Below are 226031 nucleotides of genomic sequence, written 5' to 3'. Positions count from 1 at the left end.
TTCTCCTTGGCAGCAGCAGAATATGGTGCATGGCAAAATTGGCTTTATGGCATCCACATCATATCAACTTGCAGGGCGTATCACATACGAACACTTAATCAATTTCAGCACATACTGTGGTGCAAGAGCAATATTTTCGGGTAGAGTTGTGGACACCATTGGCATTATTATACTTTCGCAGTATGGTTGTATAGGTAGAAACACAGCGAACGATTAGATATTCGTCTTCATCAAGTTGTGCTTGGAGTTGGCTTTAAAATTGTTGTTATATTATTCTTTAATGCGGCTAATAATTTTAATAACTCGATAAGTTGTTTAAACCATGGGGGCAGTTCTCATCTGAAAATACATGTTCTGTCACGTCTGTTGCCATGATTCAGATTTAATACAGATGGTATTAAGATTTTATAAAACAAAATTAGCTGCAGTAAATCAGACAATAAAAACAGTGCCTTTACTTGATTTACTTTAAATTAATAATACTGGATCATGCATGCAAGCAGCAATAAAGATACAAATGTATCCTGACCCCTGTGATGGTTATTTAAACTAACAATCTTCAAGTAGACAAGCAGACACGTCCTTCATCAGCGGCAGCTAGGTCCCACAACACACTGACACAGTTGTGTTGTCATGATCAAGATCGAAATAAACGATTACGGTCGATCTCACCGGTCATTATTATATTATCAAAACTTATTTCAAATAACCTTCACAATTCTGTCTTAGTGTCATTGTAAATCAATGCAACAAAACCTATTATTTATGTGAATATTTGTCTTTAAAATTCTACAGAGATTCAATATTTACCGTAAACAAAATGAATGTCCATCGAGGCACCCAGGCACAAGCCATGTAGCAAGCACATGTCATTTGTTTACATCGGCGTAAACCCAGACTTCATCAAATAACATTTCATACATAGCATCAGTATGGTACCAGTCTGATAAGTGTCAATTCACTTTAGGCTCAGTCAATATTTTTAAATTACTTGGAAGTATTATTTTCTTTAAAAGAAAGTTTTTAACCATATTTGCAAGTATTAACACAGTTAGTGCATGTTTAAATTTTTTTTGGCATGACTTAAAGTCTGGCAAGTATTAATATTTTATTCATATCGTCACCGTTTTCACGAAGGGACAATATTGTAAAAAATCAATAAAAACTCATTTTGATTTTTTTTGGTGGTTTCGAATTAGTTTAACGGTATCTAACAATTCTCTAATTTATAGACCTAAAAGTCGTCTAGTTTCTTAGATATGCTAAGATGGTGAAGGACAAAAACCTCAAGATCCTTGATTTGCGTTTTCACGAACAGACAGTTTCCTTTTTGTGCGTTAAAGACACGGCTGGCACAGCGCCAAAAACGAGTGCTCCGATTTATACCTGTGACCTACATTGTTTTACGCGCGCGCGCCCCAAACGGGCACAAATTAATGGCCACAACTTGTTTTTTTCGTTTTCACGAACAGCCACTTTGTGTATTGCTCTAACGCTTGGAAATTTCCCCTTGCACAGCAAAAAAGTAGGAGATCTGGCTTTTGCGTTTTCACGAACAGCAACACGACGCGCTGCACACAGACCACATTTTGTACAGTTTTCACGAAGAGGCACTTTTGTTAATTGAATAATTACTCATTAATTAAACCATTATGAACAAAATTGGAAACAGATTTGTATGATTTAGGATCTCTACTTTCCTGATATGTAAACATTTCAAAGATTAAACATCGAAAAGTCTACGAACCAGTGATTTCAAAATTAGCTTAACTTCAAACGCGATGTTCTCCAAACATACATTTTGGGCTGCAGGGAACAAATTGTCCCTTCGTGAAAACGGTGACGATATTATTCAGTTAATTTTTCATTTATATAAAAGAAAACAGCGCCACCAACAGTTTGTAAAAGTTAAGCTGATAAACATTATTTTTCTGGGCCAAAAAGTTGGAGGAAAATTTCGCCTATATCTGGAAGTGCCCAAACTTTACAGGGTGTCATCATGCAGATTCTGTTTGAACAAGGTCTACTGAACATGGATCAATGAAAACCTGTTATATATCCTCTGCTGCAAGGTTCAGGTAAAAAGTGGCATTTGGCTGCCGGACTACAAGATTTGTGCCGCTATGTGCCGCAAGGGCAAAAATAATTATGTTGCGAATGGGTGACTAGTGAAATTTACTACTCGACTAGTCGCACCTCAACCTAACTACGACACTTGTCGAGATAAACTACGGATTCTCAAGATTTGTGCCGCTATGTGCCGCAAGGGCAATATTAATTATCTTGCGAATAGTAGTAAGCAACACAACTAGTTCACCAAACAGGTGGTCGGGACAAATTTTGTAGTCAATGTGTGGCAGGATTAAAACGGAGTAGAGAAAAACAGTAGTCGCGACTCAAATAATAGAAAGGTTTCGCAGAGTCACCGATACTCTTACGTGAACTGATACGTCATAATACGTCATCACTTTTTGAGGTCCATGTGACGTTTAACCGTTGTATACAAGTTAGAAAAGTCGCGCAAAACGGGAATCTGTCGCCATACACGTAAGTAAACAACGAGTATATTTTGTTCATGTTTTTGTAGCGGATTTTTTTTTTTTAATGTACCAGGTTTTCACCATATCTATTAGAGGTATCATACATGGATGTAGTTGGACATTTGTTAACCACCATGCTCCAGAAAAAGAGAAATGGCGATTGTCCATGGGTGCAGCCATTTGGTTAATAGCGCCCTCTTGAGCCTCAAGTTGAGGGTATTCGTTAGAATTTTGCGAAACAAAACTACACATCACTTGACGCGAACGCGTACGGTTCGATATCTGTATGCGTATTCGTATCCGCGACTCTGCGAAACCTCTCTAGTAATTTGTAGTTGCGACTTTAACACTAAAGCACACTAGTCGCCCCGGCTTACTTTTGTCACAAGTAAAGCACGATTCCTGCGAATGCAAATCAAATTTTTAAGTCACTGTTTTCGCAGTGAAAGTTTCGCAGGAGTTGAGCACAACAGTCAACTGTAGCAAAAAATTTTATGCGAATTGTGACGATCAAGAACACATTCCATGCTAAGCTGTTAAATACGCTTAGCGTAAGCACAATTCCTTGTATACGTAAGCGCTGCGATTCTTTCCTTAAAAAGCCATTGCCCCAGGACCAAACTACATATAGTGTTTTAAACACAAAAAGCAGCTTAACCATGTTCAAGTTGTGAATCCAGGTATTCTGCTCAATTTCTGCAATTTTGTAAAGCAAAATGTATTGCCTGTTTATTATAAGCAGCTCTATAAAACTGAGCCACTCAACCACCAGAGAAACGTCAGCATAAAAAAATCTCTGCTTTTGTATTCCTGTCAAAGACTTGTTTGTCGATCATGGTCTATTTCCGAAAGTAACGCGAAACACTGGAATTAGTTTAGGCAATTGGTCCCCGGCGCAAACAAGGTGACTTTACCCGTAAATCATTCCAAATCCCGGCGGGCTATTTTCGTCCTCTAAGCTCGTTGCCTGAAACGAGCCCGGTCAAAGACGCGCCACGCTCAAAATACGTTTTACATGCTTTGCTAACACCATGTGCTATTTCTACCTCCATGCTAAAACTGAGACTAAAATAATTTTCGTGACATTTATTGTTTACCCCATTCTCATAAACTTCAACAACACAGCAAGCTTTCAACTATCATTATCGTTCCTCCATGGTATGCGACCATGTATAGAGGTAGCTAGCTATCACCTGATGCTTCGTAATAAATCGTAGGACCATGTACATGTATGTAGACTCTCCTCCATACTAGAACGTACACCAAAGATCGTGCTGCGCGAGGACAAAAACAGGACCGTTTTATTTTCCAGGAAAGAAGCTTCTCATGAGCCAAGAATTGGGGGAAAAAGAACATGTTGTACAGATCGTTTTAATGTAGGTGCATATTTCTGATTGTAAAAAAATGTAAAATGTATGCCTAGTTATAATGATTTCGTCGAGATTTCCGGAGGATCCGAACCACAGATCACCTGGGTAATAGCACCCGCGGTTAACCGCGGCCCCATTGGATCTATCAACACAGATGCTGCGATTTTATTCATTATATAATAACTGTATACATTTGATAAAATAGTACAAGATGACGTGAGATATAAAATTACTTCATTTTGCACATCTTCAATACCCAGAGAATCAACATATGAAGAATTTTAGAAAATCGGACGTTTATTTTGGGAGATATGCTGTTAACAAGATTGCCTAATTAAATATTCATATCTTTAATAACTCAGCTAATTGATTAAGAGATTAAAAAACATACGTAGAAAAACTAAGTTACGTACTAAGCTTCGATTTAATATAGAACTCAAGTTTCTAAAACGTTTTAAAAATCTCGACGAAAACAATACCTGTTCCGACGGTAGGTCGGAACAGCGTGTATAATTATGTATAAAAGCTTCGTACAACAATGAGTGGGTAGAGGGCCTTATAATTAGCTTTCGATCCAAACTGGACCTTCTTCAGAGACATAAACAAGTTCAAAAAAATACATTTCCTATTATAGACAAAAGGGGAGATGGATTTAGGGAAGAGTCCATACAAACGGGAACATTATAGCCAATAATAATAATAATAATAATAAGACTTGTAATGCGCACATATCCACCCTGCTGGGTGTTCAAGGCGCAGTAAAACCAAAAAACAAAACAAAAACAAAACACAACACAAAGAGAAAAGAAAAAAAACAAAAAAAACCAGACACAACAAAATTAGTCATTGAAAACCTGTGACATAAGATAAGTTTTGAGAAGAGACTTGAATTTAGCGGTACAAACACAAGATTGAAGATTAAGTGGTAGAGAGTTCCAGATGCGTGGCGCGGCTGAAGAAAAAGACCTGTCACCCCATGAGTGTCGAGACTTGGGTTCAATGAGGAGAAGCATAGAACTTGATCGAAGATTCCTTGATGGAGTGTAAACTTGAAGCAGTTCAGAAATATAGTGGGGAGCCTTGCCATTTAGAGCTTTGTGGACAATGAGCATCAGCTTGAAGATGATACGTTGAGAGATAGGGAGCCAGTGTAGTTAGTAGTAATGTCTGAGTCACGCGTACCTAATTCTCAAAAAAATCACGTGTGTACCTAATTGTCCGTGCGCAATTTTGGCGCGCACGTATTTTTGGGCGCGTAAATTTTGGCGCGGTGCGCAAATTTTTGGCGCGTACCTATTTTTTTCGTGAGTTTCGATCCGTATCGGTGTGTACACACATAGCCTGGATATGTAAGTGTTGTGTGTGTTTGATGTTGAAGATGATGTTGACAGAAAGAAAGAAAATAGTAATTTACTCACGTTAGTATCTCTGAGGGCAAACCGTTATTGTTTGTACTCAGATGGAGGGGCGGGAGTGATTTGTAAACTCACGGATCGGCGACAAAATTCCACGCAGCACGAACGAAGTCTATACGTTTCGTTTGTATTTTCATGAAGTGAAAACACAGCGGGTTGATGAGTACGTTGACAAGACTTCGAGATAGTAGAACAGAGATGAACATCTTGAAGTGTTTTGAACTAACTTGTATTGTGTAGATCCCAATGGCGAAACAAGGCTTGTCCAGGCGTTAGCGCTAGTGCATAGAGAAATGGCTCGTGGTACGTATAATCTCAGTCAACCAGCTGGATGGAGGGGTTAAAGTCTAAATCCAACTGTGGTGTTGTCACCCGGCATTGTTTGCTGATTGTTTTATCTCTGACCTCGAGGGACCAAACTTGTCCGAACGACTCTATACGACATCACGTTCCACTAGCGAACTTTTCTGGACAAGCTTTAAAATATAGGGTCACTGAGTACAAGGGTACTCTGTGTATTATTTTTATTATCATAATTTATTCGGCCATTTCATAAAGAACAATAACAATACATGTAATTGCAAATAAGATTATAGTAAAAGGAAAAACAAAATAAAAAAATATGTTGAACAGAACTACATAGGCATACATGCTAAATAATGACAACTAAAACACTGGTCCTGAATGATGATGACTGACATAAGGTTTGGATACAACAAGAAACATGTGAAGAATAGCTGAGAGAGTAGGGTAGATTGGGAAAGGAATTGCTTGTATTGCTTATAGCTGTGTATTGCTTATTTTGTATGGTGTTTTGAATTATATTTGTATCGATCAGTTAGTGATGGAATCAGCTTTTTTAATGACCTTACTTACAAGCGGATAGTGGTAAATGCAAACGGGTGTCGTCGCTATCTGGAGTTGCTAAGGTCTATCTAATATGCGAGGCAGGTGGACACTAATCGTAGAAGGCTGAAGCAACATTCTTTTCAGTGATAGGGGTGATTAACCCAAACAGTGCGCTGAAACATCATATTATTATCTTTGATATGGGTGATTAAGGCAAAGAAAAATTAAAGAGTAGACTTGTTTTTGTTTGCCTTGTATCCAGCTTGCGTCCATTCAAGAGCGCAGTGTTATTAAATTTTATGGCAAACTTCTCTCTCTTTCCTAAGGTCGGAGAGAGGTTATTGATAGTTTAGCCAAAAGTTGTTTTTCATACGACTCTTCGGCTGGTTTTTCTTGCACCTGTACCCTGTCTTGATTTTGACTCACACTCACAACTTTTTCTTTCGTTTTGTTTAAAATGTACTATGACGATATCGATGTGTTCGAAGCGTTGGTTAAGGAGGGTTCCACCTCAGTCGAGGACCTGGAACTTTTCCGAGTAGAAATGAACAAGAACCCATACCTGCTGGATTGGCACGGTATGGAGCTTGGTCAAGAGTTTCTTTCACAGAAAGATGCTTTTTGTATCGCCATTAAGGTTGGAAACATGCCATATACACAATGGTTAAAAAAGAGGGAGTTGTTTTGGACAATCAAAAATGCTGGTTGTGCCAATTGTACTTTGTAATCATTAAATTTGTGTTTTTTGTTTTGTTTGTTTGTTTGTTTGTTTTTGTTTTTTTGTTTTGCTGTCCTCGGGTACTTTACCGTGACATGTCAGAACTTGTTCAAAAGTTCATTACCACTTTATCAAAGGTCATTACCACTTTAACAAAAACAAGCAGCATTTATGAGCCAAGTTATTCTCTACTGCTCACACATTGTCAATGGTTAGCCCAGAGCGATGATCGTTTTAACCGGGTAAAAATAGTTGAGCACCATGGCCCAGAACAACGTGGACTGGGGTCTTGAATAACCGGCCTCTCAAATGGAGACCATAGATCGGATGGAAGTCGAAGCTGAGATTTCAAACATTGAATGGAGTCCAGATTATACGGCGAGTCAGGTTCAGGAGATAAACGAAATGGAAACAACGGCACTACAAGAGGTAAGTTAACTTCCTCATAAAATAAAGTAAAGTTTGAACTAGAAATAGTATTTTATTGTAATAGTGTCGCCAAAAACAGGAGTTCTGAGCTGGTGTGTAGCCAGTTAACGTAATATATTTCAAAGAGCTTGTTTGTTTCGTCGTTATTATCACAGCCTCCAGAAGGAAAGGGTGTGATTTGATTTCGAGATCTCAAGTTCTAAATCTGAGGTCTAATAATGTCCACAGCCTTTAAGTCAGATTAAAAGTTTTCGATCCATGTTTCTTTCCATTCATTTAACAAACTAATATTATGATTTTATCATGGCTTTATACTACCACCCACCCCCCCCCCCCCCATCAGCGACATAGCATTGACAAGTCACTGTACTGTCTTTCAAAGCAGACGTAACGAGCTCTCGCCAACTTTGAGTTCGTCATTACTGAAGATAAAACGCGTCCTTTTCCAGCCAAACGGCACCTTTCTCTGACGTCATACCCATTATTTGAGCAATTTCATTTCAATAAGCACCCATGTAAAGAAACAATTTCACCATTGTATCGTCTGTAAATGGCAGTTTTGTTAATGGAATTGGTAGATGCAATATATTTAATTACATCCATCTGTACAGTAACAATGTCGAGCGTCGCCTACCTTGGAAACAATGTTTAGCAGGTGAAGCAGTGAATATTACCCGGGAATAGACATTGGGCCAGATAAATAAAAACTAGCATTTGCTTTTACTAGTCTTTTACTTAAATCCTTATAAATAAAAGTAAGGCTTAATATTGCTAGTAATTGGTCGAACTAGTAGGTAAAATCAATGCTTGAGGGACTCTTCTTATTGAGATGTAAATAAAACCGACATTTTATTATTATCTGATAGTTTCACAAGATACTGGGCCGTATAAAGGCCAGCATTAACAAAATGTCGATAAGTTTAAGATCAGGCATGACAATTTGCTCAAATCTCTATAAATAACCTTTTACTGGAAAACACCATTTACTTGAACGGATTAGTAAGTGGTCGGAGAAAAGCACAATAGCGGGGTATTCAGGAGTATAACAATAGAGGCATGGACTCATAGATCAATAGCGATTAGCTGAAATGCAGGCGGGCAGTTTCCATTAGTGAAGTTGTTGATGGCGGCAGTGGCTATGAGGAAACAGCCTCTCCACGCCAGCGCTCCAGAGATTGGTTCTTTTAGAGCAATATTAAGGTACACAACAAATTTATAAGTAACATTTAAAGTTGGATCATTAGGCCAAGGGAAAAATAATCATTAAATACTGACCCGATACCGAGCCATATATGCAACACTGTTGTGTAAGTAAAATCTCAAGCTCCTCATGCAGTAGCTTGTAAAAGTACGAGTAATTGCTACAGTATGTTAGTAAAATGTCGTTTTTATTTATGTCTATAAGTGAAAGGTAATCCCGCGAGCAAAATGTTCATGCCTGATATTTTACTTTTCAGTCTTCTTGCTAATGCTGAACCTTTAACTTGATAAGTAATTGCTAGTTTTTATTTATCCGGCCCATTGAGATGAGGAGGAGGAGGAGGAGGAGGAGGAGGAGTTCCTTGAAGACGATAGTGATGAATCAACATATGATAAGTTTTATCACAGCGAAGAAGTGGAGGAGGAGGAGGGATTCTGGGAAGACGATAGTGATGATTCAACTGATGATGACGATTTTGAAAATGGTGGCATGATGGAGGAAGGGGACTACCGTGAAGATGATGATAGTGATGGACTAACAGATGATGGCCATGAAAATGAAGGAGGGGAGGAGGAGGAGGAGGAGGAGGAGTTCCTTGAAGACGATAGCGATCTATCCACTTGATCTATCAACTTGTTGGAAACTAGAGCAAAGACATTAATAGTATATTTATTTTCTATATTTTTAGTGTGTGTATATTTTATTTATTTCTTTATTTAATTATAGATACTTAATTAATTAATTATGTATTTACTCATCTTATTATTATGATTTTTTTTTTATGTGTGGCGAGTTCACTTATTAAAGCCCTCATAGTGTTTACAGTTGATAGATTATTATGCTTTAACAAATTCCGTTGATAATACTGTTCTGTATTGCTTCCAAATCAAACAATACAATCTTGGGGGTGTTAGGATTGAAAAACTTTTCATCATTTATACATAATATTAGCATTCTTTATCGAAAAATTCAGTATTTTCTTTGGACGTCTCCCGATCTCCTCCTCTTCATTTTTATAAGTTGATAGATCGCTATCGTCTTCAAGGAACTCCTCCTCCTCCTCCTCCTCCTCCTCCTCCCCCCTCCTTCATTTTCATGGCCATCATCTGTTAGTCCATCACTATCATCATCTTCATGGTAGTCCCCTTCCTCCATCACGCCACCATTTTCAAAATCGTCATCATTAGTTGAATCATCACTATCTTCTTCCCAGAATCCCTCCTCCTCCTCCACTTCTTCGCTGTGATAAAACTTATCATATGTTGATTCATCACTATCGTCTTCAAGGAACTCCTCCTCCTCCTCCTCCTCATCTCAATGTCTATTCCCGGGTAATATTCACTGCTTCACCTGCTAAACATTGTTTCCAAGGTAGGCGACGCTCGACATTGTTACTGTACAGATGGATGTAATTAAATATATTGCATCTACCAATTCCATTAACAAAACTGCCATTTACAGACGATACAATGGTGAAATTGTTTCTTTACATGGGTGCTTATTGAAATGAAATTGCTCACATAATGGGTATGACGTCAGAGAAAGGTGCCGTTTGGCTGGAAAAGGACGCGTTTTATCTTCAGTAATGACGAACTCAAAGTTGGCGAGAGCTCGTTACGTCTGCTTTGAAAGACAGTACAGTGACTTGTCAATGCTATGTCGCTGATGGGGGGGGGGGGGGGGTGGTAGTATAAAGCCATGATAAAATCATAATATTAATTTGTTAAATGAATGGAAAGAAACATGGATCGAAAACTTTTAATCCGACTTAAAGCCTGTGGACACTATTAGACCTCAGATTTAGAACTTGAGATCTCGAAATCAAATCACACCCTTTCCATCTGGAGGCTGTGATAATAACGACGAAACAAACAAGCTCTTTGAAATATATTACGTTAACTGGCTACACACCAGCTCAGAACTCCTGTTTTTGGCGACACTATTACAATAAAATACTATTTCTAGTTCAAACTTTACTTTATTTTATGAGGAAGTTAACTTACCTCTTGTAGTGCCGTTGTTTCCATTTCGTATATCTCCTAAACTTGACTCGCAGTATAATCTGGACTCCATTCAATGTTTGAAATCTCAGCTTCGACTTCCATCCGATCTATGGTCTCCATTTGAGAGGCCGTATATTCAAGACCCCAGTCCACGTTGTTCTGGGCCATGGTGCTCAACTATTTTTACCCGGTTAAAACGATCATCGCTCTGGGCTAACCATTGACAATGTGTGAGCAGTAGAGAATAACTTGGCTCATAAATGCTGCTTGTTTTTGTTAAAGTGGTAATGACCTTTGATAAAGTGGAAATGAACTTTTGAACAAGTTCTGACATGTCACGGTAAAGTACCCGAGGACAGCAAAACAAAAAAACAAAAAAACAAACAAACAAAACAAAAAACACAAATTTAATGATTACAAAGTACAATTGGCACAACCAGCATTTTTGATTGTCCAAAACAACTCCCTCTTTTTTAACCATTGTGTATATGGCATGTTTCCAACCTTAATGGCGATACAAAAAGCATCTTTCTGTGAAAGAAACTCTTGACCAAGCTCCATACCGTGCCAATCCAGCAGGTATGGGTTCTTGTTCATTTCTACTCGGAAAAGTTCCAGGTCCTCGACTGAGGTGGAACCCTCCTTAACCAACGCTTCGAACACATCGATATCGTCATAGTACATTTTAAACAAAACGAAAGAAAAAGTTGTGAGTGTGAGTCAAAATCAAGACAGGGTACAGGTGCAAGAAAAACCAGCCGAAGAGTCGTATGAAAAACAACTTTTGGCTAAACTATCAATAACCTCTCTCCGACCTTAGGAGAGAGAGAGAAGTTTGCCATAAAATTTAATAACACTGCGCTCTTGAATGGACGAAGCTGGATACAAGGCAAACAAAAACAAGTCTACTCTTTAATTTTTCTTTGCCTTAATCACCCATATCAAAGATAATAATATGATGTTTCAGCGCACTGTTTGGGTTAATCACCCCTATCACTGAAAGAATGTTGCTTCAGCCTTCTACGATTAGTGTCCACCTGCCTCGCATATTAGATAGACCTTAGCAACTCCAGATATCGACGACACCCGTTTGCATTTACCACTATCCGCTTGTAAGTAAGGTCATTAAAAAAGCTGATTCCATCACTAACTGATCGATACAAATATAATTCAAAACACCATACAAAATAAGCAATACAAGCAATTCCTTTCCCAATCTACCCTACTCTCTCAGCTATTCTTCACATGTTTCTTGTTGTATCCAAACCTTATGTCAGTCATCATCATTCAGGACCAGTGCTTTAGTTGTCATCATTTAGCATGTATGCCTATGTAGTTCTGTTCAACATATTTTTTTATTTTGTTTTTCCTTTTACTATAATCTTATTTGCAATTACATGTATTGTTATTGTTCTTTATGAAATGGCCGAATAAATTATGATAATAAAAATAATACACAGAGTACCCTTGTACTCAGTGACCCTATATTTTAAAGCTTGTCCAGAAAAGTTCGCTAGTGGAACGTGATGTCGTATAGAGTCGTTCGGACAAGTTTGGTCCCTCGAGGTCAGAGATAAAACAATCAGCAAACAATGCCGGGTGACAACACCACAGTTGGATTTAGACTTTAACCCTTCCATCCAGCTGGTTGACTGAGATTATACGTACCACGAGCCATTTCTCTATGCACTAGCGCTAACGCCTGGACAAGCCTTGTTTCGCCATTGGGATCTACACAATACAAGTTAGTTCAAAACACTTCAAGATGTTCATCTCTGTTCTACTTTCTCGAAGTCTTGTCAACGTACTCATCAACCCGCTGTGTTTTCACTTCATGAAAATACAAACGAAACGTATAGACTTCGTTCGTGCTGCGTGGAATTTTGTCGCCGATCCGTGAGTTTACAAATCACTCCCGCCCCTCCATCTGAGTACAAACAATAACGGTTTGCCCTCAGAGATACTAACGTGAGTAAATTACTATTTTCTTTCTTTCTGTCAACATCATCTTCAACATCACACACACACAACACTTACATATCCAGGCTATGTGTGTACACACCGATACGGATCGAAACTCACGAAAAAAATAGGTACGCGCCAAAAATTTGCGCACCGCGCCAAAATTTACGCGCCCAAAAATACGTGCGCGCCAAAATTGCGCACGGACAATTAGGTACACACGTGATTTTTTTGAGAATTAGGTACGCGTGACTCAGACATTACTACTGTAGTTGTTTCAGAATGGGGGTGATAGAACAGGATTTTCTAGACAGTGTCACAATGCGGGCAGCAGTATTTTGGAGCCGTTGAAGTCGGGAAATCTGGTTGTTAGGAAGACTGTAGAGAAGAGCATTGCCGTTGTCAAGACGAGAAGTAACAAATGCGTGAATGACCTTTTCAGTGGCACTTTTGTCCAAGTACTTGCGAATCTTACCTATATTCCTGATGTGATATGATGATAAACGAACAATATTGTTGATGTGTGGCTGAAGTGTCATCGATGAATAAAAAATAACCCCCAAGTTCCGAGCTTTCAGCGAGGGAGCTATGCGAGCATCACCGATGGAGATGTATGGCACTGAAACCTTAGTTAACTGTTGACGTGACCCAAATAAAAGGAACTCTGTCTTATCATCATTTAACTTCAGGAAGTTTTGTTGTGTCCAACGTCGAATCTCTTGGATGCATTTCTCAAGTCTTGCAATAGATGCATTGACGTTTTTGAGAAGATTTAAACGTGATGTATAGCTGAGTGTCATCGCGTACACATGGTAATTCAGATTAAATTTGAGGATGATGTCACGAATCGGTAAAGTGTACAGCGTAAATCAAAGTTTCTATTTGAAAAACCACTGGGCCCAATTTCATAGAGCTGCTAGGCAGAAAAATTTGCTTAGCATTACATTTCTGCCTCATAAAAACAGGCTTACCAGCCACATTGCTTGTTACGTATTCAGCTGTTGCTTGCCTCTACTGAAAACCACGTGGACATTTTGTTGGTAGGCCTACTAATCCTCTTTTATCAAGGAAGACTTTTTTGCCAAGTAAAAGTTTTGTGCTGAGCAGCTCTATGAAATTTGGCCCTGGTTGCTTTGAACCTAAGATCGTGGATGTAGGGGCAGGCACTTTGCTACGAACCCCAAAAGGAGTATGAGGACAAAGGATGGTCGTATGAAAGAATGGATTACTGGATCATAAAAGTAGGGTGTATTGCATTGTACGTATAACAATGCAGGGAAACGTGAAAGGGTTGGATTAGAGAGCAATTTGCATGATGCAACTAATGGACAAATTAAACAACAACAAGATCAAAGGTAGGGTGTTTTCAAAAGAGGTATGGGGGGGGGGGGCTGTGGAGCAATCGGGTTACCACATACCACTGCAAATGGAGACGGTTTTTATAACCATGGCCTATATATATACATAAACTTATTGACCGAACAAATTTCGTATTATTTTGCACTTTATTCACAGAAAATAAATATACAAAAAATTAATTCTTCAGCTGGAGTAAAATGGAGGGTAATGGTAAGCTATTCAACACCAGTGTTTATGTTTGGTTCAAAGGGTTGGACTGTCTTGAGTTGGTGAATCCGGTGTGATTCTCTATGCTTTCGGTTTGTGTCATGTATAATTGTATGGTTTAAAACTTATTATTTGTTAATAAAGGTAAACATAAATTATTGATGAATAATGAATTATGTGTTATATAATGAATTATATGTAAATAATTGCGTTTAATAAAGATTTTACTTTTGGCGCCCCATAGAGTCACGACCCCCAAAACTATGGTTATGACATCACTTGGAAAAAACACAACCGTGGTCGACGTGAACGAGGTCCACGTTCACTCGAACCAAAAGGTCCCTAGTATGGTTTGGACGTACGTTCGGAAAAAAACACAGCCGTGCTCGACGTGAACGTAGCCTTTATAAGGCGCACGCGGCACCCATATGTCACTCATGCCACTCAAGAAAAGAGACCAGCGAGAGTAGCGACGCAACGAGCGCCTTGAATAAAGGCTAACGTTACAACGTGAACGAAGTCCGCGGTCACACAAATCTAAAGGTCCCTACTCATTCTGCAGAAGACGATCAGAGCATACTGATCGAAACGTCGAGTTGAAACCAACGGTTCTTTTCAGAACCATCCCAACTCATTAGAGATAGTTATTACATGGTGTCACCGCAAACCTTTCTTTATCGTATTTCCACCATGCAAAGTTTTAAATCCTACTTATTATATCATACTCATTCTATAGACGATGTGACCTCTGACGTCACTCGAAGGCCATAACATGATTCGCGCACATACCGCCGGGCAAAACCTTTGTGTTTTGGCAGCCAGCTATAAAGAGTATGGAATCTTATAATGACTCAGGGAAGCTAAACGAACGCACTCATTCAAAGGCACTTTTTTTGCTCTTCTTATCTTGCTCGCTCGTTCGTTCAGTTAACAGCCACCATGCCTTCCTAGGGAACTTAGGGACCCTACTATTACTACAGCCTTGTAGATTCTTCAAAGAAGTTAAGGCGCAAACTTACACCAAAATGACCGTCGATCGTACTACTTGTTGTTTATATTATTTTGCTTACTTAAAAATTGTATTTTCTTTCGATCAAGCGTCCTGGTTGGAGTTTGCACCAGTCACATCATTTAGATGCAGCTTCGGAATGGAACCAAACCCTAAAGAGAACGGCATTATGAGGTGGGTCTTGCCGTTAAATCACCGCCTTCGATGCCAGTGTACCAGCATCTACCGTGGGGGCTTGAACACGGAGACACCCGAGAGAGATTTTGATCCGTTTTACACCGATCGCCCTCTCTTCACTGACCTCGACTTTGAAATATTCAACTACTTCGACTGTGAGAGTGAGTATCATTGATAACAAAACTGAACACCCCTGAATACACTGGACACTACTGGTAATTATAAAAGACCAGTCTTCTCACTTGGTGTATCTCAACATAAGCACAAAATAACAAACCTGTGAAAATTTGAGCTCAATTGGTTGTCGAAGTTGCGAGATATAATGATATAATGAATAAAACACCCTTGTCGCACGAAGTTGTGTGCTTTCAGATGCTTGATTTCGAGACCTCAAAATTCTAAATCTGAGGTCTCGAAATCGAATTTGCGGAAAATGACTTCTTTCTCGATAAATACGTTACTTCATCAGAGGGAGCCGTTTCTCAAAATGTTTACAACTATATCAGGCTCTCCTCATAGTCATTACCAAGTAAGGTTTTATGATAATAATTATCTTGAGTAATTACCAATAGTGTCCACTGCCTTTAAGATTATTTACATTCGTAGTAAAATCGTCGCTTTTTGACTAAAATTGACGATTTATAGACACCTAAAAGCTCATAGGACGTGTTTTTAGAAATTCACGTAAAAAGTTTAATTTTTGTTTCAAGCTATCATGCACTTTGGACAATTCTTAACGAAAGAATATAGCTGAATTAGGCGAAATGTTTGATAAATGAGTAATCTGCACCCATTTCTTTATTTTTTTTCTCATAGCCTTCATACCTTTTCCAAAGTTTCTTATAATTTTGAACATTATACTACGAATGCCTTTTGGCTAAAAAATAATGCACGTTGTCAACAATTATGGACGCCAGGCACATACAGCTAGTTTCGTTTAAAAAGCTACAATAAAACCCTTTTTAACATGGAACGTGAAAGGACGTCTATGTTTCAATAGAGCATTCTTCCATACTAACAAATCTTTAAAATGATACAACTTCTCCATATTACTAACAAGTGTTCATCTGCTGGGACAATTGATTTTGTGTAGTATGCCTTCTCCTGCTCGGTCCCCCACATCACCTATTTTTATTTTACCGTCCTGTGTCGATTGTTTTGATATCACTGAGAGGCACACTGTACAAAACATTTCCACTACAAACAAAACGCGATACTGTTTGATATAAAACATGGAAGTTGAGCTTAAAGCCTAAAGCCCGGTTCATATACTTCATGCGAATGCGAATGCCATCGAATGTTGACGTCAAAAATTCACAGCAAAATTCGCACTGAGTTGGACTACTCTCTTGCGAATTTTGCAGCGAAAGAGGAGTTGCCCCGTAAAATTCACATCAAATTCGCATCGCATTCGCAGGAAGTATGAACCGGGCTTTTCTAGTTCAAAATTACATAATAAAAACTGCACGGAAACCCATGCAATTGTTGATGTAATAAGTAAGTCTTTAAATGCTTCCACCACCTTCCTTGTTTGAAAATGTTTCAAGAATTTGTTGCAAAATCAATCTTATTCAAAACACTCTTTACTCTCAGATTGCTCTCTTACATGTGAACATGGACGATTCATAGACGATCCCTGCCATTGTTCCTGTGCTCAAAACTGGACCGGCAAAACCTGTAATGGTAAGTATAGCAAGCAAAACCATAAGCCAAAGTGAATTAAGCCCGGTTCATACTTCCTGCGAATGCGAATGCGATACGAATGTTGACGTCACAAATTCGCAACGAATTATTCGCAGCGGGGCAACTTTGGGCAACTCACTTGCGAATATCACTGCGAAAGGAGGGTTGTGACGTCAAATTCACGTCAAATTCGCTTCGCATTCGCAGGAAGTATGAACCGGGCTTTATGCAGAAATCTGCATTCGAAATATTTTGCTAACGAAGCAAACAAAGTGACTGGACGCCGCTTTAGTTCCGATATACATTGTACATCACATTTGTTTCCCTTAAAGGCACTGGACACTATTGGTAAACCAGTCTTCTCACTTGGTGTATCTCACCATAGGGCCTATGCATAAAAAACTATAAGCAATGCAGTGTGATCACTATTTGCTTGCATTGCTCCGACCGAAAACAGGTTTTTGTGAATAACCACGCAGCCGGTTAAACAAGTTGCCTTTCATTGGTGACTGTTCTATAATCCGAAACACCTATGGGGCATGTTCACATGACAAGATAACTTCACCGCTAATTTGCTGCTAAATATTCGCAAAAAACGGACTTAGCTAAAAAAAATGCTTTACGTTCGCACCGAGTTCTAACTGCTGATTTGTCTGCAAAGGTCACAAAACCATCACGTCATTTTTCAGTTGTTGCCGAGTGTGCGCCCTCTTTGGAGAAGTTTTCTCATGGATTAGAACTGACCTTGGGTTTCATTTCATATTACAATACCTAACCCGGAGAATAATTTTATCCAGTTCCACATCGGGGACTGATGGCTCCTCGATTTCTACTCCTTAATGAGGAGCAGAAATCGGGGAGCCATCAGTTCGCGCGAGAGCAGTGATCTCGCGAGAGCACCGCCACAACTCGACTATCTCACCGCATGATTTAACTAACACGGAGCAGCGAAAGTTGTGTAATTTTAACACGGGGATGTCTTTTTTAGATATCGCGATGAAAAATAGACCATCGACACAATAGAGCAAAAATCAAATCGAAAGTGCAAGCCGCGAGAGCGCCGTATATTTGTACTCCTCCATAATGGCCTCTGTACTTTTAGAAAACTCTGTAGGACTAGTCCAACCATTTCTATAATATCCTCCACATCAACAACTTTTTGTTATTCTTGTGCAATGCATCAGCCTAATTTAGTTCTTGAAATAATACACAATTATGGCTAGACGAAGATTACACTACACTTGAGGTTACTGCAGTCGGTCTGTAGTTACAATCGAGAGATTTCTATTTTCAGATTGTGCTTTGACTTCCGGTAGCTGTGTGAATGGCGGTGCGCTCAATAAAACAACCTGCATGTGTACTTGCATGGAGAATTGGGCGGGCAACAGATGTGATGGTGAGTATGTCCTTCGTTTGTACATCCCCTAACAAAATATAAATAATGTATTAATCCATATTTTTTAAGGTGAAAGAGAAATCCTTTCTTCTGTAAACGAATATCCTGATAAGGACAGCTCATTTACTGTCAGAGTCAAGGCAAACAAAAATGAAGCCATTGTGTTCGGAAATCAAGAACGTACAGAATTTTTTCTGTTTCTGGAAAACAAAAATAATTGTTTTGGGAATTAAACTTCCCTGGGTTTTAACGGCGCTGCATTTGCAGCGTTGTGATCCGGTTTCGATTCAATAAATCGCAATCTTGGAATCAAACTAATGTTTTTCCTAAACGCTTCCCTAAAATTACACGGAGCATTTCCTCCGAGGCCTAATTACACTTAATGAAATTGTGATCTATTGATATTTAACGCAAACAAAACAAAACATGTGTTTGCAGATTTTAATTACCAATTAATTTGTTGTATAATTGTTGCAGTTTGTAACCACATCTAAGCCTGACCTCAAAATTTGCATAATATGCAAATGATGTCGTGACGGTAAATTGCCGCGACAAGCTGACCATAATATGACGAAATACTGATGTACACTCTTGACAACAGTCCACAAACTTTTGCCAGCTGGTCTCTGTGAAGGATGACATTTCACCCGATCCTTCACATGGCAAACCGAAACATGGCAAACGCAAGATCTCGAGCTCATGGACGACGCCATGTATTCTCCGACATCCTCGTCGTCATATACAAAATCAAAATTGCGTGTATAACGCATAGCGCACTCGGGTGCGAGCTATTGCAAGAACGAGGTTGTTAAAATAACTTTGACACAAACATGCATTTTTTGAGCACGTCAAACTATACAACTACTATATCAAACTAATTGCATGAATCAGCATACGCATTTCTTGATTCAATTTACCAATGAGGGAGGTGTAATATGAATTTAGTTTAAACTAAAAACTGCCTTGGTATATTGACCTTTCACAAAAAAGTTGTTTTCAAACATTTATATGCATTGCTGGGATAGAAAGTGCAAAAACACTGTACTATGCTCAAGATACGCACTTTTTGAGATAATTTAAGATTTAATTTTCCTATACGTTTGTGTACAAGACAAAGGATTAACTCATAATTTCACAGACTTGGCATGTCATTTTGATGATGAAACTATTTTTTATGGATAGATCTGCCGCCTGGGGTAAAATTTGGCGAAAAAATATTTAAAAAATTAAATGTTGACATTTTTGGCACTTTTTGACCTCAATATGACCTTACACGAAGGTGGTATTTGAGTAATTTTTTTTTCAAAAACTGCCTGGATACCTTAACCTTTTAAAAAAAGAGTTGTTTGAAACATATAAATGCACCATTGAGTGCAAAAAAAGCTGGTATACTAAAAATGTACACTTTTCAAGATAATCACCCTTTTACGTTTTGCTTTGCTATACGTTTGTGTACAAGGTCAAAGTTTATTCGTTAATTACATACGTTTGGCATATCAACATTAACTTAAAAATACATTTTATGGATAGATCTATCACTTGGGGTCAAATTCTGTGAAAATTTCAAAAAATGCTAATTTTTTGCCTTATTTGAAATTTTGACCTTAAAATGAGTCGTTAAGACCCCACATGAAGGTGGTATTTGAATTATTTTTTTTCTCAAAAACTGCCTGGGTATATTTACTTTTCAAAAAAAGTTGTTTGAAACCAATATATGCACCAATGAGGATGGGGAGTGCAAAAACAATTGGTGTACTCAAAATGTACCCTTTTCAAGATAATCACACTTTTACACCTCGTTTTGCTATACATTTGTGCACAAGGTCAAAGTTTATACGTTAATTACATAGGTTTGTAGTATCAACATAAAGTTAAAAATACATTTTATGGATAGATCTATCAAATGTGAATAAATTTGACACACATTTTGAAAATATTGATTTTTGACCTTTTTTGACCTTTTTACCCCAAAATGACCTTAAAATTCAAAATCAAGCTGGGCATCCACCCTAATCGTCTTCCCGAGCCCATGATCCATACATCTAGCATGGATGCCAGCCATTAACAAACTATGCCGTGGTTTTTTTTTTCTAGAGCACTTTTTAAAGTTTGGCTGGTCTACTATAAGATGCCGCTACAAACTCCGAATGAAACTGAGAGCTAGGATTTCTGGCCCACGGTCTATAGTGTATAGCTGAAAAAAGTTTCAGGATCGGCGGTGTACTATTTTAGATATGGTGTTTTACTAGGTTTGCTAATTAATTATTCATAAGCTTAATTAAGGCTTATTAATTAAACAATTTACGATATGGATTAAAGGAAAGGTACACCATTAGTAATGGTCAAAGACCAGTCTTCTCACTTGGTGTATCGCAACATATGCATAAAATAACAAACCTGTGAAAATTTGAGCTCAACTGGTCATCGGAGTTGGGAGAAAATGATGGGAAAAAACACCCTCGTTGGACGAATTTGTGTGCTTTCAGATAGGAATAAAAGACTTCTAGCCAGAAGTCTTTTATTATTTGGTGAGAAATTACCTCTATTTCAAAATCTATGCTACTTTAGAGGGAGCCGTTTCTCACAATGTTGTATAGTATCAACAGCTCAGTAAAGGTCAATATTGGGTCACGGTAACGCAAGCTCGATTTTGAAGGCCCAAGGAGTCTATAACTGGAAAAAAGTTGGAAAATCGGTTGTGTAGTTCTTGAGATATGGTCCCACTTCCGGTTGACCCGGAAGTAAATGTCAACATGGGGTCACGCCTAGCCAATGCGAATGTCCAATGACAAAGAAGTCAATAACTGAAACAAAATTGAAAATCGGTTGTGTATAGTTCTTGAAATAAGGTCCCACTTCCGGTTGACCCAAAGGAAAGGGTTAAGATGGGGTCACGGTTTTCAAAGGTAATAACTAATGCCTAAGGAGTCTATGACCCAGAAGAAGAGGTCAAACCGGGGTCACGGTTTTTCCCCAAAGAAATGTAATGCCCAAGAAGTCTATAACTGAAAAAAGTTTGAAAATAGATTGTGTAGTTCTTGAGATATGGTCCCACTTCCGGTCGACCCGAAAGTAAAGGTCAACATGGGGTCACGCCTAGCCAATGCCAATGTCCAATGACAAAGAAGTCAATAACTGAAACAAAATTGCAAACCGGTTGTGTAGTTCTTGAAATAAGGTCCAACTTCCGGTTGACCCGGGGTCACGGTTTTCAAAGTTAATATTTAACGACTAAGGAATGAAAATAGGTTGTGTAGTTCTTGAAAAAAAGTCCTACTTCCGGTTGAACAAGAAGAAGAGGTCAATATGGGGTCACGGTTTTTCCCCAAAGGAAATTTAATGCCTAAGGAGTCTATAACAAATCGGTTGTGTTACTCTTGAGATATGGTCCCACTTCCGGTTGACCCGGAATTAGAGGTCAAATCGGGGTCACGATTACCCAAGGCGAATCTCTCATGGCTTAGGAGTCTATTACTAACACAAACTTTGAAATCGGCCGTACACTTCTTGAGCTATAGTGCTGCAAAGAAAAAATCATTAAAGCTTTTAAGTACCGTAATTTGACACCTGATGACGTCACAGTATCAAAAATGTGTTTTTCATACTAACACATTTCATAAGGTGCACGATGGTACGTAACTTATCCCAATCCAATGCCTTTTATTTCACATAAACCGTATCAATGCGCTTTACATTAGTCCCCAAGTCATTGGGCCAATAAACATCCCTTTAATCTTTCTCAGCTCCCATTAGGGAGTATACATCCAGAAGTACTACGTTGTACCCATGACGCCAAGATTTTAAGTTATTCGTTACTTATAGACGTACCTTGATTGGTTTTAATGGACGGAAACCATTTTTTAATCGGTATATTTGTCAACACAGAATATCAAATTGAGGAAACAAACAGATATATCATTTTGAAGTTATAAGTTTTTGACCATTCTTTTAAATATTCATAAGCTTATTTAAGGCTTATTGATTAAAAATGTTAACATTTTTTTACCATAGGAATTAAGCTTACAACCCCGGCCACACTGACCGATGGTGGTATCATCGATGAGAATTCACTGTCAGAAGGCTCCGAATTTGGTAAATATTCAGTATATAGTTTGAATATTCCTCTTTCTGAGATTGGTTCCAGTACAGACTACTTCACAGTATTATAAGCACGAACAACTTTCCTTTCAAAAATCAACAAGTTGTACTCGAATGCTATACCTTTTCAAATGAGGCGTGCCATGACCTGGCATGGCTAGGAGTACCGGATACAAGCTCTGGTGAGATAGTGTGGGTTCGAGTCCCGGTCTTGACATTCCTTTGTCCTTAAGCAAGGTACTTAACCATGATTGCTTAGTAAGGTTGAGGAGGTGGTGCCTTCAGCTCTTCCAGCCAGGCTTTTGATGGATGATACCCAAGCCTACATCCGTATGGACTGTGAAGGGGGTAACCCTGTTTCAGCCCCATCAGGAGTTGGTGTCAACGGCCCCCTGGAAAAAATAGTTGATTGTGGCCCATACCTAAAAGTGGCCTGCGGGCCATGATTGTGAGTGAGGTAAATTGCACACAAAAAAACCCACAAAAAACACAGAATTATGTGCACGAACAATTTTCTTTTCGAATTCCAAAAGCTGAACATTGATTTATGTTTTTGGTTGTTGTTTTTTTTTAATAATGAAGAGGAGACACTTGTTTTGCTCATGTGCCGCTGTACAATCTCGTTTTGGACCGCATTAGTTTCGTTGATTACTCAATAAGATATTCCTTTTGTTTAAAAGTGAAAAGGTGGTGGCAAGATACGGAAACCTTGACACGCTGAAATGTTCTTTTGATGTTATTTCCAGATGAACAAATCGGAGAAGGAGTTGAGTGCTTTACCCGTCCCGATGCCGCTGACTACCGCGGAGAGGTTGACGTTACGGTGTCAGGTCGCACCTGTCAACGTTGGAACTCCCAATCGCCTCATTCACTCCCCTCAACGTACAAGTAAAATAGGCTATACAAATTGACAATTTATAGTAACTCCTGGCGCAGGAGAGATGCAGAAACAAGTAGACAATGAGTTACACAGATTTAAAGACACTGAACACCTTTGGTAATTGTCAAAGACCAAGTTCTTACTTGGTGTATCGCAACATATGCATAAAATAACAAACCTATGCAAATTTGAGCTCAATTGGTCGTTGAAGTTGCGAGATAATAATCAAAGAAAAAACACCTTTTCACACGAAGTTGTGTGCTTTCAGATGCTTGATTTCGATACCTCAAATTCTAAATCTGAGGTCACGGAATCAAATTCGCGGAAATTACTTCTTTCTCGAAAACTACGTTACTTCAGAGAGAGCCGTTTCTCACAGTGTTTAATACTGTCAACTTCTCCCCATTACTCGTTACATAAGGTTTTATGCTAATTATTATTTTTAGTTAGTACAAATAGTGTCCACTGCCTTTACAAGATGAATACATTATGAGGGACTACGGTTTTTTTTTATCGTACAGTGAGAAGTTCGGCGAGGATTCTAACTGGTGTCGTAACTTCCCGGGGTCGGAAAAGGGCGCTTGGTGCTTCACCACTGACTCAGCAAAGCGGTGGGAATATTGTGACGTAGGAGAGTTTAAAGATGAATGTGTGTCAAAACCAGACATTCCAGATTTAGGTAATATTTATTGCAGTGATTATTGATTTTTATAGCCTTACAAACATAATCACTATATGGATATTGACAACATTTATTTGATATCAACTTTTGTCATGCGAGTAAAATTCTGACTTGAAAGTCACCTGGAAGTGGTATTTTGTCAAAATAAAGCTTTTGTCACTAAAATATGTGTTTTGATGAGTGGAATATGAATAAACAATTAACTAAGGTTTAAAAAATTAGTTTCCATGTTATTTACAAATTTGAAAAAAAGCCCGACCCGAGAGGGCGCTGTTCGTGACGTAAATCGAGGCGCGATCAATCGCTTGCAGTGCCAAAACAACATAGTGACGCCTGGCGCAAGCTAAAAACATGCCCTCAAAGTTGAAACAATACCTGAATTTTTTTTCACGTTAGGCAAATGCTCCGTTAGGTTCGTTACGTCTTTCAGGTACCTTCTTCGACTTCCCCACTAGCTGGACAAATTATTGGGGTGGCGTCATGTTTTAGAAAAGAACTTTTCAGTTCATGTCAAAATGTGTAGTGTATTCCGGATTCTCGAAGCACGACGGCTCGAATGAAGTGTATGCTGCACAGCGCTGGAAAAGACGTCGGACCAGACAACTTGGCAAACTGACACCATCTTTAGTTGTTTTGCTGCATCCAGCAGCAAAACACCTGGTCGACATTGCCGGAAAAATGCAAGAAAAAAACTTTTTCAAAACGTACAAACTAACGACTAGGACTTAAATGTACTTGCCTGTACGTGTGTTCGATGTTCGATCGAGGCAAAGTCTTCCTCGATTGACGTCACAAAAGGGGTAGGCGGAGTCAGCCCCCACACAACTTTATTTAATTTTTTTAACTTACAAATCGTTAAAAAACAATTACTCAAAAAATTTTGTTATTGTTCAGGAATATATACTCTAATGTTTGAAGAAAAAAAATTATATTTATCTTTGTAACTACCTGGTACTTTCAATTGTTTAGATTTTAAAATAAGTGGGCATTTTATTCACAATTTGTTTTATGTATTTGGGGTCGGGAAAATGACAAAGTGGGATTTGAACCAACGACCTCAGGTTTAATATGCCGGTGCTCTACCAAGGTATATAGCTCTGATGGGTCCAAATAGCTCAGTTGGTATGTACGCCGTTTACAACCCTGGTCTTGATCCCAATTACGAATAATTACCCAGGTGAGAATGTCTGCGACGGACAGGATCCGGAGTGTTACACAGACCGCTATGGTAGTGACTACTTGGGCCACGTCCACGTGACCGAGAACGGGCGCACGTGCCAAATGTGGAACATCGACTATCCGCACACACGGAAGAATAAGTACAAGCCGGCTAGTGATTCCCAGCGATTTGGTGATCACAACTACTGCCGGAATCTCGAATATTCGACGGGTGGCATGCAGTGAGTATATAGCACTCAAGAAATTGATTGAAGTATTTCTTGTTTTGCATCCCAAGTAGCTAATTGCCTGAAGGGCCTGTATTGAAAAAGAAAGGGCACCAACGCATTTTCTCCTTGGTGAGGGCACCCTATGAGGAAATTGTAAATTTATACTGGAGCATTTCCAGTGCACCAAGGCAATAACCAGAGGGCATGGAGGCAATCGCCTTCGTTGCCTCCATTGATGTCCTTTTGGTTATTTGAAACACTATTTTGCAGTATTGTCGACTTAATAAATTGTAACTACTGTTGTTTAATTCACACACAAAAAGTAATTGGCGGCTACGGCTGTCTAGGCTGCCCTTGGCAACACCCTGCCATACGAAACATAATACACCACCCTAGATTGGTTCATTTGCTAATTTACATATTAGACTTTCCGATTTACTAACCCCAGCCCACGAAACGTAACACATTGCTTCTGATTGGTTCACTTGCGAATTTACATATTAGACTTTCGATCTACCAAAGAGTCATGACACACTACTCCTGATTGGTTCACTTGCTAGTTTACATATTAGACTTTTAATCTACCAACCCCATGCCATAAGAATCATAACACTCCTGATTGGTTAACTTGCTAATTTGCATAATTTAGACTTTCTTATCGGCGTCGTCCATGGTGTTACACAACCGACCCAGATGTAAAGTGGGAGTACTGTGATGTTCAGGTGCCGTGTGACGTATGCAAAGGGAGGGATTTCGACGAGAATGCAGGTAGTGTTTAAGGATTTATTTTTATAACTTAAAAAAAAAAAAAAATTATTGAAACTAGTTTCGAAATCGTGTAATCAATTTTGTTTGTTAGTTTGTCACTAGAGGATCTTTCCGCCAAGGGAACTCAACTCGGCAAACCCCCACAAGGTGATATACATGCCAAGCTGACAACGGCCAAATCAATATTAATGCATAAGGAGTCTATAACTGAAAAGAGTTTGATAATCGGTTGTATAGTACTTTAGATATGATCCCACTTCCGATTGACCCGGAGGTAGAGGTCAACTTGGGGTCACGGTTTTTTCAAAGTTAATTTTTATTGCCTAAGGAGTCTATAACTGAAAAAGGTTTGAAAATCGGTTGTGTAGTTCTTGAGAAATGGTTTTACTTCCGGTTGACCCGGAAGAAGAGGTCAAAATGGGGTCACGGTTTTTCCCCCAAAAAATTTAATGCCTAAGGAGTCTTTAACTGAAGAATTTTTTTTAATCGGTTGTGTAACTCTTGAGATATGGTCACACTTCCGGTTGACCCGTAAGTAGAGGTCAAATCGGGGTCACGATTACCCAAGGCAAATGCTCATGCCTAAGGTGTCTATTACTGAAAAATAAACCTTTGAAATCGGCCGTATACTTCTTGCGCTATAGTGCTGCAAAGAAAAACTCATTAAAGCTTTTAAGTACCGTAATTTGACACCTGATGACGTCACAGTATCAAAAATGTGTTTTTCATACTAACACATTTCATAAGGTGCACGATGATACGTAACTTATCCCAATCCAATGCCTTTTACAAAAACCCTATTAAGACGTCCGTACGTTCGTTTTAACTGTAAAAAAATCATAAATTCTTATATAGCGCATTTCACAATAAACCGTATCAATGCGCTTTACATTAGTCCCCTGGTCATTGGGCCAATAAACATCCCTTTAATCTTTCTCAGCTCCCATTAGGGAGTATACAGCCCCGAGCTGCCGTGGCGCTCCGGAAGCTTTTCATTTACAATATCAACCTCTACCCTCGCAGGTACCCATTTATACCCCTGGGTGAAGAGAAGCAATTACATGTATAGTAAAGTATCTTGCTCAAAGACACAAGTGTCACGACCGGGATTCGAACCCACACTCCGGTGAATCAGCACCAGAACTTTAATTCGATGCTCTTAACCACTCGGCCGCGACACTCTACAAAATTGTAACCCTAAACCAACGTCATACACCGACGATGAAGTAACGTTGAATTATAGTTGGATTAGCAAATCGTTTTAAAGTTGAAATGCCGACGTAGAAAACAACGTGGGAATATTAACGTTGTTTCAATGTCGGCATTTATACGTTCTTTCAACGTAAAGTTTCTATGTTAAAACAACGTTGAATAATGGTTGGGTTTGTAAATTGAAATAACGTAGAAATGCCGATGTAAAAACAACGTTAAAATCACATTTCAATGTTGTTGAGTAATAGTTGGATTTGCAAATCGTTATAACGCTGAAATTCAGACATAGAAACAACGTGGCAATCACGATGTAGAAACAATGGCCCTTTAATTAACTAGTTAATTAATTATTTCAAGTAATTATCATTAGTGTGAGTTAATACTTCTCTGTTATATAATTTACATGTACTATAATAACTCAATACACGACTACAACCTATCCAGGTCTATATATCCATTCACACTGTATGTCTTGTATATAATATGTAGACCAGGGGCCGTATTCACGAAGCCCTTCGTAAATCGGTCACTTATTTATGTGGCTCTTGATAGTGATCATTCGTTTTGCACGTTCAAAGCACCGTCGCACGTCCAGATCTTGCCAATGCCCAATCACAAGCTCGATACTGAAGGCTCCACCCTACTCGGACCGTTGTCTTTGTTAAACGCTATACATATTCATGTATACGTTATTCAATAGAGGCAGGAGAGCTGATGGAGGCATGTGTAAGCCCCAGGAAAATTCTCTTATTGTCTGCTCCTTGTAAAGCATGCAGGTAGCGGACAATCACTCACAAGACAGTGTAGTGTTAGCATTCATTATTAAGGAAAGATTTACTAAGAATTGCTGTTGTCAACTAGTGCCCAGCCAAATTTAACCAAAGGAAAAAGCGAAAAGGGGAACATTTTGTAATTATTTTTAAGTACCCTCCTAAACTATTTTGCAAAAAAATGTATGTTAAGAAGGGGCTGGGTGAAGCATGTTGGGTGTCACTGTGGCCGAATAACATAAGGATTTATTTTTAACTGTTAAAGCTGATACTCCAGCGTCCTTACTTACTGTTATTATGTGCAAACACAAAAACACCATATTCATATCACTCAGATGTTGGATTGAATCTCCAAAATCCAGTAGTGATCACTCAAAGTAGGGTTTAAAAAGAGAAGAAAAAAGGAATATAATTTTGTAAGTGACCAACTAATCTTATTTGAATGTGAACAGCAGTCCTGAACATCATTACAGATGAACGTTATCTTATTTGAATGTGAACAGCAGTCCTGAATATCTTTACAGATGAACGTAATCTTATTTGAATGTGAACAGCAGTCCTGAATATCATTACAGATGAACGTAATCTTATTTGAATGTGAACAGCAGTCCTGAATATCATTACAGACGAACGTAATCTTATTTGAATGTGAACAGCAGTCCTGAATATCATTACAGATGAACGTTATCTTATTTGAATGTGAACAGCAGTCCTGAATATCATTACAGATGAACGTTATCTTATTTGAATGTGAACAGCAGTCCTGAATATCATTACAGATGAACGTAATCTTATTTGAATGTGAACAGCAGTCCTGAATATTATTACAGATGAACGTAATCTTATTTGAATGTGAACAGTCGTCCTGAATATCATCACAGACGAACGTAATCTTATTTGAATGTGAACAGCAGACCTTCTCTTTACAAGTTGAGCACACCTACATTGTTAGGATCCAACTGCCCAACCAAAGGGACTTGCACATGTTGGATTGAGCTCACAAGTAGTGGTATTATACTGTATAGGCTATTGTTGCATGTTTTTTACACACCCTGCTTGCTTAGCAATGAATGCTAACATCACCTTGTGAGTGAATGTCCGCTACCTGCATGCTTTACAAGGAGCAGACAATAAGAGAATTTTCCCGGGGCTTACACACATGCCTCCAGCTCTCCTGCTCTATTGAATAACATGAATATGTATAGCGTTTAACAAAGACAACGGTCCGAGTAGGGTGGAGCCTTCAGTATCGAGCTTGTGATTGGGCATTGGCAAGATCTGGACGTGCGACGGTGCTTTAAACGTGTAAAACGAATGATCACTAGTAAGACTTTAGTTAGACTTTATTAAGCCCTTACGTGTTATTCATGAAGCATTCTTATCGTTTTACTACCGCGTTACTTTCAAAACCTTTCGTAACGCCTTCTTAAGCGGGAACGCGCTTTAGCTGAACAGTCATGGATTTGTTATGTAATTCACTGGAGCGTGATCTTATTGTCCAGAACGAGTATGTATACAGTGACTGGACTGGCTACAGTCACCCTGCAAACATGGCGCAGAGCCAGACTAAAGCAAGGAGGAAGACCGTTCAACGCGAAGAGGAGGCAAAGGGGAATCATTGGAAGGCGAAGTTTCTCGCCTGCTGAGATAGTGAAGTTAGTTGACCTTGTTGCATTGAATTGGTTGGTGCTTAACAACAAATTTTCAGATGTTGTACGTTTGTAACGCTGAAGAGAAAGGCCGACACCTGGGCAAATCGCGGAGAATCAACTGTGTTGGAAAAGTCCTCAGAACTACCGAAGTGGTTCATCATAAATGGGATGACATTCAGAGATTTCGCAAGCTTTATTAGTAGTAACAAATCCAGTTGTATAATAATAAGAACACAAAATGAGCAATTATACTAAGAAATTAATTAGCAAACGCATACAGAGCTGATTTGAGTGGTTGCTGTCAGGCGCTCAGTCAAACGTGTACAATCTCTTTGCACTTTAAAATTGTGCATACTCCTATTGTATATTTTATAACGTTCCATTGTATATTGTTTATATCTTTAATTGCTGATCATTGTTCGCTTGATCTTTTTTCTGCTGATTTTAAACTTATACCTTGTTGTTTTTGCCGTTTATCTATATTTTAAAGCGCCATGGAGCATTGTTTTCGATGGATATCGCGCTAAACAGATTTTTACTAATATTATTATTAGTTATACTAGCGGGAAACCCGCGCTACGCGCGGGTCCCGCTAGATTTCCGCGCTTTTTCAATTTCACAAAGCACTTAGATTGATCATAACTTTGTATCAATCTTAATTGCTAAGCAAAGAGTGACGTCACAATACCAATTACCATGTCCTTGGTTGTACTCTGGTTCGTTTGTTTTTTTACCGTTCAGTTTATTTTTGTTCCTGTCCCGTATCATTTATTAGTCCCTTTTCTGTTTTCCTTTCCCGTTTTATTTCCCCAGCCCCGTAATTTCGTTTTCGTTCGTCCTGCGTCCTGATCATTTTTCTATGGTCCTGTTTTCCCGTTTTGTGTTATTTGTCAGTCGAATTAATTTTGTTAACCGAAGCTTAAAAATAGTTTGTCATGTGCAATGAATGTCCAAAATGCGTAAACTTTTGAGGCATGTTTTACTACCAAAGAAGTCGTGTGTTTGTGGGGGGGGGGGGGGGGGAGGGGGGGGGGGACAAATAAGGTGTAGATGTCGCGAGTTTTAAAATAAAAATTAATGTCCCCCATGTGTAAACTTTTAATGTAAGGCGTGTTCTATTCAGTTTGCTTGAGGACGGATGTAATGTGTCCTGAAAAAATGGAGCTGCGTGATAGGTGCCGTTCCCCCGTCCCCCTGCCTCTCCCTTATCCCACGTGCTCTAAAGCCCGCCTCCGATCTCCATGATCCCGTCCCGTATCAAACGTTTAATAAAAGGTGCCGTTCCCCCGGCCCCTTCCCCCTCCCCGTCCCGCGTGCTCTAAAGCCTGCCTCCGTTCTCCATCATCCCGTCCCATAACAGTTAAATAAAAGGTGCCGTTCCTCCGTCCCAATGCCCCTCCCTCTCCCCGTCCCACGTGCTATAAAGGTGCCGTTCCCCCGCCTCCTTCCTCTCCCCGTCCCACGTGCTCTAATGAAAGAAAATGATTCTCCATGATCCCGTCCCATAGCAAAAGTTGAATGTAAGTTGCCGTTTCCGTTCCCCGCCCCCTTCCCCTTATTTCTCCCCGACCCACGTGCTCTAATGTCTGACTCCGTTCTCCATGATCCCGTCCCATAGCAACAGTTAAATAAAAGGTGCCGTTCCCCCGTCCCCCTGCCCCTTCCTCTCCCCGTCCCAGTTAAATAAAAGGTGCCGTTCCCCCGTTCCCCAATTTCCTCCCCGATCCCCGCCCCACGTGCTCTAATGTCTGATTCCGTTCTCCATGATCCCGTCCCATAGCAACAGTTAAATAAAAGGTGCCGTTTCCCCGCCCCTTCCCCTTCCCTCCCCCCGTCCCACGTGCTCTTAAGCCTGCCTCCCTTCTCCATGATCCCGTCCCATAAACTGGACTCATTTAAAACCGCTCTAAAAACACATTTATTTAAATCCATCTAGTCTGTTCAGTTTCTGCTATTTCATCCCACTTTTAATTGTAATTTTTTGTTGTTCAGCGCTTAGAAACTTGGTATTAAGCGCTATAAAAATGCATGTTATTATTATTGTTTTATTAAATAAAAGGCTCAGATCCCCCGCCGCCCCCTTCCTTCCCTCTCCTCGTCCCACGTGCTCTAAAGCCTGCCTCCGTTCTCCATGATCCCGTCCCATAATATACGCCTCTCTTAATATTTATGCATGCCGTCCATTGAGTTATATATAAGAACTAGAGGGCGCACGAGTGATGCTTCGTGCACAAACGCCACGGGACCGCAAGATGACAAGCGCGTCATTCTGCACGCGCGTTGAATATGAAATACACGTTTGAGGTTTTTTTTATTGAACGCTCACGCGATGCTGTTTGTTCAACTTACAAAATGGCCACACAAACACACGCTGTGAGATAGCTGTTTTGTCAACTTAGAAAATGGCCGCCTGTTCGCATGCCGGGGCGCGTATATAGGCCAGTGCGCGCTCTATAGTTCTTATAAACTCTATGATGCCGTCATAATTCTTACCCAAAATGAGGCTATGGGCGCACGCAGCCACTGAACTGTACGCGCGCGAAAAAAGTTAAAACGGCGCGCAAAACCCCACCAATTTTGGTGGTTTTTTGCTCATAAATCTGTCAATTTTCAACGGATTTTGTTCAAAAATAAATAAGTGTCAAGACGAAGTCAGCGTCTTTCTTCCGTGTAAATTTGGCGAGGTTTGATGCGGTATCCAGGGAGGAGATCCAACACACACACGCACACACAAATTGGCTATTTATAAAGAGATAGTAGATTTAGCATGCATAAACGCATACGAAACAAGTTGCTGTAAGCGTCTGGCGTCCATTGGATAACCTTATCTATCGCAAAGTGCCTGTGTACGCAAACATGTACATGGTAATTTATTATGAAAAATAATTAAAGCCAACACACATTCCAAGTACTAGACAATTAAAACAAAAATCAGAAAAGGTATAAAGGCCATGAGAACAAAATTAAAGTGTACATGTGTACGTCAGGCACTAAAGGGTTGAACAATTTACGTGCTTCGTTTTAGAGTGTGCAATGACTACTGATAGCTGTGCGAATGGCGGTACTCTCAATGAAACATCCTGCCAATGTACTTGCGTGGAGAAGTGGATGGGAAAGACCTGTGAAGGTGAGTATGACCTTCATAATTTTATTATACAAATTAAAAGGTAACAACTTGAAATCGCAAGTGAGTATGACCTTCATTAAAAAAATATTTGATTCACCCATACCGTGGGAGGTGAATTATGAAACTATGAATCTTTAAGCATGTGAAACGTGCAGTTTCCTCCGTATGATGAGATTATCGTGAAGGACGGATCTATTCTGCCAGAATCCCGGCAAAAGATTAATTATTTAGCGTGTCTGAAACCGCCACCTTTGGCCATAAATGTTGCGCAAGTGGACTTACGCAGTTGCGTAAAGTTTCGTGAAATCGGCCCGTGGAACGTAGGGGTGTCGGAACATAGGGGTATCGGAACATAGGGGTGTCGGAACATAGGTTCAATTGCTGGAACATAGGGGTGTCGGAACATAGGGGTTGTCGGAATATAGGAGTGTCGGAATAAAAGAGTGTCGGAATATAGGCTGAGTTGTCGGAACATAGGGGTGTCGTAACATAGGGGTGTCGGAATATAGGTGTGTAACCCTTAAATGAGTTTCATATGTATCAAAGTTTGAACAGCAGATTCCGAGTAGCTGGCGCCAACTTTCCGAAAAGATTGTTGAATCTTCCCGAGAAGGTGCATTTGGGTCAGATCAAGTGGTTACAGTTAGTTTATTAAGTTTTCTAATTGGCTTCATTATTGCATTGCCGAAGACCCAACAACAGTGGTGCCCTTCAGCGGCGAAGCAAGAACTTTTTTCGGTGGTGGTGGGGGGGGGGGGTGGTTCATGCCATGTTTTTGAAGATGACAAGTTAAGCATTGAACAGTGTTAAGAATATAGGGGTGTCGTAACATAGGGGTGTCGGAATATATGTGTGTAACCCTTTAATGAGTTTCATATGTATCAAAGTTTCAACAGCAGATTCCGAGTAGCTGGCGCCAGCTTCCCGAAAAGATTGCTGAAAAAAGGTGCATGTTGGGTCAGATCAAGTGGTTACAGTTAGTTTATCAAGTTTTCTAAACAACTCATTATAAGGAGATGCTGTGCGCGTCGCGCGTATCGCGTGATATTGCACAACTGTTTCAGCCGTTGCTCTCGACCAATAGGAATGGTTCGAGGATTCGGCTACTTTTATTTTAATATCTGAAAGAATGAAGACAATCAAAGTATCGGTTATAGACGACTGTCTTCATAGGAATTATGGGGTAACACACTTTACAATAACTCATATCAAAGTTACTTAAAATAAATGACTGAACGAGAGCAAATGAATAATAAAAACACTTCCGATAAGAAAACAACTTTTCCACATAAGCCATGGTTTTCGCCACAGCTTTGTGGGCTGCGCCATCTTGAAATACTATTTACATCGGCAATAATTAATTAGAAAACGGTAACCAAACTAAGAACACAAATGGCAGATTCTAAAGACAATAGTTTCTCAAATTCATGTCTACTGTATACTGATCAACAAGCTTAGATAATAAACTTCAAGACATTGGACACTATTAGTAATTGTCAAAGACCAGTCTTCTCACTTGGTGGTTCCCAACATATGCATAACAAACCTGTGTAAATCTGAGCTCAATTGGTCGTCGAAGTTGCGAAATAATAATGGAAGAAAAAAACACCCTTGTCGCACTAAGTTGTGTGCTTTCAGATGCTTGATTTCGAGACCTCAAATTCTAAATCTGAGGACTCGAAATCAAATTCGTGAAAAATTACATCTTTCTCGAAAACTACATTACTTAAAGGCAGTGGACACTATTGGTAAGTACTCATAATAATTATCAGCATAAAACCTTACTTGGTGACGAATAATGGGGAGAGGTTGATGGTATAAAACATTGTGAGAAACGGCTCCCTCTGAAGAGCCACATTTTTCGAGAAATAAGTAATTTTCTACGAATTTGATTTCGAGACCTCAGATTTAGAACTTGAGGTCTCGAAATCAACCATCTAAACACACACAATTTCTTGTGACAGGGGTGTTTTTTTCTTTCATTATTATCTCGCATGTTCGATGACCGATTGAACTAAAATCTCCATATTTTATGCATATGTTGAGATACACCAACTGTGAAGGCTAGTCTTCGACAATTACCAATAGTGTCCGCTGCCTTTAAGAGGGAGCTGTTTCTCACAATGTTTTATACCATCAACCTCTCCCCATTACTCGTTACCAAAAAAGGTTTTATGCTAATAATTATTTTGAGTAATTACCAAAAGTGTCCACTGCTTTTAAACCAACTTTAGAAATAGAAATATATAAAAAAGGGGACATTTAGGTGAAAGAATGGAGACAATCAAAGTATCGGTTATAGACGGCTGTCTTCATAGGAACTATATGGAATCATCCGAAACCTGACGTTGAGGGCGCTCGATCAACAAAATAAGTAGTTAAAGGAAGAAACTAAAGTTAATTAAGCCAAAACAAATAAGAGGGCCATTTTTTGTTATACCTGGCACATACATTTGTTTCTGCAATATTATAGTAACTCAACATGAAATCAAATTAAACAAAATGAGTTGTTTTAACATACTTTGCAGTGAGAATGGCTTACTTTCTGTGCCACAAGACAAATTTAACAGCATAATGACCGTAATGATTGCAGTATGTGGTAACCAACCAGCTAGTTGGATAGTGTAACGATGTTTACCTTTTTGTAATGCTCTTCAGTTTTTATTGCACACTCATAGACCAAAAAAGGCCTCTCTAAATTACAGGCTCACTTTGAAGGCCTGCAATATTTAATCAAAGCAACACAGACACCTGTGCGGCACCATAATGTAGCCCGAGCCCTAAATGTAGCCCGGACCTAAATGTAGCCCCAAACATGTACCTAAATGTAGCCCAAACCTAAATGTAGCCCAAAACATGTACCTAAATGTAGCCCGGACCTAAATGTAGCCCCAAACATGTACCTTAATGTAGCCCGGAACGTCATGAATATTTATTTAGCCGATCTTTGCGCTCCGTGCGTCACGTGACCTGTTGTGGGTATTATTATATGTAAACAAACATGGCATAAAACGTGCGTTAAAAAGACATGATTACTGTTGCAATTTGTTGTTAAATAAAGACTCAATTCTCGAAATCACTGAAGAGTATTCCGGGATTTGTAACATGAGACCTTACCGGTGGCTGAACAATGCCAGTAATGGGTACACAGTTAGAGAATGTTCACACGATGTCATGTGATTGTGCACGGAAAGTGGGGTTTTACATTGCCATAATTATTGTAATGATTTTGCTGTCAATATTTTCATAAAAATTTAATTAAGGAGCTGCAAATCCCTTATTTTTCACCCTCAAACTATTTGATTGGAAGGGGTAGCTGTCAGCTATGAGTCGGATCAACTTCGTAATCTCCCTTGTGTCAAAACTGCCATCTCTTTTGTAAACAAAACTCAAAATAACAAGGAATTTATGCAGCAGTGCACAGTCTCTGATGGTTTATAAAGCCACGAAACAAACTAAAGTAGGAAAATCTAAATGTTCAATCAATTTCACCATCTATGCTTTAAGAGGATACTTTCTACCTCACTGCAGAATCTGGGATGGATTTCACAAAGGTAGTCATAACTTAGGACTAGTCCTAGGCAATGCTAAGAGATAGGACTAGTCCTAAGTTAGGATGAGTTACTGGTCCTAACTTAGGACTAGTCATATCTCTTAGCATTGCCTAGGACTAGTCCTAAGTTAGGACTACCTTTGTGAAATCCACCCCTGAACTGTTAAAATTTACACCATATGTATTGCCATTTAGATATAAGAAGGAATACAAAATGTAGTCCTACGCCATAATTTAAAGTCACCTGGAAGTGGTATTTTTTCAAAATAAAGCTTTTGTCACTAAAATATGTGTTTTGATGAGCGGAATGTGAATAAACAGTTAACTAAGGTTTTAAAAAATCAGTTCTTATGTTATTTACAAATTTAAGAGTAGACCCCGACCCGAGAGGGCGCTGTTCGTGACGTCAATCGAGGCAGACTTTGCCTGTAAAGCGTAGAGTAAACACAATTGCAAAGTACATGTACGGACCAAGTCGTGAGTTTTATTTTGTTTTTTTTCCGACAATGCCGACCAGGTGTATTGCTGCTGAATGCAGAAAAACACTTTTTGAAATGTACCAACTCACGACTTGGACGTACATGTACTTTGCACGTGTGTTTACTATACGCATTGCAGGCAAAGTCTGCCTCGATTGACGTCACAAAAGGGGTAGGCGGAGTCAGCCCCCAAACAACTTTATATATATTTTTAAACATATAAGTCGTGACAAACAATTACTAAAAAAATATGTTTTAATGTTCGTAAGCATACTCTTATGTTTGAAAGAAACAAAATTCTATTTCCAGGTGACTTTAAACACCGTAGCAAAGAACTTGAATCCCCGCCGAACGACAATTGAAATAATCCACAATGAAATGTGTAAAATCTAACCATCTCTTTGAATAATTATCGGGGATTGTCATTTATTTATATTAACTTCTTGCAGCCTAGGCTCCAGGCAATTTATGTTAACACAATTTTTTAATTTTATTCACAATTAAATTAAGCTCGAGAGATAATTTTGTTTGTACATTAAAGGAACGTTACATAATTGGTAAGAAACAAAAATCGTTTAAGATGACAGATTTACATGAATGCGTGACTCGTATCTTTAGTTTCTCAGCATGAGTCGATATTGTACTGTTGTCATAACTCCTCAGAGTGACACACCTAAGACCCATTCACACTAGCCCTGACTATGAATTGAATCTTGTTGAAAAACGGTGGCCCTATGGGATTGCACTGTTTAGTTTGGGTGGAAATGATCAGATATACCCAAAGCTATAGTGTAGTACTGTGTCTTCGAAATGGCTTAATGGCAGTGCTATTTTATCAACGTCAACATAAACCTTATATTACTGATATTCCCTGATTCAATGTGTAACTAGCGTACGTCTATTCCCCCGAGGGACTTTGAGTGACCAGAAGAACGACCTATTTCCCGAGGCCGAAGGCCGAGGGAAATAGGTCGCTCTTCTGGTCACTCAGAAGCCCTAGGGGGAATAGACGTACACTATATTTACCGAATTATGCCAGTCAATATGTGTTTTATAACACAGCTCGGTCTTAAATGTGAGATAAGAACAGAAATCTGGAAAAGAAAGTGTTTCAGCCTACCAGAATACAGAACAAGCAAGAGGTGTGTTATAACACACCTCTTGCTTGTTCGTTATAACACAACTCTTGCTTGTTCTTGCTTGTTCTGTAAACGTGACAGGTTTTGGTTGCTTTCTTAAATCCTATCACACATAACTCCCCAACGTGACTCACCCACACTGCAAAAACTGGGGTGCTTAATTGACTTTCCTGGTATCTATATGTGACAACACCAACACGGTGTTATTTTATCCCCGTTACTTTATCGTTGGTAAAATTAACACCGTGTCAGTGTTGCCGCATATAGATCAAGAGAATCAACTGAACACCCCAGTTTTGGCAGTGCAAGGCCTACTTACAATATTGTCGAAATTGTGGGGGGAATCCCATTGCAATGCCGATATAAACTTTACTGATGTTTCACCATGCAAAATATTAACATGAGACATTTTTTTCCAGAGTGTGCATTGACTGAGTGTAAGAACGGCGGGACGTTCGATGCAACAACCTGCATGTGCACATGCCCGAAACAGTGGATGGGAATTATCTGTGCAGGTGAGTAGGATGTCTCTTATTATTTTACATTTTAATAGATTGAGTTCCTTATTCCAAATTGGTGCATATTAAAATATTATCTGTTTCATCCTGATTGCGCAAGAAGAAAATACAAATAAATCTTCAAAATAATTTTAACCGTTTGTACCCGACGAGAGTACTTCTGCCCCACTGCAACAACCGGGGTTTTAAAGTTTTACAGTTTGGGTGTTTCATGGATACAAAGAAGGAATAGAGGGTTCAAATAACACACATTTCTACCGAACAAGTTGACGTAATAAGAGCATGGTTTTGTGCACTCCCTCCAACTGGTGGGGTTGCACCGAGATAAACATAGAATGACATATGCCACTTTCGAAACCACGGCTCAGGTTTGCAGGCTTCGGCTTCGTCTACCCTAATGTGTGAAGTCACTATTAGGACAGCACACGCTTTATAAATATCCGACAGCCGAAGCTGTTGTTTCGAAAACGACCATATTATTTGTTCTGAGCCTGCGGAGTTAAAACAAAAACTTCATTATGATGCCGAAAGTGATCTAAGAGCCAATCCGCTTTAGGCCCGGACACACAGGCCTCGATAACGAGAACGAAAAAAAGAACGATAAAAATGCACGCCCTTGATTGGTTGAATGAGCGTTGGTGTTTTCTGCGTAGAGAATTTCAACCAATCGATGGCGTGCAATTTTATCGTTCTCGTTTTCGCTCTCTTTATCGGGGCCTGTGTGACCTGCCGTCGATTTCACAAAGAGTTAGGACTGTGCTCGTCTTATCTCGAGTTAGGACGAGTAACTCGTCCTAACTTAGGATTAATCTTAAGGTCTGCATGCTACAGTGCAGGGTTAAGACTCGTCCTAAGTCCTCATATTAGTCTTAGTTAGGAAGAGTTATGCGAAATCGACGGCAGCCGTCGATTTCACAGAACGCTAAATTGATCTTATATCGAGTTAGGACGAGTAACTCGTCCTAACATAGGATTAATCTTAAGGTCTGCATGCTACAGTGCAGGGCTGGGACTCGTCCTATGTCTTAATATTAATCCTAAGATAGGAAGAGTTTTGTGAAATCGACGGCGGGCCTTTAGCGTCGTTATAGTTGTCGTTTTCGTAATCGCTACAGTGTGATACAGCCTTTATGGATGTGTTAATCCACGGATGTTGCTCAGGATGTTTAATGTTCTTTCTCTTAATGTTTTAATTTAATTCTAGAGACCAGACACTACGACTGCCAAGACTACTATAACGCTGGTGAAAGGGGGAACCGTGTCTACACTATTTACACATCCAAGTATCCACTAGGCCTCCAGGTACGCTGCGACATGACCAACTGGCCAGGATCAATTGTAAGTTCATCTTCTATGAACAATGTTTACAAACAGATATTTAGGAGCACATTTATATTCCAGTTGCTGAGAGTTGTCATGTTCAATATTTCAAAGAATGTGGCCTCTTAAAAGAATTTTAATTCAACTCACATTAAAACGTCAAATAAATTGTAAAAAAAAAATTGTGTTAAATTCATTACTGTGATTATCTTTACGTCAACATGTCAACATGTGGGCGGGCCAAATGTCAATACCTGATAACATTTGAGTCAGCCAACATCAAATCAGAGAAGGGGTTCGCCCCGGTGTTCCTGGCTGTGGCTGCTGTATGCGCCGTAGCACCTTGTAAACCCTTTAGTGCTACATAATTGGGTCTCAGAATCCATCACTGCAATAACCTATCTCCCTGAAAGTTTGTATATATACTCATTGCCTTGAGTACCTTGTTTGGTAGATACGTGCGCTATATAAGACTTCGATATTATTTATTTATTATTTAAATCCCCATCAAATTAAGACGACTATCAATTCTTGAATACTATCTTCACAGAGCCTCCCATTATTTAATTTTCCACAAATTAAAAAACAATCGATGAATTTGATCAAGACAAAATTTACAAGCTGTGAGACTTTTGGTGTATATTGTCCTTTTAAAGTACCCGTTTGCATACAACGTTAACAAATTAACACATTGTGGACCTTTAATACGGTTACACATTTTTTTTTTTTTTTTCAACTGGTGTTTCACCACCACAATAATACCTTGGTAAAATTTGTTAATTAAGTTTGATGTTGCTTCTGTATTCTTGATTTCGAAGATTATCCAGAGGCGTGTAAGTGGTGACTTGAGGTTCACCCGCGGATGGGATGAGTACAAGGATGGTTTTGGTAACTTAGACAATGTGAGCTTTTGGCTGGGAAATGAGAAGGTCCGCCAGTTAACTGATGATCAAGATACTAAGTGGGAGATTCAAGTCACGGTTCGGGCTTCGTCAACGACTCAGTGGAGTGATATAATTGGTAATTTTCGCCTCTCGGGTGAAAACTACACCCTTCATGTTGACGGTTCAGTGGACTGCGGAAACGGTAAGCATAATCTTCCTAATTCAATCACCAGACTCGTATTTATGTTTATTCTGTGGACGCTACCCTATCGAGATCCCGACACAATGCTCCTTATAAACATGAATTATAGGCAGAACCCACCACCATTTTCATAATCATTTTTGTTTAAACATTACTTTTAAATATGAACAAAACTTTTCAAAAAATTTTCCCAACCATCAATTCAACTAAAACCTGCCAAACCAATGTTGTTCCATTCATTTAGGTTGTGTGATTTTGTCTGCAAATGGCTTAGCAGGATCTTTCTCATTCAATCACTTTGCCTGTATAGACTTGTTCTTAATTTGACGAATTTGTACACTTGTTTCACGGACGCTTGTTGATTGAGATCCCGCCATAATACAACCTCTTGATTACAAAAGCAACCCTTCAAACTTTCAATATTAATTTTTCCGTAGTTCTACACTTTTTTTTCATCAGCAAAACCTGTATTATTGTCAGTAAAATCTGCAAACCAATGTTGTTGCATTTTTGTTACTCAGGTGGTGTATTTTTTTCTGCAAATGGCAAGCCATTCTCAACATACGACAGAGACAACGATGGCGACAGTGAGAGGAACTGCGCCGAGGAGTCGAAGGGAGGCTGGTGGTTTGATGGTTGTGATGATGGAGAGATTAATCTTAATGCTGAGTTTACAGATGATGGCATTTTAAACATACCCTGTTTCCCAAATCAGATTGACAGAACCTGGCTTAAAATCAAACGCATGTCAGGAGGAACTCAAACATTCACACCCTAAAGCAAACCCCAAATTGCCATAGAATCCTGATTTTATACTTGATATTCCTTGCGCTTTTCTGTTAGAGCCAACCCATCGGAAATATAGAATGCTCAGTTCCAACAAAAGCCAACAGTCGCATCGGAATCAAAACAGCACTGTGAAGTATTCTTAGACTTCTATCAATGTATTGTAATTGTTTGCATGATCGAAAACGAATCCCTTAGGTAACAGATGCGTCTGGATTTGTAGAAAATTTACAAATCATCGGAAGAAGTGTTGTGTTGTATGATAAGCTAATTGTTGTCAAGTAATATGTTCTTGTAAAACCGAATTGAATTGAATTGAATTGAATTGAATGGTTTATTCGTCAAGTATATAAAAATACATGAAATTTACAATCCTATTGTACAGCAACATATAAAATATTAAAATGTAAAATTGCACAAGAATTACCACAATACTACATAAAACAATAACCTTAATGTAAGTAAAAATCATTAAAGTTTATACAAACAAACAAACAAACAAACAAACAAACAAACAAACAAACAAACAAACAAACAAACAAACAAACAAACAAACAAACAAACAAACAAACAAACAAACAAACAAACAAACAGTCAAACGCTAAAGCATGATTGGGTATTGGACCCCCTCCCCAAATTAAAAGAGGCAAAATTGCACAGGAGATGCCAGACAATCAATTATTAGAGCTAAAGGCTTCTATGGAGTCGGGGGGGGGGGGGTCAAAATCTCAAGTAGCCTACTATTCAACAAAACATTTATCAAATTTCTGTTTTTAATTTGAAGAATTTTTTTATTTATTAGTATCGTTATTACTGTTCTCCGTACATTTCCCCAGTTTATGATTATAAATATTTGTTTTATAGATATTACTTCATGGTTTACATCCTTATTGTAATCAGTAGTTTTAAAGCTGAAGTTTAAAATGTAACAATTTCATAACATTGCATTGGTGTATGTTTTAGGAAAAGAATTTTTTCCGGACCTTTTTAATATTTAACCATTGTGAATCACTATTAAGTTTTTTATTTTAGGTCTTTAAGTTCATCCTCAGCAAAACGTCATGTGTATTGAAAGGGAATAGTTAACTACGTAGTTAAATTATACCCGTTAACTATGCCGGGGCGGGGGGGGGGGGGGGTTAAACAATTTAGCTCTGACTTTGAAACTTTTAAAACCCATCAACAAGTGGAAATGTATGACAGCATACATAATTAGTGAGGCTTTTGTTTCTTTGTATGCGACTCAATCTGATGTGAACGGTCCATATGGATGAATATTCATTATGAAGTATCAAACGCCATTCATAATTCAGTGTCATCCAATACTCGCGGGATGAACGCATTCAAATACAAGTGATGTTTGGAGTACAAAGGGTACAAGAATAATATACAAACTAAACAAAGCTTATAGTATTGGCTGCTCTCAGTGAAAAAAACAACCTGTTTGGGCTCAGAACAATGTGTATTATTCACTTATTTTGCTCTTTTAAATGGACACTTGTCTTTTATTCGTAAAACGGAGGTAAAAATTCATTGCACTTTTAACTGCACCTTGTTGTTTGATGAATGCACGTAAATGCAAGAAAATAATACGTAAAGTAACAGTAGTGTTGCCGTTGAAGTGTTTTTAGTAGAAATGTTAGTTGTGTTATTTATGAAAAACAATCTTTTAAATTAACAATGTAGTAAATAAATTCTTTCGGTGTGATTATATCTGGTAATAATTGAACTGCTTATGAGGAAAAATAACATTGAAAGAAACCATTGAGTTACTAGTCCATGTTAATGAGTCGCTTCACGACTTTTTTTTAGGGAAAATATAAGGGTTTTTGAAATCGTTCAAATTGTGTAGATATACAGTAAAAAGTTCATTGGTCGCGTTTTTTTTTTTTATAGATATCGCCGAAAATCCGGGCGATTATGTCCTTGCAAAAATAATGGGCGGGCAGGCACATCCTGAGAGAGGTTCCTGTAAGTAACGCTTCTCAGATTCAAATTTTGGTGGATAAACAACTGACATTAAATAGTCCACAACTAATTTATATCACTATAAAGTGATGAGTAAGTTTGTACTGCCATTATTCATTTTAAGAGTGATCACTGTTTTCTTTGTCAGATACTGTGCGCGCTCTCTAAGTGCTGTATATTATTGTTATTACTTGATTACCAAACGTTCATTCCTTTCAAATAAAAATAGAGGACCACAGATGGCCAACATTGTTCCTAAACATAATTTACAAAGTATTAAATCAAAAATTTAGTGATAAGTAATAATGTATATGAATGTTGTGCTTGTGTTCACAATTTAAATAAAATTGCACAAAACCCACTTGTTTGTGTTAAAGAGTAAATTAATGCCCGGGGTCGTCACTCAGGCAATGTAGAGTCTGAACATAACAATCCGCGAACTGTATCTAATTTGTCCCCGTTGATACTCTCACATGATCTTTGATTTAAAGACACCGTACACCTTTGGTAATTGTCAAAGAACAGTCTTCTCACGTGGTGTATCTCAACCAATGCACAAATAACAAACCTGGTCGTCGAAGTAGCGAGATAATAATAGAAGAAAAAACACTTTTTTTTTCCCCGAAAATTACGTATCTTCAGAGGGAGCCGTTTCCCAAAATGTTATACACTAGGCCTATCAACAGTTCTCTCCATTGCTTGTTACCAAGTAAGTTTTTATGCTTAATATTATTGAGTAATTATTTTGAGTAATTACCAATAGTGTTCACTGCCTTTAAAATTGATATCGAACAAATTTTGGCGAAAATTCATTATAATTATCTCATATTAAAAACAAATGTATAAATATATATCCACAAAAAATAACACTGAAAAAAGAGAGAAGATAATGCGGGTTTTCAAGTTACATATAGACCTACATTTTTTAGTACCTGATGACGCTTTTATCGGTTGGTTTTAACGCGCAAGGGGAAAGGAATTAGTTTCGGATTATTTCTGAAGGTTGAATATACCTTTAATTTACATGGGTTTGTGGTGGTTGTGTGCCTGCGCCTGATTAGGACTATACGTGAACACCCAGTAATTTAATATGCTGCCACCTAGCGTTACAAAGTCTCCAACTGGTGTATACACCAATTCAGGCGCGCAGTGTTGAGCACCGTGCGCCATTGCTGAGGTGAACATGTGCTTAGTTTTGTGCACAAAGACATGAGGAAATCATGTTCCTTTTCACTCTTTATGGGAATTTAATGTTTTCCTCAACGACTTACACAATTTCCTTCACAGGACATCATGATATACTAATGAAGATCACTGACTACAAAATTTGCAACTAAATAGAAACCGCATCATCTTGAAACGGTGCTTGTCTTAGGTGAATTAGGGGGAAAAGACTCGGAAACTGCTAGCCTTGCTCAAGTGAGTCGCATTATTCGCTCCGAAAAGACGCCGCTGTAAACCCACCCGTTTACCCTGTGCGTGGTGCGTGTGTGCGGCACCATAATGTAGCCCGAGCCTTAAATGTAGCCCGAACCTAAATGTAGCCCCAAACATGCACTAAATGTAGCCCGGACCTAAATGTAGCCCCAAACATGTACCTAAATGTAGCCCGGACCTAAATGTAGCCCCAAACATGTACCTAAATGTAGCCCGGACCTAAATGAACTTAGCCACAGACATGACACTACTGCTTATGGTGTTCCAATAAAGACACTTCACGTCGCCGTCGCCCTCGTCGTCGCAGTCGCCTTCGCCATCGCCGTCGCCTCCGGACTCCTGAGGGCGCTGTTTCTATCCTGCACAGAGCTGTCCAAATATTTTAATATGTAAGGGGGCCGAGGGCTGCGACGGCGACGGCGTCGGCGACTGCGACGGCGACATTGACTGCGACGGCGACATTGACGGCGACGGCGACGGCGACGGCGACGGCGACGGCGACGGCGACAGTGTCGTCTTTGGAACACCATAACTGCTAGATACCCGTCTGTGGATGTTCAATCTATGGTCTAAGATTTACTTGAACTGGGGACAAGTCCATTGCGTTCTTTCCATTGCCGATACCGCTCCCCCCCCCCCCCCCAAGACACACACACACACACACCAATACATGTGTACACTGCAGATTGAGGACATACTTTTCATACTATCCAATGGAGGACATTGCCAAAAGTCGAATGGTACCTATCGATGTGAGGACATAACACATGAATCCTTGTTCTTGCGGTTCACTAATGTCAATGTGTATACTGGCCTTCTAGGAAATGTTGTTGGGGGTGGTACATGTATTTTCTTGTTCCTGGGGGGGGGGGGGGGCAGGCCAAAGGTCTAGACTAATAATTTGGCTGTGCCTACAGAGTCACTATAGGTTATGACTGTACTTTGGTGGTGCATGAGACCTTAAATTTGTTGAAGTGTCATCGTGTTTCTACAAAAGTCCTTAATGTTTCTCCAAGTTCTGGTCTGCAATGCCACAGGACAGGACGATTCAATGTCACGTTTCCCTGGAATCGTCTTCAGCAAAAACAATCTCTGCAAGCCCTCGGTGACGTCTTTCTTTTCCTGGGCAGTCCAGGGGCGTCGCTTGAATTGTCGACGCTTGACTTGTCGATCTTTTGGAGCTGGATCCGTTTGGGTTGGTGGCCTTCCTACAACACACAGGAAAGAAGAGGTAAATTAGTCAACATAATCAAATGGGGCGTATACATAACCTAAATATGTTCATGTTACCGATGTGACATTTACTCCTCGAGTAAATCAATACGCAACTGAGCACAAAAGAATGCGATAAAGGTACCTGCAGAAAATGCCTGACAAGAAGCAGCCATCTTGTTTCATGCTACCGTACAAAATGAGTTGCCGAGATGGGCTAATCACTCGGCTGTGCCTACAGAGTGACTTTAGGTTATGACTGTACTTTGGTGGTGCATGACACCTTAAATTTGTTGACAGCAAACGGAGTCTGGCATCTTATCGCATTTGGGTCTAGGGGGGTCGGTCAACAGGGAATAGGACCAGCATATGCAAGAGACCTACAAGAGATATAGGCAGTCACAAATATTACAAACTTACTGTCATCAACACTGTCCTCCAAAGCTGGGTCACACGAGTCACCTGAATCACTGCTGTCCTCATCGCTGCTGAAGCCTTCTGCAATAAAAAGAAATAAAACTTCTACAGTTAGCTTTGATTGCTTTCTGGCACACAAATAAAAATGTGGGCCAATCCGTTGGGTTGGGTGTGTGGTGTTTGGGGTGTACAGTGAATGATGTTCAAAATGGGGGGGGGGGGGGGGGGTTAGGTGATGACGGCCACAGGCCGAGTTATCATGCCCCAAAAACAAAGAGCAATTGTAACATTTAGGTATGCTTGCTTTTTGGCGCACACACCTAAACATGTTGGCCAATCCATTGGGGGGGGGGATGGGGGGGGGGAGGTTGTACAGTGAATGAATGTTATTGGGGGGGGGGAGTTACCACAGTTTGAATTAATTTGGAAAGACAAGTTAAAAACGGGTTTGTTTACCTCCAGTAACATGCAACTCCTCCAAAGATTTGCCATGTTGCGAAACCAAGTTGCCTCTCTCCAAGCTGAGGAAGAGTCTAGACAGTTTGGTAACCCTCTGGACAGTGTCTGGCAACCGGTAGTACTCACGATGGACCCGCAAATCATGACCCATGAAGTCTGCAAGTGTTTCAAGCTGATGTTCATTCAAGGCCAGAATTTGCGAAACAGTCGCTACATGTTTACGAAGCTTTGTAGACCGCATGCTATCAGCATTCTCAAGGCCCGCCTGATTTGCATATGCTCGTAGACAGTTGCTTCCTCGTATATGACCTGAGCCTCCGTAACAACTTCGTGCGAATAAGAATATATTGTCTTGTGCCACTCCAGCTGCATTTCTATTTGCGACCAGAGCCTTCAACCACGCCATCACATCAGTACCAAGAAGCACAGGAACAGTTCTGCCCCTCTTACCAACTATTTCAATGACTTTGAACATTTTACAGAGGTGCCGTTCAAGATCAGTCATCACGCAATCACCATTCACAATGGCTGCACTACTTCGCTTCTGAAAATCTTCAAGTTTCATTTTGGATACTTCCCCCTGTCGTCTGCGGTTGAAGATAATGAGATGGCACAGTGTGACTTCATTCAATTTCTTCCAAGCTGGTGTAATTTCATGGCCCTTAGCAGAGTGTAGGAGCTGCACTTCCCAATTGCCAGTTTCATGAAGGAACGATGAGATTTTCACCACATCTGCATTTGTGGGGAGATCAGCAGGTTTGTTGCGCTTTCCTTGGTACAGTGTTCTGTGGGCGTGCGTTGACACAAGTTCTGGCCACTTTATTTCACATAACTGCCTAAACTGTTCGGCCTGTTCCGCTTTTTGCCTAAGATTAAACTCTAAAGCACTTGCTTGCAATATGAGTGCACATCTCTTGATGGAATGTCCAATCTTGAGTGCTAGAGATGGAACGTGATACATCTGTTTTCCTTCACTGAAGCCGGCGACATCATGAACAGCCTTGACGATATCATTCAGATGGCGGGGATGCACGAATACTTCCAGTGATGCATTTGGTTGGTGGGTGTTTTGTCTCAGTTGTATAACAAGACGACCAAGTTCTCGTAGTTTGTTCCGAATGTAGCCATGTTGGGTAACATCGTGGCCAAGTCTAAGGTATTCACGTTTGGCAACTTCCAGAATCAAAGAATCATTCTTGACAATCAGACCAACATTGTCTCTCCTCATAGAACTAAGAACCTTGTTCAACTGGAAAGATACACCAGCAGGGGGTGGTTTTAACAAATCACTCTTGTTAGCTACTCGCCCCCTAACACGACCTCTCCTACTGCTACCATCAGTCTGTGCAGGGAGCGCAGGCTTAAGTGGGCACTGATGACGCCAAAGATCAAGACGCACGTAATAGCCATAACAATGTATGCATGGTCCATATGCGTGTGGAGATGCCTCATGATTTGGTCTGTATACTATAATAAGGACATCCTTTCCCTCTCTAAGGACTTGGCAATTGTGTCTGTGATTACCAATATTGCGGATGTATAACAGAAGTTTCTTGCGGGCACTAACGTCGGCCTCCGATGCTATCTCTACAACTTCCCTCTCCTCTTTGTGACGCGACTGAAGATGACGGGGTAACTTGGCCTGAGGCTCATCACAGTAAAAGCAATAGTGTTTTTTGTCCCATTTCCTTTGTCTACCGACATTATCGGTCTGCATGACTGTTACGGCACACTTCTCACTCGAATCATTTGTTTCACATCCTACAGCTTCATTGCTTTGGTGAAGCTCGGCAGTTTCTAACATAGCTTGTGGGTCATCGTCATCGCAGGCACTGGTGTTGGGGTTGACACAACTTGAAGGATCAGACTGAAAAATAGCTTGTGGGTCATCGTCATCCCAGGAACTGGTGTTGGTGTTGACAGACCTTGAAGGATCAGACTGAAAAATAGCTTGTGGGTCATCGTCATCCCTGCAATTGGTGTTGGGGTTGACACACCTTGAAGTATCAGACTGAAAACCTGATGTTTGATGGGCCAGCTAGCAAGGAAAAGATAAATGACATAATTAACACCACTGAGATATGATTAGGATTGTGACACGAACTAAATATATACGGTTGAGTGGATCAGCATGCCCTTAAATTGATAGGCAAATAATACATAAGCACTTAGCTAGTCAGAACTTAAAGGAACACGTTGCCTTGGATCGGTCGAGTTGGTCTATGAACAGCGTTTGAAACCGTTTCTTATGAAATGCATATGGTTAGAAAGATGTTTTACAAGTAGAATATAATGATCCACACAAGTATCACTCCAAATTGCACGGTTTTCATGTTACGTCGCGAACGAACACGGTCGGCCATTTATGGGAGTCAAAGTTTTGACTCCCATAAATGGCCGACCGTGTTTGTCGACGAGGTAAAACGAATACCACGCAATTGTGAGCCATATTTGTGTTGATCATTGTACTCAATGTGGCACGGATTGGTTATTATCCAGCTTTTACTATAAAGCGAGCCGCTTGCCGTAAACAGCAAGTGTTTTTGCACTCTGTTACATTTAGAGAGGACATTTGTTTGCCTCAACACGTCAACCTTGGAAAAACGTCTCAATTGTACAGAACATATAATATTATGAAGACACATAGCATGTTATTCAATTAATATCGATGGAATTAATACATGACATCATCATTTACTCACCTGGTGCTCAAATAAGGGGCGTGTGATGCCATCATCAGTGTAACGCACACAGTACTTGATTAGTGACTTCCCTGGAAAATGAAAGGCAAACGGTTGATTAATTTTCATTTCATTTGGGGGGGGGGGGGGTGGGGGAAACATACAACTTTGTGCCATCTTTAAAACGTGCTCTTCACGTAATGTGGATCACAATAAGGGTGTGGAACTGTCATTTCGTGTGTCCACAGTACAAAAGTAATGATACTTGTTTAAAGCCATTATACACTTTTGGTAAACAGTATTGTCCAAGTCCCACACTTCGTGTATCACAACGTATATCTAACATAACAATCCTGTGGAAATTTAGGCTCAATCGGACATCGGAGTCGGGAGAAAATAACGGGAAAACCCACTCCTGTTTTCGCGCGTTTCGCCGTGTCATTACATGTGTTTATAACAAATCCGTAATTCTCGTTAACGAGAATTTATATAGTTTGACCGTTGTCTCCAAAAGTTAAGCATTTCATGGACTCATATTTCAAGAGAAGTCTTTCACCATTACCCTCTGTAAACCCTGTAAATTATTTGTAAATCTGTGAACTGTTCCTTTTTTTATGTACCGAAAGGGTGCAATGGCTTTAAATACCTTTGGTTATGGAGGTGATTACAGCTGGATACCATGACGAGTTTGGAGGCCACAGTGCCATGACGCTGTCCCCTTCTTCATACTAGAAAGAAGACATAAAAATGATGTCACATATACGTTATTCATCGAACAAAAGTCGATCGGTTTAGTGGAACGTGTCATAAGGGTCGCACTAAATACCGACAACTCACGACCCCTCACGACAACAATATTTCAGTGCACTTTCACAAAACATTTTAACATAAGTCAAACATTCAATATATGCACAAGAGTCATATGCACCCAAATCACTTTCAAACTGTGGAAACAATTGTATTTTTAACTGTCGAAAAGGTGTTTGTGACCCCGAATTTAGTAACGAACGGCAATATCCGCCATGTTGTCTTTCAACGCACTTGGACGATTCTATGATACCGCAGGGGTGATACAATATGCAACATGATTATTTTTCTTGTGAAAAATGTCTTTCATGGAGTTTAAAACTATACTATGTTTTAGTTTCCCCTTTTAACTCCGAATTCATGAGTGGCGGCTTAGTTACTAACAAGAAAGAAACAATCATAAACATTAATTGGTCATGTCCTAAATCATTTAACTATGTGTTTGTTGACAAGTGTAAGGAATTGTTAACTGGTCAAACGACTGTATATAGTATAGTGATGTAGTCAGTACAGTAAGGATTTATTTAGGCCTACATCACATGCAAATTTATTTACACTCAGATCACTCACCATTTCTTGTCTTCTCTCGAGAGCTGCCATGGGTCGAATGGTTGACTCTAGGGTCCTGGTGGATGCAATGCACTCAATGTTTATGATGCGTCCCCATGACAGCTGCAACCGGCCACGCTACCCGACTCAAATCGAATAAGCTAACCGTCATGCATTAATGAGTTCAGATTTAGAAATGGCCGCCTCTACTACCTACAAGAAGGATACTTCATATCAACAGAGGGCGATGTAACCATCCAAGAGTGCTAACCCACCGCTCCGGCAACAGAATTGTGTTAACTCACACATACTCCTCTCGTAAATGACGTAAACCGAGGATTAGTCCCAAAAGCTTAGATATCTCAGTGGCGTCCAAACTGGCTATAATGCTGCATTTATCACAATTTATCAAAGCGAGGACGTCCTCGCTGTGCTAAAAGTCCTCGATTCGCGAGTGTGTATTCACACCGAAGAGCTCGGTTTGCAGCGATGACAAGTACACACACACACACACCCTATCAAACACCACAAACATTCCGGATGATGCGGTCTCAGGACTCGTTTCGGTTTAGGTAATAAGGCAGATGACTCCTGGTGCCAAGTGCATTCAGCGGTAGTTTGCTCAGTCCCAAACTGCACTATCAACTGTGAAATAACGCTAAGTTAATATTTCTTTGTCATTGCTATTTTGTCTATATATTCAAATGTTTAGACTTGCGAGTTAGGTATAGCCTATCCGACCATCAGATGAGACAAGTGTGAATTTTTATATTTTTTTATTAGATAAGTGCATCTTTATACAGAGTTTTACTATAGATGGGCATGCGCCGTTGGTATGATGGTGCGGGTAGGAAACGAACATGGGTAGAGGATGCAGAGGTTGATGAGGAAAACGCATGTTTTTGGTGTCGTCCCTGGTAGTAAACCAGCCCTTGATTGCTTGGACGTTGCTTTTGGAGCTGTCAATACGGTGGTTAAAACTGCACTTACTATCTTTGATGTTTTTATATATCTCCACGGAAGAAAGGGAGTGTGGGTTTATTAGAGATCGATCATTGGTGGTGGTTTGCAATCTTTTAAAAACACGACAACTGACAGACCATTCAACAACATGTGTGTGTAGGGAAAAAGAGAATAACGCGTAGCCCTTGTGCAATCAGACTGTAAAGATGAGACTGTATATGTGACCAAAAAACAACATTTTGATGGTTTTGTGGAATAATAAGCATCGTAAAGAGTGTTTGTAGGAGGACACGCACAAACCAAAATAAAGTAATACCGGAACGCACTGAAATTATTTTCCTTGTTAATGGAGAATCATGTAAATTACAGCTTTAAAGAACGTATGAGGCGATGTGGATAGTTCTTGCGCAATGGGTTTTTGTGTTAAGTGATAGGCAAAACTAAGAAGGAAACGTGTTGGTGGGGGGGGGGGGGGGTGGATAGGATAGATAATAACACGTGGTATCGGTATGGTCTCTGGTAGTAAAAGTTTACAGACTTTTAATTGATGTTTTTGGGTGGGCGACAGATGTCTCTGTGTTCAAACACTGGCTCAATGATTACAGCAGAACTAATTTATGATGTTTTTATGAAACTCTATGAAGACAAGGGAAGTACAAAGGGAGGGGGCGGTAAAAGGAAGGGGTTTCTGGGGAAAGGGTAGTTGGAACATATAGGTCGGGGAGACATTGAGGGTGGGGGTGGTTACAGCTAGTAGCGGTGTTGAACAATAAAAACAACCCAATGGGCTTGTGCCCAAGAAACGGTTGAAGTAAATCTTCCACATACTTCCTTTACGACGAATATCTAGCAGTAGGTTTGTGTTTAAGAAAAATATTTATATGAAAAAGGCGTTTACAACCAAAACGAGAACATTACAAGGTTCATTCGGTGTTTGTGAACAAAGCTGTTCCGTGGTCTTTCGCTGGATTATGTGCTAAAATATCCAATAAATCTTTAACTGATTTTTTTTTTGAAAAATGTTGTATAGTGTCTTGAGTTATGGTTCCACTTCAGGTTGACCAGGGATAGAGGTCAACTTGAGGTCACGGTTTTTCACAAGTTAATATGTCATGCCTAAGAAGTTTATCATTGAAAAGAGTTTGAAAATCTGTTGTACAGTTCTTGAGAAATGGTCCCACTTCCGGTTGACCCGGAAATAGGGGTCAACTTGAGGTCACTGTTTTTCAAAATTAACCTCCATCCCCCAAGGAGTCTGTAACTACGAACAGTCTAAAAATCGGCCTTATACTTCTTGAGATATGGTGCTGCAAAGATTGTCTAAAGATCGGCTTATTAAATACTCATGTCGTTCCGGGCTACATTTAGGTACATGTTCAGGCTACATTTAGGTACATGTTTGGGGCTACATTTAGGTCCGGGCTACATTTAGGTACATGTTTGGGGCTACATTTAGGTCCGGGCTACATTTAGGTACCTGTTTGGGGCTACATTTAGGTACATGTTTGGGGCTACATTTAGGTCCGGGCTACATTTAGGTACATGTTTGGGGCTACATTTTGGTCCGGGCTACATTTAGGTACATGTTTGGGGCTACATCTAGGTCCGGGCTACATTTAGGTACATGTTTGGGGCTACATTTAGGTCCGGGCTACATTTAGGTACATGTTTGGGGCTACATTTAGGTCAGGGCTACATTTAGGGCATGTTTGGGGCTACATTTAGGTCCGGGCTACATTTAGGGCTCGGGCTACATTATGGTGCCGCACAGACGCCGGACAGCTTTGTATTCGTTTACAACATGTGTTAATTGTAGTTTTTTTATAGTTCAGTCCCTATGACTGCCAATACTACAACGATGATGGTAAAATGAGGAGTGGTGTTTACACTATTTACCCATTCAAGATACGAAAGCCGTTTAACCCATTAGATGCGTATAAATTAGTAGTCACTGTATAAACCTCGTGTCTAACTTCAAACAGGTACTACAAAGCTTGCTTTTAGTTAGCCGCGTTTAAATAACCATTAGAGTTAAAGACAGTGGACACTATTGGTAATTGTCAAAGACTAATCTTCACAGTTGGTGTATCTCAACATATGCATAACATAACAAACCTGTGAAAATTTTAGCCCAATCGGTCATCGAAGTTGCGAGATAATAATGAATGAAAAAACACCCTTGTCACACGAAGTTGTGTGCTTTCAGATGCTTCATTTCGAGACCGTCAAATTCTAAATTTGAGGTCTCGAAAATCAAATCCGTTGAAAATTACTTCTTTCTTGAAAACTACATTACTTCAGAGGGAGCCGTTTCTCACAATGTTTTATACTATCAACCTCTTCCCCATTACTCATAATCAAGAAAGGTTTTATAATGATAATAATTATTTTGAGTAATTACCAATAGTATCCACTGCCTTTAAACATGTGTTTATAACAAACAATAGACATTCTTAAACATGGTACGGGGGTTGTTTAGTGAGTATTCTGAGCCAATTAGAAGCCAGATATGTACACAGAAAAGGTATAAAGATGGACCAGGATGGATGGGCTTCAAATCTGTTTAATTGCACAAGAGGAGGATGACGAACAAGAAAATTGTCATGGTCGCCAACACCAGCGTCCACCAAGAGTTTTTAGGGACAAGGTGAATCCCTTAGAAGAGCATGAAGAAGAGCACCCTGTTAATGGCTTTTCCTGATGGTTTAAACAAATAAACAAACAAACAAACAAACAAACAACACAAACAAACAAACAAACAAACAACACTAGTAGTTTAAATCGGAAATTAAATTGACGATCTTGGCCAGCTGGGTATTTTTTTTATTTTTTTATTTTTTATGTCGATTTTTATTAAAATGTTTTCCTTCTGGTAACAAATGATTTTTTGATTTGCAGTTATTTCCTTGACCCACCAATCCACAATTTCGAACAAAAATCTATTTTTTTGCGGTTTTTACGGTCAGGAAACAAGATGGACATTTCTGAAGTGATAGCTTTCCAGGCGTCACCTTTTTTTTGGTTGGCTTTTGTGTCACATCTTTTGTCACAAATAATGGAAATGAAGTCCCGTATGGTCTCTACGAGAGCCATCCTTTCAGCCAGCAGTGAAATTGTCACTGCGTTGCTTTTAATCAGCCATGGCTGTAGAGTATCGAAGTACCGACCTGCTGAAGATTTCTCTAAACTGATGCCTATCATATGTTCATGTTGTTGCGCAATCCTCTATCTACAATACAATGTATTTAAACAACAGGGACCTCGGTCAATAAGTTTAGACTGTCCCATCCTCGTGTAACTAGCTAGTTACAAAAGGATAACTAAGCAAGTATTTTAAAGGCAGTGGACACTATTGGTAATTACTCAAAATAATTTATTATAGCATAAAACCTTACTTGGTAATGAGTAATGGGGAGAGGTTCGTAGTATAAAACATTGTGAGAAACGGCTCCCTCTGAAGTGGAGTAGTGTTCGAGAAAGAAGTAATTTTCCACGAATTTGATTTCGAGACCTCAAGTTTAGAATTTGAGGTCCCCGAAATCAAGCATCTGAAAGCACACAACTTTGTGTGACAAGGGTGTTTTTTTCTTTCATAGTTATCTCGCAACTCCGACGACCAGTCGAGCTCAAATATCACAGGTTTGTTTATGCATATGTTGAGATACAGTTAAGTGAGAAGACTGGTCTTTGACAATTACCCAATAGTGTCCAATGGCTTTAAGATATTTCGTAAGACTTGTTTAATCCAGGTGTTTAGGAAGACGCGTGTAACTTGGATTTATCCACGTCTATATACTACACTTAAAGATAAACGCCTTTCGTAGTTACAGCCCCTAATGTCTAGTTAATTAATTATGAATTATGTTGCAATTCAGCGGTATGCTGCGATGACATTTTTAAAATAAATTAACCCATAATTTAATTAAAATAATTATAGAAAAAAAACATGTTATAAACTGTCATAATGCCGACCTCTACAATGTTGGCCAATTGATATCGTTGCCAAGGCCAATGTAATGGACTAAAAATTATCGTTGTCCAATGAATAAGCTTTTAATGCTACCAACGTTCTCTCAACATTGATCGCAAACGTTACACATTAGTAATGTTACCAATCCAGAGCCAACATTGGTCCTACGTCACCAACACAAGCCGTTATTGCTTTCCCACCATAACCTATGTTTGCTCGACAGTGAGTGCCGGCGTTGAATCAATGCGGCAATGCCGACCTAGAGCTAACATTGGGCCGATATTGATGTTCCACTTAAAACCAACATTGGTCCGAAATTGATGTCCCACTTAAACCACCAACTTTGGCGCAACATTGAGTGCCAACTTAAAACCAATGTGGTAATGCCGACCTAGAGCCAACATTGGTCCTACGTCGGAAATGCCGATATTGCTGTCCCACTTATAACCAACGTTGGCTCAACATTGAGTGCCATCGTAGAACCAATGTGGTGATGATGTCGTATGCTATGTAGATCTCGTTTTGAAGTCCATAATCCAGTTTACGGCTGGGTCCTCAGCCAGGTGAAGGGCTTTGATGCCACCATCAAGGTGAGAGAGTGGGCAGTCATCTATCATGTGGCGCATCGTCTGTGGTTCTCCACAGTCACAAAGCGGAGATGCAAGGTAGCCCCACTTGTGTAGGCTGCTGCGGCAACCCCTGCGTCTGTACGAAACCGGTTTAAGACGCACCAATGGCCGCGCGGGAGGTCCATTCCCGGCAGTTGGATGGTGGGGTCAGCTACCAGGGACTTGTGGGGGACGTTGGTGTGGTCTCGCCACCGTGTGCGCCATAGATCGTCTGCTGTCGCTGCACTGTCCGGGACATTGGACCAGATTGGGTTTCTCGACTTCAGTCTAGGCCTAGGGTGGAAGTCAAGGTCTCTGAGGAGAGGGAGCTCAGGGTTGGATCGGATCTTACAGACCAGCCTAGATGTGGCTACCTCTCTTCGGATGTCTGGAGGGGCAATGTTGCTCAGGACTGGGAGCCAGTCTGTCTTTGTACTGCGAACGGCGCCAGTGATGGTTCTCATGGTGTTGTTGAGTTGGACGTCGACAAGGCCGGTGTGGACAGAATTCCTCCAGACTGGAGCACAGTACTCAGCCACTGAGTAGCAGAGGGCTAGAGCAGATGAGCGGAGTGTCCTTGTCTTAGCTCCCCAGGTTGTACCCCCGAGCATGTGGATCAAGTTGTTTCTGGTTTGGATTTTGGCAGCTACTTTCTGAAGGTGAGGTTTGAAGGTGAGTGTACGGTCCAGGGTGACGCCAAGATAAGTCGGTTTGGGGACGTGGCTCAAACGTTTTCCGTTGAGAAAGATGTCTAGCTCTTGTTGGCTTTTTGCATTGTGCAGGTGAAAGACACTGGATACTGTTTTAGCCACACTTGGCTGAAGTCGCCAGCGTTTACAGTATTCACTGATCTTTGCTATGTCATCATTGATAGTGGTGCTGAGGTCTTCAAACGTTCTTGCTTGATGGGCGAGGCAGATATCATCAGCATAGATGAACTTTCGGCACATAGTGGCTGGGAGGTCACTTGTGTACAGGTTGAACAGGGTGGGTGCCAGTACTGATCCTTGTGGCAAGCCGTTCTTCTGCATTCTCCATGAGCTGCAAGTGTCTCCCATATGAACACGAAACCGTCGTTGTTGCAACAGCAGTTCAACAATGTCAACGGCCCAGCGTGGTAGTACTTTGGAGATTTTGACTAGCAGACCTTTGTGCCACACAGTGTCATATGCAGCAGTCAGATCCAGGAAGACGGCGCCAGTCTTTAGGCCTTGCTGGTATCCGTTTTCGATGTAGGTGGTGAGTGCGAGAACTTGATCTTGAGTACTTCTGCCAGAGCGGAAACCTGCTTGTTCGATTTGAAGTACTTCCTCTGTAATTGGCTTGATGTGATGGAGTATGAACCACTCTAACAGTTTGTAGCACATTGAGAGGAGGGAGATCGGGCGATAGCTGGAAGCCAGCTTTGGGTCTTTCCCAGGTTTTGGGATGGCGATGGTTTTAGCAGTTCTCCAAGTTTTAGGAAGACTATTCACCGAGACGACTCGTGAAAGGAAGGTGGCTAGCCAGTTTCTTGCTGCAGGTCCCAGATGTTTCAGGAATTCGGGTTAGATGTTGTCATACCCTGGGGCTTTACCACACTTCAGGTCTTTCAAAGCTGTATTTACTTCTTCTAAGGTGATTTGGGTTGCAGTTGCGGTTTCAGCTTCTGGTCTTGAGTTTTGAAGGAGCGCCATTCTTGTGTGGTCTCATGTTTAGTCTCTTTGTCAATCGGAGCTTTCCCCACTTTGATGAGGTGGCTAGCTACTGCATTTAAGTTTGACTGATGGTCTGGTTGAGTTGGACGGTTGTTGGTTAGAGCCGAGTTGGCGGATAAGGTTCCAGCTCTTCCGGCTCGAGTGTGTGAAGTTCAAGTTGCTGGTGGTTTGCTCCCATCTTAATTGGCGGGCATTGTCAAGGCACTCAATGAGGTGGTCGGCAGTATTCAGAGTCTAGGCAGGGAATGTAGGTAGGCCGAAAGCCTCGCGGGATGTTAGCCTTGGCTGCCTTGAAGATTGCTTTGGTGAATCTAGTGTATGCTTCAGTCACTGAGGTCCCTTTGACGGGGATGCAGACAATGCTCTTTTCAAGCTGCTCGGAGAATTTTGTCCAGTTTGCCTTACGGAAGTTCCAGCGTGGTTGTAGAGATCTGGTTAGTGGGATTCGTATCCCAACGTGGGTCACAATGGGCCTATGTTGACTCCTTGGAAAGTCATCCAGTAACTGTACAGCTGTTTGTAGTGGTTGGTCATTCTGTGAGGTGACCCAGCACAGGTCAGGTAAATAGTCACGATTCCAGCGTGCAGAGTGGAAGGAGCGTTTTTGTTTCAGGTCGATGAGCAGGCTCAAAGTCAGTTGGGATGACCACTCCATCAACAGTTCTCCATTGCTATTCGCGTTTTCATAACCCCAGACTGCGTGGTGGCTGTTGAAGTCTCCCACATAGATAGCTGGGTGTTGATGAGCAGGCAAAGCAATGTCAGTCCAGTCGATGAAAGGTGGTTTGTAGACGTTGATGATTTTATAGCTGCCCACACGGATGGTATCGAAGAGTTCAGCTGATTCAAGAAGTTCAGTGTCAGCTATGTCAGCTCGGACATATGTAGCTCTTCCATACTGCTTATGACCTGTGAAGACCACAAGGTCGTAGTTCGCGATCTTTAGTCTGCTTCTTAAGTCATTAGCGCCAACGTGTACTTACCAATGTGGTAATGCCGACCTATAGAGCCAACATTGGTACTACGAATATAAACGAACACAGTGCAGATGTTGGTGTCCCACTTATAACCAACGTTGGCTCAACATTAAAGGAACACGTTGCCTTGGATCGGTCGAGTTGGTCTTTGAAATGCGTTTGTAACCGTTTTTTATAAAATGCATATGTGTAGAAAGATGTTGTAAAAGTAGAATACAATGATCCACACAAACATTCCTCGAAACTGCACGGTTTGCCTTTTACCTCGTCGACTAACACGGTCGGCCATCCAAATGGCCGACCGTGTTAGTTCGCACAGTAAAAGGAAAACCACGCAATTTCGAGGCAAACTTGTGTGGATCATTGTATTCTACTTTTAAAACGTCTTTGCGACCTGCTGCAATTTAAAAAAAAAAACGGTTATAAACGCTTTTTATAGACCAACTCGTCCGATGCAAGGCAACGTGTTCCTTTAAGTGTCAATACGTAAAACCAATGTAGTAATGCCGACCTAGAGCCAACATTGGTTCTACGTCGGATACCAACACAATGCCGAATATTGTTTAATTACTAAAAACCAACGTTGGCTCAACATTGATCGCCAGTGTAAAACCAACGTGATTCTGCCGACCTACAGCCAACGTTGGCCCAATGTCAGAAACAAACATAGTGCCAATGTCGAATGCCGATCGTGGCGACGTAGTGCCAACATTGGGCCAACGCCAAAAGCTGACACAATACCAATGCCAACGGTGCCGACCAAACACCAACGTTGGCCCAATGTATGAATGTTATCTGGGTAATGTTCAACTAGCGATCATTCGTTTTACACGTTCAAAGCACCGTAGCACGTCCAGATATTGCCAATGCCCAATCACATGATCGATACTGAAGGCTCACCCTATTCAGACCGTTGTCTTTGTTAAACGCTATACATAGTTATGTTATTCAATAGAGCAGGAGAGCTGGAGGCATGTGTAAGCCCCAGGAAAATTCTCTTATTGTCTGCTCCTTGTAAAGCATGCAGGTAGCGGACAATCACTCACAAGACAGTGTAGTGTTAGCATTCATTATTAAGGAAAGATTTACTAAGAATTGCTGTTGTCAACTAGTGCCCAGCCAAATTTAACCAAAGGAAAGCGAAAAGGGGAACATTTTGTAATTATTTGTAAGTACCCTTTAAACTATTTTGCAAAAAAAATGTATGTTAAGAAGGGGCTGGGTGAAGTGTGTTGGGTGTCACTGTGGCCGAATAACATAAGGATTTATTTATAACTGTTAAAGCTGATACTCCAGCGTCCTTACTTACTGTTATTATGTGCAAACACAAAAACACCATATTCATATCACTCAGATGTTGGATTGAATCTCCAAAATCCAGTAGTGATCACACAAAGTAGGGTTTAAAAAGAGAGGAAAAAAGGAATATAATTTTGTAAGTGACCAACTAATCTTATTTGAATGTGAACAGCAGTCCTGAATATCGTTACAGATGAACGTTATCTTATTTGAATGTGAACAGCAGTCTTGAATATCATTACAGACGAACGTAATCTTATTTGAATGTGAACAGCAGTCCTGAATATCATTACAGATGAACGTTATCTTATTTGAATGTGAACAGCAGTCCTGAAGATCATTACAGATGAACGTAATCTTATTTGAATGTGGAGCCTTCAGTATCCAGCTTGTGATTGGGCATTGGCAAGATCTGGACGTAAGACGGTGCTTTGAACGTGTAAAACGAATGATCACTACTGGGACACACCAAGCGAGAATGTTGTATTTGACCATAATAGAGTGTTCAATTAAACCTAGGTTCAATGGAGCCTTACATGTTCATGAAGCCTTTGTGTTTAACCCGCTTATAGCCAGCTTAACAAGGCCACATGGGGAATTAAGCATGGCCTGATATTTTTTAACAATAGTCCCCAAATAGAAATTTCCACTAAGATTTTTGGGAAAATAATAACTACTAGCAGCACATGGTTCAGTGTGGATTTTCCGATTGAGAGTTGCGGATGAATACGTCTTTGCTTTAACAAAAGGGCTAAGTTAGCCGCATGCATGCAGGCCCATGTGGCCTATGAGTATTTCGCCTCATTTTGAACTGCTATCCACCCGTACCAAATCTGTACCGTGCTGTAAGTACTATTTTTGTTCAATCTACCTTCCGGCATTATTAGGCTGCTCGTCCCCTATTTGTTAGTTTTATTTGACTATCATGTGAGTTACACACCTATGTTACGACACCCCTATGTTCCGACACCCCTATGTTCCGACAACTCAGCCTATGTTCCGACACCCCTATATTCCGACACCCCTATATTCCGACACCCCTATGTTCCGACAACTGAACCTATATTCCGACACCCCTATGTTCCGACACCCCTATAGTCTGACACCCCTATGTTCCGACAAGTTGTTCCCACACATTATTACTCAGTTGATCAATAACAAAAACACAACTTGTATTAAGCAAGGTTTCCCAGTAATTTTCGACGGGATTAGGTTTGAACATTCATAAAATGAATTTGTACTAAGTATGGCTCCCCGAGGTAGCTGGCAATAAAATACTCGGTACTTTGCTATTGTTGGGTGCGTGTCCGTGTTGATAACATTTCATTAGCCTTCAATTAATTTTTGAATAATAATAATAATCATAATAATTTGTTAACAATTAATAACAATAAATAATTCAGTCCTACCACCCCCTCCATTACTCAGTCCTCTTCTAAAGAAACCGAATATTTGGAATAGCAGAATCTTGTTATACAAATTAAACTCCTTTGTGGGACTACATAAAGATAGGTTACCGGTTTGTTCATGAACTAAATTGCGAACATGTGTAGTTTCTTCAAGTCACACCGTTTTTCTTTAAAAAAAAATGGCTAACACAAAGTATTGGTACAGGTTGTCGGAACAGCGGTGTCGGAACATAGTGGTGTTTGGGTCGTTGGAATATAAGGGTGTCGGAACATAGGGGTGTCGGAATATAGAGGTGTCGGAACATAGGGGTGTCGGAATATAGGTTGAGTTGTCGGACCATAGGGGTGTCGGAACATAGGGGTGTCGGAACATAGGGGTGTCGGAACATAGGGGTGTCAGAACATAGGGGTGTCGGAATATAGAGCAGTCACCATCGTGCCTAAGTGCCCACGGCCACTACGTTGGTACATGTGCACTGTAAAAAAAATTGGGTAAAAAAATGCCCAACTTTTTACCCATTTAAGGGCGAATAGTGAACTCCTCCATTTTTTGGGCAAAGTATTACCCATCAAAGTTGGGCGCTCTGATTGCCAAATAATTGGGTAATATTTCATCATCAATAGTTGGGTATATTTTGGTAACCAACAGTTGGGTAATTTTTTGTTTACCCATTTTCTGGGTATTTAACAATTATCAATTACCCACTTATTGGGCGATGATTTTATTCATGATCTAGTTAAAATGTTTAACCATTTTCGGTGTTATCCAACAAATGGTGAATGTATTTAACCCTTTGATTTACAGTTTCTCCTGTGATACGTCATACAACCAGGCATATAAAATATATTGTCCACGATGGCAAACGGTGGTGAGTTGTGACCTTGGCATCTCTCTCAAAATCGTGAGGGTGCTCAGTGGTTTGTAGATGCTTTGGAAGGTTAGTTTTTAACTAAATAAAGTTTGTTTCCTGTTCAGTTGTTGTACACAGTCGTGGCAGTTGCAGCGCAAGCAATGCAGTGATAGTTCCATGCATGTATTTCATACACAAAGCAACACAACAACCACGCATACATGCCACAACCGGCGTTGCACATAATGGCATGCTAAAACTGAAACTATCACAGTAGTGTCAATGTGTTGCTCGCTCTGCAATTGCCACGACTATATGTACGACTGAATAGAAAACACAACTTCATCTTTAGTTAAAAACTCACCTTCAAATTGGATCTATATCCAATGGACAACCCCGCTCGTCACAGCCACTCCTCCACTCGCCATGTTGGAAAATATCTTTGTTCTACTGTTTAATGCCCAACTTTTTGGCAACTCTTTAATCGTAGTGCGCATGATCGGACGATTTTGACCAACTAATGTGCATAATTTTAACCAACAATCGAGATTACCAAAAAGTTGCCCAATAACTAAGCAAAAGTGTAACCAACAGTTATGATGAATTCAGATTACGAAATATTTTCCCAACACTTGCCCAACTTTTGTTCCGCTTTTTAAACAAAAAATGGGCAAACAAAATGTTTGCCCAACAAGACCAATTATTTGTTTTGTTGGGCAATTATCGACCAATAATTGTTGAAGTTACTTTGCCCAACAAATGATTTGACCAACGTTTTTGCAGTGTGTAGTTGATGGGTGTAGGCTTATAGCCCTAATGGTCTTACACTTTCGTATTGTACTATCTGTGTACATAGTAGAGTCCTAAAATGATAGGGCTAGGGTGTAGGCCTACTTAGCGCACCCAACAAAACTCCACTTTGTATTATCCGCTAGTTGCTGTGAATTTGTATTGTGAATCGTCTCGTCATTTTGCACCCCACAGGCAGTGGACACTATTGGTAATTACTCAAAATATTTATTAGCATAAAAACTTACTTGGTAACAAGTAATGGGGAGAGGTTGATAGTATAAACATTATGAAAACGGCTCCATCTGAAGTGACGTACATGTAGTTTTCGAGAAAGAAGTCATTTTCCACAAATTTGACTTCTATACCTCAGATTTAGAATTTCAGGTCTCGAAATCAAGCATCTGAAAGCACACAACTTTGTGTGACAAGGGTGTTTTTGTTTCCATTATTATCTCGCAACATCGACGCCCATTTAATGGCAGTGGATACTATTGGTAATTACTCAAAATATTTATTGGAATAAAACCTTTCTTGGTGACGAGTAAAGGGGAGAGGTTGATGGTATGAAACATTGTGAGAAACGGCTCCCTCTGAAGTGCCATAGTTTTTGAGAAAGAAGTAGTTTTCCACGAATTTGATTTCGAGACCTCAGATTTAGAACTTGAGGTCTCGAAATCAACCATCTAAATGCACACAACTTCGTGTGACTGGGGTGTTGTTTTCTTTCATTATTATCTCGCAAGTTCGATGACCGATTGAGCTAAAATTTTCACAGGTTAGTTATTTTATGCATATGTTGAGATACACCAACTGTGAAGGCTAGTCTTTGACAATTACCAATAGTGTCCACTGCCTTTAAAGCCATTGGGCACTTTCGGTAAACAGTATTGCCCAACGGCCCGCACTTCGTTTATCACAACTGATATAAAAAACAACAAACCTGTGAAAAAAGGCTCAATCGGCCATCGGAGTCGGGAGAAAATAACGGGGAAAGCTCACCCTTGTTTCCGCACGTTTCGCCGTGTCATGACATGTGTTATAAATAAATCCATAATTCTCGACAACGAGAATTCGTAATTGTTTTAATGTTTTTTCGAAAAGTAAAGCATTACATGGAATAATATTTCAAGAGAAGTCTTTCACCATTGCCTTCTGTAAACCCTTTAAATTATTTGTAAATCTGCGAACTTTTATTTTTTTTCTCTGCCGAAAGTGTATAATGGCTTTAAGCTTAAATTTTTGTCACAGAATTTTTATTAATTTTATAAATGCATATGTTGAGATACGCCGAGTGAGAAGACTGCATGTCTTTGACAATGACCAATAGTGTCCACTGTCTTTAACTCCAGTCTCAGACTAACCCTTCTGTGTATTACACGGAATATTCATTAATAACTACCTTCATTTGCATTTACAACAAATTGCCAAAGAATGGTGACCACAAAAAATCAGGGGACCACAAAAACCCATTGGACGCGTCTATACCAAATAGGATATAACCACTTCTGGCATTATACGCCTCTCTTAATATTTATGCATGAGGTACGTCACAATGCTAACTCAAAACGAGGCGATGAGCGCAGCCACTGGAAGGGACGGGGGAAGTGCGCCCATATAGCCTCATTTTGGGTAAGAATTATGACGTCATGCATAAGTATTAAGAGAGGACTATTTTCTGTAAAATCGAGCCATGTTGCTTTTGTTTTTGTTTGCTGTTCGTTCAGTACATTCAGATCTATTCTCGAGTTGTTGAAAAATAAACATAACAAACAATTCCTGATCCTTATTTGACGAAATGAACAAACTATAATTTTTTTTATTTTTTTTTGAAATGCATGATCTTCGAGCAGTACGTTGTTCACGCACGCATGCATCACTGTGTACTGTGATATATTTCCCGTGGTATAATAATAGTTTGAAAGTGCATTATTTGTATTGAAGGCTTCGGAGATTCTGACCAATCAGAGTGTCCCCCCCCCCCCCCATGGTCCTCCTTTGGAGAAATTCACCATTAGAGTGTTGACAACCGTTGACATTGGTCCCAAGTCTGTGATCGTAGGCCAGTGACGGAGGTTTCTGCACGACAGTGCTATTCATGCAATAATGTTTTGTGCAGACCATGGAGCCTAAGCGGCGGTCCCAACCCGCCGTACGTGCAGGTTCGTGCTGTCTACTTGCAAAAACGTGGGCAAGTATTGGGGATCCGTGCGTGGTGAGTACCGCCTCAGTACGGATTTAGGAGCACGCAGACACGACGTAGCACTTTTAGTGCATGAGAAACTTTCTCCGTACGGATTCACCCCCAGTACGGGTGACGTATGGGTGACGCGCGTGCCATCTACAGCCAACGAGCGCACAACGCACTGACTCCGTGAATCCTTGTAATGTTTCCAACAGTCACTTGCCTCACGGACGGCGCACTTAGCACGTGCGTGCTATGCACGTCATAAGTGCGTAGTCCGTGCTTACTCGACACTTCCCCAGTTCACCTGTCCAATGAGCACGCAGAACTCACGTGGACCGTACCGAGTAAAGCACGTGCTCCACACGTGCTCCGCACTTGCAGCACACGTGCTCCGTACTTGTAACGTACGTACGTTGTGCGCATTGATTTCTGCAGTATAAAAAACCGACGGACGAGTGCCATCATTTCATTTCCAAGATGCCGAAGAAGACACAGAATAACGGGCCGCGGAAAATGAGATGGCCAGAGAGGAAGAGGAGAGGAGGAGCGAAGAAGAGTCAGACGATGACGCCAGAGAGTCTGATCACGAGGAGGGTTCTGCTGGTGGATCGGAGAGGGGGTCACAATAAGAACAAAACAAAACCTTTTCATCGTTTGTTTGACACATAAACTTCTACATGTTTGTTCACACATGAATACATACAATTAAATCATGAGTTCATGGGATGTCCCCAGAGCTCATAAAATTAAATCATGAGTACCATGAGTTCATGTGCTCAAACAACCCGATCTAGCCATTGTAGGCGGCCAAGTGGGGAACTATAATAGTCCGCCAAATAGTTTCTAACATTTTACGTGTAACAAATTATGGTACAAACATGTAATCATTCATTTTAAATTTCAGAACATGTAAATTAAAGACAGGAAAATTATCAATGGTAAACGTATGCTCACATTCAGCCGGAGTTCGTCCTGTTATATCCCCCCCCCCCCCCTGACATCGGGCGAAAAACTCACGTTCATCGCACTTGCACGCACAATTACAACATGCGAGTGAGTAAGGACACCGTACGTGACCAGCACGTGTAAGTACGGCCTCCGTACGACAACGTGGCAATCGGAAGATGAGCGTACGTTTTAAGCACGTTGTAAGCACGTTGTAAACATGTACAACTCACTTCCACGTGCGCAACGTACGATACACGCAACCGCTCACGGCCAGGCGTGGCGTGCGGGCCACTTACTTACACCTTGCGCGTATCGTGCGAGTGACGTACGTTGACGTACTTCATCCCTGCTCTTGCCACTCCCTCCCCGCGTTTTCAGAAAAACGTGGCGGCCGTGGCCTCCCAAAAACACGTACGGACAAAAAACACGCACGGTGGGTTGTGACCGAGGCTTCAAGCTCCAGTGTAGACTAAAAGTCTAGGCGAGTGGCATTTCTGCTGGTGGTGTGGGCGAGGTCGTTTCGAGACCGTAGATCGCATATTAATAAATACCTTGGACGGTTTCAAGTCTCTGATTGGTCAAAACCCGGTCACGTGTGGGAGTGTTAACGGTAAATAAAGACAGGCTTTGGAAAATAGCGAATAAGTGGCCACTAAATCAGCAGCATACATTGTGTAAACCTTGCGCGTTGCACTGTATCGCACGCTTATTAATATCCCTGTTAGTTTCATTGCAACTTCGCGCACTTCGCGTACGCGCGCTGAAAATGTTTCAATTTATTTTGAGTGCGCGCGTGTAACATGTGCGCGCGTATAAACTGACGACGCCGAGCTCGTGCGCGCGTTTTAATGCACAAGGAACAGCTATTGTCCAATCGTGTGCCTCCTTTGACCCCAGTGAAGGCGCTGAACAGATCAATATTTCAAAGAGTCACTGGTCTAAAAGATCAGTAATGTGATTAACTCACGAAAGAGATGGGAACCTTTAAAAGCTCGAAAATGGCCCCTGAACCTGTCTGGAAGTGCCGCCGAGAGAAAAGTTACAAAATTTGGACAATTTTAGCCGTTTAATTCGCTAAAAAAGGTATTTATTAATGGGTTGGTTGGTGGCTGGCGCTGTTAACAGACCTCGCCTCCGGCTCGGTCCGTTAACAGCGCCAGCCACCAACCCGGTCATTACCACGCAGTGAAGACCGGGTACGAACACTGTTATTCCCTAATTAAACATCATGTGATGATGTATGTTGGGGTGGGGGGGGGGGGGTATAGAGTAACCCTATCAGACTCACTGACCCCTCAAGACAAAAAAAGTTCCTGGTACGGTTGCAATGTTGATCCGTTTTAGTGTTTACGATAATAACTTATACAACAGTTATTACTGACTGCAAAGAGAATAAATAGGTCATACCTTTTCGTGATAGGCCAACAGTGAAACTACAATGCAGCAAAACTAGCTAACAGTGAGTACAATTACACTTATAACTAGAGATTGAGAGTTTGTGAACAAACTCAAGGTGTTCGGTTTCCAGGAGTAAAAGCCTGGATTAAAAAACAAATATTACACCTTGCTTTGTTCTCAAGATTTGTAATAAATGATTCAAATTACAAAAACTGTCAAAACCACGTGATTACGTCATCTAGTTTAAGTGTATGTTTGGTGACGTCATCGGTAATATTTGTTTTAAACCAGACCTTTGCCAGACTTGTATGGTGTGATGGTAAAGCATCAAAGGATGTTTATTTCGACCTAAAAGACAATAAACCACGCCCTTTCAAATCATTTCACAGTCACTTCCCGTTTAAACGGGTCAAAAGGTCAACGAAAGTTCACCAACATATCCATTTCTGTCAAGTACGTAAAGCCCTTTCATATGATGTACAGATTGTCAAAATAGCTTATGTAGTTTAGGAAATATGAACTTAGGAAATATTGACTGACGACTGAAGAAAAGACTGTAAGGGGCATGTATGTTTTAACCGCCTTGAACGAGGACTATTCTTCATGAAGCTTTTTCGCGCTCTATTGATAATATTTTTAAAAAGAAGTAAAAAAAAAAAAACGTGGATCAAAAATAATGATTTTTCGAAATAATAATTTGAATTTTTATTACTCAAGAATGGATGACGTCATCATGACCTAACTAACACATTATTCCACTCCTAATGCATATCTAACTATGTGCGAAGTTTCAAGTTCAATAGTTCATACGAGTTTGGGAAGTGCTTTTGTTCGAGGACAAGGGACGAAGAGAAGAAGAAGATGAAAATCTGGATTGTTTTATTGATTTGTTTGTACTAAAGTTTTGTTTAATCCGGCAGTTTATTTTAGTAAGACCACTCCTAATTGCTTGGGCCTTATGCTTTAACCATTCGGTTTTCTTTGAATGTTTTGTATTGTAACATCCATGTCTGTTCATGGAGGTAGAAATAGATCAGTATACGTAACGTCCTTTCCTACTAGAGAAAGTTTAAAAGGGCTTATGTTATTCCAGAGATTTGTTTTCTTCAAACTATTTAACTCAGAATAACTTGGATAGTTGTTTTAACAAATAATCAAAACAATTGATGATTATGCTAAGTTCAAGAAGTAATAGATATTGTAATACTGACGTGAATTCCGTGGGCCCAAAACGCCCTTCACCCGGGGGGAGTGGTCGATCGATGTAACGTCTCTATTCTTCTCGGTGTTTAACCAAAACATGACCAATGTTCGTCATTTTGTACTGTTGTTTTTGTCACATAATTAAAAGTCCCATGAATCACTGAAGTAGGTAGCCATCTCAGCGAAACTTCGTCTTCAATTCCACATTGACCACTAAGCCATCAGAAGGGTAACATTTGAACAATTTGACGCCGAAGATTGAGAGGAATTCGTTTTCGCAGCGTTCTGCATAAATAGAGCTATACAGCTCTAAATAATAGAGCTATATAGCTCTATGCATATCACGCTATGGTACAGAGTACAATAAACTTGGCAGCATGCCACCAAATAAATGATGCCTAATAGTAATACACTACACGTGTACGACACACGTGTTACGCACAACCAATGGGGAAATTTCGTAGTTCTTTATACATGAAATTATGAATTTTTAAACTCGATTTTGAACCAGAAGACGAGATCAAAATGGGATCATGTCTGCGAGGCATTTACGGAGTTTATAACGAACTTCCCGATGATGTGTCGATTGTAACAACCCATCATGTAGATCAAAAGTTATGATTTTTTGAAATAATAAACTTTGAAAATTCATAACTCAAGAATTGATGACGTCATCGTGACGTAACTCAAACGGTTTCTTCTCCTGATAAATATATAACTATGTGTGAAGTTAGAAGTTCATACAGGTTTGGGAAGTGTGCTTTTGTTAGAGGGCAAGGGACGGAGATTAATTTTTGAAGAAAAATATACAATTGCAAACTTTGACCTTCCGGTACGAACGGAAGGAGGGGTCAGACGATTTTGACGTTAACTTTTCAAATGTAGTCCCAGTCTTGATCTATCAGATGCGTAATTATGAATATCATAACTGTAAAATTCGAAGACATATAGCAAAAAGCAAATGGTCACTTTTTGAACCTAAAAACCTTGTAATTCGACACCTGATGACGTCATCATGACGAAACTAAAACGGTTTCATCTACTAATAAATATCTAACTATGTGTGAAGTTTCAAGTTTATGTGAGTTTAGCAAGTATGTCTTTGTTAGCGGACAAAAACCACGGAGAAGAAAAAAAAAAGAAAAAAAAACTAGGTATAGTGTTTGTAGAAACAAACACTAGGTGTTCGGCTATTGTTGGGTCAGTGTTTGAATAAATGAAACAAGTATTGTTAATAGCTCGTCAAATTACAAAGAAATCAAAACCAAACAGTTTTCTCGATGTGTAATAATTTTATGGAAAAAGCATCAAAAAGTGTACATTTCAACCTTAAAGCCTTTAAATACTGCCTTTTCAAAGCATTTTACAGGCTCTTCTAGTTTAGAAAGGTCAAAAAGTCAAGAAAAGGTCACCAACATACCCATTTTTGTGGAATAAGTGAGGCCCTTTCATATGATGTATAGATTGTCAAAATAGCTTTTGTGTTTGAGAAAACGTGAACTGATGAATAATGGCGACTGGAGAAGAGACTAACTAACCAAGAGGGAAATGTTTGTTGAAAACGCCTTGAAAACAGACTACGTACGTAAAGCCCTTTCATATTATGTATAGATTGTCAAAATAGCTTGTGTGGTTGAGGATATAGGAGCTTATGCATAATGACGACTGGAGAGGAGACTAACTAACCGGAAGGGAAATGTTTGTTGAAAACGCCTTGAAAACAGACTACGTACGTACTTAAAGCCCTTTCATATGATGTATAGATTGTCAAAATAGCTTATGTGGTTGGAGCCTTATGCATAATGACGACTGAAGAAGAGACTAACTAACCGGAAAAGAAGTGTTGGTTGAAAACGCCTTGAAAATAGACTAAAAACGAAGCTATTTATAGGAGACAAAAAAATAATATACAATAAAATTGGTTTGAACCAAAAGACAAGGTCAAAAGGTTAACCGCCTTGAACGAAGACTCAAGATGTAAGCGCGACTGATGATGACCACAAGGCCATGAGGCACAAGGCATTATGCGAGGGTTTACATGTATTTGTATCAACAGAGGGGATTATGATCCGGCGAGATAATTCTCGTACCATGATTTTGCGAACATTGTCACTAAATATGAACTGCAAACGCCTTTAACTATTAAGTAGGGTTGAAATGTAGTATTAGATGCCTTAAGGGGTTTTTGACGACGACGGTTTTTTGGAAGCTTTTTCGTGCTCTATGGATGATCACTGGAGCGTGACTCTCCCGCACAGCTAATACATTGCACGTTGTGTGTATGCCTAAGTGTAATGTTTATGCGCATACCAACGGGGGATGTACGTTGTTCTTTAGACGTGAATTTTGAAATTTTCAACCTCTTTTGAGCCAGAAGACAAGATCAAAATGGGGTCATGTCTGTGAGGCGTTTACAGAGTTTTTAATGCCCTTTCCGATGATGTATTGATTGTAAAAATCCCTCATGAATATTGGAATTTTCAACCTCGATTTTGAACCAGAAGACAAGATCAAAAAGGGGTCATGTCTGCGAGGCGTTTACGGAGTTTTTGTTGACCTTTCCGATGTTGTATTGATTGTAAGAATCACTCATGTAGATCAAAAGTTATGATTTTTTGAAATAATAAACTTTGAGTTAGTGTATCTCGTCAACTGATGACGTCATCGTGACGTAACAACTTTTGCATCATTTACTGGTTATTGTCTACAGGTGTGCAAAGTTTTAATCAACTTAATAATGCAAGCTTCGCATCTATGCTTTTTCTTGCGGACAATCGACAGCGAGAGGAAGAAGAAAAACCCCCAAAAAGAAAAAAACGAACAATAACAAAGAGTTGTTCAGGCTGTTACCCGAACACCTAAAAACTAAAAACCAATGCAAAACACATGTAGGGGATGGAGGGGCTCATAAAAAGCAAACCTTAACGAGTACGGACCCCCCCCCCCCCCCTTTTTCTAACGAATAAAGCAATGTAAGCAATTCTATTTAGTGGGTGTAATCTTATGTAGCGGCAAAACAATTCAAAATTACAGGAAGAACAAACACAAAAACAGTTAGCGTAAAATAAAACTTAACCATATATAACATATAAACAAAATAGGCAAAATAAATACTAGAGAAATTGGGCCCCACAACTCTTGCTGGAAAAAAAAAAACATGTCGAAATATACCATTGTTATCCATTACAGACGTTTTGTAGTCATTTTGGTTGGGGAGCGAGGAATCTAGCACTAAACACACGAAAATCCCATGGCTGGGACATCAGCTAGTTTAAATACACCAGATAAATCTATTATATGGATATTCTTTTGAATATTTTATTTTGTGTATATGGTCCGTGATTCATGGTCCGGTGAATATAAGTGGGCGGTTGTGTATCGACAACAGACTTTTATCCTTTTGATCACCATCAGCTCCATGTATAATAAACTTCAAGGGCTGACGATTGCACTTTTGGTATTGTCATTGTTAAACTCCCGTTCCATTGTGCGCTGTCTGTTACCCTCCACGCATAGATTTTCTTGTGAATAGTAGCTGTGTATGGTTCATGGTTCGCTGAATAATCTGGCAATAACAAACTTATGAACGCTTGATTTATTATCAAGAGGTAAATGCTCGAGGCAAGTAAGAGTATTGTGCACGTACACCATGTAGTTTTGTTGGAAACCGTTTGCTAACAGCCATTTATGTTACCCTTTGAAATAAAATCAGAAAATTTATAAGTTTGCTTGTTGCATAAAATTAAATTGAAGATGATGCCTCAATTGGTTTTTACAATCAGAGCTGGACTCTAAACTGACGTGTTGGACTCCTTGAACACTCCAAGTGGTTCAATAGGTACAATTCCAATAGGTACAATTCCAATACTTATGCTGATGTTCTCATGATGTCAGCATCAACAGGAAGTTCCAACAACTTTGTCCCCTTGTACAATTAAATATGCAAATATGGGTCACGTGGTTAATTAATTACGGTTTTTTTTTTTTTTTTTTTTTTTTGGGGGGGGGGGTCGGTGGTTTGACGTTTGATCTAGTACGACTTGATTTCACATCATCGTGTCATGCATGCACTCAGGTTATGTTTGGCTAACAATTGAGAAAAAGAAAAGGCAACACTGTCGATATAAAGATAAGAATCTAACTTAAATACATGTATTACAAAAATAAATATTTTTTAGTTTTGGGGGATAAAAAAATATTTTGATTTCACACGGAGACTCGAACTCGCAGGTATCAGAGATGTGTGCGCAACTGATGACCACTAGATCATCGGGCCTGATGCATCATACGAGGGTTTACATGTATTTGTATCAACAGAGGGGATTATGATACGGTGAAATAATTCTTGTGTCATGATTTTGCGAACATTGTCACTAAATATGAACTGCTAACGCCTTTAACTATTAAGTAGGGTTGAAATGTAGTATTAGATGCCTTTAGGGGTTTTTGACGACGACGTTTTTTGGAAGCTTTTTCGCGCTCTATGGATGATCACTGGAGCGTGACTCTCCCGCACAGCTAATACATTGCACGTTGTGTGTATGCCTAAGTGTAATGTTTATGCACATACCAACGGGGGATGTACATTGTTCTTTAGACGTGATTTTTGAAATTTTCAACCTCTCTTTTGAGCCAGAAGACAAGATCAAAATGGGGTCATGTCTGTGAGGCGTTTACAGAGTTTTTAATGCCCTTTCCGATGATGTATTGATTGTAAAAATCCCTCATGTAGATCAAAAGTTATGCTTTTTTGAAATAATAAACTTTGAGTTAGTGTATCTCGTCAACTGATGACGTCATCGTGACGTAACAACTTTTGCATCATCTACTGGTTATTGTCTACAGGTGTGCAAAGTTTCAACTTAATAATGCAAGCTTCGCATCTATGCTTTTTCTTGCGGACGATCGACAGCGAGAGGAAGAAGAAAAACCCCCAAAAAGAAAAAACCGAACAATAACAAAGAGTTGTTCAGGCTGTTACCCGAACACCTAAAAACTAAAAATCAATGCAAAACACATGTAGGGGATGGAGGGGCCCATAAAAAGCAAACCTTAACGAGTACGGACCCCCCCCCCCCTTTTTTCTAACGAATAAAGCAATGTAAACAATTCTATTTAGTGGGTGTAATCTTATGTAGCGGCAAAACAATTCAAAATTACAGGAAGAACAAACACAGAAACAGTTAGCGTAAAATAAAACTTAACCATATATAACAGATAAACAAAATAGGCAAAATAAATACTAGAGAAATTGGGCCCCACAACTCTTGCTGGAAAAAACCCATGTCGAAATATACCATTGTTATCCATTAGAGACGTTTTGTAGTCACTTTGGTTAGGGAGCGAGGAATCTAGCACTAAACACACGAAAATCCCATGGCTGAGACATCAGCTAGTTTAAATACACCAGAAGATTTTAAAGTATAAAGGCTTATAGTTTGACGAATAATATGACGAAAACAAAGTTTTATTCTTTTGAACTGAATTCATGATTTATTGTCTCATTTTTCTCACGTAGCCGTTTAGTAGGGTGAAAACGTGACGATTTTGCTAGTACATGTACACCATGTAATGTTAGTTGGAAGCAGTTTGCTAGCAGCCATTAACCCTTTTTTAATAAAAATCAGTAACTTAATAGTTTTGCTTGTTACATAAAATAAAATTGAAGAGGATGCCTGAATTGACTAATACAATCGGAGTTGGATGAGGTGTAGACTTGATTCAAGTCTTAGATTATGGTTATTCTTCTTCATCCCAGGCACGAAAAACGCCCCCACATTATTAGCGATCACGCGGGCCCTAACGCGCAATCTCAATACGCACACGTTTCAACGTGTGCAGGCTGTGTATAAGTAAACTTCTTAATTAGTTACTGTAAGTCGACTTGGTGAGATAAATTATGTCAGTAAGTCGACTTACCATTTTATCTAAGTCGACTTGGTGAGATAAATTATGTTGTTAAGTCAACTGATTGTTTTGAATAAGTCGACTTAGCAAAATAATATGTCGGCAAGTAAACTGATTCCACGAAATAAGTCGTCTTGATGAGATAGCGTATGTCGGTAACTCGATATGTCGGATGGCACTCCTGGAGCTCCGTACCTTTTGCCAGTCAATGGAAAATCACGCCATGTGCACGCACATATGGCACTGGCGTATAATGTGTAAACAAGTTTGAACAAGCTATAGACACGAGGGGTATGCTGCGTTAGGCATAAACTCTTAGGCCAAGAAAATATACAAATGCTTACTTTTGAACGTAAGACAAGGTCAAAATGGGATTATGTCTGCGAGGCGTTTACGGAGTTTCGAATGATGATTCCGATGATGTATTGATTATAAGAATCCCCTGTGTAGATCAGAAGTAATGATTTTATATTAATAAACAACTTTGAATGACCATCATTCAAGAACGGTTGACGTCATCATGACGTAACTTAAACGGTTTCCTCTCCTTATGAATATCTAACTTTGTGTGAAGTTTCAAGTTCATACCAGTTTGGAAAAGGTGCTTTTGTTAGCGGACAAGGTATTTTTGAGTTGGCCGAACAAACTTAAAAATACACTAGACTCAAGTTTTTGTCATAACAAAAACAAGGTGTTCGGCTTCCGGGAGTACAAAAATACACCCTGGTGGACAATTATCAAAGGAAAAACCCATGAAAATAGGCCTTTTCAAAGCATTTTACATGCACTTCCAGTTTAGAAAGGTCAAAAGGTCAAGAAAAGGTCACCAACATATCCATTTTTGTGAAGTACGTAAACCCCTTTCATATGATGTATAGATTGTCAAAATAGCTTTTGTGGTTGAGGACATAGGAACTTATGAATGATGACGACTGGAGAAGAGACTAACTAAACGAAAGGGAAATATTTATTGAAAACGCCTTGAAAACAGACTATAAACGAAGCTGATATAATATTTTTTAAAAGAAGTAAATAAAAAAAAAAAAAAAAAAGGTTGCTTAACTTCACTGATCGGACGAGAACCGGTGTGATCAACGCAGTACGGTAGTAGTCAAAACAACAAATGTATTTTTGACGAAAATACACAAAAAATCTGATTTGAACCAGAAGACAAGGTAAAAATGGGGTCATGTCTGCGAGGCCTTTGTGGAGTTTTTAACGACCTTTCCGATTATGTATCGATTGTAAGAATCCATCACGTGCATCAAAAATAATGATTTTTTGAAATAATAAACTTTGAACTTTTATAACTCAAGAATGGATGCCGTCATCATGACCTAACTAACACATTATTCCACTCCTAATGCATATCTAACTATGTGCGAAGTTTCAAGTTCATACGAGTTTGGAAAGTGTGCTTTTGTTCGAGGACAAGGGACGAAGAGAAGAAGAAGATGAAAATCTGGATTGTTTTATTTATTTGTTTGTACTAAAGTTTTCTTTAATCCGGCAGTTTATTTTAGCAAGACCACTCCTAATTGCTTGGGCCTTATACTTTAACCATTCTGTTTTCTTTGAATGTTTTGTATTGTAACATCCATGTCTGTGCATGGATGTAGAAATAGATTAGTTTACGTGACGTCCTTTCCTACTAGAGAAAGTTTAAAAGGGCTTATGTTATTCCAGAGATTTTTTTTCTTCAAAGTATTTAAATCAGAATAACTTGGATAGTTGTTTTAACAAATAATCAAAACAATTGATGATTATGCTAAGTTCAAGAAGTAATAGATATTGTAATACTGACGTGAATTCCGTGGGCCCAAAACGCCCTTCACCCGGGGGGAGTGGTCGATCGATGCAACGTCTCTATTCTTCTCGGTGTTTAACCAAAACATGACCAATGTTCGTCATTTTGTACTGTTGTTTTCTCACATAGTTAAAAGTCCCATGAATCACTGAAGTAGCTGGCCATCTCAGCGAAACTTCGTCTTCAATTCCACATTGACCACTAAGCCATCAGAAGGGTAACATTTGAACAATTTGACGCCGAAGATTGAGAGGAAATCATTTTCGCAGCGTTCTGCATAAATAGAGCTATACAGCTCTAAATAATAGAGCTATATAGCTCTATGCATATCACGCTATGGCACAGAGTACAATAAACTTGGCAGCATGCCACCAAATAAATGATGCCTAATACACTACACGTGTACGACACACGTAATACGCACAACCAATGGGGAAATTTCGTAGTTCTTTATACATGAAATTATGAATTTTCAAACTCGATTTTGAACCAGAAGACGAGATCAAAATGGGATCATGTCTGCGAGGCATTTACGGAGTTTTTAACGAACTTTCCGATGATGTGTCGATTGTAACAACCCATCATGTAGATCAAAAGTTATGATTTTTTGAAATAATAAACTTTGAAAATTCATAACTCAAGAATTGATGACGTCATCGTGACGTAACTCAAACGGTTTCTTCTCCTGATAAACATATAACTATGTGTGAAGTTACAAGTTCATACAGGTTTGGGAAGTGTGCTTTTGTTAGAGGGCAAGTAGTCTTGGCCCAAGACGATGGTGCTTGATTCTGGATAGTATACCACGCGCGGTTGAATCGCCAAAGCGCGCCCGCCACGGTATGATTTAGTTACGTGGACGGCTCGAAATCTAGACTACACTCTGCAAGCTACCATCGTCTTGGCAATCCTGCAGCGCTGTGTTAACTTTTTCATTGTTTTCTTCTACAGCTTTCTGTAGAACCAATCAGCGTGCGATCGTTGTAATAAATTAACATAATGTATTAGTTGACCCCGGGGTCATTCATGTTATGATTACACGGCATTGGCAGTTCCGTGTTTGTCGTGGAGGAAAAATCGTAAGAAAATAGGAAATATTCACGATTATGAATGCTAAAGATGAACAAGTGAGCCGAAGCTATATTGATCTGCTATCTAGATGGCAATTAATGAACGACTATGTCACTATATACCAGCTAGTGCCCTCTCTGCGGACGGTCTGGTTTTGCGATAAACTCCGCCAGTTCTCGTGTGCTTCGTCTGCTGCATGCAGGCAGCAGTTGGACCATGGAGGTAGGATGTCCGGGTGTGAATAAACTATAGGGAACTAGAGCATGATACCACATACGACCAACGTTTGCAACTGAGCAAGTCATGGATCCCAAGTCATTATGTAACTGTCAGTGTCACAAAGTGGTGAGTGGAGAGAATCTTGTTTATATTGATCGAATCTGTATAGAATTAGAAAACGTAAAGTCATACATTTGTAAGTAGTCATTGTTTGTCATGTTTGAATACTTCAAAACTTGTTGTTATTCATGTAGGTAGACCTCCTTCCTGCTAAATAGCAGTGCTATTTCATCATGCGAAGCACAATTTTCTTGTGTCTCACTTATGGAAGGGCAGCTCGTAAAAGTATTGCCTCACCAAAATCCACTTCGCATTCGCATTCGAAGGAAGTATGAGCCTACTCCTTGGTTTTGTTTCGGTTTGGAACGAACATAGCCCAGCTTTATGTGAGATTGGATTTGTCTGACTCGAGTCACCAACACTTCAATGCACACAGATACATATCCCTCGATTTGAAAATGGCTCATTGGCTGACATTTTTTTTTTTAACTTACTTTTTTCTTCTGTGCACAAGCAATTAACACTTGTTTGCAATTGCTATAGTTGGGTTGATTGATGATCGTAACCCTCGCTGGTCAACAGTTTAATATTAATAATCAAAACAGATATACATTTTACATTAAGCTTGATGCAGAACAAGTTTAGTACAATGAGACCCAATATAATCACTGAACTTATTCTATGATTTGTATTTGTTTCATTCTTCTGATAGGGCACATTTCCAGGAGAGGAGTCTGCTTTTAGAGAACTGCTGCATGTCCACCTTGGGAGTACTGATACTTTTTAGGCCTCGTCTTGTCAGATGAATGGGTAGTCGACTGCTCTGCAATTAAGGAATGGAGTTCTTGATTCAAGAGAGACAAATCTGTGACAGAATCAAGATTCAAGCGTATATAATTGTGGAAGAGATATTTTGCTGTTTTGCAGAGGAAGTCTCAAGAGAAAAGGAAAAGATGGAACATCATATTAACTGTCAATCAAGAAAGACGTATGTGAAGAACTGTACTCTACATTTTGCTGCAAAGTTCCACCACTGTATCACAATTTATTGTCGACATGTATCATACCATACCAATACAGAGATTGACTTTCAAGACGAGTTTACATAGCTTTTTCAACACTGTGGGAACTGTGTGCATACTCTTAGCAACCGATGCTTTTGGACTGGGGTTGATGTTTGTCATTATTTTGAACACCAAGATGAAAATGTACAACTAAGTGGAAGAGTTGGGCGAGATGAGCAACATGGTCTTTCAACTGCCTATCTAAGACACAGAGAATCAGATAAAAACTGCATTGCACCCCACAATGTAGAAGAGTGGTCGTAGGCTCAGCCGCTCACACAAGTACATAGTACAAACAGTATTGTGTATAACTGCTGTGCTACCTGTGCACTGTAAATGCTGCTGTGGGAAAGCCTGTGATTGGCGACTAGTGGTACGCACTACGATTGATGTCGAAATCGCAACTAGTTATTGCTTAGTCGAGTTGCGACTGCCATTATTCACCTACTCCGTAAATCGAGCCACCACAACAACTAAAATACTTGCGACTATTCCTGCTTGCTGAAAAAATTGTGTCCCTCACAGTCACGACTTTTCATGACAACATAATTTACCTATGAAACACAACCAGACATCAGTAAGCCTGGGCCACTAGTGTAAGTTACTACTCGACTAGTCACACCTCAAAAAGTCATGACTACGACACTAGTCACGACTTGTTTGCCGCAGGGGCAATATGGTAAATTTCGTGCTTAGAGGATTGAAGGATTGTCACTGGTGTCACTGACTGTGTTTCGTAAAGAAATTATGTTGCCATGAATAGTCGTGAGCGATACAATAGACAGTTCACCATACAGGAAGTTGTTACTATTTTTGTAGTACACGATTATTCAATTAGGAATTAAAAAAAGTAGTCGCAACACGATTAGTGATTTTAATAATCTCGACTGTGCGACAAGTTTGACACTGTCGCACTAGTCACCCAGCCCTAGACATAAAGTGACACAATCCTTAAATCCTTTCAGCGTGAGTTTTACTCTATTGCACCTGCAGCAAATAATACGTCGCAATGCATTTTGGGGCATGAAAAATGACTAGTGTGTTGAAGTTGCGACTATTTGAGGCACGAATAGTTGAGAAGCAAATTTCACTAGTCGCTCAGGCTTTAATTGTGGGGTATCGTTGTTACGATAGCCTGTTTACAAACCTGATCATTTTAATAGCCACTGTTCTGTGAAGAATTTGTGTTTGGCAATAAAGAAATCAATTTTATGAACAAGTAATTTGTGTTGGCCTTTATTTAGAAATAATTTTAATTAAACTGTATCAATTGTTTTTAGACACAATACATCATTGTTAATTATAACATACTATTAGGTATTCATGTGATTGTGACACAATTAGTAGCCCTAAAGTTTAATACATGTGCAAAGTCATATGAGTCGATGCCTGAACGACAATTAAATTGTACATGTACAGTGAATAGTGTTTGCTGTAGTAAAACTACTATATACGGTAGTATCATGGAGGTTTGTACCTCCATGTGAGTATAATCATGGAGGTACCTCCATGGTATAATATATGCACTGCGGGTAGTTCGTCTGTCTGTGGTTCATGTGATCTGCCCACGAGAAATCAATCGGGAAGTATAAAACCATAAAACAAACACGACACGTAACGAAGATGCAAGCATTTTGTTTCTTAATTCCTCCTTAGTCAGTTTTCTCTTAGACATTCTGTAGTCAGCTATTCTTCAGAATAACGACAATAATTATCATTTGGTTTTCTGGGAAAAGGGGATGTAGAATTTAAATCCCTGCATTGCGTTCTTTATGGCTAGGCAAACCATACTATATCACTCGTTCGTCCCGAACGTCCGACCGTGGCCCGACTTCATTTCATGCTGTTGGGTGCTGCCATGTTGTTCACATATTGAATATGCATTACACAACCTTGACAACGGCCTTATTTACATAATACGGCAACGCCCACAGTGCACGCAGCACTGCAGGATTGCCAAGACGATGGTAGCTTGCAGAGTGTAGTCTAGATTTCGAGCCGTCCACGTAACTAAATCATACCGTGGCGGGCGCGCTTTGGCGATTCAACCGCGCGTGGTATACTATCCAGAATCAAGCACCATCGTCTTGGGCCAAGACTAGAGGGCAAAGGACGGAGATGTATTTTTGAAGAAAAATATACAATTGCAAACTTTGACCTTCCGGTACGAACGGAAGGAGGGGTCATACGATTTTGACGTTAACTTTTCAAATGTAGTCCCAGTCTTGATCTATCAGATGCGTAATTATGAATATCATAACTGTAAAATTCGAAGACATATAGCAAAAAGCAAATGGTCACTTTTTGAACCTAAAAACCTTGTAATTCGACACCTGATGACGTCATCATGACGATACTAAAACGGTTTCATCTACTAATGAATATCTAACTATGTGTGAAGTTTCAAGTTTATGTGAGCTTAGCAAGTATGTCTTTGTTAGCGGACAAAAACCACGGAGAAAAAGACGAAGTAAAAAAGAAAAAAAACTAGAGATTGAGAGTTTGTGAACAAACTCAAGGTGTTCGGTTTCCGGGAGTAAAAGCCTGGATTCAAAAACAAATATTATACCTTGCTTTGTTCTCAAGATTTGTAATAAATGATTAAAATTACAAAAACTGTCAAAACCACATGATTACGTCATTTAGTAAAAGTGTATGTTTGGTGACGTCATCGGTAATATTTGTTTTAAACCAGACCTTTGCCAGACTTGTATGGTGTGATGGTAAAGCATCAAAGGATGTTTATTTCGACCTAAAAGACAATCAACCACGCCTTTTCAAATCATTTCACAGTCACTTCCCGTTTAAACAGGTCAAAAGGTCAACGAAAGTTCACCAACATATCCATTTCTGTCAAGTACGTAAAGCCCTTTCATATGATGTACAGATTATCAAAATAGCTTATGTAGTTTAGGAAATATGAACTAAGGAAATATTGACTGACGACTGAAGAAAATACTGTAAGGGGCATGTATTTTTTAACCGCCTTGAACGAAGACTATTCTTCATGAAGCCTTTTCGCGCTCTATTGATAATATTTTAAAAAAGAAGTAAAAAAAAAACGTGGATCAAAAATAATGATTTTTTGAAATAATAATTTGAATTTTTATAACTCAAGAATGGATGACGTCATCATGACCTAACTAACACATTATTCCACTCCTAATGCATATCTAACTATGTGCGAAGTTTCAAGTTCATACGAGTTTTGGAAGTGTGCTTTTGTTCGAGGACAAGGGACGAAGAGAAGAAGAAGATGAAAATCTGGGTTGTTTTATTGATTTGTTTGTACTAAAGTTTTGTTTAATCCGGCAGTATTTTTTTAGCAAGACCACTCCTAATTGCTTGGGCCTTATGCTTTAACCATTCTGTTTTCTTTGACTGTTTTGTATTGTAACATCCATGTCTGTGCATGGAGGTAGAAATAGATTAGTTTACGTAACGTCCTTTCCTACTAGAGAAAGTTTGAAAGGGCTTATGTTATTCCAGAGATTTTTTTTCTTCAAAATATTTAACTCAAAATAACTTGGATAGTTGTTTTAACAAATAATCAAAACAATTGATGATTATGCTAAGTTCAAGAAGTAATAGATATCGTAATACTGACGTGAATTCCGTGGGCCCAAAACGCCCTTCACCCGGGTGGAGTGGTCGATCGATGTAACGTCTCTATTCTTCTCGGTGTTTAACCAAAACATGACCAATGTTCGTCATTTTGTACTGTTGTTTTCTCACATAATTAAAAGTCCCATGAATCACTGAAGTAGGTAGCTATCTCAGTGAAACTTCGTCTTCAATTCCACATTGACCACTAAGCCATCAGAAGGGTAACATTTGAACAATTTGACGCTGAAGATTGAAATGAAATCGTTTTCGCAGCGTTCTGCATAGCTATATAGCTCTATGCATATCACGCTATGGCACAGAGTACAACAAACTTGGCAGCATGCCACCAAATAAATTATGCATAATACACTACACGTGTACGCCACAAGTGTTACGCACAACCAACGGGGAAATTTCGTAGTTCTTTATACAAGAAATTGTGAATTTTCAAACTCGATTTTGAACCAGAAGACGAGCTCAAAATGGGATCACGTGTGCGAGGCATTTACGGAGTTTTAAATGAACTTTCCGATGATGTGTCGATTGTAACAACCCATCATGTAGATCAAAAGTTATGATTTTTTGAAACAATAAACTTTGAAAATTCATAACTCAAGAATTGATGACGTCATCGTGACATAACTCAAACGGTTTCTTCTCCTTATACATATCTAACTATGTGTGAAGTTTCATTTTTATATGTGCTTGGAAAGTGTGATTTTTTTTAGCGGACAATCGCCGCTAATAAGCAGAATGGATGATCACTGGAGCGTGCTCTGCTGCACCGCTAATACACTACACGTTGTGTGTATGCCTACGTGCAATGTTTATGCACATACCAATGGGGATTTACGTTGTTCTTTAGACGTGAATTTTGAAATTTTCAACCTCTCTTTTGAGCCGGAAGACAACATCAAAATGGGGTTATGTCTGTGGGGCGCTCACGGAGTTTTCAATGACGATTCCGATGATGTTTCGATTGTAAGAATCCCTCATGTAGATCAAAAGTTATGATTTTTTGAATTAATAAACTTTGAATATTCATAACTCAAGAATTGATGACGTCATCATGACGTTACTCACACGGTTTCTTCTCCTAATAAATCGCTAACTATGTGTGAAGTTTCAAGTTCATACGAATTAGGGAAAGGCGCTTTTGTTAGCGGACAAAGGACGTGGAGAAGAAGAAGAAGAAGAAGAAGAAGTATGAAGAAAAAAAAAAAAAAAACGAACAAAAATAAGAGGTGTTCCGGGCTGTTGGCCCGAACACCTAAAAAAAAAAAAAAAACGAACAAAAACAAGAGGTCTTCGGACTCGAGTCCGAACACCTAAAAAAAAAAAAAACCGAACAAAAACAAGAGGTCTTCGGACTCGAGTCCGAACACCTTAAAAAAAAAAAAAAACGAACAAAAACAAGAGGTCTTCGGACTCGAGTCCGAACACCTAAAAAAAAAAAAAAACGAACAAAAACAAGAGGTCTTCGGACTCGAGTCCGAACACCTAAAAAAACAAACAAAAATAAGAGGTGTTCGGGTTGAATACCCGAACACCTAAAAATACTGTTAAAACAAGATATAGGCCTATCAAGAAAAACCGTTAAATAAGAACAACACGCAATCAATGTTATTATGATAATTGTATTAGGTAGCCAATACAAGACTAACTAACTTACAAAAAACACAATGTGCCTCGTGGATTGTATTCTGGGAGTCTCAAGAATTCTTTAGGTACTTCTGTACAAGAGTAAAAGAGTTTTGTTAAAGGAAGTGGACACTATTGGTAATTGTCACAGTTGGTGTATCTCAACATATGCATAAAAAACAAATCTGTGAAAATTTGAGCTCATTCGGTCATCAAAGTTGCGCGATAATAATGAAAGAAGAAAACACCCTTGTCACACGAAGTTGTGTGCGTTTAGATAGTTGATTTCGAGACCTCAAGTTCTACACTTGAGGTCTCGAAATCAAATTCGTGGAAAATTACTTCTCTCTCGAAAACTATGGCACTTCAGAGGGAGCTATTTTTCACAATGTTTTATACCACCAACCTGTCCCCATTACTGATCACCAAGAAAGGTTTTATGCTAATAATTATTTTGAGTGACTACCAATAGTGTCCACTGCCTTTAAGGCACAAAAGCCTTGGCTTCACCTAAACCAATTGTCCGTATAACTATCGTGTTTTACTGATCATAATAAATCACTGTGAACTATAATTGTTGTTGTATGATCTTAATTTAGTGTGATGTGGTGACCTTTGCGTTACTTATAATTCACAGGAGTACGCGCCGGGCTTCACAAGAAGGAAGTCCATGGTTTCTTGAACCGCAAGCATAACAAGTATGATATGTTATCATACAGTTTTTTTAATCATGTGTAATTTTTCCCCATGTGTTTGCTTTGTTCTAGGGGGCCTCTATCCATCTGTTCAGACCGTTTTTGAATGTTTTGTGTTCCCTTAAACATAATGCACTTGAATCAAACGGACTTTGAAACACGGGCTCACCAGGTAACACAAGTTAACAGTTATTATATATACCGAGTCGGAAGTTTAATGATGGATTCTCCACTGTTAAATTATTTTTTATAAATTTATTTTTTATAAATTTAGTTAACTGAAACACCACTGCATAATCCAGCACTGACGGTTAAACACAGCTCTGTCTGCCATGACCAACTCATCTGATTTCCGAGAGTGGGGTAAAGAGATGGTAGACTACATTGCTGATTACATAGAAGGTGTATCTGAGAGACCACCTCTATCTAAAGTAAAGCCTGGATACCTGAGGAGTTTGATTCCTGACGAGGCACCACAGTACCCGGATAAGTGGCAGGATGTTATGCAAGACATTGAGCGAGTCATCATGCCAGGGGTAAGCTATAGACTTGCTTCCAAGTCTGTGATCGTACTTTTAGTCAGGTTTTTAGCACCCTCTTGCAGATTAACCTTCGCTTATTAGGTGGGGACTTTTGCTTCCGTGGCTGATGCAGAGGAATCAAACCAATCTCTGTTTTCTTATATCCATGACTGACTGCTGATTAGTTTCCAAATGACGATTTCTAAGTGATAATTTCTCTGTCCACGAACTACAGGTAACTCACTGGCAGTCACCGCACTTCCACGCCTACTTTGCCTGCGGTAATTCGTATGCTTCAATACTGGCTGATATGTTATCGGACGCCATTGGATGTATCGGATTCAGCTGGGTAGGTTTGCCGATTTAACGGCTACGTTCGAATTAGCGGCTACAGCTACGGCTACAGTTACGGCTACGGCAAGACTACCGCGTCATCATGCATAAGCAACACACTGTAGCAACAGTTGTAGCAGTAGATGTAGCCGCCAATTCGGATGCGGCCTAAAAGATGGATTGTAATAGACGTCATTGGCCGCAATCTTTGATGAATTAAGAGCACGCGTGAATTAAGAGCTATCATTAGGTAGGTTAAGCTGCAACAACGTGAACGTGAACGTGAGAAATAGTATACACGTGAAGTTACCACTGTTTACGTCAGGTACATACGTGCAGATTTGCAGACGCTATACGTGAGCATGCAATAAGCCCAAAGTGGTGACTTAAATAAACAATGTGTCTTAAGATTGAATCACTTTTACACTCAGATTTGCAGTCCAGCTTGCACAGAACTGGAGATGGTGACACTAGACTGGCTAGGAAAAATGCTTCAACTCCCCGAATCATTCCTTACATGTACTGAAGGCAGCAAGGGTGGAGGAGTGATTCAGGTATAAAGCAAGTCTGGACTTGGTCAAGTTTATGATTGTGTGATTAAAACACTTCAGCCGGTAACATTTTGCGAACGTCCAATCTCCAGTGTATGTTCAAACAAAGTGAAACGAGTTTAATTAAACGCGCTCTCTACCCAGAAAAACACACCAATTTCATTAATTCTGTTTGTGAAGCCATTGACTCTCAGAAAGATGAGCATAATCTTTGAAAGAATTAACCAAAATGGAGAGAAGACAAGGGCACCCAGGGAGTGTAAGTTTAGATGTCGGTAGAAAACTCAAGAGAACTAATATTCCAGGGAAAACTCACGCTGTAAGGTGTGCAGGGACTGAAATCACAATCCACATAGTGCCCCATTCGAGCCAACGAACATTTTTTTTTTTTTTTTTTTCACGGAGGGAAAAAAAAAAAACCAAAACCGAACACTACATTGGTAGAGAATACTACCACTGTAGACCGCCAAGCTAGACCGGCAGATAGGGCATTTTGAAACGTATTGGTTTTTCAGCGGGATTAATTTTGCATCGGGGATAAAGTTAACATCTATTCAGATGTACTTTGTGATGACATTTGATTTTGTTTTGTTTCAGGGAACAGCGAGTGAGAGTACAGCTATGGCTTTACTTTCAGCTAAGATGAAGACAATAAATAAGCAGCATGAACTGGACCCAGACAAAGACCAATATGAAATCATGTCAAAGCTCGTCGCTTATACATCAGAATACGTAACTATTTTTAACTTAGTTATTATCAATATAGATTTTAATTTGATTTTTGGAGAACTATGGTATTGGAGAAAAATATTAACGAGTTTAGTTTGAGCTAAAGAAAATTGGACTAAAGAGCATGACTTTATTCTGCAAGTACTCTCCTTCTTCATTTGAACTGGCACCCATCAGGTCCCGTATTGAATACAAAATACTTCTTCTCACCTTCAAACGCATCCAAGGTCTATGCTCCTCCCTACCTATCTGAAAGTGTAACTATCAACCATCCCGCTACTCCCTACGCTCCTCTCAATGCATCACGCTGAACCACCCATCTCCCAAGACGCTGCCCACACTCGGTGATAGAGTTTTCACTACTGCCGCTCCCAAACGATATAATAAGCTAACAATATCTCTCCGTAATCAACGATCTATCAACATCTTAAAAAAATTGCCCAAAACTAACCCATTCTGTTAACAATATAATAGTAAAGCACTTGAACATGTAATGGAAAATGCGCTATATAAAAAATACATTATCACAATTTGTATATTTTAGGCCCATTGTTCAGTAGAGAGAGCGTCATTGATCAGCTCAGTCAGAATGCGAAAGCTTCCAACAGATGCTAAGTTTGCGCTACGAGGGGACACACTGGCACAGGCTATCAAAGAAGACAAGGCAAATGGGCTCATTCCTGCATTCGTAAGTTTCATTTTTGTCACGCCCTTATCACACCCCCTTTATTCAGCCATAGCCGAGCAGCCTAGTTCAACGGACTCAAGCTCGGGTGTTGTCAACAGCAGACAGAGTACGGGTTCGAACCCCGGTCACGACTCTGGTGCCATTGAGCAAAGTAATAAAACCAATCCATAATTGCTTCGTAAACATTTGGGAAGGTGTTGCAGTCTGCTCTACCATCCATGCTCCTAGCGGGAGAAACCAATGTCTCATCACGACAGGCAAAATACTTGGATCTTATATGTTTTAATTGTAGTTTATTTTCCCCCGGTAGGTTTGTGTAAATCTTGGGACTACTACATCGTGTGCCTTCGACAATCTGGCAGAAATTGGGGCAATATGTAAGCAATCTTAACATGCTAATGATAACATAGTGATTGGCTTACAGTTGTAGTTTTTGTGTGTGTAAATAAGGGAATAAAAGGGTAGCGACGAGTTCTTTAACGGCCGTTTAAAACCGGCAGGGTCGTTGCCGTGTGATAAAAGCCCTAGCCGAAGGCCGTAACGAGAAACGTTATGCATCATGACTAGCGTGTAGTTTCCGAAAACAACCGGTTATAAACATCTCTAGCTGGTTATTATCGACCGTTTAAAGGCAGTGGACACTATTGGTAATTACTCAAAATAATTATTTGCGTAAAACCTTTCTTAGTGACGAGCAATGGGGAGAGGTTGATGGTGTTAAATATTGTGAGAAACGGCTCCCTATGAAGTGACATAGTTTTCGAGAAAGAAGTAATTTTCCACGAATTTGATTGACCTCAAGTTTAGAACTTGAGGTCTCGAAATCAACGATCTAAACGCACACAACTTCGTGTGACAAGGGTATTTTTTCTTTCATTATTATCTCGCAAGTTCGATGACCGATTGAGCTCAAATTTTCACAGGCTATTTTGTTATGCATATGTTGAGATACACCAACTGTGAAGGCTAGTCTTTGACAAATCACCCGATACTCCACATTTCTGTTAGTAGGTAACGACAGCAAAGGGTCATTGGAAGTATGGCACTTATCAAACACCGATTACTACCTCGTCTCCCTGGTAACCATGACTGTAGGTACCTACCGAACACCATGAAATTTGAAAGTCTTGGCTCGGCAGCCCATGCGCGCGTGCGCGACGAGGGTTCTTCTTCGTCCTATCGAATGGGGGCGTTCTTCGCATCATGGCCGCCGTTCGTGGAAAAAAAACGACTTTTACCGGGTTGGGTCGAGTTTTTGCCTAAAATGTGTCCCTTTTCTTTCCTGTAAATCAAAAATAGTGTCCACTGCCTTTAAACACCCCACAGGACGCGCTCTCCACATATAGGAATAGTGAATCTGTCTGATGTATTTATGAATAAGAATTGAATAATGTGCCTTTAGCTGTTCTGTTCAGACGACCCGTAACTGACAGTGTGTCAGGTATACTCTAAATGGGAGGGCTTTAAACGTGAAAACAAAGGATTGCAATTGGAAACCAATTCGTTTTTAGATTTAAAAATTAACTCTTAGATTTGAATTTATAAGAAGTAAGGATTTATTTTTCAATCATAACACTGATTGGTCCCTAATAGGAGACTTGTTGGTGGCACTTGTAAGCAGCAGACTTGCCAGGTATAGCCATTGTTCTTTAGAAAAATGAGCGTGCTCAGACTGACGAAATAATGGAAATTTACCTGTCTGCTGCCACATAGCGTTTAAGAGTCTCCCATTACAATAAATTCAATTCAATTCAAAAATGGTTTATTAAAACATGCATAGCAGTTTAAAAAAAACAGTTGCACATGCAAGCATCGAATATAGATTAACTTTTAAATCCCTCCCATTAAGTGTAGGCCTTCGCTTTAGACAGTGAGCTGACTAGTAACCGACCACAATGTAAAGCTGGGCCCAATTTCATAGAGCTGCTTAAGCAAAATAAATTGCTTAAGCAAACAAATCTTTGCTTTGTAAAATCAGATTACCGGCTAAGACTCCACTCAATTGTTATGCTAAGTAAACAACAGCGTAATATAAGTCACGAGCAATGTACATGGCATGACATTTTTGCCAGTAACATGAGTAAAATAAGCAAGCTATTTTCGTGCTTAAGCAATTTTTTTGCTTAAGCAGCTCTATGAAATTGGGCCCAGTTAGTTAGCTCCTGAAGACGAGCAGAGTATACTGTTCGAAAAGTCGAGACCAAACCGGCTCTTTTCAGAGCCAACACTCACCATAAGAGATTTACACATGGTCGTACACGCAAGTTTACTATTTATTTATAGTTTCTCCTCAATTGACTATTATCAACCGTTTTCCTGTGTGTTGTGAAGTTTGGGCGTTTGGGTAGAAACAAATTGCTACACTAAACGGGACGTTATAGACCTTTGGTTATCACTCTTATGGCAATACAAACTTTTGGAAAGAACCTTTACACGACATCAGCTTTCGATAGTATAAAGCATTATTAGAACAAGAGATTATTGTTACGCCCCCAAACTTGAATCTGACACCTCAAAAACAAGGCCACCTTTTGAAATTGATTTTGTACACGTTATTTATTGTATGCATCTACATTAATATTAGATTCAAACAACTGGACGGTTCCAAACAGGTATACTTTGCCTTTTCAGGAACTGGACACCATTTGTAATTTATATTCACAATAGTTGTTAGCATAAACACTTACAATGGAGAGCTGTTGGTAGTATAAAACATTGTGCGAAACGGCTCTCTCTGAACATAGTTTTGTGAAAGCGTTTATTTCTCACTCAAATAATAAAAGACTTCAGCTGAAGCCTTTTATGATGCATCTGAAGCACACAAATGCGCTAGGGTGTTTTTTCTTTCATTATTCTCTTGCAACTTCGAAGACCAATCGAGTCAAAATTTTCACAGGGGACTTGTTGACTATGTTGGGATACACCAAGTGAGAATACTGGTATTTGAAAATTACCAAAGGTGTCCAGTGCCTTTAATATTGACTGATAACTTTGTTGCAGGTGAACATGAGAACATCTGGTTACATGTAGACGCTGCGTATGCCGGGACGTCGTTTATATGCCCAGAGTTCCGGCCTTTGGCAGATGGACTGGAGGTTTGTAAAATGCTAATTTCCTTCCTAAAATAATGTGCACTTTGTTATTTCCAGTTATCAAGGGGAAAAACAAACTTGTATTCATGAAGTTCTTAAACATGGCTTTAGGAAAGACGCTGGTCTGTAAATACTGTTATTCTACGAGCTCATTGTAAAGTATCCCTTCATGTAGGTTCAATATGGAAAATGTGAGACTTTTGAACGGTAGGTGGCAGCAGGCTTACCAGGTAATTTCCGTTGTTAACTTCGTTCTGAGCACGTGCACATTACCGATAACAGTTATGATTTACACGTCAGTCTACTGCCATAGCGTCTATAAAATTTTCCCGTTAATTCCGATCGAAAACCCAACTTGAAACCATACTATAGGTTGTAGTCTGCTGTGGGAGTTGCGCTTTGTCAACATCTGACGTCTGTGTGGCACCTAAGTGTAGCCCGAGCCCTAAATCTAGCCTGACCTAAATGTAGCTCTAAACCTGTACCTAAATGTCGCCCGGACCTAAATGTACAAGTTTGGGGTTACATTTAGGTCCGGGCGATATTTAGATACAGGTTTTAGGCTACATTTAGGTCAGGCAACATTTAGGGCTCGGGCTACATTTAAGTGCCGCACAAACGTCACACTTCGGAGCTCGTGATTTAACGCCACAGACTGGCCTGAAGCCTGAGCCAAACCCTGTCCATATAATTCCTCAACCTGTTCTGCACATTCTCGGGACCACATTTTGGACGAAGAGGCGCACTTCTATACGGATTGTTTGCTAGTTGTTGCGGTATGCTTGATGGGGACCTCTCACACGAGAGCGGGACTTGAATAAAGTCTAATTGATCAGGGGCTCCAAAATATGCAAAAGCCGTTTTATGAAACCCATACAAACTGCACTAATGACATAAAAGTCATGGGCAGACGTTGTATGTATTGTATTTTTAAGTTGATGAATTTGTTTACTATTCTTTCTAGTTTGCTGACTCTTTCAACTTCAATCCACACAAGTGGATGTTAGTCAACTTCGACTGTTCAGCGATGTGGGTTCGCAATCAGATTGATTTAGTGAGTGCTTTTCATGTAGATGCAACGTACCTTAAGCACGAACATCAAGATGTAGTGGTAGATTACAGGGTAAGATAAGGCGGTCGAGTTGACCCACTGTTGATCTTTGTTCACCTTTCACGTTAACCTTTCACGTTAACCCACCTAGGACCCCGATTCGGATCCCGTCAGGGCACTAAGTGAATTGTGTTTCCACAGTCTGGTTTCTTGGGGTTCCCTGAAATAATGTGTTGCATTCCTCCCGTGCCTGAAGCTAAAACTTGTTGTCTTCTCTTCACGGGGATATGTCTTGCCTTGTAGAGTGATTAAGGTTTTTTTCTGAGACTCTTTGGCTTCATGACCAGAATTAATAAGAATAATTATAAACACATGCCTTTGGTTTGTATTACCAACAGCAAATGTTGTAAAATATAAGCGGATAATACCTTCTTGTTCAACAGAAGTTTTAGCTCAAGTTAAAAAAAATCCCATCTGGTAAGAACAGCTCAGAAAGCTTTTCGATGATTTTGCTCAATTTCATTTTAGCATTGGCATATCCCTTTTGGAAGGAGGTTCCGGTCTCTCAAGTTGTGGTTTGTCCTACGGCTGTTTGGTGTGACTAAACTCCAGGAGCACGTGAGGAAGGTTAGAGTTGTTTTTGGTTTAAAGTGTACTGCTGTTTCGGTCTATGTCCATTCCATTCAATTCAATTCAATTCAATTCATTGGTATATTGTGCAAAAATCCACCTGTTTTCCACTGTTTGTATGTGATACTAATAATAGTATTTTATATACTGCGTGCGATCCGTCACTCAGTGACCCTCGAGGCGCTACAGCATTCGGCATTTTCCTGCAAGGTACATTTGAATTATGAGACCCACTCCTTTAACATACGTATTGTTCGGTGCTGTGGCACAATATGCAGCCAATCAAACCAACACGGGGGAGGGGGGACTCATTATCTTCACAATAAGTGCACTGAATTATTTTACGTGCGTTACACAACACACGGGACCAACGGCTTTGCGTCCGATCCGATCCTAAGGAGGAAGTGTTGTGGTCCTGCTTATAGGGATACAGGTGTCATAACCAGAACTTAACCCACACTCTATTGAACAAAAACACCAGCGTTTGATTCTGACGCTCTTACCCGCTGAGCTATGACACGCCCTAAGAGAGATTACGTATACCCTTTATTTGTTTATGTGAATGACTCGGGTAATTTGTGCACACAGTATACAATGGAAATTGCTCACAGACAGGCATTTTTCATAGGCCTGCAAACAAAATGTTTCGAAAAACAGAAAATAAAAACTTCCCGAAGAATTGCTAATTCTTCGAAGATTGAAATAATTGTCTTGTTTGCCGAGCTCTTTTATGCCGTGCTTTATAGTGTGTTTTAAGACTGCCTTATCCGATAACTTTGACTTTACAGCATGTGAGCTTGGCTCGTGAGTTTGAGTCTTTTGTCAGGCAAGATGACCGATTTGAAATCGTTGCAGACGTAGTGCTTGGGTTGGTGTGCTTCCGGCTTAAGGTCAGTGTCTGAAACTGTCTAAAACCATTGAAATTTCATGAGAAGCTCAAAAAAATTAAAACAATCTTTAGTAAAATTTACCCTGTGTGGGAAATTATATCAAAAACTTTGTTTCTATCCCATCTTCCCCTAATGTACCACAGGGATCAGTGGTAAAAACGCCATATTATTAAGTCAAAGGTTATAGTTCAGAGAATAAAGAAACAAGCATCTTCCTGGATTCACATTGCAACTTACATGTGACAACTGGTTTTAAAGGATTCGGGTACTTTTTCAAAATGTCCACAGATTTACATTAAACTTTCAGGGTTTGAAGATAATGATAGTGGAAAGCTTCCCTTCAAATATTATTAACTATAAGGTTGTGTAGTTTTTGAGAAATAAGTAAAACAAGTCACAAAATAATTTTGGTGTCATGAGACCAAAATTATTTTAGCATGTAAAATCCCCTTAACCAGTTATGATATTATACCAAAACCATAGCATAACTGGTTAATACGTTTTTACATGCTAAGACTGAGACGAAAATTATTACTTTTACTCATTTCTCAAAAACTACAGCACCTCAGAAAAGTGAAAACTTCAAGGGAAGCTTTCTACTATCATAATCTTCAAACTGTGTAAATTTAGTGTAAATCTGTGGGAATTTTGATTTTGGTTAGGAAAAAGTACATAATATACCCTTTAAAAGACTCGTCATCTTTCTTTGCGTTTGTTCCAAAATATAAAACTTTGTCCTTGGTTTCCTTGTAAAGGGGTCCGACACACTCAATGAAGAGCTACTTGACAGGGTCACAAAGACCGGAAAAATCTTCATGGTTGGAAGTCACCTCAATCAGCAGTTCATCATTCGATTTGCTGTATGTGCGGCTCAAACTAAGTCAGAAGATATATTATATGCCTGGAATGCAATCAAGGAGGAGGTAGATGGGCTGCAAGTTAACAATAACAAATAAGGAACGAATGGGAATGTTCAACTATTAGCCCTCAGATTCCCCTGGACCCCCACACCTCCACTATCTCCTGTACTGACACTTCAGTGAGCACACACTCCCAACAAACTAGTTCAAGGATCCAGAGTAGGTTTCAGTCTTACCATGCACCACCGAGCTCCATTTCCCGCTTTCGTGCATCTCCAAGGTAATCTGCATCATCAGTCCTTTTCAGCACGCAGCATCAGAGTCCAGCCTTCTCCAAAGAAAAGACCAGAGCATCTGATCCAAACGCCGAGTTGAAACCTACAGTTCTTTTCAGAACCACCGCAACTCTTTTCCATATCATCAGCCATAAGAAAACATCAAGGAAGTATCAAAAATTTTATAAATCATTAAAATCATGTCGAAAAAAACAAAGGTGAAAATTCAAAACTTAACCCAACGCGAGTTTCAAAATTCCGTGTTGTCCATTAATTTGTGAGTGCTGCAGATGCTGTTGGAAGCCGCTGTCACCATGCTTATTTACGTGGATGGAGTCGATGTTTTCGATGGAATACCGACAGTTTAATGTCAACAAGCAGCTGCACTGTATTCTGCTGGAACTTTGCAGCATTCTACCAGAATTTATTATGTTCAACCGTTCAAACTTTCAACCGTTCAAACTTTCAACCGTTCATTTCAACCGTTCATTTAAAGGCTACCTAAATGAAGTTATTTTTTTGTTACTCATGGTTTTTAGTACACTGTGGGTTGATTTTTCAAAAGCTATACCTATTAAATAAAATATAAGTGTTTTTGCTTCCAATTATAATAGAGCAATACTGTGTAATTTCGGGACGATTTTTGTGTTTGTGAATTTGTGGTTTTATACAAAGGGCACTATTTTGTTAAAGGAATTTGCAACGGGTGGACAACTCCTTTTATAGGAAAATGTAGTATTTTCCAAACAATTTGGAGGCTTTGGACACTTTTAGTTACTCTTAATAACTGTTAGCATAAAAATGTTTTTAGTAACGAGTAATGGAGAGCTGTTGATAGTTGATAAAACTTTGCGATAAAAGGATTTTGAGAAAGAGGTAGTTTCTCATTCAAGTGAGTGTTATGCATCTGAAAGGACACAAAGAATGCAACACTGGTGTTTTTCTTTCTTAATCTCTTGCAAGTTCGATGACCGATTGAGTACAAAATTAAATGTTCACGTTGTTTTTATATTTTATAAACGCATTTTGGGATACACCAAGTAATTATACATTTACCAAACGTGTGTGCCTTCAACAGGCCTTAATTGGGAACTTTGAACTGTTGAGAAATTGTTGGTGGCGTACACAACACTGATAATTATGGGCCCAACTTCATAAACCAGTTCAGCAGACAATTGTGGTTACCAAATCTTTCTGCTAGCAACAATTCACAGGGAACCACACTCAGAAAAATATTTACACAAGTTGTGTAAAAAAAAACATGTTTTGGAGGCAGGGGGTGAACCTGCTAACAGTTAGGTAAACTTTTACCAGTTCGTTGCAGGGTAAAACTTACACAACAAATACTTACAAACTTGCTTCGTTTAGGAGTAAACATATTTACCTAAATTTTAAGTAAACGCTAGATATGTAAAATATTACACATTGATTGCTGTGTAAACCTTACACTTTTATGACATGTAAAACTATTCCGCGTTACCCTTTGTATGGGTTAAAACTTTAATTTACCTTATAGCTGTGTAATTATTATTATTTTACTGTTTGTTTAGGGAAAAAATGTTTACTTGTAAAAACGTTTACTTGGATTGTGTGTAGTCGTACACAATTACATTTTTTTACCGTTGTACCCTTTTCCCGTCTGAACGTTTGAGTAAGGCCTTACTGCCTGTTCGTGCTCGTCGAGCAAGTTACAAGCATGGGGATTTTGCTCCTTGATGGACGTAATGAAAGGTGAGTTTCTCAAAAACAATTGCGATCTGCAGTCATACACAGACTGATGTGTGTCGTATCATTATTTGTTAGTTTTTACAACCATTTCGGCCTACATTTTTGTCATAAACTTGAAGGTGTCTGCAGCGCTAAAAAGTGGGCATGTGTTGTAACGTGTTGCAACATGTCTTGCTGCATCAGCACTATAGCGCTGTATACATCTTCAAGTTCATGGCAAACATGTAGGTCAGAATGGCTGTAAAAACTAACAAATGATAATACGACACACATCAGTAGATATGACTTTAGATCGTAACAACTTTTGAGAAACTCACCTTTTAATACGTCCACCTGGGAGCAAAAATCTCCATTCTTGTTACTTTTGCTCGCCGAGCACGAACGACATGACTGCATGGACTGAGACGTTTAATAGCATCTTGTCAAGCAGACACGCGCGGGCACACACGCGGGGAAAACATAACTTGCATGTTAACACCAGCATTTTTTCACAGTTCCATGTAAGACCTACCAATGCCATGTAAAGTTTCTCTTTACTTCGGTAAATCTTACATAACTTTGATTAACTGCAATACTCTCAAAACATGTTTATATTTTTTTACATTACAAATCAGTACATATTTTTGGCCGTGTTTTACTTAAGTTAGGTAGTTTCTTACATAACTTTTTTTACAAAACATCTTTTTACCATTTGTTTTCTGAGTGCAGTCACATACATAACCAAGTATGCTGGCTGGTAACTTGTTTCTGCTAGCGTATTCTTAGGTGCTAAGCATTTTCTGTGTTTTTAAAGGCACCTAGAAATAGGATTTCTTTTCTTTTAAACATAAGAGTATATGTTTATTAACAATAAAACAATTTTTTGAGTAATTGTTTGTCACGATTTATATGTTAAAAAAATTAATTAAGTGACTGGGGGTTGACTCCGCCTACCCCTTTTGTGACGTAGGAAAAGGAAGACTTTGCCTCGATCAAACATAGACCCCCCTCGATGCGTAGATAAGCACACGTGCAAAAGTACATGTTATTCTAACACGTGAGTTTGTACGCTGCGAAAAAGTTTTTTTTCTGGCATTTTTCCGGCAATGCCGACCAGGTGTATTGCTGCTGGATGCAGCAAAACAACTAAAGATGGGGTCAGTCTTCATCTGCATCCTGCAGATCCCAAGTATAGGCGGTTGTGGGCTGCGAAAGTCAGATTAACTAGAGCAAAGTGGTCCGGTCCGACGTCTTTTTCAGCGCTGCAGCGAACACTTAGAGCCGTCGTGCTTCGAATCCTGGATACACAACTCATTTGACATGACGAGAAGAGCCATTCTTAAACACGACGCCGTCCCAACAATTTTTCTAGCTAGTGGGAAGTCGAAGAAGGTATCTGAAAGACGTGACGAACTCAGAGGAGCATTTGCTGAACGTGAAAAAATTCGGGTAAGTTTGAACTTTGAGGGTATGTTTTTAGCTTTTGCCAAGTGACACGATTTTTTGTTGGTACCGTATGCGATTCACCGTGCGTGCAGGTCCTACGTGACCGTCCGCCCATTATACCGCAGCCATAGTGCGTGCGTGCAGTCTGCTCCGTGGCCGTATTTCTATAATAATACGTAGGCAGACCCACATCTTACAGCCCATTTGGTCACTAAAAAGTCGCATAGTTAAATAAAAATAGCAGCAATAGCTTTTGTAAAAACCACTAGGCGTTCAACATGTTCAAGTTTCAATATACGTATGTGTGTAAAATCGTGTCTAAATTTGTTTTGATGTGCCATGTTCCCAGACGTGAGAAACGGGGGCCCGACTACAAGATTTCTCTCCAAATATCGCGCCTTGAAATACGTCACGAACAGAGCCCTCTCGGGTCGGGGCCTACTCGTAAATTTGTAAATACAATCAAAACTATGATTTTTAAACCTTAGTTATTTTTTTATTCACATTCCTCTCATAAAAACACATATTTTAGTGACAAAAGCTTTATTTAAAGAAAAATCCACTTCCAGGTGACTTTAATACTAATAGCTCTATGAAAACAGGTCGATGGCATCTTGAATTGTTAAAATGGTTTATTTTGCTGAAAACTTCTTTGGTCCCCTGTCTCTATCCTCCAGATTAAAAACAGTGATTCATTGGGTACCATTGATTTCATTGGATACCAGTGATTTCATTGGATACCAGTGATTTCATTGGATACCAGTGATTTCATTGCATACCGGTGATTTCATTGCATACCAGTGATTTCATTCGATACCGTTTGATTAGCTTCCCTGGGTCGACCCGGTCGACCCCGGTAAGTTCGAATAGCTTTGACGGCATTCCAGGGGCTTACCCGGGTCAGTCCTAAGTGCCCTACTAGTGGAACGGGTCACTTGGGACTGACCCAATGTGCTTGATGTCACCACGTGAGGGCGAGTGAACGTTTTAATGTTGTTTTCAGGGGCTCACCCGACCGAGCAGCCAACATTTGAAAATGTTTACGTGCAGTGACAAAAGCTTTCCCTCTCTTGGTTATGATTGGTCAGAGGTGATGTAGTTGCGGCTGACGATCATCAACACAAACTAATCAAAACAACGTGCAGTGACATGCTTTCCCTCTCTATGTGTTATGATTGGTCAGAGGTGATGTGGTTGCAGCTGACGAACATCACCACAAATCAATCATAAGAAAGATATGGAAAGCCAACCTCGCTACCATGGGCAGCGTGCCGTATCACCCGTTAGCTCTGCGTACGTATGTACCCCTGGTTATGATCGAGCAAGGCATGCTGGGGGGAAAATGGCGCGGCAAGATCGCCACCCCTGGGAACGAAGTTGATAAAAAGGTTATTATCAGCATGCAGATTGCACTGTGTATTCTGTTCAGTACATGTACGTCGGAATTGACTCAATTCTTTATGCGAATTTAATATAAAAAGTGAATGTGGACGGGGATTGACGTAGGTTCAACGGCACATATATGGAGTTAATCACGAGCCTCGAATGTGACATTAGATGTTCAGGCTAGAAAACCAACCGCACGTTTAAAAACTTATTAAAATAAATCTAGCAAAAAATAGTCAATATCCTGAAGTTTCGACCCTAGCAGATTTTCGAAGGCTAAATGACAACACAACAAACATGAACAAAGTGAAACATAAGCAGTGACTGGAAACGAAACAGTAAGTTTGAGTGTTGACAATTTGATGGGTGTTTTAATCACAAAGTTTTCCTAATCGCAAGAGGAATGCAGACAAATTTGTATAAAGTCAATTATTAAATTTGTTTACGTTCTTTCAACAACTTCTCACATGGCGTCCCGTACCCCTGTGGTTGCATGTTGGCACTATACAATTGCCATGAACACACCAAAAGCATTCGTGTTTTTTCTTCTTTAAAAACGTGTACATTAAGTGACTAAAATTGAACTTATTTGGAAATAATGATTTTTACCCAAATACTTTAATTTTACCACAACCATCGTGTTTGTGCATAATACAAAGCGTGCAATAATGATGTCACGTAACGCATGTCATAGTGACGTCGTCACCGTTTGGGGCCAATGAATATCATACAGTACATTCTCACACAGGTATAAATCGAAGAACAATGACATTGCACAATCAGATGTGGATTTGTTAGACTATGGTGGCCTAAAGATTGGCTAATTGAATATTCAATTCAACATAACTAAGAAAATTAATTAAATAATTTAAGCTAACCAGGGCCTCATTTCATAGCTCAACTGCACAGTGCAATATGCGCTGCCAAGATCACATTTCTTCGCTTACTGCAAGAGTGCAAATACATTCAACAATGAATTTGCACGCACACACAAGCAAAGACATCCTATGCTAAGCTGAGTAAGTGCAGACGGAAGCTGCGATTCATTGCTTTTACGGTAAGTATAGCTTCGAAATCGGGCCCAGGTTTCACAAGATGTATACATACAAGCTATAAATTCCCCTCATTAACAAGTTGTTAGTAAGTAGGACTAGGGCAAACTAAACCAACTTACACAATAACAAGGGCCAGTACTATGCTAAGCACGAAACTCTGAGCTTACAATCACCATTTTCCGCTTACTGTGCAAGCACCAAAGCCCCTATGTGCAGGCTTTGAAGCAAAGAATACAAAGTAATTATGGGTTTACACGAACGCGAGCAAAGATTACCTGGTAAACTGTGAAACACGCTCGATGTAAGCGCATAATTTTTCCCGTTTTTAGCGTAATTTATTTGCTTACGGGTAACCAGAGCCGTGAAATGGGCCAGTCTCACAAGATTTGTACACATTAAGCTTAATTCACCTCATGTACCAACAACCCACTTACACAAAACAGGGCTAAGTTTTAAGGCTATAGAGGCTTACACTTAAAAAAAAAAAATGCGGCGTTTGCAATAAAACTCTTGCATTTACAATCACCATTCTCCGCTTACGCATGCAAGCGCCGAATGTTTGCGTTTGCCTTGAAGCGCACAAGCAGCGAAAGTGCTGTTCATCTTCCCGTTTCTATCGGCGTTCTAGACACCAGCAAGTTACGCCAAATCCTCCAATGAATGTTCAATGAATAAACACAGCGAATACAAAAAATGACAATGCGTCGAATTCAAACAGTTTTATCAATAACTTCGACACATGAAAGAAACACTGGAGTCTCGTGGTTATTTCAAGTACAGTCTCTGCTTGGCGTTGTGGTATACTTTGGGCGTTGCCGTTTGAAGATGCACCGACCAGTCAAACGCCTGCATGTGGTAGTTGAAATTCACCAATAGTTGAGTCGCATTGGCAGAGTACGATAGGCAAAAGGTTGTAGTTACCAGTATCAGATAAATGCACATCCGTACTTCCAGTAGGAGACCTTGGAACTATGGGATGCAGCAAGGCACCAATTTCATGGCGCTGCTTTTTGGCGATTTCTACCGGCTACCGATCAACGTCGTGTTGATGTCCAGAAATATCTTGGTATTTTAATTGACAGCATACTTACTTTCATTCCTCGGGTTAATAATATTATATATAAAAAACTGACTGCACGAGTGGTTGAGTATGGCGTAACTTTCGCTCATTAAAGGCACTGGACACGTTTTTTGTAATTACTCAAAATAACTGTTAGCATAAAAAACTTACTTAGTAACGAGTAATTGAGAGCTGTATAGTATAAAACATTGTGAGAAATGGCTCCTTCTGAAGTTACGTAGTTATCGAGCAAGAAATAATTTTCCCCTAAAATTATTTTTCGAGACCTCAAAACTAGATTTTTGAGGTTCCGAAATCAATCGAGAAAGAAGTAATTTTCAACTAAAATTATTTTTTTTTGCTGACATTATTATTTATCGAGTCGTGCGCGGGCGACGCGAATATGTCATTGAGCGATTGTAGTCTACCGCAGCTTAAAGTAGGAATGCTACAGTGATAGAGCAACATCTTACTATAATATTGCTAGGAGTTTTCTAATAAAAGCTTGATATCAGCACAAACTGTTACGCAAAACGTTTTCACATGTGGTACTATGATGCGAGATATGCCTATCTTATTAATGGACAAACTCACATGCACAAACACACATTTTAATGGATTAAAGTGAACATAGAGGTTTGAATAACTTTTGTTTGTTTCTTGATGTTTGTGTCGGCGGGGGGGGGGGGGGGTGGGGGGTGTGCGCTTTACTTCCGGGGCTTTGGAAAGGAAATGAATTTACCCAGTAAAACTGTCCCAACTGCATGACAATATTTGTTTTAATTGTGTACAAAAACCAATTATTTCGAATACCTTTAGCCAGCGCTTTTTTGAATAATTCGATAAAACTCGTGTAACGTCGTGGTTGGGATCTCCAATTTTTAAATTGCTTTGTTGCAGCGTGGAGGTATAACAAAGCAAACTCACATACACGACGTAAAAGCAATGTCATTTTAAAGCACGCCGTCAACGGCAGAAGTGTTTTCACCTTTTCAAAACCTTGAGGTTGGGGACCGATTATTTAATAGGGTTTAATGCGTAACGCAGTAAACCGATTTAACACCAGGAAATATGCATAATTATAGTCAGGTTGCACAGTCGGGGCTATAAGCGATTGGGATTGTCAGGGCGCATTCAGACGTGGTTCCATTGTTCTTTTCAACCAACCAAAGCAAGGCATTTTGGGGAAAGGGTGCTTGTCTTTCTGGGAACCGTCATTGAATATTCTGCCACCGAGGAGTTAAGATAGATTGTATAGTTTCGCAAAATTCGGTACTTTCTTGGCAACTCGCTGGAAGTGGGAACCGCATTGAAGAAATCCAAGTGATACCTGATGAGGAGGGCGAAGATGGGCGGCTACAGAGAGTGGTGAAGCCGATGGCTTACTAGCCGGGCCAATCGGGTGAGTCGCTACATTTTCATACCTAATGCTGGGGCAAGTACAGGGTGTAATTTTTACAGTGAAGACAAAAATGTTCGATGCAAACGTAGAAGAGTGTGAAGATGAAAAGAGAAGATGAATGATTAAAAAGGAATCAGTTGCTCCGGTTGCAGCATAGCTTGCAGACATCTTCATCCGGTTGCAGCATAGCTTGCAGACATACCATATTTGACCTATATGACCTTTATTAAGTAGCATAGTTAATGTTTAAAGTATAATCAGCATATGAAGCTCTGCTGTTAAAAGCAGCATTCTTGGTTGCCCTTTTCGGTTATTCTGAGGGTGAGTGAGTTTACAACTCACGATGGCAAATTCCCGGGCGTTGCGTATTGGTGATATTTCCTTTAATCAGGAAGGGAATTTGCAAGTAGTTCTAAGATATTCAAAAACGGATCAAGTGGGTAAAGTTCAATCATTTCTATAGACAGGAATGCCAATACTTCACCGTTTGTACATTGAGGGGGACCCTATGTCAGCCAGACAAGTTAATCACATCTTAAAGTAGGGATTAAGGCCATCAGGTAAACCCCACACCCTTTTCAGTTCATAGTTGCAGGATATGTTTGGGGTTCGGGAGGAACAAATCAAAAGTATGGGGAGATGGAAGTCTGGAGCACGTGAATCCTACATTAGGCCAGACTTAATGTTTTCAATTGTCTAAAAAGGGGTAGCTTGTAGCAAGGTCATAAATAAGCAGTGTAGACAACCGCTTCTTTAATTAGCATATTGCTGTTTAAGATAAATAATCATTTGCAAGATTGGTGAATGTTGAGTTGGTTGTTAACAAATTGTGTACAACATTTTCAACTACATACAAGACTTTGACAAGAAAAAAAAATATTGGTCAGAACAGATTACCCAGGCTGTTTTTCTTTGAATTTGTTTTTATACAGATGTTTATCGGGGACAGTATCATTCGCCACAGCAGCGGCACAGTGGTGGTACAGTGACATGGAAAGGCGTGTCTAGGGCGCGCCTGGACGGCTGGGACTAGGCTCAGGAGATACGGCAAAAGGCGAGGTCCCGACGACAATAGTGTTACATCTAAGGACCAAAGATATCTTGAAGGAAAATTCGGGACAGATATAAAGACATAGGGCAAAAGGGAGCCTAAAGATGTTCATCAATCCGATGCAAGAACGTGGGTACCGGGACAGTATCATTCGCCACAGCTGCGGCACGGTGGAGGTACAGTGACATGGAAAGGCGTGTCTGGGGCACGCCTGGACGGCTGGGACTAGGCTCAGGAGACTCCTGGCAAAAGGCGAGGTCCCGACGACAATAGTGTTACATATAAGGACCAAAGATATCGTGAAGGAAAATTCGGGACAGATAAGACATAGGGTAACAGGGAGTCTAAAGATGTTCATCAATCCGAAGCAAGAACGTGGGTACCGGGACAGTATCATTCGCCACAGCAGCGACACAGTGGTGGGACAGTGACATGGAAAGACGTGTCTGGGGCACGCCTGGACGGCTGGCACTAGGCTCAGGAGATACCTGGCAAAAGGCGAGGTCCCGACGACAATAGTGTTATATCTAGGGACCAAAGATATCTTGAAGGAAAATTCGGGACAGAGTAGACATAGGGTAAAGAGAGCCTAAAGGTAATTAGGAACATCCTACCCAACACACGGTTAATTTGGTCAGACATTTTGTTAAGGGTGAAGTATCAAGGTAAAGTTAAAGGAGGGCAGAAAAACGCTGCACTTGGGATTTAAATATGTATGCAAAGAAGATACTTCGGGAGATGCAAAACGCACCTGTTATAAAACAACCCCATCTCATTAACCCTTCCCGGAAGGTGCGTACTGGCGAGACATGATTCATTTGGTTCCATTAAAATTTATCAGACGGGTTGAGGTTCTCCACTTCACACTCGGAGAAAGTTTTGTTACAAAAAAAAAAAAAAAAAAAAAAAAAAGGGGAATGTTTGGGCAAATTTTTATATCAAAATTTGCTTTGGCGGTAAGTTTAGGTTGTTCCACAAGAAGCTAATAGACATTGTAGCCTGTGAGGAAGTGGTAAATTAATTTATGTGAATTGATATGGATAAATATGGTGGTAATAAAATGATGTGATTGTATATAAAGAAGTAGATTAATTTGGTACCTTCTTGGCAACTCGCTGGAAGTGGGAACCTCATTGACCCGGAGTTTTCTCCAGTCAATGAGTGCATTTATAATTATAATAATTTATAATAATAATTTAATTATAATAATTGTAATTAGTCTGGTACCTTCTTTGGCAAATCGCCGAGAAGTGGGAACCTTTGCGGATTGGAAATTTACCGTTCGCAAAGTGAGGAATTGGGACCCTTTGCGAATTGGTCTCAAAGTGTATTATAATGGGAACTGGTATACTTCTTTATGAGTGTGGATATCACTGGATGGAATTAAATAAAGGGAAATCCCTTATATTATTATGAATTGACGTTTTACCACCGAATTCAGAGTACGGAATAAATTAACTCTTGGCAGAGTTCACTACAACAACAAATCCTTGTGTCTGTGTATATTTATCAGGTGGTAATCGAAAATTACGAGAAAAAAATCAAAAGGGTACAAATATCCAAACTACCTAAACAACACGTTTTAAACAAGATTAAATAGCATTCCCGTCAAAAAAATCGCTCAGGTACCAGTTTAAAGCCACTGAAACCTTTTGTAACTGTCAAAGACCAGTCCTCTCACTTAGTGTATCTCAACATATACATAAAATAACAAACCTGTAAAAAAAATTGAACTCAATTGAACTCAATAATGGAAGAAAAAACACCCGTGTCTAACGAAGCTGTATGCTTTCAGATGCTTGATTTCGGGACCTCAAATATCTAGTTTTAAGGTCTCGGAATCAAATTAAAATAATTTTAGTTGAAAATTACTTCTTTCTCGATTGATTTCGGAACCTCAAAAATCTAGTTTTGAGGTCTCGAAAAAAAAATTCAAATAATTTTAGGGGAAAATTATTTCTTGCTCGATAACTATGTAACTTCAGAAGGAGCCATTTCTCACAATGTTTTATACTATACAGCTCTCAATTACTCGTTACTAAGTAAGTTTTTTATGCTAACAGTTATTTTGAGTAATTACAAAAAACGTGTCCAGTGCCTTTAATGAGCGAAAGTTACGCCATACTCAACCACTCGTGCAGTCAGTTTTTTATATATAATATTATTAACCCGAGGAATGAAAGTAAGTATGCTGTCAATTAAAATACCAAGATATTTCTGGACATCAACACGACGTTGATCGGTAGCCGGTAGAAATCGCCAATAAGCAGTGCCATGAAATTGGTGCCTTGCTGCATCCCATAGTTCCAAGGTCTCCCAATGGAAGTACGGATGTGCATTTATCTGATACTGGTAACTACAACCTTTTGCCTATCGTACTCTGCCAATACGACTCAACTATTGGTGAATTTCAACTACCACATGCAGGCGTTTGACTGGTCGGTGCATCTTCAAACGGCAACGCCCAAAGTATACCACAACGCCAAGCAGAGACTGTACTTGAAATAACCACGAGACTCCAGTGTTTCTTTCATGTGTCGAAGTTATTGATAAAACTGTGTGAATTCGACGCATTGTCGTTTTTTTTTTGTATTCGCTGTGTTTATTCATTGAACATTCATTGGAGGATTTGGCGTAACTTACTGGTGTCTAGAAAGCCGATAGAAACGGGAAGATGAACAGCACGCGGTGGGTAAGCTTCATTACCGCCGTGGGTATCGGTAAGTCAAACTTCCATTTTATGTCAATGTTTCAAAAACAGATTTGTATTCAACATTCTGCTCAAAAATTGATTTCGTAAATTGTGCATTACGCAATATGTTCATCCCACAATCCAGATCATGACTGGGTAATTCACTGCCAATCGCTCAATTCAGGTTTCCCGAGCAATTTCAGCTAAATTTAATTAAGTTTCATCTACAGGCACGTTTTAATTCCCGCGCGTGTCCAAATGCAACCTGGTTAGTCGTTTCACTTTCTGCTCTCTCGGGTCTCAGGGATTGAGCCACCCGTCATACAGGACTTAAAGATGCTATGTCAGATTTTTTGCCGATTTGACTCCAAAATTATGATTTCAAATTCAATAGATACTTTGATGGGGGTCGAGAAAGTTACAAGCTTTCATTTAAGCCATTGCTCGAAAAAGTCCGCCAATTATTAGTAGCAGTGAAATAAAGTGCTCAAAATTAGTTTTTGACAATATATCACGTGACCAAATCTTATGTGTTTTACAAGAAACGTTTTAAATTTTTGTCATGGTTCCTGACCATTAAAAGTAAATGTTAAACTTGTTTTCGCTAGAGCGGTTGATACTCATTGAAATACCATTCACTCAAAAAATCTATTTTTTAAATGTTTGGGGCAAAACATCTGACAGCATCTTTAAAGGCAGTGGACACTATTGGTAATTGTCAAAGACTAGCCTATACAGTTAGTGTATCTCAACATATGCATAAAATAACAAACCTGTGAAAATTTGAGCTCAATCGGACGTCGAAGTTGCGAGATAATAATGAAAGAAAAAACGCCCTTGTCACACGAAGTTGTGTGCGTTTAGATGGTTGATTTCGAGACCTCAATGGGGTCTCGTAATCAAACTTGTGGAAAATTACTTCTTTCTCGAAAACTATTGCACTTCAGAGGGAGCCGTTTCTCACAATGTTTTATACCATCAACCTCTCCCCACCACTCGTCACCAAGAAAGGTTTTATGCTAATAATTATGTTGAGTAATTACCAGTAATGTCCACTGCCTTTAACCACGCAGTATCAAACGTGTCATCACACTGGTAAATTCTGAAATATTATTTCCGATTTCTAGAAACAAGTGTTGGCAAGAAATCACCCTATTACCGCCGATCATACTACATTATTTGTTATTGTTTTTGTTTTTCTTCTATTTTCGTCAATCAAGCGTCCTGGTTTGAGTTTGCATCAGTTTCAGCGTTTAGTTGCAGCTTTGGAAGGGAGCCGAACCCAAAGGAGAACGGCATTATACGGTGGGTCATGCCGTTAAATCACCGCCTTCGATGCCAGTGTACCAGCATCTACCCTGGGGGCATGAACACGTATACACCCGATAGAGAATTTGATCCGTTTTACACCGATCACCCTCTCTTCACAAACATCAAGACAGAAATACTCAAATACTTTGAGTGTGCAAGTAAGAAGCTTGGAATATATTACACTTAATCGAATATCTTTATTATAAGAAACACACTGGACACTTTTGGTAATTGTCAAAGAACAGTCTTTTCACTCGGTGTATCTTAACATATGCATAAAATAACCAACCTGTTAAAACTTGAGCTTAATTAAGTGATCGTCGAAGTTGCGAGATAATAATGAAAGAAAAAACACCCTTGTCACACTCTTTTCAGATGCTTGATTTCGGGACCTCAAAATCTAATTCTTACGTCTCAAAATAAAACTCGTGGAAAACTACTTATTTCTCAAAAACTTCAGAGGGAGCCTTTTTTTCCAATGTTTTACACTATCAACAACTCTTTATTGCTCATTACTAAGTCAGTTTTTATGCTATGTAACAATTATTTTTTAGTAATTACCAATAGTGTCCAGTGCCTTTAAACCATCCTCTTCCATTTAACCACTTAAAATATAATATTAATTATATTATATTCTTCAGGGTCAACCAAGTTGTGTCTTCATGTTTTTTGCCACACTCTCCGTCAAGTTCCGCTTGACTACTTCAATTACACCAGTACGTGCGTGTTGTAATGTCATTAAGCCCAGAGAAAGACTCCGCTCATGTTGAACTGTCAAGCACTTTTAAAAGTGCTTAAAGTAACTTTACATTTATTTTTTAACAGGAAAGACATGAATTGTTTATTCCCATACAGTTATATGCAATATTTTGATGGCCTCGCCTTACCGTTCTCTCAGTGATATAATAAAAAGTGCAAACATGTACTGCACACGTCGTCCGCAAGCTTTGGGCAAATTTAAGAACACTTTACCCAATATTGCAAAGTGTGGCTAAACGGCGACCTTGACCTAACCAATAATTGTTGTGTTTAAATTTGTTTCTAATTAAAGCAATTTTATTGTTATCATCATATTTACATCGTCTTGAAATATCAAGGATTCACTGGACAAGACTTCAGTTAAAGCAATCGCACAACATCGGTAAAACAGTAGTTTTCAAAGGCCCACACTTCGTGTATCTCAACATAACAAACCTGTGAAAATTTAGGCTCAATCGGTCATCGAAGTCGGGAGAAATAACGGAAAAACCCATCCTTGTTTCCGCACGTTCGCCGTGTCATGACATGTGTCTAAAATAAATCCGTTATTCTCGTTAACAATATTGTTTTAATGTATTCTCAAAAAGTAAAGCATTTCATGGAATAATATTTCATGGGAGTCTTTCACCATTACCTTCTAAAAACCCTGTAAGTTAATAGTAAATAATTATGTTCAGAAAGTGTCCAATGATTTTAAAGGGAGACTTCGGGTGCGTTCCATTAGCTTCCCCGGGTCGACCCCGGTGTGTGGCGTTTTCTTTTTCCAGGACAAACGTGTTCAGGTAATTATCCACGTTCGTCCTGGAAAAAAAACCGCCACACACCGGGTCGACCCAGTGAAGCTAAACGAACGCACCCTTTGAAAGGCTTAGTGGCAGCAGACTTACCAGATATATGCCACTGTTTACGTAGTTCTGAGCATGCACACATTCCCGGGAACAATAGATTTTACCTGGTAAGTCTGCTGTCACCAAGCGTCCTGACAGTCTTCCATTGCAAATAATCGAGTATATAGCCTAAACATCTGACGTCACACTTCGAGGCTCGTGAATGACGCCAGAGACCGGCATTAAAGGGGCACACCGGCTCACCGTTTACGCAATTTAGGGGTGTAGAATCATAAATAATGTTTTTATAGATGGTTGCTGTAAAACAACTCATCAAAAGGTCACGTAATTAGCGAAAAATTAGTTTAAAAAAAACAAAGCGGTAAAAGGCAAGCGAATACGTGTTTCCAGCCGTTGCAACTGTCAAATCTTCGTGACATTATCGCACAATGTTGCAAGTAGACTGGTGCTTTGTTTATAGCAACGTTTTACTATGACGCAGCATAAGGATCCAGTCTACCCACGTATTATAAACAACCAGCATAATTATACGGAGCAGGCAAATCCTTCGGCGATGGAGGTAGACCTTCGTGCTTCGACGTACATCCAAAGATCGTCACGAAGAACACATAGAAATTAACCCAGAATATGATGGGACAGTGACAAGTGGAAAAGCGATTCTGTAGATTCACCTTTGACCCCATTAATTTTACATAGAGATACGCAGTCAAATTGGATTTATTTTATTTTATTTATTTATTTTAATTCTTCGGACAAGCAAAACAATAAAACAAGCACAGGCTGCCAGGGAAGGGCAAAAGTTAAAAAAACTGTCATACAAAAAGATGTGCCCTCCCAGACCTGGCTCATAAAAAATACATGTTTATACATTAAACATTCTAATATCGCGGACTTGAGAGCAGTGTACTGTTTGGGCATAATGGGTGCACGTTTATCCAATATCATTGTATGCAATGGAATCACTGGATCTAGCTGCAGGGTCCTGTCTTTATCCTTGCGGATTGCGTTTGCGTAGCAAGCTGAACTGCCTCCTTAATCCAGTTGTAAACACACACAAAATTCAAACCGGAAGTTGGACCATCTCAAAAAACACAAACCGATTTTCAATTTCTTTTCAGTTTTCGTTAGGATTGCACTTGGGTTACTCTGACTCAATGTTGAAATTTTTGCAGTTCGACCAAAGGTGGGACCATATTAACTGAGGAACTACACACCCGATTCGCATCCTTTTTCTTTTCAGTTATCGACGCTTTGAACATTTCATATTAGCCAAGAGGGTTACCATGACCCCATTTTGACATCTATTTTCTAATTAAAAAATTTCCTTGGTATTCAGTATCTTAAATGAAGATCAGCCTTAAGTTTCTAGGCACACTTAAGTGAAAAGGGCCTGTCAGTCAAAGTGTAACTAGAATTATTGATTAATAACTATTATTTTCCAGAACTACTTAACTAACTTTAAATTTGGGGACGCTTTGAGCATTAACGGCAATGGACACTTTTGGTAATTGTCAAAGACTAGCCTTCACAGTTGGTGTATCTCAACATATGCATAAAATAACTAACCTGTGAAAAATTGAGCTCAATCGGTCATCAAAGTTGCGAAATAATAATGAAAGAAAAAAACACCCTTGTCACACGAAGTTGTGCGCGTTTAGATGGTCGATTTCGAGACCTCAAGTTCTTAATCTGAGGTCTCGAAATCAAATTCGTGGAAAATTACTTATTTCTCGAAAACTGTGTGGCATTTCAGAGGGAGCCGTTTCTCACAATGTTCATCAACTATTACTCGTCACCAAGAAAAGTTTTATGCTAATAATTATTTTGAGTAATTACCAATAGTGTCCACTGCCTTTAAGGATTGAAATTGTTTTATCATGACCTCATGCTTAACTTTACTTCCAGGTCAACAAAAGTGGGACTATATCTCAAAAACTACACGCCCTTTTAGGGTTTTCAATGAGTTTGTAGTCAGTATCAGAATGAAGGTTGGGCTTCGGTTTATATTGCGCACTCACAGACCAAAACAAGCCTTTCTCAATAGACCCTTCCCATGAAATAATATGTAAATTGCACGTAGCGCATGCGCACTAACGTTTTGGTTGGCAAAATGAGGGAACATCGCACTGTTTTGTACACGGCTAAGGGTGCGTGAAGCAGACGCGACTGCGCGTCTGCTAAGTGCACAACTCTATGGCGTTTGCCAACCAACAGGTTCTGTACGCATGCGAGAATGTAATTAGCATATTTCATGGGAAGGGTCCACTACATGCTTCATTTGAAGGCCTGCAATATTGAATCAAAGCAACACAACACCGGACACCTTTGTGTTCGTTCAGTGTGTTTATTGTAGGTTCTTTTGTTTCATTCTAGAGTTCAGTCGCCACGACTGCCAAGACTATCACGATGATGGCGAAAGGAGGAGTGGTGTTTACACTATTTACCCATCTAAGAATCCAAGAGGCTTTGATGTATATTGCTACATGACCCGACGGTCAGGATGGATTGTAAGTCCAACGATTCTCCAATGAAGAGATTAAATACCTACTTGAACGAAAATGGAAAGTCGTGACATTTGCTGAATTTTCATTTGAAATGTTAAATAGATATTAATTGTGTAAAAAAAAAGTCACTTCGATTACCCTTACCCAGTGCTTTCATTGTTGGAAGCTCCAATTTGTATGGCCGCTTTGTTGCAGCGTGGAGGTGTATATAGCAGAGCAAACTCCCATGCATGACGTCCAAGCATTGTCATGTTGACGCGCGCCGTCAACGGCAGAAGTGTGTTTAGTTTTGTGTTTGCTTTTTTTACCTTGAGGTTTGGGTCTGATTTTTTAATCGATGCTATAGGACTGGTAAACAAACACGTTATACCCGAGATTAAATAGCAGTCCCATCGCTGAGGGTTTTAAATTAAAGTTCTACAATGCAAAGCAAGTGGACTTATGCATTCAAATCGCCATCATGTATGCCAGAAACACATCTTTGAGAAAAAAAAAACGTGTTCAGTTCCTTATTGTGGATATGTGTGCATAAACATGTCTGATATATATTAAAACGTCATCAACCAATTACTGACATAAAATCAAAAACCAGATTGATTATTAATTTGCGCAGCCATATCGACTAAACCACCGCTGTTTTCGAGGCTCTTTGGAGAAATGTCATAATCTTCCACATAGCATGCAGGGAATAGACCCTTCCCATGAAATATGTAAATTGCACATAGCGCGTGCGCACTAACGTTTTGGTTGGCAAAATGAGGTAACATCGCGCTGTTTTGTACACGGCTAATGGGTGCGTGACGCAGACGCGATTGCGCGTCTGCTAAGTGCACAACTCTATGGCGTTTGCCAACCAACAGGGTCTGTACGCATGCATGAATGTGATTAGCATATTTCATAGGAAGGGTCATAGAGTTATATATAGAGCTTTCTTTTGTTGATAAAAAAACCGCCTTGGTTGGCATGGTCGGCCGAATGTTAGTAAAACACCAAATTGTAAAAACAGATGTTTTAACAAAATTCAACATTTTCTGCTAACTTTCAATTAAACAAAAAACCTCTCATAATTAATTGCTTTGTTTAAAACAAAATCAACAAATTTGGTAACATTGTTACCAAAAATAGCGATCTTTTCTTGATTTGCACTTATGGCTTTCCATAGTTTTCCAATCTGGGTTGGCAAAAACTCGGGCTGTGACGTTGCAAAAGAAAGGTCTATAAGAACTAGAGAGCGCACTGCTGGCATGCGCGCAGGCGGCCATTTTGTAAGTTGACAAAACTGGAATCTCACAGCGTGTGTTTGTGCGGCCATTTTGTAAGTTGAACAAACAGCATCGCGTGAGCGTTCAATAAAAAAAACTTAAACGCGTATTTCATATTCAACGCTTGTGCAGAACGACGCGCTTGTCGTCTTGCGGTCCCGTGGCGTTCGTGCACGAAGCATCACTCGTGCGCCCTCTAGTTCTTATATATAACTCTATGGGAGGGTCCATTGTTCGGACCCGGTCTTCATCACTGCGTAGTAATGACCGGGTTGGTGGCTGGCGGCGAGGTCCGTTAACAGCGCCAACCACCAATACTACCTTTTACGCGATATTAACGGCTACAATTGTACAAATGTTGTTACTTTTCTCTCGGCGATACTTCCAAACATGTTCAGGGATATTTGAGCTTTTGATGGTTCCCATCTCTTTCGTGCGTGTATATTATACAAATATTGACTGCTTCGAGTGCTATGGTTAAAACTATGACTCCCGAGGTGATCTCCGGAGCGTTCTATTTTCCCGAGGCGAAGCCGAGGGAAAATAGAACGCTACGGGGATCACCGAGGGAGTCATAGTTTTTAACCATTGCACGAGTAAAAGCAGTCAATATTTGTTTTATAACACCCCAAACATGTCTAATGACTGTACAATTCTTATTACGTTACAGACCTGAATGCTACAATCCACGGACGACGCGAATACAGATTGCAAACACTTTTACTTACTGTGTTGCATTTAGTGTCGTGCAATCCGAAGTGGTTACAGACTATTAATGTATCATCCCAGTACACGCAACGGACGTCTGGGTACTGCACGCCATGTGCTAGTCTGTTGGACTAGCGCATGGCAAACCGACGCTCTATCACACGGCCGTCGTCTGGCAAAACTAAGACATGTCATGTGACGCGCTCTAAACCAATGAGCAGGCAGAATACTTGCAAGGGGTGTTATAATACATTATATAGCTCTATGGTATATTACCGATCTTTGAGACCAGTGACTCTTTTAAATAATGGTCTGTTCAGCGCCCTCACTTGGGTCAAAGGAGGCAAATGAATGGATTATTGCTGTTCTTTGTGCATTAAAACGCGCGCATGAGCTCAGCGTCCATGTAGCATGTCGCTGTGTAAACAAGACTTTTGAACGATTGGTGCGTTTGCTCACAGGCATCGGCGCGTATGTACGCGCGGCCGATCTAGTTATTTTAATTCTATAGACCGATCCAGGCGCACAAGTGGTGGGCGCCGCCATGCACTGCGCACCATTACTGGGTAGTTTTTGTGACTAGTTTTGTGCACAAGGCACGAGAAAATCGTTTTCCTTTTCACTTTTTATGGGAGTTGAATGTCTTTCTCGACAATCTATGAAATGTCCTTGATATGGCTGGTTGATATAACAACGTACTACATTCTTGATTTTTTTTTAATTAAGCAGAAAGTAAAAATACTGAAATTCTGACAAAATACCTTGCCGATGTAATGCATTTTAGCGACTATTTTGCAGTTTCCGCGTCTTTGACCCCTACCTCGCCTAAGACAAGCACCTTTTTAAAGATGATTTGGCTTATATTTTGTTGCAAATAGTTGTGGTCATTGATCTACATTGGTATACCATGATGTCCTGTTAAGGAAATTGTGTTATTCGTTGAGGAAAACATTTAATTTCCATAATGAGTAAAAAGAAACATGATTTCCTCATGTCTTTGTGCACAAAACTGGGCACATGTACACCCCAGCAAAGGCGCACGGTGCTAAACACTATCTATGGATGAAACTAAATAAGCATCCTAACGCGATACGCCTCTCTTAATATTTATGCATGAGGTACGTCGCAGTTCTAAGAATTATGACGTCATGCATAAGTATTAAGAGAGGCGTATAGCCTCATTTTGGGTAAGAATTATGACGTCATGCATAAATATTAAGAGAGGCGTATGCAACGCGCAAGGTTTACACAATGCAGGCTGATTTAGGGGCCACTTTTTCGCTTTTTTTCAAAGCCAGTCTTTATACCGACCGTTAACACTCCCCCAAGTGAACGGGTTTTGACCAATCAGAGACTTGAAACCGTCCAAGGTATTTATTATGTTAAAATATTATTCCATTTACTTTACCGAAGGCAAATTAAACGTGTCTCTACATACGTTTGTCGTCCATATTTTCGGAATATGAAGAAAAGCTGTTAAAGGAACACATTGTGTCAAAATAAACCTCTTTACACAAAGGCGCAACACGGTTAATGACTACGGTTATAAGTACGATGTTCCAGAAAATATAATTAGCTATTGCAAACTGTTTTACAAACCATAATGAAGGTAAACATGCACAAAATAGCTAATTTGCTGACGTTACGACCAGTTTTGACCATTTATAGAAGGCTGAACGGTAATTTTTTAAGCCACTAGAGAAACTCTGCTATGGTAAAAACGTCAGCCCTTTTTTTTATTTTTTTTTTTTATATTTTTTTTATAATTTTTTATTATGAAGTTGAATTTTTTTTATTCCTATTTCAAAGGTTATCCAGAAGCGTTTTAGTAACATGGATTTCGACCTCGGGTGGAATGAGTACAGGGATGGCTTTGGTGACTTGAATGGTAAAAGCTTCTGGCTGGGAAACGAGAAAGTCCGTCAGTTGACTGAGGATGAAGACATCTCCTGGAAGATTCAAGTCGTGGTTTATAAGCAGGACCGTGGCGGAACTGGTGTTCTACTCCGTAACTTTCGCCTCTCGGGTGAAAACTACATCATTCACGTTGACAGTTCAATGAACTGCGGAAACAGTAAGCAGGATCTTTCTCATCCAATTAGTCGTACACTGTAAAAAAGCTGCACTGTTGCCTTGGAACAAGTTGCCTTGGATCGGTCGAGTTGGTCTTTGAAAAGCGTTTGTAACCGTTTTTTATAAAATGCATATGGGTAGAAAGGTGTTGTAAAAGTAGAATACAATGATCCACACAAACATGCCTCGAAATTGCACGGTTTTTCTTTTACCTCATCGACTAACACGGTCGGCCATTTATGGGAGTCAAACTTTTGACTCCCATCCATTTATGGCCGACCGTGTTAGTTCCCACAGTTAAAGGAAAACCACGCAATTTCGAGGCAAACTTGTGTGGATCATTGTATTCTACTTTTAAAACATCTTTCCAACCATATGCATTTTATAAAAAAAACGGTTACAAACGCTTTTTATAGACCAACTCGACCGATCCAAGGCAACGTGTTCCTTAAAAAGTGTCCGTAAATTTAAAGACTTCCGTGAAGTGAAATATGCCGTAAATTTCGCCGTTATTTTACGGACTCTCCGAAAGTATGCTAACAACGTAGCGTAATTACAATCAACCACAGTTGCCCGAACACTTACACATAATAAAGTACATGTAAGTAAATAATTGTGTTTCAGCCACAACAGTGTACATATGTACAAACTCACGTTAAGGGAGTTTATATTTTACGGAATGAACAACTTTTCCCGGTTATTTTGCTGCAGGAATACGGATTTTTTATTTTATTTTGCTGCCGGCAAAAATGCCGGGACAAGTTTGAAAAGCGTGAAAAACATTTTATTCAACTAAAATGTACAAACCAAATGTTGTTCCATTTACTCAGGTCGTTTCGTTTTATCTGCAAATGGCAAACCATTCTCAACATACGACAGAGACACCGATGGTGAAAATGGGAGGAACTGTGCCAAGGAGTCGAAGGGAGGCTGGTGGTTTGATGGTTGTGATGCTGGAGGGTACGGCAGAGAGGTTAATCTTAATGCTGAACATACAGCTGATGGGTTTATTTGCTTTCAATACCAAGTGCTGTATAAAAGCCAGCTAATGATCCAACGTATGTAAGGAGAAATTCAACAGCGCATCTTTTGTACACAAACACAGATTTGCCAATGAATCCTGAACTTCACTGTTGGAAAATGCAAGCTCAGCTGTAGATCTTAACCAAATCATGTAGCTCAGCATACTGGCCGTGAGAATGATTTTTTCTTTCAATTAATAATTTCAAATCAAATCAAAGAAAGCTCAGTAATCCTTTAATCAAACCCCAACATTTAACCAGTTGGGTTACTGCCCATTTTAAGGGTTAATACAATTCCATAGAGAGATAACCAACTATACTGCCTAGAAACCATTACACAACGAACAATAGACAATTGAGCCATAACTTCTTTGTCTAGTTTGACTTGAACATAACTTTGACGAGCTAACATTTCACATTGCAAATTATTAAGCCAGCCACTTGGTACCGTTGCTCAAACTTACAACGGCTCAAAATGAGTTTGTGGGGAAATATTTTCTTAGAGGCCAACCTTTGCATAACTATTATTTTATCGTTGACAGGGTCTGGTTTAACACATCTCTTGATGACAGTTTTCAAACTTGTGTTCTATCCTTAACAGCACCTTTATAACTTGTAATAATTGTGTATGTCTAAAGATTTAAAAAAAAAAAATAGCTAAACCTCTGGATTTTGTTCTTTTTCTTTTAGACATTTTCAAGTTAACTAATTGGTCGAAAACCAAGTTTCTGATCTCGTCTGTGAAACAAGGAAGAAAACAGGCGCTGAACCTCCTTATCGCTGGTTTACGAAACAGAAATAAAAACAGGCTGGCAAAACAATCTTAGTCGTTAAACTATGAAAGAAATCATAGGCATAATACTCGGGTGTGATTCGAACCCAAGACTTTTGCAATTCTAGGGCAATCCTAGCTGTTCCATGTACATTTTTAGACATTTACGAATACGCAAACTCTGAAATACATTACTTGTTGGATTTGTAGCGATGCTCGTGTTGTTAGAAAGAGGTAGTGTGTGCAATAAAGGTCTAAAGAAGTAGAATTACTAAATAGATTATGTTTATGTTTATAAAAAGTTATTATGTTTTTGGTAAACAAAAAAGTTAAAATGGGTACATCTGAACAAACTGATTCTGCTGTACTATAATACTATAGTTAGAAAGTTATTGTTTAAATTTTAATTAATTCAAACACTTCTTCTTCTCAGAAAGGAAGGTGTAATTTTTGTTGTTTTCTACTTGTTATCTTCATTTAGAGGTCGCTTTCATGATCTCATCTTTCGATATTTATGGTTTCTGTTAATTTGTTGTTAGGAAGCAGTTTTAAAAACAACTAAATAATAATCATAACTTTTATGGAGGACGGGGTACAAAATTGTGCTGGTAAAACCTAATAAAACTTATTACAAAACATACACAATCCTTTGTTGAGGGACAATGACCCATTGAGTTACAATAACGAAACTGATCTTAAACACATTTTTAAAAGAAACTATTTATAAATGACGAGAAAAGTGATATATTTTTATTTGAGTTTCGTATTTGTATTCACAATTTAATTAAATTGCACAAAATTTTACTTGGCATTTTTAGTTTTGGAGTTAATAATGTATGCACATTTATGAAATTCGAACTCTGGTGCAGAGATAAACACTGAAACATTATTTACCTGTATACTAAATTGAACAAATCTCGCGTGATATTGAGAGACTTTCTGTAGTCTGCGTATTCATTTTGCGCCATCTATTTGCTCTCATATTCCACTGTTATTATTTCCGACTATCGTGAAGGTATATTGATGGCACAACTGTGGAACAGGTTGTTCATGTCACTTTCATTTTTTAACACAGACTTATTTAGTTTCATTATAACACAAAATCAAACTCAAGTCCAAAAACCTACTTCCTTCAAAGTCAGATTCCCTTTAAAAGCTTAGTACTTCGTTTTCGTTTCTAGTGCGTACATGAGTTGGTTCTTTTCTTTCAGGTTCACCATTCTTGGTTAAATTTACACTCTACCTAAAGGCCTACAGATGATTTACAAGAACAATTGTTCAGCCATGGCTGCTGGCTTTTACGAAATTTACTTATCTTTGCCACCTTATGAATTTGAATTAGTAGACAAGTGAATACTAAACTGTTAAAATGTACACCCCCTCCCCCACCCGTCGACTACCCGTTAAATGAGCCCAATTTTAATGATGGGATCTTTTTGAAATAGGCAGAGAAGACTGTAGCAAAATTAATGACAAATTGCATGAACCTGATGAGAGCGGGGACCGATCCACAACTAGATGATTTTCCAAAAAAGAAAAAGAAAAAGGCTCATGATGTCCGAAATAGGTCTCGAAAATACTTACAGGGTTCTTATCTTACTTATTATTATGGAAGTTGTAATTGGTATTTTAAATGTTCATGTTTTGTTTGTGTTCACAGTAAAATAAAATTGCACAAAACCCAAAGCTTTCGTGTCAAAGAGTATATGTAAGTAACTCCGTCAGGTCAACCACGCCGGCGATGTGGATTCTGCAATCAACAGTCTAAAGGCTGGCTCACATTATGACGAATATTATAGGGGGAACTGACAAGCTACATAAAGCCGTTGATCCAAAGTGTTTTGTAACGCATAAAAAGAACCCAGTGCAATTATCAAAAAGAGAAGGGGTTTGCCCCGATGTTCCTGGCAGTGGCTTCTGAATGCTCCATAGCACCTTGTGAAACCTTATAAGGTGCTACATAATTGGTTCTCAGAATTCATCACTTCAATAACCTATCTTTCTGAAAATTTGTATATACTCAGCGCATTGTGTACATTAATGGTAGATACGTGCGATAAATAAGACTTCGATATTATTATTATTATTATTATTATTATTATTATTATTATTATTATTATTATTATTATTATTATTATTATTATTATTATTATTATTATTATTATTATTATTATTATTATTATTATTATTATTATTATTATTATTATTATTATTATTATTATTATTATTATTATTATTATTATTATTATTATTATTATTATTATTATTATTATTATTATTATTATTATTATTATTATTATTATTATTATTATTATTATTATTATTATTATTATTATTATTATTATTATTATTATTATTATTATTATTATTATTATTATTATTATTATTATTATTATTATTATTATTATTATTATTATTATTATTATTATTATTATTATTATTATTATTATTATTATTATTATTATTATTATTATTATTATTATTATTATTATTATTATTATTATTATTATTATTATTATTATTATTATTATTATTATTATTATTATTATTATTATTATTATTATTATTATTATTATTATTATTATTATTATTATTATTATTATTAAGACCAAACCAACGGACTCTTTTTAGACCAAACAGACTTTCAAGAAAGAGATGTACCTATATCTGTTTCAAACACAATTTTCTGTTGGGTATGTTTTTATTTCTTTTTATTTTTTCCTCACGACATTTCCTGTAGATTTATGTTATCTAAATAACTTCATGTGTCACTCATAATCATTATTTATCTACACTCATTACATTTCCTGCAGAATTATTTTAAAATAACTTCATGTGTCACTTGTAACCATTAATTTGTCTACACTCGTTGACTTGCGCCCAGTCCCAAGTCACATTTTCCTTTGTTCATCCCTGTCCATTTAGCCTACGTTCTTGCACACGTATGTGGGAACTCATTTGACCATATCACCCTTTGTTCAACTCTTACAACACACTCTGCCTGCTATTTGATACAGAACCCAAACACTTTAAACTCTACCGGCCCAATTTTGGTGGATGGTAAAACCCTCACTCCACCTCAACCCCGGAATAGTGGGGGAAACCACCTTCCACTTACCCTCCACCACAAATCATACACAACCCTCCTCCAGTTCGGGTGCATTTTACTCACCCTAAACTACTCCAGAGCCTGCGAAAACTCTGCATTGTTTTATCAGATTGTGAAGCGATTAATTACTCAAAAGTGGCAAGGCTCCCAACTATAACAATAACTACTTCAAGTTTACACTCAGTCAAGTAATAGTCGATCCAGTTTCATGCTTCTCCTCATTGAAACCAAGTCTCGACACTCCTGGGGTGACGTGTATTTTTGTTCAACTGCGCCACAAATCTAAAACTCTCTACCACGTTATCTTAGATATTGTCTTTAGACCACAATTTCAAATCTTTTCTTAAAACCTACATTATGTCACAGGTATTCAACGACTAATTTTGTTGTGTCGGTTTTCTTTCCCTGTGTTTTTTGTTTGTTTTTGTTTGAGGTACTTTTTTATTGGGGGGGCACACAGCAGGTGAATTATGTGCGTATTACAAGTCTTCATGGTTTAGTTATTTTAAATCTTTATTTATTTATGGTTAAGGTCACACGGATCTGTTTTATAAAGCCACTGGTTTTAAATCCATGGTTGAATACACTTCGATAATCCTGTTCTATAACTGTGTCAGGAGCACTTTGCTCTTTTGTTCTTTATCTAATATAGACCAAGGGCAAAACAAAAAGGAAAAAACAAAATGACGTTTTAGGGGAAGTCTAAAGACTGGAATGCTCGAAAAGGAATATTATTTTGTGTATAGAGAAACTAGTACGTTCAGGGCAAGAGAATGGACAAAAGAATGCTCCTTAAGGATGCATTTTTGTGAATGTGTGTGTGCACGTCTTGTTGAAGTCCACTAAGTTCACTACATGTGTTATTCATTTGTTTTAAAGACACGGACACCTTCGGTAACTGTCAAAGACCATCTTCGCACTTGGTGTTTCTCAACATATGCGAACATTTTAACTCAATTGGTCTTCGAAGTTGCGAGATAATAAGGAAAGACAAAACCTTGTCACACGAAGTTCTGTGCTTTCAGATGCTTGGTTTCGGGACCTCAAAATCTAATTCTGAGGTCTCGAAATCAAGTTCAAATATTTTAGTGGAAAATTACGTTTTATTCGAAAACAGAGGGAGCCGTTTCTCACAAAGTTTTATACTACCAACAGCTCTCCAATTGTTACCAAGTAAGTTTTTTGCTAGCAAATATTTTGAGTAATTGCCATTAGTGTCCAGTGCCTTTAAGTCCACACTTCGTTGTAGTGTGCAAAAATAGTTCCAATTGGTAAAACGGTCACACACACAACCATACGGATAGGAATGATAAATAGTTTTGCCAATGACGGTTCTTACCATTCTCCCATGACATGCACTCTGGAAAAATCAAAATCCTAAGAACTACCCTGTAGAGACCTTAAAATACCCCCGATAATATCGAAGTATTATATACAACACGTATCTACCAAACAAGGTACTCAAGGCGCGGAGTATAATAATACGAACTTTCAGAAAGATACGTTATTGCAGTGATGAATTGTGAGACCCAATTATGTAGCACCTTATAAAGGTTTCCAAGGTGCCACGGTGCATACAGCAGCCACAGCCAGGAACACCGGCAAACCCCTTCTAGTTCTAATTAGTGCACTAAGTTCTTTTACATGCGTTACACAACACATGGGACCAACAGCTTTACGTCCCATCAGCAGGACGAAGCAAAGGTTAAGTGTCTTGCTTAAGGACACAAGTGTCACGGCTAGGGATTCGAACCCACACTCTGCTGATCAGAAAGACCAGAGTTTGAATTCGGTGCTCTAAACCGCTCGGCCACGACACACCGATTGTGCCCTTGATCTTCACAAGGTACATGTAGACAATGTTTTATACTCTATCAACAGCTCTCCAATGCTATTTTACCAAGTCAGTTTTTAAGTTAATATTAGTTTTAAGTATCTACCAAACGTGTACCTTCCCTTTAAGCTGTACGCTAAAATAAAGTTTGTCTCACAGAGACAACAATTTTTTGTCGTGAAACTGTTTTACTCAGTTCTAAAAAACTACTCCAAGCAAATTACATTTCAAGTGAAGCTTTGAAATTGAAATACCATCAATATCTTTAAACCGTGTAGTCTTAATGTAAATCTGTTGACGTTTATGTTTTGTGTCGAACAAAAAGTACCCAAACCCCAATGTTAGAAGAGTTGTTAAATTTTGTCGCAACATCTGTTAGCCCGATTTTACGTATTGCTAACATTATGCGGTCAATGCCAATCAACGTGGTTTGTTAATCACCAAAGGGTATACTCTTTTATTCGACGACGTCACCTTGTGTTATAATGTATTGATATCGCTGATAGCTCCGCCCCTTTTGGCCATGCCAAGGTGTATGGTATCAACCGAACTGTACCTAGCTGTATCGTATAACGGGAGTTGAGACATTGCATGGTGAGGTATCAATTTTATTGGCGTTAACACCACGTGTGTGTCTTCTTGCCAGGTATATTTTGTTTTTTAGGGAACTGTCTTGCTATATTATAATCTACTACCGCGGAGTAGATGTTACCTGGGCATAGGGTAGAAAATCGGTTTGGGCTTCTACTATAGCTTGAAGATTGTTGTTAACTTTACTACCACGAGTTGAGTTCTTAATTGGTCTCTACGTTTCGACGAGCTTGCTCTAAACATCGTCAGGAGACTAAAGAGATATGAAACAAGTGGGCATATTAATTGTTGCAAAGTGTTCAATGTAGTTGCATCTTGTAAGCTCAGTGCAGCTACAATTTGTTGCCACAGCCAGAATATCTAACACAATAACACATTGGAATGCGCTTTATCATCTAACTATAGCTGTTAAACTGGGGCGATGTCGCTCTCTTTGTCGACATTGACATGGTTTTCCAGTGCTGATTATACTTTAGAGACGGCAAAGTAAACGAATGTTGGTTTCTCTAAACTGTAGCATGTAGTATCAGCCGTTTGTAAAAGGACACGGTCTTTGTCAGTTTGAGTGATATCACTGTTGATCCTCGTCACCACAGCTAACCAATTAGCTAGCAGATAATCTCCGACACTCGGTTGCTAAACGACACTCGGTTGCACAAACACATAACTGAACTCCAATTGAAACAGTCGCACAAACCGAGTGCAAATAATTACAAGAAATCACCAACATAATTGTTTGATCACAAACATCAAGCGCAATGGGTGGTTGGTTTCTCTGTACCGTAGCTGTAGTATCAGCCCTTTGTGGTTTAAGTCAATCCTGTTCACCATGCCCATTCCAATGGATGGAGAATGGAAACTATTGCTACCGATATTTCCCTGAAGACCTCTCCTACGATGATGCTGAGATGTTCTGTAAGCGGTTCAGCCACACTGGACATGTTGCAGAACTGGCCACAGTAACGACCCTTGAGGAACTCGCATTCGTAATGGACTACCTGGACAACATATACACTAATGTACCAGAGTCAGAGATCCCGATGAATGTATGGCTAATGAACACCTCTCAGAATATTCCAGGTAAGTGAATACAGTTTTTTAACCAAGGACCAATTTCATAGAACTGCCAAGAAACATTTTCTTAAGCACGGAAATAGTTTGCTTGTTTTACACATGTTACTGGCCAATATATCATGCCATACATTGATTGTGACTGGTATTTACCGGTCTTTTAAAAAGAGAATCAATGTGTGGTGAAGAGGTTTTCAACTAATGGTTTAATATCCCAACGAGGCCTGGTTCTTGATAATATTTTACCGAGACGAAGTCGAGGTAAATTATCAAGAACCAGGCCTCGGCGGGTTTAAACCACTAGTTGAAAACCGATTCAACACACTTTGATTCCCATACAAAAATTATACCTTTTCGGTCAAAAACATCAACACTTGTTGGTCAAAAAGTAAAATAAATGCAAAAAATATAATTGTTCAATGATTTCTTTCAACACAACACCCCTCCAGCTATGAAATGGTAAAGCACTCCGCCGCCCTCGGGTAAACAACTCCTTAATCATTCGATTTCGTTTTGGGATTAGTTAAATGTAATTTTGCGTCATTCGAATTAACAAAATAATTATTAAATTTAACAATTCATCAAAGCAGCATTCAAATTCGCAGACGCTTCTTGAGGCGTGTGTGTCACGAAAAAGAATTACGCTACGCAAAATTGAACAGAGTGCTTAAGGAATTTGACTCGACCCAAAACGAAATTGAATGGCCGAATTCTGAATTTGAAACGCAGTAACAACTGGAAAAGCAAAACAGCTTTAATTCGAACGCTTGAAAATTAAATTGACTGCTCATTTGCCGAATTTGACCGAGAAAACCTATATATATGTCCATGTGAGTAGAAATACACATTCAAACCCGGAACCTATATTTAGAACAACTAGCTAGAGTTCCGCGCTGTATCACAAAGCACTTAAGATTGATCTTAACTTTGCATAAATCTTAATTGCTACGCAAAGAGTGACGTCACAATACCAACTACCCTGTCCTTGTTTGTACTCCGTTTCGTTTATTTTTTTCCCGTTCGGTTTATTTTGTTTTCTGTTCCGTATCATTTATTGGTCCCTTTTCTGTTTTCCTTTACCGTATTATTTCCCCAGCCCTGTTTTTCCGTCCTCCATTATTATTTTCTCGTCCTGTTTTTACCCGTTTTGTATTATTTGTCAGTCGAATTAAGTGTTCCCGTCCCGTTCGTTATCCCCCGTTCTCGCACTTGTACGGGTTTTTGCAATGTTTTTTGTGTTGTGCAAATTCCTGTACCTGCCACGCATAACAATGCGCACTGCTGATGATGCTTTACACGGTGACCACGTGACGACAGTAAAGTTGCGATCACATCATCAGATCACATCAAGAAATCAGTGTTAGTGTTAGATTTACTGTCAACTATCACTTTAAAAAGAATAGCAATATTCAGGAAACACCCATCAAATTGCGTTTTAAAGATATTGTGAAGTACATTTGTGACACATGCAAGCTGCCATTTATTACACCAAACCAATCCAATGACTTCATAATTATTAATGAATAACTGATAACTAAGTGTATAAACTTCGGCTGGTTGTTAAAGTAACGGTAACCAAAGCTTAAAATCATTGTCATGTGCGATGAATGTCCAAATGCGTAAACGTTTAGGGCTTCTTTTACTCAGTTTGTCCGAACTACGAAGAAAGTCGTATGTCTGCGGAGGGGGAGGGGGGATGGTAAAACAAGAGGTGTAGATGTCGCCAGTTTAAAATAAAAATTAATGTCCACATGTGTAAACTTTTAATTTAAGAGGAAGGGGCATGGGGGCGGGGGAACGGCACCTATCACGCACCTCCATTTTTTCAGGACACATGCATTTAAAAGCTTGTCTTGAATACAAAGACTTAGGGCTTCGTTATTGTTTTGAGAGGGCCATAATTCACTGATGTTTTTTCCTGCAGATCTTAAACAAAAATATGAACGGATCATTCTTATTAAGGGAATAAAAGTGTAGCGACGAGTTCTTTAACGGCCGTTTAAAACAGGCAGGGTCGTTGCCGTGTGACAAAGGCCCGAGCCGATAAAGGCCCGAGCAGAAGGCGAGGGCTTTATCAGACGGCAACGACCCTGCAAGGTATAATACCTTTTCGGTTAATAGGAATTGCGAAACTGTCTGAGGTATTTATGAACATAAATTTAATCATAAAAACTTATTTTCTAACGACCAAGGGAGAGCTATTAATAGTATAACAAAAATATAATAAGACGTAAGCTGAGTCTGTTTTTATGCATATGTTGGGGAAAAAACAAGTGAGAATACTGGTCTTTGGCAATTACGTCAGTGTATAGTTATGAGTGAATATTGATGTAATACGGGAAAATGAATGTACCATACAATCGATATAATAATAATTAATAAAGACTTGTAATGCGCTCATATCCACCCTGCTTGGTGTTCAAGGCACAGTAAGATAAAAAGGCAAAAAACAGACACAAGAAAATTAGTCCTTGATAACCTGAGACATAAGATAAGGTTTGGGAAGAAACTTGAATTTTAAGCTGAAGAGCCGTCCAGCATTTTGTGGGGCCACAAATTGTGTTCCATAGATTAGTGTTCCGTCATGAAATTACGATAAAAGTTATATTTATGTGGATCTTTTTATTATAAGTATTTTTTGAAGCTTTGGATGGTGTGGACAAATAGGAATCTCCTGAAAAAAGCTGGTTAGGTCATGACGTTTCAAACCGTACACTGTAAAAAGTATCCGTATTTTAACGGACTCCGTAAAGTGAATTATTCCGTAAATTTCGCCGTTATTTTACGGGTTTTCCGTATATGCAAATATTAATTATGCTAATTAGCGTAAATACAATCAACCACGTTTGCCCAAACACCTACACATAATAAAGTACATGTAAGTACATGTTTAGTTTCAGCCACAACCGTGTACACATGTACAAACCCACGTTAAGGGATTTTATATTTTACGGAATGAACAACTTTGTCCGTGTAATTTTGCTGCAGGAATACGGAATTTTTTATTATTTTTCCGGCAGCCAAATTATCGGAACTTTTTTTTTAATTCCGTAAAATATAAAATTCCTTTAACGTGGGTTTGTACATGTGTACACGGTTGTGGCTCAAACTATGTACTTCTAAAGAATGTAATATAGGTTTTCTCGGGCAAATGAACAGCCAATTTAATTTCCATGCGTTCGAATTAAAGCTATTTTGCCTCTCCGGTTTTTACTGCGTTTCAAATTCAGAATTCGGTCATTCAATTTCGTTTTGAGGCATTCAAGTTCCTAGCACACTCATTCTTTTTCAATTAATTTCGCTCACCGAGGATTCATATAAGTACGACTAAAGAAATACGAATAAACAGATAAACTGTAAACTGTATACCTTCTCTTTTAAATCGAGCGAACCTTATTTTCTTTATTTTATGTTTCCAGTAGACTTTACCCTGGGCCCCATAAGGGTTGTTTTCTTCTTTATTTTTTTCGGGAGACCTTCAAAGGTTAACTGACCAAGACCTGACATTTGATTATTTTTGAATGTTTTGTTTTTGTTTTTTGTATGTTTTTCCAGTTGTTGTTTTTTGTAAATATTCACCAACCATCTGTTGGCGAGCCAGACATCTTGGCATATTATATTCATGAGTGCCAAAAAAATTAACCGCATGCCTTTAACATTCGTATAAAGAAACAACAAGTTAACCAAGCGTTTTTAAGACTGCACAAATATCAGAATTGACTGCCTCAAAATGAAATTGAATGACTGAACACACGCCTCAAAAACACTCCTGCGAATTCGTCTGCAGCTTCGATGAATTGTTAAATTGAATGGTTATTTTGTTAAATCGAATGACGTAAAAGTAGATTTGACAAGTCTTAAAATGAAATCGAATTACCCTTTTTTAGTAGCATTCGATTTCGTGCGAAATAGAATAGACTGGTGGTTAAATTGGCTGCTCATTTTCCGAAATTGACCGAGAAAACCTATAGTAACCCTGATCAAAATTAATCAAAATACATACCCTAACATGGGATGATAGGAATGCCAAATATTCCTCATATATATATATGTGTATATATACGCTGTTATTTCGGTTGTGTTAAATCTTACACAACTTGTGTAAAATTTTACACAACCCCTGTTTACTATATGAACCTAGCAACTGTTGTGTAAACGGTTTACACAACCCCAGTTGTGTAGTTTTTAAACAACAGTTGTGTGATAATTGTACACAATTATGTGTAAAAGTTTTTTACACAACTAGTTGTGTAAACGGTTTACACATTAATTGGTTAAAAATATTACACAACTTGTGTAAAATTTTACACAACCCCTGTTTACTATATGAACCTAGCAACTGTTGTGTAAACGGTTTACACAACCCCAGTTGTGTAGTTTTTAAACAACAGTTGTGTGATAAGTGTACACAATTATGTGTAACAGATTTTTAACCAAGTAGCTGTGTAAACAGTTTACACAATAATTGGGTATACTTAATTACACATCATTTTGTAAGATTAAATTCTACAAAATCATGTGTAAAGTACCAAATTAGCTATTATTGTGCAAACTGTTTACATAACAATCAGTTAATTTGTTCCACAATTATAGTTGTTCACAGTGTATTAATATTAGTTGTGGAACGCCCATTTTTAAGCAAAGTGTAGACACATAATGAGAAAATAATTCAGCAACTTGTTTTTAACGATATTTAAATGAATTTTATTGGTCAAAACTGCACCAATCATACATTCATTCATCACAAATGACAATAAAAATGTGTTGGTCACCAGCCAATATCGACCTCATGTTGACAAAATGGTCCAAAAGAGAACTTGGCCAAGGCGAAAATGCTTTGCGCAATAGCAGGTTTTTAATAGTGCTTGTTAAACATGTTTTTTTTATAGAAAAACTATGAATTTCAAGAGCAACACGCTGTGTCGTGTCACTCAGACAAACTGTAATTTAGTTATAAAATGACACAAAAAGGAATGCAACATGGCAAACAAACTGTCCACTTTTCAAACATCCAGCTTCCCCTTGTAAATACTGTTTTGCAGTCAATTGTACATTTTAAACTCTCCAATGAAACAAGTTCATCTACTCGGTCCATCCAGATAGTCATGTTGGTAGTTCCAGGGAGCTGGTTTTTGCTATTCTTTTTGCATTTCCTAACAGTACAGGCGTGTATTGAACAGTGTGGCTGATAGTTCATGATTGTTCCACATCCAGCACATAATAATCTCCATAGCTTGACGTTCAGAATCCAACTAGTACTCATCCTTAACTAGTTTGTGCTGTAGCAAGTTCCACCAAGTGAGAAGGATGAATGGCAGTGGCTGGTGCTTCAATACAGGAATGCTGATTATGTAGTGTTGGATATCTGTTACGTGTCACCCTGTTTAAAAAAGAAAGACAACTTTGAAATAGTCTGAATGAACAGATACTTAAAACACAGAATCAAGTAGCTGAGAGTAGGCCTACAAAAAAAAAACATGAGGGGTCACTAGTTAGTCCCACCAGCACGACTTTAGGTTAGTGCTGATCCAAAGGGCATAATTGTTTTTCTTCCAGTTGCTTTGCATTTTTTTCACAATGTACGTACGAGTCTAAAATTCCCAGCAATGTTTTGCAGTTAAAATTTCTTTGCATCATACCAAATAATTCCATTATACCGAATAAAAAATTTCAAGCCCTAATCGTCAGAAGATATACAAATGTCAATGAAAAATGTTCAAGCCTTCACACACTGCTGTGCATGTGAGACCATGGAGCACCCCGAAACACACGCGGTTTGTCTGTGTGCGTGGTGCACGGGGGGGACTAAAAATCAATATTTTTATACATGTACTCTGAGTTGGAGATAGGTCGAGTTGACGAAATAGACATGATTGAATGATAGAACTAGTCGGAAAATACAGCAAAACTGACTTGAATAACTAACGTTAAAACTGTCAAACTTATTTTTAAAAGTGTCTGCATTGAATGACCAAACTTCTCATGGGTTGACGTCTCTCTTGGGCCCATTGATCTGACTACGGAGGGTTAAAAATCTTATAGTTAGGCCTACATGCAAACTCTAAATTTTCGCTGCACAGTGGCAGCGTTGTAACAATGGCCTTTACGATCCGCGTAACCCGTTGTCATCGACGAGGTAAAAACTTATAATTTAATTTTATGCTAATTTACCGAAAGCCAACTGACAGATACCCACACAAAATGGTCCTTATTACGGTACTCTTCGTTCAAACCAGTGAATTGTTATTTACTTACCGCCACAATGGACAAAATCTTCGAATCCTCGCTGCTTTTGACGTCGACAGTAGCGGCAAAGTACGTCAGCCATTTTGTTTTGTTCGTTTTGTTTGCCAAGCAAAAGTACTTCGTGATTGGTTGCTTTTTGATCACGTGCTTCAAAGTTTACACAATAGTTGTGTAAATTCAGTTTTGGAGGTTTTATCGATTTATAATAATTACACAACTAGCATTGTACACAACTCAGTAATACAAATAATCCGCACCAGAAACCTGCAAATAGAGCAGTAAATACTGCTGGTTTCGTGGTTTGACGGCAAAGTAATAATTCACATTACAGTTCGGATTACGTTTTAAACTCGTTGTACTAGAAAATAGTACAAACAGCACTACCCGATTGGAGGGTTTAAAATAGTTCTGGGCCCAATTTCATGGCTCTGCTTTACCTCCGAATTCTGCGCTTACGGTCACGATTCCTCGCTTACGTGCAAGCGCCGAATTTATGCGCTAGTCTTGTAAGCGTAGAAAACGCCTAGTAAGCCTAGTAACGCGGAGTACGCACGCGCAGAAGCCAACATTCACCGCTAACCCGTGAAATACGCTTGCCGTAAGCACAGAATTCCCTGCTTCCGTAAGCGCTGATTCTGTGCTTACGGTAAGCAGAGCCATGAAATTGGGCCCTGGTTTATAACCATAGAAGAATCATCCGTTTTATACCCGAACACACTGCAATATTAAAGCCTCGCGTCAAGGCTGTAGTTGATTAAACAAAACTGTTGCAGCCAAGCGTGAATAATCGGTCACTACTTGTGCGTTCAAGAGCGACAAAACAGTGAAGCATATGCATTTCATAACAAACGGTTTCAAACGCTTTTCATAGACCAACTCGTCCGATCCAAGGCAACGTGTTCCTTTAAGAAAAGTGATGAAAGGTTGGCCAAATACACTTGATATTATGTGCTGACCCCGTCGCTTATACTTGCTTTTTGAACCATTTGTATAAGTTATTAATGGAATAAAAGAGTGGTGAGTCGGCCTTGAACAGTCTTTTAAAACCGACATGGTCGTGGCCGAGGACAGAGTCGAAGGCGTTTTTAAAGGTTGTTTAAACGCTCTTATGAAGTGTGGCTAAAATAACAAATTAGGTCTACAAATTATTAAAAACGACTTCACTGCAATTTCAGATTCGGCATTCAGATTGTAACATACTGCACATGGGTGTTCGATGTTATAATGCACATTAGCATAAACCTTATCACGTCGGCATTCAGATTGTAACATACTGCACTTGGGTGTTGTATGTTATAATGCACATTAGCATAAACCTTATCAAGTCCGCATTCAGTTTGTATATACTGCACTTGTGGCGGATGTTATAATGCACATAGCATGACTATACAACAGTTTTGGATGGTGTAGTGCTCAAACAAGTGACACATACCAAGTTTCTTGGTGTAGAAATTGATGAGAATTTATCCTGGAAGAATCACTTAAGAGACGTTGGCAATAAAGTAGCTAAAAATATTGGTATAATTAATCGTCTAAGAAAATTCGTTCCTGGGTTTATTTTGCTGACCCTGTATAACTCTTTGGTTCTTCCGTATTTAAATTATTCCATTCTTACTTGGGGTGGTTCCTTAACACAAAACAGTAGACTTCTCACCTTGCAAAAGCGAGCTGTCCGTATTATTTCTATTGCTGGTGCCCGTGACCATACGGCTCCATTATTTTGTAATCTTAGATTGCTACAAATGATTGACCTTTACCAACTAAATTTGGGTAAATTTATGTACAAAGCTATGAATAACGCATTGTCAAGTTGCATTAATTCAGTTTTCACACTAACTTCAAACATCCATTCACACTATACTCGTAGCACTGCCAAGAAAAACCTGTTCGTTTCCCGCCAGAGAACAACATTATACCAAAATAGTCTTGTTCAACGTGGCGTTGTTTTGGAATAATTTGAGTTACTCAATTAAATCTTTAATCACTCTTCCTGCATTCACAATAAAATAAAATAAAAAAAACTTCTTGATGCTTATTCGTATGTTTATTTAAGTATATTGTTAACTTACTCACCATCTAGCCTCTGTCGTGTATTTTGTTTGTCTAGTCTGTCTTGTGTTTTCTTTCTTCTGTATAGTATTTTATGTTGTTACGAGACAAGTTACGAAAGGAAAAACAAAAATTACACAAGAAACAACGCACAAGGATTTAAGAGGGAGCCGTTTCTCGGTATCAAGAAAGGTTGTATGCTAATAATTATTCTGAGTAATTACCAATAGTGTCCACTGCCTTTAAGATGCCGATGTTTAATAACTTTTACATCAGCGACTAAAATGGATATCATTGGTTTAAAACATCGCAACCCAAGAACTTAATTGTGTTCAAAAGACATGCAACAAGAATTAAAATATAAACATTAAAAAGGGAAGTGTTTACAGAATGAAATTGTAGAAAATAAGAAAAACACTTGGATTCCAGCTCCATTGACAAAAATGAGGTGTGTTGCGTGCACGGGCCTCAAATACCACAATACATAGGCCGTGTGCAATAAGGTAGGAACTGGGCCTAATTTCATAAAGCTGCAAAGCCGGAAAACAAATTACTTGAAACATTTATTTGGTATGCAAAACAATGTCACAAAAAATACGTTTAACTTGCAAAAAAAATTGTCGTCTCCTGAGACGAAAATAATTTTCGTGACTTGTTTTACTAATTTCTAAAAAAATATAGCAACTCAGCATATGATATTTTAAGGGAAGCTTTCTATTATAATTATTTTTAAACCGAGTGAGTTTGATGTAAATCTGTGGACATCATGTTTCGTGTCCCACACTAAGTATCCAAACCCTTTAAAACATTTTTTTTTGTACCCTTTCGGTGCTAAATTGTTTTGAGATTTTTTTTTATAGAAAACGACTTTAAATAAACCTTTTTGTTTTGCCGTCTCCCTTTTCTCCACAGATATCCGACTTTTAGCCTGCGCCTCACTCAATAACTAATTACTTTTTCCCCCACCTCTTCCCACCCTTGATATTGTCCTTTGTGTTTCCATTTTCTTGTTTTCAAGCCAGTCCCTTCCCTTCACCCCCCCCCCCTTTTTGTCCCATATTAATTGTTTACCCCTTGCTTTTTTCTGTATGCTCTAGTTTATGCTGTTTCACTTAGTTACCTGTTCACGTTTGTTGTGTTCTCATTAAGCCTTCGAGGAAGACTCTAGTACGGTCGAAACGTCAGGCCATTAGCTTTTTTTCTTTTTTTTCTTTTTCTAAAGAATGTAATATAGGTTTTCTCGGGCAAATGAACAGCCAATTTAATTTCCATGCGTTCGAATTAAAGCTTTTTTGCCTCTCCGGTTTTTACTGCGTTTCAAATTCAGAATTCGGTCATTCAATTTCGTTTTGAGGCATTCAAGTTCCTAGCACACTCATTCTTTTTCATGCAACTTCGCTCACCGAGGATTCAAATAAGTACGACTAAAGAAATACGAATAAACAGATCGAGCGAACCTTATTTTCTTTATTTTATGTTTCCAGTAGACTTTACCCTGGGCCCCATAAGGGTTGTTTTCTTCTTTATTTTTTTTCGGGAGACCTTCAATGGTTAAGTGACCAAGACCTGACATTTGATTGTTTTTGAATGTTTTAATTTTGGGGGTTTTATGTTTTTCCAGTTGTTTTTTGGGGGTAATATTCACCAACCATCTGTTGGCGTGCCAGACATCTTGGCATATTATGTTCAAGAGTGCCAAAAAAATTAACCGCCGTCTTTCACATTCGTATAAAGAAACAACAAGCTAACCAAGCGTTTTTAAGACTGCACAAATATCAGAATTGACTGCCTCAAAATGAAATTGAATGACTGAACACACGCCTTAAAAACACTCCTGCGAATTTGTCTGCAGCTTCGATGAATTGTTGAATTGAATGGTTATTTTGTTAAATCGAATGACGTAAAAGTAGATTTGACTAGTCTTAAAACGAAATCGAATGACCCTTTTTTAGTAGCATTCTATTTCGTACGAAATAGAATAGGCTTGTGGTTAAATTGGCTGCTCATTTTCCGAAATTGACCGAGAAAACCTATAGTAACCCTGATAAAAATTGATCAAAATACAGACCCTAACATGGGATGATAGGAATGCCAAATATTCCTCATAGATATATATATATATATGAAAATGAACCTAATTGAGTCAGCACAAACTAAATAATACCAAACACTAAAAAGATAACTACGGTTTTTTAAATATTAATAATCAGTAATACAAATAATACGCACCATAGAAGAATCATCCGTTTTATACCCGAACACACTGCAATATTAAAGGAACACGTTGCCTTGGATCGGTCGAGTTGGTTTTTGAAAAGCGTTTGTAACCGTTTTTTATAAAATGCATATGGGTAGAAAGATGTTGTAAAAGTAGAATACAATGATCCACACAAACATGCCTCGAAATTGCGTGGTTTTCCTTTTAACTTGTCAACTAACACGTCGGCCATTTATGGGGGTCAAAATTTTGACTCCCATAAATGGCCGACCATGTTAGTTCGCTTAGTAGAAGGAAAACCACGCAATTTCGAGGCAAACTTGTGTGGATCATTGTATTCTACTTTTAAAACATCTTTCCAACCATTTGCATTTTATAAAAACGGTTACAAACGCTTTTGTTTTGACCAACTCGTCCGATCCAAGGCAACGTGTTCCTTTAAAGCCTCGCGTCAAGGCTGTAGTTGATTAAACAAAACTGTTGCAGCCAAGCGTGAATAATCGGTCACTACTTGTGCGTTCAAGAGCGACAAAACAGTGAAGCCTTTCCCAATAAATTGTGTGTTGCTGTTACTTGAAATAATTCATCGCGTTTTATAAATTAATGGGCCCTGGTTTCTAACTATAGAAGAATCATCCGTTTTATACCCGAACACACTACAATATATACACGTATTATATGCACTGTGTTATGTATGGGGGTGCGCTGGCGGAATTCAGTGATGGGGACTGGGATTTTGCAGGTCGCGGCTGGCTGTAGCGCCTTGATCAAGGCTAGGTTAGCATACAAACAATTCGGAGCAGGGAACAGTTTCCAGTGAATTTTGTGTTTCTGTTGCTTAAATTTATCAAAGCGTTTTATAAATCATTCATAACAGTGACGTATCGTGGCCTAGCGGTTGAGAGCACCGGATTCAAGCTCTGGTGTTTGATCAGCAGAGTGTGTGTTCGAATCCCGGTCGTGACACTAACTTGTGCACTTAAGCAATACAATTAACCATGACTGCTTCGTTTATAAGTTGGGGAGGTAGTGCTTTCTGCTCTACCAGCCAGGCTTCTGAAATGGATGATACCTAAGCCTACATCCGTATGGAATGTAAAGGGGTTAACCCTGTTTCAGCCCCAGGATTAGATGGCAACGGCCCTGGCAGAAAAATAAAATATAAAAAGTGGCCTTCTGGCCTTGTGTGTCTGGCGACTTGCATAAACAACGAAAACAAAAAAACAACATTATATTGCAACTATTGAGAAAAGTGATGAAAGGTTGGCCAAATACACTTGATATTATGGGCTGATGACCCCGTCGCTTATACTTGCTTCTTGAACCATTTGTGTAAGTTATTAATGGAATAAAAGAGTGGTGAGTCGGCCTTGAACAGTCTTTTAAAACCGACATGGTCGTGTCCGAGGACAGAGTCGAAGGCGTTTTTTAAAGGTTGTTTAAACGCTCTCATGAAGTGTGGCTAAATTAACAAATTAGGTCCACATAATAAAAACGATTTCACTGCACTTTACACTGAATACAACTGTTCATTATAAGAACTATTATTATTACTCAGGGGCAGGTCCGCATTCAGTTTGTAACATACTGCACTTGGGTGTTGGATGTGCAAATGCACATTAGCACAAACCTTATCAAGTCCGCATTCAGTTTGTAACATACTGCACTTGGGTGTTGCATGTTATAATGCACATTAGCATAAACCTTATCAAGTCCGCATTCAGTTTGTATATACTGCACTTGTGGCGGATGTTATAATGCACATAGCATGACTATACAACAGTTTTGGATGGTGTAGTGCTCAAACAAGTGACACATACCAAGTTTCTTGGTGTAGAAATTGATGAGAATTTATCCTGGAAGACTCACTTAAGAGACGTTAGCAATAAAGTAGCTAAAAATATTGGTATAATTAACCGTCTAAGAAAATTCGTTCCTGGGTTTATTTTGCTGACCCTGTATAACTCTTTGGTTCTTCCGTATTTAAATTATTCCATTCTTACTTGGGGTGGTTCCTTAACACAAAACAGTAGACTTCTCACCTTGCAAAAGCGAGCTGTCCGTATTATTTCTATTGCTGGTGCCCGTGACCATACGGCTCCATTATTTTGTAATCTTAGATTGCTACAAATGATTGACCTTTACCAACTAAATTTGGGTAAATTTATGTATAAAGCTATGAATAACGCATTGCCAAGTTGCATTAATTTAGTTTTCACACTAACTTCAAACATCCATTCACACTATACTCGTAGCACTGCCAAGAAAAACCTGTTCGTTTCCCGCCAGAGAACAACATTATACCAAAATAGTCTTGTTCAACGTGGCGTTATGTTTTGGAATAATTTGAGTTACTCAATTAAATCTTCAATCACTCTTCCTGCATTCACAATAAAATAAAATAAAAAAACTTCTTGATGCTTATTCGTAGGTTTATTTAAGTATATTGTTAACTTACTCACCATCTAGCCTCTGTCGTGTATTTTGTTTGTCTAGTCTGTCTTGTGTTTTCTTTCTTCTGTATAGTATTTTATGTTGTTACGAGACAAGTTACGAAAGGCAAAACAAAAATTACACAAGAAACAACGCACAAGGATTTAAGCATAAAGTCAATAATGAACAACTACTCAAAACTATGGTATGGTGGCCCTGAAGAGACATTGACAATGGTGTTGCCGCAAACCTCTCTTAGAACCAATAGTCTTGTAACTTTATTCGTTATTCTCGCGTTTTCTTATGCAGATATTGTTCCGATTCTTGACCGAACCTTGGGTCCTACGGAGAGCCACGTCATGTCATGTGACTCCGTTCCAGTAAGTGGCGACTGGTTCCAACTCGGCGGAGATACCAGTCTGATTGAAATAGTTCCTGCTCCTGACGTAATTGATCACGCATGCGCTGTGTATGCCAAAACAGGTGTATACTTAGATATTGGTGACTTCAATGGGACTTGTGTTTCTGACCCAGATCTCTGTGGATCTCTGACGTTGTCTTTATGGCTCAAGATATATACGTCATCAGACTTCGCTGAACGATACTACGTCAGCTCTGGAGGACAAACCAATATGGCCAAGGGTATTGCGTTCCTCTATCACACTGACCAATTTAGGTATGGGATCAAAACATCAAGTTCCAGTTACGACACATATTTTTCCTCGTCTACGATACCTAAAAACATTTGGTTTCACTTGGCTTTAACATTCGATGATATGGCCGTTGGTGACGCCATTCAGCTGTTTGTCAATGGTGTGGCAGTTGCTAGAGATACATACCTCACGTCTGCTGGAGTAGCGTCTGACGGTTGTACGGATCTTTACATGGGTCACACCAACACCTGCAATGATGTATACGACTCTAGTATCTATGGAGGGTCTGCGGCGTACAGTGATTTGACCGTCTTTGACGGTCTTCTCACTCAAGATCAGATACGAGATATGCATTCATGCGGATCACACGGTGAGTAACAAGAATCTTTGTAAAGAAATTCTTAAATTTGATTTTATTTTAAAGGCATTGGACACTCTTTGTTGTTAACTCAGACTAATTTTTGGCATGAAATTTAACTTGATAAAGTAAAATAGACAGCTGTGGATGGTATAACGCACTGTGAGAAAATTGCTCCGATGGAGCTTGGAATGTATAGATGGATAACATTGTCATGTCATAACAATAATTCAATCCCTCGAAATGTTATTTCGTTCAATCGAAGCAATTTTTCATTCCCTCAGAATAACATTTTTATTTCGTTTCTCCAAATGATTGGTTCATTCCATTGAACAAAATTATTCTTTTTAAAACTTTGTCTTACGATCCACAAGATGTGATCACTTTGGTAGCACATAAGTAAATGTTCAAATCGTGTCTTATGGTTATCAAGCACAATGCGTGAACATTCAATTGTGAATGCGTTTTCATCAGGGAGATTGCCTTTAGCTGGTTTCCTTAAAATTGCCTCATTAGAAATGACCCGGAAAAGGCCAATGTCACACGAGGCAATTTCCAGGCAAGCAGTACAAGGCAATCTCCAGTAAGAAATAGCACTCACGTTTAACTTTTTTTTTCTTGGGGATCGTAAGACAACGTATGCAAAATAATTCATGCGTTGCCAAAGCAGCAGCACACACTGTTGTTGATTGCCTGTAGGTGTTGCCCTTTGTGACAGGTGTTGCCCCTAGTGACAGGGCCCTAAAAACCTCCTGTAATTGTGTCCTTGCCTATATGCGAACAGTTCTATAAGTAGGATTTGAAACTTTGCATTGTGGAAATACGATATGGAAAGGTTTGCGGTAACACCATAATGACTGTTTCTAAATGAGTTGGAGTAGTTCTACAATTCGACGTTTCGATCAGTATGCTCTGATCGTCTTCAGGAGAAAGCGGTTCTAATTGAAAGATTTGTTGATGCCACTGATTTTCCTGAAACTGTTTTCAGTAAGCAGCATCTTTGATACCCTTGTACAATAAGCCCGTATACAAGACTTGTTCTTGGCAACAGGTTTGAATGATACGTAATACACTGTATTAATTTGGGTTTTTACCCATACACCGATGTATGTTAGCACTGTATACTCAGTACCTTCCCGAGTCCTGTGAAAAAACATCACAGGCATATTACTCGGGTGGGATTCGAACCCACGACCCTTGCAAATTCTAGCGCAGCGTCTTTCCAACTAGACTACCGAGATTAGACTACCGAGATTAGACTACCGAGATTAGACTACCGAGATTGCCCGGTAGCTAGAGGCAGTTCGAATCCTGTGTTTTATCCCCGATGCAAATTTACCGTTTATTATGTAACACACTGTATTTTTTGCCCTTGTTTATAGAATGGGCTCTAATGGTTCGTAGTGTTGTAATGAAGAGCAGTCTGGAATACGAGTGCACGGCTAGCGACCCATCTGGCCCGATCATTACATGGAGTCTGTACAACAAAGAAACTGATCGTTGGGAGAACTTAGACACGTCAGGATATGACTACACTATCCAATCGGTGGCTGTATCTACGTGTGTAGTTCGCTCTACATTCGTGATGAGTTCAAGTCAAGTCAGTCCAACGGCCATTGCATGTACAGCTCAGGCTGGATCCAACAATGCATCTGTGACGATCTACAAAGGTTTGTTTAGCTGAAAACATCAAACAGTTCGTGAATTTTACAGCAAAACATTTTGAACTAGTACTTGCGGTGATGTTTTAAAAGCTATTCTTCATTTGACACCCTCACTGCACCTCACACTACACACGAGGGCTTTCTCACACAATGGGCAACCCACACAAAAACCCTGAGCTAACCATCCTCCATGAGCTAACCAACCACAGGTGTCCTTTCAGGAGAACCAATCAGACCGTTGATTTGCTCTACACTAGGGCCTCTGAACTGTTATAAATAAGCCCACTTCTCCTTAATCTCTTCAGTCTCCTGACGATGTTTTTATGAGCAATTACCAATAGTGTCCGCCTTTAATGCAAGTGAGATCATTTAGGATTGTTCAGTTTAGCACTGCCCCAACCTCGTCCCCATGGTGTGTCGAGCGGTTACAAGGTTGACCGCTCTCTCACCCTGGTATTGGATCATTTGCATGTCCAACCATGTCTTCCTCCATGGTCTAACCATGGTTTAGCTTCCCTGGGTCGACCCCGGTGTGTGACGTGTTTTTTTTTTCAGGACTAAAGGCCCGGTCACACAAGAACGAAACCGAGAACGATAAAAATGCACGCTCGCGATTGGTTGAATTGCTCCACGCAGAATACGCCCACGCTCATTCAACCAATCGAGGGCGTGCATTTTTATTGTTACATCGTTGTCGTTCTCGTTATCGGGGCCCGGTCACACAGGCCCCAATAACGAGAACGAAAACGATAACGATACAAATGCACGCTCTCGATTGGTTGAATGAGCGTGGGCGTATTCTGCGTAGTCAACCAATCGCGAGCGTGCATTTTTATCGTTCTCGTTTTCGTTCTCGTTATCGGGGCCTGTGTTGTTTGTGTTCATGTCAAACTCGCAACGTAAAATGGCTGAAGCAAGATTTCATCTCGTTGACAACCACATGAAATCATCCACATGTATATGTTTCTGTTGACGTTGACTGATGTTGGATTTTAACTGTTATCCCAGTTGGATTGGTTTATTTTTTACCCGTGTTGGATTTTAACTGTCACCAACAGTGTTGGTATCTTCATGCGAAATGAAAAACACGATTTTGGTAAGTTATTAGTTACACTTTTGTGTATACACTTCAAAATCAAGGCCCAGTTCATGACATCTTCTAACCAATCAGATTACACGAATCTATATTGTTTGGTATATAAAAGTAATATTGACTGCTTATTATTTGGGGGACAGTTGAAATTGTAGGCCCTCGGTGATGACAAAACCATGACTATGCCCTCAGCTTCGCTTTGGGCATAGTCATGGTTTTAACATCACCTTGGGCCTATAATTTTAACTGTGCCCCTCATATAGCAGTCAATGTTTCCATACTCTATGGTTTCATTGCAACTTCGCGCACCTGCGCGTACGCGCGCTGAAAATGTATCAATTTTGTGTGCGCGCGTGTAAAATGTGCGCGCGTTTAAACTGACACCGAGCTCATTCGCGCGTTTTAATGCACAAGGAACAGCTATCGTCCAATCATTGACCTCCTTTGACCCCAGTGAAGTCGCTGAACACTGGGCCCAATTTCATAGAGCTGCTTAAGCCCAAGATTGCTTAGTAAAATAAGATCACCAAAACGATAACGATAAAAATGCACGCTCGCGATTGGTTGAATACGCAGAATACGCCCACGCTCATTCAATCAATCGAGGGCGTGCATTTTTATCGTTATCGTTTTCGTTCTCGTTATCGGGGCCTGTGTGACCGGGCCTTAAGATTCCACTGAATTGTTATGCTAAGTAAAAAAACAGCTAAATACCAGTCACAAGCAATGTATGTGGCATGACATTTTTGCTGGTAACATGTGAAAAACAAGCAAGCTATTTTCGTGCTAGGGGAATTTTTTGCTTAAGCAGCTCTATGAAATTGGCCCCCGATCATTATTTAAAAGAGTCACTGGTCTCAAAGATCAGTATTGTGATTAACGCACGAAATAGATGGAAACCATCAAAAGCTCAAATATGGCCCCTGAACAGAAAAGTCACAAAATTGGGCAATTTTAGCCGTTTAATTCGCTTAAAAAGGTATTTATTAATGGGAATAACAGTGTTCGTACCCGGTCTTCACTTGGTTGGTAGTTGGCGCTAGCTGTTAACGGACCTCTCCTCCGGCTCGGTCCGTTAACAGCGCCAGCCACCAACCCGGTCATTACCGCGCAGGGAAGACCTAGTACTCGCACTGTTATTCCCTAATTACCCTGTGAGCGTTTCATTTCAGTATAAACTACAAACTGTTAAAGGTGCCCAACAATCCGAGCAATCGTCACCAAAAGTCAAATCGCTACTAAAATACACAAACAAAATCTTTTAATTTGAATTTGGACATTACTAGCTGCCTTGAAGTTAATGCTGAACCTAACGACACAGTTTTGAAATTAACTGCCTCCAAATAAGGGTTCTCAATTGTTTGTAATCCTTCAAATGACATGTTTTATTGCAGGCAAGAAAATGACGTTCAGCTTCAGTGATCAGAAGCATATTGGTAAGTAGTGGGTTAGGGAATCTTCTATCTTCTACATTTTAAGCCATTGATGTAGCTTTGATCACATTTTAATAGTAGTATTTGCATACTTAGGGAAACCTTCTTCATTCCCAACCAAAATCATAGGCACGCATTTATTTATTGTTTGTTTAAAACCATTGATGTAGTCTTGATCACATTTTTATAGTAATTTGCATTTAAACAACCGCCGTTTTGGGATTTTAAAATGTCCATTTATATTTGTATCACTAATGTGGTCGTTTGTAATTTTCTTAAGCATTTTGAATCTGGTTTTCTTAATATGGTCTGTATAATTTCTTGTATTGCTTAATATTTTAATCAGTGGAGCGCCTCGGGACCCATTTGGGGTTAAGGGCGCTAAGCCGTTTATTAATACTAGATCTGCAAAGAGTTAAATCCGGTTCATACTTCCTGCGAATGCGATACTTGTGTGTTGGCGTTACAACTTCTCTACGAATTATCTCCCTCAGTTGACTTGCGCTGATCCTCGTACGAACCATTCGCTGCAAACAAAAACCCAGCACTGCCACGTCAAATCTCGTATCACATTTGCAGGAAGTAGGAACCCGGCCTTGCTAATCATGTGTTGAGAATTAATCTTTGTTGAGCAAATCAACATACACAATACATATCAAAAGGCAAAGGATAAAGAAAGCATACTCAAGCACTGGGCCCAAGTTCATAGAGCTGCTTAACGGTAAGCAAATTTTTTCGCTTAACGTAGCAAAAATAGTTGCTTAAAACCTTTCGGATTCCATGCTAAACGTGCACGAGCTTAAGCACGTAAACAATCTGCGCGCGGAGATTTTAGATCGTTTGCTTAAGCAAAACAGAAGAAGGCAGTGTATTTTGCACTGTGTGCATTGCCTAGGGCTGCTTAACGGTAAGCAAATATGTTGGCTTAACGTAGCAACAAAAATTGCTTAAGCGTAAACCTATTTCACCAGCGGTTGCTAGCTTAAGCACGTAAACAAACTGCGCGCGCAACATTTTAGATCGTTTGCTTAAGTGAAAAAAAAGAAGGTGCTGACAAAATGGCGGGCGAAATAAATGCGGAGTGCACTCGAGTGGCGATAAAAAAAATTCATCACCTTCTGTGTCTGATATGTATTATTTGTAATAGTTCAAAGTGCCCCTCGAAAGGTTTACACACTAACTTGAAAGTAAACAAGAAGATAATACATTGTACAACATGATTCTGAAGCATTTTAGACACTCGTTTTAGACAAACGCACGTACAATCACCGCTGTGCCGGCCGGCACAATAACATCGTTTGCAATGAGTGTTGCACTATGCGCTGAGTGAATAGGGTGCTTAAGCAAAATAGAGGCTTTAAGGACCCTTTATGTTTGCTTACCTATGTAAGCAAAAAACCTAAAACCTAAAAGGGTATGAAATGAAAAATTTGCTAGGTGCGCCCGTTAAGCACAAAATCGACCGTTACGGGATGCAGCTCTTTGAAACTGGGCCCGGCGCTTAAACAGGGTGCTTAAGCAATGGGGCTTTAATGACCCTTTTTGCTCGCTTGCCTCGCCGTTTTAAGCAAACAATCTTGCTTAAGCAAGGCTATGAAATGAAAAACTTGCTAGGTGCACCCGTTAAGCACAAAATCGACCGTTAAGCACCTCTATGAAATTGAGCCCAGATCATTTTTTCACGGTCAACAAAGTTGGCCGTGGTGACTGCATGGCAGACAAAACAAAACAATATACGCAAGACATAACACCGAGAGAGAAAAGCAAATGAGCAACAAAAATAACTTAAAGACCAGTCTTCTCACTTGGTGTATCTTAGCATATGCATAAAATAACAAACCTGTAAACATTTGAGCTCAATTGGTCGCCAAAGTTGTGAGATAATAATAAAAGAAAAAACACCCTTGTCACACGAAGTTGTGTGCTTTTAGATGCTTGACTTCGAGACCTCAAATTCTAAATCTGAGGTCTCGAAATCAAATTCCCGGAAAAAATACTTTTTTGTCGAAAACTAGGTTACTTCAGAAGTCTTTGTGACAAAAAATGTACAAATGATTGGAGCTGTGCACCCTTAAAAGTTTACTTGCAATCAATATTACTTAAAGGGTAAAATTTATGTATGTGGTGTACCCATATTCCAAATGAAACTCGTTAACTTTTGATACTTCAATTCTCTTGTTTTACTTTACTTTGTTCTTTCCCTTAACGCTGCAGGAATACCAATATTTGCAGAGGGCAGTTTGGTGAACTTCACCAATAAATTTGGCTACCAGCGAGATGTGTCCAGCCCCGTAGATCAGGCTAAATACCCCTTTATCTGTAAGATACCTGATAAGAAACATTGAAGAAAAAAATACTTTTTGTTTTTGGATCTCTGTTCCTTTAAATGTAAATGTACATTCATAAATACCTTCGTCTCGAAGAACCAGGCCTCGTTTGGGTTTAAACCACTAGTTGAAAACTTCTTCGCCACACATTGATTCCCTTAATAAAACTAACCATGACATTTCATTTCAAAATGTGGTTGCATTCTTGAGATATCGCCGAAAATCCGTAGCGAAGTTCCAAGCAGGGAGCTCGGATTCAAATTTCAGGGGGAAACAAGACTTTGAAATATTGTTACACAACCACATTACTTTGAGGTGAAATGTTTCTCAAAATGTTTTATACTATTGAAAGTTGATGTCAACTTCTAACAAAAAGCTGTTATTGAATTGACACTAGTTTTAAGAGAGATGTTATGGCAAGAGTCTTTTAAGACACTGGATACCTTTGGTAATTGTCGAAGGCCAGTCTCTCACTTGGTGTATCTCAACATATACACAAAATAAAAAACTATGAAAATTTGAACTCAATTGGTTGTCGAAGTTGCGAGATAAAAATGTAAGAAAAAACACCCTTGTCACACGAAGTTGTGTGCTTTCAGATGCTTAATTTCGGGACCTCAAAATTTAATACTGAGGTCTCGAAATCACTCAAAATTTAATACTGAGGTCTCGAAATCAAATGCGTGGAAAAATACTTCTTTCTCGAAAACTATACGTTACTTCAGAGGGAGCCGTTTCTAACAATGTTTCATACTAGCAACAGCTCTCCATTGCTTGTTACAAAGTGCTTATAATTATTTTGAGCAATTATCAATAGTGTCCACTGCCTTTAAACAATGACGCAGTGTTGATTGAGTTTGTGATCTGTTAGTTTTTATAGCGTTTTTTCCTTTCCCTTGCGTTTTAGAATTCTTTCGATGTATTTCTTTGAGAGCTTATGTATGTCTATGTGTGTGAATTAGATCTTGCCTTCGATCAACGTACGTAAAGTGATATACATAGTGAAAATAGTACATCATAGTGTAAATGTTGATAAGTACAGAGATATAGCACCAATTTATAGTTAACAAAAATCCATAAAATATATGATCAAAAGAGCTAATTCTGACTACTTTAGTTTTTAGTTTAAAGTCACCTGGAAATATTTTTTTTTTTCTTTCAAACATAAGAGTATATGCTAACGAACAATAAAACAATTTTTTTAGTAATTGTTTGTCACGATTTATATGTTTAAAAAATATATAAAGTTGTTTGGGGGGCTGACTCCGCCTACCCCTTTTGTGACGTCAATCGAGGCAGACTTTGCCTGCAATGCGTATAGCAAACACACGTGCAAAGTGCAAAGTACATGTACGTCCAAGACATTTCAAAAAGTGTTTTTCTGCATTCAGCAGCAATACACCTAGTCGGCATTGTCGGGAAAAAACCCGACTTGGTCCGCACATGTACTTTGCAATTGTGTTTACTCTACGCATTACAGGCAAAGTCTGCCTCGATTGACGTCACGAACAGCGCCCTCTCGGGTCGGGGTCTACTCTTAAGTTTGTAAATAACATAAGATTGTTTTTAAACCTTAGTTAACTGTTTATTCACATTCCACTCATCAAAACACATTATATTAGTGACAAAAGCTTTATTTTGAAAAAAAATACCACTTCCAGGTGACTTTAAAGGAACGTTACAGAATTGGTAAGAAACAAAAAACGTGAAGATCACAGATTTACATAAAACCTACACGGTTTAATGATGATGATAAGAGAAAACATCCCTTGAAATATTTCTGTCTGAAATTTCATATTTGATGAGAAATAAATAATCTAAGTTCGCGTTTGAAGTTTATCGCTCAGTGAGCGTTTTATTCATTTATGTTTTGGCATCGATCGAAGCAAAATTTTTAATTGTTTTTTCACTATTCTCCCGTGACCCAGGTGGCCGATCGCTCTCGAATTTCTACAGGTTTTTCAGTTCATGTAGGCCTATATGGTGGATTACATAAAGTGCTTACACTGGCAGCAACTGTTTTGCTAGCAACACCAATTCTGTAACGTTCCTTTAAGTAACTACATATTTATTTTTTAATCCTGGTGGTTTTGTTTGGTTTTAATTATTATCTTTCTTTTGGTTCTGTAAACTGCCGTTTTTATGTTTAGTGTTGCTTGTTAAAATGGGTTTTATTTCGTAGTAAGCACCTTGAAGCTTTGCCTACATATGACACCAACAAGTCCGAAAATAATTAATGCTTGGTTGAGCACTGCTCAGTGAAGAATAAGTAGCCGACATCTTGGAGTGAATTTTGTAAGCTCCAAAGGACTTACCTCTCACAAATTGGATGGCTAATTACTTCGCAACCTAATAGTCAAACCCTTTTGAAAGTGAGCAGTCTCACTCAAGCATAATAACGGACTTGTTGGTGTCATATAAAAGTTGAGTCCATAAGCTATCCATACATCTCCAACGTTTTCCCCAGAATCATATACTGTTTAGTCGCCATTTCAAAAGTGTATAGTTTTAGACACCATGTAGTGTTGTAGCATTGTGTTGTGTTATAGTGTTGTAGCATTGTGTCCGCCATTGTGTCTCAAAAAGGGTTATAGAATTATTCCAGGGAAAATCCACGCAGACATTTAGGGATTGACAGTGCCCCCGGTTGGATTCAAACCGTTGCCCCCAAGGTAAAACGCAATACACCACTACACCAACCCGATGTTCAAAACCGCATCCAGTAACGGGAAAACATGTGAGTAGACCAATCATGTTTGGTAATGATTATGAGGAAATAACCCCAGTCAAAAAAAAATTTCTTTAGGTTTTCGCCTTTTATAAAGGCGAAAAACCTACAGAAAAGGTCATGTCTAACAGGGCAAATGTTCAGGCAACTTGGAGGCAACCGACTGCACCGCATAAAGAAACACAATAAGCAGAACGAGGTACATACTTTTGGCTCTTACTCACTATCCTCAATAAATAAATGAGAAGACTGAAATGTTAATAACTGCTCCCGTGTGACATAGTCTTGGTTCAAGACTCTCCTGGATTTGTCACAAAAGGGCGCGCTATTACCCCCAATGTGCTATCAACCACGAACCGCTATCACCCGAGAACCGCTATCACAGGAGAGTCTTGGGACATTCGTTAAATCTCCCCCCCCCCCCCAAAAAAAAAAAAAAAAAAAAAAAAAAAAAAGGGGCGGGCTCTGCGGGAAACCTACGCACGCGCATTATGTTTCCCCCCGATTTTGGGGGGAGATTTAACGAATGTCCCAAGACTCTCCTGTGATAGCGGTTCTCGGGTGATAGCGGTTCATGGTTGATAGCGCGTTGGGGGTGACAGCACGCCCTTTTGTGACAAATCCAGGATACTCTTGAACCAAGACTACGTGTGATACGGCCGATGTAATAACTGGAGAGCGTTCACAATAGTGCGATACAAACCGACAATAGCCTTTTTTTTGGGGGGGGGGCAAATAGTGAAGGATGCTGACCCATATTGTAACACACACTCACGCACCATTTCACACAGAAGTGTGCATGTATAATCCCATGGATTCGAACCCATGGGCCAGCACGGTGACGGGTGTGTAGTAAACAAATATTGACTGCTTCGAGTGCTTTGTGTAAACATGCTACACGCGAGGTTATTCCTTGAGCGTTCTATTTATTTTGAATAAACAAAATATCTTTGTTTCATGTAGAGAGAAGTTGTCCAAACATAATATTCACTTGTCTGATGTTGCACATCTCTTAAGGAATTCCTCCGGTGATTTAAGTATTAATTGTTCTGAAGTTATAAATCCTGGTGGTATATTTCCACCAAAGGGATCCACGTACTTTTCTGCCAGCAGCCGCTCGCTGACAGGACTCTTATGGTGTCTTGTGAACGAACAGTATAGGTGCAGTCTAACTTGTACCAGTTGTAATTAATGTGTACACCTCCTTTCTGCTCGGGTTAAAGATACTGAACACTATTGGTTGTTGTCGAAGACCAGTCTTCTCACTTGGTGTGTCTCAACTTATGCATAAATAACAAACTTGTCACAGGTGGTTGTGTGCTTTCAGATGCTTGATTTCGAGAGATCAAAATCTAATTCTGATGTCTCGAAATCAAATTCGTGGAAAATTACTTCTTTCTTAAAAAAACTACGTCACTTCAGAGGGAGCCGTTTCTCTCAATGTTATGAACCTCTCCCCATTACTCGTTACCAAATATGGTTTTAAGCTAATACGAGTAATTACAATTGTTTTTAATAAAAAGAGTGTCGCACTATTGTGGTGGCGTTTGAACCGAACCCGTGGTACCGCGAACCCGTGGTACCGCGGTCGTTTAACGACACCTCGTAATCACCCACATACCTTATACAGAAAATGGGCGACCTGGTTTATGTGAGTTTGCGCGTGCGCACTTGGTTTAATCACTCAACTATGGTGTGGTATGTCGTATGGATATAATACAGAAGAAAAAAAAAAATTGTTGAGACCTGTTAAAAATTGTGAACACCTGTGCCCACCAAATCGAAAAAACACAATTGAATACCAACCACCCTCGTGTACTAATACCCAAAATAACCGCCGCTAGTGACCGGAAAGTCACAAAAAATGTAAAAATATGCCATGATGTTTCCGTGAAACACCACAAACGGTAAATGAAAACGTGTTTATTCACAATTCTTGTCTCCAATGATTAAACTTCAAACGAAGGCAACGGCGCAATCTGGGGGTACCACACCTTCTGTTAATCGGCCGTCCAGCTGGAGGTCTCCAATCTTTTTCCACTGGTCAGACAGGGGCATTGTTAGGGTATTCTTTTGACACTCTGCGGTTTTGCGGGTCGTTTGAGCTCCTTCTCTTCCTTCCTCCATGGTTTGACTATGTGGTTTAACGGCTTACGAGTCAGGGTGACAACTATAAGTACACCTAGCTAAAATTACGTTTAAGTTACGTAATAAGCTCAGTCAAGTAAGACCCATTTAACATTGACTCTTGGTCTGTTTCCTTTGGATGCGCCACCGAGTCAACAGTATATTTTGGTTTACTGTTCACAAGTGTGTTTTCGAATTTGAGTTGTGTTTAAATAAAACACCCAGTTGTATGTGAGTATACGTCCAAAGCTTCTCGTGGGAGAAAATTTCTCTCCTTCATAGACACCCTGAAACGAGACACCTGCTTGGTTATCGCTGAGGAATTACGCTCAATCCTGCATGCAGGATCGGAACATCTGGACAAAAATCACTAGGCAGGCTCGAGCTTCTACATGGCGCTCAACTTGATTGATACGTGTAAGAATAAACGTCTAAATTGTATTTTATTGTTTGAGTTTCTATCCCTCGGGCGGGATGTCTGAAACGGCCAGCCCGCCCATAACACTACCATTTATGGAGACGATGATGTGATAATGACACACCCCCTATCAATGCCTACTACATCTTTGCACACCAGGGCCCAATTTCATGGCTCTGCTTACCGTAAGCACTGAATCGGCGCTTACGGAAGCAGGGAATTCTGTGCCATAGACCCCTTTACAGATAGGAAAAAACAATGCATTCTGGGATAGGATGCGATGTTTTGGGATGTTCGTCACGCATAAAACGTGCATAGCTTACTCGTAAACTCCCCCGGAATGCATCGTAATCACCACTTCCGGCCTATCTGTAAAGGGTCTATCGGCAAGCGTATTTCACGGGTTAGCCGCAAATTTTGGCTTCTGCGCGTGCGTATTCCAAGTTACTAGGCATTCTACGCTAACATAACAAGGCTAGCGCCAAAATTCGGCGCTTGCACGTTAGCGGGAATCGCGATCGTAGCGCAGAATTCGGCGGTAAGCAGAGCCATGAAATTGGGCCCTGATAAATGAACAAACCTTCCGAATGGTAGTCACGGTAAGTAGAATTTGTATAGAATATAAAGTGTATTAGCAGAAAGGTTTGATTTCAATTAAGTACAAGGGGACTCTTTCAATAATATTGCGATAGTCAATCAAGGCATAATCAATTTTAAAGGAACGCGTTGCCTTGGATCGGACGAATTGGTTTTTGAAAAGCGTTTGAAAACATTTGTTATGAAATGCATATGGTTAGAAAGATGTTTTGAAAATAGCATATAATGTTCCACACAAACATGTCTCGAAATTGCACGGTTTTTTCTGTTACGTCCCGAAGAAACGCGGTCACCCATTCTGTGGAATTTTGGTCTCGAGACCGACAACGTTGATCAATACAACATATATAAGGACAAAAGGGTCGTTTATTTGAAAAGCTTTTAAGATACAGTCGTGTCACTGCAGTGAACTTAGAGATTGTGTCCAGTCCTCAAAAAATATTGTACGTTTGTGGTAAGATTGTTTGGTTTGCTTTTGCCAAATTTAGCTCTGTAACGTGTATGGTGAGCCCCCGCCCCATCACCCCCCAAAGATACATGGATAAATATTTAAATGTTTACTTATTTCTCGATAAAAAATCAAGTTGCTTCAGAAGGAGCTGTTTCTCACGATGTGTTATACTATCAAAAACTCTCCATTGCTCGTTACTAAATAAGTTTTTATGCTAACAATATGAGTAATTACCAATAGCGTCCAATATCGAGGTTGTTTACAGGCTGTATTAATTACATCAAAGCCTTGCAAACTTGCTCAAGTTATTTCGCCATTGACAACCCCAAAGCCCCCAGTAACTATAAATTGAGGGACTTTAGCTAACTCTAACCCAAAACTACTCCTGATTTCAAGCTGTTTATAAAAACCAAACCAAACCGAAACAAAAACTTAACCCAAAACTACTTTTCGGATTCAAGACTGGCTGGTAAAACCAACCAAAATTCAAAATAAACCAAAACCAAGTCAAAACCAAAACCAAACCAAAACATTAGATTGTTTAACCCTACGGGTTAATTATTCATGCTTGTACGTAATCACTGCATACTCTCACGCCGATATCTCAAAATAGAGATATGCACATAGTGTTAGCACAAACCTCGTTAAACTTCAACCATACAAAGATTCAAAGCCGAATATGAGTCAACTTTTCACTTGTTGTATTATTTAACAAGAAAAGTCACCCTTACTTGCTGCTGGTACATTCCGTACATGTCACTGGAGAGCTTAAGTTTTCGTATTTAAGAGTTTGATGACCTGTCAAACATATTTTGAAACGGTTCATCTGAGCATCCTAACATAAACTCAAGGGTTGACTTAGTATGTAGTTTCTTAGGCATCTTAAATTGGTTGAAGGATGCTGCAGAGTTTGATAAGATGAAATCCTGTAGCTTCTTGAAGGACCCAGGCTTGACGACAACTACTAGTGGTTTCTTAATCCTTCCGATTTGTCGGCATACGTTGTAGTATGTGTGCTTTTCGGCAAGGCTGGTATCAAACTTCGCATATCAAGAAAGAAAAAGGGAATACAATTTATTTGAAAGTAGATTACTACTTTCATATAATGATGAGCAATTGGAGGTTTTGTAACACTAGGTGGCAGCAGACTTTGGGTCAGTTTCCATTGTTTACGTATATCTGAGTAACAATGAATTTTCCTGGTAAGTCTGATGCTTAGTGTCACCAAAAGACTACCGTTGGCTTAAACTGCACCCCTAGTTAGGAAATGAGTTAAGAATCAGTAAAGGCTACAACACTATGTTTTTAATGAAGGACAAACCATTTGTAAACTTACGGTACACATTTGCTCCTCGGTCAAATCGTTGCCGCAGTGAGAATCGAACTCAAGAAACAAGACGTACCGCATGTTTAACTCTCCTATGTGATGAAAAACAAGATATCGTGGATTTCACTTCCAGAATACAAACTGACAAATTGTATGAAATAAGGGAGTTTGAAGTGATCAGAATAAATAGATGCGAAATCTAATTTGCTCAAAAATTCTGATTTTTCACAAAGAGATATCCCAAATAAATACATTTTAAGAAGTCAATATTACACAAAGAACAATTCATAGTGATGCACATTAGTCCAGCTATTAAAGGCAGTGGACACTATAAGTAACTACTCAAAATAACTATTAGCATAACACCTTACTTGGTGACGAGTAATGGGAAGAGGTTGATGGTATAAAACTTTTTGAGAAACGGCTCTCTCTGAAGTGTCATAGTTTTCCATGAATTTTATTTCGAGACCTCAGATTTAGAACTTGCGGTCTCGAAATCAACCATCGTAATGCACACAACTTCGTGTGACAAGGGTGTTTTTTCTTTCATTATTATCTCGTAACTTCGATCGTACCTCAAATTTGCACATGCTTGTCATTTTATGCATGTTGAGATACACCAAGTGAGAAGACTAGTCTTTGACAATTACAAATAGTGTCTAGTGTCTTTAAGCGCAAAACACAGAAACAAGTATTAACACGTATTAACACATTAACCGGTTGTATGCAACGAACATGTCACAACACTGGCCTCAAGACAATTATGTAAATTACACCTTGTTTACATATCGGAATGCATTCCATTAAACAATCGACAACAACCTTTACCATTTGTTTCATCAGCCAGTAATGTACCCTCTGAACAAGTCCAGTTAAAAAGCGTCTTCTCTGGACAGTTGGCTACAGTTCGTTCAATCGCGTCCGCAACCACAGGTAAGCCGACACGTTCATTACACATGTTAAATACGTCACTGACCCTACAAAGAAAACGACGACATTTCAGTTTGTTAAGGAATTTGGACTACACTTAAAGTAGTGTTGTGGTGTGGGTTTTGAATTATAAATTAAAGCCATTGGACACTTTCGGTAAACAGTACTTTCCAAAAGCCCACACTTCCTGTATCACAATTTATGTATAAAATAACAAACCTGTGAAAAGTAGAGTGGGGAGAAAATAACGGAGAAAACCAACCGTTGTTTCCGTACGTTTCACCCTGTCAAGACATGTGTTTACAGTAAATCCGTAATTCTCACTAACGAGAATTGACAATTGTTTTAATGTTTAGTCTCAAAAAAGAAAGCATTTCATGGAATAATATTTCAAGAAAAGTCTTTCACCATTACCTTCTGTAAGCCATGTAAGTTATTTGTAAATCTGTGAACTGTTTTTTTTTTTTCAGTTCCAAAAGTGTATAATGGCTTTAAGGGTGCAATTAAGGGAGTTGCGACCGTGGTGTGTGAATGTCGAATCCGCACAAGAAACACGTATCTTTGGTTTCGAAGGATGATAAATAAACAGTGTGTAACCTCACTTGGGCATCCAGTCGATTCTGTTCATCCATCACATAGACTAGTAGATTATCGTACTTACCTTTCCTTGATCGTTATAATGGGACATTGCTCGTGAAAGCCTACCACTTGGATCATGTCTCCCATGCGGAATCGAAATAATCCACTCCTAGTTGTGATAACGAGTTCATATCGTTCCCCTTGCTCAACTTCGTCAACCAAGAGAGTGTCTGGCTGCTTCTCGGCTCTTCAATTAAATAATAAATGGATAATCAAATACAAACAAAACCATGCAAAACAAATAAATTCAACAAAATGTACATGTAGTTGTTAACACAGCCATAACTAACAACGTTTACAACACATTAATAATGATTGAATGAAGTTGAAGACGACTAAACGTTGCGACACTAACGAGAAAAGCACATGTTCTTCTTTGAAACTTCATTTTGGGGGATGTTAATGATTGGTATCAACGCAGAATGGCAATGACGTCACATTAAAGTCACCTTGAAGTGGTATTTTGTCAAGATAACTAAAATATGTGTTTTGATGAGTAAAAAATGAATAATCAGTTAACTAAGGTTCTACAAATTTAGTTTCCATTTTATTAATAAATTTAAAAGTAGGCCCGACCTGAGAGGGCGCTGTTCGTGGCGTCTCTCGAGGCGCGATATTTGAAGCACGGGGCTGAAAGTGTTTGCTGCACAGCGCTGGAAATAATCGGACCGGACCACTTTGCAAACTGACCAAATTTATAGTTGTTTTGCTGCCTCAAGTAGCAATACACGTGGTCAACATTGCCGGAAAATGCAAGAAATAAACCTTTCTTCGAAACGTAACTCACGACTAGGACTTGCACATACTTGCACGTACGTGTGTTCAATGTTCCATCGAGGCAAAGTCTGCCTCGATTGACGCCACAAAAGGGGTAGGCGGAGTCACCCCCAAACAACTTAATCTATGTTTTAAACATATAAATCGTTCCCCAAAATCACTCAAAAAATAATTTTATTGTTCATTTACATATACTCTAATGTTTGAAGGAAAATAAATTATATTTGTAGGTGACTTTTTAAGGCCAAGGCTTTGCAGATAATTGCTTCAATGTGAGCAGGCATGGCATTTGTAATGAGTTTTCAGGGTAAACAAACAACTCAGTGCTAGTTCCTTTCGATGCTTTTTCGGTTGTTGTGCACGGTATCATGGTGAATTGAGTCTAACTAAAGAGCTTGCTTGTTTTCCTTAAACTCATGTGCAGATAACCCTAAGCAGGCATTATAGGAACGTATCTCACTACATGGGCTGATGTATGTTTTACATTTATGACATCTCACATAATGCAAGCGACATGGTGATGCACATTCGATGACCAGTTGACCTCAAATTTTCACAGGTTGTGTATTTTATGCATAATGTTTGGATGCATCAAGTGAGCATACTGGTCTTTGAAATTACCAAACATGTCCAAACCTCATTTTGGCATAACATTAATAAGAGCTACCCTACTTTGCATAAGAAGTGAAACTTAGTATCAATTAGCTTACGTGTGTTTTTCTGGAATGAATTCATAGACAGCTTGGTCTAGTAGCAGGACATATTGAATCTTTGGTGGATGGAGATTTAAAGCGAACTCTCCTTCTGTACTTCCGTAATCCGCAGCAAGAATCGGAATGCCTGTGGTTAAGAAAACAAGAGAAATACAACGGAGGAGTTGTGAAACGGATGTGGATTGACTTCTACATATTTTTCTCAGGGCTGTGTAGAGCTGAGTTTCAAGTTTCGATGACCGAGTTTGAAGTTCGAATCCAATTCATAATGCTTGTGTTCTTTCTGGACAAGTCGTGTTTTTGTCATTTTCATCAACACGGGGCGGCCACGCACTCGCGAGGGATATTCTTGATGTGGGGACTAAACGTACCTGCGTTATAGCCATTGTTGGACCCTTTCGGTAAACAGTGTTTTCCAAGGCCCACACTTTGTGTACCACAACTTCTATGTCAAATAACAAACCTGTAAAATTTTAGGCTCAATCGGTAATAGGAGTCGGTAGAAAACAGCGGGGAAAACCCACCCTTGTTTCCGCGCGTTTCGCCGTGTCATGACATGTGTTTAAAATACATCCGTAATACTCGTTAACGAGAATTTATATTGTTTTGCTGTTTTCTCAAAAAGTAAAGCATTTCATGGAATAATATTTCAAGAGAAGTCTGTCACCATTGCCTTCTGTAAACCCTGTAAGTTATTTGTAAATCTGTGAACTTTTATTTTTTTTTTCTGAACCGAAAGGGTCCAATGGCTTTCAGTGTTCAGCTAATGTTGTTTTATCACTTCCACGGGTCGAGTGGGTTTGTCTACAGCATTTTCTCAAAGATGTTTTTATTTATGAAGTATGTCGTATGTAGTCCAAGTGTTGCTGGATTAATTGACAAAATAACATACCTATTTTATACACAACGGATGCTGACAAAGTTTTGGTCTGCCCCTTCTAATAAAAACAAGGTCTCATGTTGATTGACACTCCCTCTGATGGGACGTGTGGCTTGGCCTTGCTTACGATATCATTGTATATGGATTGACCAAATCGTGCTGTTATTAAACGGGTTTAATGCGTAACGCAGTAAACCGATTTAACACCAGGAAATATGCATAATTATAGTCAGGTTGCACAGTCGGGGCTATAAGCGATTGGGATTGTCAGGGCGCATTCACACGTGGTTGCATTGTTCTTTTCAACCAACCAAAGCAATGCATTTGGGGAAAGGGTGCTTGTCTTTCTGGGAACCGTCATTGAATATTCTGCCACCGAGGAGTTAAGATAGATTGTATAGTTTCGCAAAATTCGGTACCTTCTTGGCAACTCGCTGAAAGTGGGAACCGCATTGAAGAAATCCAAGTGATACCTGATGAGGAGGGCGAAGATGGGCGGCTACAGAGAGTGGTGAAGCCGATGGCTTACTAGCCGGGCCAATCGGGTGAGTCGCTACATTTTCAGACCTAATGCTGGGGCAAGTACAGCCCCACAGTAACGCTAGTAGGTAACACGAGTACCGTGAATACGGAAAGGTTTCAAACATCTAGTATGTATAAAGGGCCAATAATTGCGAACATCCCACAGATTAATAGTCAGGATATTCATTGGCCTTTACACGTAACTCGGGGTATAACGGGCCAATATTCTCAAAGCATGAGTACAGATACACAAGGAGAAGAAAGGGCGGACAATCATAATTTTTCTGGCAGCTTGCCGTTAATATGAAAGTTAGTCAGAGCTTGTGTCAGTCAGGCCAATCAGGAATAAGTAAGCCTAGTAGTTTAGTGTACAACTTGGCATACTCTAGTCAATATTCAGGGTATTCCATACATAACAGGGATGGGGCATGTAGTAGGTTAGGAGGGACATAATCTTCAATAGAACTGGGTGGTGCCCAACTTTCAAATGCAGGGTGCAAAATAAGTACAGTAGGGAGCAGTTGCATGTGGGGGTCCATTGATTGCACAGCGGGCTCTTGAAGCATACCGATGGCGGATAACATGCAGCATATGAATTAACCATCAACTCCCTTTAATCCATTGATATCGGTTTGTAGCGAATTGGGCGAGGGCCTACCGCTAACCTTAAAATTTTTAAGATTATTCATAGCGAGTTTGTGGATTTTGCTGTGATCTTATAAAGAAGAGTGACCCTATAGTAGTACAAATAGCCTACCGCTAACCTTAAAATTTTTAAGATTATTCATAGCGAGTTTGTGGATTTCGCTGTGATCTTATAAAGCAGAGTGACCCTATATTAGTACAAATAGCGGTCAAGACACAATAATTCTTGCTGGCTGTAAACGAGGGGGGTTTTATAATATGGAAAGATAATAAACACAGGCGTCCAATTACTTCTATACATTACATGGACCTCTGCATTTTTTGACTTATGTAGCAGTGTATTTGCGAGCTCATCTCCATAGAACACATAGAATTATTGAAATAGTGTCAGATCGTACGCACAGAGAGCAGCAGCTCTTCCAATAAGGGGGGATGGCGCACTTTTAGAATGAGGCAGCAATTAACACCAGTTAGATCATGGGCATAATTGACGATGAATTATGGGCATTGCACGTCACAGCGCCATGTGTTAATCAAGCTCTAGAACAAAGTGTACATAAAGAATAGAAGGGCAATACCAAGTTTCATTATGACCTTTCGGAATGATTGATCATTATTAGGCACTAAATGGCCAGCTTCCATAAATCAAGGGTAGCCTATTGCATAATATTAAAATTAAAGACCTTTGCATCTTCTTCCATTTGTACATACGTATCTGGTATTTCATATGTTTAATGAATAGGGTGGTATAGATGGCCTTAGCTTTCGATCCAAACCGGACCTAGTTCAGAGGCATAAAACAAGTACAAACAAATACATATCCATTCATAGAAAAAGAGAGGGGAAATGGATTAAATGAAGAAAGAAGCGGGAAAGAAAGAAGCGGGAAAATAACAGCCAATCAAAGTTTCTATTTCAGAAACAATTGGTGGCTATGAACCAATACGAGTAGAGTGGCGAGGACAAAGGAGGTTTCATATGAAAGGATGGATTACTGGACCATAAAAGTGGTAAATGCATTGTTCGTTAACAATGCAGGGAAACATGAAAGGGTAGAATTAGAGAACAAGTTGCATCATGATGCAATTAACAATGGTCAATTAATAGAGAAAAGCAAGATCAAAAGTACGATGGTATTAAAAATAGGTGTGGAAAAAAGAAGGGGAGTTACTTACATGAGATAGTTATAGTAACAAATATATAGGACAACTTAAAAAAAAAAAATTTATACTTGAGTTACAGAATATGAACAACATTATAGTTCTCAAACAGAAGTGAAGTGGGGGTAACGGGAAGTTATTTAACACCAGTGTTTATGTTTAGTCCAAAGGGCTGGACTGTCTTGAGTTGGTGAATCCAGTGTGATTCTCTATGCTTGCAGTTATATTTCATATGTTCATAAATTGCACAAATGGGAGGATCCCACGGGTAGTTTCATTGTTTCTAAGACGAAAGAGGATTGTAGACGCTTGGACCCTCGGCAAGATTCAAGATGTTCCATTACATTTCCAGTGCTGAGCAGTCTGGTTAGTTTTTACCGCCAGTCTGCAAAATATTGAATTATTCGGTTGGGTCCTGAGGCGAATTAGAATAAATCTGCTTTATACTTGTTAAGTATAAAGAGTTACACGGTTCAATGGTTTGGCGGGAACACTGAATAGGACTGGGTGCGGTACCCAGGGTAAGGCTTATCTGGCTATGCTATCAATATACACATTAAAGCTTTGTTAATTTAGTCTTTTTTAATCGGTAACAGTAGCAGCTACCATAGCTTAGCAGGGAGGTCAGTACTAGCTTGAACCTGAAAGCGTTGTTTTGCATAGATCAGGTGTACGTTTCCAATATCGGTTGGTTTTTCGTATCTGGCGGTCAACACAGCACTGATGTTCCATGGCAATGACACGTTGTGTCGTAAAAATGTCGGTACAAAACGTAACGAACAATGGAGGCGGGCTAAACCGTAAAGCTTACGTATATGAACAACAAAGGCGCATGATTAAAAATTATCAATTGATCCGGTTATTCAAGTTACAGGGTGTAATTATTGTCAGTGAAGACGAAAATTCGGTTGTTACAAAAAGTAACAAACATTATAATGTGGGACTAAACGTACAGAGTATGTACATGAGATGAGAAGACGCATGATTAAAAATGATCGAGTGATCCGGTTATTCAAGTTACAGGGTGTAATTATTGGCAGTGAAGATAACAATTCGTAAAGTGGTTACAAAAAGTAACCCATTATATTGTTGGATTAAAATGTAACAGAGCATACACATGAAATGACAAGATGCATGATTAAAAATAGGTTCAATTACAGGGTGTAATTTTTACAGTGAAGACAAAAATGTTCGATGCAAACGTAGAAGAGTGTGAAGATGAAAAGAGAAGATGAATGATTAAAAAGGAATCAGTTGCTCCGGTTGCAGCATAGCTTGCAGACATCTTCATCCGGTTGCAGCATAGCTTGCAGACATACCATATTTGACCTATATGACCTTTATTAAAGTAGCATAGTTAATGTTCAAAGTATAATCAGCATATGAAGCTCTGCTGTTAAAAGCAGCATTCTTGGTTGCCCTTTTCGGTTTTTCTGAGGGTGAGTGAGTTTACAACTCACGATGGCAAATTCCCGGGCGTAGCGTATTGGCGATATTTCCTTTAATCAGGAAGGGAATTTGCAAGTAGTTCTAAGATATTCAAAAACGGATCAAGTGGGTAAAGTTCAATCATTTATATTGACAGGAATGCCAATACTTCACCATTTGTACATTGAGGGGGGATCCTATGTCAGCCAGACAAGTTAATCACATCTTAAAGTAGGGATTAAGGCCATCAGGTAAACCCCACACCCTTTTCAGTTCATAGTTGCAGGATATGTTTTGGGTTCGGGAGGAACAAATCAAAAGTATGAGGAGATGGAAGTCTGGAGCACTTGAATCCTACATTAGGCCAGACTTAATGTTTTCAATTGTCTAAAAGGGGGTAGCTTGTAAGCAAGGTCATAAATAAGCAGTGTAGACAACCGCTTCTTTAATTAGCATATTGCTGTTTAAGATAAATAATCATTTACAAGATTGGTGAATGTTGAGTTGGTTGTTAACAAATTGTGTACAACATTTTCAACTACATACAAGACTTTGACAAGATAAAATATTGGTCAGAACAGATTACCCAGGCTGTTTTTCTTTGAATTTGTTTTTATACAGATGTTTATCGGGGACAGTATCATTCGCCACAGCAGCGGCACAGTGGTGGTACAGTGACATGGAAAGGCGTGTCTGGGGCACGCCTGGACGGCTGGGACTAGGCTCAGGAGATACGGCAAAAAGGCGAGGTCCCGACGACAATAGTGTTACATCTAAGGACCAAAGATATCTTGAAGGAAAATTCGGGACAGATAACACATAGGGTAAAAGGGAGCCTAAAGATGTTCATCAATCCGATGCAAGAACGTGGGTACCGGGACAGTATCATTCGCCACAGCAGCGGCACGGTGGAGGTACAGTGACATGGAAAGGCGTGTCTGGGGCACGCCTGGACGGCTGGGACTAGGCTCAGGAGACTCCTGGCAAAAGGCGAGGTCCCGACGACAATAGTGTTACATATAAGGACCAAAGATATCGTGAAGGAAAATTCGGGACAGATAAGACATAGGGTAACAGGGAGCCTAAAGATGTTCATCAATCCGAAGCAAGAACGTGGGTACCGGGACAGTATCATTCGCCACAGCAGCGACACAGTGGTGGTACAGTGACATGGAAAGACGTGTCTGGGGCACGCCTGGATGGCTGGTACTAGGCTCAGGAGATACCTGGCAAAAGGCGAGGTCCCGACGACAATAGTGTTATATCTAGGGACCAAAGATATCTTGAAGGAAAATTCGGGACAGAGTAGACATAGGGTAAAGAGAGCCTAAAGGTAATTAGGAACATCCTACCCAACACACGGTTAATTTGGTCAGACATTTTGTTAAGGGTGAAGTATCAAGGTAAAGTTAAAGGAGGGCAGAAAAACGCTGCACTTGGGATTTAAATATGTATGCAAAGAAGATACTTCGGGAGATGCAAAACGCACCTGTTATAAAACACCCCCATCTCATTATCCCTTCCCGGAAGGTGCGTACTGGCAAAACATGATTCATTTGGTTCTATCAAAATTTATCAGACGGGTTGAGGTTCTCCACTTCACACTCGGAGAAAGTCTTGTAAAAAAAAAAAAAAAAAAAAAAAAAAGGGGGGGGGGGTGATTGGGCAAATTTGTATATCAAAATTTGCTTTGGCGGTAATTTTAGGTTGTTCCTATAAACAAGAAGCTAATAGGCATTGTAGCCTGTGAGGAAGTGGTAAATTAATTTATGTGAATTGATATGGATAAATATGGTGGTAATAAAATGATGTGATTGTATATAAAGAAGTAGATTAATTTGGTACCTTCTTGGCAACTCGCTGGAAGTGGGAACCTCATTGACCCGGAGTTTCCTCCAGTCAATGAGTGTATTTATAATTATAATAATTGTTATTAGTCTGGTACCTTCTTTGGCAAATCGCCGAGAAGTGGGAACCTTTGCGGATTGGAAATTTATCGTTCGCAAAGTGAGGAATTGGGACCCTTTGCGAATTGGTCGCAAAGTGTATTATAATGGGAACTGGTATACTTCTTTATGAGTATGGATATCACTGGATGGAATTAAATAAAGGGAAATCCCTTATATTATTATGAATTGGCGTTTTACCACCGAATTCAGAGTACGGAATAAATTAACTCTTGGCAGAGTTCACTACAACAACAAATCCTTGTGTCTGTGTATATTTATCAGGTGGTAAACAGCTACTTGAGCGGATTTGTTTAAACGGAAATGCATTTTAACTTGTTTATAATGCGTTTGTTCACCATTGGAATGTAATGCTGATCTGTTTTGACGGCTATACAAATTGGAGCTCCTGACTATGACGTAACACGAGTGATTACGTAGCGGAGCTTTTTGCTAATCTTTCAGAAAATGTCGCAATGATAATTTTTTTACACAATTACAATTTATTTATAGTCGTATGACTTGATTTCTTATTGATTGAACACACTTCAAATGAAATTCAGCAAAGTTCATGACTTGACATTTTTTTTCGTTCAAGCAGGTCTTTAAGACAACAAAGAATATTAAAATGTGTCGGCATGAGCTGACAAGGTTTCTTCTTTCAGTTAGTTATTAGTATCATCACGCACTTGCGGTTAATGCATATTCATAAGGAGCTGATTTGATTTCGAAGAAACTTAAACAAGCATTACAGAATTGGTTAAAAAACAAAACTCGTCTAAATTCACAAAAGACAACTTACACGGTCCAATGATGATGGTAGTAGAAAACATCCCTTGAAATATTTCCGACTGAAATGTCTGATTCGATATTTCAGACAAAAATATTTAAATTGTTCAAATAAAAATTGATATTTGATGAGAAACGAATTAAACTAATTTCCCGCCTGGTGTTTATCGCTCAGTGTGATCGTTTTATTCCTTGTTTGAACAATGTAATGCCAAATGTGTAATCTGTTTTCACTATTTTCTTGCGACCCAGATGGCCGATCGATCTAAAACTTTACATGTTTGCCGGTTTACATATCATGATATCTATGTAGATACTTACTTACCTTCCGTTTGTCCCGAGGCTTTAATTTTATGCAAGTGACCTCCTTGCTCAGCCGACACAATTAGTTTGAGGTTTGGCCAGACTCTGGCAAATATTCCCCGGAATCCCTTGGAGAACTCCACCGTTAGTTCATCAGCTCGCTGTGGGTTGGGTGTCAATGAAGAATTGAGACTTTCTAAGATGCTTGGAGATATATTTAAATCAAGATTCACTCTTCCTGTTTGTATATCATCCACCAACATTTTCCAGTTTTCTCTAAGAACGGTTATTACTCTTGCAAGCTGAAAAGTGAACACCGTGTAGATCGCGCCTAGATTTCTGTCCATTAAGCCAAACAAGAGATGAACGTATAACAGTTCAAAGTCGGTCTGGATTTCAAATCCAGCATTTGGAGTGTTCTGCATGCTGAAGAATTTATGGCCTTGATCAGGAACCTGGATTGCATGTCCGAATTTCACGCCAGATTTTGATTTCAAAGACTTATATTTTGAAAGGCAAAAAATGTATCTCTGTGCGGGGCTTAGGCACTCGAAATACTCCCCCGCAACACAACGCCTGGCGATGAAGATTGAGAAGTTAATCATGTTAAGTTGTGATTTGACGATTGGTATCACCTTGCTAGGTCCTGTAGTACCAGATGTGAGACCAAAACGGACTAAAGTTTCTCCAACACAAACGTTCGGTTCTCCATCAGCCAGTCTCTGAACATACTTCCGGTAGTGTTCGTAGTCAGTCAGTGGATGCTTTGTTTGTAACTCCTTCAAGGATAGGATTTCTTCAAGACGATGCTCTTTGCCATACTCCGTGCCTGCGTCTCGTTTGATTAAAACTCGGAGCAGGGATTCCTGTGCTTCTCGGGTGCTCTTCCATAGCTTGGTCATCTTTGGCATGAAGACGTAGCGGACCCAAATCGCATCGTACACATTACATACATAACAAATAAGAAGACTTCGAAGAGTATGAGTCTCAGAGCAGGGTACCAGACTTATGTGCAAGGCAACACCAAGAGATATGGACATCAGAACAATCAACAATCCTGAAAAATTAATAAAGAAAGCAAACAATCATTACATTTGAGATGTTCATCAGAGCCCCGCTAGTGCCAAAAAGAGTTGTCGCAAGTATTGCGAGTTGCCTCAGGCTTGCAATTAAAATCACACGTAACTACCACATCATATAGTTCTAGTCGCACTCAGGTTCTACATTGCTCATTCCGTGTCAGACAACATACTTGTTTACCTACCTAATTTTACCTACCAAAATAACGTTAACAGCAAACACACCCTAGCATGTGTACAATTTGTGGTTGGTATCCTACACAATTTTGTTTAGCTGACAATATTGTTAAGCAATCTTTTCGAGTAAAGGGGCTCCATGAAATTCGGGCCAAGGTACAGCCAGCAATGCTCGAAATTATTAAATCTCGAATATATTTCTCTTTGCTTTTTACGAGTTGCATTTGTATCAATGGTTTTGAAAGACTTACCTACGCATATCACAACTGGTGTTGACTTCAAGTCAAAGGAGAAATCTAACAGAAAGCTCATTAAGATCAAAATGAATGCAATCCACAATCTGCAACGAGATGCCCAGTTCATAATGCAAGATCTTCAATCACGATATTGCATAGAATAAATTCCCCCTTGTTTTATAAATCTAGTTCTTTTGGCTTTGTTACGCACTTATACACTTCAGGCTGCCAAAGTTATAGTCACAAGTATAGTACTTTCCCAATGATAAATCCCATACCATTGTCACCCTTCCGTTACCATGGTCCAGTGCGTTTTTCTAACAATAAGCCTAAAATTCAATACTTTTATTGTATGCCTGACTAAAATCCTTGACCTACTGTGGTTAACCTCCGACATTTTTTTCCTTCTAATTCTATTATTATGGTTCATTCATACATGTAAACGGATTCTGCCGTTCGGCCCTTATTATCGTGAGAAATGACGTGTCTTACTGTGGCGAAATTTAGTTATTATGTTTTAGAGTGAAAGGCAACTTCCCTCCTTTCATCTTATTTTGACAGAGTAAATTCTCAACTAACTAGCAGAGTAGGGGTTTCACATTGTTTTCACAGTGTTTCCTCTGCTGTGTTTCCCCAAACACCCCTAGATTATTGGGGAGTCTCTGATTTGTCTAAAAATGCCTTTGGTTAAACACTTTTTAGGACTCGTGGCGTTTTGATTTGTATTTGGAAAATGTACTAATACATTATTACTAATTACTTTACTTTATTATAATACACCTCTTGCTTGTTCTGTACTCTTGTTGGCTGAAACACGGTCACGTGGGGTGAACTAATGCAGTCTTATTAGTGATCGCGCGCGCGTGTTTTGCGTGTTCTCTTGACATGAACCATGAACTGCAACTAAAAAACTTCGTTTCTTTTCCAAGTTTCTGTTCTTTTCACATGTAAGACCGAGGTGTGTTATAAAACACATTATAACACACCTCTTACTTGTTCTGTATTCTGAAACACGGTCGCGTGGGTTGAACTAATAGTCTAGTGATCCCGCACGCGTGTTTTGTTTAATAGTACCCGATCGGGCACTGTATACTTTTTTAAATAATGGTCAGTGGTTACAGCGTGAACCGTGAACTGCAATTAAAAAACTTCCTTTCTTTTCCAAGAATCTTTTCTTATTTCACATTGTAAGAACGAGGTGTGTTACAGAACACATTGTGTCTGGATGTTTCGGTAACTAGTGCTTGTCCATTCCCCCTCGGGCCTGTGAGTGACCATTAGAGGGACCTATTTATCAGGCGTTATCTTGAGAAGATTTAAATGTGATGTATAGTATACTGTTTACATGACAAAGACTGAACAAGCACATAAAATAGCTGCATGGGTTCACCAATCGAAGTCTCCAACCTATTGAGTATTAAATTCAAACAAGCGGGTATAGAAAAGGGACAGGTTATGCATAATGCATGTTTGTTGTTGTCCAACTTAATTAAAGGTTGGTAATTAAACACATCTTGTTAGCAGTTTACCAGCGACAACGATGTAGTACCAAGATGCCCTGAACTGTAAACAAAACAATCCGTAAAGTTTACGCCGCTTTACCTGGCAGCTAGGGTGCCAGGTAAACAGCCGTAAAGTTCACAGTGGATGTTTTGTAAATTGTGCCTTGAAGGGGTAGTTTGCAAAACTTCCTCAATGAAATTTCCTGCACTTTACCTGGCACCCTAGCTGCCAGGTAAAGCACCGTAAATTTAACTGATTTATTTTTTTACCGTGTGTCTACAATTGTTGGTGTAATTCGTAGCACGTATTTTTGTTTGGCGGTAATATCAATACCTTTTGTGTGCAGTACCGATACAAATGAAACCTGCAACTCAATCGATATGGTCCATTAGTTTAACTGCAAAGGCTTGCGACAGAACATTCAGACTTTCAGCAGTTTTTCAACGTCTATGAATGTTTTCTTCATTCCGTTTCTTTTGGTAAGAGTTTGTGCTTTTGTGCCTACGCCTTAATGTAAGAACATTAGGTTGCATCGGTACCGCCTGACACTTCAGGTTAAATTCTCATGTTCTACATATTCATCGTTAAAGTCAGTTAGAAACGTTTGAAGATCGGAAAGGAGGACATACAAGGCGAGTTTCCTGAATCATGGATGGAACTTTGAACTTGTCTCGTCGCTTATGGATGTTCTATGTGTTGTTGTGGGCATGTGAAGGTAGGTAGTTCTAAAGGCCCCGTCACACAGAGCCTTTTTATTATTCATGAGACCAACTGCGCTGTGCGAAATGAACACTTTGACAGCACATGAAGACATTCTAACTCACTTTCTTAAAATAGTGGGACAACTGAAATGTGAAGGGATATTACTAATAGTTTTGAATTGCAATCTTAATTATAAAAGTGGGCTGAGCATCTTCATGGTTACATCAATATAAACTTGTCTTCAAAAAGACAATGATTAAATTTCAGTTTTAGAAAGATTGTGAAAGGCCGATAAAGGAAGAGAACTTCGATACAAAATTCACACACTACTCAAAAAGACACGACCTGAAGTGCATGACCAATACTCGTTCAAGAATCATGGCTATATTTTATAGTCACGAACATTTCTTTTGTTTTCTTGTCCGTCATGCGACTAGGTTTTTCTCGAGCCCAAGCGTGTCCACCTCTTTAGTCATTTTACGAGGGAAACTGCTACCGCTTCTTCGGCCAGAGGAAATCGTGGCATGATGCTGAAGCTCACTGCAATGAGTTCTTCACCAGTAAGAGCCAGGCCCATCTTGCGACCATCCGGGATTCCAGCACCAACGACTTACTCATTGAGATGTGGAAAACTACACTGATTTCAATTGAAGACGAAGGGGATCGTGTGTTAGAAGAAATTATTGATTTCAATTAAGTACTTTGAATAATATTGTGATAGTCAATCAAGGCATAATTAATTTTAAAGGAACACGTTGCCTTGGATCGGACGAATTGGTATTTGAAAAGCGTTTGAAACCGTTTGTTATGAAATGCATATGGTTAGAAAGATATTTTAAAAGTAGAATATAATGTTCCACACACACATGTCTCGAAATTGCACGGTTTTCCCTTTACGTCGCGAAGAAACGCGGTCAGCCATTTTGTGAAGTCAAAATGTTGACTCCATAATGGCCGACCTTGTTAGTTCGCGACGTAACAGGAAAAACTGTGCAATTTCGAGTGATGCTTGTGTGGATCATTATATTCTACTTTTAAAATATCTTTCTAACCATATGCATTTCATAACAAACGGTTTCAAAGCTTGTCAAAGACCAACTCGACCGATCCAAGGCAACATGTAATAAATAATTCACCGGTACAGGGTCAACATTTCTTTTGAGGGGAAAAGGTGATTGTTTTTATTGGCGGTTCCATCAAACTTTTGAGATATTTTTTAACTGTCTAATCAATACCAGTGTGGTAGTCAAGACCGGTACACCCGATACCAAGACCAACACCAGTAGGTCAAAGGGGGAGACCGGGCCCAATTTCATGGCTTTGCTTACCGCCGAATTCTGTGCTTACGATCACGATTCCCCGGTCACCTGCAAGCGCCGATTTTTTGCACTAGCCTTGTAAGCGTAGGATGTCTGAACGTGGAGTACGCACACGCAGAAAGGGAAATTCGCCGCTAAACTGTGAAATACGCTTGCCGTAAGCACATAATTCCCTGCTTCTGTAGGCGCCGATTCTGTGCTTACGGTAAGAAGAGCCATGAAATTGGTCCCTGGTCTCGAGACCGACAACATTGATCAATACAACATGTATATAATGACAAAAGGGGTCGTTTATTCGGAATTTTTTTTTAAGATACAGTCCAGTAGAGTCTGTGTCACTGCAGTGAGCTTAGGGATTGTGTCCAGTCCTCAAACAACTATTGTATGTTTGTGGTAAGATCGTTTGGTTTGCATTGCCAAATTTAGCTCTGTCACGTGTATGGTGTGCCCCGCCCCCGCCCCCACCCCCAAAAAATACTTAGATAAATATTTAAATGTTTACATGTTTCTCGAAAAAAATCAAGTTGCTTCAGAAAGAGCTGTTTCTCACGATGTGTTATACTATCAAAAACTCTCCATTGCTCGTTACCAAATAAGTTTTTATGCTAACAATTATTATGAGTAATTACCAATATAAATAGCGTCCAATATCGAGGTTGTTTACAGACTGTATTAAAGGCAGTGGACACTATTGGTAATTACTCAAAATAATTATTAGCATAAAACCTTTTTGGTGACGAGTAATGCGGAGAGGTTGATGGTATAAAACATTGTGAGAAACGGCTCCCTTTGAAGTGCCATAGTTTTCGAGAAAGAAGTAATTTTCCACGAATTTGATTTCAATACCTCAAGTTTAGAACTTGAGGTCTCGAAATCAACCATCTAAACGCACACAACTTCGTGTGACAAGGGTGTCTTTTTCTTCGATGTTCGATGACCGATTGAGCTCAAATTTTCCCAGGTTTGTTATTTCATGCATATGTTGAGATACACCAACTGTGAAGGCTAGTCGTTGACAATTACCACTGCCTTTAATTACATCAAAGTCTTGCAAATTTGCTCAAGTTATTTCCCCATTGACAAAACCCAAAAGCCCCCAGTAACTATAAGTTGAGGGACTTGAGCTAACTCTAACCCAAAACTACTCCTGATTTCAAGCTGTTTATTAAAACAAAACCAAGCCGAAACAAAAACCTAACCCAAAACTACTTTTCGGATTCAAGGCTGGCTGGTTAAAACCAACCAAAATTCAAAACAAAACCAAACCAAGTCAAAACCAAAACCAAACCGGACCGAAACCAAACCGACACAAAAATCAAAACAAACACCATCACCAAAACCAAACAAAACCAAACCAAAACCAAACCACATTAAGATCAAAACCTAAACCAAACCAAAACATTAGATTGTTTAACCCTACGGGTTAATTATTCATGCTTGTACATAATCGCTCCATACTCTCACGCCGATATCTCAAAATAGAGATATGCACATAGTGTTAGCACAAACCTCGTTAAACTTCAACCATACAAAGATTCAAAGCCTAATATGAGTCAACTTTACACTTTTTGTATTATTTAACAAAAAAAGTCACCCTTACTTCGGCTGCAGTACACGTGCTGGTACATGTCCCTGGAGAGTTTAAGTTTTCGTAATCAAGAGTTTGTTGAACTGTCAAACATATTTTGAAACGGTTCGTCTGAGCATCCTAACATAAACTCAAGGGTTGACTTAGTACGTAGTTTCTTAGGCATCTTAAATTGGTTGAAGGATGCTGCAGAGTTTGATAAGATGAAATCCTGTAGCTTCTTGAAGGACCCAGGCTTGACGACAACTACTAGTGGTTTCTTAATCCTTCCGATTTGTCGGTATACGTTGTAGTGTGTGTGCTTTTCGGCAAGGCTGGTATCAAACTTCGCATATCAAGAAAGAAAAAGGGAATACAATTTATTTGAAAGTAGATTACTACTTTCATATAATGATGAGCAATTGGAGGTTTTGTAACGCTAGGTGGCAGCAGACTTTAGGTCAGTTTCCATTGTTTACGTATTTCTGAGTAACAATGAATTTTCCTGGTAAGTCTGATGCTTAGTGTCACCAAAAGACTACCGTTGGCTTAAACTGCACCCCTAGTTAGGAAATGAGTTTAGAATCAGTAAAGGCTACAACACTATGTTTTTAATGAAGAACAAACCATTTGTAAACTTACGGTACACATTTGCTCCTCGGTCAAATCGTTGCCGCAGTGAGAATCGAACTCAAGAAACAAGATGTACCGCATGTTTAACTCTCCTATGTGGTGAAAAACAAGATATCGTGGATTTCACTTCCAGAATACAAACTGACAAACTGTAAATGTATGAAACAAGGGAGTTTGAAGTGATCAGAATAAATAGATGCGAAATCTAATTTGCTCAAAAATTCTGACTTTTCACAAAGAGATATCCCAAATAAATACATTTTAAAAAGTCAATATTACACAAAGAACAATTCATAGTGATACACATTAGTCCAGCTATTAAAGGCAGTGGACACTATTAGTAATTACTCAAAATAATTATTAGCATAAAACCTTACTTGGTGACGAGTAATGGGAAGAGGTTGATGGTATAAAACTTTTTGAGAAACGGCTCTCTCTGAAGTGTCATAGTTTTCGAGAAAGAAGTAATTTTTTATGTTACGATCCAAAAAACTCCAAACTATCCGTGAATATAAATCACTCAAAAAGCCTGAATTTCCTCAGATGCAACAAAGAAATCAAACAAGGTGACACTGATGTATAAGAACACAGAAACAAAGCGATTTAATGATAAAACTATCAACCACTTCAGTTACCGATTCGGTTTAACAAATATACAATGATTGATTAAATCAAATGTACATTAACAAATGGTTCTTATACAAAATAAGTATCTTACGGGCTAATACGTCGACAGCAACAGAAGATACGGTGAGGAACACAAACACTGGCTTTAAACGATCAGCTCCAGGGGCGATAAATAAGTTCTTTGCCGATGTGACTATGAGCTATCACGGGGTAAACTCACTCCGATAAAATGTCCAGAAGAAGACGAAACAACAACGGGTACACAATCTGACACCCGCCACAAAATATGGGGAAAAGGCCCCAAAATACCGAACTGTAGACTAAAGTTCGAAAATGTCCTTTCCGGAATCTAAATACGCTCTTTAACTGCACTCGTTCAAACGCGAACTCTATCACAAGCTCCTTCAATGAGTTGTATCACAATCACAGAAGTCGTAGCTTCCACCAGTCTTGCGTAATGTGTCCTCTCGAAAATTTCTCACAGCCCGTATTTAAAGGATTTGTGTGTGGTTTTCTAGAAAGTACTACACTAGATTATTCTAGATCCTTCATAACAGATAAGCGCCGCCCACAGTAGGTCAACGGACTTACACAAATAAAATGATTGACAGCGTGTGCACATGCATTACGCAGGGTCTCATAACATTTATGAGTTTGATTTCGAGACCTCGGATTTAGAACTTGGGGTCTCGAAATCAACCATTGTAATGCACACAACTTCGTGTGACAAGGGTGTTTTTTCTTTCATTATTATCTCGTAACTTTGAACTGAGCTAAAATTTTCACAGGCTTGTCATTTTATGCATATGTTGAGATACACCAAGTGAGAAGACTAGTCTTTGACAATTACAAATAGTGTCTAGTGTCTTTAAGCGCAAAACACAGAAACAAGTAAAATTGAGTGACTGTTTTGAGGGCCTTACGATGTCGCTTGAGTAGAATGACGCTGATTAATGTATAATCTAGCCCAAATGCTATAGCCTAAAGACGTATTAATTAACACATTAACCAGTTGTATGCAACGAACATGTCACAACACTGGCCTTAAATAAGACAAATATGTAAATTACACATTGTGTACATATCGGAATGCATTCCATTAAACAATCGACAACAATCTTTACCATTTGTTTCATCAGCCAGTAATGTACCCTCTGAACAAGTCCAGTTAAAAAGCGTCTTCTCTGGACAGTTGGCTACAGTTCGTTCAATCGCGTCCGCAACCAAAGGTAAGCCGACACGTTCATTACACATGTTAAATACGTCACTGACCCTACAAAGCAAACAACGACATTTCAGTTTGTTAAGGAATTTGGACTACACTTAAAGTAGTGTTGTGATGTGGGTTTTGAATGATAAATTAACCCATTGGACACTTTCGGTAAACAGTATTTTCCAAAGGCCCACACTTCCTGTATCACAATTTATGTATAAAATAACAAACCTGTGAAAATTAGAGTGGTGAGAAAATAACGGAGAAAACCAACTGTTGTTTCCGTACGTTTCACCCTGTCATGACATGTGTTTACAGTAAATCCGTAATTCTCACTAACGAGAACTGACAATTGTTTTAATGTTTAGTCTCAAAAAGTAAAGCATTTCATGCCCCGTAAGTTATTTGTAAATCTCTGAACTTTTATATTTTTTCAGTTCCAAAGAAATTAGTGTATAATGGCTTTAAGGAAGCAATTAAGGGAGTATAGCGACCGTGGTGTGTGAATGTCGAATTCGCACAAAAAACACGTATCTTTGGTTTCGAAGGATGATAAATAAACAGTGTGTAACCTCACTTGGGCATCCAGTCGACTCTGTTCATCCATCACATAGACTAGTAGATTATCGTACTTACCTTTCCTTGATCGTTATAATGGGACATTCCTCGTGAAAGCCTACCACTTGGATCATTTCTCCCATGCGGAATCGAAATAGTCCACCCCTAGTTGTGATAACGAGTTCATATCGTTCCCCTTGCTCAACTTCGTCAACCAAGAGAGTGTCTGGCTGCTTCTCGGCTCTTCAATTGAGTAATAAATGGATAATCAAATACAAACAAAACCATGCAAAACAAATAAATTCAACAAAATGTACATGTAGTTGTTAACACAGCCATAACTAACAACGTTTACAACACATTAACAATGATTGAATGAAGTTGAAGACGACTAAACGTTGCGACGCTAACGAGAAAAGCACATGTTCTTCTTTGGAACTTCATTTTGGGGGATATTACTGATTGGTATCAACGCAGAATGGCAATGACGTCACATTAAAGTCACCTGGAAGTGGTATTTTGTCAAGATAACTAAAATATGTGTTTTGATGAGTAAAAAATGAATAATCAGTTAACTAAGGTTCTACAAATTTAGTTTCCATTTTACTAACAAATTTAAAAGTAGGCCCGACCTGAGAGGGCGCTGTTCGTGGCGTCTCTCGAGGCGCAATATTTGAAGCACGGGGCTGAAAGTTTGTGCTGCACAGCGCTGGAAATAACCGGACCGGACCACTTTGCAAACTGACCAAATTTATAGTTGTTTGGCTGCCTCAAGTAGCAATACACGTGGTCAACATTGCCGGAAAATGCAAGAAATAAACCTTTCTTCGAAACGAAACTCACGACTAGGACTTGCATATACTTGCACGTACGTGTGTTCAATGTTCGATCGAGGCAAAGTCTGCCTCGATTGACGCCACAAAAGGGGTAGGCGGAGTCACCCTCAAACAACTTTATCTATGTTTTAAACATATAAATCGTTCCCAAAAATCACTCAAAAAATAATTTTATTGTTCATTTACATATACTCTAATGTTTGAAGGAAAATAAATGATATTTGTAGGTGACTTTTTAAGGCCAAGGCTTTGCAGATAATTGCTTCAATGTGAGCAGGCATGGCATTTGTAATGAGTTTTCAGGGTAAACAAACAACTCAGTGCTAGTTCCTTTCGATGCTTTTTCGGTTGTTGTGCACGGTATCATGGTGAATTGAGTCTAACTAAAGAGCTTGCTTGTTTTCCTTAAACTCATGTGCAGATAACCCTAAGCAGGCATTATAGGAACGTATCTCACTACATGGGCTGATGTATGTTTTACATTTATGACATCTCACATAATTCAAGCGACATGGTGATGCACATTCGATGACCAGTTGAACTCAAATTTTCACAGGTTGTGTATTTTATGCATAATGTTTGGATGCATCAAGTGAGCATACTGGTCTTTGAAATTACCAAACATGTCCAAACCTCATTTTGGCATAACATTAATAAGAGCTACCCTACTTTGCATGAGAAGTGAAACTTAGTATCAATTAGCTTACGTGTGTTTTTCTGGAATGAATTCATAGACAGCTTGGTCTAGTAGCAGGACATATTGAATCTTTGGTGGATGGAGATTTAAAGCGAACTCTCCTTCTGTACTTCCGTAATCCGCAGCAAGGATCGGAATGCCTGTGGTTAAGAAAACAAGAGAAATACAACGGAGGAGTTGTGAAACGGATGTGGATTGACTTCTACATATTTTTCTCAGGGCTGTGTAGAGCTGAGTTTCAAGTTTCGATGACCGAGTTTGAAGCTCGAATCCAATTCATAATGCTTGTGTTCTTTCTGGACAAGTCGTGTTTTTGTCATTTTCATCAACACGGGGCGGCCACGTACTCGCGAGGGATATTCTTGATGTGGGGACTAAACGTACCTGCGTTATAGCCATTGTTGGACCCTTTCGGTAAACAGTGTTTTCCAAGGCCCACACTTTGTGTACCGCAACTTCTATATCAAATAACAAATTTGTAAAATTTTAGGCTCAATCGGTAATAAAGCATTTCATGGAATAATATTTCAAGAGAAGTCTGTCATCATTGCCTTCTGTAAACCCTGTAAGTTATTTGTAAATCTGTGAACTTTTATTTTTTTTCTGAACCGAAAGGGTCCAATGGCTTAAGTGTTCAGCAAATGTTGTTTTATCATTTCCACGGGTCGAATGGGTTTGTCTACAGCATTTTCTCAAAGATGTCATTATTTATGAAGTATGTCGTATGTTGTCCAAGTGTTGCTGGATTAATTGACAAAATAACATACCTATTTTATACACAACGGATGCTGACAAAGTGTTGGTCTGCCCCTTCTAATAAAAACAAGGTCTCATGTTGATTGACACTCCCTCTGATGGGACGTGTGGCTTGGCCTTGCTTAAGATATCATTGTATATGGATTGACCAATTCGTGCTATGTTATTAAACAGCTACTTGAGCGGATTTGTTTAAACGGAAATGCATTTTAACTTGTTTATAATGCGTTTGTTCACCATTGGAATGTAATGCTGATCTGTTTTGACGGCTATACAAATTGGAGCTCCTGACTATGACGTAACACGAGTGATTACGTAGCGGAGCTTTTCGCTAATCTTTCAGAAAATGTCGCTATGATAATTTTTTTTTAAATTACAATTTATTTATAGTCATATGACTTGATTTCTTATTGATTGAACACACTTCAAATGAAATTCAGCAAAGTTCACGACTTGACATTTTTTTTCGTTCAGTAGAAAACATCCCTTGAAATATTTGCGACTGAAATGTCTTATTCGATGTTTCAGACAAAAATATTTAAATTTTTCAAACAAAAATTGTTATTTGAGGAGAAACGAATAAAACTAATTTCCCGTCTGGTGTTTATCGCTCAGTGTGATCGTTTTATTCCTTGTTTGAACGATGTAATGCCAAATGTGTAATCTGTTTTCACTATTTTCTCGTGACCCAGATGGCCGATCGATTTAAAACTTTACATGTTTGCCAGTTTACATATCATGATATCTATGTAGATACTTACTTACCTTCCGTTTGTCCCGAGGCTTTAATTTTATGCAAGTGACCTCCTTGCTCAGCCGACACAATTAGTTTGAGGTTTGGCCAGACTCTGGCAAATATTTCCCGGAATCCCTTGGAGAACTCCACCGTTAGTTCATCAGCTCGCTGTGGGTTGGGTGTCAATGAAGAATTGAGACTTTCTAAGATGCTTGGAGGTATATTTAAATCAAGATTCACTCTTCCTGTTTGTATATCATCCACCAACATTTTCCAGTTTTCTCTAAGAACGGTTATTACTCTTGCAAGCTGAAAAGTGAACACCGTGAAGATCGCGCCTAGATTTCTGTCCATTAAGCCAAACAAGAGATGAACGTATAACAGTTCAAAGTCGGTCTGGATTTCAAATCCAGCATTTGGAGTGTTCTGCATGCTGAAGAATTTATGGCCTTTATCAGGAACCTGGATTGCACGTCCGAATTTCACGCCAGATTTTGATTTCAAAGAATTATTTTTTGAAAGGCAAAAAATGTATCTCTGTGCGGGGCTTGGGCACTCGAGATACTCCCCAGCAACACAACGCCTGGCGATGAAGATTGAGAAGTTAACCATGTTAAGTTGTGATTGGACGATTGGTATCACCTTGCTAGGTCCTGTAGTTCCAGATGTAAGACCAAATCGAACTAAAGTTTCTCCAACAAAGACGTTCGGTTCTCCATCAGTCAGTCTCTGAACATACTTCCGGTAGTGGTCGTAGTCAGTCAGTGGATGCTTTGTTTGTAACTCCTTCAAGGATAGGATTTCTTCAAGACGATGCTCTTTGCCATACTCCGTGCCTGCGTCTCGTTTGATTAAAACTCGGAGCAGGGATTCCTGTGCTTCTCGGGTGCTCTTCCATAGCTTGGTCATCTTTGGCATGAAGACGTAGCGGACCCAAATCGCATCGTACACATTACATACATAACAAATAAGAAGACTTCGAAGAGTGTGAGTCTCAGAGCAGGGTATCAGACTTATGTGCAAGGCAACACCAAGAGATATGGACAGCAGAACAATCAACAATCCTGAAAAATTAATAAAGAAAGCAAACAATCATTACATTTGAGATGTTCATCAGAGCCCCGCTAGTGCCAAAAAGAGTTGTCGCAAGTGTTGCGAGTTGCCTCAGGCTTGCAATTAAAATCACACGTAACTACCACATCATATAGTTCTAGTCGCACTCAGGTTCTACATTGCTCATTCCGTGTCAGACAACATACTTGTTTACCTACCTATTTGTACCTACCAGAATAACGTTAACAGCAAACACACCATAGCATGTGTACAATTTGTGGTTGGTATCCTACACACTTTTGTTTAGCAGACAATATTGTTAAGCAATCTTTTCGAGTAAAGGGGCTCCATGAAATTCGGGCCAAGGTAAAGCCAGCAATGCTCGAAATTGTTAAATCTCGAATATATTTCTCTTTGCTTTTTACGAGTTGCATTTGTATCAATGGTTTTGAAGGACTTACCTACGCATATCACAACTGGTGTTGACTTCAAGTCAAAGGAGAAATCTAACACACAGCTCATTAAGATCAAGATGAATGCAATCCACAATCTGCAACGAGATGCCCAATTCATAATGCAAGATCTTCAATCACGCTATTGCATAGAATAAATTCCCCCTTGTTTTATAAATCTAGTTCTTTTGGCTTTATTACGCACTTATACACTTCAGGCTGCCAAAGTTATAGTCACACGTATATTAGGGAGCACGTATCTATTTAACCGCCCGAGAGCTAGGCCGAAACGGGCCGAATCTGGCGGTTTGCCGATCAACAACAGAAATGACTGGTGTCATGAATAATCCGCTTATCAGGGGTTAAAGTTGCTCACCTTTGCTCATTAAACCTTCACAACCTCAACACAATGGTGTTGGGTCTGGATGGGCCGGGGCACTAACAATAGGCTCGACGGGTCCTTTGTCAAGTGGCTGACAATTAAGGGATTATAGGGTTACTGCCCACAACTACAGACTGAATAAGCTGGAAAGACTTCGCTCCCAACGTTTAGCCAACAGCCTTATCTACCTCCTTTTCAAATTGACATATGGAGGTCGTTCACACGCCGTACTAAAGTTGGTCTAAGTCCACTTAGACCGGTTCGGGTTCAACTTTTGTGCGTGTGAACGCAAATAAAGTTAGACCGGATCGGGTTTAAACCCCAAAACTTAAACCGTCCAGCGAGGCGGTCTAAGTCTAAACCGGTTCGGGTTTATCTTTTAACACTGCGTGTGGACAGAATGACATCCGGTTTTAACTCACAACGGACGACCCATTGTGTGGTTCAATGCACACGCCCGGGACCCGGAGTATTTGTATACGGTTTCTGTTGCCTCTGATGCTGAAAAGCACCGAGTATTTATATTACTTTCTTGCCGCTTACCGAGTTGGCGAAACCCTCTCGATCGGTGTATGCAGTTTAACACAGGCCCACGCCCATGATTTATTAAATTCTGAAACAAAATTATATTTTCCAAGCTTTTTTGTTGAGTGTCCTACAATAAATTGAAACTGTTTTTCATGCGTATACTACGAGCGCAGCGAAGAAGCATTTTTGTAATGCTTCTCACGTGTACAGCGCTGCCATCCCATAGTGATCACTCTCTGATATCCCATAGTTACCATCACCGATCCCGTGGATGTGCCTTTCTATTGCCGTCACCGTTACTAGCGTGCTGTACTTTCAATCTAGGAGAATGAACTGCAGTGGGCGCGAGGCTGTGTGTAGGGGAAATTCCCTACGCCAGCAATATCACCACGTTGTTGGGAAGTGGGAAAATACTGCAAAGTACATGTATTTACGTAACTTGCACGTGTGTAGTTGTGTTTATGAACGAATCGGAATAAAAATCGCGGCACCAGCTTTTGAGAGATCGCAACTTCCAATCGATTGAAGTACAAACTAAAAGTATTTATTAAATCGGAAACAATGGTTTAAAACAAAACACAAAAATAAAACGTGTTCTGTTTCATGGAATATGGACAATATTTTGGTGAGTTTTCTCGGCGGTTTGTATCAATATTTTGTTTGTTTAAAAAAATAATTTCGAGTCGTGTTCATGTTTGTTTTAAGTGCCCATATCCTCCTAACGGTAAAACTGTTACCGCGTTCGATTGAGCCATTTGTATCCAATATTTATGCCCTGTCTGATCATCCAGGGCATGGGACACTCAGTATCTCGGCATACTCGGTGCGTGAATCTGATGAATAAAACCGGATGTTAGAGCAACGGGTCGCGTCTACTTTGACCTCTTAAAACCGAAGATAAACCGGATCGGGTTTAACTCTGTGCTGTCTGAACGCAATGGGTTTTTATTTTTACGACCACCCCCCGCTGCTCGTAAAAGTTAGACCGGTTCGGGTCTGTGTCTGAACATACCCATGTAGTCAGCATCTGATATCAAAGCTTAATATAATTGTTTAGTTTGAACTCATTAAAACAACTGATTAAAACAAATTCGAATAAATACTTAGAAGTAAATCTTCACTAGAATCTGTCGTCGGTTTGCTCACAACGATGTCTTCACAGGTCGTATGCCAGACGTGTTGGTACGTCTGCGTGCGTGATACAATATAAGGAACCATGCGAAAGTGCGCCCTCTTGTTTGAATAAATCTTTTTTTCTGTACCATGCAGCCTAAGCTAAGTGTTCGTTTATTTCAAAGACATGTATCTAGAAATGATTATACGTTAGTAAATTTGTGTCAGTACACAATATAGATAGTGCGATAAAAGTATTTATATCTGACTAAATTTATCGTGTAAGCTGAATAAAATATTGAGTAATACATTAAGGTTGTTGTAAGTTTTTTCCCCGTTGGACTTAATTTGGCTGTCGTCAGTGAAGTAGGCGTGATGAGCAAAAAAAAAAAAAAAAAAAAGTAAACATTACAGCCCGTTTAAATCGTGCAACACCATAATTAAAAGAAACAACTTGTCAGTTGTGGAAAGTAAACATGGCTGAATCCACAATTTATTTTGGGACTATAAATGGAGATTAGGTATTTTAGGGAGAAATATTTGTATTCTTCTTTGGTCCTGTGCCGTTAAACTGTAAGTCCATCCTTAAATTCGTATTCATGTCTGCACCATCGGACCCTTCTCTAATCCGGGCACAAAGGGCCTTTGTCCAAGTCATCAGGGATTAACAGTCGCCCATATTCCTTTGTGTACCAAAAGCTGGGTACACTCAAAAAAATGTTTTGTTCAACTTACTTAATTTTATTAAGGCAAGTTTGTTGCCTCAATTTTATTGAGTAGATTGAACGGGATAAGAATTTAAGTTCTTGGTACTTTTATTCCTCAAGTTATTTAAACTTAAAATGTCAAAGTCCAGTTAACTTAAAAATTATGTGTTCCTCGCTTTTTCAAGTTAGCTTTACTAATTGAAATGAGTTGGGATGACATATTACGATTCATTTACTATTACTCAATTCTAAGGCAAGTTGAAATAAATTGAGGCTAGAAGTAGGCGCTACGTTTAATTGTAAGTAAAATAAACTCAAAACGCGTTTTCTTCGAATTCATTAATTGTATTAAGGCAAGTTTGTTGACTCGATATAATTGAGTAAATTGAACGGGACAAGAATATAAGTTCTTTGTACTTGTATTCCCCAAGTTTGTTAAACTTAAAATATCACAGCCCAATTTACTCATTGTGATGCAACTAATATTACTTCCTATGGTAAGTTGAATTAACTTACCATTCGAAGTGAGCGCTACTTTTCATTTGAAGTAAAATTAACTAAAAACCAATTGATTAAATCAATTCAATTTTACTCAGTATGGGTTTGTTTGATTTATTTGAATTTAGTTATTAACCTAACAAAATTATATTATTGTATGTAACTTGATTTTGCAAGGTAAATAGGCGCAAATAATTTAAGTTTGTGCTACTCACATTTAACAATCACAAAAATAAAATGATCCGGGCAAGTTTAATTGATTGAGGTAGATTCCACAAGGTATTTATTCAGATTGCACATGAAATTAAACTGAATTACAGCTACAATAATAGTACTTAAATGTTTTAAACTTAATTCGCAGTGTGATTTTATACTGGTGTGTAATATTATGATGCAAGAATTAACACAAATCAATGTGTTAACAATTTAAGTCATAGAGTTGACGGAAATTAACTGAGTTGAGGAAATTAACCAATTAGGGGGTAAATTACATACTGATATTTGTAAATAACACTCAAACAAAATCATGAAAGTGATTTCTGTGTGTTACTAAAATTATTGACACTCCAAATTCAGTAAGGTTTGACTTGCGGTTTGTGCAATTATCTACCATGAACGTATTTATTTTATGTAAACATAATATGAACAACAACAACAACAATAATTTTTAACAATAACATCAGCAAACTCGTTTGAACACTCTTGAAGAATTTGGGTACTTTTTGTAACACATAATACAATTTCCACAGATTCCTATTAAACTTACATCGTTTGAAGATATTGACAGTAGAAAGCTTATATTACTTGCTGAGGTGCTGTAGTTTTTGAGAAAAAAAATGGTTTACTCATTCCTCAGCAAGTAACATTGTAAGGGAAGCTTTCTACTATCATTATTTTAAAACTGTATGAGTTTAATGTAAATCTGTGGATATTGTGTTTTGTATCACACAAAAAGTACCCATACAGACCCTTTAACTTCATAGCATAATCACATAAAAAATACCTTGCTTTGTTGTATCAATTTTTAGTTGTGTTTATGATACAACTTTCATTTGTTAACGTCTCAATTATCTGACACGGACGTTATTAAATACAGTATTTTTTTGGCAAGTGGTCATACGCTTCAAAACAATATTCTCTTGACGGTGTGGAACATAACTAAAGTACAGATTTTTCAAAAAGAACTTTTGAAGAAAAAGCATCTGGCTGACAAGCTATATCAAGCAGGTTTAGAATGCATTTATAAGATAAGACTTTTTTGGACTATTCTTTTAAAAAATAAATTTCAAGTTAACACCCCCCCCCCCCCGAAAGATGTATTTTTGTTAGTCTTTGTTAAGCGAGTAAAATTAGTGGAATAATAAAAGATAATGTACTTCAATAAGGTGTCTCTAGCAAAGAGACCTACTGCAGGTTATTATTTACAAACAATAATTTTTAAGCTAAGGATCCATTTAGTTGACCTTTAAAAAAATCCTTAAAAAGTGCAGAGAAATCAACTTTAGGTCATTGTAATGTCTAGCATTGGATATAGATATTCAGCTTGCTCAACCTTAATGTTACATCACTTTAAAGGGAAACGTTGCATTGGATCGATCGAGTTGGTCATTGAAAAGTGTTTGAAACCGTTTGATACACTTTTCCTTGGTTTCAAACACTTTTCATGGACCAACTCGACCAATCCAAGGCAACATGTCCCTTTAAGTAATAAGTAGAAAAAAGGATTGTTCAGTAAAACTTGTATAAAGGTACATGATTAATTATAGCATTACATTGGCAAGTGGTCAGCTGGTTTCAATCACTATTCTTTAGAACAACATATGGTTTTTGAAGAACTACTTCTTGTCTGCGGTGGGAAAAATGTCTTTGCCATTTTTTCCATAATCACTTTCCATTGTGTGTTTTCTTCAATTAATCAAGAAGAACAGTCCGTTCCTTTTCAGAGCTTGCAGCTGTTTCATCACCAGGAAATTCAGGGAGGTAGTTAACTTCTGCCTTCTGCCTTTCTTGTTTTTTTGTTATGTTCTTGGCTGATTTAGAGTGATTTTACAGTTAGTTCTGTGCATCCGTGATTTCGCAATTTTGATCTATAGTTACCCATCTTGAGTTTAAGGCTTATTTTCCAACCAAGTTAGCCAGTGGCAGCACCTGGTTCTTTCAGGTATGGGTGCTTCTTGACAAATGCTTGTGCTACAGAGCAGAACTGATCATCTGATGGATAGGCCTTGTAGCTAAACATGGCTTCAGCAAGTTTTTCCAAAATATCAGATTTCATTCCTGTGGGGTTTGTCAAAGTTCCATCCTTCTCAAACTGTTTTTTCCCCGTTTGAAAGTTTCATCTCTGTGTCGATTGAGAAGAATGGGATTGGAAAGACGGTAGGCCACTGAAGTGCTCTATCTGTACTACATGTACTTACAGCAGTAGACATGGATGATGCTTCCGACATCGACGGGGACGATGACAGCAGAGATCAATTACTCAAAGGATCAAACACAGTGTCAATGTCTGTGTCTGAATCTGAATCAGGAATAGAAAGTGGAACGACTTTGATAGTTCCCCTGTCTTTAATATCCTTGAGTGATGATAAGTTCATGAAATTATCAAAGTCCGGATCAATGAATTGGAGACTGAATTCCCCTTTGAGTTCAAACCTCTCCTTGACTTGGTTCTTCAAATCCTGCACACTTTCCAGCCCAGGGGGTAGAATCAGCTTCTGGATGTTTCCTTCGGTGATGATGACTCTCAACATTATGCACGATGGTACAACAAGTGCATCTGCCATCTTGACTATCTGTCATAAAAGAAACGAGAACAACACAATTAAATCATTAAGATTAATTTTTCTTTTGTTTGTTAAATTACAGTAGTCTAAAGCCAAAGTTAACTAAATTTGTTTATAAATGAGTAACTATAACTAAATATTTTGTTGTTTGGACTTAATTTATTTCTGTGCAAACTACATACCCTTCAGTAAAACTTACTTAATTACAAACAAGTAACTATTACTGTGTGTTTTTGTTGTTTGGACCTAACTAATTTGAGTGCAAATTACATAACCTTCAGTAATCCCAACTTTATATATAAATGAATACTTTTACTTTGTGTTTGTTTTGATTAATTTACTTTAATTTACTTAATTTACTTTAGTGTAAAACACATACCTTCAGTAAAACTAACTTTGTTTGTAAATGAGTAACTATTACTTTGTGTTTTGTGTTGCTTGGACTTAATTTATTTATGTGTAACACACATAACCTTCAGTCAAACTAAATTTGTTTGTAAATGAGTAACTATTACTTTGTGTTTTTGTTGTTTATTTTGGTGTAAAACAAAAACCCTTCAGTAAAACTAACTTTGTTTATAAATGAGTAACTATTACTTTGTGTTTTTGTTGCTTGACTTAACTTATTTATGTGTAACACACATAACCTTCAGTCAAACTAACTTTGTTTATAAATGAGTAACTATTACTTTGTGTTTTTGTTGTTTATTTTGGTGTAAAACAAAAACCTTTCAGTAAAACTAACTTTGTTTATAAATGAGTAACTATTACTTTGTGTTTTTGTTGTTTGGACTCAATTTATTTAGGTGTAAAACACAAACCCTTCAGTAAACCCAACTTTTTTTATGAATGAGTAACTCTTACTTTGTGTTTTTGTTGTTTGGACTTAATTCATTTTGGTGTAAAACACTAACCCTTCAGTAAAACTAACTTTGTTTATAAATGAGTAACTATAACTTTGTGTTTTTGTTCTTTTGACTCAATTTATTAATGTGTAACATACAGAACCTTCAGTGAAACCAACTTTGTTAATTAATGAGTAACTATTACTTTATGTTGTTGTTGTTTGGACTTCATATTTTTGGGTGCAACACACATAAACTTCGGTAAAACCAACTTTGTTTATAAATGAGTAACTATTACTTTGTGTTTTTGTAGTTTGGACTTAATTTTTAGGGGTGCAACGCACACACACTTCAGTAAAACTAGCTTGAAAATGAGTAACTATTACTTTGTGTTTTTGTAGTTTGGACTTAATTTTTAGGGGTGCAACGCACATAAACTTCGGTAAAACCAACTTTGTTAATAAATGAGTAACTATTACTTTATGTTTTTGTTGTTTGGACCATATTTTGGGGTGCAACACACATAAACTTCGGTAAAACCAACTTTGTTTATAAATGAGTAACTATTACTTTGTGTTTTTGTAGTTTGGACTTAATTTTTAGGGGTGCAACGCACACACACTTCAGTAAAACTAGCTTGAAAATGAGTAACTATTACTTTGTGTTTTTGTAGTTTGGACTTAATTTTTAGGGGTGCAACGCACATAAACTTCGGTAAAACCAACTTTGTTAATAAATGAGTAACTATTACTTTATGTTTTTGTTGTTTGGACCATATTTTGGGGTGCAACACACATAAACTTCGGTAAAACCAACTTTGTTTATAAATGAGTAACTATTACTTTGTGTTTTTGTAGTTTGGACTTAACTTTTAGGGGTGCAACACACACACACTTCAGTAGAACTAGCTTGAAAATGAGTAACTATCACTTTGTGTTTGTGTTGTTTTGTCTTAATTTATTCGGGGGCAAAACACGAACCCTCGAGCAAAACTAGAAAACGGCAAGTTAATTTAAATAAATGCTCCAATGCAACTGTCATACAAAGAGGCCTATATCACTCAGTCATATTGTCAGTTTTAGCATGTCACAGTCAGTATATTGAGCATGTTGTTGTGTACGGAGACGGACAACGTGGTTCAACATTACAACTCCAACGAAATGTTTAACTTAAAAAATAGTAATGAGCATATCACAACTACTATAGTGTAATAACTAAAATAACACCTTTTGGATTATGTTCTTACCTATGATGAATGGCATTCAACGAAGTAACTGATCACGTCTTCAATGCAGGGGACAGCTAATCTTCCCCTGGCTTGCTCTCTTTGAGCTCCTCTGTTGTTGTTCGGAGAGAGCGTGCCATGCCGTTGGTGTGGGAAACGTTGGTCCCATACAAGCAGTACTTGAAGCCATTCACTATAGGCAGGGGACCAGGCCAAATGGCCCGGTACGGGCGCACATTCATATGACTTGTTCTATGAAGTTGAGTTAATCGGCTGGTCCAAGTATTGTGAACCTCAAACTCAATACATACAATATGTTTTCTTTACATTGGGATCAAGCTATATGCTATAAATTATCTTCATTCATTTTGTATCTGTCAATTAAATATAATTGGTGAGTGACAGATGAGAAAACTATTGTAAAGTATTTCGTTTGGTTTGGGTTTGAAATGCTTAGAGCATGGAAAGTTAGATTATGCCATGGTCCCCCCCCCCTCAAATAGTCATAAGCCTTGTTTGTTCGTTCTACTCATGTTTGTGCTACGAAAAATTCGCATACTGTTAAGTTAAGCTCTTCAGCATCAATACAAGTAATTGAGTATTTCTTACTCAATAACCGCAGTAAAAGTGGCAAAGTTTTATTTTTAAGTATCACTAACCAATAAGTGTTAGTAGTAACTACTTGATCGTAACTCTTGTTGATTTGACCTATTATTTATGGTTAACCCACACCTGTGACGTCATGCTATTGTTAGATCGCTCCATTATTTTGCACGAATGGCGCGATGGGTACATCTATTCACCCATTGTGCATAAAAGAGTTGGGGAATAAAGTACATGAAGTCAATGACGCCATGGACCATTATATTATTTTGTTTTTAATGGTTTTTAACACAGGTTAATGGACCTACACATGTAGTGCAAAATGATCGTTAACACTTTCCACAAGTGAACAGCTACATTATTAAATTATTATTTAGGTGAGATGTTAAAAAATAATTATAGAACTACAACAGTAATTTAAGCAGGTCTTAAAGTCAGATAAATCAATTTCATTTTAACCAGTATTTTTGTTTTTTGTTTTTATTAATTCAAAATGCTTAATTTATCATACACAAACATGGTAAGTGAGTAAAGTCCCTAAAATTTAAGATTGCAAAGATACTTTTTTCAATATCATCATAAAATAACAGGAATTCAACTGAAATTGTTGATCATAAAGGTAGCTTAAATTTGTTTATTAAAAACAAATCTGAAACTACAGGCTTGTACGCGGGTAGGTCACTTCTTTTATCTTCACCTTTTGGGTTTTTTGTAGACCGAGAAAGTCGGCTACAACATCATCTGATAGTCTGTTTCTATCACTAACTTGTATAAATTTACTTAAAGTCAAGAAACAAAATCACTTATCTGCTGCCACTTTCGCTCCCGATCTATGATGCCACTATCGAAGGAACGAGCATAATTTCCTAAATGTTGGTCTTCGTCCATTGTTCACACACCACCAATGGTGTTCACTGGAGTGAACAAGCTTACGTAATACATACAAACAATTGACTTAAAAATTAAACAATATCGCGCCATTCGTGCGAAATAATGGAGCGATTTTAACAATAGCATGACGTCACAGGTGTGGGTTAAGTCGCATTATGCCCTCGGTGAACGCGCCATTCGTGGGTACGAATGGCCCTCGGGCTTCGCCCTCGGGCCATTCTTACCCACGAATGGCGCGCACCTCGGGCATTATCCTATACATAAACAACTTACATAATTAAAGTAAATCTGACTTTTCAAGACTTAAGTTTCAATCAATTAGAATGAGCAAGTAAAAACAACAAAAAACGGTACTAAGTATTATCAAGTTAAATAATTCGAGTTTAATTTACTGAACCAGAGTTTCACTTTTTTGAGTGTAGCAGGGGGAAGGAGATCATGAATATGCAGGCTAGGAAACCGAGCGGTGTGCATTCACATGTTGATGATGAAGCTCATTACAGCGCCGGGCGATTCGGCCAGTTTCGGCCTACCTCTCGGGCGGTTAAATAGATACGTGCTCCCTTACTTTCCCAATGATAAATCCCATACCATTGTCACCCTTCCGTGACCATGGTCCAGTGCGTTTTTCTAACAATAAGCCTAAAATTCAATACTTGTGTTGTATGCCTGACTAAAATCCTTGACTTACTGCGGTTAACCTCCGACAATTTTTTCCTTCTAATTCTATTATTACGGTTCATTCATACATATAAACGGATTCTGCCGTTCGGCCCTTATTATCGTGAGAAATGACGTATCTTTTTGTGGCGAAATTTAGTTATTATGTTTTAGGGTGAGGGCGCTCTTTCATTTGTATTGTGTAAGTTTAAAATTAATAGGCTGTACGGTTCACAAGGTCCAGTGATGTATTATCATTTAAAAGGCTGCTTTGCACGTATGCACTTGAAAAAATGATGTCCCGCATGCATTATCGTTTTAACCGTTGAACCTACGTCAATCCCCGTCAAACCTACATTCAACTAGTCAAATTGTGCGTGCACATAGGAGAACATGCAAGTACTTGTACTGAACATAAATACAAAATGCTGACTGCATGCAGACGACCGAGTGCAAGCTTTCCATGGCTGTGTTTTATTGGTTCCATGTGATGTTTGTCAGCTGCACCCACATCACCTCGGACCAATCATAGAGCTGATAACCCTACGTTTTATCTAATGAAATCATTGTATCAAATGTATCCAATGAAATCACTGGTATAGAATGAAAATTAATGTTTTTATCCTTGCGGATAGAGACAAAAGACCAGTCTAGAGGTATCATGCAAAATGAATAAAACAATAATCGCGAGAGGGCGCTGTTAAAAAGACCTACTTGTATTACCTGTTAGTGTGCAAAACTATCCCAACTCCGTGGTATGAAGGGTTTTTTTTTCACACCATTGGTGATCCAAACACTATGAAAATCTCAGTCCAATGGAGTGAAAGGCCACTTCCCTCCATTCATCTTATTTTGACAGAGTAAATTCTCAACTAACTAGCAGAGTAGGGGTTTCACATTGTTTTCACTTGGTTTTCTCTGCTGTGTTTTCCCAAACACCCCTAGCTTATTGGGGAGCCTCTGATTTGTCTAAAAATGCCTTTGGTTAAACACTTTTTAGGACTCGTGGCGTTTTGATTTGTATTTGGAAAATGTACTAATACATTACTACTAATTACTATACTTTATTATAATACACCTCTTGCTTGTTCTGTACTCTGGTTGGCTGAAACACGGTCACGTGGGGTGAACTAATGCAGTCTTATTAGTGATCGCGCGCACGTGTTTTGCAGCCGGGCACTAGTCTTTGAAAATAGTGCCTGGTTACAGCGCCCTCTCTTGACATGAACCATGAACTGCAACTAAAAAACTTCGTTTCTTTTCCAAGTTTCTGTTCTTTTCACATGTAAGACCGAGGTGTGTTATAAAACACATTATAACACACCTCTTACTTGTTCTGTATTCTGAAACACGGTCGCGTGGGTTGAACTAATAGTCTAGTGATCCCGCACGCGTGTTTTGTTTAATAGTACCCGATCGGGCACTGTATATTTTTTTAAATAATGGTCACTGGTTACAGCGTGAACCGTGAACTGCAATTAAAAAACTTCCTTTCTTTTCCAAGTTTTTTTTCTTAATTCACATTGTAAGACCGAGGTGTGTTACAGAACACATTGTGTCTGGATGTTTCGGTAACTAGTGCTTGTCCATTCCCCCTCGGGCCTGTGAGTGACCATTAGAGGGACCTATTTATCAGGCGTTTTCTTGAGAAGATTTAAATGTGATGTATAGTATACTGTTTACATGACACAGACTGAACAAGCACATAAAATAGCTGCATGGGTTCACCAATCGAAGTCTCCAACCTATTGAGTATTAAATTCAAACAAGCAGGTATAGAAAAGGGACAGATTATGCATAATGCATGTTTGTTGTTGTCCAACTTAATTAAAGGTTGGTAATTAAACACATCTTGTTAGCAGTTTACCAGCGACAACGATGTAGTACCAAGATGCCCTGAACTGTAAACAAAACAATCCGTAAAGTTTACGCTGCTTTACCTGGCAGCTAGGGTGCCAGGTAAACAGCCGTAAAGTTCACAGTGGAAGTTTTGTAAATTGTGCCTTGAAGGGGTAGTTTGCAAAACTTCCTCTGTGAAATTTCCTGCACTTTACCTGGCACCCTAGCTGCCAGGTAAAGCACCGTAAATTTAACTGATTTATTTTTTACCGTGTGTCTACAATTGTTGGTGTAATTCGTGGCACGTATTTTTGTTTGGCAGTAATATCAATACTTTTTGTGTGCAGTACCGATACAAATTAAACCTGCAACTCAATCGATATGGTCCATTAGTTTAACTGCAAAGGCTTGCGACAGAACATTCAGACTTTCAGCAGTTTTTCAACGTCTATGAATGTTTTCTTCATTCCGTTTCTTTGGGTAAGAGTTTGTGCTTTTGTGCCTACGCCTTAATGTAAGAACATTAGGTTGCATCGGTACCGCCTGACACTTCAGGTTAAATTCTCATGTTCTACATATTCATCGTTAAAGTCAGTTAGAAACGTTTGAAGATCGGAAAGGAGGACATACAAGGCGAGTTTCCTGAATCATGGATGGAACTTTGAACTTGTCTCGTCGCTTATGGATGTTCTATGTGTTGTTGTGGGCATGTGAGGGTAGGTAGTTCTAAAGGCCCCGTCACACAGAGCCTTTTTATTATTCATGAGACCAACTGTGCTGTGCGAAATGAACACTTTGACAGCACATGAAGACATTCTAACTCACTTTCTTAAAATAGTGGGACAACTGAAATGTGAAGGGATATTACTAATAGTTTTGAATTGCAATCTTAATTATAAAAGTGGGCTGAGCATCTTCATGGTTACATCAATATAAACTTGTCTTCAAAAAGACAATGATTAAATTTCAGTTTTAGAAAGATTGTGAAAGGCCGATAAAGGAAGAGAACTTCGATACAAAATTCACACACTACTCAAAAAGACACGACCTGAAGTGCATGACCAATACTCGTTCAAGAATCATGGCTATATTTTATAGTCACGAACATTTCTTTTGTTTTCTTGTCCGTCATGCGACTAGGTTTTTCTCGAGCCCAAGCGTGTCCACCTCTTTAGTCATTTTACGAGGGAAACTGCTACCGCTTCTTCGGCCAGAGGAAATCGTGGCATGATGCTGAAGCTCACTGCAATGAGTTCTTCACCAGTAAGAGCCAGGCCCATCTTGCGACCATCCGGGATTCCAGCACCAACGACTTACTCATTGAGATGTGGAAAACTACACTGATTTCAATTGAAGACGAAGGGGATCGTGTGTTAGAAGAAATTATTGATTTCAATTAAGTACTTTGAATAATATTGTGATAGTCAATCAAGGCATAATTAATTTTAAAGGAACACGTTGCTCTGGATCGGACGAATTGGTATTTGAAAAGCGTTTGAAACCGTTTGTTATGAAATGCATATGGTTAGAAAGATATTTTAAAAGTAGAATATAATGTTCCACACAAACATGTCTCGAAATTGCACAGTTTTCCCTTTACGTCGCGAAGAAACGCGGTCAGCCATTTTGTGAAGTCAAAATGTTGACTCCATAATGGCCGACCTTGTTAGTTCGCGACGTAACAGGAAAAACCGTGCAATTTCGAGTGATGCTTGTGTGGATCATTATATTCTACTTTTAAAATATCTTTCTAACCATATGCATTTCATAACAAACGGTTTCAAAGCTTGTCAAAGACCAACTCGACCGATCCAAGGCAACATGTAATAAATAATTCACCGGCACAGGGTCAACATTTCTTTTGAGGGGAAAAGGTGATTGTTTTTATTGGCGGTTCCATCAAACTTTTGAGATATTTTTTAACTGTCTAATCAATACCAGTGTGGTAGTCAAGACCGGTACACCCGATACCAAGACCAACACCAGTAGGTCAAAGGGGGAGACCGGGCCCAATTTCATGGCTTTGCTTACCGCCGAATTCTGTGCTTACGATCACGATTCCCCGGTCACCTGCAAGCGCCGATTTTTTGCACTAGCCTTGTAAGCGTAGGATGTCTGAACGTGGAGTACGCACACGCAGAAAGGGAAATTCGCCGCTAAACTGTGAAATACGCTTGCCGTAAGCACATAATTCCCTGCTTCTGCAGGCGCCGATTCTGTGCTTACGGTAAGAAGAGCCATGAAATTGGTCCCTGGTCTCGAGACCGACAACATTGATCAATACAACATGTATATAATGACAAAAGGGGTCGTTTATTCGGAATTTTTTTTTAAGATACAGTCCAGTAGAGTCTGTGTCACTGCAGTGAGCTTAGGGATTGTGTCCAGTCCTCAAACAACTATTGTATGTTTGTGGTAAGATCGTTTGGTTTGCATTGCCAAATTTAGCTCTGTCACGTGTATGGTGTGCCCCCGCCCCCGCCCCCACCCCCAAAAAAATACATAGATAAATATTTAAATGTTTACATGTTTCTCGAAAAAAATCAAGTTGCTTCAGAAAGAGCTGTTTCTCACGATGTGTTATACTATCAAAAACTCTCCATTGCTCGTTACCAAATAAGTTTTTATGCTAACAATTATTATGAGTAATTACCAATATAAATAGCGTCCAATATCGAGGTTGTTTACAGACTGTATTAAAGGCAGTGGACACTATTGGTAATTACTCAAAATAATTATTAGCATAAAACCTTTTTGGTGACGAGTAATGCGGAGAGGTTGATGGTATAAAACATTGTGAGAAACGGCTCCCTTTGAAGTGCCATAGTTTTCGAGAAAGAAGTAATTTTCCACGAATTTGATTTCAATACCTCAAGTTTAGAACTTGAGGTCTCGAAATCAACCATCTAAACGCACACAACTTCGTGTGACAAGGGTGTCTTTTTCTTCGATGTTCGATGACCGATTGAGCTCAAATTTTCCCAGGTTTGTTATTTCATGCATATGTTGAGATACACCAACTGTGAAGGCTAGTCGTTGACAATTACCACTGCCTTTAATTACATCAAAGTCTTGCAAATTTGCTCAAGTTATTTCCCCATTGACAAAACCCAAAAGCCCCCAGTAACTATAAGTTGAGGGACTTTAGCTAACTCTAACCCAAAACTACTCCTGATTTCAAGCTGTTTATTAAAACAAAACCAAGCCGAAACAAAAACCTAACCCAAAACTACTTTTCGGATTCAAGGCTGGCTGGTTAAAACCAACCAAAATTCAAAACAAAACCAAACCAAGTCAAAACCAAAACCAAACCGGACCGAAACCAAACCGACACAAAAATCAAAACAAACACCATCACCAAAACCAAACAAAACCAAACCAAAACCAAACCACATTAAGATCAAAACCTAAACCAAACCAAAACATTGAATTGTTTAACCCTACGGGTTAATTATTCATGCTTGTACATAATCGCTCCATACTCTCACGCCGATATCTCAAAATAGAGATATGCACATAGTGTTAGCACAAACCTCGTTAAACTTCAACCATACAAAGATTCAAAGCCTAATATGAGTCAACTTTACACTTTTTGTATTATTTAACAAAAAAAGTCACCCTAACTTCGGCTGCAGTACACGTGCTGGTACATGTCCCTGGAGAGTTTAAGTTTTCGTAATCAAGAGTTTGTTGAACTGTCAAACATATTTTGAAACGGTTCGTCTGAGCATCCTAACATAAACTCAAGGGTTGACTTAGTACGTAGTTTCTTAGGCATCTTAAATTGGTTGAAGGATGCTGCAGAGTTTGATAAGATGAAATCCTGTAGCTTCTTGAAGGACCCAGGCTTGACGACAACTACTAGTGGTTTCTTAATCCTTCCGATTTGTCGGTATACGTTGTAGTGTGTGTGCTTTTCGGCAAGGCTGGTATCAAACTTCGCATATCAAGAAAGAAAAAGGGAATACAATTTATTTGAAAGTAGATTACTACTTTCATATAATGATGAGCAATTGGAGGTTTTGTAACGCTAGGTGGCAGCAGACTTTAGGTCAGTTTCCATTGTTTACGTATTTCTGAGTAACAATGAATTTTCCTGGTAAGTCTGATGCTTAGTGTCACCAAAAGACTACCGTTGGCTTAAACTGCACCCCTAGTTAGGAAATGAGTTAAGAATCAGTAAAGGCTACAACACTATGTTTTTAATGAAGGACAAACCATTTGTAAACTTACGGTACACATTTGCTCCTCGGTCAAATCGTTGCCGCAGTGAGAATCGAACTCAAGAAACAAGATGTATCGCATGTTTAACTCTCCTATGTGGTGAAAAACAAGATATCGTGGATTTCACTTCCAGAATACAAACTGACAAATTGTAAATGTATGAAACAAGGGAGTTTGAAGTGATCAGAATAAATAGATGCGAAATCTAATTTGCTCAAAAATTCTGACTTTTCACAAAGAGATATCCCAAATAAATACATTTTAAAAAGTCAATATTACACAAAGAACAATTCATAGTGATACACATTAGTCCAGCTATTAAAGGCAGTGGACACTATTGGAAATTACTCAAAATAATTATTAGCATAAAACCTTACTTGGTGACGAGTAATGGGAAGAGGTTGATGGTATAAAACATTGTGAGAAACGGCTCTCTCTGAAATGACATAGTTTTCGAGAAAGAAGTAATTTTTTATGAGTTTGATTTCGAGACCTCGGATTTAGAACTTGGGGTCTCGAAATCAACCATTGTAATGCACACAACTTCGTGTGACAAGGGTGTTTTTTCTGTCATTAATTATCTCGTAACTTTGAACTGAGCTAAAATTTTCACAGGCTTGTCATTTTATGCATATGTTGAGATACACCAAGTGAGAAGACTGGTCTTTGACAATTACCAATAGTGTCTAGTGTCTTTAAGCGCAAAACACAGAAACAAGTAAAATTGAGTGACTGTTTTGAGGGCCTTACGATGTCGCTTGAGTAGAATGACGCTGATTAATGTATAATATAGCCCAAATGCTATAGCCTAAAGACGTATTAATTAACACATTAATCAGTTGTATGCAACGAACATGTCACAACACTGGCCTTAAATAAGACAAATATGTAAATTACACATTGTGTACATATCGGAATGCATTCCATTAAACAATCGACAACAATCTTTACCATTTGTTTCATCAGCCAGTAATGTACCCTCTGAACAAGTCCAGTTAAAAAGCGTCTTCTCTGGACAGTTGGCTACAGTTCGTTCAATCGCGTCCGCAACCAAAGGTAAGCCGACACGTTCATTACACATGTTAAATACGTCACTGACCCTACAAAGCAAACAACGACATTTCAGTTTGTTAAGGAATTTGGACTACACTTAAAGTAGTGTTGTGATGTGGGTTTTGAATGATAAATTAAAGCCATTGGACACTTTCGGTAAACAGTATTTTCCAAAGGCCCACACTTCGTGCATCACAATTTATATATAAAATAACAAACCTGTGAAAATTTAGGCTCGATGTATCATCGGAGTCGGGAGAAAATAACGGAGAAAACCAACCGTTGTTTCCGCACGTTTCGCCCTGTTATGACATGTGTTTACAGTAAATCCATAATTCTCACTATCGAGAATTGACAATTGTTTTAATGTTTTCTCAAAAAGTAAAGCATTTCATGGAATAATGTTTCAAAAAAAGTCTTTCACCATTACCTTCTGTAAGCCCTGTAAGTTATTTGTAAATCTGTGAACTTTTATTTTTTTGTTCTGTTCCAAAAGTATATAATGGCTTTAAGGAAGCAATTAAGGGAGTTCCGACCGTGGTTTTTGAATGTCGAATCCGCACAAAAAAAAACTTATCTTTTGTTGCGAAGGATGATAAATAAACATTGTGTAACCTCACTTGGGCATCCAGTCGACTCTGTTCATCCATCACATAGACTAGTAGATTATCGTACTTACCTTTCCTTGATCGTTATAATGGGACATTGCTCGTGAAAGCCTACCACTTGGATCATGTCTCCCATGCGGAATCGAAATAGTCCACCCCTAGTTGTGATAACGAGTTCATATCGTTCCCCTTGCTCAACTTCGTCAACCAAGAGAGTGTCTGGCTGCTTCTCGGCTCTTCAATTGAATAATAAATGGAGAATCAAGTACAAACAAAACCTTGCAAAACAAATAAATGTAACAAAATGTACATGTAATTGTTAACACAGTCATAACTAACAATGTTCACAACACATTATTAATGATTGACTGAAGTTGAAGACGACTACACGTTGCGACACTAACGAGTAAAGCACATTTTTGTCGTCTATGGAACTTCATTTTGGGGATGTAATGATTGGTATCGACGCAGAATGGCAATGACGTCACATTAAAGTCACATTAAAGTCACCTTGAAGTGGTATTTTGTCAAGATAAATAAGCTCCTGTCACATGAATAAACAGTTAACTAAGGTTCTAAAATTGTAGTTTCCATTTTATTAACACATTTAAAAGTAGGCCCGACCCGAGGGGCGCTGTTCGTGACGTCAATCGAGGCGCGATATTTGATATTTTAGATACCGGACCACTTTGCAAACTGACCCCATTTTTAGTTGTTTTGCTGCCTCAAGCAGCAATACATCAGCAGCAATACACGTGGTCGACATTTCCAGGAATATGCAAGAAATAAACCTTTTATCGAAACGAAACTCGCGACTAGGACTTGCATATACTTGCACGTACGTGTGTTCAATGTTCGATCGAGGCAAAGTCTGCCTCGATTGACGTCACAAAAGGGGTAGGCGGCGTCACCCCCCAAACAACTTTATCTATGTTTTAAACATTCGATCGAGGCAAAGTCTGCCTCGATTGACGTCACATAATGGGTAGGTGGAGTCACCCCCAAACAACTTTATCTATGTTTTAAACATATAAATCGTTCCAAACAATTACTCAAAAAAATATTTGATTGTTCATTTACATACTCTAATGTTTGAAGGAAAACAATTCAATTTCCAGGTGCATGACATCTCACATAATGCAAGCGACATGTGATGCACATTCGATGACCAGTTGAACTCAAATTTTCACAGGTTGTGTATTTTATGCATAATGTTTGGATGCATCAAGTGAGCATACTGGTCTTTGAAATTACCAAACATGTCCAAACCTCATTTTGGCATAACATTAATAAGAGCTACCCTACTTTGCATAAGAAGTGAAACTTAGTATCAATTAGCTTACGTGTGTTTTTCTGGAATGAATTCATAGACAGCTTGGTCTAGTAGCAGGACATATTGAATCTTTGGTGGATGGAGATTTAAAGCGAACTCTCCTTCTGTACTTCCGTAATCCGCAGCAAGGATCGGAATGCCTGTGGTTAAGAAAACAAGAGAAATACAACGGAGGAGTTGTGAAACGGATGTGGATTGACTTCTACATATTTTTCTCAGGGCTGTGTAGAGCTGAGTTTCAAGTTTCGATGACCGAGTTTGAAGTTCGAATCCAATTCATAATGCTTGTGTTCTTTCTGGACAAGTCGTGTTTTTGTCATTTTCATCAACACGGGGCGGCCACGTCCTCGCGAGGGATATTCTTGATGTGGGGACTAAACGTACCTGCGTTATAACCATTGTTGGACCCTTTCGGTAAACAGTGTTTTCCAAGGCCCACACTTTGTGTACCACAACTTCTATATCAAATAACAAATTTGTAAAATTTTAGGCTCAATCGGTAATAGGAGTCGGTAGAAAACAGCGGGGAAAACCCACCCTTGTTTCCGCGCGTTTCGCCGTGTCATGACATGTGTTTAAAATAAATCCGTAATACTCGTTACGAGAATTTATATTGTTTTGCTGTTTTCTCAAAAAGTAAAGCATTTCATGGAATAATATTTCAAGAGAAGTCTGTCACCATTGCCTTCTGTAAACCCTGTAAGTTATTTGTAAATCTGTGAACTTTTATTTTTTTCTGAACCGAAAGGGTCCAATGGCTTAAGTGTTCAGCAAATGTTGTTTTATCATTTCCACGGGTCGAATGGGTTTGTCTACAGCATTTTCTCAAAGATGTCTTTATTTATGAAGTATGTCGTATGTAGTCCAAGTGTTGCTGGATTAATTGACAAAATAACATACCTATTTTATACACAACGGATGCTGACAAAGTTTTGGTCTGCCCCTTCTAATAAAAACAAGGTCTCATGTTGATTGACACTCCCTCTGATGGGACGTGTGGCTTGGCCTTGCTTAAGATATCATTGTATATGGATTGACCAATTCGTGCTATGTTATTAAACAGCTACTTGAGCGGATTTGTTTAAACGGAAATGCATTTTAACTTGTTTATAATGCGTTTGTTCACCATTGGAATGTAATGCTGATCTGTTTTGACGGCTATACAAATTGGAGCTCTTGACTATGACGTAACACGAGTGATTACGTAGCGGAGCTTTTCGCTAATCTTTCAGAAAATGTCGCAATGATAATTTTTTTTTAAATTACAATTTATTTATAGTCATATGACTTGATTTCTTATTGATTGAACACACTTCAAATGAAATTCAGCAAAGTTCACGACTTGACATTTTTTTTCGTTCAGTAGAAAACATCCCTTGAAATATTTGCGACTGAAATGTCTGATTCGATATTTCAGACAAAAATATTTAAATTTTTCAAACAAAAATTGTTATTTGAGGAGAAACGAATAAAACTAATTTCCCGTCTGGTGTTTATCGCTCAGTGTGATCGTTTTATTCCTTGTTTGAACGATGTAATGCCAAATGTGTAATCTGTTTTCACTATTTTCTCGTGACCCAGATGGCCGATCGATTTAAAACTTTACATGTTTGCCAGTTTACATATCATGATATCTATGTAGATACTTACTTACCTTCCGTTTGTCCCGAGGCTTTAATTTTATGCAAGTGACCTCCTTGCTCAGCCGACACAATTAGTTTGAGGTTTGGCCAGACTCTGGCAAATATTCCCCGGAATCCCTTGGAGAACTCCACCGTTAGTTCATCAGCTCGCTGTGGGTTGGGTGTCAATGAAGAATTGAGACTTTCTAAGATGCTTGGAGGTATATTTAAATCAAGATTCACTCTTCCTGTTTGTATATCATCCACCAACATTTTCCAGTTTTCTCTAAGAACGGTTATTACTCTTGCAAGCTGAAAAGTGAACACTGTGAAGATCGCGCCTAGATTTCTGTCCATTAAGCCAAACAAGAGATGAACGTATAACAGTTCAAAGTCGGTCTGGATTTCAAATCCAGCATTTGGAGTGTTCTGCATGCTGAAGAATTTATGGCCTTTATCAGGAACCTGGATTGCACGTCCGAATTTCACGCCAGATTTTGATTTCAAAGAATTATTTTTTGAAAGGCAAAAAATGTATCTCTGTGCGGGGCTTGGGCACTCGAGATACTCCCCAGCAACACAACGCCTGGCGATGAAGATTGAGAAGTTAACCATGTTAAGTTGTGATTGGACGATTGGTATCACCTTGCTAGGTCCTGTAGTTCCAGATGTAAGACCAAATCGAACTAAAGTTTCTCCAACAAAGACGTTCGGTTCTCCATCAGTCAGTCTCTGAACATACTTCCGGTAGTGGTCGTAGTCAGTCAGTGGATGCTTTTTTTGTAACCCCTTCAAGGATAGGATTTCTTCAAGACGATGCTCTTTGCCATACTCCGTGCCTGCGTCTCGTTTGATTAAAACTCGGAGCAGGGATTCCTGTGCTTCTCGGGTGCTCTTCCATAGCTTGGTCATCTTTGGCATGAAGACGTAGCGGACCCAAATCGCATCGTACACATTACATACATAACAAATAAGAAGACTTCGAAGAGTATGAGTCTCAGAGCAGGGTACCAGACTTATGTGCAAGGCAACACCAAGAGATATGGACAGCAGAACAATCAACAATCCTGAAAAATTAATAAAGAAAGCAAACAATCGTTACATTTGAGATGTTCATCAGAGGCCGGCTAGTGCCAAAAGGAGTTGTCGCAAGTATTGCGAGTTGCCTCAGGCTTGCAATTAAAATCACACGTAATTAAAATTACACGTAACATCATATAGTTCTAGTCGCACTCAGGTTCTACATCGCTCATTCCGTGTCAGACAACATACTTGTTTACCTACCTATTTGTACCTACCAGAATAACGTTAACAGCAAACACACCATAGCATGTGTACAATTTGTGGCTGGTGTCCTACACACTTTTGTTTAGCAGACAATATTGTTAAGCAATCTTTTCGAGTAAAGGAGCTCCATGAAATTCGGGCCAGGGTAAAGCCAGCAATGCTCGAAATTATTAAATCTCGAATATATTTCTCTTTGCTTTTTACGAGTTGCATTTGTATCAATGGTTTTGAAGGACTTACCTACGCATATCACAACTGGTGTTGACTTCAAGTCAAAGGAGAAATCTAACAGAAAGCTCATGAAGATCAAGATGAATGCAATCCACAATTTGCAACGAGATGCCCAGTTCATAATGCAAGATCTTCAATCACGCTATTGCATAGAATAAATTCCCCCCTTGTTTTATAAATCTAGTTATTTTGGCTTTATTACGCACTTATACACTTCAGGCTGCCAAAGTTATAGTCACACGTATATTACTTTCCCAATGATAAATCCCATACCATTGTCACCTTCCGTGACCATGGTCCAGTGCGTTTTTCTAACAATAAGCCTAAAATTCAATACTTTTGTTGTATGCCTGACTAAAATCCTTGACTTACTGCGGTTAACCTCCGACAATTTTGTCCTTCTAATTCTATTATTATGGTTCATTCATACATATAAACGGATTCTGCCGTTCGGCCCTTATTATCGTGAGAAATGACGTATCTTTTTGTGGCGAAATTTAGTTATTATGTTTTAGGGTGAGGGCGCTCTTTCATTTGTATTGTGTAAGTTTAAAATTAATAGGCTGTACGGTTCACAAGGTCCAGTGATGTATTATCATTTAAAAGGCTGCTTTGCACGTATGCACTTGAAAAAATGATGTCCCGCATGCATTATCGTTTTAACCGTTGAACCTACGTCAATCCCCGTCAAACCTACATTCAACTAGTCAAATTGTGCGTGCACATAGGAGAACATGCAAGTACTTGTACTGAACATAAATACAAAATGCTGACTGCATGCAGACGACCGAGTGCAAGCTTTCCATGGCTGTGTTTTATTGGTTCCATGTGATGTTTGTCAGCTGCACCCACATCACATCGGACCAATTATAGAGCTGATAACCTTACGTTTTATCTAATGAAATCATTGTATCAAATGTATCCAATGAAATCACTGGTATAGAATGAAAATCAATGTTTTTATCCTTGCGGATAGAGACAAAGGACCAGTCTAGAGGTTTCATGCAAAATGGATAAAACAATAATCGCGAGAGGGCGCTGTTAAAAAGACATACTTTTATTACCTGTTAGTGTGCAAAACCATCCCAACTCCGTGGTATAAAGGATTTTTTCACACCATTGGCGATCCAAACACTATGAAAATCTCAGTCCAATGGAGTGAAAGGCCACTTCCCTCCTTTCATCTTATTTTGACAGAGTAAATTCTCAACTAACTAGCAGAGTAGGGGTTTCACATTGTTTTCACTTGGTTTTCACTTGGTTTTCTCTGCTGTGTTTTCCCAAACACCCCTAGCTTATTGGGGAGCCTCTGATTTGTCTAAAAAATGCCTTTGGATAAACACTTTTTAGGACTCGTGGTGTTTTGATTTGTTATTTGGAAAATGTACTAATACATTACTACTACTTACTATAATTTATTATAATACACCTCTTGCTTGTTCTGCACTCTGGTTGGCTGAAACACGGTCACGTGGGGTGAACTATTGGTAAGAGTTTGTGCTTTTGTGCCTACGCCTTAAAGGAACACGTTGCCTTGGATCGGTCGAGTTGGTCCTTAAAAACCGTTCTGTAACCCTTTGTTATAAAATCGTTATGGTTAGAAAGATGTTGTAAAAGTAGAATACAATGATCTACACAAATATGCCTCGAAATTGCGTGGTTTTCTTTTTACCTCGTTGACTAACACGGTTAAAACAGGGCAGGTAGTGGTAGTATGGTAGAACTTAAAGTCACCTGGAAGTGGTATTTTTTTAAATAAAGCTTTTGTCACTGAAATATGTGTTTTTACGAGAGGAATGTGAATAAAAAGTTAACTAAGGTTTAAAAATATTAGTTTTGATTGTATTTACAAATTTACGAGTAGGCCCCGACCCGAGAGGGCGCTGTTCGTGACGTAATTCAAGGCGCGATATTTGAAGAGAAAATTTGTAGTCAGGCCCCCGTACATTACGTCTTTCAGATACCTTCTTCGATTTCCCACTAGCTCGAAAATTTTTTGGGACGGCCGTGTTTAAGAATGGCTCTTCTCGTCATGTCAAATGACTGGTGTATCCCGGATTCGAAGCACGACGGCTCGAAGTGTTCGCTGCATAGCGCTGAAAAAGACATCGGACCGGACCACTTTGCTCTAGTTAATCTGACTTTCGCAGCCCACAACCGCCTATACTTGGGATCTGCAGGAAATAGATGAAGACTGACCCCATCTTTAATTGTTTTGCTGCATCCAGCAGCAATACACCTGGTCGGCATTGCCGGAAAAATGCCAGAAAAAAACCTTTTTCACAGCGTACAAACTCACGTCTTGGAATTACATGTACTTTTGCACGTGTGTTTATTTACGCATCGAGGCAAAGTCTTCCTTTTCCTACGTCACAAAAGGGGTAGGCGGAGTCAACCCCCCCCAGCACTTAATTAATTTTTTTAACATATAAATCGTGACAAACAATTACTCAAAAAATTGTTTTATTGTTAATAAACATATACTCTTATGTTTAAAAGAAAAAAATCCTATTTCCAGGTGCCTTTAAAGACTAACTAATTTACAAACAAAACTGCATGAGCTTTTCGTAGCAATAACTATCAGCAGATGCAAAAACAGTCAGCATTGTAGGTCGACTGAAGTCCGCACCTCACCAGGAATGCCTCCCTTCGGTATCGATGTAAGACTATCCTGTCTCCACAATACAACTATGTAGAATATACCGTGTTAGGTATAATTATGACTAACAGCTCCACTGGAAGTCCATCGCCAAGAGAAATTCTTCATGTTTAGAAGTTCATTAGAGTATAATTGTTACAAAAATATATTCGTTAATTTTGAGTAGTTTTTGTCTCATTGACCGATCATAATTTGCCAAGCCATTTTCCAAGTTTCAGTGTAACTTGCCAGTGTAAAATCTCACTTCACAAAAAGTCATGTTTAGGCGTGTTATACACTATAGACCGTCATCACGGTGTGGCCATCTTGATTTTACTCCATTCCAACTCATTGTAACCAAACTGAGGCTGGACGAAATAATAGTCTGATGCCATGTTTGCGCAATGAATGTTAGCATGCATTACTGTTATGTAAACAAGGAACAAGACCAAGATGGAGACAGCGCGATAAAGATCTATAGACCTTTCTTTGGCAACGTCACAGCCCGAGTATTGCCAACTCAGATTTGAAAACTATGGAAAGCCATAAGTGCAAATCAAGAATAGATCGCTATTTTGGGTACAATGTAACACAATTTTGTTGTTTTTGTTTAAAACCAAACAACCTATTATAAGAGGTATTTTATTTAATTGAAAATTTGCAGAAAATATTGAATTTTGTTAAAACATCTGTTTTTACAATTAAGTGTTATTTGGCCGACCATGCCAACCAAGGCGGTTTGTTTATCAACAAAAGCAAGGTCTATACGTAAGCTATAGACACAGCAAACTCTAACAACACGTAAAAGATGCCATTCAATGAAGTAAATCCGTGAACAAAGTTTTTACTCTGTTTATCCAACGGCCCAGCCCAAATTTAGATTTTGAAATATGGATGGCTTCACTATTCACTGTAGAACTAAGTAATGCATCGAATGAACCATATTTTCAATTAAATATATTCATTGCTTAATTATACATCGTTTACTTTGTAGTTAATCAGGAATGAAATGTGCCTGGCCAGCTCGGTACTGTCCTCTCTTTCTGCTGTTACTTATTAAGAAAACTTAACTTAACATCTATTACACGTGATTTCGGGGGTTTTTTGTTTTGTTTCGTTTTCAACACAGCAAGGTAAATAACGTATAGAAATAGGTGGAGTAAAACCTTGGCTGTCAAATTGTTTGCCGCACATTGAAAAGAAAGCCAGTTGATGGTCGGTCACTACTCCTTAAAGTGGCCGTGCTCATGCACCATCCTCTGACCATGGCAACACTGTTGCTAAGAAACTTTTTAATGCTTATGGGCCTTGCCGCGGAATTATTTCAGCAAGCAACGCTTAACCCAAATGACAGAATTCAGAACCACAGAATCAATCAAATACGGAATGTGCAGATTTATTTGAAGGCTTAACAATCAAGAAATTCCAACTGCAGCGGCATCACATATAAATCAGTTTTCTTTGAAGACTAAGCTTTTTTAAGACGTTCTTAGGGGATTAATTTTGAGAAAAACTGAAAAGTTAATGGAGAACAAGTTCCTAAAAGGCCCTAATTCAAATATCAAAATAATCCCAATTCCCATAGGTTTTAGCATTTAAACGACAAATTATTGAAACGAAAGTTCTATTTAAGTTATGTCATTTGAATAAAATACCGAAACAGTGTTCGAAACGCTCAGACTGGCGATTTTCAGAAGGGGGGGCTCACAAACCTTAAACATTTAAACATGTTTAAAGGCCCCTAACTCACTTTGTTTTTCATTCAAAAATACCCCAGACAGTTTCTCTACTATGATTGGTGGAGAGCGCGTCACGTGGGGTGTTTAAACGGTTGATAATGAGCACGTTTATAACCGCCTGGCTTCCGCGTGTCAGGCGCGCCAGATTATTACGCGGAACGCAAATCATAGCTATTAGTAACAGCGCGTAATCTATTTCTAAGCGCGCGCGCGTACACACAACCCACGCGCAACAGACTCTTCACAAAGTTTTTGAAAACATTATTTCAAACCTCGAATTTTCAACTGTCAAAATGTCTGAAATTGTATCAAAAGGGCATTGAAGATTGGATTACTGTAATTCCCTTCTTTTTGGCATATCCAAACATTCTCTGACCCGCCTACAGAAATTACAGAATAAGGTAGTCTGGTTCCCAGACCCAAAAATCTCCGACTAGGCTCTGTCGAATTTAGGGTCCGGTATCACCCAAAATCACGTGACCAAAAAGGAGGAATTCCTCCTTTTTCGAAGTTATCCGAAATGTTCCGAACGTGTTGTCGTCAACACTCGGACAGTATCGTTGATGTTCGGTATGGAATCATAATGTCAGTCCTGTCTGTCGGCCGTAGATCCAGGAGTTTTTATGCTAGCAGGCGTTGTGCCTAAATAAAGCGTTTGCAAAGCGATGCGACAAGTTCAAAATATGAACCTGGGAAATCGCTCCGGGATCTGGTAAGTTTTTGGGTTTTTTTTTTCTTTCTTCAAAAATATTTTCTCAAAGGCGTTTTGACTTGAGTGTTCATTAGACATTGAGGATTTTAGAAGTGTCATGATTTTTGAAAGTGGTAAAAATGGGGCAAATCTGGTGACTAGCTGTCGAAATTATACGTGTTGAACCAGATTGTCATTATGATTTGCCGATCAAAAGAATCTCGTAACCCTCCGGCCTGGCGGCCGTCGGGAGGAGGGTTACGTTATCGCAACTAGTGCAGACATGGTTTCCCTGGAGATGACCCACGACCCTGACAAGTTGCGTCATGCTCGTTGTGATAGTGCTACCACTCTCTCGAAGAAACTCCACTGGTTACCTGATGTTAATAAGCGTGTTGAATTCAAAATCTGTCTACATTCTGAAATACCCATCCCAGTAAACATTTGTGAAAGGCTTCAGCAACATCAACCATCACGCATGCTGCGTTCTTCCTCACGCAACCTTCTCACTGAGCATAGGACAAGCACTAGTGCAGGAGACCTAGCCTTGTCAAATGTAGGCCCAGCTCTGTGGAACTCACTTCCTGATAGCTGCAGAAAAGCAAGCTCAGTTAATTCATTCAAGAAATTGCTAAAGACTCACTTGTTTTTTCTTTGATTTTGACTTTTGATCTGTGTTGGACATATCCAAGCGCTTTGTAACCTATAGAAAAGGCGCTATATAAATGCTAGCTTATTATCATTATTATTATTGTTATTGTGTTGGCAGTGCATGAGATTCATCGCGCCTCGATTGACGTCACAAACAGCGCCCTCCCGGGTCGGTTATTTTCTTTCAAGTTTGTAAATAACATGGAAACTAATTTTTGTAAACCTTTAGTTAATTGATTATTTATATTCCACTCATCAAAACACATGTTTTAGTGACAAAAGCTTTATTTCGACAAAATACCACTTCCAGGTGACTTTAAATTTGCGGTAAGCTGACTGCATCAACGGGTATAAATTATTCTCAGTCAGATAAGATTGTAGCTGACATGCTACAGCTCTTCAAGTAGTTTAAAAACAAACTTTAAGTTACAAACGGGACGTTCTCCTCTCTGGCCTCGAGACCCGGCTTTTTTAGCAGAGACAGAACAACCGCAGACTTCCACATGTATGGAAAATGCCCAGTTTTTAATGAAAGGGTTCTCAACCTGGTAATGAATGGATAGAAAGCCGTTTGTTTAATAATACAATAAAAATGCAAACAATTATCATATACATTAAGCTTAAATGAAATTACTTTGCAATGTGGCGCGAAATCTCACTGGCGCCAAATTCCAGTGGATTCCAATAGGCGGATTGTTTGCGCCAAAGGGCGATATGTTCGCGCCATTTGGTGCCACTTGGCGGACACTTGGCGCTGATTGCTCGCTGCAAGTGGCGCGACGAAAATTTCCAGTATTTTGAAATTTTCTTGCCGCCACATTCAAATTTGGTGCTGTTACGGGCCACCACGAGCCAGTTGGGAGGCAGTTTGAGCCACTACACGCCACTAGGCACCTTATTGGCGACACTAGGCGCCACAATAAATTGCATTGGCGCAAACTGGCACCAATTGACGCTGGCCCAGTGGACTCCTAGCATAATGTACGTGTACAGTATAGTAGGTTGTGTGTACATACGCTGTACACGTAATGCACTGTGTTATGTATGGGGGTGCGCTGGCGGAATTCAGTGATGGAGACTGGGATTTTGCAGGTCGCGGCTGGCTGTAGCGCCTTGATCAAGGCTAATATTTTAGTGGAAAATTACTTCTTTCTCGAAAACTACGTTACTTCAGAGGGAGCCGTTTCACACAATGTTTATACCATCAACAGCATTGAATTCCATTGCTGTATACAAAGTTATTTGTTATGCGTATAATTGTTTTGAGTAAATACCAACAGTGTCAAATCTCTTGACAAAGTTGCAATATTTGCATTTGAGACATTGCATGGTGAGATATCAATATTATTGGTTTGCTGTAACACCATGATGTGTGTTGAGAAAAACCGAATACTATTAATAAATGTTTACCTCCATTATAATTATTTTATTGGTTTCTACACAGCGTTTTGTTTAAATTAAGTTATGAATTACTGCTGTATTCTTTATTTATTTCTTGTTTTAATATCATGAACAACTGCACTTTATTGTAATGTATTTTTTTTTTATTGCAAAGTAATTTCATTTATTTCTTGTTTAATATCATGGACAACTGCACTTTGTTGTAATGGTTTTTTTTATAGCAAAGTAATTTCATTTAAGTTCAATTTATTTGATAATGTTTTGCATTTTTATTGTATTACTAATCAACAGGGTTTCTTTACAATTTTGTCAAAATGGTGTGCCGCTAAAAAAAAACAGTATTGGCCTACTAGTGGTTTTCTAACATATTGTCAAAATGGTGCATCACTACAAAACCAGTATTGGCCTATTGTAGGATTTATTTTATGCCAAATAGGTGTGCGGCTACAAAACCAGTTTTTGCCAAGTATGGGTTTTTTACAATTTTGCCGAAATGATGCAAATGAAACATGCTTAGTTTGGTGAATTTTTAAACCAAGTAAAACAAAATTACTTACCATTTTCAGCCGATAGTGTCCACTGGCTTTAAACGGGAACGAAAATCTTTCTACACAAAAAAACGCTTTCTGAACATTGTTTACCAAAAATAATCTTTATCTTTGCAATCTGGTATAGCCAATGGCACATTTGCATTTTATTAACAAATATGACCCCAATTTGACCTTGCTTTCGGTCCAAACAGAAAGCTCAAATTTACAGGTTGGTAATTGTATGCATAATGTTGGAATATGTCAAGTGAGAATACTGGTCTTTGACAATTACCAAACGTGCCCAGTGCCTATAACCGAACGGAACTTGGCAATCTCCGGAGTCCTGTAATTTACAGGGTACTGGGTGTTGTATCGTCGTGGTCCCAAATGGGCTATTAGCGAAGAAGCTTATAATTACAGTAAGTAGCGTCCACATTTAGACAACAAGATTGTTTGTTAATGGAAGTGCAATCGTTTAAACCAGTCATGAATATGTTATGGTAAAATACCATAACTGGTTACCATGAAATGGCTGCCTCGATAAAAACAGGACTACCAACCAAATGTCATCTTTTGCATATTGCGTGTTATTGGTATTCAACTGTTGTTTGCTCATCCTGAAAATCGTGTGGAAATTTGGTTTATAATCCTGTATTTATTGAGGCAGAAATTTCATGCTAAGCAAAATTGTGTGCTTAACAGCTCTAGAAAATTTGGCACATATCTTGAAAGGCCTTAGTTGAGACCTCACTAGGAACTATGTTGAAAAAGAAAATGTTTAAATAACAAATAACAAGTAAACAAAAAAGGAGTTAACCAACCGACCCACGGTATATATATAATTAACGACACATTAACAACAAATATAAACAAATGAAAAAATAAAGAAACAATTTTCTTCGATACTGTATCTGAGCCGGCTTACTGCTTACTATTTTAATACAAACGATATATTATATTATTCCCAAATACCACATGCAAGTTTAAAAAATAAAATTCATGTTTATATAATAACAGGCCTATACTACCTACATAAAATGCAGCAAAAATATTGTTAAGTGTGTATAGGTGATGTGGCGCCACTAAGTAAACCAAATTACTTGGTTGTAAATGCTCGATTTGTGTTAGATTGGAGCTACCTTAACATTATAATAGATGTTAAATTTGCATCGGGGATAAAAAAATATTAATTTTGGTTTTTACCCATTTACCGATACACATCGGTGTATGGGTAAAAACCAAAATTAATATTCTTTATCCCCGATGCAAATTTAACATCTATTATATCGTTGCGGTACCCGCTGCCAAAACATAGGATTCGAACTGCCTCTAGCTGCCGGGCAACCTCGGTAGTCTAGTTGGTAAGACACTGCTCTAGAATTGCAAGGGTCGTGGGTTCGAATCCCACCCGAGTACCATGCCTGTGAATTTTTTTCACAGGACTCGGAAAAGTACTGAGATACAGTACTAACACACATCGGTGTATGGGTAAAAACCCAAATTAATACCATAACAATGCTGTTTGACATACAACGGTACTACAATGTTTTTGAGTTGTTGGAAATTTTATACAAATCAGCGTTACGTAATTGTTTAAAACAAAATGTATAAAATGTGTTATTAAAGCCATTCATGCACTGCTTCGGAGTCTCATTTAGTGGGCGATGTCAAATCAAAACGGCAAAAAGGGCAGGTACCAGACTGGGTGTTAAAAATTGTTAATAGTCAGACTACAAATAGACCTAATGCATTGACGTTATCCAGCCGCAATATTTGAGGTCAAACGGTGACGAAACAATCGAAACGCACATATATTGGCCAATGAACAACCTCCTTTTTGAGCTCAAGGCGAGGGCGCCGTACTGAAATGACGTCATGTGCATAAGGTCTATTGCTAAATCAATATTGATTGCGAGAAATATCACACTAACCGATATTTTAGGGCAAACAGAATGTTTTGTTCTCATTTGAATGAGGACCCATAAATGTCATATTTGTAAATGCAAACGTTTTCTCAGTGTTTATTTGAATGTATACACCAAATACCTGACGTGAATATTCATAGTTTTATTGACCTGTGTCTGTCCTGTGTATTTGAAACACAGTCTTAAAGTGTATCAGTATAAAAACTCTAATATAGTAAAAACAATACAAATCGATATTTAGTAGAAATCTCAGAGTAAATATAAAAGTATAGAAAGTATTCATTTACTAACGACTTTATGTTATAAAGGGACTAGTTGCCTTTGGATCGGGTGACGTGGTCTATGAAAAGCATTTAAAACCTTTTGTTAAGAAATGCTTAATATGGTTAGAAAGATGTTTTAAAAGTAGAATATAATAACCCACACAAATATTCCTCGAAATTGTACGATTTTCCTTTACAGGCGTAGGCCTACGTTATGAACTAACACGGCGCTTTAACTTGTGGAGTCAAATTTGGGTTCTCAAAAATGAATGGCCGACCAAAATGGCCAAAATTGCGTGGTTTTCCTTCTGCTTTGCGAATTAACACGGTCAGCCAGTTTGATGGGTCAAAAATTTCACTTTACAAATTAGAGCGCCGTGTTAGGTTATGACATTCAAGGAAAAGCTACAATTATTTCGAGGCATATTATTTGTGTGGATTATTATATCCTACTTTCAAAACATCTTTCGAACCACACTATGCATTTTATAACAAACGGTTACAAAGACCAACTCGCCCTATCCAAGGCAACGTGTCCCTTTAACTCTCAGAGCAGCCAAGGGGGCGCTGACGGAAGACCCAACTTCAACTACAAAATTTGCTTTATTTTGTAAACATAACCTTTTTTTACTCAAAATGATTTCTGGGTTGGTAAACTCGGCTCAGAGGTCGACAATTAGCGTGGAATGTCAGATAGCCTTAAACCAGTGTACACACAAATCTTACTGTGTGCACAAAAACTTAATCCTTCGATTTTGAAAACACGTAATCTTCATACATTTTCAGAATGATTCAATCTTTAGTGTGTTGGTCCAGAGAACATTTATTAATCTGTTCAGACAATGAGAGACTTTTGGTACGATTCGTGGCAGCAGACTTACCAGTTATAAATGTCCATTGTTCTCCATGAGCGCATGCTCAGACCAACGAAAACAATAGACCTTTTTCGCAAATACCCATTGCGCAAGCGCTAACTGGTGAATAAGGTCACGGTGCACTCTGGGATAGCTAGTCTATGGAAATTTTACCTGGTGAGTCTGCTGTCACCTAGGTCTCCCATCTACAATAATAAGGACTTTGTCCAACGAAGACAGTTATTATTTACTCATAATGCAATCTGCCTTTCGATCGCGCCCAGTGGCCATCCAATATGATATGTTTCCGGGGCTGCTCAGAGGGTTAGTCAGTGTCAATTTGAATAGTACGTAAAATGCATGGATAACCTTTTTTCTTTCTTTATGTAAACAACTCTGCTGAGACTGCTATAGCTACCTCATTATTGGAGATCCGTAGCAATGGGAGACTTTGGAACGCTAGGTGGCAGCAGACTTACCAGGTCAATTGACATTGTTTACGTAGTTCTGAGCAAGCGCTCATTCCCGAGACCTATTGATTTTACCTGGTAAGTCTGCTGCCATCAAGCGTCCTACCAGTCTCCCATTAGCAGCCGTAACCATCATCTAAGCCTTGAGAACAAACGCAGCCAGGATCGTAGCCAAAGCCGCAGCCAGACTCATCGTGAGAGTACCTGCACCGTTGCACTTGTTGCCGTCGCAGCAGTGAAGGCAGAATCGACGCCTTGAGTTGATGTCGTCAGCGCAATAACCTTCAGATGTCTTGCATAGGGATTTCCCGAGGTCGTTTCCAACAAAGCAAGCTCTGAAAACCTGGCCATTGTCTGTGAACTTTGCTTTCTGAAAAATTGAAGTTTAAACGGAATATTTATAACTGGGTTAAAGTCACCTGGAAATAGATTTTTTTTCTTCTTTCAAACATAAGGGTATATGCTTTATGAACAATAAAACAATTTTTTTTGTAATCGTTTGTCACGGTTTAAAAAATATATAAAGTTGTTTTGGGGACTGACTCCGCCTACTCCTTTTGTGACGTCAATCGAGGCAGACTTTGCCTGCAATGCGTAGAGTAAAAACACGTACAAGGTACATGTACGGTCCAGGTCGTGAGTTACGTTTCAAAAAAAAAGTGTTTTATGAATTAAGCAGAAATACACTTGATCGGCATTGCCGGAAAAAATGCAAATGCGCTCTCTCGGGTCGGGCCTACTCTTAAATTTGTAAATAACATAAGAACTAATTTTTTTAAACCTTAGTTAACTGTTTAAATATCCAGATTAACAGTATCGAAAGCTTTTTAGAGGTCCATGATTATCATTTTATTGTAATTATGATGTATTTTTTTTCTTCTCAAAATTTTCAAGGTCGTGTTGAAAACATTAATATTATTATTAAAAAAGAAAAAGGGGATTACATGACCACATGCTTACTGCGCATCCATTGTTACAAGATGTTGTCCAAGTTGGATGAGTTTGAAGGAGTGCTGATGTGTCCACATTGTTACCAAAGCAGTCACTGTGGACGTCACTGTCACACAACCAACATTGACTTATAAGCGAACTGGACCCAGCAAACACTTAAAGAAAAAAACGGTATCACACTTTCAACTCAATAAACATTATAACAAATCAAACATCACAAAATACAGCTATTGGTGAAATGCATACAGTTAATTAGGTTTGTTGTTCACCACCAAACACCAACGGCAGGCCCCGGGAACATTATGTGAGCTAAATGTACCAGACAGTCACAGACATATAATACCTAGGTTCTTTATGTCTGTGCAGACAGTAGCCTTGCTCAAGGCAGTCGAATTATTCACTCCGAAAAAAGACCGCCGCTGTATAAAAACCCACCCGTATTCACTGTGCGTAAAACCCACCCGTATTCACTGTGCGTAACATCGCACGACACGATGCCCCCGTAAACTATCCGCATGCGGAGGCCGTCAGGCCGATAGCCTTGTAGGGTCTGTGTTGAAGCCACTGACCTCATTACTATAATAAGCGAAGAGTTCCCACGGTCACCTCATTACCATAATGCCCGCGAAAGACGAGACATGTTTACCTCACACACCACCACCACGGACGCATGATAGAGTCCAAAGGTCGTGATAAGGGAAGTGCGTGATTGGACGTCAAAATGAATAATTCATTTGCCTCACATCCTGTGTTGTCTGATAGGTCTAACGAACAATATACATATTCATGAGCTGCATACTAGCATATCCTAGAGTCCCCCCAATTTCGTCCACTATTGGAATTTTTTCAAAACAAGACATTAAAACGGGAAGATACAGATCCGACAAGGCTGTCGGCCTGACGGCCTCCGCATGCGGTTAGTGGTGTACGAGTGCGATGACTTGTGTGAACAGAATTCGTGCGATGTGACAGTGTGTATACGGGTGGGTCATTCGGTGTGATCGCACACACCATGCACAGGGTATACGGCGGGTGGGTTTACAGCTGCGTCTTTTCGGAGCGAATAATGCGACTGCCTAGAGCAAGGCTATGCAGACAGCCACATTTCCAAAAACAAATTGTCCAACTCGAATGAAAAGAAACACAAAGCTCAAAAAAAAAAAAAAAAAAAAGGTTCGTGGCGATCTTGGCCCAATTTCACAGAGCTGCTTCGCACAATCTTTGCTTAGCATAAACCTTTTTCTCTGATAAAAACAGGATAACCAACCAAATTTCCATTTGTTGCAAATTGCTTGTTTCGGGAAAGCCCTTTTGTAGGGGGCTTCAAGTGAAAAACAATTTGTGGTCGACTCGGTTTCCAATAAGTTGTGCATTGGATAGCGTCCTAATGAAACTGGGGAATACAAGTCTGTAAACCTGCTGCATTCATAAGTACCCCAGACAGTTTCTCTACTCCTATTGGTGGAGAGCGCGTCACGTGGGTCTGCACAAATCTTTTGTTAACGCACACTGGAGCTTAAATGTTTTGAAACCCCTTTTGTAAATCTACGCCCGAATGTGAAACTACTGACTGCTGGTTTATACGCGGACGCACGATGGTCGCAAGGGCGTTAGATAAACGCGTGACGCATTTTAAAGAGGAAGCCGACGCCTAAGCGACCATTGAAAAGGCTTTGAACCCTGCGCGGCCAAATCAAGCGTCTGCGTAAGTTTCGTGATCGGAGATGGGCACAAATTCTTAATTTTTTACAAGTAATCTGACCTGAGGTCAAGTTTAAATATCGGTTTTTCTTCGTTATTATGTTGACTTTATTTTTACTTTTACATATGTTGTTAATTAGTATTACATTTTTAACAATATATGTCATTTTTATGGTCATAAACTAAACACATCAACAAAAGTAAGTCCCCCCCCCCAAACAATTCGCCATAACATCGTAAGGTAAAACATTTTACCAATACAACTAATTAAGAAATAATTCTATGACATGTTCCCTAAGTGTTGTGTGAAGATGTCCATGAATTCATGGCTGAATGAGCTCAAATGGAAGACAAAAACTGCTCTTCTCAAAAGTCACAAAGGTTTATCAAATCTACAGGTCAGTAACGCGTGTATCCACCACGCCTGACAATGACCGCCTGGCACCGTGATGGTGTTGGTCAGTCTGGTGACACGCTGCCGCTGTGGGATGGCATTCCACTGAACTTGCAGAAGATGGGACAGGTGAGCCAGGTTGCTGTTGGCGTTGATGTGGGAATATGCAGAGAGCTTCAGCTAGTCCCACAGGGATGGGATTAACATTGGGCGAACTTGCCGGCCTCACCATTCGCTCGATGCCTTCACCAGCCGGAAAGCAGTAGCTACTCTGAACCTGTTTTCCTGGTAAGGCTTATACCACCCCATACCATGACACTCCCACCACCATATGCTGTAACTGGTTGAACACAGCACTCTGCATGTTGCTCTCCAACTCGACGCCACACCTGTCTCCGGCCATTAATGTGACGCAGGCAACTTCTCGTCTCATCGGTGAACAACACAACGCAACCTTTGTGACTTTTGAGAATGGCAGTTTTTGTCTTCAATTTGAGCTCATTCATCCATGAATTCATGGACATCTTTCATTTTCATACACCACTTAGGAAACATGTCATATAATTATTTCTTAATTAGTTGTATTGGTAAAATGTTTTACCTTACGATGTTATGACGAATTGATTAGGGGGGGACTTACTTTTGTTGATGTGTTTATATTAAACTAAAATAATGGACGAAACAAAATCTCCCCAACGTAAAACTCCATAATGTTGGGACCACAATGGTCCCGGAAGTTCAAATCTGCGCGAGACTTGCACAGTCTATAGACCTTATGCATTGACGTCATCCAGCGGCCATCTTAGTGGAAAAACGGTGACGAAACAATCGAATCGCACAGATTTGTACGCGCGGCGCACATGATTGGCCAATGAACAACCTCCTTTTGACCTCTAGGTGAGGGCGCCCTACTGAAATGACGTCATGTGCATAAGGTCTATTGTATTTTTAACGTTTTTAACAAAAGGGCATTTATGAATGGGAATGTCGTTTAAAACCTTGCAGCGTCGTTGCCGTGCGCTAAAGGCCCTCGCCTGTGGCTCGGGTCTTTATCACACGGCAATTGACCCTGCCGGCTTTAAACGGCCGTGTAAGAACTCGTCGCTACCCTTTTATTCCCTTATTCAAATGGACCCTTCCCATTAAATATGCTAATTACATTCACGCATGCGTACAGACCCTGTTGATTGGCAAACGCCATAGAGTTGTGCACTAAGCAGACGCGCAGTCGCGTCTGCGCTGCGCACCCATTAGCCGTGTACAAAACAGCGCGATGTTCCCTCATTTTGCCAACCAAAACGCTAGTGCGCACGCGCTACGTGCAATTTACATATTTCATGGGAATGGTCTATTGTGTCAATATCATTGTACTTTTAAAAAAGCATGACGTCATCGGAATGCAAAAGCAAACGGGTCTGATGTAAATTCCAGTCAAATTCATTGCTCAATCATTTTAACCCATTAATATCATTAGAATTCAGATATAAACCGAAAAATACCGAAATATGACGTCATCGAACGTGTTTGGATTTCGACACAAAGTGCACTTAACTTGAATAATAGCAATGACAATGCGTTTACAACATTTTAACGTGGAGCTGGGACAGTTGTTGTTTTTTCCTCTTTTTCAAAGGACTCTATTGTTAAAAAGAAGTGGATTACAAAACTGAATCTGAGATTGGAGCCCTTCTACACTCAGCCCCAGTTCAACCAGCATGCATATTGTCTTCATGGGACACCAGGAAACTAAATTAGTAATCAGGGATACTATTGGTGAGTCAGCAAAATCAGTTAAATTAACGAAAACTGCATCGTGTAGTTCAGGACATGAATATGCCTTTCGAACGTACATGAGCTACCACAACAAGATTCAAACAAACAAACACAAATTTACAACAAAAACAACGTTTGCGGTAACACCATGTACATGTCTACTTGCTGGGTAAATACACATACAAAATGAATGGTACAAATAAAATTGTATAGCCTAAATATTACTTTGTAAAATATAACACGATTTATCTACAAATTTACCCAAACTTTAATACACAAGTGACTTATTCTCGATGTAAAGTTATACTTTGCATGAATTTTGTCAAGTTTTATATTGATCATGAAAGTTTCACACAAGTTATCGAGTATTTTTGTCAAGATTTCAATTGATTGATAACATCTTCTTATATACTTGGTTTGCGGTAACACCATGTGTATATCTACTTGCCACGTAGGGTTTGTTCTTTAGAAAACTGTCTTGCTGTAATTATATTCTACTACCGCGAAGTAGATTTTTCGTGGAGTTTTTTTCGAGAAACTTTTTAGTTCCAAAAAAGAACTGTTCTGCCTTTAGAATGTGTTTAACATCTTCTTAATTATTACGGGTTGACTTACCACTGATCGCAATCGCAAAGAACAAAGTCGTAGATCTCATCATGATGTTGATCCGGAAATTATTCACTGCAACTATTTAATGTCGAGGAAAAGATGGCCGATGTGTACTGACTGAACGTTGATGTGTCTGCACTAACGCCCAATTTGTGTCATGCATTAATACCATGACCTGCACACAGTCCCTGCGCAACTTCTCAATTTTTAGTGTTTTAAATTTATTTAATGCAAATATTCATGTGACGCACGCACGCAGCGTGTTTTGCATACATAATGAGCTGTGGTGTCCTCTTTAAAAACTGAAATAACTTCTAAACCTCAAAATTTGGTAAAAATTAGTGAGTTAATTTTTGAATCATAAAGGTTTATATTTCGAGTTTTTTTCTATGGAAACCTTTACGTTTTTTATAAAAATTTAACTGATGAAACTAGTTATGAGACCCACTACCTGTATGGAGTGAAAAGAGTTAATGGATCGTGAAGCCTTTTCACTGACTAACATTCATGTTTATTTTGAATTGAGTAAACCCGTCATACTTCTTTGGAAAAAAATATGAACTAAGTTCAGTATTCATGTGAAGGAACTCATAGCAACAATTGTTGAAGGATTTGGATACTTTTTCAAAATGTCCAGAGATTTACATTAAACTTACAGGGTTTGAAGATAATGAAAGTGGAAAGCTTCCCTAAAAATATTACTTACTGAGGTGCTGTAGTTTTTGAGAAATGAGTAAAACAATGTCACGAAAATACGTTTGTAAATGATTAAAATAATTTCCGTCTCATGAGACGAAAATTATTTTGATGACATTGTTTTACTCATTTCCCCCAAACTACAGCACCTTAGCACGTAATATTTTTTCAGGTAAGCTTTCTACTATCATTATCTTCAAACTGTGTAAGTTTAGTGTAAATCTTTGGACATTGTGTTTTCTGTCCTACAAAAGTTACATAGACCCTTTAAGTGCTTAATATTCAAAAATACTTTTAAAAAAACGTTTTTGGTATGGAACGAAATAATTTCAGGTTTTCTGTTGAGATCTTCTTTGTAGGGGTTTTGTAGAAGGCATACAAATTATGAAAATCAGTTTGTCGCACGAATTTGTGTCTGCATACAGTTAAGTGTAGATTCGGGAAAAAATCTAAACTTTCATAAATAGAGTGCCGTAACAGACTAATTGTTTAAGCAAGGAGAACATGACAAAGCTAGGCTACACCAGCGGAGTTCGAAACAGGGGAAACCACGTCACTGTTAAGATGATGTGTAATTAACAGTAAACGGTGTATGGCTTCTGACCAACACCACGAACAAAGATAGAGACCGCCAACATAGGGCTATAGATAGCTCATTCTGGTAGAGCGCCGGCACGTTAATCCCGAGGTCGTTGGTTCGAGTCCCACTCTCGTCAATTTCTAACCCTAAATCATTTAAATTTTATTCAGTCAGTTTCCCTTATGGTTTTTACAAAATTTATAATATCATTTAGAGAGATATCAACTTTATCATGCGAAGTTTTTAGCCACCAAATCGAGACCCATTTTCACGTCAGTTAGCCCTTGAAAAAAGCCATTACATGCTGACCCTGTCATTTCCTCTGATAATTTCTGTCTGTCCATTTTTTTCTCAGGTATGCTTCAATCGAGATTATTAAATTATTCCATTCATTGATTTCAATAGAATGTCGCTAATGCATGAGCAGACGGTCATTAATTCAAATCCAGGGTATTATTATTTTGTTCATTCTATTTTTCTTTGAATCTCTACCGTACCTCAAACTTCTTTAAGTTGTTTGCTTTTAATATCTTTGCAGATGTTTTTTTTCTTCTTACATACATCTCTAATGGTATATAATGCATAGGCCTATATTGATGCGGTACCCGCTGTCAACCCTCTAGCTACCGGGCAATCTTGGTGGTCTATGGTTAGTAAGACCATGGAGGAAGGAAGAGAAGGAGCTCAAACGAAGGGACTTCAAAAGTCGAACCTGTGGTACCGCGGTCGTTAACGACACCTCGTAATCACCCACATACCTTACACAGACAATGGGCGACCTGGCGTATGTGAGTTTGCGCGTGCGCACTTGGTTCTTCACTCAACTATGGTGTCGTATGTCGTATGGATATAATACAGAACAAAACAACTTTTTTGAGACCTGCTATAAATTGTGTACACTTGTGCCCACCAAATCGAAAAACACAATTAAATACCAACCACCCTCGTGTGCTAATACACACATTCTGAACCACCGCTAGTGACCGGAAAGTCACAAAAAAAAGTAAAAATATGCCATGATGTTTCCGTGAAACACCACAAACGGTAAATGAAAACGTGTATATTCACAATTCTTGTCTCCAATGATTCAACTTTACACGAAGGCAACGGCGCAGTCTGGCGGTACCACACCTTCTGTACAAAGAGATCTAATCCTGCTCGTTAATCTGCCGTCCAGCTGGAGGTTTCCTATCTTTTTCCACTGGTCAGACAGGGGCATTGTCAGGGTATTCTTTTGTTACTCTGCGGGTTTGCGGGGCGTTCGAGCTCCTTCTCTTCCTTCCTCCATGGAAAGACACTCCTCTAGAATTACAATGGTCGTGGGTTAGAATCCCACCCGAATAAAATGCCTGTGATTTTTTCCCACAAAACTTGGGAAAGTACTGAGCAGACAACACACGTCGGTTTAGTGGTAAAAACCAAATATTAATATACGTATATCTTGTTTAATCTTTCGAGTGGTTGGATGTCATTCAGTTCCCCGTTAGTAACAGTGACTATATAAAGGGTTTTTTTCCCCAACCATCTCACCCTCCCCCCTCCCTCCCCCTCCCCCACTATGTTCGTGTTTTGGTCTAATATATTTTATGGAAAGCACTTAAGCATTGCTAGTGCTAGGTCTAATACCACTTATACATGTTATGGACAGGACCATTATAGTTGTAAAGGGGAAAGCAACGTCACCGTTTTGGAAGAGCAAACCACTGTGCGCATATTATATGTAGCTCTATGATGCACTGTCGTCTTCGTATACTAACAGGTACAAAACGTAACAACACATGACCCCCCCCCCCCCTCTCCCCCACCATTTCCATGAGTAAAATACTAAGTTTGTATAAGGTTCCATGTTTTAATGTTAATGTTTTCCAAAAATAAGTTTCATAATGTATTTTGTTTTTGAATTCATGTCAGATTATCTTATCAAACAAAATAGTAGATGGCAATACAGGTAAAATTGGCTCGTTTAAAGAATAATGCAAGCAGAAACTGACGTTTTTATTTGCCAGCAGACATGCTTTCCGGTGTTAACCCATGACATGTTTACCATGATTGGTTATAACGCCGCAACGTTTGGGGCGTTATTTACCCGTAGGGGTGTTAAATTATAGACGAGGGCTTTTTAATGTGATAATGGCGAGGTTTCGCTGCACGTTTCGTGAGCGTGAACGTCAACAAAAAAATTTAAAAAATCTCAAGTTTTAAAGATACTGGACACATTGGTAAATGTCAAGGACCAGTCTTCTCCCTTGGTGTATCTCAACATTTGCATAAAATAACAAACCCGGTGAAAATTTGAGCTCAATTGATCGTCGAAGTTGCGAGATAACTATAAAAGAAAAAACACCCTTGTCACACGAAGTTGTGTGCTTTCAGATGCTTGAATTCGAGACCTTAAAGTCTAATTCTGAGGTCTCGAAATCAAATTCGTAGAAAATTACTTCTTTCTCGAAAACTACGTCACTTCAGAGGGAGCCGTTTTTCACAATGTTTTATAACATCAACCTCTCCACATTTCTCGTTACCAAGTAAGGTTTTATGCTAATAATTATTTTGAGTAATTACCAGTAGTGTCCACTGACTTTAAGCATACGTAAAAACTACAATTTCTCACGTCAGGTACGTACGTGCAGACGTCGTGGTGACGTCACCTAGAAACGACACCATTTGTTGACGTGCACGTTCACGTTTTTGCTCGCGTAACGTCAGCTAAACTTCCCTTAATGATGGCTGTATAACGCGATAAATGTGACTTTAAAACACCGTAATGTGGCTTCATAATGCCGTGATGAGCCTTAAGGCGTTGTATACCTGTACAGAAACATTGTGGAATTTCTTCTTTCTTAAAACCAACCAATCTGGGGAAGAGCCGGTGTGGTCTCGACGTTTCGAACACAGTATACTCGTCTTCAGGATGTTACTGTATATAGGGGATTTACCTTGGCAGTCCCATTTTACTTGTATCAAGGCTCCACACAAAGAGCCCGGTTTCTGTAACGGATACAAAGGGTAAAGCTCAAACCTTTGTTAAAGACTCTGCAAAGGTTGAACTTGCAGGCTGCAAATGTACGCTGTCACTTAAATGCACTGGTAAAGACTTAACGTTATTACTAAAAACTTTAAAACTTACTTGGTAAATAGCAATGGAGAGATAGTTATCTACAACATTTAGTTGTGAGACACGACTCCCTCTGAAATAACTTAGTTTTTCTAATGGAGGTTATTTCTCACTCATATAACAAAACACTTCAGCGAAGGCCTTATTCCATGCATATAAAAGCAAACAAAGTAAATTCGATGACCAGTATATAGGTTTTCTCTGACAAATTCGGCAAATGAGCAGTCAATTTCATATCCATGCGTTCGAATTAAAGCTGTTTTGCCTCTCCAGTTCTTACTGCGTTTCATATTCAGAATTCGGTCATTCAGTTTCGTTTTGAGTCAAATTCCTTTAGAACTCTTCAATTTAGTGTATCGTCATTCTTTTTCGTGACACACACTCCTCAAGAAGCGTATGCAAGTTTGAATGCTGCTTTGAAGATTTCTTAAATTGAATTATGATTTTGTTAAATCGAATGACGCAACAAAACATTTGATTAATCATAAAACGAAATCAAATTACCCTTTTCAGTAGCATTCAAAAATAGGCTGCCCATTTACCGAAATCGACAAAGAAAATCTATATTGAGCCCAGATGTTCACACAGGCTTGTTGTTGTGTGCATATTTATGCTTGAATGGATACAAGTGCGATTGCTGGTCCTTGGCAAATACCAAAGGTGTCAAGTGCCTTTAGAGTAGGGGGAATCACCCTGGCATTCCCGTCTCACTTCAATGAGCTCTCAGTACAAAACGAGCCCGGGTAAAAAGAGTAGCGGACATAACCACGTTCACACTTTACAAGAAAAATTCACATACCAGTTAAAAAGAGAAGAAGAATAACACTACAACAAAGTACATGTTTATTATAATATCCAGCACCAAACAGCACAATATTTAAACGTATGGCTTTATCGCTAAAAGTGTCATTCGGGGTGACTTTGTGGGGGTGCAATTCTGACATTTGGCGACTTTGTGATGAGGGGGAGTTTGTACATGAGGGGCGACTTTGTTCATGATGGGCGAGTTTGCACATTAGGGCGACTTTATACATGAGGGTCGAGTCTGTACATGAGTAGCGACTTTGTACATGAGGGACGCCTTTGTACATGAGGGACGCCTTTGTACATGAGGGGTGAGTTTGTACATGAGGGCGATTTTGTACATGAGGGGTGACTTTGTACATGAGGGGTGAGTTTGTACATGAGGGGCGACTTTGTATAAGTGACCGACTTTGCTGGGGAGGGGGAGGGCAAAGTGACTTGCATCTTATGCAAGGCATGCATGGGCATGGTGACCCTAACGCAGACGTATTGTTTCTTGTCTTTCAGTTTCATGAGTAGGCACTGTGGTGCTAAGTTGGTTCTCGTACTATCAACATTAGAACACCAACTGAGTGTTAAAGGCAATAATTATTGGCATAAAACCTTACTTTTTAACGAGTAATGGGGAGAGGTTGATGGTATAAAACATTGTGAGAAACAGCTCCCTCTGAAATGAGTTAGTTTTCGAGAAAGAAGTAATTTTCCACGAATTTGATTTCGAGACCTCAAGTTTAGAACTTGAGGTCTCGAAATCAACCATCTCAACGCACACAACTTCGCGTGACAAGGGTGTTTTTTCTTTCATAGTTATCTTGCAACTCCGAGGACCGATCGAGCTCAAATTTTCACAGGTTTGTTATTTTATGCATATGTTGAGATACACAAAGTGAGAAGACTGATCTTTGACAATTACCAATAGTGTACACTGTCTTTAATTTCACCAACGATGTAGCAATATTGACACCATGTTGGTGGTGTCACTGTATATGTAAAGGGATTTCACGTAGGTTTCGTTTATAAATATCCACATCATGTGCATTGGACAAAGCTCAAAGATTACAAAATAGTGCAGCTCTTTTAACATGTCCCATACCCTTTAAGAGAACATATTATGTACCCAATCACTTACGGAAATTCATTGGCTTCCGATTAGAGAACAAATCCATTTTAAGATTGCTCTTCTTGGTTTTTCTTTTAAATGCTTGAACAAAACTACTCCTCGATATATTTCCACTTAACTGTTACGTTAAACTCCTCCACGATTTCTTCGGTCCACACTTGACATCACTCGCGTGAATGTTCCCCGAGCAAACAACGTTCTGAGGTCAAAAGGCTTTCAGTGTGGCTGGGCCAATGATTTGGAACAATCTCCCTACTGTCATTAGGGAATCTGTTACTCTATCTGCATTTCGTAGTCCTAAAGACTCACATTTTTCTATGTTAATTGCTTTATAGTACGCTATGATCTCGATGGAATAAATTATTTTTTTTTGTTCGTTTGGAGAAAACGTCTTGAGTTCAACTATAGTGTAAACAATTGTGAGTGACAAATCAATGCGTAAACAAGGCAAGTTTCTGTCCGTGTTGAATTTATAAGTACATCAACCAAAACTGTTTTTACATAACTTATGATTTATTGATTGATAAACGTATCTGATAAAACGCAGAGTATTCTTTGTTGGCACCGTGCTAGTGATGTGTACCTCAATATAAACACATAACGGCAAATCGAAATGTGGTGTACGAGTGTAAATCAAATTCTATATACTACGTCCACGGAGACCAATGACGTCATGTGCAATCCATCTATTATAGTGGGTGCGTTCGTTTAGCTTCCCCGGGTCGACCCCGGTGTGTGGCGGGTTTTTTTTTTTTTTCAGGACGAACGTGTGCAGATAATTACCCACGTTCGTCCTGGGAAAAAAACCGCTACACACCGGGGTCGACCCAGGGAAGCTAAACGAACGCACCCGATAGTATAACATTATTAACAAGTGGCAGGCTCCGTCCTAGAATAAGCCTTGATCAAGGCGGTCCCTCTCCACAGCCAGCCGCGACCTGCATAATCCGAGTCCCCAAGAATTCCACAAGCGCACCCCCATACATAACACAAAGCGTACATATAATACGTGTACATACACATACTGTACATGTACAGGGCCCAATTTCATAGAGCTGCTAAGCACGAAAATTTGCTTAGCATGAAATTTTTTTTCTTGATAACAACAGGATTACCAACCAAATTTCCATGTGATTTTTCAGGATAAGCAAACAACAGCTGATTTAGTAACAAGCAATATGCAACAAATAATTTTTTTGTTGGTAATCCTGTTTTTATCAAGGCCAAAATTTCATGCTAAGCAAATTTTTGTGCTTAGCAGCTCTATGAAATTGGGCCACGTACATGAGTACTAAGTTTGTTGTTTGAGCCACGCGCACGAGGTTGAAAGACACGACCGTACTCATGACTTCGCTATACTGTTCTCGCTTTACAATGTACTTGCACAAATATTATACAATGTACATGTAACATGTACGTTGTTCGTGCCGTTTTTGTTGCCGAGTCGTGCCGCACAAGGCCAGGGCATACTACGCCAATAGCTTGAATCAAGGCTATCATAAAATGGTCTTTTTCTGACAGTATAGACCTTTATCACAGTGTGACAATCTTGATTTAACTCATTTTAACCAAACTGAGGCTGGACGAAACAATAGTCTGGTGCCATGGTTGCGCAATGACAATTGGAAACAGGGAACATGACCAAGATGGTGACACCGTGATAAAGGTATAGACCTTATGCATTGACGTCATCCAGCGGCCATCTTAGTGGAAAAATGGTGACGAAACAATCGAAATGCACAGATTTGTACGCGCGGCGCACAGTATTGGCCAATGAACAACCTCCTTTTGACCTCTGGGTGAGGGCGCCCTACTGAAATGACGTCATGTGCATAAGGTCTATTGAGGGTAAAATCAACCGTTGGCCGCACCCTGCTCCTCGTTGGACACGGCCAGAGATATGCTAGTGGTAGCTGCAGAGTGTGCGTGTACCTTCTCTCCCCTGCACGGCAATACCAACGCCTTCAGACCATTACGGAACGATTTATTCTTCACCGTGTAGATGAGTGGATTCAAGCAAGAGTTGCAGACCCCGAGGATGACGCCGAAGTGGTAGTAGGGATGGGTGAAGTCTACTGGTACGGTCAGCAAGAAACAGAAGAACATTGTCTGGTTGAGGCCCCAGCAGATGCCGTAGGTGATGACGACAAGGACGAGGGTCTTCTGAAGCTCGTGGGCGGCCTGGGCGTGCCACAGTTTCTTCTTGTCTGTGGTTAGAGGTGGGAGAGGGAAAGGAAAGATGAGTTGTGTGTTGTTGGAGGGATGAAATGATCAAGTATTCGAAGGGTTTCCAGTTTATAGTACGTCCAATTAGCCATTTTGAGATATGATGAAATACTATAATATAATAGGGGCACACGGTTCGGTTTTGGGTGATGCAGAAAAATGTACACAAACCAAATAGTGCCGCAGTAACAAGCCCGCGGCCATACCTACCTTAGAAAATGGCTTATTGTGAAAGGACAAACATGTAATGTGCTTCAGTTTGAATTCATCCTTACGGAAGTTGGAGCGGCCAAGAGGAGGTTCTGTCCTCGCACAGTGAGACAGTGAAATTGTTTTGATTTTCTAAACGGCTATGGAGAGTCCCATTTGCCACAACCAGAAGGGTAATGGGTTGTGTCTGGGCATGTCTACGCATTCAAACCGAGGACTTGGAGAAGGTTATAACAAAAGGGATCCGGGAAAAGTCACACTGAGGACGTCCTCGACTTGATTTCGTGTACAAAACCAATGA

General features: G+C 39.1%; 12 protein-coding genes and 1 long non-coding RNA gene across 14 annotated transcripts in view; 6 read left to right on the top strand and 7 right to left on the bottom strand.

The window, feature by feature from the left end:
• Nucleotides 1–14043: 14043 nt before the first annotated feature.
• Nucleotides 14044–41768, top strand: LOC139938700 (uncharacterized). The gene is made up of 9 exons (XM_071934317.1): nt 14044–14056; nt 15152–15400; nt 16833–16922; nt 18217–18318; nt 32794–32895; nt 38486–38581; nt 39789–39922; nt 40723–40990; nt 41512–41768. The coding sequence occupies exons 1-9, from the start codon at nt 14044–14046 to the stop codon at nt 41766–41768; spliced, it is 1311 nt and encodes a 436-aa protein (XP_071790418.1).
• On the top strand, nt 21947–29762 carry LOC139938101 (plasminogen-like). Its single transcript, XM_071933481.1, has 7 exons — nt 21947–21953; nt 22330–22410; nt 23163–23298; nt 23818–23975; nt 25156–25378; nt 26016–26100; nt 29619–29762. Exons 1-7 carry the CDS (start codon nt 21947–21949, stop codon nt 29760–29762), a joined length of 834 nt encoding a protein of 277 aa, XP_071789582.1.
• Nucleotides 41769–46119: 4351 nt separating the features above from the next.
• On the bottom strand, nt 46120–48740 carry LOC139938630 (uncharacterized). The gene is made up of 3 exons (XM_071934227.1): nt 47267–48740; nt 46814–46891; nt 46120–46389 (listed from the first exon to the last, which is right to left on the bottom strand). The coding sequence occupies exons 1-3, from the start codon at nt 48495–48497 to the stop codon at nt 46142–46144; spliced, it is 1557 nt and encodes a 518-aa protein (XP_071790328.1). The 5' UTR covers nt 48498–48740; the 3' UTR covers nt 46120–46141.
• LOC139938699 (uncharacterized) lies at nt 48502–51466 on the bottom strand. The gene is made up of 5 exons (XM_071934316.1): nt 51328–51466; nt 50597–50678; nt 49972–50042; nt 48794–49307; nt 48502–48518 (listed from the first exon to the last, which is right to left on the bottom strand). Exons 1-5 carry the CDS (start codon nt 51355–51357, stop codon nt 48502–48504), a joined length of 714 nt encoding a protein of 237 aa, XP_071790417.1. The 5' UTR covers nt 51358–51466.
• Nucleotides 51467–67998: 16532 nt separating this feature from the next.
• Nucleotides 67999–97170, top strand: LOC139938381 (aromatic-L-amino-acid decarboxylase-like). Of its 2 annotated transcripts, XM_071933854.1 has the most exons (13): nt 68439–68464; nt 85619–85679; nt 85951–86212; nt 86433–86546; nt 86962–87084; nt 87679–87813; nt 88355–88498; nt 88809–88875; nt 91499–91593; nt 92555–92713; nt 93170–93268; nt 94060–94161; nt 94917–97170. In XM_071933854.1, exons 3-13 carry the CDS (start codon nt 86009–86011, stop codon nt 95115–95117), a joined length of 1443 nt encoding a protein of 480 aa, XP_071789955.1. In that variant the 5' UTR covers nt 68439–68464; nt 85619–85679; nt 85951–86008; the 3' UTR covers nt 95118–97170. The 2 variants fall into 2 exon arrangements, with proteins under 2 accessions (XP_071789954.1, XP_071789955.1); XM_071933853.1 differs by lacking the exons at nt 68439–68464; nt 85619–85679 and adding an exon at nt 67999–68088.
• LOC139938571 (uncharacterized) lies at nt 78161–80957 on the top strand. Its single transcript, XR_011786174.1, has 2 exons — nt 78161–78736; nt 79383–80957. It is a non-coding gene; the product is annotated as an uncharacterized lncRNA (long non-coding RNA).
• A 2538-nt stretch (nt 97171–99708) lies between the features above and the next one.
• Nucleotides 99709–118180, top strand: LOC139938698 (fibrinogen beta chain-like). The gene is made up of 7 exons (XM_071934315.1): nt 99709–99883; nt 108316–108564; nt 109048–109122; nt 112387–112520; nt 116297–116561; nt 117391–117618; nt 118125–118180. Exons 1-7 carry the CDS (start codon nt 99709–99711, stop codon nt 118178–118180), a joined length of 1182 nt encoding a protein of 393 aa, XP_071790416.1.
• A 6466-nt stretch (nt 118181–124646) lies between these two features.
• On the top strand, nt 124647–145451 carry LOC139938060 (uncharacterized). Its single transcript, XM_071933423.1, has 5 exons — nt 124647–124968; nt 138215–138928; nt 140299–140586; nt 143068–143109; nt 145321–145451. The coding sequence occupies exons 1-5, from the start codon at nt 124647–124649 to the stop codon at nt 145449–145451; spliced, it is 1497 nt and encodes a 498-aa protein (XP_071789524.1).
• Nucleotides 145452–152536: 7085 nt separating this feature from the next.
• Nucleotides 152537–165381, bottom strand: LOC139938697 (uncharacterized). Its single transcript, XM_071934314.1, has 7 exons — nt 165321–165381; nt 163836–164870; nt 156138–156267; nt 154673–154837; nt 153910–154058; nt 153091–153173; nt 152537–152794 (listed from the first exon to the last, which is right to left on the bottom strand). Exons 1-7 carry the CDS (start codon nt 165379–165381, stop codon nt 152537–152539), a joined length of 1881 nt encoding a protein of 626 aa, XP_071790415.1.
• Nucleotides 165382–169412: 4031 nt separating this feature from the next.
• Nucleotides 169413–178078, bottom strand: LOC139938696 (uncharacterized). The gene is made up of 6 exons (XM_071934312.1): nt 177967–178078; nt 176482–177516; nt 174971–175100; nt 173506–173670; nt 171039–171121; nt 169413–170742 (listed from the first exon to the last, which is right to left on the bottom strand). The coding sequence occupies exons 1-5, from the start codon at nt 178076–178078 to the stop codon at nt 171088–171090; spliced, it is 1476 nt and encodes a 491-aa protein (XP_071790413.1). The 3' UTR covers nt 169413–170742; nt 171039–171087.
• A 15419-nt stretch (nt 178079–193497) lies between these two features.
• LOC139938695 (uncharacterized) lies at nt 193498–200510 on the bottom strand. Its single transcript, XM_071934311.1, has 7 exons — nt 200399–200510; nt 198904–199938; nt 197260–197389; nt 195988–196152; nt 195207–195355; nt 194265–194359; nt 193498–193968 (listed from the first exon to the last, which is right to left on the bottom strand). Exons 1-7 carry the CDS (start codon nt 200508–200510, stop codon nt 193711–193713), a joined length of 1944 nt encoding a protein of 647 aa, XP_071790412.1. The 3' UTR covers nt 193498–193710.
• Nucleotides 200511–208514: 8004 nt separating this feature from the next.
• Nucleotides 208515–217333, bottom strand: LOC139938541 (uncharacterized). The gene is made up of 3 exons (XM_071934112.1): nt 216986–217333; nt 212512–212657; nt 208515–211921 (listed from the first exon to the last, which is right to left on the bottom strand). The coding sequence occupies exons 1-3, from the start codon at nt 217026–217028 to the stop codon at nt 211688–211690; spliced, it is 423 nt and encodes a 140-aa protein (XP_071790213.1). The 5' UTR covers nt 217029–217333; the 3' UTR covers nt 208515–211687.
• A 7815-nt stretch (nt 217334–225148) lies between these two features.
• Nucleotides 225149–226031, bottom strand: part of LOC139938694 (neuropeptide Y receptor type 6-like) — a 1739-nt gene continuing 856 nt past the window's right edge. The window contains exon 2 of the mRNA XM_071934310.1: nt 225149–225501. Coding sequence (XP_071790411.1) covers nt 225149–225501 — 353 coding nt within the window. The remainder of the gene's footprint in view (nt 225502–226031) is intronic.

This window comes from Asterias amurensis, chromosome 6 (assembly GCF_032118995.1).
Source record: "Asterias amurensis chromosome 6, ASM3211899v1".
NCBI lineage: Eukaryota > Metazoa > Echinodermata > Asteroidea > Forcipulatida > Asteriidae > Asterias > Asterias amurensis.
This window is presented reverse-complemented; position numbering and strand designations above follow the sequence as displayed.

What these genes read in the sequence shown, in the direction of transcription:
- LOC139938696 (XM_071934312.1), bottom strand. Translation starts at nt 178,078, where the DNA reads ATGAATTGGGCATCTCGTTGCAGATTGTGGATTGCATTCATCTTGATC. An exon ending in ACCAGTTGTGATATGCGTAG is followed by an intron (nt 177,517 to 177,966) that starts GTAAGTCCTTCA and finishes TTAATTTTTCAG; the next exon opens with GATTGTTGATTGTTCTGCTG. An exon ending in AGCCTCGGGACAAACGGAAG is followed by an intron (nt 175,101 to 176,481) that starts GTAAGTAAGTAT and finishes TCTTAACCACAG; the next exon opens with GCATTCCGATCCTTGCTGCG.
- LOC139938699 (XM_071934316.1), bottom strand. Translation starts at nt 51,357, where the DNA reads ATGGCAGCTCTCGAGAGAAGACAAGAAATG. An exon ending in TCGAGAGAAGACAAGAAATG is followed by an intron (nt 50,679 to 51,327) that starts GTGAGTGATCTG and finishes TCTTCTTTCTAG; the next exon opens with TATGAAGAAGGGGACAGCGT. An exon ending in GCCCCTTATTTGAGCACCAG is followed by an intron (nt 49,308 to 49,971) that starts GTGAGTAAATGA and finishes TTTCCTTGCTAG; the next exon opens with CTGGCCCATCAAACATCAGG.
- LOC139938630 (XM_071934227.1), bottom strand. Translation starts at nt 48,497, where the DNA reads ATGAGGAGAGACAATGTTGGTCTGATTGTCAAGAATGATTCTTTGATT. An exon ending in GGAGTTGCATGTTACTGGAG is followed by an intron (nt 46,892 to 47,266) that starts GTAAACAAACCC and finishes TTTTTATTGCAG; the next exon opens with AAGGCTTCAGCAGCGATGAG. An exon ending in GGAGGACAGTGTTGATGACA is followed by an intron (nt 46,390 to 46,813) that starts GTAAGTTTGTAA and finishes TGTGTGTTGTAG; the next exon opens with GAAGGCCACCAACCCAAACG.
- LOC139938381 (XM_071933853.1), top strand. Translation starts at nt 86,009, where the DNA reads ATGACCAACTCATCTGATTTCCGAGAGTGGGGTAAAGAGATGGTAGAC. An exon ending in AGCGAGTCATCATGCCAGGG is followed by an intron (nt 86,213 to 86,432) that starts GTAAGCTATAGA and finishes CACGAACTACAG; the next exon opens with GTAACTCACTGGCAGTCACC. An exon ending in GGCAGAAATTGGGGCAATAT is followed by an intron (nt 88,876 to 91,498) that starts GTAAGCAATCTT and finishes ACTTTGTTGCAG; the next exon opens with GTGAACATGAGAACATCTGG.
- LOC139938697 (XM_071934314.1), bottom strand. Translation starts at nt 165,381, where the DNA reads ATGAGCTTTCTGTTAGATTTCTCCTTTGACTTGAAGTCAACACCAGTT. An exon ending in ACCAGTTGTGATATGCGTAG is followed by an intron (nt 164,871 to 165,320) that starts GTAAGTCTTTCA and finishes TTAATTTTTCAG; the next exon opens with GATTGTTGATTGTTCTGATG. An exon ending in AGCCTCGGGACAAACGGAAG is followed by an intron (nt 156,268 to 163,835) that starts GTAAGTAAGTAT and finishes TCTTAACCACAG; the next exon opens with GCATTCCGATTCTTGCTGCG.
- LOC139938698 (XM_071934315.1), top strand. Translation starts at nt 99,709, where the DNA reads ATGGGCAGCGTGCCGTATCACCCGTTAGCTCTGCGTACGTATGTACCC. An exon ending in CAAATACTTTGAGTGTGCAA is followed by an intron (nt 108,565 to 109,047) that starts GTAAGAAGCTTG and finishes TATATTCTTCAG; the next exon opens with GGTCAACCAAGTTGTGTCTT. An exon ending in AAGCCAGCTAATGATCCAAC is followed by an intron (nt 117,619 to 118,124) that starts GTATGTAAGGAG and finishes TATCGTTGACAG; the next exon opens with GGTCTGGTTTAACACATCTC.
- LOC139938695 (XM_071934311.1), bottom strand. Translation starts at nt 200,510, where the DNA reads ATGAACTGGGCATCTCGTTGCAAATTGTGGATTGCATTCATCTTGATC. An exon ending in ACCAGTTGTGATATGCGTAG is followed by an intron (nt 199,939 to 200,398) that starts GTAAGTCCTTCA and finishes TTAATTTTTCAG; the next exon opens with GATTGTTGATTGTTCTGCTG. An exon ending in CCGAGGAGCAAATGTGTACC is followed by an intron (nt 193,969 to 194,264) that starts GTAAGTTTACAA and finishes TGATATGCGAAG; the next exon opens with TTTGATACCAGCCTTGCCGA.
- LOC139938101 (XM_071933481.1), top strand. An exon ending in GTCAGAAGGCTCCGAATTTG is followed by an intron (nt 22,411 to 23,162) that starts GTAAATATTCAG and finishes TGTTATTTCCAG; the next exon opens with ATGAACAAATCGGAGAAGGA. An exon ending in ACCAGACATTCCAGATTTAG is followed by an intron (nt 23,976 to 25,155) that starts GTAATATTTATT and finishes ATAATTACCCAG; the next exon opens with GTGAGAATGTCTGCGACGGA.
- LOC139938700 (XM_071934317.1), top strand. An exon ending in CAACTACTTCGACTGTGAGA is followed by an intron (nt 15,401 to 16,832) that starts GTGAGTATCATT and finishes CTTTACTCTCAG; the next exon opens with ATTGCTCTCTTACATGTGAA. An exon ending in CCAACTGGCCAGGATCAATT is followed by an intron (nt 39,923 to 40,722) that starts GTAAGTTCATCT and finishes TTGATTTCGAAG; the next exon opens with ATTATCCAGAGGCGTGTAAG.
- LOC139938060 (XM_071933423.1), top strand. Translation starts at nt 124,647, where the DNA reads ATGGGTGGTTGGTTTCTCTGTACCGTAGCTGTAGTATCAGCCCTTTGT. An exon ending in ATCTGTGACGATCTACAAAG is followed by an intron (nt 140,587 to 143,067) that starts GTTTGTTTAGCT and finishes GTTTTATTGCAG; the next exon opens with GCAAGAAAATGACGTTCAGC. An exon ending in CAGTGATCAGAAGCATATTG is followed by an intron (nt 143,110 to 145,320) that starts GTAAGTAGTGGG and finishes TTAACGCTGCAG; the next exon opens with GAATACCAATATTTGCAGAG.
- LOC139938541 (XM_071934112.1), bottom strand. Translation starts at nt 217,028, where the DNA reads ATGATGAGATCTACGACTTTGTTCTTTGCGATTGCGATCAGTG. An exon ending in CTTTGCGATTGCGATCAGTG is followed by an intron (nt 212,658 to 216,985) that starts GTAAGTCAACCC and finishes TTTTTCTTTAAG; the next exon opens with TGTTTGCTGGGTCCAGTTCG. An exon ending in CTTGTAACAATGGATGCGCA is followed by an intron (nt 211,922 to 212,511) that starts GTAAGCATGTGG and finishes TCAATTTTTCAG; the next exon opens with AAAGCAAAGTTCACAGACAA.